Source organism: Micromys minutus (genome assembly GCF_963924665.1).
Source record: "Micromys minutus genome assembly, chromosome: 3".
Taxonomy (NCBI): domain Eukaryota; kingdom Metazoa; phylum Chordata; class Mammalia; order Rodentia; family Muridae; genus Micromys; species Micromys minutus.
In genome coordinates, this window is record NC_137972.1 from 36,298,717 (window position 1) to 36,587,074 (window position 288,358).

The 288,358-nt window shown below is 36.0% G+C and overlaps 3 pseudogenes across 3 annotated transcripts; 2 read left to right on the plus strand and 1 right to left on the minus strand.

Annotated features, from left to right (window-relative positions):
- Nucleotides 1–76,107: 76,107 nt before the first annotated feature.
- On the minus strand, nt 76,108–144,955 carry LOC308418883 (DNA-directed RNA polymerase III subunit RPC6-like; annotated as a pseudogene). The gene is made up of 3 exons: nt 144,851–144,955; nt 132,016–132,268; nt 76,108–76,639 (listed from the first exon to the last, which is right to left on the minus strand). The product of its transcript is annotated as a DNA-directed RNA polymerase III subunit RPC6-like (transcript).
- A 418-nt stretch (nt 144,956–145,373) lies between these two features.
- LOC308418884 (large ribosomal subunit protein uL30-like) lies at nt 145,374–172,245 on the plus strand (annotated as a pseudogene). Its single transcript has 2 exons — nt 145,374–145,398; nt 171,731–172,245. The product of its transcript is annotated as a large ribosomal subunit protein uL30-like (transcript).
- A 106,552-nt stretch (nt 172,246–278,797) lies between these two features.
- Nucleotides 278,798–279,351, plus strand: LOC308419035 (ras-related protein Rap-1b-like; annotated as a pseudogene). The gene has a single exon. The product of its transcript is annotated as a ras-related protein Rap-1b-like (transcript).
- Nucleotides 279,352–288,358: the final 9,007 nt, after the last annotated feature.

Below are 288,358 nucleotides of genomic sequence, written 5' to 3' on the forward strand. Positions count from 1 at the left end.
TATCAATGTTCATAAGGAAAATTGGTCTGAAGTTCTCTTTCCTTGTAGGATCTTTGTGTGGTTTGGGAATGAGGGTTGTTGTGATTTTGAAAAATGAGTTGTGTAGTGTTCTATCTGATTCAGTTTTTTGGAGTAGTTTTTACATTTTTTGCTTTAGGTCATGAATAAATGTACTGAACACTTCTAGCCCTGGCTTTTTTTGGTTGGAGGCTTTTGGTGGCTGCTTCTATTTTTTTGGTGTTATGGGATTATTTAGAAGTTTCACCTGGTCCTGGTTTAAGTTTGGTATCTGGTATCTGTCTAGGAATTCATTCATTTCCTCCAGATTTTCCAGTTTTGTTGATATAGGCTTTTGTAGTAGGATTTGATGATGTCTTGAATTTCCTCAGTTTCAGTTGTTATATCTCTACTTCCCTTTCTGATTTTGTTAATTTGGATACTCTCTTTTGGCCCTCTTGTTAGTCTGCCTAAGGGTTTATGAAACTTGTTAAGTTTCTCAATGAACCTGCTCTTTGTTTTGTTGATTCTTTGAATGGTCCTTTTTTTTTCTATTTGGTTAATTTCTACTCTGAGTTTGATTATTTCTTGCCATCTACTTGTCTTTGGTGTATCTGATTCTTTTTGTTCTAGAACTTTCAACTATAGTGTCATGTTGCTAGAGTATGCTCTCTCCAGGTTCTGTTTGGAAGCACTCAGAGCTTTCAATTTTCTTCTTAGTGCTGCTTTTATTGCATCCCATATATTTGTGTAAATTGTGTTTTCATTTTCAGTAAATTCTAGAAAATTCTTAATTTCTTTCTTTATTTCTTTTTTGACAATACTATTGTTGAGTAGAGCATAGTTCAGCTTCTATGTGTATTTGGGCTTTATATTGTCAGTTGGTATTAAAAACCAGCCTTAGTCCATGGTGATCTGAAAGGATGCATGGGAGTGTTTCAATATTCTTATATCTATTGAAGCTTGTTTTATGACTGAGTATATGATAAATTTTGGAGAAGTGTTTTTAGGTGCTGAGAAGAAGGTGCATTCTTTTGTTTTATGGTTTAATGTTCTGTAGATGTCTATTAATTACAATTGGTTCATAACCTCTGTTAGTTTCACTGAATCCTTGTTCAGTTTCTGCTTCCATGATCTGTCCATTGAAGAGAATGGGGAAATGAATTCTCCCACTATTATTGTGTGTGGTGCAATGTATGTTTTGTGATTTAGTAGCATTTCTTTTATTAATATGGGTGCTCCTGCTTTTGGAGTATAAATGTTAAGGATTGAGAATTCCTCCTGTTAAATTTTCCCTGTAGTGAATAAAAAGTGTCATTCCTTATCTTTTTTGATAACTTTTTGTTGAGTATCTATTCGATATTAGAATGGCTACTTCAGCTTGTTTCTTGGGGTAGTTTGCTTGTAAGGTTTTTTTCCCAGCATTTTACTCTGAGATAATATCTGTCTTTATCTCTGAGATGACTTTCCTGTATGCAGGAAACCACTGGATTCTGTTTATGTATCCTGTCTGATAGTCAATGTCTCTTCATTGGGGAATTGAGTCCATTTATGTTAACAGATATTAAGTAATTGTGGTTGTTGTTTCATCTTTGCTTTTAGAGATAGAGTTATGTCTGTGTGTCTTTCTTCTTTTGTTTTTGTTTTTTTGGGTTTTTTTTTTGTTTGCTTAGTTTTTTTCTTGATTTTCAAGGATGTAGTTTCCCTGATTGTGTTGGGTTTTCCATTCATTATTCTTTGTAGATCTGGATTTGTGGTCAGATACTGTGTAAATTAAGTTTTGTCCTGGAATATCTTGGTTTCTCCATCTATGGTAATTGAGAGTTTTGCTGGGTATGGCAGCCTGGGTTGACATTTGTGTTCTCTTAGCGTCTGTATGATGTCTCTCCATGATCTTCTAGATTTCATAGTTCATGTTGAGAATTGGGTGTAATTCTTATTGTTCTGCCTTTATATGTTACATGACCTTTTTCCCTTACTGCTTTTAGTATTCTTTGTTTTGAACACTTGGTGTTTTGACCATTATGTGTCTGAACGAATTGTTTTCTGGTTCAATCTATTTGGAGTTCTGTAGTCTTCTTTTATGCTCATGGTCATCATATTCTTAAGAGTAGGGAAGTTTTCTTCTATGATTTTGTTGAAGATATTTACTGTACACCTTAGCTGATATTCTTCACCCTCTTCTATTCCTGTTATCCTTAGGTTTGGTCATCTCATTGTGTACTGAATCTCCTGGACATTTTGGGTTAGGATCTTTTTGGTTTTTGCATCTTCTCTGAATGTTTTGCCTATCTTTTCATTGTTGTCTTCATCCCCTGAGATTCTCTCTTTCAAGTCTTGTAGTCTGTTAGAGATGCTTGCATCTGTGACTCCTGATTTCTTTTTTAGGTTTTCCATCTCATGGGTTCTCTCTTTTTGTGTTTCCTTTGTTGTTTATATTTCCATTTTCATTTTTGTTTTCAATTCCTTCACCTCTTTAGTTGTTTTTTTTTTTTCCTGCTGTTCTTTGAGTTATTTTCCTGTTTCCTCTTTAAATCTTCTATTTGTTTGTGGTTATTCTCCAATACTTGTTTAAGGGAGTTATTCCTGCTCTTCTGGAAGACCTCCATCATCAGATTCATGTATTATTTCAGGTCGGAGTCTTCTTTTTCCAGAGTGTTGGTCAATCCACTGCTTGCTGTGGTGGGAGAGCTGGGTTCTGATGTTGTCAGGTTGTCTTGATTTCCATTGTTTAAGTTTTTTTTTTAATTTAATTTTTTTTATTTGCTGGCTTGTTGTCTACAGTTATATGTGGTCTTGTTGTCAGTGACTAGCACCTGTCTCTCCCGTGGATCTGAAGGCCAGTTGGCTCAAGAAGAAAATGGCTTCTGAGTGTTTGGCTTTTTGTGGGCAAGCAGTGATTTCTGGTGGCCAGTACTCAGCTGTCCTTGTGGGCTCAGGTGGGAGAGCTCTTCTGAGGCTGCTCTGGGATCTAGTCAATTTGCCCACTTGTTCTGAGTACTAGTGGTGGGAATCTGGCTTTCTCCAGGCCAAAATGTACCCTTGTCTAGTGAGTACAGCACTCTCTGCTCACTGAGAATTTACAGTGTTCCCTCCCCGGACCTTTGTGTTAGGTTCTCTTCTGGTCCAGGTGTAAAAGCACCAGTGGAACTGATATTCCAGAACCACCTTCCCCAGGCAGATAAAGAATCTCTCTGACACAGAACCAGGCACAGCCTCCAAGCACACTCTGCACTCTGTGTACTCACTGCACAACCTCACTAGGTCTGTGCCCCAGGTTACCTGCTGGTCTAGGTGGCACAGTGCCTAGGAATCTGGTCCTGGAGCAAAGCCTTTTCTGGACGATCCAGATACTCCCATAAGGTATGGATGGAAAGGATCTTTTGCCACAAGCACTGCCTCCAAGCACTGTCTGTGTTCTGGGTGCTATAGCCACAGCCTCCCCAGGCCTGTGTCCCAGGTTATCTGCTGGTCCAAGTGACAGAGTGTCTGGGCGTCTGGTCCGCAAAAACAGCCTTTCCAAGCAGACCCGGATACTCTCTTACTGTGGGCTGGAAAGGAACTTTTGCCACAAGCACCATCACTAAGCTCTCCCTGTGCTCTGGGTACTCACTGCACAACCTCACTAGGACTGTACCCCAGGTTACCTGCTGGTCTAGGAGAATCTACTTTCCTATTGATAACCTTTAGTTATTACTATATTCCATCCGTACTAGTCTTAAATCCAACTGGGCAGCCTTTAGGGCCATGTTCTCCTGACCCTTAACACATTGCAGATTCTTTTTCCTCCTCTCCTGCACCTTCTTTCTCATAATCCTCCCTCTAAGCCCATGAAACCTAAACACAACCTATATATCTTCTACCCAGCTATTGGTTATTGGCATCTTACATACCAATCAGAGTTAACATGGAGGCAGGAAACAGAGATTAATGTGCAAACTCCAGGCCTTAGGGACCCAAACTTAGCATTTCAATAGAGAATAAGTGACAAAACCTAAATATTTCTACTTTCCTTCTCTTCCTCCTTCTTATTATCCTTACTCTTCTGAGTTTGGCTTTTTTTTTTTCTGTTGTTTTTTAATTTTATTACATATTTTTTGTAATTACATTTGAAATGTTATATCCTTTACCCCTTTACTTCCCTTCCTTCTCCCCCTCAACTTGCTTCCATAAAGGTGCCTCCTCTCCCAATCACCTCTCTATCTCAGTGTCTTGGCTGGTTGATGATATTGTTCTTCCCATGAGGTTGTACAACTTTCAGCTCCTTCGGTCCTTTCTCTAGATCTTTCATTGTGTCCCGTGTTCAGTCTCATGTTTAACTGCAAGCATCTTCATCTGTATTTATATGATTCTGGCAGACCCTCTGAGGAGACATCCATATCTAGTTCCTGCCAGTAATTACTTTTTGGCGTCAGCAATATTGTTTGGGTTTGGTAGCTGCATACAGGCTGATTCCTGTCCCTGTAGATCTTTTCTTCAATCCCTGCTCCTCTGTTTGACCTTGTATTTCCTCCCCTGTTTTGTTCTCCCTTCTAAGAAGGACTGAGGCATCCACCACATTCTTCTCTTTCTTCGTTTTGAGTTTTATAAATCTTGTGGATGGTTTATGGGGTATTCTGAGTTTTTTTTATTTTAGGCCATGTGTCTGTTATCATTAATTCATTCTGTACTAAATGAGCTCACTTTAAATAATAAATAAACAACATAAATAAAATTATATGCTTCCTGTCTTTAAGACTCTGCTCCCAACTAGATGCTGACTATATATTGCAGATTGCCAAACTTTACTCATTACTGAATACTCTATTAAATTTTGCTTCCTATGTCTACAAATGACTCTGCATCTTCCAAGACTTGTTCTAGAAATATCTATTTAGCAAGCATCAACTTTGCATTCATAAACACATTTAAGGCAAGATTAATGTATCAGTTAACACATTGTTTAATATAAACTAATGACCATTCCCTTAGAAGTTTGTTTTTTTAATCACAGTTTGCATAGAGATTTCAAAAATGTTTACAGTTTCTTAGAGATTTTTCTATTGGGGTACATGTATGTTGGCACATGCACATGAGTGTAGAGCCTAGAGGTAAGCCCAGGATGGGTTGTTTCATATTCTATTTTATTTTTTGAGAAAATGCCTCTAAATAAATTGAGCTCAGTGTGTCTGATAGATTGATTGGCAAGTCTATCCCAGTACTCTTCTATGTCTACCTCCCTGATGCTAGCATTACAAGTGTGCACTGCAATCAGAATATTTTTGTGTTGGTTGTGATGATGAAAACTTTGGTCATTGTACTTCCTTAGCAAGCAATTTGCAGACTCAGCTATGCCCTCAACACAGAGATTTACTTTTAGTTAGAGGAAACAACCCTTTATTGTCTAATACAGTTTGTATAATCCCAAATGAAATGGATCATTCCTTTGATTCTACTGAATGTGTCTTTTACAAATATAACCATTGTATTCAACCACTGTAAAATTTCTATTGTTTTAGAAAATATTGTAATGGTCCCTTTAAAAGAGGACAATAATCCTACTTTCTTTCTTCCTCCTGGAGTACAACTACTCCTGCCACCTTGACCTGTATTGATGAATTTATAAATTTCACTGTCTCAAGTGAATCTCTCCTGCCAACCTTAGAGTCTTTACACATGCTGGGACCACTTTCTGTACTACTTTATATTCATTGTTTAACCGGCAGCTTTATTATATTGTCCTGAAGACATTTTCCCAAATTCTATAATCTTGAAAGCTTCGGGACCAGCTCTAGTGCTCGGAGCAGTATGCTTTATTACCCAGCATTTCATTCTGTAAGTTATACCCACATATTTATTTAACTATTGGAGGAATTCTCCTTCTCCTGAGTGCAAACTTCCTGAAAGCAGAAATCATATTTAATTGGCATTATTTGGTACCTTCAACATCTACAAGGATATCTAGCAAAAGAACTTAGTAAATATTAGGTGAATGAAGAGAGTATTGGTCACCTAACTGAGCAAATGTACTGAGTTCCTTAATTAAGATTGAAATCTGTGTCTTTCTTTCATAGGTTCATACCTTATAAAATGTGCCATCACTATGAATGTTGCAATATCATTTTCAACCCAAATTGCCAATTTTTTGCAATATCTTCTTCAACCCAGATAAACCTATTCAGTGAAAACACAACTCATTAATTAAGAAAACAAGCTGAGTGTCTATTTTGGGCAGATTTACTACTACACTCTCTATTCCCCTCCTAGGAGATCCCTTATCACTTGTGTTAATAGTCCTCAGGTTCCTGTTTTTTCTTCTCCTCCTCCTCCTTTGACTCCTCCTCTTCCATTTTACTCACTGACTCCTCTTCCATTTCCTCTCTTCTTTTTCACCTCCTATCCCTATCCAATCATGTATTGACTTAACATAAATCTACACTGAAGCTGGTTTCACTTTAGTGTTATTTTTCCATTAATTAATGTATTTATTTACTTTACACAGAAATCACAACCCTGCTCCCTTTTGTCTTTCTAGTCCCACCCTCAAACTTTCACTCTCTCATCACTTTCCTACTTTTCATAGAAGGGGAGCTTCCCTATCTCTCAGGGACCAACCTGTCTTGACAATTCAGGACTCTTGAGGACTTAGCATATTCTCTTCTATTGAGCCAGAAAAGGCACCCTAGCTAGGGGAAAGATTCAAAATCAGGTAACAGAAACTGAATCAGAAACACCCCATGCTCTACATTAAGGTAGGCTTCACATCTCCTACATATGTGTAGAGGGCCTATGTCCAGTTCATGTATTCTCCTTTCTTGGCATTTCAGTCTCTATGAAACCCCTTGGGTGCAGATTAGTTGGCTCTGTAGATCTTTCTGTGGTGTCCTTGACCCCTCTCACTCTCTCTATCTTATCCTCAGCTCTTTCACATGACTCCCTGACCTCTTCCTAAAGTTTGCTTGTGAGTCTCTACATCTATTCCCATCAGTTCATTAGTAGAAACTCTCACATGATAGTTGTACTAACCTCCTGTTAAATATGATAGAATTTCATTAATAAGGGTAGGGGTTGGCTCTGTCACACAGAGTGGGTCTCAAGTTGGGCCACTCATTGGTTCATCCTTTACTCAATCTCTGCTTAATTTTTATCCTTGGACATCTTGTGGGCAGGACAAAGTTTGGTTTGAAGGATTTGTGGGTGGATTGTTCTCACCATACTGACAATGGAAGTACCACCTGTTTACAGGAGGTGCACAATCATACCACACCCAAAAAAATGGAACAAGGAATCAGGTTTTGGGAAAATTGGGGTGGATGTGAGAGGGCTGGGAGAGAGTAGAGAAATTGGTGAGCAACATCGCTGACAGAAATCAGAGACACAGGACAGGGGAGACTCTTTGAAGGATATGGGAATGACTTTAGCTGAGACTTTTATTAAGAAGACATATAGAATCAAAACCGTATTTAAAATACATGTTATTGGTTTGGTTACTTTTTCTTAGTCATTGTCACTTGGTTCTGTCTGGGTTCTTAGTTCATTTGAGGTTTCTGCCTCTTTCCCTTTGCAGTGCTATTGTAGGCATTATTCATTACTCATCATTATAGGCATAAGAGAATATTCATAAACAATAAAAATGATCTCAAAAAACGTGTGTGTATGGGATGGTGTGGGTGAGTATAAATGTATAGATTTATATTTATTTATATATTTACATATAAATAAATATACACAATCACATATGCTCAACATTATATGCATGGCAGATTTCCATCCCTTCATCACATTGTCATCACCTATGGGACAGTGTCTTTGAATTACTAACACTTCAAGTTGTTATTAAAAGTATCTCAAACAGTAACAGTGGCTTATATTCTGTCAGAAAATGATATTTTTCCTTTGTTTCACATATATTAAAAATATACTTAAGATAAACCCCTTTTGGTCAAGTATATTGACCTTATAGATGCTCCACTCTAAAAGTACAGATGCCTTCCCCTCCAAAGAAGGTAGTATTCCTAACATGGAAGGCCCAGAGATGCAAGTGCATAATGATGCAACAACCCATGTCTTGGGAGTGTAGAAGCACAGTTGGGTGTGGAGAAAGCAAATAAATGGGGGTAGATAATTAGGCAAATTTTCCTGAGTACTTAATGAAAAGACCTGAATATCAATTGAAAATTTCCAGGAAAAAAAGAAAAACAATAATTCTGTTGGCTTAGAAGATTTTTGGGAGGTAAACAGCTTGTCAGAGAAGCAAAATCCAGTGCTTAGTAGACCACAAACAATGTTAAAAGCCAAATGGATGCATGTTTGAAGGAGAACAAGAATCTGAAAAATAAAATTTCAAGCCAGACTGGACCAAACAGTAAACCTAGGGTTCAGCAAAATGAATTGTTTTAATATATTTTTATAAGAAATTGTGCCAAAATTTACAGTGAGATATTGTGAATCAAAAGCAAGCACATACACACACACACACACACACACACACACACACAAACATACGTACACCATGCACATAAGCACATGAATACATACACGCATGCACACAAACACACACAAAACATACATACACACAAACACACACAAAACATACATACATGCATACACACACAAAACTGATGAGAAACAAATGGTCTAACATATACACTTTAAATTATGGAGTGCCTTTCTAAATTACACTTATTTCTCTTTTTGTATCATTAATAATGACAATTTTTGAAATGTAAGCAAAAAATTCTGGGACATATTTTCCCATATGTTCTTTATGCCATTATCACATATATATATGTAATATATATATATGATATATATATATATATATATGTATACATATTTATATCATACACACACCTATATACATATACAGAGAAAGAGATAGAGAGAGACAAAGAGAAATTGCACATAGCATGCTCTTCAGAATTGTGACAATTTAACATAATATAAGCATACAATAGATAATGACATATTTATCAATCCAGATATTCATATTCACTTGGGTTGAGTACAACCCACTGTTTGGCTTGTTCATGTAAATAATTTGCTTGCTTTTGTTTACCATAATTTTTGTTCAATCCTTCGATCCCAAGTCCCCTGAGGATCTATACATTCTACAGACACAGCCTGAACACAAACTGATTACAAAGGAATTGTGTTGATTCATTAAATCTGTGCTTGGCTTAAAGTCTAGGTTATGCTTGAACAGCAGCAAATGCAAGGACAGTAGAGAAAATTCAAATTCATTTAAATAATGCTGCACTTGAGGAAAAGACAAGCCTTTTGAGCTGATTTTCTTGTTTCTTTCTATACATGCACTCAAGCATTCAGCAAATTTACTGAATACCAGCAGAGTTAAGGGCCGCAGGGTAACACCAAGTTAGACTTCAGTAGACTTAGAGAGAATGCATAATACATAGTAGACATCTGCAGTTCAGCCTTCCCTGAATTGTATCTTTTATCATAAAATCCAAGAATATTGGAAACATACCATCCCCCACTCTTCCAGTAACTTCAGTTCCAGGTGCTTTGAGAACAACAGTTTGCCTTTTTTTCTAAAGAGAATAAAGAAAAGACATGTTGTTGAGTGAGTAAGGAGGTGAACCGTATTTGTGAGGAGTTGGAAGAAGGGAAACTGATCAGAATATGTTGTTTGAATAAATATTTGTTTAAATTAATAAAACCTCACAACCTAAGTCTTGCAATGGTATAAGTATATGTACAATAAACAGCTGCTTACAGCAGGAAGTGATCCAAATTAATCCATCAGATATAATAGTTGAGGTATTGATAATACCTAATTAATTAATTGGGATTAATCAATTAATCCCAAAGAGTTATTTAATAATTAAATAAGCCAAATAAGTAAAAATTTGTTTCCAGTACAAAACATTTTGCAGCTGGTTTTCTTATTTTTTTGATAGTTTTATTCGTAAGAGATGCATGTTCCACATTTTCAGTTTAATATTTGCTTCCTAGGTTATCAGGTAGGCACCAAAGTCAATTTCCAGACATGGCTGTGGATAATCATCTGTGGAAGTGTTCTCATGGCTTACCTGCCAATGCTTTGTGCCTGCCATGACAGATCACATTCTGATGATCATAATGGCACCTAATTACCGACTAAAAGAGATATTTTCTTTATGCACTCAATGGAGAAATACTGACATTTGATGAGCTGTACAGAACATAGAGGTTGTTCTATACTTACTAAGCAAATTATGCATTATTTTGCAAGAGTTATTGAATCAGGGGTTATCCATAGATGTCTATCAGTAGCCAATATTGCTGCCTTCACAGAAAATAGACGAGACCATAGGGTTGAGATCACACATCTTTAGAAGATGTAACTTACAAGATTTACTGTTTTATTAATGTCTTTGATCTTACAAGTTATAGATTTAAATATGTGCCCAACTGTTTCATAATTGTTTGTTCAAATAATGAAGCTTATTAACACAGATACTAACATAGAGTTTTAATACTGAAGGCAAAGGATGTTTACATGTCCAGTCCCCAGTTGATTCTTAGGCAACACGTCTCCAATGATTTCCATGGTAGAGAGCATTGCTAATGTATTGTCACATGTAGCTGGTGGAGGGGGTTATGTGTTCTCTATGAGTGACCCTGATGACAGATGACTCTTGGGGATTTTGTTCTTGTTTCTTTGGGATATTTGTCTTTGCTTCCATTTCATGTCATTATATTAAGCCTGGTTATCCCCATAGCTATGTGATAAAAGTCACAACTACATACTGAGTTCTGAAAATCATTCTTGCACATCACCAAATCTGAGAAGACATGTGGACATGAAGAGTCATGGAGACAGTCACTCATGATGAAATGAAAAGAACATTTCTGTGATCAAAAACAATGCAGAAATGATTGACATGAAAATAAAGAGGCATGTCTAATTACAGTTTTGGTCACCCACGTCAATCTATAATTGAGGCTAAATTTAAATTCTGAGCTTTTCAATTGGTTAAACTAATAAATGACCTTTTGTGACTAACACAGTCTGAATGGAATTTAGTTTTACTTATAAATATGAGCAGGAATTATTTACACGGTCTCCTATTGAATGCACAATAATATATTTTAGAATCTGATTGGTAACTTGACTCAAGATGCTTCTGTCAAAAGACTAGACATCCTAAAGTAGAATTACAGGGAGAAAGAAGTTCAGGTTCCGAATTATTGTAATAAAAGTAAAACAAACAAACAAGCAAAAGAACAGTTATAGAATGAGGAAGTCCCTGAAAAATTAGAACTCAAATTAGGAAAACTCCGGATAAAATCATGGAAAAGCAAGCAGAAAGGTGATAGTCTGAGAAAATTGACAGTAAACAGCCAGAGTATGGAGAAGCCAATTCACTATAAAGGTTAGAACTGTGATCTGTTTTACATATGGGTAAGTTAATTAGTGCCAAGGACATTGTAGAGCTTGTAGTATATGTAACAATAATCATTTTTAAATGAATTAAAGATATGGAATTGGATAGAAAACCTAAGTCCCCAACTACTTTGAAGTCAGAAATTTATACTTATCCTCTCCTATTATTCATCTAATTATTTTCAATAATACCTAAAAATGGCAGAGAAACTATTGAAATGGTAATGAATAATTTTAGAAATCTCTTTAAAGATAATAAAATGTGTAAAAACTTGATGAAGAAAAGTGAAAAGCAAAGAAAGCAAATACATGCTTACACCTGATTATTCTCTGAAAATGAATCCATTACAATATTTTTCCTTTATCAATGAAACGATCTGTTCACCTTATATAGTCGAGGGATTCTTAAACTGTTCCACAAAAATATCTCCTAGAATACTTTAAAATAACAATTGCTGAGACCTGTGTAGAACTATCAAATTAGTGGATTGGATTATGGCATTGAAGGGTGGATATGATATCAATTAATCCATGGCTCTAAGTAACTCATCTGAGTATTTTGAGGTGACAGATTGTGGGTCCTCTAAATTCAAACTAGTACCTTGATCTCACAAGAAAACCAAAAGATGCAGGCAAACCAGGTTTCTGAAAGAAAGGCTTCCATTTTACTCTTACCACGATCAGAACTCAATTGCTTGTATTTTCAATAATATTCCTCATGTCCCTATGCTAGTATATGGTAACTTGTGATCCAAAATGCCTGGATCTTACATTAGGGGATGAATAATTGCATAGAAGTTGATAATGTCCTTTTGATTTCTCAACCCATTCATTCAATAGAGTTTAAATAGACAAGAAACACAGATATAGATGAGAACTTTCAAGTTCTTGTCTCAATTTAACATTATGGACGTTTAATACTACAACCTAAGGTAAACTACTAACCATGAGTAGAAAATAGAAGAAGGAAATAGGAATCTTAGATCACCAACTCCACTCCTAGCCTTCATAAGTACAGCCCCTCCCCCCATGAAATACAGGAATATCAGTAATCTATTCTATTACAGTAATAAGTAATCTCTTATTACTAAAATGCTGCCATCATATCTTTCAAATTCACAACAGGAAGACCTCTTCTGACATAGATTGACATCCTCAGCTCTTCCCCTTGTTAACTTAGACCTCATATTTTTTAGTCAGTAAAACCACAATATTGTAAAAGTAGGCACCCTTGAAAATCTTAGACTTTTACATATCAGCCCATTGGCATCTGGGGTTCAGTCATTCTAAAGCTATGAAATTTATTTCTCTTTCATATAGTCTAAGGCCCATGTCTCTTCTCTGCTGTTTTGGATATAAAAACAACAAGATGATATTGACCTTAAGTCAGGAAAGTTTCAACTAGTCAATGCTTGAGACTTTTAAACTCATAGTGAACATTGTAGTCTTAGTTCTTTAAACAGATTGGTATATACCTCTTTAATGATTAGGTTTTTTTTTTCAGTTTTTCTTAAATGTTGTTAACTGTATTAAATAGCAAGTATCTAACAATTGAAAGCACATCTCAATTTTCTGAGAAATATTGCCTATCCTAAGATAAAAACATTTGACACCAGAGCACTCAATTAAATTCTTATAAACAGTTCAATGGCAAAAACAAAAGGCAGTAGGTTTGTGACTACCAAATTGCTTTATTCTTATGAAATTAGCATTTCTCATGGATAAAGATGAGATTTTCTGTAACTAATTCCACTGGAGATATTTAATTTGCTACATCATTATGAATTATCTCACTGGAGACTGCTCAGGTATTTCCTGTCACATCTTAACTGCTGGAATGTTCAGTTCTCTCTTTTGTTCTCTGACTTACAGCCTAATTTACTTGCCATAAAAACACGTATGCTCATGCATTTATCAGCTTTGCCAAGAGCCTTGGAAGTATTTCTCTGATCATATCCCATTTCTGAGGGCCATTTCACTACTCAGTTTTGTATTTATGAAACATAGCTGAGATATAACACTAAGTGATTCAAAGCAATTCCTACTTGATGCATTTTCTTGTTCCTCTCAGATTCCAATACAGGTTTTGCTTCATCACAAGCCACTTGCAAGATATATCTGGCCTTTATTTATTTTTAATTTTTAATTTGTCCTAAACATATCAAATGATTACTTTGAGTCTGTGTGTGTTTATGTAAAAGTTAGAATGTCACTTGTTACTACTTCGATCCTATCTTTGTGTGTGTGTGTGTGTGTGTGTGTGTGTGTGTGTGTGTGTAAATACTATGTGTGATTTTCTACATAGTCTTATCCTGTTAGTCTTGTGATGAATGAGAGTAACCATTGTAACTAGGTTTCACATGAAGTCACTGATTTCCTAATAGAACAAATACCATTTAAATATATTTTTCTAAACTAAAAGTTGAACACTAAATGCCCAAAGGAACATATGGGAAAAGGTGGCTGAGTGAGAAGTGATTAGTCTATAAAAACAATCTGAATAACTTAATGCTATTTTCAGTGGGCCTTAATACATTTATCAGCAGTGGGTCTATCACAAAATCTGATATTCGGATCCCTTTTCATATATGTTTCTAACCTGTTGATTTCTACCTTGTGATGGTTTGGAAAAAAGTTAGATCCTCATGAAATGCTACTCTCAATTCTAGACTTCCCCATCCATGGAATAAAATAAGAATGTCATGGCCAGTGGAAATGTCTCATAGTAACAAAATACAGACTGAAATATTCTTCTAATTTTATTTGGATTATGCATGTATACTAAATATAAATGTATGTTTCTAGACCTTAAGACCTTTCAAGGATTCTTCTTGGGATACTTGCTAAAAATATGCTAAAAATGACATTGTTTTCTCCTGTCCCACTATTCTCAGAACTGTGCTTTGTCTACAGGGATGTACATAGAGACATGGAAACCATGACTCTGAATTCAAGCAATACTATATATAAACACAACTTTTATTCACCTGATTCACTGTTGTCTCAGAATCTACTGTGGAATAAGCTCACCCTTTCTGGTACTTTCTGATCTCTGGCTGCTTGAATAAACTCAGATATTCTGGCTCAAACTCTTCTCTAAACTGATTCATTCTGGCCTCTCTTAGCATCTCAATGAGTTGCTCTGCTCAAAATAACTTTGGCAATTTGCTCTAATTTTTTGCTTCTCATTCTCTTACTTCAGTTGCCTCTTCTGGTCTACACTGAACACATCCAAACTCAAATAGTGATCTTAAGTTAATTCTACTGCATTTTCTGAACTTTACTGAACTGATTCCCTAATCACTGAACAGAACTGATTAAGTTTCTCTCCCTGCCCTGCTCTTAAATAGCTTTTCTTTCCTGGTTGTATGCTCTGACTCATGCTGTCATATCTTCCTCTAATTCCTCACTTAATTTGGCCCTCAATTAGATGTCATTTCAAATATGGCTCCATCCTTATATGCACTATCTTTACCTACATGTTTTGGGAATAAAATATGTACTGAAGTCATATCTGTATTCCAGCCAAAGTAGAGAGATTGCTGGATTACAATTCTTCTAATCTATGTTTAAAACTCAGTTATGTCCATGAACACTGTATGATTTTAACATTTTTTACTTCTGCTTCCTCTTCTATTAAAAGATATAAAAAGCCACACTTTTTCATAGAGGTTTTGGAAAGACTAAGATTATGTGACACATTGGTGCAGATCAGTGATTTGGATATCAAGCATCTATTAAACCTATTCCTGATAAGATGCTTTTGATGTTGCCCTGAGCAATTACTGAGTAAATACTCCTAAGTCATCTACACTGGAGACGCCCTCATTCATTTTCCAAAAGATAATAAAAAAACCAGACACAAATTAACCTATTTTGCCATATTGACAGGTTGGTTTAGGTAGGGGCATGAAGATCATATTAGGGGAACCAAAGACATTTTAACCTAGTACATTTCTTTAATTTTTAGAAGATTATATTTGCCACTATGTTTGAATCCAAGCTTTGCTGAGCATCTTGGCCTGGATTAAACACTGGTGAAAAGGGACCAGTCCCATTCTGACTTCATTTGAAATCTTTATCTATTAGCGTCTCTTAAGAATGTTATTCGAAAATTTTCAGTCATGTGGATGGTCAGAGTCCTGTTTTATTTGAATGTAAAAGAATAATTGAATTACTAAATAGATGATCTTATTCTATACCTGTAAGACTCATTGGTATCCCAAAGGATCTCTACCCCTTCAATGGAAATACCTCTTTGCAAATAATCAAAAAATATATATTATCTATAAAGGTTGCAATGAAATACCTTCACTGCTAGTTTTATAAATAAGACACGTAATTTTTAGCTGAGAAAAGAAGGTGCATTTTAAAAAGCCTAAAAAACAAACAAAAACAAAAATAAAAACAAAACCAGATCTTTCTTTCCTAAATCATGCTATGCAAATAGATCAGTTGCCTTCTTATCAGATATAATATTACTAATGTTTTAATCAGATGACTTTACTTTCAGAGAATACAACACCTGTAAGCGTTATCATTTATAATCACTTAAAAATTTTATTATTTGCATTATTAATTTGTCACTTCCCAGTTTCTGAAACATCTCAGCAAAATAAGGGACTATAGACTGTTAGTGTTCCATGTAGTACTTGTTCCAATATTACTAATATTTAATGCCCTCAACACTGTGAAAAATAATGATAAATCTTACTATGCTATCAGATTTGTCTGTTGAGTCTCTGCCTGGAACTTTTTATTAGTTATTTAGTAAGATTACAACTGCATATATCATCATCATTCATTTAAGGATCTTAGATGTTAAGAAATTTGGGGGATGAACATCTTAAAATTGTGATAGACACAGATTGAGTGGGAGTTGTTTGTTGAACTTAATAAACAGAAACAACAAGCATTCACTTTCCAGTTCCATATAATATAATCATGGGAACACTGAAAAGTTTTCAGATATTTAATACAAGCTGTCTTTGTATTAGAAAGCATAAGGTATTATAGGAAACACTTCTTTTCTCAGAAAGAATCTTGTGTCTTAGAAAGATATACATACAATGAATTTATAAACTAGCCATTTTGAGGTAAATGGGACTAAGGCAGATAGAGACAGAAGGTAAGAGACGTTGCTCTGTGTTTCCTGAAAGAAGATTAAAGTCAAAATATTTTCACCCAGTGACTAGAGAAATACCAATTGTGAAATCAAATAGTTCTCTCTTCAAGGTAAGCCAACTATGGGGAAGAGCAGGGATTAAGTAATTAAAGTTTCTGTTTAATAATAAAAAGTTTACCTATATTAAGCCTAGATCACTTTGCTCAAGTAGCTGACTGGACTTTTGAGTTCCTCCAGGGTGAGAAACTGTTTAGCACTTCATCTTAAAACAGCAGGAGATTAAATAAAATAGCCTTTGTTCTATCTCAGCAAGAACTGCACAGCACCACTATCTCCTACCCTGCTATTTGAAGTCTCAGGTGACACTTTGAAAACTGTTTTTAGCCTTTATTTCTAAGTTCTAAAACGTTTCCAGTGAAAGCTTTCTAAGAGAAAGGGAAAGGAGGCTTTAAGTAAAGGGGGATTAGAGTTATATTTGTCTTTGTCTTCAGCAGCAATCTATCTTTCAGAATATGATCACATGGTAAAAATTAATCAAAATTTTACACATAAATTTAAGTAATAAATCAAATAATGACTTTATAACAGATAACATCTTCATCTGCCATTAGATTTACAGGTTCATAGAAAGCGAAAACCACAACTTTTGTGATGGAATATTAGTGAAATTCTTATAGATAAACCCAGTAAATATTTTATCTTCTGTTCTTGTACCTATACTTCAACTTTAGTTTCCTATTTATGACCTTTGTTTGATGGTTTTATGACCTCTTGGAATGTGTTCTGAGTACTAGATACCTGCTTGCTATCTCAGAATCAATTAATGTATGACACTTGATGACTGACAGAGTTCGCATTGCAATTTTGGCATCTAAAAAGATTTAATAGTAGTTCTATTATAAAAAGATTAATAATTTTAGGGATTTTTATAATATCATCATTAAGAATTAAGAAATTATTTGTCTATATACCTTTATAACAAGATAATACATCTTTATTGTTCTGTAGAAATTTGCTTAAAAGTGTGGAATAGCACCTAGTGATTAAATTGTTATATGTATTTAATGCTAACAGAAAAAAACATATTAATAGCAGGAATCTTTAATAAAATGAAAAAATTTCTCAGCCTTGCCTGCAGGAGCAAATCTATTATAGATCTTAGTCCAAGGTAAAGCCATCTCAAGAATGTCACGTATGAGTTTTTAGGTTCTCTCAAATGGCCCTTTACAGATAACTTGATTGATGCTCAGCAAGCCGTGATGGCCTTGATGACAGCATCATGTATTTCCACCTGAGGAGTGATTCTAGATTTCTCATATGATGCAGTATCATTAATAAAGCCATCTTGCCTAGGGACCTAATTTTTGCTTTTGGGCATTAGTAAAATTCTGATGATTTCTCAGTACTATTCTGAAATTTCTAGAAGATTTTGCATCCTAATTTATTTTATAATATTAATTTTAAAGTGGTTATGCAAGAATTGTTTTATGAAATGAAAGTCTGATATCTTATATAATTTATGTCATTATGGAGCCTCAGATCACAGCCTTGAACTCTTTAACCAGTTTTGTATTTTCATGGTTAATTCTGATTTTGTAATCAGAAAGTTCCTTGGTCATTTGGTAGGTACCTCTTCCCAACCACTATCCCATTCCTGGGCTATGCCAGCTGAAAAAAATGTTGTTGATGAGTTGCCAGTATCAATATTATGAGTATAGCCACTGTACCAAAGGCACCTCAACAGAATCAATGCAACCCACAATAAAATTTCAGCACACTTTATCACAGAAATTGAATGATATTCTTAAATTTTATATAAAAATGCAGAATACCTATGATAGTCAAAATAGAAACAAACAAATAAAAAGTAAATATTAGTTTTAATACCAAGTAGGGGTAATACCAACATGGATTTCAAGGTATACTACAGACATATAGTTAAAAAAAAAAAAGAAAAAAGCATATATTTGCATTAAAACAGACTCATTCATCTGTGGAAGGTACAAATATAAGCTTACACTCCACAGCCACCATGCTTTTGATAAAGAAGCCTGCAATACAATGGGTAAAATATAACAGCTTTAATAAATGACACTAATTAAACTGGATAGCAATATGTAGAATATAGAAACGTTTATGGTAATAGGTTCTTATATGACTTTCTTGAAATCTTTTAGTGTTATTTAATCATTCCTATATACCTTCTCTGTTCTGTTATCACTATTTTACATCCCAACTTAACACTTTCTCTTTTATTATTTCCTCTTTACAAGAGACTTTATAACATTATAGTCTCTCTGCTAAAGGGGGCCTAACTAGTTTCCTGGCCTTGTTGAATATTCCAAAATTAGTGTCTATGTTGCTATATCAATATATAGTATAGATAATTTTACATGCTCTTGTAAAGTTAACATATGGTATAAAAATAATGTGTGATTGGATTGATGTTTTATAAATATATTTAGTTCCTGCATTTTGCTTTTATTGGGTTCTAGAAACTGCTATGTGAAATTACTCATAGAGTTTATATTAAATTATTTATTATTAAAAATTTAGATTTTTGTATTATATCATATCAGAAAGCTGAAAATAGGCTCTTCCAAAAAATATAGTATATGACCTTTTAAAAAGCAAAACTTAAGCTACACTGAAACTCTATCCTATAATTTTAGAAGCAAGGAAACAGAAATATGACATTAATTTTCTTAATGGTTATGTTTGCAAAGTACCATTAATTTAAAACAGAACTTTATTAAAGAAAAATCAAATATTTATCACTAGAAGTAACATAAATAAATAAATAAACTGCTACATAAATATTATTTGAATTTTGGCATCTGTGACACACTAATTAGACAAGTAATCATCAATGTGACTTTGCCCACTAAATATTACAAGCTATAAAACAAGTTTTTAAATATACTGTGAACTCTGAAGTTTGAAAATAATTATTAATATTTTATGTTATAACTGCAAACTGAAGAAACAAAACAATTACTGATTTGGGGTATAGGCCTTAAAGTCCTTTATGCTTGAGTGACTGCTGTCAGAGTGAGTACTAAGAAGACATAGAATCTTCACACATAGAAAAACTTCCTTAGGAATATCACCTACAATGCCCCAAACCTTCCTTTGTTAGGCCTTACACCTTCCTGCAATAAGCCTAGGACTTCCAGTGTCACATGAAAGTGATGACTCAGAAATCCATATTTTCTTCAATTTTATTTTATACTACTAATTCTGAATTTAGATAGTCTGGGAACAAAGCTTTCCTGTAGACATTCTATTCAGGTAGTCTGGGAACAAAGCTTTCTTGTGGACATTCTAATGTTTTCCCCCAGTCCTGTTAGTAGCAATGAGGTACACATGCAGTTAACATTTCTGGAGTCTTCAGTTCATAACAGCAAGGCTAGCAAATCATCTTGCCTGCATTAGTGAGGCCAGTGGGAGAGAGTATTGAAGTTAGACAATGGACTTAGTTTACGTTAAATGCGTTTATTTTTCATTCTACAGAATCTTGAATCACTATTTGTCATGGCAGTTATGTTTCTCGTGTCTTATTTATATGAACATGAATGTTCTACTCAGGGAACAATATGCCATCAATACAAGGGCCAAGACTTAGATCCAAACCAGGCAGGCCTCCTCCCAGAAAACAACCTATATATTCCCAAACAGGTTCAAAAGAATCTTGACTTCAAATCTATCTTTAAAAAATGGTAACTTAAATTTAAAAATGGTTCTCAATTTTCTAAGGTGTATTTAAGTACGTATGTTATCAGTAAGTTCTTATGAATTCTATATGGTTTATATTTTGCTACACATACTTAGATGTTATTCTATAACTCACTATTTTCTGCTACACCTGTGAAGGTAGTACATAGATAAAGATTTGCCAATATAAAGTATTTAAATAGTATAGGAAATCAATTTTTTTAGAAAAAAAGTATGGTCATGAAATACAATAAACATCCAAAGAAATTTTTATTTTGTTGGCTGACCACTTACCTACCATTGCAAACTAACAGCAACCCAAATTTTTGGCATTTTTGTTTGAGTATGTGTTTTGTGTGTGTGTGTGTGTGTGTGTGTGTGTGTGTGTGTGTGTGTGTGTGTGTGTGTGTGTAGTAAATGTATGTATGTGTGTACATACTCATCTAAGTACAGAGGCAAGAAGATGATATCACTTGTCTTTCTTTTACTATTATACACAATACTTTTTGATGCAGAATTCTTCATTAAACTTGCAATTTTACATTTTGGCTACACCAGCTCGTCAGCTTTTTCTACCCATAGAGCTTTAGGCTCACTACATCTCAGTTGTATGTGAATCTGGAAGATCACAAAAAGGTATTCATTCTTGTTTAGTAGAACTTCATCCACTGAGACATTCTCCTCAGCTCTCTAACTATCCACATTTACTAATGTTACTTGAACAAATCTGAGGCACAATAAAGATCTAGGTTAGCTAGTAGTTTTCCCCATTATTATCAAGGATCCATACTTTTGCAAGGATGTGAGGAGACCAAAATTTTAAATATCCAAAAAGAGAATTGGAGAAGACAGAATTAAAATAAATTGCATTTAGAAGCCTTTGAGGCTGAAAGCTTGGGACACAAAAATTCTGAGAACTATGTCTGCCTGAGACACATAGATTGATATGAATGTTAGCCATGGACCTATCTGAGGACTCAGTTTGCTAGAACAATGTGGCTGCTGATTTAAATTGGGCATGTTGTCCAGGCACAGTACTTCCAATAAGTTTCTGAGCATGGCTAACAACAAGATTGCTTTTTTCTGGTCAGTTGAAATGAGAAGGATGCATTGTCTATTCTTTCAAGGGAACCAATTACATTGTGTGTCATGGCTTGGTAGAAAATTTTGTTTGTAATATCTTTCTCCTCCTTGTGCTCTTTTTTATCATCTTTGTTGTTGTCACCTTCATCATCATTAATCCATGTCATAATAGTCCTCCCCTGTCCTTCCCTCCTCTTCTCTCTGCCCCCTCCCTCTATCCTTCTCCTTCTGTTCACACAGGCCTCAATAAATAGGTATTTCACAGAAGCAAATCAGATGAGTAGAGAAAAAAAATTAATTTCCAAATTCAGCTGATTCAAAAAGCTCTTAGCTTGAAGATCCAGAGTATGAGCTGTACTCAGGATATTATGCTTTTATTGTGTATAAACATAAAATGAGTGTTTTTAAAAAGAGAAAAATAAAGTGTGCATGTGTGTGTGTGTGTGTGTGTGTGTGTATTCCAGTGTGCACAAATGTGTGTTGGTAAGGGAGAGAGGTGGGGAGGGGAGTGACCCATATAGGAAGGGAGAGAGAGATATTATAACCACAATAAAAATACAAAGTTTTCTATAAAATACATTTAAGACAGTTCAGTTTTGAAAAACATTTTCTATAGAAGTAAACATAACAGAGGTTATATATAAATGAATTTAATGGTACTTCTTGAATATAATGTTACATGTGTTTTCACTGACCCAACAATGGCCCTAGCTTGTGAATTATCACTTTCAACCTTTGTTCATGATGAAGGGCAAGAAACTGCATAGTGTTATGCATCAAGACAATTGTCTTCTCAGATGAGCTCACAATATTTGTGTTAAAATCTTTGCAGATTCTTCTCTGTTGCCTAAGCTGAATTCCTCATCTAACTACTGAAGACTATTCCATGGAATTGCTGAGCATGAAATCACATTCTGTGAAATTTACTGTGTATAGTTCCATGCTATATTATCTCTAAGGCAAGGTACTGAGCTTCCTTTAATACAGGGCTTTAAAAGTATATTTTCTTTGCAACCACATCAGAGCACTACTAAATAAGTGCTGCTGATAGAACTATTAATAAATTGAGGCATTATTTATCAAAAGGTTGAAAATTCGAGAGTATTTAGAAATATAATATAACCTCTTCTCCTATGTGGGTCTTATGTTTACTTTAATATAATTTGTTATAAATTGTAAAACTATTCCTTTTTTAAACTTTATTTTATTTTATTTTATGTTAAACTTAATTTTAAAAAAACAAAGATAAAAGAAAAAAATTAAACATTTTTGCATGAATGTATACAAATAAAATTGTGTCAGTGCTTGGATCTTTTATTTTTTCTTTTTTTTAAGGTTTGATACTCTGCATTAAGGTCATACTATTTACAATGAGCAAAAACTACATGTAAAACAGGGTGTAACCCGGAATTAGTCAATGTGTCCTCGTTGTGTAAGAATTGACCAGGACATTTTGTTGTTGTTGTTGTTGTTGTTTTCTTTTCTTTTCTTTTCTTTTTTTCTTGAACTTCACACTCTGTGAGTTGTTTCTGGGGCAGTGCAAGCCTCTGGGGTTAGCATCCCACTATCAGTGACTGCATATTATGTCTGTTCTTTTGTGACTGGGTTATCCTACTCAGGATGATATTCCCTAGATACAGGCATTTTCTGGTGGCCGAGTAGTATTCCATTGTGTAAATGTACCACAATTTTTGTATCCATTCATCTACTGAAGGACATCTGAGTTCTTTCCAGCTTCTGGCTATTATAAACAGAGCTGCTATAAACATTGTGGTGCATGTATCTTTGTTGTGTATTGGAGTGTCTCTAGGGTATATGCCCAGAAGTGGAATAGCTGGGTCTTCAGGTAGTACTATATCCAATTTTCTGAGGTATCGCCAGACTGATTTCCAGAGTGGTTGTATCAGTTTACAACCCCACCAGTAGTGGAGAAGTGTTGCTGTTTCTCCGCAACCTCGCCAGCATCTGCTGTCATCTGAGTTTTGGATCTTGGACAATCTGACTGGTGTGAGGTGGAATTTCAGAATTGTTTTGATTTGCATTTCCCTGATGGCTAAGGATGTCAAGCACTGCCTTAGATGTTTCGCAGCCATTCAATATTCCTCAATTGAGAACTTTTTGTTTAGCTCTGTAACCCATTGTTAATAGGGTTGTTTGATTCTCTGGTGTCTAGCTTTTTGAGTTCTTTTATACCTTGGATATGAGGCCTCTATCTGATGTGGAATTGGTAAAGATCTTTCCCCACTCTGTTGGCTGCCATTTTCTATTCTTGACAATGTCTTTAGCCTTACAGAAACTTTGGAATCTCATTAAGTCCCATTTGTTACTCTTTGATCTTAGAGCTTGAGCCACTGGTGTTTTGTTCAGAAAATTTTCTCCTGTGCCATGTATTCTAAGGTTTTGCCTCCTTTCTCATCTAATAGTTTCATTGTATCTGGTTTACTGTGGAGATCTTTGATCCACTTACACTTGAGCTTTGTAAAAGGAGATAAGAAAGGCTCTATTTTTATTCTTTTGCATGGTGAGCGCCAGTTGGACCAGCACCATTTTTTGAATAGGCTGTTTATTTTCCATTGAATGTTTATGGCTCCTTTGTCAAAAATCAGGTGACCATATACATGAGGGCTCATTTCTGGATCTTCTATTCTATTCCATTGATCCACGTGCCTATTTCTCTACCAGTACCATGCAAGTTTCAGCACAATTGCCTTGTAATATATCTTGAGGTCAGGGATAGTGATTCCTGCAGATGTTTTCTTGTTTTTGTGGATGGATTTCACTATTTTAGGTCTTTTGTTATTCCATATGAAATTGCACATTGATCTTTCGAACTCAATGAAGAACTGGGTTGGAATTTTGATGGGGATTGCATTGAATCTGTAGATTGCTTTTGGTAGGATGTCCATTTTTAAAATGTTGATCCTTTCATTCCAAGAACATGTAAGATCTTTCCATTTTCAGAGACCTTCCTCGATTTCCTTTTATAAAGGGTTGAAGTTCTTGTCATACAGGTCCTTCACTTGCTTAGTTAGAGTCACACCAAGGTATTTCATAGTTTTTGTGACTATTGTGAAGGGTATCTTTTCTCTAATGTCTTTCTCCACATGTTTGTCCTTTGAGTATAGGAAAGCTACTGATTTGTTTGAGTTAATTTTGTATCCACCCACTTTGTTGAAATTGTTTTTCAGCTGTAGGAGTTCTCTGGTGGAATTTTTGGGGTCACTTAAGTACACTATCATGTCATCTGCAAAGAGTGATGTTTTTACCTATTTCTTTCTGATTTGTATTCCTTTGATCTCCTTCTCTGTCTAATTGCTCCAGTCAGGCCTTCCAGTACTAAGTTGAATAGGTAGGGGGAGAGTGGGCAGCCTTGTTGAGTCCCTGATTTTAGTGGGATTGCTTCAAGTTTCCCACCATTAAGTTTGATGTGGGCTGTTGATTTTCTCTATATTTCTTTTATTATGTTTAGGTATGGATTTTGGATTCCTGTTCTTTCCAGGACTTTTAACATGAAGGAGTGTTGAGTTTTTTTCAAATGCTTTCTCAGTATCTAGTGAGATGAACATGTGATTTTGTTCTTTGAGTTTGTTTATATGGTGGATTACATTGATGGATTTCCTTATATTAAACCTTCCGTGCACCCCAGGGATGAAGCCTACTTGGTCATGGTGAATGATCGTTTTGGTGTGTTCTCGGATTAGGTTTGCATGGATTTTGTTGAATATTTTTACATCAATTTCTATAACTGAGATTGGTCTGAAGTTCTGTTTTCTTGTAGGGTCATTCTGTGGTTTAGGAATGAGGGTTATTTTAGCCTCAAAAATGAGTTAGGTAGTATTCCATCAGATTCTATCTTGTGGAATAGTTTAGAGAGTATTGGTGTTATGTCCGCAATAAATGTCTGATAAAATTCTGCACTGAACCCATCTGAACCTGGGCTTTTTTTGTTGGGAGGCTTTTGATGACTTCTTCTATTTCTTTAGGTGTTATTGGATTACTTATATGGTTGGCCTTGTCTTGGTTTAACTTTAGGATCTTGTATCTGTCTAGGAATTCATCCATTTCCTCCAGATTTTCCAACTTTGTGGAATATAGGCTTTTGTAGTAGGATCTGATGATTTCTTGAATTTCCTCAGTTTCAGTTGTTATGTCTCCACTTTTCTTTCTGATTTTGTTAATTTTTATACTCATTTTTTGCCCTGTAGTTAGTCTGGCTAGGAGTTTATCAATCCTGTTGATTTTCTCAAAGAACCAGCTCTTGGTTTTGTTGATTCTTTCTATGGTTCTTTTTGTTTCTATTTGTTCTATTTCTGCCCTAATTTTGACTTTTTCACATCTACTCCTCTTGGGTGTATCTGCTTCCTTTTGTTCTAGAGCTTTTAGCTGTGCTGTCAAGTTTCTGATGTATGCTCTCTTCAGTTTCTTTTTGGAAGTGCTCAGGGATATGAGTTTTCTTCTCAGTACTGCTTTCATTGCATCTCATAGGTTTGGGTATGTTCTCTTTTTGTTTTCATTGAATTCTAGAAAATCCTTAGTTTCTTTCTTTATTTCTTCTTTGACCCTGCTATCATTTAACAGAGCTTTGTTTAGTTTCCATATGTATGTGGGCTTTTTGTTGTCTTTGTTGTTGTTAAAGACCAGCCTTAGACCATGGTGATCTGTGAGGATGCATGGGAGTATTTCAATCTTCTTATATCCATTGAGGTTTATTCTGTGGGAACACCACTGGGTGGGAACTGAGGTCCCAATGCTGGGTTCCTGGTCCCTGGATCAGTCATGGCAGGGGCGCGCTTTCTGTGTGCACTCAGCGAGATCTCTCTTCTCCCTAGATGCTCACATCCTCTTCTCACCATTCTTTAAAACTTTGGGAATTTCTGGTCCAGGTGGCAGATGGGCCGAGCCCTGTTCTGTGCCCCAACACCACTGGGTGGGAACAGAGGTCCCAATACTGGGTTCCTGGTCCCTGGATCAGGCAGGGTAGGGGCACACTTTCTGTGAGAACTCGGCAGAGATCTCTCTGCTCCCTGTTCTGTAAAACTATTCCTAATATACATTGTTGTAAAGAAAAAAATCATGGTTCTGAGACAACCATTATTAATACAACATTTATCATGCCCATCCTTATTTATCAGCAATTATACTTTCCATAAAATACCACATGATGATTTATGACCATTCCCTTTCTTCAACTCAACAGTTACTGTATTCTTTTCTAAAGAAATATTTCTTTCAGTAGAAAGCAACAGTTTACACAGGTGCATAATAGAGAGCCGGGTAAAATTTGTCACATGCCAGGCTCCTATTCATATAACTGTGTTGGATTTTAATAAGCTATTTATTTGAAAAGTGTAAAATATTGCAATTGGCAACCCAAATATAATCTCTCCACATCAAACCATCAATGAAAAATGTTTACATCTCACAGTTCTCTGTACTTCTACTCTTTCACTGCCTTATCCACTCACCTACAATGAGCCCCTACGTTTGAAGCACCCTAATCTACAATAGGATTTTCCCTTTGAGCTCAGTCCCTATCCTCCCCATATGTGGTGGACTGAAATGAAGATGATCGTTTTCAGGCAAATATCTTGTGAGTATGGATGACAACAGTAGATGCAAACAAACGACCAATCAACCAATAAAAACCCCTATATCCAAAGACCTAAATCATTACTAAAAGTGAGCACAGAATCTGAACATATATTGTTCACTAAACATGAAGAAAATGGGAAATTAAGTTTAAGTTTCACAAGGGAGTACATTTTTGTGTGAAATATTGAGACCAAATAAAACTACCTAATCAATTCTGACGAAGCTATTGGTGTCTTGGGCAGTTATCATTTGACTCCAAGATGAGGAAGACATTTGCAATGCTTCCTTGGGAACAATACAGTAAAGTTAAAAGAGCCAATGACAATTAAAAAAAGTATACTGTGTCCCAGAAAGGTGATACTATTTCTCTAAGTTAATGCTTCAAAGGCTTTTCTTGTTGCATTCCTCCTCCTCCTCCTCATCCTCCTCCTTCCAACCTCTACTTCACACACAACCCTCTCTCCTTAATATAAAATGGATCCTTACTTGTTTTGGTAAATTGGGGTATCTATTCACTCATTTTAATTTATTTAATTTATTTTCTTATTTAAATTAATTTTATATTTTCACTTATTCACTTCATATTCAACTCATGGTCTCCCTCACATAATTCCCTCCCACAATCCTTCCCCCATTTTTCCTTATTATCTGAGCAGGTGGGGGTCCTCAGTGTATATCCCTCACCCTGTACTTTAAACCTCTGGGAGGCTATGTGCTTCCTCTCCCTTAGACTAGATAAGGAAGCTCAGCTAGCAGAACTAATCCCATGTACAGGTAACAGCTTTTGGGATAGCCCCTATTCCAGCTGTTCAGAACACACATCTGTATGTTGCACATCTGTTACAAATGATCACAGAGGCCTATGACCAACCCATGTATGTAGAATCTGTTGGTCTTCCTATGGAATTGCTATCCAATTAGGGATTGCCATTTTTCCTCCTACTCTTTTATGAGATTCCCTAAGCTCCTTCCACTCTATGGCTGTAGACATCTGTATCTGTTTGATTCAGCTGCTCAGTGGTGTCTCTCAGACAACAACATGCTCTTGTCTGCTTGCATAACAGTTTTATTAACAGTGACAAGGATTGGTGCTTGCCCTTGGGATGGATGCCAAGTAGAGCCATATTAGATGGCCATTCATCAGTCTCTACTTTCTCCACAGTGCTTGCATTTTTTTTGTACTCAGGATAAATTTTTGAGTTAAAACTTTTGTTTGTGGATTGGCATCTCTATGACTTCACTGGGGTTCCTGTCTGGCTATAGTAGGTAGCATTTTCAGGTTCCATATTACAAACGTAGTGAGGCAAAATTTAAGTTTTCTCTCCCCCTTGATTCTTGGGCTTCTCCCTTATTCCAGGTCTCTTCCTTGTCCTAGAGGTGTCCCTCCACCTCCTCACCCCTTTCAGATTTCTATTACTTTCCATGGCCATCTAGCCATCTTTCCTGACCTTTTCCACATCTGACTCCTGGTTCCCCCATTAATCTCCCTACCCCCTACAGATTCCCCTGCCTCCTCCTGTCTCATGACACTTTTTTCCCTCTTCTAAGGGAGATTCAATCTTTCCAGATTAGTTCGTTCTTCTTGTTTATCATCTTTGTGACTATGGAGTGTAACATGTTGCCTGTGTTTGATTAAATCACCACTCAAATACTATTTAGTTCTGATGATTGCTCCTCAAGAGAAAACAAGTCAAATGGGGGGTTAGAAAGTCAGCATTGACACACAATATCCTAGAGCAGCTCAGTGAAGAATAATAGAAGAAGATGCAGGGTGTAGAAGGTCTTCATCATCACATACTAGCTTGGATATTTTGGAACTTTTTCTTAAAATTTTTTTTTAAAATCTCTCTCTCTCTCTCTCTCTCTCTCTCTCTCTCTCTCTCTCTCTCTCTCTCTCTCTCTCTGTGTGTGTGTGTGTGTGTGTGTGTGTGTCTGTGTGTGTGTGTGTGTGTGTGTGTGTGTGTGTGTTCCTCTGTAAGGGTATATATATTATGTGTATGTAGGAGTCTTTGTAGGTTATAACAGGCATCAGATCCACTGAAACTTGGATTACAAACCGTAGTGAGTTACCATGTAGATGCAATTAATTAAACTCAGTTCCTCACCAAGAATAGAAAGTTCACCAGTCTTTATAAAATTTTTAAAAAATGGTTCTAATGTAAGCAAATTTCTAATGCCTGTCTAGCAAGTCTGATATAAATATAACAAAATTAATAGTGTTGAAACTCATAGATTTGATGGATTGTATTGGTAAATGACTGTGTTCCAGCACTTGGGAGGCAGAATGAAGCAGACCTCTGAGTTCAAGCCTAGCATAGACTACAAAGAGAGCTACAGGACTGCCAGAGTGACACAGATAAATCCTGTATCCAAGAACAAAACAAAATTTTAGACTTATCATTTGCATGTGGTAAATGGGGAATAAATATTTGCTTATGTAAAAATGGTATTACTGCTGGCATTGATTATAGTTATAGGTTCAGATAAAGACCCAAATGATGCCCTGAATTGAAAATATAATGAGAGCTATGAACTTGACTGGATACCATGTTAAGGCTTAACAACTAGAAGAACAAAGCTAGAGACCAACAGTGATACACCAGCCAAACGTCCTTTACCCTATTTTAGTGAGACCCTAATTTATCTATCAACCACCACTACTTTTTGCACTGGAGTATTCTGCTCCACCCTACAATGGTCTGTTATATTCAAAATTCCTCTACCAAGCTGAGGCAGTTGCTTGATCTACTCTATACATAGTGAGAACTCAACTCACTGAAAAACATTGAGTGAAAGAAGCCAAGAAGTCTGTGTATCCACAACAGGATACCAAGAAGGAAGCCCACAAGCCAATTACTGCAACCTGGCACCCCTGTGCAGGTGCTAGTATCAGAGCCTGACAGCCAGTTGTGCCTCAGGGCACCAGATAATAACTTCAGAACTGGGGCAGTCATCCAGTCTCACTGTCTGCTTCAGAGCTCATGGACATTAAAGGCAATACTTTTCAGAGGAGCAAAATATCCTGAAAACAGTAAAAGAAATGGAGACTTTCAAAGATATAGAGCCTTAGTGAGCTGGTGTTGGGAAAATGCTACCAGGTTGCTTATTAAATGTTACAAAGACACTGAGATAGAGGTGGCAAAAAATAGCAAATTAAAATATAAGCACAATTTCACAACCTTAAAAAAATGAAGATGTTTTATTAAAATATGCTCCACCACCTCATGAGAATCTCAGTACTCTGTGTCCAGCACTCTTATAAAATTAAATAACAAAGACAGTGAAAACAGCCCAATAAACCCAAAAATCATATCCTTCGTATGGTGGATACTAGGCAAAGTAGCCTAATTAGCAATGAACTTACAGTCCTGCTTTCCCAAGGGCAATAATAAATATCTTTAGCATTGATTCATGGCTTGCTTTTCAATGTAAAACGTATTTCTGGTAAACAACCTAAACATGAGCATCAAAAATCACAACTTGAATAAAATGCCAAACAGTGCTTAATCTATGGCAAATATTCAGTAGCACTTATTATTACATACATGGTAAACACATAGCTAAATAGATGATAATGAATCAATGACATATAGATAGGTAGATAGATAGATAGATAGATAGATAGATAGATAGATAGATAGATAGATAGGTAGGTAGTTAGGTAGATAAATAGATAGATAAATAGATAGATAGATAGATAGATAGATAGATAGATAGATAGATAGATAGATAGGTAGGTAGGTAGGTAGGTAGTTAGGTAGATAAATAGATAGATAAATAGATAGATAGATAGATAGATAGATAGATAGATAGATAGGTAGGTAGGTAGATAAATAGATAGATAGGTAGATAGATAGATAGATAGATAGATAAATAGATAGATAGGTAGATAAATAGATAGATAGATACATAGATAGATCGATAGATAGATAGATAGATAGATAGATAGATAGATAGATAGGTAGTTAGGTAGATAAATAGATAGATAAATAGATAGATAGATAGATAGATAGATAGATAAATAGATAGATAGATGATACATAGATAGATACATAGATAGATACATAGATAGATACAAATAGATAGATACATAGATAGGTGGATGGTAGATGACAGAAGATAGATAGATGGGTAGATAGATGAACAGTCAGGCAGAGACATAATTTTTCAGACATAAAGAGGCCCTGGCACATTAGGCACATTCACTTTATACATATTGAATATGAAGAAAAACCAGCCATATACCTTCACAGGATCTGGCACTCATCTTTCACATGCAGACTAAAAGAATCCACATTATTATTTAAATATTTGCAAAGAAAAACAATGTGTGGTAAAGAGATATTAGCCATCCTTACCCATATTTTATTAATCTAGTAAAAAGGAGATAGCAACTGCAACATTTCAAAGAGAATTTTCATTCACTCCATTTTCAAGTAGAAACGAAACAATAAAACAAAAGCCCAGAAATTCAGAAGCTTTGTGTTCAATGAACAATTAATTCTTTTTTTGTTGTTGTTCCAATGTAATTTTTATTAATCCATACACTCCTATCAAATTCACTTTCTTTTCCCTTTTTTTCTTGCATACTCTATATTTACATTTGAGATATTATCCCTTTATATCACACTGCTCCCACCCCTGCACTCTATTTGTATTCTCAAAGGTGCATTCCCTCCTGATCATCCTCTCCACCCCATTGCCTTGTCATTTCCCTACATTGAGAAAACAGGCCCTCTCTGGAACAAAAGCCTCTTCTCACATTGATGCCAGACACTGCTATCTTCAGCTACATATGCAACTGGATAAGTAGGCCCATCAAAGTGTGCAAATATAGGTGTATAACTCTATGGAAGTTTTGGAGTGTTTGGTTAGTTGATAATATTATCTTCCCATGAGGTTGTAACACATTTCAGCTTCTTCGGTCCTTTCCACAGAAACATCCTTTGGATTCCCAAGTTCAGTATGCTCAGTTGTATCTATATGATTCTGACCTCATCACTGGGGGTAGGGCATCTCTGTCTGGTTCCTGCCAGTAAGTAATTTTTGGGATCAGCTATAGTGCTTGGATTTGTTGACTGCATATGTGGTGGATCCCCAGGTGAGGGGGCTTCTGAGTGATCTTTTCTTCAATCCCTGCTCCTCTATTTGACCTTGCATTTCCTCTCATAAGGATTTTATTATATGTTCTACGAAGTCCTGAGTCATCGCCGTTTTGGCCTTCATTCTTTTTGAGCTTCATAGTATCTGTGAATTGGTTCTTGGGTATTGGATATTCAGAGCTTTCAGGGCTAGTATCCCCTTATCAGTGAATGCATACCATGTGTGTTCTTTTGTGACTGGGTTACCTCACTCAGCCTCTAGTTCCATCCTTTAGCCTACAAATTTCATGAAGTCATTGTTTCTAACAGCTAAATAGTACTCCATTGTGTATCTGTTGAAGGACATCTGGTTTCTTTCCAGCTTTTGGCTATTACAAATAAGCCTTCTAAAACATGGTGGAGCATGTATCCTTGTTATATGTTGAAGCATTTTTGAGGTATATACCCAGGAGTAGAATAGCTGGGTTTTCAGGTGTATTATCTTCAGTTTTCTGAGGAACTGTTAAATTGGTTTTCAGAGTTATTGTACCAGCTTAAAATCCCACCATAAGTGGAGAAGTGTCCCCCTTTCTTTTTAGTCTTTGTTGAAAAGTCTGGTATGATTCATATCGGTCTGCCTTTATATGTTACTTGTCCGTTTTCCCTTATAGCTTTTGGGATTCTTTCTTTGTTTCAAATATTCAGTGTTTTGACTATGATGTGTCAGAAGGAGTTTATTTCCTGGTCCAATTTATTTGGAGTTCTGTAGGTTTCCTGTATGTTCATGGTCATCTCATACTTAAGGGCAGGGAAGTTTTCTTCTATGATTTTGTTGAAAATATTTACTGTGCCTTTTATTTGATATTCTTCACCCTCTTCTACACCTATTATCTATTTGGTCTTCTCCTTGTGTCCTTGATCTTCTGGATATTTTGGGTTAGGAACTTTTTGATTTTTGCATCTTCTTGGACTGTATTGTCTATGTTTTCTATGTTGTCTTTGGCCCCTGAGATTCTCTCTTCCATTGCTTGTAGTCTGTTGGTGATGTTTGTCTAGGTGACTCCTAATTTCTTGTTTTTGGTTTTCCATCTCCAAGTTGTCTCTTTGTGTGTGTGTGTGTGTGTGTGTGTGTGTGTGTGTGTTTGTGTATTTTATCATTTCTATTTCCATTTTCAATTTCCTTATCTGTTTGGTTGTGTTTTTCTGTAGGTCTTTGAGTGATTTCTCCTGGTTCTCCTGTAATTGTTTAAGGAAGTTATTTATATGCTTCTCCAATACCTCCATCTTCATCATAAAATATGATTTCAAGTCTATGTCTTGTTTTTCTGGTATATTTGGCAATCCATTGCTTGCTGTGGTGGAATAGCTGGATTCTGATGTTGCCAGGTTGTCTTCGTTTCTATTGCTTAGGTTCATTTGCTTTCCTCTTGCCATCTTGTTTTCTGTAATTATAGGTGGTCTTGTCCATGCTTTGAGCCTTTCTCTCCCATGAATATGAGGGCCTGTCAGCTCAGGAAGAAAATTGTTTCTGGGTGTTTGGCTCTTTATAGACAGGCAGTGAGTTCTGATTGCAGTGACTCTGTTCTGTCTCTGTGGGCTCAGGCAGGAGAGCTCTTTTGGGGCTATTCTAGGAGCTCAACAGTATTCAGACAGCTCCAGAGTCTTGATGGAGGTCCCACTGTTCTCTTTCTGGGCCAGAAAGGACCTGATACAGGAGTGTACCATGCTAATTGGCCTCCAGGAGTTCCAGGTTATCCCTCCTGGGGCAGCCTTAAGGGTGTGTGGCAAGCTCTCTGTGGGCTCAGACAGGAGAGCATTTGCAAGGCTGTTCCAGGGTCTATGTGGTCTGTGTATGAATACCTTATCTTGATGGAAGTCACTCGGCTCTCTTATGTGGGCTCAGGTGGAAGAGAACTTGCAAGGTTTCTCTGTGGGCTCAGCCATGTGCTGACAGGTACTCAGTCTTCCTTCCGCTTACGATGAAAAGCGTTACTGAAGCTCTTCCGAACTCCCAGGGACCTGGGAACAGGTGGGCCATCTGTCCTGGTGCAAGAGTGGCGAGTCTGGCCTTCGCTGCAAGTGTGCACCCTGTTCAGTAAAGCTTCTTGAACTGTGCGAGTTCTGTGCAGCCTTTCCCAAGGTAGAACATGGGCAGAAGTTGACTCACCCTTCCGCTTAGGATGGAAAGCGTTCCTGCTGCTCTCCCAAGCTCCCAGAGATCTGTCAAACAATTACTTCTTAATGTTTCTATTTAGTATACTATAAAGTTTCGGCAAAGTGGGGTAAAAAAATCTTATTAGGATACTAATTTGTATGAGTCTCTGGTTGCAAGAAAGCAACGTTGATTCAGGTACCACAGGACTCAGGACTCAAATGATAAAAGTTAAAAGTTAGCTTTCATTGTTCCTTTTAAATATTGAATACATTCTCTGGTTCTGAAATAACCACAGCAAAATTATTTCTATAACAGTTGCATGGTTTGTGTTTGCTTCAGCTTAAGAGGCTATCACAATGAAGAACATTCTCTGAAATTCTAAACAAAGTTTTACTCCAAGGCATGATTTAGGATTGAATTAGCCAGTCCCTAAATACAATAAACATATCTACCTTCCACTTTAACCAAGAGGAAAGCCAAATACCCTACGGCAGGTTGTTACCAGTGAATGGCATGGAATGCACATGAGAACCCTCCATCACTGGAAAAAGATGAGCCGGATGTGAAAGGGAAAGCTCTGGTTACTATTGGATGTGAGCCTGCCTGTAGCCCAACTAAAATCAGATTCTTTTTGTACTGGAAAATCTTGCTGGAGCATAGAATTGACTTATCCTGGTAAAAATGACTTTGTCAAGTTGATGATGTGTTTACTTGATCAACTTTACAAGAAGCGAGAAGTCACCACACTATAAAATGTAGTAAATGATGACCAGTCCATATATTTTCATTAGGATAGTGAAGAGGAGGCAAGAATGCCATTTGGATAAGAAAAACAGATCATTCACTTCCTCTATAAAGATGACACAAACCAGACTAAATTAATAGTACTGCAAATGAATATAAGCTCTTAACTAAAATCCAATCAAAATAAATATTGAGGAATCACCTAACAACCCCCCTTGCCAACTCCTACCTCCTTTATTATTTATCTTGTTTGTATATTTGTATGTATTGCTAATCTATAGGCAGAATTCTAATAATTGTGAGTTTAGAAAAGAGTTGTATGATAGTAAAATAATTATTAGATAAAGATTGTTCTTAAAACCATGTAAAGAATCTGGTTCCTCTTTCTTGCAAACACTGAAATAAATCCATCACGTACATAGAAATAATAATTCACTTCCAAATGTAGTCATCTGAAGTTTCTTTTATTATTACCATTAATATATGTGGTACATTTGATGACTCAATATTGATACTTGAATATTAAAGCTCATAATTTGGACTTTTCCAGTTGTTTACTTTAGTGTTACAGGATACAACCCAGGGTACCACATAGTAAACCATATTATATCTTTTGATTCTTTGTTGAAAATTTCTCAGACTATTTCTGCTGACAGTCTGGATCAAACATGGGTCTGATATACCATGGAATACCCTTCTCCTCAGCTTAGGCAATCTCTATTCCCAGATGTACAACACCACCGTGGTTTCAGAACACAAATCACAGAGGTAAAAGTACCTTTTTGTCACATCAGAGCAAGGGTGCATGCTACTATTTTGATCTTTTGTCTCATCTATCACTGTTGCCATTACCTTGGTTAAATGGCTCAGTGATCTTTGGGAGATTTATTCTCATGAAGTTCTTTGCTACTTCTCTTGCTCTAGCATGCACTCTGGACTTTGCTTCGTATAGGCTACGATGCAGAATTGAAAACATAGGTTCTCTCCACTTAACTGTAGTAAAACAAATAAATTATTTAGTTAATCTTACATGGGAAATATATCTAGTTAACTGTGTATGTATTTATTCAAATGCTATTTCATTTATTCATATAGAGGTATAGATGTTTGTGTTACATTTTGCTTATATTCCTAATATGCTTTACTTCTATTCAGTTGTTCCAGCTTTGATGACTAGAACTTCGTGGAGAAACTTTTAATTTTATCACATTGACTGGAAACTTATATTATCTCCTTGAGATTTCAATTAGCAGGTTAAAATTAAAATCTGTACTGTGAGAACTTTGTCAATTTTCCTATCAGTGGTGCTTTTCTAATAGATCTTTTTCATTGTTGTACCACATTTTTCTAATTATGAGTGTCAGACTGTAAGGCTTCACTCAGCTTGATATATCTGTAGCCAATGTAAGACCATATGCCTGCCCCCTCTCTCCACACATATATACTCTACTACTACACTGTAAATGAATGTAACTATCTCTTTAATGTAGGGGTATTTATGGATGACTTGCAATACCTTCAGCTTCAGGATGAAGTAGATATCCAACATTTACATACACTCTATATATTTTGATATAGCTAAAATTCCTATTGTTCTCATCATTATGTTAACCTTCCACCTGACCTAAATCCCAGGTACTCACTTACTTTGAAGGCCAAGCTTTTATTTTGATCTTTTGAGTGAGAAAAAAGTGAACAAATCCAATCATTCAAACATTAAGGCAGTATAAGCAATATGTACCAAGGTAATGCAAGGCAGAAGCTAGCTTACAACATCAGGTAAGAGAAAGTACATTGGTCAGATGAACCATTTTTAGTAGTAAGATTGCACTGTGGAAAATGGGGCACAAAGAAGATATTTGATGTCCATATATTGTACATACAAAAAATGTATTTAAAAGACACAATTTTAGTAATAACATATAAGATATGACTCAATAGGATGTTATATGTTATGAATGTGTTACAAAAATAAAAAGAAATGACTTATATTTACAGTTTTCAATTTCTCAGAGACAAGTTTGAATACTTGGATTAGCATTCACAGAGCACAGTTTAAAGGTAAAGACATTTCATGTAGCTTCAGTGAGTCTCTCTAATAATACTAAATTATGAACACTTCAAATTTATAGCAGAGATAAAAAAATCTACATAAGCCTAAAATATTTATCAACTGTGTCTCTCTACTGATGTTTGTTGTGTGTATATATATATATGTGTATGCTCATACTTGTGTGTTTGTCTGGAATAGAAGACAACTTTGATGTCCTCCCTCAGGCAATATGCACCTTTTTCTATGGTGAACTCTCTCACTGTGTTATGGCTTTCAGTGATTACACTACGCTGGCTAACCATCAAGCTGCCTAACTCTGTATCCCTAGTACTAAGATTATAATTACATATAGGTGTTAAGGGTCAAATTGGAATTAATAGACATCTACAGTACATATCATCCTAAAACAACAGAATATACCTTCTAATCAGCACCTCATGGCACCTTCTCAAAAATTGACCATATAACCAGTCACAAAACATGCCTCAATAGATATAAGAAGATTGAAATACTCCATGCATCCTGTCAGATAACCATGGTCTAAGGCTGTTCTTTAATAACACCAAAGAAAGCAAAAAACCCATATACACATGGAAACTAAGCAATGCTCTATTAAACGATAGCATGGTCAAAAAAGAAATAAAGAAATTAAAGATTTTCTGGAACTTAATGAAAATGAAAAGACAACATACCCAAATCTATGGGATGCAATGAGAGCAAAACTGAGAGGAAAACTTATAGTTCTGAATGCTTCCAAACATAAACTGGACAGAGCAAACACTAGCCACTTGACAGCACAGTAGAAAGCTCTAGAAAAAAAGAAGCAGATACACCCAAGAATAGAAGACAGCAAGAAATAAACTCAGAGCAGAAATTGACCAATTAGAAACAAAAAGAACCATTCAAAGAATCAACAAGACCAAAAGCTGGTTCTCTGAGAAAATTAACAAGATTGATAAACACTTAGCCAGACTAAATAGAAGGCAAAAAGAGAGTATCTAAATTAACAAAATTAGGAATAAAAGTGGAGACATAACAACTGGAAATGAGGAAATTAAAGAAATCATCAGATCCTACTACAAAAGCCTATACTCAACAAAGCTGGAAAATCACATGAAATAAATGAATTACTATACAGATACTAGATACTAAAGTTAAACCAGAACCCAGTAAACCATCTAAATAATCTCATAACACCTAAAAAAATAGTAGTCATCAAAAGCCTCCCAACAAAAATAAGCCCAGGTACAGAAGGGTTCAGTGCAGAATTTGATCAGACAGTTATTATTGACATAATACTAATACTCTCCAAACTATTCCACAAAAGAAAATCAGATGGAACACTACTTAACTCATTTTTGATGCTGCAATAACCCTTGTTACTAATCCACACAAAGACCCTACAAGAAAGAGAACGTCAGACCAATCTCGTTTATGAACTTTGATGCAAAAATACTCAACAAAATCCTTGCAAACCGAATCCAAGAACACATCGAAATGATCATTCACCATGATCAAGTAGGCTTCATCCCTGGGATGCAGGGATGGTGTAATATATAGAAATCCATCAGTGAAATCTACCACATAAACAAATGCAAAGACAAAAAACGCATGGTAATCTCCCTAGATGCTGAGAAAGCATTTGACAAAATTCAACACCCCTTCATGTTATAAGTCTTGGAAAAAACAAGAATCCAAGGCCCATACCAAAACATAATAAAAGAAATATACAGAAAACCAATAGCCAACATCAAATTTAAAGGTGGGAAACAAAGCAATTCCACTAAAATCAGGGTCTAGACAAGGCTACCCACTCTACCCCTACATATTCAACATAGTTCTGGAAGTCCTAGTAGGAGCAATTAGACAGCAAAAAGAAATCAAAGGGATACAAATTGGAAAGGAAGAAGTAAAATCATCACTGTTGGCAGATGACATGATAGTGTATGTAAGTGACCCCAAAAATTTCACCAGAGAACTTCTACAGTTGAAAAACAAGTTGAGCAAAGTGGCTGGATATAAAATTAACTCAAACAAATCAGTAACCTTCCTCTACTCAAAGGACAAAAATGCAGAGAAAGAAATTAGGTAAAAATTACCGTTCACAATAGTCACAAACAATATGAAATACCTTGGTGTGACTCTAACTAAGTCTAGGAAAGTCAAGGACCTATATGGCAAGAACTTCAAACCTCTAAAGAAGGAAATCAAGGAAGATCTCAAAAATGGAAAGATCTCCCATGCTCATGGATTGGAAGGATAAACATTGTAAAAATTGCCATCTTACTAAAAGCAATCTACAGATTCTTTGAAATCCCCATGAAAATTCCAACCCAGTTCTTCATAGAGTTGAAAGGAGCAATGTGCAAATTTATCTGGTATAACAAAAGACCTAGAAGGTGAAATTCATAGTCAACAAAAAGAAAACATCTCGGGAAATCACCATCCCTGACCACAAGCTATATTACAAGGCAATTGTGCTAAAAACTGCATGGTACTGGTACAGAGATAGGCACATGGATCAATGGAATAGAATAGAAGATCCAGAAATGAACCCTTATATATATGGTCATTTATTTTTTGACAAAGGAGCTGAAAACATTCAATGGAAAAAGGACAGCCTCTTCAACAAATGGTGTTGGTCCAACTGGCACTCAGCATGCAGAAAAATGAAAATAGACCCTTTCTTATCTCCTTGTACAAAGCTCAAGTGAAGGTGTATCAAAGATCTCCACATTAAACCAGGTACACTGAAAGTATTAGAAGAGAAATTCGGAAAAACCTTAGGACACATAGGCACAAGAGAATATTTCCTGAACAGAACACCAATGGCTCATGCTCTAAGGTCAAAGACTGACAAATGGGATTTAATGAGATTGCAAAGATTCTGTAAGGTTAAGGACACTGTCAAGAATACAAAATGGCAGCCAACAGATTGGGAAAGGATATTTACCAATACCACATCTGATAGAGGCCTAATATCCAAGTTATAAAAAGAACTCAAGACGTTAGACACCAGAGAATCAAACAACCCTATTCAAAATGGGGTACAAAGCTAAACAAAAAGTTCTCAATTGAGGAAAATCGAATGGCTGAGAAGCAACTAAGGAAGTGCTTCACATCCTTAGCCATCAGGGAAATGCAAATCAAAACAACCCTGAGATTCCACCTCACACCAACCAGAATGGCTAAGATAAAAATTTCAGATGACAGTAGATGCTGGTGAGGATGTGATGAAAGAGGAACACTTCTCCACTGTTGGTGAGCTTGTAAACTGGTACAACCACTCTGGAAATCAGTCAGGCCATTCCTCAGAAAATTGGACATAGCATTACCTGAAGACCCAGTTATTCCAGTACTAGGCATATACCCCAGAGAAACTCCAACATACAACGAAGACACATGTACTACAGTGTTCATAGCAACCCTATTTATAAGAGCCAGAATCTGGAAAGAACCCAGATATCCTTCAGTAGATGAATGATACAAAAATTGTCATTTATTTACACAATGGAATACTACTCTTCTATCAGAAACAATGGCTTTATGAGATTCTTAAGAAAATGAATGCATCTAGAGAATGTCATCTTGAGGAAGACAACCGAGTCACAAAAGAACATAAATAATATGCTGTCACTGATAATTGGATACTACCCCCAGAAAGCTCGAACACCCTGGAAACAACTCACAGACTATATGAAGTTCAAGAAAAAGCAAAGGCCAAAAAATGAAAAACTATTTTGCTTAATCCTCACAAAAAAAAGAAAAGTTTGAATATTTCCAGGTCACATCCTGTTTCATATATATGTTTTGCTCACTGTAACTAGTAAGATTTCAATGCATACTATCAAACCTTTAAAAAAATCTAATACTGAACAATATGTATTCATATACTTTATGCAAAAAATGCTTAAAATCTATACATTTATCACTGTTTTTTAAAATGAATTTGTTCAATTTAAAAAAAAAAATAAAGGGTCAAATTCATGTCCCTGAGTAGTGTATGCTTTAGTGAATATTCTTTCTACCTTTTGTCATATTTGGTCTTCAATCTTTCCTATTTATAAATACATAAAAATTAATTGCAAGTAATAATAAGTTTCCATAAAATTTAGCATGCATGTAATTTCCTGTAAAATTGTATTCAATTTCATAGGTTTCTTTTGAGCTAATGTGCATGAGTGATAGTCAGTGGGACATATAAGACAATCAACGTATCTCCACAGAAAGGAAGCCAAGAGTTTATGGTTTCCTGTTTTCTTTTCTGAATGTTGCAATGATATCATCTAGGCTATGAATGTCTGACTATACATATAAATTTGCAAATATATTATAGGAATCATAATTTCAACTGCTCCTCATCTGTTTCACAGTCTTTGAAGAAAATACCTCATGTGAGGTATGTAATTTAATTGACTCATGGTCTATAAGCAAGAATTTAAGACCAAGATATGTAGATCAATGTTGGTAGGAAATGCTTAATTGATGGATTTCCAAATTATCTTAAGAGTAGGTGTACATTCTTTCCTCCTACTTCTTTCAGCATGCATCTGGCATGGATAACCAGAACAAGGACAGATATCTTTTATTCCCACAAGCCCATGCTCACTGATTTTTCCAGTGTCCAAAGATTATATAATATAAATATAAAAGTCTATTCCTTTTCTATATTCGTAATATACTTTTATTCCTCTGCTTTTCCAACTGACATTTTAATTATTAAGTATACTTCTTATAAAATGTCATGTGTGTGATATGATAAATCTTTTTCCTGCCCTATAATTTTTAGAAGTTTTGTTTTATTTTCAGAAAAAAAGAAAAAATAAGTATTAGTAATGGAATCTATCCAGATGCTTCAAAAATCTGTATCTTAGATAATCATGCCTTTTGCTGTGAGTCTTGCCTACCTACCAAGGAATACTATATTGTCTGCCACAACTATTATTATCAAGTTCTTCTTTAGGCTCTCAAAAATAAATTTTAATAATTCCAAGTGTAAGAGAAAATATCTGATAATCTGGGAATTTCAATTTAATTCTAGGTTAACATGTATTTTTCCAGCAATTACCAGAAAATAAATTGATACTGCAATAAATCACAAGTGTTGAAATATAAGGTAAATTATTCATAAATTTATAGTGAGCAGAAATGGAACCTGTCTTTCTTCAAGCTGGCTCTCAGAAACTACCAAAAATCCATATACATTATAGATATCTTGTGTATATTTTAGAGAATTTTCCTTTTAGTTATTAGTCTCTCTGCTAACTCACTTTAGAAATATATAAGTAAAACAAGTTTTATTAAGTTTTGTATACAATAAAACCTAGAAATCAAAACAAATAAGGTCACATAAAACAAGTTCTGTGTTAACTTCTGTGAGCAGCTGTCACAAATAATTACTTTTTAGATTCCAAAAGACAAGAATGAAAAAAATCTACAAGAATTAAAGAAAACAGAAAGTCTATATACTTCCTCATTCATAGGCTAAACTCCCTTTTAAGACCTTTGGAGGCAGTTCACTCTTTACTTTGCCCACTTTTGTATAGATCCATGAATCCTTTGTGTCTATAGTATTTTCTAACTCCTGCCTTCATGTCTACTTGCCTTTTTTTCTATGTTTAAATCTCTTCTTTTTCTCTGTGTATCAGAGATATTTCTCTCCATCTTTTGATTTCATGCCCACTTGATAATAGCCAGAACTTTGTTTTATTATTTCTGCAAAGACTCATTTTACAAATAACATCATATGATTTGTGGTAGGCATTAGTGAATGTACATAACTTCTGGAGGTTATCATTAAACCCTCTACTCAATGTTTTGTGTCATACTCATAAGATTTTTCATAAAAATTAACTAAGCTCAAGGAAACATGGTGTATAAGTTATTAAATTGGCATATTTTATTTAAAAATATTTGAAAAATAGATGTAGATAATGACTTTGACATTTCATATCTTTGTTATATATCTCTAGGATCATTTGAAACAAAAACTACCATTGTGAAAATTATCCATATTAGCCACCAAGAGAAGTGAAGAAAAACAACCATAGACATACTAGATTCAAAAGTTTCACTTCATTTAAAGTGAACTGCTTTAACCTTTTGGGGGTAGGGGGGCTAGAATTAGGTTCTCTGCAGCAAGATTTGATCTGTGATTTCTGGCACAATACTGAAGTTAGAGAGTTTAGTGCTATAGGAGTTATGTAGAAACTATATATTCAAGAGATTTATTGAGTCCTTTCCCTTCTAACAAAAAACATTTATGGATGCATACATGTCTAATACTTCAGTTCATGGTCATGTTCCTACAAAAATCAAATACACCTATTTCTGTGGTTATTAAAACTTCAATAGATTGCAGAAGTGGTGTAAAAATTATGATGAACCTAAATGAAAGTGATTTTAAGCCCTGTAAAAATATATGTCAATAATTTCATTTTATTCAGCAGTAATTCTTCTGAGACAGACTCTATTCTGTACTCCTGTATTTTGACATTTCCAGCCAATTTCGAAGATTGATATTCTTTATACTATAAAATTGAAATTTGATAAAATTATTAGGAATTTGGTATATGAAGATAAGAGTTGAGTGTTTTCAGTATTAGTCACAAGAACATAGATAACCTAGGTGACTAGACAGACTTTAAGAAGAAAGGAGGGCAAGAATGAAAGGAGAAACAGAGGATCACAGAATATCTTGCTACACAATGCAAATAAAATGGACATGGCATGAAAGAGGAGAAGTTGCACATGATCTGTGGGTAGAGCACAAGATGCAAAATTTATCTAGACTGAACACCTAGCCTTTAACCCATACAGTCCTAGAGGAAAGGAATAAATGTGGCATTTACAAGACCACTTTCACTAAAATTCAGCAAAATTTAGAGACAATGTTTACTTTCTTGTAACTTATACATCATTCTCTTTCCAAATGGTGTGTTAACAGCTCTTATGGCAGAAGCTCTCAGAATGACTCTTGCATACCTTTGCTTTTGGACAGTTCCCCTATATACAGTTTTGGGGATGGTTCAGAGTCTGACAATAGGTGCTTTTTATTGGCTTTGCCTGAGTGCTTGGGAATACTTTGTCTACATATTTGGGGGTGTGGCCCTGCTTCTACCTGCAGCTTATATGACATATGGCCATGTCAGCACCTGTGGAGGAGGGTCTTGGGGGCTTCCTTACCTCAATCATGAACCAGGGTACTCTTCACTGCCTACCAATTGTCCCACAGAAGATTTATCATCTTCCACTCTACTAAAACTCCAAGGCCAAGACTCAAAATTGTTTTTTATTATACTCGAACGTGGCAAAAAAAATACCTGTCCAAAAACAAGGAAAACAAAACAAAACAGATACAGAGCCCCACAACTGACCATCACCTTGAAAACATGTTAACATCACTAGAGTTTTATGTACAAAAAGGTTTTTATTTTACTTGAAAAAAAATGCCAGGCATACTTTTCTTTACCCCATTGTGAATTAACTTTACACTTACTACTCTGTACAGGAGGACCAGTTTCTTCTCTTCTAACAGTAGACATTCTTGATAGACTAATATAAGGGGAACTCAAAGGAGCTAGCTACAAAATAGCCTTGGTGTTCTTTTCACATTGTAATCATAGACTTTGCCACTCAGTTTTATCCTCTGTCAGTGGACTAGCTAAAGCAAATATTCTTTTGAACAATGACCTCTAGAGCAACAAACTCTAAGCAAAGTGCTGAAATGATAATGGGTTTTGTCAGCGTAGAATGTCTTTGCCAGTTAAAGAGCTGATAGGCTCTCTACATATTTTGATTAATTTGGTAATGAAGAGTGAATATATAAGTAGTAATGAGTGAGATACTTAAGTAATTCTAAATCTCTTAGTTACTGATCTAGAGAAAATCCTTATGCATGAAGGTACTGGCTGAGAGGACCCTAGCTCAGTTCCCAAAATCCACATTATATAGCTTACAACTAATTGTAACTTCAGTTTCTGGTGATTCAGTGATCTCTTTTGGCCTCTGAGGATATAGTCTAAACATGTGATAAAGGTATGCATTTACACACACACACACACACACACACACACACACACACACACACAAACACACACACACACGATAGTGAGTATAAATGCAACAAATCTCATTACTAATAAGGAAAATCACAAATAAAAATAATTACATCTATTGCTAAGTTTCTATTGCATGCTTCATTCTGAGAAGTGCAATATATATCTTTATGTTTCAAACAGGAGTTTTAAGGCAGACATTAATTGGTAAGTCCATTTCATAGCTGAAAAAAGTAGGTTTGAGATATCGATATGGCAAGGGTATATTACTCATAAATGTCAAAACTGAGATTAAAAACTGTGTCTAGACCTATCCCAAGATCTGAGATAATTAATTATTATGATGCCTTGAAAACAGTTCAGGAAACACTTTCTCTGTCAATTTCTAAGTAGTCTATTCCTCTTCCTGTGTTGGTGTATGCTCTAGTGCATTTCATAGTATATTAATGTTTTATGCTTTCTCATCTGATTTTTTTTCTCCAACACTCTGATTCTTCCATAAACGTGAGGAGAGTGTAATTTGTAGACATACTCCCTTCTATTTAGCACAGGATCAAACACATTGAGTAGTCAGTCAATCATTCATTTCTAGTGGAACACACTGCTATAAAAATAGCTATGATGGGAAAGCAGGTAGACAGAGCACAGAGCTGACCTGCAGGAACACAGGACTCTCAGCAACTTGTATTAACAAATATTTTTAATTCCAAGAGAAGTCCTTGTGTCTATATTTCATTATCTTCATTATATTTCCATAACCCTTCCTATCTTAACATTTTATGGTACTATCATTTCAAACAGTTCTTCATCCCTGTGCCCAACCAATAGGATAGTGCATGATGCTTGCTATATAAATAGGGGCAACCAGGTTCTAAAGACAATGCACAAAAGAAAGCTATTTGTACCAAGTCATCTTGGTCTTTCTGTCTCTGCTGCAGCAAGCATAAAGGCAGTATGTAAAGACAGCAGATCTCTTAGGTATACATGGACTTCATATCCTTTTGAACCTGAATAGAAAGACACATCTCAGTTGCAACTGTCCATCAGATTGATTTAAACTTGATTAAGTGCCTGCTCTTCAAAGAACAATAATCCTATGAAATGCAGAGGCATGGGAACGATAAGGCAAAGAAATAAGGATTTTTTTTTTCTTTAAATCAGTGAACAAATGTCATCTTTGATCACTGGTGCTCAGAATAAACTGGAATTAGTGGGGCTGGAATACTGTTAAGATGTCTGCAATAATTTTGATACTGAAGAGACATGAGCTGGACAGGGAGAATAATCATGGCTTAAATACCAGAATCAAGCTGCTTCCTGGCCTCTCTGAGGGCCTAAGCCCTGTGTACTTCAAATGAAGCTTGGAAATATAGCAGGGAAAATATTTCTCTATAAAAAGCATTGCAGAGTTATAGAGACCAATGGCATCCTTGAAAGCCAAGTTACAAAGAAGATGGATTCACAGAGAAAAGTAGAAGCCAACTCTTAAAGACATGGCAGTGGCTGCACCTGAGCCAGTGATTAACTTTCATTCATTCAGCCCTTCTGTTTTTTTCCAACTTCCTCCTCTGATCATTTAAAATTACAGATACTTCTTCCATCTACATAAAACTGTAATAATTTATTTCTCACTAAGTTTGACTGGTTCCTTGATTTCATGCAACGCAAAGCCATCAGTTAGATTTAGACCATTGATCTTTTTTCCTAACAAAAGATAAGAAGGTGACCCTTGTAACATCAGGTGAATCTGGGCACTGACATATCTATGAGTTAGAGCTAATAAAACTTTTCTCAAGGTATGGATGGGTGACCATGGTTCATTCAAAAATATTTGTCAGACAAAATCTATGAATACTGCTTGATACTTTCTGAGATTAGGACAAATGAAAGGGTCAGAGTGAGCATTTATGGGGAGTGTTAGTTGTTCATGTATATTATTTACTTACAGTTTGGTAGCATTTTCTTTTTAATATGCTAATCTTTCTACTAAATCTTTTTAAGGGGACCACACATAAACACCACTGAAGTCTTTGTACAGAGTTTGATTTTGGTGAATATAACCAGACTTTTTGGCTACTTTATTTTATTTTTCCTCTTTCACCCCTTCCTCAACCTCATACCTTCCAACCTCAAAACAATAGGTAAGATAGACAGAAGATAAGAGGAGATAAGTGCTTTCTATACCCTTTGACTACATTCTTAAATAGTGTCATTAATTTCCTTGGGCAAGTGTAATCTTCATAGTTGAAATATCTGCAGCCAGCAGTCTCCAATGCAGCAAACAGAAAAAGCAACAATGGGAACCACCAGCAGCAGAGAACAGAGCAACCACTCAAGCCTCTTTAGGGCTCTCACATTTAAACCCCTTCAATTACAGAATTCCAAACATACACACTCTTCTGCTGGTAGAATTATATCTCTGTCAGAGTAGAAGATAAGTCATAGTTAGCTGATAGGAATGATGTGAAGCATCTCTCCCCCAAAATATTCATGTAACATTACTGTTTTGTTTTTGTTTTTATTTTTCTGAGAAGCCAAAATTCTCATTATAGGTGAACAGGGCAGGTTGTATTCTAAACAGTGAATAAAAATTTAGAATATTTATTGCTTGTTATTGCCAGTGAAGATCAAATCTACTAATATATAGGTGGCCTCTGAAAGTCTGCAACTGGTTCAGAGTTCACCTACTAGCAGCACCATCTCTGTAATACTCCACAATGTAGAATCTCTCCTCTCTTTTTCATAGGCGGGAAGCAGGGCTCTGTCCATAGAAATTAGTGGTTTACCTTTTTTGACTTTTCACTTCAGATGACTCTTGATAGGTATGAGATATTAATAGAGAGTTAAACCATAAATCTGTGTCAGATCTCACAGACACAGTGGAGTGAATAGGTCAGCCAATCCAAATATTGTGTGTCAAGTATCATCTGATACACTAAATGTTCCATGGATGAGAAGTGATCAAGTTGTTATTTCTATTGTGGTGTGTTTTAATGGCAATGTCTCACACATCCACTGAAAAGCTTACTTAGATCTTATAGAAAGGGCATCAACCACAACAGTACCATAGTTAAGATACTGAGGACTTACTTCCTTTTAGATATTTCTCAGACACACACACGCACACACACACACACACACACACACACACAAACACACACACACATACACACACACATTTATTCTCATTTAAAACAAGAAATATTCAACAGCATGGGGTCTAAAATGTAAAATATATCAAGAATATTACCAAACCTACCAAGAGAATCACCACAACTAGCAATATTTCTGGCAGCCCATCAAGGTTCCAGAATAGTAAAGAAAACAACATTGTTGTTATAGGGTTTTCATTGCTTGAAAAAGACACCAAGAGCAAAGGAACTCTTATAAGCACAGCATTTAATTAGGGCTAGCTTACAGGTTCATAGGCTTAGTCCATTGTCAGCAATTCGGGATCATGGTAGTGCCCAGGCAGGCATGGCACAAAAGAAACTGAGAGTTCTCCATCTTCATCTGGAGGCTTCTAGGTGAAGACTGGATCTCACACAGTTAGGAGAAATGTTTTCTTGTCCGCTCCAACAGTGGTACACTTCCTTCAACAAGGCAACACTTCCTAAGAGTGCCACCCCTGGCCACACATACTCAAACCACCACAAATGTCCTCAGTTTAGTAAGAATTTCCATATTGAAAGATGTCAAGAGTATTAATAAAATACCTGAATGAAAACAGTATTTCCTAAAACTGATTCTCTGTCAGACACTGAATACATGATTTACTATGTAATAAAACCATTGTGTTCTCACATTCTTCTGAATTGCTCACTAAGGACTTGAAATCATAAGATGGCCTTAATGGTATTGGTGAAAAAATTTAGAACATTTGTCGTCTGTTCTTTCCCAAATATCCCCCTCTGCTAATCTGCACTGACTTATTCCTGAAAAGTACACAAATACAAGCCCCCACGATGAACTTTTCAGAACGTGTTATATGAAGCATTGATTATATTGGAGATTTTATCTTTAAAACTAACTTAATCACAGCCTGTCATATTATCTTTATTGATTTGTCACTGGCCCTTATTCATTAAGATGTCAGACACAACAGAATTCATTTTTGGTGTTTTTGATAAAAATCTCCAACACCAGATTTTTATCTTCCAACAGTATAATTCAAGGTCGTGGGTGTTTATTGGGTTTAGGCAGAAAAGTAATCAAAGTGGTTTAGGTGTTAGACGTACAGAGAAAGAGAAGTTTGCAGTCATTGCTTACCCTAAGGATTAGAGCTGTGATCAAAATATGTGATCTGAAATGTCTTGGGTATTTTCTGCGGCTTCAAGGTTTAGAGTGGGAGTGTTCTTTTTTTTTTTTTTTTTTTTTTCACTAGTTCCAAAAAAGAGTGATAGTAATTATTGCCTTTTATTCCCAAGCAATTTTGCTTTCTGAGTGACTGCATTTTAAATTTTGTGATCTATCTCCAAGGTAATCTTAAAGTCAACAGTCTGCTTAATTCATCACTTTCTGAGGGCAGAAGAAACAGTTTAATAAAGTCAACAGCCAGTTTGCCACCTAGTCTTCTAATGCTTTAAAAAATCCACGAACTTCTGTGTATTTTTTACCTCTATGAACCCTGGTAGACTATTGGGTACATCACATTAAAATTGAAACTAGTATTAAACTATAACACTTCCAGACAAAAACTATCGAAATAATATTTCTAGTAATATATAATATGAAATGTTTCCCATATATTTCCCATAGGGAAAAAAGGAGATGGTATTATATAAAAACGTATGCATAGATTGTTTTTAGAAAGCACATTGGTAACATCAACAAGTGTATTAAATATTCAAGGTCAGTAATAGGAAAATGCAAATTAAGTCATAAAAGATATAGTACTTTTCTTGCCCATAAAAACAGGAATATTTACACAAGCAACACACTAGCTAGGACAGATATGAAAAATTCAGTATGTTGTACATCACGGCTACAACATATGTGTAATTCCTCATCTGTAGTAAAGACACAAGCATGTACACCCAGAGAATCTTTGGACTGGGAGGAGCACATCTAGAGCAAGACTGGAATTGACACATGTCCAAATCCTAGAAAACTCATCCTGAGATTGACAGAAAAGTAGCTCCTTGCCTGTTCCATGCCTGCAAGTCCTGGTGTGAGTGGCCCTGTGCCCCTTAGCCTTGCTTTACCAGAGGAGGCCACATAGCCAGTAGCTAGGCTAAATTTCCTTTCCTTTTATAAGGTCCTATACAACAGCATCTGGAATTCTTCTTCATCCCTCAACATGCTGGCTCAGGTAATGAGGTATTCTCAGCACGATATATCTCATTTATCCCCCATAGGTTTAAATTGCTTTACTCTTTCCCTAATAAACTGAACCAGTTCTCCAAAGATGTTCAAAGTATGTGTTCTTTGTCTATACACTCACCACCAACCAAAATCCTTCCTGCACCCACCAACCAAGGCAATACTTTTCTCCCTCCAGTTCATCTCTACTGCATTGGATCTAGAAATTCTCAAGATAGAAGCATACGTGGGAGACAGCACAGAAAAATGAAAGCTCCTATGAACACAAGCAGGTATGTATCCTGTAGCCTTCTATTAAAAAAGTATAAGCATGCAAGAAAGTATCTATAAAAATATGTATCACCTTTTAGTGGCTAAAAACTAAATGATAACTAAAATCAGTGATAATTGGTAGGTTGTAAAGTGAACTTTTGAATTATGTCAGTTACAATGCAAAAACAATAGGAAATGAAGAAACATTGACAATACTGGAAATTTCTGAAACATTAATATATTTCAATGTTCTTCCCTAATTCCAGCACATACTTCTGCTTATGATGTCATTACCACAGTGGACAGAAATCAAAAATGTGCATTAAGCCTGACAAATCACAATTATTTCTATATAAAATATTATGGATATCAATAATAAAGTTTGGGGCTGAATTGCTCGTTCAGAGGTTAGGAACACATTGTTCTTCCGGGGGACTCTGGTTCCAGTATCTACATATAGCAGCTAAATACTGCCAATAACTCCAGTTCAATGGATTCTAAGTAAACAAATATACTTATAAAAAGGAAAATTTCTACCACTCAGCTTTCAATCCCAATTAGAATATGGAATATTTCAGTCTAAAGACAGGGGGAGGGGGACAACAGTGTTTCTCCAAGTCATAGGTATTTAGTGGAGGTTTTCTCAACATGTGGGCCATAATATCTTTGGAAATCGAACAAAAGTTTTACAGGATTGCTTAAGACAATTGAAAAACACAGATATTTATTGTATTATTCATAATGTTAGCAAAATTTAGTTATGTGAGAGCAATGAAAATAAATCTATTGTTGGGTGTCACCCCAATATGAGGTAGTGTCCTAAAGGGTTGTAGCAGTAGGAAGGTTGAAAACCATTGCCTTAGAGGATCACTACGTAGTGTTTAAACACTAAGACAAAGTAGTTCACTAGTCTTATTTCATTGGGTATTTCAAATACCTGTTTATGGTTTAAATTCTTCCCTCCAAAGTGAGGTATTACCAATGTGGCTATATTAATAAGTAAGAGCTTTATGTCTTATTATGAATAAAACAATGCTATTAACAGGTAGACTATGATACTACAATTATAATGTGTGTGTGTATGTAAGAAACTGTGTATATGAGTATATGTGTCTCTCTGTGTGTCTGTATGTGTATATCTGTGTGTGCCTGCATGTCTATGCATATTTCTGTGTGTATGTGTGTGTGTGTGTGTGTGTGTGTGTGTGTGTGTGTGTGTGTGTGTGTGTATCTCTGTCTGTCTGTGTCTGTGTGTCTGTTTGTGTCTATGTGATTCTGTGTCTATGTGGGTTTATCTGTATGGCTGTGTGTTTGTGTGACTGTGATACAGAAGACCAAAAGGTTTGAAAGTCTAAGACAGGCAAACTTAAGGACAAATTATGTCACTTTACAAATGATGCCTTGTATATGAATTAAGGAACCTGGCTAGCCAGGGGAATGTCATCCTTTTTACAGGTCTCCCTGTGATAGCAAAAGCTATTAACAATCATGAGCAACTATCTGTAAGATACAATGGTATTTACAAATAACAACTTTTCAAAACTTTCAATTATGTAGTGCAAATATCTGGCTTGTATGTTTAGGAAAAAACAAATGAGGGTCTTGTAGATCATACAGGGCAAAATCATTCTGTTTCTCATCTCAAATTTTTATTCTATAATAATTGAGAGTTTAAGGATCCATCACTGTATATTTTAAAGTTTATGGCATCCAGTTTGAGCCCTTATTGGATATGAGAGTTGTGAGTATTTTTTTAATGTGCTTCATGATCTTGAACAAGAACCATAAAATGAAACTACAATTAAAAACTTGACAACTTTGTCAACAGACTTATTGCATCTTTCATACTCTAACTTCACATAAAACTAATGTCAATGATTCAGAGAACAGCTGGTTTTGTGACCAGGAATGGACCAAGATGATTTTCAATATAGATAAAAAAATAGAAAGCTTGGACCAAAAGGCAATTACATAGTTTAAGAATTGATAGGTGGAAACAGTTCTGTTTTAGCTGAAACAGAATGTATTGCTCTGAAGCCTGATGGTTAGGACCACTTCAAGTATGTGAAAACTTGCCTGGCTCCTCCATCATTTTATTTCCTGTCATCATCTCTGTCTACACTGCTTAAGTCACCTCACCATTATTCATGCAGCAGAGTCAAACTCATGGTGCATGTCATTTCTGAATCCATAGAAAGGCTATTATCAAAATCATAGGAAACTGAAACCCACAAAGTAAAGCAGAACTATCAATGAGGTTGACTGTTTAAAACAAATGTATCAGAAGATTCAAGGACTGAATGAATATTTAGGTAGCCAATGTATGACTTAGAGACTTGATAGCTGCTTGTCCTGGTCCTGTCTCCCTCACTTGGTTGTCATATCTTTATTTTCTAAGTTTGCAAAAATTAAAAGCTGATAAAAATATACATGTAATAAAAAGAAATCACTCTGTCTAATCTGAGCCTCAGCAATAACATGGCATACAACTCAGTATTCACAATTTTCTTCTTTCAAGCTTCATAATGGCTCCAGGTAGAGGATAACTGACCACAGGCTTGAGGGCCAAACCCATCCTGACACTAGACGTAAAACAGTCATAATATCAGAAGAGCGCCAACATGCTTAACTGATTGAAAAAATATAAGTATTATACAGGTCAAAACAAACATAAGATGTTAAACAGATACCAGTATCCATTAATAAATGTATCCTTAGTAAAACTATTCCCTTCATTCTATTACTTATTCCTGAACATCTGTGTTACAGTAACATTCCCATTCAATGGGCATTCAGCCAGCAAAGCTGAATGAAGTTGCTATTGGGGATTGTGAAACTATGTCAGCCCAAGTAAAGAATATTTGGTCACAATAATGAGTTTCAACAATCATGAGAAGGGCTGGTTTGTAGGCACTCCAAGCCAGCCTGGCTATGTCTGTCCTAGTAACACTTGCTGGGACACAAGGGATCTGCATTGAACCTCTGCTGTTAATTCTTCACAAGTGTTCTGAAGTGTAATCTTCAGGGACTGTGTGTGTGTGTTAGTGGAAGGTGCTTCAAAGAGGAGAGCCTTGATACTATATATTAAAGTCTTTGCTCAACACAGTGTTTGTTCCAGAAAGCAATTTAAGGGCACAGGCAATTTGAAAAATAAAAATAAAAGCCAAAGATTGTTCATGTTAATAACAACAAACCCTCAAGGGGAGTAAAAAAGGTCACTGACTTCTTTCTTGTTCCATTCTGAGAAAATTTTAGGGATAAAACCCAGACAAGCTGTGGTTTTCAAATCAATTTATTATGTTATTAGGAGCCAGAGGTTAAATGGAGGAAAGAGACAAAATACTGACCACAGATGAGAGATGGAAATAAAGGCAAATCACACCTGCCAGTAGAGAATTTGAGGAGTCTTTAAAAGCTTGCCCACAAAACTGTTAGGGGAAGTACCAGAAACCAGCAGCCATTTGCAATGACAACCCATCCTAGAGAACAGCACCAGATGCTGAGGAGCAAGCCTGTGATACCAGCATTCACAAGAGCTTTAGAAGGGGCATCGCCACAATCTAAAAGCTATCCCACACAGCATACTGAGACTCTATGCCAATAGCATCAATAAAATTAAAAACAAAAAGGAAAAGAAAAGAAATATTTAAAAAAAGTAGAAAGGTATATGCTACCAAGCTGGATGCCATGATACTCCAATCTCTTAACCTCCCATGATAGAAAGGCAGACCAACTCCAACAAGTTTTCTTCTAACTTCCACAGGTAAATGCACAGACACAGAATCAAATAGACAGATGCACACACACACACACACACACACACACACACACACACAGTAAATAAGTAAAAGGAAATTTTAAATGAGATGATAGTGTGGCAGGAAAGATTCAGTATTTAAGAACACATACTGCTCTTTTTGAGGACCCAAAGCTTGATTCCTGGCACCCATATCATCAGGTAGCTTGCAACTTCCTGGAACTCCAACTTCAGAGGTCTGACCCTGTCTTATATTTTCCACACAAACATACATCCAAACACCAATTCTTTATTAAAAATAGCTGTACTTAGACATATGTAGCTGTAACCCCAGAAATATGGGTTATGGAGACATGAGAATAGCTGGGATTTGTTGGATGTTTGCTTAACTTCAAGTTCAACAAGAACCATGTCTCAAGAAATAAGATACCAAATGATAGAACAGGATAGCTGTTGTCTTCCCTTTGCTTCTGTAAATATATACAAGTAGATTCATACACTCAGATATAAGTATTCACATACATCACATCGGTATACACTATATCTCCTCTCTCTCTCTGTCACTGTCTCTCTCTGTCACTCTCGGTCTCTCCCTGTCTCTCTCTGCCTCTTCCCCGCCTCTCTCTCTCTCTCTCTCTCTCTCTCTCTCTCTCTCTCTCTCTCTCTCTCTCTCTCTCTCTCTCTCTCTCACACACACACACACACACACACACACACACACACACACACAAACCTACTCACACAAACACACTCACACAAACATATATACTCACATATAATAACAAGAAAAAGGTAGAGGAGAAGAGGAAGGGAAAAAGTAAAGTATCATAGATCTTTTAACAGACATGTAATTTGAGAACCTATCATTTGTTTGAAACAATAGCAAGAGTTTAGTCTACAAGTTTATATGTTTGAACATTTGACGTTATGTCTTTTACAATGTTCATGCTCAACACCCTCAAATCAACTTGATAAAACCAACACAATATTCTACATAAGTTTACAGTTTTTTGCTGGGTCACATTCATACCAATACTTTCACATGTGGCCTTTGGACCTTAGCATGGGCAAACCTAATACGTGTTTAATCAGAGCAATTTCTCCTGCTACATGCCAATATAAGTGCCACAGAAAGACGAGTGTATAAAGGCACACAGACAAACAACCATTAAATTAAATTAAATTAAATGTTAAATTAATTTATCATTTCTCAAACTCTGGCCCATAGACCATCAGCTTCAAAGTTACTTGAGGACATGATAGAAATGGAAATTTCTAGAACCAGAACCTCTGGTCGGGGGTATTAAGCTGATTGTGTTTAACAGAGATCAGCAACTGAATCTGATGTTTGTATCAATATTATGGTCTCCTTTATGATGATAACCATGCAAGAGTAATAGTAAATGGCTTTAGAACTCATGGAATACAGCCCACAGGTTACCACAGCTACATGGGGGACCTTGTAGCACAGCCCAGAAGACTATGTATCCTGAGGAATTTATAATGTTATGAACTTTTGCTCTGCTTACTGTTCTCAGATCCCTCTTAATCTAATAATTATATAAAAACTTTGAGGGGACTTCAAGACCTCACTGGACAGTATCTCTGGCATTCACAGTACTAATACTTGATCTCTTTCAGGCACATCTGTTGGTGCAGATTAATGATTCTATCACCACTCTAGAAAAGAACTTTAGGAATGGATATTGCCAACAATGACTTAGAAAACATTGGAAAAAATAAAGTTGTTAGTGAAACTAATCTGACATATTTTTATTTGTGGCTCTTATGTAAAAAAAAAAAACCATATGGAATAATATGAAGTTCAGCATGGCACACTCTCAGTTAAGCTAGGAACCTCTTATGGTCGGGGAACAGGAACAATAGCAGCTCTGGCTGATGTGACTCTCACTGAGGTTGTACTCATGATGATTGATTTCTTTTGCCCGTTTTTGCTTAAGCTTCCTGATATGATTTATTAAGAATTGATCAGTAGATGTACATTTTGAGAATTTAAGGTAAAACTGACTGATTTTTATATAAAAGTTTAGATTTGTGACCCTTTTAAGTATTTTAAAAGATTACTTTTAAAGATAAATAATAAAACGATTACTCCTTTCTTTGTAACCACTAATTGCAGCCTGCCAGTAAGAGAAACTGTCAGAAAAGTCTATCTTGCTTGATTACACTTTGTTAATCTCTAACAAGTTGCTTCGTTAGAAATGGATGTGGTTATTTTTTAGAATACTTTGTTTTCTGCATGTGCTACCTAATGCTATTTCTTGTAAATGTATTAGAAAACACAGTGATTTTTATAACCATTCACTAGAGTAAAACTAAAATATAATCATATTATAATTGTGTACTGTCTGAAAGGTTTTGCTAGGATATATAAACTATGAAAAAAATAAGATAGTTTATGGTGTGGTGCAACATTGTTTCTCCCATCCATTGACTATGTGTGTAGGTATAAATTTTGTGCAAAAGTGTGTTAGAACTTTCTTTCTTCCTTTCACAAATTCTGTGTATTTACACATGTATGTGTGGAATGCTTGGAGCCTACTTTTGGGAGCTTTGTTCTTACCACTCTGTGTGAATATGTATATTTCTGTCTGTAGGTCTGTATACATGTTTGTATGTGTGTATGTATGTATATATGTATATTCTGTATATGAAGTTATTGGATTATGCCTTGTGTTTCTTCTGTTCTGTGTGGTGTGTGTGTGTGTGTGTGTGTGTGTGTGTGTGTGTGTGTGTGTGTGTGAATTTTTTCTTTACTACTCTTTTCTTCTGGCCCCAAAAAGTTAAAACTGTTCATATTTTTTCTTCTGGCCACAGAGAGTGCCATCTCTAGTAAACTAAACCTTGTTTCCTCAGATGAAAATAATGCTGAGTAACTTTTCTGATCACTGGCTGCCTTTGGCAACAACCTTGGTAGGTATCTGGATCCATGCTGGTCAGCAGCTCTAACCTCTGACCCCAAAATGACTGCCTGTGTCAGTTTACCCTCTTGCATCAAAGCTGATCTTTGGCATCTTTAGACTCATTTGCAAAATAGGTTTAGCAACAATACATTCTTCCAGTATTTTTGTGTCTTGTGTTATAGGCACAAGAATCTTTTTAACTAAAATTAATGAAAGGCTAGTTAATCATTTATAAACAATTGTGAAGGTTATTCAGAAGATAATTCCATTTTCAGCCTTGTCTTAATCTAAAGAACTCTCTGTCTCATGGATGCTGCATACTCCTCTAAACATGGCAAAAATATCACAGATTCAGAGCAGCACAGTTCTGGTTCATGAAGAAAGAAAGTAAAGTGACACCAAGCACTGCTTTAAACTGCCAGTCCGGAATCAAAGGAAGATTCAGAATGAATTGGAGTCACTTAAGTGTCCCTAACATAAAACGATACACCTAAGTGAATCCTATTCCCTTAACATGCAAGCCAGTGGGGAGGTATTGGGCAATGGGTAAGAATCCTTCGGACAGCAAACTTATGTTGCATCCATTCTAATTATGTGTAGTATAGTTGATATACACAGGCTAGTTTATTCTGTTCAGATAGTTCTATAGTGACCTATAGCACACCACATAGATGTATATCATATATCCAACAGTGATCTTTAAAGATTCCTCCTGACAGCTCTTCTTCTTGGAGTGTCACCTTCTCTCTAAATGCATGGTAGGTGCATTCTAGAAGACTTTTGACTGTATGAGAGTTTCATATGTGCAATGTGTGTGTATTTCTACATATATCCAAAGCATTTAGATCATATATACACTGATTCTGTTCCATCTAAATCTCCTCATATCCCACACAGCCATTTTTTCTTCCTATATTCATGTACCATGTTTTAAACTGGCTGGTTCTATTAAGTTCTGTCAGTATGTGTATGGGTATGTGGTGTTTAACTTTAAGGAAGACTCTGTAAAGTATAAACTGGGATTTGATATCTCATAAAGATCACTAACTCCCTTAGAGACAGGTAATTAGCAGGTCCCCCACACAGTCTACCTTTCCTATCTGCACTGGGCAACTCCATAGCACATTCTATAAAAACCTCACAGAGATTCTGGCTAAAGAAAGTTTCATTCTTTGCCCCACCTGTTGCCCCGAGAACTAACCATCGCCTAATTTACCCAACTGGTTCCATTGTCTACTTCATAAATGGCTCTTAGATTAACAATCTGAGTCCACATCCAATCCCAGTGCCAACTCTTAAGAGAAGGCAAAGTTAACTGGAGGATATCATGCTGTAATTCAGAGCCTACAGACTTTTTCAGCAATATTTTCTTGGTGAAAGCCATTCTCAAGTCAGCAGAAGCATCAATCCTTGTCTTGTGTAATGCAGATGATGACAAAACTCTGTCTAAAGACATTTCTTACATAAACTTCATAAATTATATCAAAGTCATTAGGAAATAGAAAAAGTTATTCAAGAAAAATAACATATTCCTTGTTTTTTAAAACTAGAGAAGATTCAACCATAAAAACACCTCAGTGTTTTAATTTCAATCCACCAAAGGGGCCCGTCTGTTGTGTGTTGTCTCGGAGTTGGGCAAACAGTGACTTGCAGGTGTTCAAAATTCCCCAAAGAAACACAACAAAAATGTCATATGTCCATCTTTCGAGGTGTTGGTGATACTGTTATACCTTGCTGTGTTTTCCAGACAGGCATTGTAAAAGCCAGATAGAAAATGCACTTAGATTCATCAAAATAAATTTGTTATACAAAGCAAGGAAGAAAATAGCATATTTTAATAAGCAGGATCATCCCAAAGAAAAGTACCAGGAAGAAATCAAGTAATCAGCCTTTCTTCAAAACCAGAACAGACATTAGCATGTCTTGGGAGGTGATCAGAGGAAGAAAAGAGGTTGGAAGCAAACTCTGTAACTTCTCATTAGCATGCTGTGAACTCTTCATCTTCAGAAATATATCATCTGAAACTTATTCAACTCCCTCTAACCGCAATAGTTGATAGAGCTTACAGCTGGAAACGGCATACAAAAAAGTAATGGAAAGTTATCCTTGGAGCATTTACTAAATACAGTCTATTATTTTTGAAATAGCACAATATTTAATATACTATCATATAATTTCTATATAACATTAAATAGAACATGGTGATGTCATTAACTAGACATTAATAATAAATGAATAAATAAATAACAAAAACATCGTATTTTTCTTCCAATTTATCCAGTTTACTGTTATATCTAATAATAGCCAAAATTAGTGCCTCCTAGTCTTTGATTATAATAAGGATTTAGATACTTTATAAATTTTATCTTAACTAGCTAATAACAAATATATGCTTTATTTCATGTGTAGACAGTAATTTAAAATGTAGTGATATAGATGATTTGGCTAATGTCACAAAATTTACATTTAGTCTTCAACAATCAGTTGTTATGGTTATATGGTTTGGTTATTACTGCTTGACTTTATTTCTTCTGTTTTATTTCAGCCTGTTCATTGATGCTGTTGTTGTCACCCCAATAATTACAGATCTCAGTGCTCAACTGTTGACTTCTTGGAAGATAGCTCTAGTCTCCCAATAAGCATGTATGGAAAATGTCCCCAGATGATGCAGTTCAGTTCCTTGGTAAAAGGGGCTTCATAGGCAGCAGAACTGTATAACAACTTATTGTGCAGTGTTGGAGGGACTTAGAAACCATTGAGACTCAAAGACATGGTGAGTTCTAAAAACCAGGAACAGAGAGAGAGAAATCCTGGTTCTATGTAGGCATAACCATAAGCATGCAAACTGCAGCCTAATGAATTCTTTTAATTGGAAACATATATGAGGCATTAAAATTATGAAAGGTTTACTGTAAGTATATGCCTAGCAAATAAATAAAATAGACATGGATAGTAAAAGAAAATATGCACAATATTTTAGTTACCTTCATGAACATTAACATGATTTTTTAATGGAAAAACAGAAAAACCAAAAAATAAAAAAGAACCACTGAGAACCAAGTATACAGTACAATTTCAGTAGTCAAAATGAAATTATCCAGAATTGATTAAAATTGCACAAATTGACTTAATAGTTTTAAAACGATATAAAAGTGAGAGTGACAGAAATTTGGATAAATAAGAATGGAGTGAATCTGACATTCATTGAGTGGGGGGTTAATATAGTAAAAATACATTATATGTGATTTTTAATCAAATGATAGAGATCAAAAATTAATATATTCTATCTGTGACATTTATCAACTGTTTGCACAGTGTTCTGAATATCTAGTGATCAAGTAAAAAGTCACCTCAGCTTCTTAAGGCCTGTGTTAAAAGAAGGGTAACTGTAGGTTAGAACAGTTAAACTGTTTGGAAGCTGAACTTTCCTGTTGTTAACTGAGCAATATTCTTGTATATATAACATGGTTTAAATAACTTAAGGACCAAATAATAACTCATCAATACAAATTCAACACTAAGTGAGCAAAGGCAGCATTAGGCTCTGTCATCCTTGACAGTCATTATTAATTCTCTTCAAATGTACACTCTGTGATCTCATCACATTCTCCAATGCCTTATATATAGCAATATCAACTCATAATCAATGGAAGTATCTTGTTTGGTAGCAGTTCAGTCCTGGAGCAAGCACCAACTACAACTCAGCAGCTGCTGACTGGTCCTCTAAGCAGGCAGACATGATGCATGAACCAGTAGCTGCAGTTGAAGAAACCACAATAGGCCTAAGGCAAGGCCATGGAAGCAGCTAGCTGTCACAGGAAACTTCTGAGCAGTCTTTGAGTAAGTTTCTCTCTGGTGTCAACACTGGTGGAGATCAACAACACTATGTAAAGTAAAACAATAGGTGAGTGTTGTTAGAAAAGAATAGTTAGAGAAAACTAAACTAGTGCTCAATGCTCATCTCTCACTATCTGTCAGGTCATGTTTATGCTTCTTTATCACAGATCCTTTCATGTGTTTGCTATGTCAATACATCATGTCACCTGTTTCTGCTTCAAGAAAGCCTTTCACATGTCTGCTTTAACAAGACATCCTTTTCATCTGTGTGCCCCAGCAAAAAATCATTTGACATAACTGATCTTCCAAAGAAAGTAGAAGTTTCCAATTCATTGGAGAGATGGAAGAAAAAAACATAAGGAAACACATGGTAAGAGTGAGAGTAAGAAAAACAGACAGAGAGAGAGGGGAGAGAGTAAGTGAGTGAAAGAAAGAGAAAGGGGGAGGGAGGGAGGAAGGGGTGATGGAGGAAAGGAGGGAGGGCAAAAGAGAGAAGAAGAAGAAGAAGAAGAAGAAGAAGAAGAAGAAGAAGAAGAAGAAGAGAAGAAGAAGAAGAAGAAGAAGAAGAAGAAGAAGAAGAAGAAGAAGGAGGAGGAGGAGGAGGAGGAGGAGGAGGAGGAGGAGGAGAGGAGGAGGAGGAGGAGGAGGAGGAGGAGGAGGAGGAGGAGGGAAAAGAAGAATGGGAGGAGTAGGGTGGAAAGAGAAATCCTATTCAAATAAGCATCAGCCAGAATTATTAAACTTATAAAACTCTCATCATGGTACTCACAAACTTTTAGGTCATTTTGTTCTTAACTAACTGAAAAATTAGCATCTGAAAGATGCACTTAGTGGAGGAATTGAAAACAATCCTCTTCTACATGTGGTTGCCAAGGGAAAACTGATTTTATTATTTCTAATGCACCCGTAAGTCCTAACCTCCAATTCATTAAAAAATTGTCAGGAAATGCCAACAGAATTGCAGTGCAGATTATTTTTAGACAGCACTCAAACTGTCTCAATATTCTTTCACACTGCAAAGGTCCCACAGTATGAAATTGACTTGTTAAAATTAGACACTACAAATGATCCAGGAAAATACAGAAACATACATGTTTGAATAAACACTACTGAAACTTGGCCTGTGAGATATTCTCTGCCACTGACATTAGTGTCAGAAACATGTAACATTCCTGACTTGGTTCCTCCTTTACTTTTCATCTCCCAGCCAAATCTAATCCCTGCCTATCTTACGTCCCAAATATATCTTTCTCTTTCTGCCTAAAATGCTACTTCAGTAATGAAGATTCTGTTTTTCAATGTTCCTTATCCTGAAAGAATTTTTAAATACACACTAAACATAAGTAAAAAAGCTCAATACTAAATTTTTGTGTTTTTTAACATGATAGTTTTATAAAAAAGAATCATCATGTATCTTAAATGTTAATAACCATTCCTGAAATTCTGGGTCATGAATCATTCACTAACCTCATAAAATGCTTCAAGACATGGCATCAACTTTTAGAGTCTGACTCAATTCTGTGTGCTGACAGTTTTCAGATTTTTACCACTAGTCCATTTCCTCGTGCTGAGTTTTAATCTGTAGACAGATGGCTATTGATAGTCTGCGCACATAGACAGTTTTGGATATCTTATATAATTCTGACCACCCCGAACCAAGCTGTAAACATTACTTCACTCTGAGCAAAACCACTTCCATGACACTTTTCACCTATGTTAGTGTCATTGTAACCAAACCACAAGTGCAGAAGTCAGCATCTGTCCTGGTGCTGCTCTTTTCTCCAACTCTGGAAGTAAAATTTTAAGTAAACATGCTATACTCATAGATTTTAAAAATGACTCCATTTATCTACCTTACTGCCTCCATCCTCATCTAAGACATTGTCATTTCTGGTAAAGACTATCTAGTCTTAAAGCTCCTGATTCTAGGCCAGCTCTATAACTAGTCATTCTTTACCCTGAAACTAGAAATCTCTACACAGAGATCAAATTATGATGTCTGAGCTCGTCAGCTGCTTCCCAAGTTTGCTTTTCTGGTTCAGTCATGAGATTATGACATATGAACTGTGAGTCAGCTAATGTCCTTTTGATTCTTAGTATAGTTATTAATGGGCAATCAGTACAAATGTGCCACATAAAATGATTGAATTGATTAGTATATAGCCCTAACAAAAATTCTTAGAAAATATTCTAAATATTTTTTTGTAATTATACAGTGATTCAGTGAGAGACTTACTAAAACAGATGTATGTCAGAGAAAGATAGTTATAAAATCTATTAAAAAACAAGCTGGGGCCAGCAAGTTAGTTCACAGTAAACACTGATAACATGAGTTCAATTCTCTGACAACCACAACTGACTCCAATAAGTTGTTATCTAACTTCTCTATATGAATGGTGACACATCTCATACTGTAACTATGACACGTAAACCAAGGAGCAGAAAAGGACATTAAAGTAAAGGGCCCACGAGGAAAGTGAAACTAGATGGGAAAAGAGAGAGAGAAGAAAGTAATATAAAATGTGCATGTGATGATAATATATGAAAGAATTGAGATGTTATAACAAAAGTTATTTTGCTTTATATAATTAATATATACTAATAAAGAAAACACAACAGTAAGCTGAAGAGAAACAATGAAGAAATAGTTTCGAATGTTTTGTATTATCACATTATAAAATAAAAATACTGTAAAATACAAAGTTATTCTTGAAAATTCTATCTTTCGTCCCACTTTGTCCTATGTCAAGCTGTTGTACTTAGGAGGAAATAAAAATTCAAAGTTAAGCTTGTTTCCATCATTTCTAGAATTATAAAGTCCTTTAAGTGGGAAAGAGTGAGGGAAAGAAAATAAAATGTGTCATTAACAATGGAACTTAGTATTTTCCCCTAAGTCTAAATCATTGAACACAGCATCTTCCTCTTCATTATTTGCCTCCTATAAACAGTCTGATGATGATTAAGACTTGCATTCCACACATCATCTGTCTAGTCATTAGTATGGGCACTCCAGCTACCCACAGGTTTGCTTATATACCTTACAGTTGATATTGACTATTTGCTAGAATTTCACTTAGGACACTTAAAGAATTTCTCCAAGCCTTTGTAAAGTGAAGGTTTTGCTTAAGCATCGAACATTTCAAGAAAATTTTGTAGATGAAAAATGAATGTTCTTTAATGACCCAGCACAAACACTGCACAATTTCCTGTCTTTATTTACTACAATCGTTGACAACCTGACCATTTAGTTTCACAAGAAAGGAATAGAGATGCCATTTTTTTGAATGGGAAGTGACCAGTTTCATAGAATAGGTTAATAGTATTTGTATAACCATTGTGTAAGTACATTCTAGAACAAAGCTGAGGAATTACTTTGATTAATGTGTTTGTGCTTCCATTCAAAATTTAAATTAATTGGCATCAATATGTTGCTTGCATAGTTTACATGGGAAACTGCTAACATCCCTAACAACACCAAAAGGAATGAGTTCAATCACCTCATCATGTGCAAAATGGCCACATGTTTTAGCTCAGACTTTTCCGAACTAAATATGAAGCTTCTATAATTCACTACCTACAGTTTACTTTTAATTAAAGAAAGTATATGTTTTAGATCTCTAGAATCACATTGGAAACAGGCTCTGTGAAATCAAAGCTGGCTAGTAAACCTAAATGTAAGTGGCCATCAGCTGATCTTGATTGCATTGAATTCTAAATAAACATATCTAGTAGGAATGTCTAAAAATCTAAAGTCAGTTGGGATCTTGAATTGAGGAGCTACAGGAACTAAGGGAACATCTCTCTCTGCTTTTATTCCTGACATCCCTTTTGTGAAAATTACATATGCATCTTAATCTTCTTCCTCCCTCTCCCAGATATTCTAATAAGAAAAGGACATAAAACAATAACCTCCTTCCTGTTCCTTAAAGGAAATTAAACACATGCCCCTGCCAGGAGAGTCATAGAGACTATAATTTGGACCACCAAGGTGAAACCTGGCAAGTGCTTTCCACAGGGGTTAAAAAAGAGGTACATGAAGCAGAGACATCATGACTTGGAAACTATGGAGGGAGGAAAACACAAAAAGCCACAAGGAAACATAATCTTTAATATGACAAGTGAAACTGAGTTGTGTTTGTTACTATTTTGGCACCGTTTATTTGTTCAAGAAATAAAAATGAGATAGCTTTGATAATTCATTCATCCCTGTGTCTGAGAAAGGATCTGTCATCTAATGGAAGCTACAAGAAATATCAGGGGTATCAGAGGGTCAATGGAAGGTTAGAAAGTATTTAAGAGTAACTGTGATCACAAAAAGAAAGAAAGAATAAAAGAAAGAAAGGGAGGATTGAAGGAAATAAGAAAGGAAGGAAGGAGACAAGGAAGGAGGGAAGGAAGAAAATATATTGACAGACAGGAAGGGGGTAGAGAGACAAGAAAGGAAGGAAGCAAAAAAGGAAAGAAAGAAAGGAAGAAAGAATGAACTAAAAAGATAGGAAGGAAGGAAGAGATAGAGAAAGAAAGGGAGAGAGAGGGAAAAAACAAAGAAATAAAAAAAGAAGAAAAATAAATAAGTTTATGTTTGGTCAAGCTTTGCTGATTATTAATAGCTGACTGAAAAACAGTAAGCTATTTTACAAATAAAGGAGGGGTTGTGTTGGAGATAAGGGAAAAACGATGCAAATGCATTGCACTGATCATTTTAAATAAAAATTAATTATGCATATCAAATGTTTGTCTAGTGCCAAGTAGTTTGTGCTGAACACATGTATGAAAATAAACATGGTATGGACTCAATAAGCCACATATGTGAATGGGTAATAGTCAAGTACATGTATGCATGAAGTTACCATTGCCGAACAGAGCTTGAGTTTTAAGAAGAACTGGAAAGTGTATGGAAAGATTTATAGGGAGAAAATAAAAAGAGGAATTAGAAGAGGAATTGAATCATAACCTCAAAAATAAAAAGAGAAGAAAAAATAAGAGAAAAACACAAAATGTAGGCGCTTCCTCAGGACAGATTCCAGACTATCAAATAAGTGATTTGTAAGTTACAAATCATGATAATATACAATGCAAAGATAAAGGGTCTGATATAATTTTCCTTGCTAAGTATGAATGCAAATATTATAACTTCTAACATTAGCACCTAATTTATTTTAATTATCCGTATTAGGTCGTGATTTCTCAGGTAAGGAGAAGTTCATGTTTTAATCAATCCCTTGTGATTATTTTCAATTGAAGTTCATTCTAACAATAAAATGCATAAAACACAACAGACATTGGTTGTAACATAAATTTTTATTTTCTTCCTGAAAACATGAAATTTTTAGGTAGCATTCAAAGTCATTAAATTAAATTTTGGAGTTGTTCATGCCCCTCATCATCAGATAAACCTGTAGGGCTCACATGTAATCTCTGCATGTAGACCGCTTTAGGTTTAAGATCATTTAAAGCACATTAGCTGTGGTGTCATATACTGAGTAGACAAAAGTTAAGACATTCTATAATATCATAACATCACATAAAGAAAGCACGGCTGATTTTAGAAAAGAAGGGATGATATAACATGTGGAGAACACCTCCAGTAGTAGATAGACACACATCCCAGTCATGGGATAGGGTCCCACATACATTTCAAAGTTTTTAACCAGAAATGATCCTGGGCAAAGGAAGAACAAGGACCAAACAATGGAGCAGAGTCCAAGGGAGCACCATCTGAGGAGTATTCTACCTGTGCATCCATCCTGTCTACAGACACCAAACCCTGACGCTGCCGTTGCCTAGAGGCAATTGCTGATAGGAACCTACATGGTATGTCTGCTCCTTGGCAGGTTCAGCCAGCAACTGATCAATACAGATGTGAATGCTTGGAGCCAACCATCAGACTGAGCTCAAGGAACCTAATGGGGAAGCTGGCAGAAGGACTGGGGGAGTTGGGAGGGGGATTGCAACCCCATAGAAAAAACAACATCAGCTGACCAGACTACCCGATGCTCCCAGGGACTAATCTACCAACCAACGAGTGTACCTGGAGGGATCCATGACTACAGCTGCATATGTAGCAGAGGGTGGCCTTGTTTGACAGCAATGGGAGGGATGCCCGTTGGTCCTGTAGAGATTTGATGCCCCATTATAGTAGAGGAATGCTGGAGGAGTGGGGTGGGAGAGGGTAGATAGATGTGGGAGCACCCTCATATAGGTAAATGGGAGGGAGGATAGGGATGTTGTTGGATGGGGGACTTGTGGAGGGGTAACCATGAAATGGGATATCATTTGAGATATAAATGAATAGAGTGATTAATCAAAAGAAAACAAACCAACTAACTAACTAACTAAAAAGGGCTTTTACCTGAACAGTAGTACAATGTAGCTTGACTCAGGTCTGTTTGATTCATAAATCAAACATCAACCCATAGTATTGATGTGACAACTACCTAATGAGAGAAATAGATAGGAATTGACTTTTATAACATTGTCTTTTAGCAATTATTTAATTGGAGACCAACTTAGAAGGATAAAAGGATTACTAATGGGTGATGTGATGCAATGTATTTGAATGAGCAAAAAAAATAAGCAATAGCTATTTGAAGTCAAGACCAGAAGGATCAAAGTCTGCACCTTTCCCCCTACTGACTCTAGGAATCCACTTTGACTCCATTCTAGATACAAAGTAAACGTGGAAGAAATGACGTACTTCATGCTTGCAGATCAGAATGTCATCAACCAACTGCTCTAACCTCATTACCTAAGTTCTCCTCACTTGCCATTGAGACAGAAGATGACTAATATTCTTCTAATCATCAAATGAACAGCTTTCAAGGAAGTGTGTATTTTAAAATATATTTGTATGTTAGATGTATAAGAACAGGTTTACTGTCCACCAGACAAGAGTGCTAGATCCTGTGGAACTAGAGACACAGATGCTAGTTAGCCAAAATGTAAGTGCTAAGACTGGAAATTGAGTCCTCTGGAAGAGTATTTAGTGCTTTTAGCTAGAGTCATCTCTCCAAACTCAAAAGTCGTTTTTGAAGTATGCAACTGTACATGACATCATGGGCTGTACTCAGCAAACAGTTGCCAAGCTTATCAAGAAATTGTACTTCTTTCAGCTGTTTATGTTTTGAACCAAGACTTTTTAAATCAGTGTTTATGTTGTTCAGAATAATAAAAATGAGACTATTGACTAAGTTTCATTAACATCTGGGTTCTCTAATGGTATTTGGCCAACTTAACTCTACATAATTGCTTAAATTGTTTGTTTGTTCCACATCATATATCGACACTTTGGTGCCTGTTTAGAAATTCATTAAACTAGGATATGGTGCCAAGTTTCATGATCAAATATATATTTAGAGGTCACTATTGAGGGGTTTTATAATTATAAAATAATGTGTGTATGGGGTTTGAGGCAAAAGACAATGAGAGTGAGAGAGAGAGAAAGAGAGAGAGAGAGAGAGAGAGAGAGAGAGAGAGAGAGAGAGAGAGAGAGAGAGAGAGAGAGAGAGAGAGTGGGGGGGTTAGAGAAGGCAGAGACAACTAGTAAGAGTCAGTTCTCTCCTTCTACCATAGAAGTCAGTTAGTCAGGCTTAGCAGCAATTACCTTTACCTATCAATTGAGCAATCTCACTGTCCTGTTAGGAAATGTTCTTATACCTTATGCTTCATAAGAGCAAAATTGATTCTTGGATCAAGATATCTGATCAATTACCTTTCCTCTAAATTTCCTAAAGTTTAACCAGAGGATGAGCTTGCATTCCTCTCTTGCTTTGTAACTCCATATAATCCTCTAGTAAGGGCTATCCTCTGAAATATACATCACTGCCTCTCTGTGCATGGAAATACATCTTTCCTCACTAGTTCCTGGGTCAGATATTCCTCAGTCCCTCTACTGTAACCAAATTCATTTTTTTTGTGTTTTGTTTAACATCTAAAATAAACTCTTCAACATTTCATAAAATCTCTTGTGTGTTCCAAATCTTGTTTTCCTTTTTCTCCTCCAGCTTTACATCCTGGCTACCTTACCTTGCTAATGGTTCCTCCAAAGGATACCTGGCTTGGCAACCTTTCAGACTCTTATTTCCAGAAGAGATTTTCATATATTTTATCTATCCATCATGCTGCTGTGCTCCATCTCAGCATCCCTCATGTGGCTTCATTTATTGATACGAAGTACATGATTTTCAGTTACATAATATACCCATTACTCTATTATCATTTTTTCAGTAAGGTATCTATTCTGTTCTACCTAAAATCTACCCACATTTGATGCCTAACTCCATACAGCAGAGTCACAAAATTTTTAAGATTTAAATTCTTGCTTCAATCTAGTTCAAGTTCTTACTCCTGAAAGAACTCAGTAGTTAAGGAAATATAGTCTCATGTCCTAGGATATTAATGCTAAGTGGCAGCCTGCTATTTTCTTGTCTTCTTCCATTTCAGTTAGTTCCCCAGTAAATCTGGTGGAAATCATCATCAGCCCTCTTACAATACTTTGAGATGTACAAGCTCTCAAGTATCAGTGAAACTGCGGTTATTTAGGGTTTGATTTGGCTAGGGGTTGTTGCTTCATTATTTGACCAAACACATGTTTAGCTGTTCCTAAGACAGGATTTTGCGCTTTATGACTTCATTGATGTTAAACTTTTCTCTACCTGTCATTTGAAATAGAGCTGCAGTATAGAGCATTTTAACATTCACATTAAAGCTGAGCCCAAAGATCTAAAGATGTGTATATTCTATCCCTGAACTAGACAAATTCCTCTGCCATAAACAGTCTATACTGAATTATTAATGTTGTTTCAGTCCAGCCTACACTGTCATGTCATAATCACCTAAAATCTAAGGCTTAACTTCTCTACCACTATTGGGGTTATATAGTTTTGAATTATGCTAAATATGCTATGTCATTTTGCATCACTCTACTTGTATCAAAAGTCCATCATTGATACAAAGATTCAATCATGGTTTTGTGTATTATAGAAAGTGTTCCAAATATGCATTGACACTATCCACCACGGCAGCATACTAGAATGAATTGCAACAGACCAGAAATATCTGTGTTCTGCCAAGCCCCCAGCCCCGAACACTGCTGATTCTTTTTACTGAGCAAACAAAAGTTTGCGATTTTCAGAATGTCAGGTTAAAGAAATAGCATAAAAAGACATTCTCTTGACTTCTTACACATTCATATTTTCCATGTCTGTTCATAGGTTGACAGCTCATTTATTTCTAACACTGAATAATATTTCACTGTCCGAATGCACCCTAGCACATTTATCCATTCATTAATTGAAGGGCATCTTTGTTGCTTCCAAGTTCAGGCAATTATAAATAAAACTTACAGAAACATTCTTGTGCAGCAAAGTTTGATGAGCATAAAATTTTAAGTCATTTAGTTAAATAATAAGAGACATAATTTCTGGGTTGGATGCTAGAGTATGTGTCATTCTGTACTGTCAATCTGTCTTCCAGTGTGGCTACACTATTTTGAATTTCCAGTGCAGATGAAGGAGCTAATCTATTGCTCCATGCCAATGACAAAATTGGGTGCTATAAGTATTATGGACATTTTGCTAATTCTAACAATTATATGGTTAGTTACAATGTCAATAAAATTCTCAGTCTTAAATGACACACTTTATTATATTTTCATATACTTAGTTTTCACTTATGTATCATCATCCTGTTTAAATGATTTTATTCATTTTAATGAATAAAAGTATATTTTATTGTCATTATATAACAATTTTATTTTAATGAAAACCACAGTTGTTTATTGAAGAATAAAAGAAAAGGTGACCAGCTGAAGATGTGTTAATACTCCTCAGAGAGTGAATGAATGGCAGCGTTTTGTTTTTATTTTAATGTTTGAGACAGGGTCTCCCCCTATATAACCCTGGATATCCTAGAACTCACTATGTAGAGGAGGCTGGCTTTAAACTAACTACAATTTTCCAACCTCTGCCTCCCAGATTTTGGGACTCAAAGAATGTGTCACCACACTGAACTTGTTTTAAGCCCTAATTTTAGTTAAAATAGTAGGTATTATCTAGTATATCTGCTTTGACAGAACATTATCGATTGATAGTTTATCAAGAAAATAATTTATTACGATTATAAAAGCCAGGAAGTCCAAGTTGCTAGTAGGTTACTTAGTCTGATGAAGGCTGAATTTTACACTTTTCCCATGTTTATCCATTACAGTGGGGCAACAATACACATTGGGTCTCTTCTATACAGACCTTAATGCCAATTCATGAGGACTCTACACTCATACCTTCAAAATGTCCCATTTATTACATTCCAGTTAGGGACTATAACATCTGAATTTGTATCTGGTGGTAGAGAAAGTCACACTACAGGCATGGAATAAGGATCTAAAAAAATATCCAGGAAATAATACAATTAGGGCCTACTGAGAAAGTAACAGCCTTAACAGTAGGATTATTTCCTTATTATGGAATATCAGTGATGTGAAAACATGTCCTGGGTAACAGTATTTGAGAATGAGGTAAGTATGGAGGTACGCTCTTCTGAAAGAGTCCTACTGGGTATAAAAGAACAGATACCCCCTTCACCACCCAAGCCCTGAGCTGGCAAACACTCCTATCATCAACTGTTTCTGGCTTCAACATTTGTAATTTCTTCTCAACAAAACTCAAGAAAAACTAAACAGAAATGGTGGTAATAAACCCGATGAGTTTCCAATGAAGATCTTAAGACATAACTCAAGGGAACATCTTCTCTCTCCAGCTGTTATATCAGTACTTGGTCAACGTAGGTCTGCTGGCTTCTTTTCCTTGGTATTGCAGGCCTCCAAGGTATTTTACTTTCTCAAGAAGAAAATTCCAAATTTAATTTCATCAAACTTAATCTGCTTTGTGTACTGTCTTCATAAAAACTATTTTCATAGCAGCAAGTCGGTATTCATTATTGTGAAGTATATTTTCAAAGAAATTTGTCACTCCATCAGGAATTATTTGCCCTGCAACAAGTTCAGTTTCCAAATGTAAATAAAGTTCATAGCTCTCTATTAAAATTTGAGCCACTCTGTCGTATAAATACAGCTAGATAGTGAAATCTTACCACCTTCATGGCAGTCATAAAAAATGGGACAGAGTTCACAGAGCACAAAGACCAAGCCATGGGAGAAAAGATTGGGTTGAGTGCCCTGTACAGTTTCATGTGTCCATCTACCCTGCCAATAGTGCCTTCCTTTTCAGCAAAAATAGTCGACTAATAATAATTAGTCAAGACATAGTCAAGCCATCGTAAATTAGGGGTTCATTGCATAATTCTATCAGATATTTATTGATGACCTAATACTAATACTCTCCAAAATATTCCAAAACCTAGAGTTAGATGGAACACTACCCAACTCATTCTCTGAAGCCACAATAACTCTCATTCTTAAACCACATGAAGATCCTACAAGGAAAAAGAAATTCAGACAAATCACCCTTATGAACTATGATGAAAAATACTCAATAAAATTCTTGCAAACTTAATCCAAAAACACATCAATCATTCCACATGATCCAGTAGGCTTCAAACTTGGGATGAAAGAATGGTTTAATATACAGAAATCCATCAACATAATCCACCATATAAACAACCCCCCCCCAAAAAAAACCCCAAAAAAATACATGGTCATCTCATTAGCTGATGGGAAAATATTTGACAAAATTTAACATCCCTTCATGTTAAAAGTGATGGATAGAGCAGAAATCCAAGGCCCATACCTAAACTTAATAATAGCAATATACAGCAAAACTATAGCCAACATTAAACTAAACAGTAAGAAACATGAAACAATCCCACTAAAATCAGGGACTAGACAAGGCTGTCCACTCTCCTACTACTTATTCAATAAATGTAGGAAGCCGTTGGCGCCAATAGATGGCACCAGCTTCCCGCCCATTATTCAGCCTACAAAAACCTTTCCCCTCATGTTGCTTGGCAACCACATAAGTCACACCCAATCTCGGGGCACGTGATTGAGCTACTGGAGGATGCACCAATCAGGTAGCAACACAAGTCTCTTAGGCATTTATAAGCAGTGCATTTCTCTCCCACGTGGGAGAGGGAGATAGTGGAGAGATTGCGGGAGACCCCACGTGGAGAGATGGCAGAGAGATCCCACGTGGAGAGAGACTGGGCAGAGAGATCGCACGTGGGAGACTGCATGTGAGAGGTCGCCTAGACAGTAGACCCCGGTAGGGAGTCCCCGGCTCAGAGAGAAGTTTCCTGCTCAAGAAGTCCCCTGCTCAGAGTGCTGTACAATAAAGGTTGTCCGCAGAAGAATCTGTTGTTGCATGCCTGTTCCTACCGGCGGGAAGCATGGGCGTGTACTAGAAATCTTGTCCAAAGAAATTAGACAGCCAAAGGAAATCAAAGGGATTCAAATTGGAAAGGAAGTAGTAAAAATACCACTATTTGCAGATGACATAATAGTATACATAAGTGACCCCAAAATTTCTACCAGGGAACTTTTACAGCAGATAAACAACTTCAGCAAAGTGGCTGGATATAAAATTAACTCATACAAATCATTAGCCTTCCTCTACAAAAAGGACAAATATGCTGAGAAAGAAATTTGTTAAAAGGTACCTTCACAATAGTTACAAACAATATGAAATACCTTGATGTGACCCTAACTAAGCAAGTGAAGGACCTGTATGACAAAAATTTCAAATCTCTGAGGAAGGAAATTGAAGAAGATCTCAGAAGATGAGAATATCTCCCATGCACATGGAATGGAAGGATCGACATTTTTAAAATGGCCATCTCACCAAAAGCAATCCACAGATTCAAAGCAATCCCCATCAAAATTCCAACTCAATATTTCATAGAGCTGGAAAGAGCAATTTATAAATTCACCTGGAATAACAAAAAACCTAGAATAGTGAAATACATTCTCAACAATGAAAAAATAAAAATCTTCTGATAGAATCACCATCCCTGACCTCTAGCTATATTACAAAGCAATTGCCTTAAAAACTGCATGGTACTGGTACAAAGATAGGCAGGTAGATCAATGGAACAGAAGAGAAGATCAAGAAATTAATTCTCAAACATATGGTCATTTGATTTTTGACAAAGAAACTGAAAACATTGAATGGAAAAAGGACAGCCTTTTCAACAAACAATGTTGGCTCAACTGGCAGTCAATGTGCAGAAGAATCAAAATAGGTCTTTTCTTCCCTCCTAGTACAAAAATCAAGGGCAAGTGGATCAAATATGTTCACATAAAACCAGGTACACTGAAACTACTAGAAGAGAAAATGGGGAAAATCTTAGAACACATAGGCTCAGACGAAAATTTTCTGAACAGAACACCAATGGCTTGTGCTTTACGATCAAAAATCAATAGTTGGGACCTTATGAAACTGCAAAGTTTCTGAATGGCTAAGGACACTGTTAAGAAAACAAAATGACAGCCAACAGATTGGGAAAAGACCTTTACCAACCCCACATCTGATAGAGGTCTTATATCCAATATATACAAAGAACTCAAGAAGTTAGACTCCAGATATTCAAACAATCCTATTAAAAATGAGGTAGAGAGCTAAACAAAAATTTCTCAATTGATGAATATTGCATGGCTGAGAAGGACCTAAGGAAATGCTCAACATCCCTGGTCATCAGGGAAATACAAATCAAAACAATACTGAAATTCTACCTCACACCTGTCAGAATGGCTAAGATCAAAAACTCAGTTGACAACAGATGTTGGTGAGGATGTGGAGAATGAGGAACACTCCTCCACTGTTGGTTGGTTTCTAAGCTGGTACAAGAAATCTGAAAATCAATCTGGCAGTTCCTCAGAAAATTGGACATAGTCCTACCTGAAGATCCAGTTATTCAACTTCTGGGCATATACCCTAAAGATGCTCCAACATATAATAAGGACATATGCTCTACCATGTTCATAGTAGCCTTGTGTATATTACCAAGAATCTGGAAAGCACTTGAATGTCATTCAAAAGTGAAATGGATACAGAAATTATGGTGCATTTACACAATGATGCACTACTCAGCTAGTAAAAACACCAATTTCATAAAATTCCTAGGCAAATGAATTGAACCTCACGTTATCAACCTGAGTGAGGTACAAAAGAACACTCATGGCTTGAACTCACTGGTAAGTTAATAGTAGTCCAAAAAGCTCATAATAACTAAGGAACTATTCTCAAAAATTAGGAAGCTCAAAAAGAAATAAGGCCAGAATGTGGACGCCTCAGTACTTTTTTAGAAGGGAGAACAACACACTCATGGGAGGAAATAATGGGACGTATATAGGAGCAAGAATTGGAGAAAAGATCATCCAAAGACTGCCTCACCTGGGGATCTATCCCATATGCAGCCACTAAACCCAAGCACTATTGCTAATGCCAAGTATTGCTTACTTGCAGGAATCTGATATGGGTGACTCCTCAGAGACTTGGCCTTCTCAGAACCATACTGATACAGAGGAGGATACTTGCAGCTAACCATTTAACTGAATATGGGGACCCCAAAGAAGGAGCTAGAGAAAAGACTGAAGGAGCTGAAAGCATTTGCACACTCATGGGAAGAACAAAATTGTTAGCTAACCAAACCTACTATATCTCCCAGGGACTAAAACACTAATCAGTGAGTTCCTATGTAAAGACCCATGTCCCCAGGTGCATATGCAGCAGAGGATAGCATTCTCTGGCATCAGTGAAAAGAGAGGACTTTCGTCCAGTGAAGACTCTTTTTTTACAGTGTAGGGGAATGCCAAGGTGCTGAGGTGGGAGAGGGAATACCTTCACAAAAATGGAACAGGGACTGAGGATTTTACTGGCAGAATGGGGATAACACTTTAAATGTAAATACAGAGAATAACCAATTTTTTAAAAAAAGATGGATTCATTTTCTCCATAGAATACATTGCCTAACTGATACCCCCCCCCCCCCATTCACATATGTGGTTCCACACTTCATGTGTGAAGCAAATGAAGTTTGGTTTTGTTTGTTTGTCTTTTGTTTTATTTTTAATCACTGGTTTCTCTTTACTTTCTTATGCTGTCTCTGCCGTGCTTTGTAGGAAGAAGCTGTGATGAAATACCTCAACAAATTCAGATTCAGAATCCCGGTCACTCTACCAGACTCTACTAGTCACAGATCGCTCCAGCTGCAGGTTATAGAGAATACAACCCATTCTGGAAGCTGCTATAAACTTCTTAGTTTTAATAACCTTTTTAGTTTTCAAATTTGCGAGGATTTGGTTGATTTCTGTCAAGAGCAAGTTACTCTTGTACCAAGTATTACTGCTCTACATTTCTTTATTTCCTGCATCCTCTATAATTTGGTATATTGTTTTATTGGGGGGGGGATCGGGCCCCTTCATTTTACCAAAATGCTGAGAATCCTTTCTTCTATATAAAAGGCCTGTATTACTCCTTAAAAGAACCAACTGACTCATGGACAATAGTCTAAGGATGGCCACTGCCTGTTGTTGGGCTTCTATGTGAGGCATTTCATTAGAATTACTTGATCTGTGATTCCATGAGGAAACTGTTGACATAATTCTCTAATTCTGTTTTCTCTTTCTACCAAAGGCACGTCTGGAGGCTACACCTTCATTTTCAGCTCTGCCTTGAAGTTGGTTTTTGAGACCAGAGGAAAAGTGGCTTGGTGGAGCATGTTGGAAGTATTGGGAATGGGTAGACGTGTGCCAGGGGTGAGGGTAATTTTTAAATTCTTATTATGTATTGGAAAATAGTTTTATACCATTGTATAGATATCGCAGAATTCATGAAGTGTAGACAGATAGAACGCACAGCTAGAGAGGTAGAGAAATCAAACTTGGGCTTAATCTTTTGTTTGGTTTTTGTTTTATTATTTTTTAAATTTTATTTGCTATTCTCTGTATTTACATTTTCAAAGTTATACTTTTTCCACCCTCTTTCTTCTCCTCCCCCTTAACTTGCTTCCATGAAGGTGCTCCCTCTCCCAATCACCCTCTCCACCTCAGTGCTTTTACTTGTTGATGATGTTGTTTTTCCCATGAGGTTGCAAACCCTTTCAGCTCCTTCAGTCCTTTCTCTAGTTCTTTCATTGGGGTTCAGTCTAATGTTCAGCTGCAAAACCCCATCTGTATCTGTATGACTCTGACAGAGCCTCTGAGGAGACTTCCAATTCTGGTTCCCACCAGTAAACACTTTTTGGCATCAACAATAGTATTTAGATTTGGTGGAGATATATGGGACGGTTCTCCAGATGAGACAGTTTCTGTAGATCTTTTCTTCAATCCCTGCTACTCTATTTGATGCTGTATTTTCTCCCACAAGTGTTTTGTCCTCCCTTCTAATAAGGACTAAGGCATCCACATTTTGGCCTTCCTTCTTTTTGAGCTTCATAAGTTGGGCTTAATCTTAATTAAATAAATACAAAGGGGAAGAGCTGAATTTTCTTTCCTTAATGTGATACCCACATATTTGAGGCTATTTCAGTGCATTTAAGGAATGCATTGAAAATCACTTAGGTTATTCTCATTCCTTAGCTACTGTGAATAGAGTGGCAACTAACATGACTTAACAACTATCTGTGGAGAGAATGTTAAGTTCTTTGGGCATATACTATGAAGTGTTATACATTGGTAATATAGCATAATTATTTTAACCTTGTGAGAGTTCTGCACACTGATTTCTGACAAGTTAGCTACCCTACCAACAGGAAATGAGGGTTTCTTTTTCCATACATCCTCTCCAGCCTTTTTTATCAGTTTTTTCTTGACTTGAATTTTTAAAATTTGACCAGCATAAGATACGATCTCATAATTGTTATAAGATCTGTTTCTTGATTACAGGGCAATTTTTTTAGAAATTTCTTAGCCATTTTTAGATTCTTCTTTTGAGAACTCTATTCATATCCCAAGCCCATTTTTGAGATTTCTTTTGTTGACACTTTGAGTTTTCTATAATTATATTGGGTATTACTCCTTTATCACAAGTAACAGATAGCAGATTCCAGCCCATTCCATGGGTTTTCTTCTCACCTTTTCAATTATTTTATTTTTTGGTGTTCAGAGGCATTTATTGTTCTGAAATCCACCTTAATTAATTTCCCCCCATTTCTGAGTAAACAGAGTCTTGACCAGGAAGTCTGTTCTTACATTAATACCATGCAGAATACTTTCTATATTCTATTGTGTAAATTTTAGTGTTTTTAGGTTTTACATTCAGATCTTTAATTGCTGTTTCTTGCTCAAGGTGATAGATTCAAGTCTAACATTCTTTGACATATGTGGACATCCTTCAGAAGCAACAGGATTTGGTGAAGATGTTCTCCTTTCTCCAGTATGTTTGTTTTTCCATCTTTATGAAACACTAATATCTATAGCTATGTATGGTTTAGTTCTCCTATTTCATTCCAGGAGTCTGTAAGCCTGTTTCTATGACTACATCATGCTTCTCTCATCGCTGTGGTACTAGAAATCTGGAAAGGTAAATTCCCCAACATTGCTCCATTATCTCTAGATTGCTTTGGGTACCATGTGTCTTCTGTATTTCTATCTAATGTTTGGAATTGTTGCTGCTGTTCTGATTATTTTATTGATATAAATGAAGAAATTTTTTATTGACAATGATCCATTTCCTGTGCCCCAGCTGCTAAAAGACTGGTCCTCTGATATTTTATTTACATCATTATTTTCAGCATCTTTTTTTTTGCAAGTGGATAGGACAGTTTATTATGAAAAAAGTTCTATAATCAGGCCAAAAAATTCTCAAAATTCACGAGGAAACATGCTACTGTAATTTTGCATTCCATACTGAGAAGGCAGTATTCAGGGATTGATTTTGGCTACATCTTTACCAAAATTAATCAAGGCCTTTGGCTCCTCACATTAATGTATTTTAGAACTACCTGAAGATTATGTGGCATATTGACATTTAAAAAAATCTATGAATAGTCCCTAGGTGTCAGAAACTTAGATAAACTCACAATTTGGTCATACTATGAAGCTAGAGATGAGAATCCCAGGCTTTTGATAACCTGAGGTTTTATAGTTATGATATTTAGTAAAGGACAGAGAATTAAATTGTTCATGGAACTTTATTTTGAATAGAAATTTAAAACTGTATACACAGAAAAAGGACAATAATTATGAGTATGAAATTCATCATTACGTTATTGTACAGTTAACTATATGTATTCATGTGCACATATTCATGTATGTATAAGTGCACATAGATGCATATATAAGAAGAATTTAGAGGGCAATTTCTGGATTCTATCTCTATGCTACCTACCTTTTATTGAGGCAAAGCCTCTAAGTACCCTGAACTGGCCGAGTATACTACATTCTATTCTGTGAGTAGGAAAAAGCTTCTTGACTCCCTTAGTGAATTCCTATCTTTTCTTTTATGGGTTCTAAGAATCAACTCGTGTCTTCATACTTGCAACTGAGGTAGCCCCAAGATGTTATTGTGGCATTTCATATACCCAGGAAGAAACATTCAAAAATATTGTAACATTCTTTGTCCAAGTGTAAAGCTTCATTATCAATGACAATATAGAATCTTATACAAATTCTCAGTTGATTTGTAGTCAGATTTTTTTAATTCAAAGCATAATAGGGTTAATTAAAATGTCATGTTTCTTTAAAAGAAAATACTACATAAATAAAGAAACTGAGACAAACAAATCTTCTAATTGCTTTAAAATATGAATGCTTTATTATATGAAAGTTGCTGCCTTCCAAAAACAAAATGGTACACGTTCTAGCACCCTTAGATCTAATTATTTAGTGACAAATGAACTCACTGTCTGATGTTCAGAGTGTAATGCTGCCCTGATCCCTCCTCCATTTATACTGTGACAGATGACGTTGTGTTCAACGCCAACACATCATATGCTTCGTTTCTCCCCCATCATTTCTCGGTAAGTTACAGCTCTCTTAGAAAAAGATTATAAAATAAAATGCTCAAGCACACTGAAAAATTATTGTTTATTCTTACAGAATTAATGTAGGTCTCCTTCTACATAGATGGTGTGGGATTGAAATGGATAGAAAGATCAGAGGGAGAAAGTGAGAGGGGGATGGAATGGAGAGGAAAAAATAGCATGTGGAGAAAAAGCATTCATTGTTCACCCTATCATGTAAACTAACTTTACTGTTTAACCTGATAGTACAGTGTCTTTCTCTCAAAGAATAGATGAGCACAACCCACAGGTATATTATTTTGGTGTGTTCAAATAGATTTCTCTTGCTCAAATTGCCATGATATGTGTATCATTCTAAGTAATTTTAAAGATAAAACAATAAAAGTTTGAACAAAAAGCAAGTTTTTGCTATGCTCTAGTAATTAAAAAAATATTTTATTGCTATTTCCAATAATTTGAAGTTTGTAATGTACAACATTGAAAATATTTTTAAATATTAACAGTTTATTTTAATTACATATTAGAAAATATATAACAGCATTAAGGAAATGCCATTGCAGCTCCCTTTCAAAATATACATAACTAAAACATGAGCTACTTTAAGGAATAATATTACCTTAATAAGAGTAAATATTATATGCAAAATTATTAATAATTATGATACTGTTATGTAAATAATTAAATTCTAATGAAAAGGGGAAAGAAATGATACGAACTGTAAAATAGTAATTGTTTTAATTTAATTTCTTTATTCATTTCCCGCTGTTATAATGAAATGCCCCAGGCTAGATTTCTTGTAAAAAAAAAAAGTTAAAAGGAACTAAAACCATCCCGTGGAAAAATGGACACCATTTTCAACAAATGGTTCTGGATCCATGGATGTTCAGCTTGTATACAAATAAAAATTGATCCATTCTGATTTCCTTGTATAGATCTCAATTTATGTGGATCAAGGACCTCCACATAAAATCAGATACACTAAAACTAATAGAAGAAAAAGTGGAGAAGAGACTGGAACACATGAGCACAGGGAAAATATCCCTGAACAGAACACCAAGGGCTTATGTTCTAATATCAACAATTGACAAATGGGACCTCATAAAATTGTGAAGCCTCTGTAGTGCAAAGGACACTGTCAATAGGACAAAATAGCAAACATCCTATTCAACATATCTGTATCATTCCTACATCCTTAGTCATCATGGAAATGAAAATCAAAAAATCTTGAGATTCTGCTTCACACCAGAACAACATTATCAAATAACCCACCCTTCACAGCTCCCAGAAACTAAAACACCAACCAATCAGTACACATGGAAAGACCCATGGCTCCAGTTGCATATGAAACAAAGGATAGCATTGTCAGACATCAATGGGAGGAGAGGCCTTTGGTCCAGTAAAGGCTAGTTATCCAAGTAAAAGGGAATGCCAAGACACTGAGGTGATAGAGGGTGGTTTGGAGAGGGAGTCCCTTCATGAAGGCAAGGAGAGGGGGGAAGGGAATGGGAGTGAGGGTATAACTTTGGAAATGTAAATACAGAGAATATCTAATAAAAAAAGGGAAAAAGGTTGATTACTTAAAACAATATTTTATTAATACCATTATTTCAAAAACAACAAGAAATTTTTAACATACTAAGTCATCAGGAAAATGTAAACCAAAACAACCCTGAGATTCCACCACAAACCAGTCAGAATAGCTAAGATCAAAAAACTTAGGTGACAGCAATGCTGGCAAAGATGTTGAGAAACAGAAACACTCCTCCATTATTGGTGGGATTGCAAGCCTGCACGATCACTCTGGAAATCAGTCTTGCGGTTGCTCCTAAAATTGGATATAATAATACCCAAGGACCCAGGAATACCAATCCCAGGCATATACCCAAAAGGTGCTCCAACATATAACAAAGACACATGCTTTACGATGTTCACAGCAGCCTCATTTATAATAGCCAGAATATGCCCAGAGCCAGTGCTGGCCTATCAACATCAGGATTCAATGCCTGCCAGCAGACTGCTGAACACACAGAGCATCAGGAGGCTGAGTTCTGACTTTCTCTCCACTAGCTAGCTCGGAAGATATTGTTGGAGACTATCAGTTTGCTTGTAGTGCTGTACAGCCTGCAAATGGACTATTCTAGCCTCCAACTCTGCCCAGAGCCAGAGCCTGTCCACTTCCAGCAAGACTGAGGCTGCCCCGAATAGATAAATACCCACAGGAGACTCAAGAGGGCTTTCCCTTGTGAGTCCACAGGACCACAGACCCACACAAGAGACATAAAGGTCAAGCTACAGTCACAGACAACAAGATCATCTAGCATCACAGAAAACAGGATGGCAAGGAGCTAGGTTAAGAACCTACACAATAAAAACCAAGACAACCTGGCAACAGCAGAACCCAATTCTACCACCACAAAAAAAAAAAAAAAAAAAAAAAAAAAAAAATAGAGGATATGCCAACATACCAGAAAAAGAAAAAAAAATGTTCTTAAAAAGCATACCTCATGTTGATGGTGGAGGGCCTTCAGAAGAGTGGAATAACTCCCTTGGGGGAAAAAATACAGGAAAACATGCATAAACAAATATGACGTTTCCTTTAAAAGCAACCACACAACTTCCACCAGAGAACTCCTACAACTGATAAACAAGTTAAACAAAGAGGCTGGATATAAAATTAACTCAAACAAATCAGTAGCCTTCCTATATTCAAAGGAAAAACATGTGGAGAAAGAAATTAGGGAAAAGATACCCTTCACAATAATCACAAACAATATGAAATACCTTGGTGTGACTCTAACTAAGCAAGTTAAGAACCTGTATGACAAGAACTTCAAACCTCTAAAGAAGGAAATCTAGAAAGATCTCAGAAAATGGAAACATCTCCCATGCTCATGGATTGGAAGGATCAACATTTTAAAAATGGCCACCTTATCAAAAGCAATCTTTAGATTCAATGCATTCCCCATCAAAATTCCAACCCATTTCTTCATTGAGTTTGAAAGAGCAATGTGCAATTTCCTCTGTAATAACAAAAGACCTAGAATAGTGAAATCCATCCTCAACAACAAGAATCTGCGGGAATCACTATTCCTGATCTCAAGCTGTATTACAAGATTATTGTGCTGAAAACTGCATGGTACTGGTTCAGAGATTAGCACATGGTAAAATGGAATAGGATAGAAGATCCAGAAATAAACCCTCATATATATGGTAACTTGATTTTTGACAAAGGAGCTGTAAACATTCAATGGAAAAAGGACAGCCTATTCAATAAATGGTGCTGGTCCAACTGCCACTCAGCATGCAAAAAATGAAAAAGACCCTTTCTTATCTCCTTGTACAAAGCTCAAGTGTAAGTGGACCAAAGATCTCCACATTAAACCAGGTACACTGAAACTATTAGATGAGAAAGTAGGGAAAACCTTAGAATTCATAAGCACAGGAGAAAATTTCCTGAACAGAACACCAATGGCTCGAGCTCTAAGGTCAAAGATTAACAAATGGGACTTAATGAGATTGCAAAGTTTCTGTAAGACTAAAGACACTGTCAAGGTAACAAAATGGCAGCCAACAGAGTGGGAAAAGATCTTTACCAACACCACATCACATAGAGGCCTAATATCCAAGGTATACAAAGAACTCAAAGAGCTAGACACCAGAGAATTAAACAACCCTATTAAAAAATGGGGTACAGACTTAAACATGTTCTCCATTGAGGAATATCAAATGGCTGAGAAACATATAAGGAAGTGCTCAAAATCCTCAGCCATCAGGGAAATGCAAATCAAAACAACCCTGAGATTCCATCTGACACTGGTCAGATTGGCCAAGATTCAAAACTCAGATGACAACAAATGCTGTCGAAGATGTGGAGAAAGAGGAACACTTCTCCACTGCTGGTGGGGTTGTAAACTGATACAACTACTCTGGAAATCAGTCTGGCGGTTCCTCAAAAAAAAAAAAAAAAAACAATGGACATAGTACTACCTGAACACTCAGTTATTCCACTTCTGGGTATTTACCCCAGAGATGCTCCAACACACAACAAAGACACATGCAGCACAATGTTCATAGCAGGTCAATTTATAATAGCCAGAAGCTGGAAAGAACCCAGATGTGCTTCAGTAAATGAATTGATACAAAAATTGTGGTACATTTACACAATGGAGTACTACTCAGCAATCAGAAACAATGACTTAATGAAATTCTTAAGAAAATGAATGCAGCTAGAGAATATTATCCTGAGTGAGATAACCCAGTCACAAAAGAACAGACATAATATTCAGTCACTGATAAAGAGATACTAACCAAAGAAAGCTCTGAACACCTCAGAAACAACTCACAGACTGAATGAAGCTCAACAACAACAACAAAAGAGAATATATTTTAATTAAAATAGAACTGTATCACATCCCCCTTTCTTCCCTACAGCCCTTCCAAGTCTCTCTCCTATACCCTCAAATTAATAACTTCTTTTCCTATATTATTATTACATACATATATATGTGTGTGTGTGTGTTTGTATGTCTATGTATCCACAAATACTTAATTAAAATCTTAAAAAATGTATCTGAAATACATAAATAATAATAAAAAATAAACTAGCAAGCAAAAAGTCACTTAAAGAGCTAGAGAAAAACACAACCAAACAAGGGAATGACCTGAAAAGGAAATAGAATCAATAGAGAAATCATAAAAGGAGATAAACCTGGAGATAGAAAAGAGATTAGGAGTCATACAAATGCAAGCATCCCGAACAAAATACAAAGGGAAGAAGAGGATATCACAGAAAACATTTAGATAACAGTAGAAAAAAAATGGAAAAATAAAAAAAGCTACTACCCCAAAACATCCAGGAAATCCAAAACACAATGAGAAAACCAAACCTAAGCATAATAGGTTTGATCAGAGTAAACACTGCAATAAAATATATTTCAACCAAAAGTTATTATAAAAAATAAGGTAGGACAATTTTTATTCAGCTAAGGATTTCCATTAAAATGAACTCACAATTCTAAACATCTGTGCTCCAAAGAAAAGAGCACCCACATTCATAAAAGAAACTCTACTAAAGCTCAAAGAATATGGTGTATCACATAGGATAATAGTGGGAGACTTCAACACCCTACTTTCATCAATAGACACATCATGGAAGCAAAACTGAACAGAGAAACAATGAAAATAACAGAAATTATGAACCAAATAGATTTAGCAGACATATACCTTCATCTCAGCACCTTCTAGTACCTTCTCCAAAACTGACCATATAATTGTTCACAAAACAGGCCTCAACAAATTCAAGATCACAATAACCCCATGCATCATATCAGATAACCAGGAACTAAGGCTGGTCTTTAATAACAACAAAAACAACAAAAAGCCCACATACACAGGGAAGCTGAAAATGATCTACTCAATGATAATTTGGGCAAGGAAGAAATAAAGAAAGAAATTAAGGATATTTTTTAATTTAATGAAAATGAAGGCACATTCCAAAACTTTTTGGATGCAATCAAAGTGTTACTAAGAAGAAAACTCATGCCTCTGAGTACCTATAAAAGTAACTTGAGAGAATACCTGAAAGCTCTACAACAAAAAGAAACAGATACACCCCAAAGTATAGATGACAGGAAATAAACAAACTCAGACCTGGAATCAAACTAGTAGACACAAGAAGAATTACATATAAAATCAAAATATCCAAGAGATGGTTCTTTGAGAAAATCAACAATAATCAACAAGATTGATAAACCCTTAGGCAGACTAACTAGAGGGTTCTGAGTGTGTGTGTGTGTGTATATACCACATTAGAAATGAAAGGGGATACATAACAACAGAAACTGAAGAAATTCAAGAAATCAGTGGATCCTAATACTCATTCTTCCAAATCGCAATTATGCTCATAGCTAAACCACACAAAGATTTTACAAAGCAATCGTTCTTCAGAACAATTTCCCTCATGAACATCAATGTAAAAATACTCAAATTCTTACAAACCCAATCCAAGGAAACCTCAAAAGGATCATTCACCATGATCATGTAGGCTTCATCTCAGGAATGCAGGTATGGTTCAATATACAGAAATCCATCAATGTAATCCACTATATAAATTAAATAAAAAATAACATAGCAAACTGAATGAAGAGAAACTTGAAGAAATTTTCACTAAAATCAGGGACTAGACAAGGCTGCACACTTTACCCCTAACTATTCAATATAGTACTAGAAGTACCATCCAGAGCAATTTGACAGGAAACAGAAGTCAAAGGGATACAAATTGTAAAGGAAGAAGTCTAAATATTACTAATTGCAGATAATATGATAGTATACATAAGTGACACCAATAATTCCACAAGAGAGCTCCTACAGCTGATAAACAACTTCAGCAAAGTGGTTGTATTTAAAATTAACTTGATAAAATAAGTTGCTTTCCTCTATTCAAAGGATAAACAGGTTCAGAATGAAATTAAGGAATTGACATCCCTTGAAATAGTCACAAATAATATAAAAAACCTTCGTGTGACCCTAATCAAGCAATTGACAGATCTGTGTGACAAGAAATTTAAGTCTCTGAAAAAAGAAATTGAAGAATACCTCAGAAAATGGAGAGATCTTCTACTCACATGGATTGGAAGGATCAACATAGTAAAAATGGCCATCTTTACAAAAGCAATCATACATATTCAATACAATTCCCAACAAAATTCCATCTGAATTCTTCATAGAGTTAGAAAGAACATATGGTGCTTGTTCAACTGGCAATCAGCATGCAGAAGAGTACAAATCAGTCTTTTCTGATCTCATTGTGCAAAGCTTAAGTCCAAGTGGATCAAAGACCTACACATAAAACCAGGTACACTAATAGAAGAGAAAGTGGGAGAAAAACTTAGAACAAATAGGCACAGAAGAAAATTTCCTGAGAATAACACCAATGGCTTATGCTCTAAGATCAAGAATCGACAAATGGGACCTCATAAAATTGCAAACCTTCTCTAAGGCAAAGGTCACTGTCCAAAGGAAAAAATGGCAACCAATAGACTTGAAAAGGATCTTAATCAATCCTACGTATGATAGAGGGATAGCATCCAATATATACAAAAATGTCAAGAACTTAGCCTCCAGAGAATCAAATAATCCTATTAAAATTGTGTATACAGTTAAACAAAAAAATTTCAACTGCAGAATACCAAATGGCTGAGAACCACCTAAAAATGTTCAACATCTCTAATCATCAGGGAAAGGCAAATCAAAACAGTCCTGAGATTCCATCTCAGCCCAGTCAGAATGTCTAAGATCTAAAATGCTGGTGAGAGTAGATGCTGACAAGGATTAGGAGAAGGAGAAACACTCCTTCTTTGTGGGGTTGTAAGCTGGTACATTCACTCTAAAAATCAATCTGGCTGTTCCTCAGAAAATTGGACATAGTACCTGAGGACCCAGCTATACCAATCTTTGGCCTATACCCAAAAGAAGACCCAACATAGAACAAAGACAATGCTCCAACCTATTCATAGCATCCTTCCTTATAATATCCAGAAGCTGGAAATAACCCAGATGTCCTTCAACAGAGGAATGGATATAGAAATTATACACTTATACAATGGTGTACTGTTCAGGTATTAAAAACAATGACTTCATAAAATTTCTAGGCAAGTGAATGGAACTAGAAGTTATCATCCCGAATGAGGTAAACCAGTCACAAAAGAACACACATAGTATGCACTCAGTGATGAGCAGATACGGCAAGAAACAATTCACAGACCTTATGAAGCTCAAAAATAAGGAAGGCTAAAATGTGGATTCCTCAGTTCTTCCTATAAGGGAGAATAAAACACTTGTGGGATGAAATAGCAGGACAAATAGAGGAGCAAGGATTAACAAAAATCATCCAGAGATCTCCTCACCTAGGGATCCATTTCATATACAGCCAGCAAGCCCAGTTACTCTTGATGATGCCAAGAACTGCTTACTTGCAGAAGCTAGATATCATTGCCTATTCTGAGGCTCTTCCACAATGCCAGGTAGATATAGTTGAGGATGCTTGCAACTAACTATTCGACTGAGCAAAGACCAAGGAACCCCAAAGAAGGAGCTATATAAAGGACTGAAAGGGGTTGAAACCCCATGGGAAGAACAACAACATCAACCAACCAAACCTCTCAGTGCTCTCAGGGTTTAATACACCAACAAACGAGTACACATGGAGAGACCAATGGCTTCAGTTGCTATGTAGCAGAGGATGGCATTATCTGACATCAATGGGAGAAAAGACCTTTTGTCCAGAGAAGGCTTGTTTTCCCAGTGTAGGAGAATGCCATGGAGCTGCGGATGTAGTGTCTGGTCAGGAGAGGAAGCACATTCATAGAAGGAAGTAGAGGAGGGAGGAGAAAGGAAGAAGGGGAAATTAATTGTAAATACAGAGAATATCCTATTAAAATGACAAAATAATTCATTCTCATTCATCTTTTTATAACAATGACACTATCAAGAACTCTATATCCTTTATCGAAGAGATAGAATTGTTTTTCTTTTTATTTTTTTATTTGCCTCTTAGGACTCCAAAAACCAAGGATGATTTCTCAGAAATATGTCAATAGTGAGTATATCCTGGATACTATTATGGGGACTATTGTATTTCTGAAGTTTTTTTTTTTTGTTTTTTAAACAACTTTGTTTTAAAAAATAAAGATAAATGTACAAATTTTAAGCACTTTTGTATTAAAGTATACAAATACATTTTCTGAAGTTTCAATGGTTTTTAGTGATAATTATTTCTTGTTTGCCACCTAATCTACTTTGAGAGAGTTAAGATATTGATATCCAAATGAAGCCTCCTTCACTACAAATTAAGAATAAAAATTATAGTATTGGTCTAGTTTTAAAAACAGCTCCCAGGATCATTGGATAGCTATTGTTGAGAAGAAATGGACAGTGAAACAAGGATATCTAAGTTCATGGCATAGGAAGAGGAGTGTTGATCTTGGCTCCCACAGAGTGTGTTGTCATCATCCCTTGACACTTGTTCCCAGAGAAACTAGGTCTTGTCTCAGAAAATTTTTTTACTTATTTTTTTGTATAGTCAACCCATGTGAAGCAACCACAGTCCTTACCCCAGTTAAATATGTTTGTTGACTTTACAAAAATTTTCTAGTTACTGTGTCTAGATATGATGTCCACTAATACATGTGGATTCATCAGGCTTTCTTCCATATTTCCTCAAACAGAATCCTATTTGCTATGTATCTCAGTTTTATAGTGTTTTGACTTGTCAATGATATATCATTTCTTTCTTGCCTCAGTAAATTTTTCTCCCTAGAAAATTGTGACTGCGAAATTTAGTTTAAAATAACCTCTGTCCCAAAATAGATCCCTATCTTATAGCTTTAGTCAATATCATTAATACTTGTGTTAGGATTAAAATATTCATTTTAGTCAATAGAAAAAAACAGCATTTAATGTTACTGGGTTAAAATACCAGTTTATCAAAGGTATTGTGTCTTTCACTAAATACATGGCTTGAGTACATACCTATATAACACATTTTTATACACATTTGACTTGACCCAAAGTGCTCATCAGTAAACAGTCAAGTTCTTCCATCCATTTCCAAAAAATGGATCTCATGGTGTAAAATCATAAAAGTTAAAAAAATTACTTGTTCTGTGCTTCTTTGAAAGCCTGTGTCTGACATTTGCAGTTATCTGCATTGTAAGTAAACTGTTCCCATTCTACTAATTAAAAACACATTTCTAAAAACACTCATTGTCTCATGTATTGCTAGTTTATATTTAATTACAGGTTAATACACACTCTGCATTAATTCAGTATTTTGACATTCACTGAGTCTACCTAAATCTTAACCTATGGTTAAATTCAGTAATTGTATTGTCTGTATTTCTCATTTTCCTTACATGTGACTTCTACAAGTCTCATGGATAAGAATGTATATCTCCTACATTTCAGTCTCTGTGAGCCAAAGTCATTCCTGCTTATTTTATTTGGGGGATCATGATTGCCAGGTGTATGAAATCTTCTCTGACTCTACAGTCTTTCCTCCCCCTCTTCTGCAGGATTCCTCTGACCTCCAAGGGTAAGAAACAAACAGACACCTTCAATTCAGACTCTCTTTTTGCCTTCTGAGAGGTTGAAGTTTTATATGTGTTTTAATCATACTCACCTCTTCCCCAACGCTTCCAAGGTTCATGTTATCTTCTTCACACACCTGACATTAGGACATTCACACTATCTTGAGCATGCATATAAAACTGTTTAAATATGTCTGTGGAGAATGACATTAGTATGCACATACTTTGAAGGGTTATGTGGATCCGATGACATAACCAGTTTCCAGTCCTGAGGATAATTAATCTTCACATGTCACTGTCTTCTCTGTTTTATAAGCTTCCTCCAAAGACTTTTAATTCCAGTATAAATTTATTTCTAAGTACTTGTATGACAGCTGTTGTAAAGAGACTTGCTGTCGGTTGTTTTTTTAAGAGAGTTTATTGTCAGTGTATCTACAGAAATGGAATTTTGTGTGTTGGTTTTATATCTTACAACTCTTTGCTTTATTCTTATTGTTTTGGCTGATTTTTGGTTGGGCTTTTAGGATTTTCTCAGTGTAATATTATGGTATGGACAGCTATAATTTCTCATGGAGATACCCTTTACTTCTTCTTCTCTAGGGATTCTTAGGCCAGGACTTATAATACTATGTTATATATTTGACTCCTAGGCCTTGGACTAGAACTTAGATGCTAAAATGCAACTTTGGCAAATTATTGAGAATATTGGGTTGCCATATGTTCCCTCTACCATGCTGAAGTAATTTCTTTTTATTGTTATAGTTTGATCTGGTGGTATCAGAAAAGTGTATTGAATGTTTTACAAATACTTTTTCTGCACCTATGATGATTGTCAAATTATATTTGTCCTTCATTCTGTTATATCATGTATTTATTGATTTATGTATATTAAAATACTCCTGTCTCTCATGGGCATTTGCCAATAGACTACCATGTATACTGCATATGATATGCTGTTAAACAGAAAGCATTTATATCTTCTAAGAAGTAATTCTGCTGCATTTATCTACGGCATTTGGTAGAGGTTTATTTTAAGGCCCTTACGGTTTTTCGTAGCTCAGGCCCAGATTCTCTTGTTTCTCTTTATGAAGTATGTAGTTACTTTTGGCACATACTGGGGGTCAAGTCCTGTTCAGGAAAAACTTTTCCAGTTGTGCCATCATTAAGCCTTACTTAGTGTTTAAATTACTCCTTGTTAAAATTTGAGCTCAGTCTGTATTTCTGGTAACTCTGCTGCTTATTACTTAGAAATGCTAAGTTTCACTACTTATGTGAGATTCCTCCTCCAATTTCCCCAACCTTGCTCAATCTCTCTGTATCTATCACTAGAAATTTCTTTCAACTTACTTTTACTGCATACCACAAATTATGCTGTTGCCATTGTCTTCTTTCAATTTGTCCTCTGAACTCTTCTTTAAACAATGTTTCTGAGTGATGATTATCAATACTGGACCTATGAAACAGGAAGCTTCAAGATTCATGCTCAGAACAAGAGACAGTGGGTTTCCCTTTTGGGGGAGGCATGGATAGACATGTCTATTAAAGAAAACATTGACACAACAGTCAAAGAAGATGCAAAATGCAGAAAGGTCCTAACCCAAAACATACATGAAATCCAGGACACAATGAGACAATTAAACCTGATAATAATAGGCGTAGAAGAGAGCAAATATTCCCAACTTAAAGGACTGGTAAATATCTTCCAAAAAATTATAGGTATTTACAACATGCCACTGATGAATCTCAGATAAATAAACATGAAATACATATTGTTGATTTAATTTTATATACTTATAAACTTGGTTTATTAAAATATAAATTAAAATTCTAAATTATGATTATTCCAAACTGGTGCTGATTCCCTGTAAATTTAAGACAATGTACTTTTTAATACATTCATTTAGCATTTACTCTTCTGGGAATAAGACACCTCAAAAATAGCTTCCAGATTGTGTTAGGAAATTGTGAAATGATTTTAAAATAGACTTTCTCAGTTACTGTGAAAATTGTGTACTAAAGTGGAAAAGAAGGTTAGTCAGTTCCTCCTAAAAGCTGCTTTGGTTAGTCAATGAAACTGTGAAACTGTCTCCCCACAACCCCCATCTCTTATTTAGTCAAAGGGTAATGTTTACTATGATATGATCTCTCTCCTTTTTATGGAACCCTCCTCCTTACAGTGGAACGCCTTTCAGACCAGACATTGCAGTGAAGGATGAAGACTCATCACATTCCTCAAAAGGCACCAGCAATGGGGGTGGTTTTATGCATTTATCATCGGATACATGAATCTTGAACTTGATCTATTTGAATAAAGCTTGCCCAAATAGAGGACCTTCTTTTTCAGGACATACAACCTGAACATGTTCTTTGTGTTTGATGCTGGGAATAGAAATAAAAGTAAGGCATGAATAGTACTTGTGGTTATATTATAGCTCTTAGAACAGCACAACCTAGAAAATATCTATAAAAGCAAATAAATCACTGCATCCTTAACTGCTGCTGAGAAGTGTGGTGTCCATTTAAAATTATTCAGGCCCCTATGCAAAGATATAATTAGAACATCTGCCTTTTTAAGTTTCAAATATTTAACAAAGACTTTATGTAGAAATTTATCAAAAAAAAAAAAAATAGGAAGGTCTGAAGGCTCCTCTGAATGGAAGAAGAAGCAGTGAAAATGTATGTACTTACAGCTTCCCTGGGCTACTTTTCCTGTTGTGATGATAAAATATTCTGAGAAAAGCATGTTAAATGAGAAAGGGTTTATTTATTTATTTTTTACATGTAAAAATTTATTTTAAAATTCTGACAGAATTAATATTTTAATTGATATAAAACAAGAACTGAGAGTCATATTTCCCCTTTCCTTTCTTCTTTCATAAAATTATAATTATTTCATTTTTGTTTTGTTAATGACTTTTTAAATCCACACTTTGCTTTGATTTATTCTCCTGCACTCTTGCCTGTCTTCCTGACTGCCACTGTCCACATTCTTTCATAGTATTTTTATATCGTCTATACTCCAGATTTTAGAAGGTGTGCGATCTCTTTGTCAGTATATAATAAGGCAAAGCAAAATGTATTGCTTTTAATGCCTTCTGAAAAATAGTGTGCAAATTTTTTGTTCTTTTTACCATGTCTTCCATCAATCTACTAGCATCTCTCTTCAATAATTTAGTTACTTCTATATTTGTATCATTATTTACTATGCCAAAACCTAAGTATATATGTTCCTGTCAAATAAGATTTTTGTTTTATATAGAATTCTACAAAACAAAATATAAAATTTTGTTTTGTATAGAATATGCTTAGCTATAAGCTTTCTTTTTTATTGGATACTCTCCATATTTACATTTCAAATGTTATCCCCCCATTCCCCTCCCTGTCCCCCTCCACATGTGTTCATGAAGGTGCACCCTCTCCTAATGACCCTATCCACCTCAGTGCCTTGGCATTCTCCATTCTTCTACACTGGGAAAACGATTCCTTATTTACCTCACAGTTCAAGACACAGTCATCATAAGTTCACCCTAAGACTGTCATGATCTTGTGACAGCTGGTCATAGGTTTTGGCGCCAAAAGAGCAGAGAGTGAATGCCTTCTGTTCAGTTAACCTTCTGTAAATGTAGCCTGGGGAATATGGATTTATCAGTGTGTAATAATGGTGATTCCTATAATCACTATTGTGAGTCTGCCCACATCAATGACTGTAGCATAAAAAAGTGATCACAGAATGTGCCAAAGTTTCCCCTTCATTATCTGGTGAAATTAATAAAGTTAACTATCACATTGCCTTTTGACCTATTGGCTTTCATCTTTGTGACATCACAAAGACTTATTTTTGTATTTCACAGACTTTTTTTTTTAATTTTATACATAGGAAAGCCAAAGCCAAGCATCACATTTGTCTTGTATGTAATATTATTATTCTCTGAAGAGGCTATGTTCCAAAGCCAGTCATTATTGTGGATAGTGTAAGGTTATCATTATATATGAGGATCCATTGACCTGGAGATGTGAATAAGAGAGCAGCCACCATCACGACCCATGTAGACAGTTCATATTTCCGGTGTTTCACATACAAACTTCTAAAAAAATCTGTATAACAAAAACCCACAAATACTAAAGTGTTAATAGGAAACGCAAAAGCTGCATAGTAATGTGTCCTATCTGAACTATTAATTTTTCTAGATGTATTACATGTGCTAATAATAAGAATCCGTTTTTACCAAAGTTGGTTGACAGGTTAGGGTGTCATAAACTTTCCTTCATGCTGAATTACTCACATTTAGGACTCTGCTTACACTGCAATGTCAAAAATATTAACACTGCAAATCTCTGATCAGTCTGTTTTTCTTTGGACATATGTAGAATCTGATGAAGGAACTCTGCTACTGCAATTTTCCAATTCTAAGAAAAAAATAATATAAATCACACTGAGTGATTCATATATTCAGAGCACATTTATTTTAGAAAACAAAAGAAATTTGTTCAAAACTTGCCAACTGCAATATAAACGGGGCTGATTCCTGTTGTGCAGACAATATTTCTTGGCCAAATGGGTTTTCAATAAGATATATAACATGAAAATCATACCTCTGTCCCATCTATGGTAAATGCAAATGGTAAATTTGTTTTAGATCCTCCTAAAATACACCCAAAATGTGAAACCGATTGACACCTCCCAGCTGGTACACAGTAAACAAGTTCTAGGTAGGAACTCACAGACAAATGGAAACTAATATTTAGATTTAGTGGCACAATAAAGAAGTAATATGATAACATAACCTAGAGAAAATACATTCAGACTTCCACCCTTCAGTGCAAGAAAGAATCCAACTACCTTCCCACAGGGCAAAGAAGAATATGGATATCCTCACATTGATTGGACAGAGAAATCTTTTTTTCTTGTTTACTAAATGAAAGATCATTTTCAAATTTTATTTATTTAGTTTCTATTGCTGTGTTCACTTTAATAGAAGTGGGAAAAGCACATACCACAGCTCATATATAGAGGTCATGAGACAGTGCTGTAGAATTGGCCCTCCACTCCCACTGTTACATGGTTAGATAGGTATCAAGAACTCAAATGAGATTATCATGATTGAAGCCTAGAGATCCAAATGCTTCTACCTGTTATTCCATTTCACTGGATTGAGAGCCGCATTTGTTATTATTACTATCACTATCACTGTTATTATTTTATCATTACTATGATTATTATTATTTAAAATTCATTTATTTAATACATTTTAAAGAATGTTATACAAACTTAGTTAATGAGAATTAAGTACATAATCTAACTTAAGAGCCAACAGACTACAAGTAGATGTTCTTTATTACTCATAGATAGTAGAGTGATGTATCCAATAATAATTATGCATGATAAAAGGCTAGAATGGCTAAGTTTTTACTTATGGCAATAATATATTTTTAATTGGTTTTTCAGTTTTTTTTTTTATCAACCATATTAACCTTTGGGAATCACAGAGTATCACAAATATTTAGTGAGTTAATAAGGCAGATAAATTAACAAATATTGAATGAATAAGACTATATTATGCACAGGTCCTGAATAAATAAACAAAAGGATAGCAGAGGATTAAATGAATTTAAAATAATTTTGAATAAATAGATAGTTACTTTAGTCATATCAGGTGTCCATCAGCATTAATGGAGAATAAAGACATAAGAAGGCCATATTACAATATTGTTAGTTTTGTTTCTCGAATTATTTTCAGCCTTAGAACAACTGCATTTCCTTCTGTTCTGTTATCAAAGGATAAACGGTTTACCAAGTAAAATTTTACTAAAAACTTCCTCTTTCTATATTATTTTCAAGATTTTATCACATAAATGCTTATATATCTCTGTACATGCTACCAAACTTTATGCATATATATATATATATATATATATATATATATATATATATATATATATATATATAATTAGTAATTTGCATATAGTCTAACTGACTTTTCTCACTACTTTTCTTTGATATTGAAACCAACATTAATGTATCTCATTTAAATCAGAAACTCACTCCAGTATGATAGTGGAAAAAATCTTCAGAAAACCAAAATGAATATTAGTCCTTTATCAAATATGGGGTTAGTGAAGGTTTTTTGGTGGTTTTATTCTCCCCAATCTGAGGTTGCCAGTTTGTGTGGGGCGCCGCCCACACATTCCCACGCTTCCGTCATTACAAGGTGGCGCGGATATCTATCCGGCTGTGGGGCGCCGCCCACACATTCCCACGCATTCGCCATTACAAGATGGCGCTGATATCTGGCTGGAGTTAGCAGTAAACAAGCCATGTGCGCACAGGCTGGGTAACTTCCGCTTCATGACTTCCGCCTCTTCCCGTGGCGTCATAGGGCCTGGTGAGTTTCAACCAATCAGGGGGCTCCGCGTCCAAGGCAAGGACTGATCCCTTTATAAGGGGGCGAGCTGGACAGCTCTCTCTCTCTTCCCCTTTTCTTCCTCTCTTCCCCTCGTGGTTTTCGGCCGTCTCGTGGAGCTTGTTCGTCTTGTTCGTCTCCTTGGATCTCTTGGTTTTCCCCGTCCTTTTCGTTACGTGAAGCAAGTACCGGTTTTTCCAGATTAATAAAGTTTACCGCAGAAGGATTCTATTTTGTGTGCCGCGTCGTTCTTGCAGGCGAGACGGTTGCGCGGGACATCTGGTGCCGAAACCCGGGAAATTCGACCACTCCATCGTCTGCACCACAGAATTCAGAACTGCGGGGAGATTAGTTCGGCAAGGTATGTCTGATCCTGGATCTTTCTTTAATTCGGTTTAAATCCTCCACGGCCGTGTGAAGGGTCTGTAGAGGCTCCGGTCTTCGTCAGTGCAGTTTTTATTCTCTTCCTCTTAATTTCCTCTGTGTCCAACGGGGCTGGTGTTAATTTTGTGCTTAAGTCGGACGTAGATAAGCAGAGGCACCCCTGCGTTCCATAAGTCTTTGTAGATAAAAAAAAAAAAAAAAAAAAAAAAAAAGCGAGAACGCGCTGAGACTTGCCTTTCAGTTTCGCCTTGGGCCGCCACGCGAATAAGCCGCGGGCATTACATCGCTGTGATGGGCTCTTCACACTCGACCATTACAGCCCTGCAGTCAATTCTTAAGCAGAGAGATTTAGAATTGCCCACCCGCATCTTGCAGCGTTTTGTAAGAGAGGTTGAGCGAACGGCCCCTTGGTTTGCAGTTTCGGGGTCTCTCTCACCAGCCTCATGGAACAGATTGGGTAGAGAATTAAACTGTGCACAGAATGCTGGAAACCTCGGGCCCGGAACCATGGCTATTTGGACGATGGTACAAAATTGTTTAAGAGATGAGAGTTGTAGGCCCGCCGTCGCTGCGGGGCAAGAGGTATTGAGTGAAGCGCAGGATAGGCTATCAGAAGCCGAACAGAGTGAGAGAATGGGCGCGCGCAGGAAAAGGTATTATCCCCCTAAGGAAAAAGGACCTCCAGAAACGCGGTATAGCGGGAGAGTAGCTACCCACGAACCTTCAGATTATTATTCCCTTATGCCCTCTAATGTTAGGAGAAGGGGAGTCAGTTTGTACCCTGTAGAAGACTTCGAGGCTCTAGACATTGATAGCCCCGAGACTTCAGATGATGATTATGAGCGAGAAGGCTTAGACCCAGAAGAGGAGGCAGGGGTAGATGAAGGAGCTGCTAGTTATGAGGAAAAAGGATATTATCCTGAGGAGCAGTATAGGCCCACGCGCTTGTCCCCAGTTGTCCCCACAGCGCCCCCTTTACCGGTGGCCCCTCCTCCATACGCGGCACGCACGCCTGTAAAATCCTTCTCGTTCCTCCCGGAAAGGGTGAGAAGACAGATGTGTCTCGCTTTCCCTGTGTTTGAGACAGCTGAGGGTGGCCGCGTTCATGCCCCCGTAGAATATAGTCAGATAAAAGAATTGGCAGAGTCAGTCAGAAAATATGGGATAACCGCCAATTTTACCATCGCTTAGCTTGATAGATTGGCTACCTCTGCCCTAACTCCCTCCGATTGGCAGACAATCGCCAAGGCTGCTCTACCGAGCATGGGACAGTATATGGAGTGGAAAGCTCTTTGGTATGAGGCTGCCCAAACCCAAGCAAGAGCCAATGCTACAGCGTTGACTCCTGAACAACAAGAATGGACATTTGATCTGTTGACGGGCCAAGGTCGCTATGCGGCAGATCAGACAGCTTATCATTGGGGTGCCTATGCCCAAGTGTCAAGCACAGCCATTAAGGCCTGGAAGGCACTTTCAAAAAAGGGAGGGGCCGATAATCAGCTTACAAAAATCATTCAGGGACCCCAGGAGCCTTTTTCAGATTTTGTAGCCCGCATGACCGAGGCGGCAGGTCGGATCTTCGGGGATCCCGAGCAGGCCGCCCCTCTTATTGAACAGCTTATTTTTGAGCAGGCCACCCAAGAATGCCGAGCCGCTATCGCCCCTAGAAAGGGCAAAGGTCTTCAAGACTGGCTTCGAGTCTGTAGGGAACTGGGAGGGCCACTTACTAATGCAGGTCTCGCGGCAGCCATTTTGCAGTCCCAGAGGGGCCCGCCACGAGCCCCTGATAGACGGGTCTGTTTTAGATGTGGAAGATCTGGACACTTAAAAAAGGATTGTCGGATGGTCTCTAGGGACCTTCCGACCCTTTGCACAAGATGTGGCAAGGGGTACCATAAAGCTGAACATTGCCGCTCTGTTAGGGACCTCAGAGGCCGGCTCCTTCCCCCGTTAGAGAGTCAGACTGCCCAGACCAATGAGATGCCAAAAAACGGGTCACTGGGCCCCCGTTCCCAGGGCCCGCAAAGATATGGGAGCAAATTTTCCAAACCCCTAGGGGAGAGCAAGGTGAGCACACAGACAGGCCAACAAGAATGGACCTGCGTGCCTCCTCCTCACTGGTATTAATGCCTCAGATGGGCGTTCAGCCCATCCCTGTAGGAGCGGTCACCTTGCCTCCGGGGACCCTAGGACTGATCCTCGGACGGGGGTCCCTTACAGCGCAGGGATTGATCATCCACCCAGGCATAGTAGACAGTGACCACTCCTCCGAAATACAGGTACTGTGCTCCAGCCCAACCGGCATATTCTCTGTAACTCAGGGTGACAGGATTGCACAGTTATTGCTCCTCCCTGATAGCTCTAATAAAAAGACTAAGGAAAAGGCAGAAAAACAGATGGGCTCCTCTGGGACCGACTTAGCTTATTTAGCGGTATCTTTGAATACCAGGCCTAGGCTTAACTTGTGGGTTAATGAGAAGAGATTTCAGGGTATCCTTGACACAGGGGCTGATAAGAGTATTATATCCACTCATTGGTGGCCCAAAAATTGGCCGGTTGTAGAGTCATCACACTCCTTACAAGGATTGGGTTATAAGTCCTGCCCCACCATTAGTGCAGCCTCGCTCACCTGGAAAACCCCTGAAGGCCAATGTGGGCAGTTTGTCCCCTATGTACTTCCTCTTCCGGTTAACTTATGGGGGAGAGATATAATGCAACAGATGGGGCTAGTTCTGTCCAATAAATATTCGGCACAGGCTTATGATATTATGGGTAAGATGGGATATAAAGAGGGAAAAGGCTTAGGACGCTACGAACAAGGACCCCTAGAGCCTGCCTCGCCTAACCCTAACAAAGAAAGGCAGGGTCTGGGTTTTTCCTAAGCGCCATTGAGGCAGCACGGCCCATACCTTGGAAAACGGAGGAGCCAGTATGGGTTCCTCAATGGCCGCTTACCTCCGAAAAGTTAGAAGCTGTTACCCAATTAGTTAAAGAACAACTACAATTGGGTCATATAGAATCCTCAACCTCCCCTTGGAATACCCCCATTTTTGTGATTAAAAAGAAATCGGGAAAGTGGCGATTGTTGCATGACTTGAGAGCCATTAATAAACAAATGCATTTGCTTGGCCCTGTACAACGCGGCCTACCGGTTCTCACGGCGCTCCCAAAACATTGGCCTTTAATGATAATAGATATTAGAGATTGTTTCTTTTCCATACCTTTACATTCTCAAGATAGGCCCAGGTTCGCCTTTACCCTTCCTTCTATTAATCATGCAGAACCCGACAGGAGGTTTCAATGGAAAGTCCTGCCTCAGGGCATGGCTAACAGTCCGACTATATGTCAGTTATATGTTTACCAAGCCCTTATTCCTGTTAAAAGACATTTTCCATCATTAACCTGGGTTCTTTATACAGATGACATCCTAGTATGTGACAAAGATTTGTCAATCTTAACAGAGGCTTTTCCCCTATTGCAGCAAGCGTTAGAAAATATGGGCCTACGTATCGCCACGGAAAAAGTTCAGATTTCTGATACTAGTCAATTCCTAGGGTCTGTGGTATTCCCTGATAGGATTGTCCCTCAAAAGCTCGAGATAAGAAGGGATCACCTCCACACTCTTAATGATTTTCAAAAATTACTGGGAGACATTAATTGGCTTAGACCTTTTCTTAAGATTCCTTCTGCTGAACTTAAACCCTTGTTCGATGTTTTAGAAGGGGATCCGCATATTTCCTCACCTAGAAGTTTGACCCCGCAAGCAGAAAGAGCGTTACAGTTGGTAGAAGAAGCTATACAGGATGCACAATTGGTTCGCATGGATTATGATAAACCTTTCTCATTATGTGTTTTTAAAACAAACCGGCTCCCTACTGCAGTGCTTTGGCAGCAAGGGCCCTTATTATGGGTGCATCCTAATGCCTCGCCAGCTAAAATAATTGACTGGTATCCAGATGCTGTGGCGCAATTAGCGCTGAGGGGGCTAAAATCTGCCATCACGCATTTTGGCAGTGAGCCACAGCTGTTAATTGTTCCCTATAATGCCATGCAGGTTTCCACTCTTGCTGCCACTTCAAATGATTGGGCTATCTTAGTCACTTCCTTTTCAGGAAAAATAGATAATCATTACCCAAAACACCCAATTTTACAGTTTGCTTTAACTCAACCTGTAGTTTTTCCCAAAGTAACGTCCTGTAGTCCCCTAAAAGAAGGGTTAGTTATTTATACTGACGGTTCCAAAACTGGGCTGGGGGCTTTTGTGGTTAACGGTCAGGTCTACTCGAGGCAATATGCAGAAACTTCCCCACAGGTGGTAGAATGTTTAGTGGTTCTTGAGGTTTTACAACGTTTTTCAGAGCCTATAAATATAGTGTCTGATTCATCTTATGTTGTTAATGCTGTCAATTTGCTTGAGGCGGCTAGCATTATTAAACCGTCTAGCAGAGTTGCCTCAATTTTTGCGCAAATTCAAAATTGCCTTCTAGCCAGAAGATCGCCCTTTTATATTACTCACATTAGAGCTCATTCTGGATTGCCAGGACCTATGGCTAAAGGCAATGATTTGGCAGACAGGGCTACAAAAATAATTGCTATAGCCATGTCTTCGCCGCTAGAGGCTGCTAAAAGTTTTCACAAAAACTTTCATGTAACTTCCGAAACTTTGCGGCGCCGCTTTTCCATTTCCAGAAAACAGGCTCGCGATATTGTTGTCAATTGCCAAAATTGCAGTCAGTTTCTGCCTGCGCCCCACTCGGGGGTTAATCCTCGGGGCATCCAGCCTCTTCAAATATGGCAAATGGACGTTACCCATGTCCCCGCCTTTGGTAAGCTGCAATATGTACATGTATCCATTGATACCTGTTCAGGAATAATTGTAGCCACTCCCTTATCTGGAGAAAAGGCCTCACATGCCATCCAACATTGCTTGGAGGCTTGGAGTGCCTGGGGTAAGCCAAAGTTCTTAAAGACAGACAACGGGCCGGCTTTTACCTCACAAAAATTTCAACAATTTTGTAGCCAGATGGCTGTGACTCATCTTACAGGTTTGCCGTATAATCCACAAGGACAAGGTATTGTGGAACGTGCTCACCGCACTCTTAAATCATATCTAATAAAACAGAAAGGGGGGGTTATGCAGGCCTTGCCCCCCGTGCCTAGGACAGCAATATCCATGGCACTGTTCACCTTAAACTTTTTAAATCTTGATGACCATGGCCATACGGCAGCTGAAAGGCATTGCCTACCCATGGATAAACCAAAAGAGATGGTAAAATGGAAAGATGTCATAACTAATGAATGGAAAGGACCGGATCTTGTGTTGATAAGATCCAGGGGAGCTGTTTGTGTTTTTCCTCAGGATGAAAATAATCCTTTCTGGGTTCCCGAGAGGCTCACGCGAAAAACGGCAGAGACTCCTGATGACAGCCCTGCTCCTGACGCGGTGGAACCAGAGAGCCAGAGAAGAGACGAGACGGGCGATTCTGTCGGCATTCCTGAAACCAATTCCAGTGGAACTTGATGCTACAGTCTCCCCTAACCTTTTCACCCCCAATACTAACTTGGGTGGGGGTGGGACTCTTGGGAACAATCCTTTGCTGCGGACTTGCGTTGCTTCTCTGGCTGGTTTGTAAGCTCGAGGCCCAAACAAAAAAGAGACAAGGTGGTTACTGCCCAAGCGCCTGTCGCTCTAGAACATGCAGCATCAGCCGATATCTGTTTGTCTTTGCTTAAGCAGTAGGTCGCCGGCCAGACAGCTCTTGCACTCCTAGAACTTCGGTTCATTGCACAGGATTAGAGTGTCTGGTTTGAGCAGCCCTTGAGGGATGCCGAGCTTAGCATCGCACTGAGAAACCCCTGGTCGCGGGGTATTCTCCGGGAGATAAGCCATTTGTATGAGGGTTTCCTGCCCCAGTGTCCCTCCCTCAGAAAAACGGCAGAGGACAGGTCAGGTGTACTGCGGGCTACAAAAGGCCTAGCGGTTACTCCTGTACATGGTCTTTATACACCTTAATGAGGATTTGACCTCTATCTCCGCCCTCCTAATATGGGTGTCCTACTTTGCTTAAAGTATAAAAGATAGGGGGAGATGTGGGGCGCCGCCCACACATTCCCACGCTTCCGTCATTACAAGGTGGCGCGGATATCTATCCGGCTGTGGGGCGCCGCCCACACATTCCCACGCATTCGCCATTACAAGATGGCGCTGATATCTGGCTGGAGTTAGCAGTAAACAAGCCATGTGCGCACAGGCTGGGTAACTTCCGCTTCATGACTTCCGCCTCTTCCCGTGGCGTCATAGGGCCTGGTGAGTTTCAACCAATCAGGGGGCTCCGCGTCCAAGGCAAGGACTGATCCCTTTATAAGGGGGCGAGCTGGACAGCTCTCTCTCTCTTCCCCTTTTCTTCCTCTCTTCCCCTCGTGGTTTTCGGCCGTCTCGTGGAGCTTGTTCGTCTTGTTCGTCTCCTTGGATCTCTTGGTTTTCCCCGTCCTTTTCGTTACGTGAAGCAAGTACCGGTTTTTCCAGATTAATAAAGTTTACCGCAGAAGGATTCTATTTTGTGTGCCGCGTCGTTCTTGCAGGCGAGACGGTTGCGCGGGACAAGTTTGTTCTATTGACTATGCCCTCTGCCTTACAGAATATTTTCAGTTTTATGAGGTCCCATTTATAAATTCTCAATCGCCCAACTGCCAGCCGGAAAGGCGGCTCGTACAGGCTGAGAAACTGCGACCTGGAACAGATCTTAGGAACTTCTGTTCCCACCCGGAGACGACTTCAGGATGCAGAGCGGAGCCTGGCCCAACTGCCAGCCGGAAAGGCGGCTGGTACAGGCTGAGCAACTGGTGAGTGGGAGACCTAGGCTGCGGGGGAGCAGAGGGATCTCTGCGGAGTGCACACAGAAAGGGCACCCTCTGCCCTGACCTGCCCTGTCCTCCCGATCCAGTGACCGGGAACAGATCTTAGGAACTTCTGTTCCCACCCGGAGACAACTTCAGGACACAGAGCAGAGCCTGGCCCAACAGCAGCCAGAAAGGCGGCTCGAACAGGCTGAGCAACTGGTGGGTGGGAGACCTAGACTGGGGGGGAGCAGAGGGATCTCTGCGGAGTGCACACGGAAAGGGCACCCCCTGCCCTGACCTGCCCTGTCCTCCCCGATCCTGTGACCGGGAACAGATCTTAGGAATTTCTGTTCCTACCCTGAGACGACTTAAGGACACAGAGCAGAGCCTGGCCCACCTGCCAGCCGGAAAGGTGGCTCGGAGAGGCTGAGCATCTGTGACCAGGAACAGATCTTAGGAACGTCTGTTCCCACACGACGGCAACTTCAGTACGCAGAGCGGAGCCTGGCCCAGCTGCCACCCGGAATCTGGGCTGCCGGGGAGTAGAGAGATCTCTGCGGAGTGCACACGGAAAGTGTACCAGGGACACAGACCAGATACAAGGGAAAGGCAAAAACATATCAATGACAACAAAATGGCAAAAGGAAAGAAAAAGAGTATATCCCAAGGAAACCAAGACAATCTAGCAACACCAGAACCCAGCTCTCCGATAGTAGCAAACATCAGAATTCCAAACACTCCAGAGAAAGAAGACACAGACCTGAAATCATGCCTCAAGACGCTGATAGAGTTACTTAAACAAGAAAGGGAGGAAAAGCAAAAAGATTCAGAAGCTTTTAAAGAAGAAACAAGAAAAACACTCAAAGAACTCAAAGAACGAGACGAAAACAGAACCAAAGAAATAAAGGAATGGAAGAGGGAAATTAAAACAGAAATTGACACAATAAAGAAAGCGCTAAAAGAGATAACCCTAGAGTCAGAACACCAAAAAAAGACATCAGGAATCACAGAAGCAAGCATTTCCAACAGATTACAAGAGATCAAGGAGAGAATCTCGGGGGCAGAAGACAACATTGCAAACATAGACAAAACAGCCAGAGAAGATGCAAAAAACAAAAAGCTCCTAACCCAAAATGTCCAGGAAATACAAGACACAATGAGAAGACCGAACCTAAGGATAATAGGAATAGAAGAGAAAGCAGAGTATCAACTAAGAGGCACAGTAAATATCTTCAACAAAATCATAGAAGAAAACTTCCCTACCCTCAAGAATGAGATGACCACGAGCATAAAAGAAGCCTTCAGAACTCCAAATAGGTTGGACCAGAAAAGAAATACCTCCCGACACATAATAGTAAAAACATCAAGTGCCCAAAGTAAAAAAAGAATACTAAAAGCAGTAAGGGAAAAAGGTCAGGTAACATATAAAGGCAGACCAATCAGACTCACACCTGAATTCTCAACAGAGACTATGAAAGCTAGAAGAGCCTGGACAGACATCATGCACTCCTTAAGAGAGCACAAGTGCCAGCCCAAGCTGCTATACCCAGCAAAACTATCAATCACCATCGATGGAGAGACAAAGATATTTCAAGACAAATCAAAATTCACACAATATCTGACCACAAACCCAGCACTAAAACGAATTATAGGTGGAAAACCCAATACAAGGAGTGAAAATACAGCCTAGTAAAAACAAGAAAACTCCTAAACAAAAAAACTAAAAGAAGAAAAAAACACAGACACAACTCAACCCAAAAAAGCAAAAATGGCAGGAAACAGAAACAATTATTCCTTGATATCTATTAACATAAATGGTCTCAACTCCCCAATAAAGAGACATAGACTATCACACTGGATAAATAAAGAAAATCCAGCCTTTTGCTGCATACAGGAAACTCATCTCAGAGACAGAGACAGATACTATCTCAGAGTAAAAGGGTGGGAAAAAAACTTCCAAGCAAACAGCTCCAAGAAGCAAGCTGGAGTGGCTATTCTAATATCGAATAAAGTAAACTTCCAACCAAAAGTTATCAAAAAAGATAAAGAAGGACACTTTTTACTCATTACCGGGGAAATCTGTCAGGAGGAACTCTCAATCCTTAACATATATGCTCCAAATAAAAAAGCACCCACATTCATAAAAGAAACTCTACTAAAGCTCAAAAAATACATTTCACCTCACACAATAATAGTGGGAGACTTTAACACCCCACTCTCACCAATGGACAGATCAGGGAAACAGAAACTGAACAAGGACACTGCAAAACTAGCAGAGACTTTGAACCAACTAGAATTAATAGATATATACAGAACATACTATCCTAAAGTAAAAGAATACACCTTCTTCTCACCACCCCATGGCACCTTCTCGAAAATTGAACACATAATTGGACACAGAACGAGCCTTCATCGATATAAGAAGATTGAAATACTCCCATGCATCCTCTCAGATCACCATGGTCTACGGCTGGTCTTTAACAACAACAAAGACAAAAAAATGCCCACATACACATGGAAACTAAACAACGCTCTGTTAAAGGATAGCAGGGTCAAAGAAGAAATAAAGAAAGAAATTAAGGACTTTCTAGAATTCAACGAAAATGATAACACAACATACCCAAACCTATGGGATGCAATGAAAGCAGTATTGAGAGGAAAACTCATTGCCCTAAGTGCTTCCAAGAAGAAACTGGAGAGAGCTCACATCAGCAACCTGACAGCACAGCTAAAAGCTCTAGAACAAAAGGAAGCAGATATACCCAAAAAGAGTAGACGGCAAGAAATAATCAAAATTAGGGCAGAAATAGACCAAATAGAAACAAAAAAAAAACCATTGAAAAAATCAACAAAACAAAGAGTTGGTTCTTTGAGAAAATCAACAAGATTGATAAACCCCTAGCCAGACTAACTAAAGGGCAAAGAGAGAGTATCCAAATTAACAAAATCAGAAAGGAAAGTGGTAACATAACAACTGAAACTAAGGAAATTCAAGAAACCATCAGATCCTACTACAAAAACTTATACTCCACAAAATTGGAAAATCTGGAGGAAATGGACGAATTCCTAGACAGATACAAGGTCCCAAAGTTTAACCAGGAACAAGTAAATCATCTAAATAACCCTATAACACCTAAAGAAATAGAAGAAGTCATCAAAAGCCTCCCAACCAAAAAAAGCCCAGGTCCAGACGGGTTCAGTGCAGAATTTTATCAGACATTTATTGGGGATATAACACCAATATTCGCCAAATTATTCCAAGAGATAGAATCAGATGGAATATTACCCAACTCATTTTTTAAGGCTACAATAACCCTTGTACCTAAGCCACACAAAGACCCTACAAGGAAAGAGAACTTCAGACCAATCTCACTTATGAACATTGATGCAAAAATATTCAACAAAATCCTTGCAAACCGAATCCAAGAACACATCAAAACCATCATTCATCATGACCAAGTAGGCTTCATCCCTGGGATGCAGGGATGGTTTAACATAAGGAAATCCATCAATGTAATCCACCATATAAACAAACATAAGACCAAAATCACATGGTCATCTCACTATACGCTGAGACAGCATTAGACAAAATCCAACACCCCTTCATGTTAAAAGTCCTGGAAAGAACAGGAATCCAAGGCCCATATTTAAACATAATAAAAGCAATATACATCAAACCAACAGCCAATATCAAACTTAATGGCGAGAAACTTGAAGCAATCTCACTAAAATCAGGGACTCGACAAGGCTGCCCACTCTCTCCCTACCTATTCAACATAGTACTGGAAGTCCTGGCTGGAGCAATTAGACAGCAAAAGGAGATCAAGGGGATACAAATCAAAAGGAAGAGATAAAAACATCACTCTTTGCCGATGACATGATAGTGTACTTGAGTGACCCCAAAAATTCCACCAGAGAACTCCTACAGCTGATAAACAAGTTCAGCAAAGTGGCCGGATACAAAATTAACTCAAACAAATCAGTAGCCTTCCTATACTCAAAGGACAAACATGTGGAGAAAGCAATTAGGGAAAAGGTACCCTTCACAATAGTTACAAAAACTATGACATACCTTGGTGTGACTCTAACTAAGGAAGTGAAGGACCTGTATAACAAGAACTTCAAACCTCTAAAGAAAGAAATTGAGGAGGATCTCAGAAAATGGAAAGATCTTCCATGCTCATGGATTGGAAAGATCAACATCTTAAAAATGGCCATCCTACCAAAAGCAATCTACAGATTCAATGCAATCCCCATCGAAATTCCAACCCAGTTCTTCAAGGAATTGGAAAGATCAATGTGCAATTTCATATGGAATAACAAAAGACCTAGAATAGCGAAATCCATCCTCAACAACAAAAAAACATCTGCAGGAATCACTATCCCTGACCTCAAGCTATATTACAAGGCAATTGTGCTGAAAACTGCATGGTACTGGTACAGAAATAGGCAAGTGGATCAATGGAATAGAATAGAAGATCCAGAAATGAGCCCTCATGTATATGGTCACCTGATTTTTGACAAAGGAGCAGTAAACATTCAATGGAAAAAGGACAGCCTATTCAACAAATGGTGCTTGTCCAACTGGCACTCAACATGCAAAAGAATGAAAATAGACCCTTTCTTATCTCCTTGTACAAAGCTCAAGTGTAAGTGGATTAAAGATCTCCACATTAAACCAGATACACTGGAACTATTAGATGAGAAATTAGGGAAAACCTTATAACATATAGGCAGAGGAGAAAATTTCCTGAACAAAACACCAATGGCTCAAGCTCTAAGGTCAAAGATTAACAAATGGGACTTAATGAGATTGCAAAGTTTCTGTAAGGCTAAGGACATCGTCAAGAAAACAAAACGGCAACCAACAGAATGGGAAAAGATCTTTACCAACACCACATCAGATAGAGGCCTAATATCCAAGGTGTTCAAGGAACTCAAAAAGCTAGACACCAGAGAATCAAATAACCCTATTAAAAAATGGGGTACAGAGCTAAACAAATCATTTTCAGTTGAGGAACACTGAATGGCCGAAAAACATCTGAGGAAGTGCTCGACATCCTTAGCCATCAGGGAAATGCAAATCAAAACAACCCTCAGATTCCACCTCACACCAGTCAGATTGGCCAAGATCCAAAACTCAGATGACAGCAGATGCTGGAGAGGCTGCGGAGAAATAGGAACACTTCTCCACTGTTGGTGGGGTTGCAAGCTAATACAACCACTCTGGAAATCTGTCTGGCGATACCTCAGAAAATTGGATATAGTACTACCTGAAGACCCAGCTATTCCACTTCTGGGCATATACCCCAGAGATACTTTAATACACAACAAAGATATATGCACCACAATGTTCATAGCGGCTCTATTTATAATAGCCAGAAGCTGGAAGGAACCCAGATGTCCTTCAGAAGACGAATGGATACAAAAATTGTGGTACATATACACAATGGAATACTACTCAGCCACCAGAAACAATGACTTAACCAAATTCTTAAGAAAATGGCTGCATCTAGAGAAGATCATCCTGAGTGAGATAACCTAGTCACAAAAGAACAGACATAATATGCAGTCACTGATAGTGGGATGCTAACCCCAGAGGCTTGCACTCCCCCAGAAACAACTCACAGACTGTATGAAGTCCAAGAAATAAAGAAAACAAAAAATATACATATATTCACAAAACAAGAAGACTTTGACTATTTCCATGTTGCGTTTTGTTTTGCATGTACTTTACGCTTATTGCAACTAGTAGGTTTTCAATGCATACTGTCAAGCCCTTGAAAAAAATCAAGTACTGACTAAAAAACATATTCACATGGTTTTATGTAAAATTTATTTTAATGTCTGAAAAAACAGTACTGACAAAAATGTATAATTTTAAGCAAAAAATGTTTAAAATCTTTACATTTATCTTTGTTTTGCAAAATAAAGTCGTTTAAAAAAATAAATTCTCAATCATAAAGCCTGAGCCATTAGAGTTCTGTTTATGGAAATACACCACCCTGCCCATGCCAATGAGACCAAGGCTCTTTCCCAATTTCTCTTCTATTAGATTCAGTGTATCTGGTTTTATGTTGAGGTCCTTGATCTAGTTGGACTTGAGCTTTATGAAAGGTGACAAATATAAATCTATTTCCATTTTTTTTTACATATTGACTGCTGGTTAGACCAGCATAATCTCTGAAAGATGTTTTCTCTTCTTCATTGTATATTTTTTGTTCCTTGATCAAATATTTTTTATTGGTCCAAAATTTTATTTTGTTACAGAATAAATATTTTAAAATAATCAGTAGTTTTCATAAGCACCACCACTAACTACAAAAAAAAAACAACAGAAAGTATTCCTATGACAATAATTCTTCACACATAAAATGTACAAGGACTTGTTTTCTTTTTTTGTTCCTTTTTCTTTCTTTCTTTCTTTCTTTCTTTCTTTCTTTCTTTCTTTTTTTTCTGTAGTGTAGAAGTAGAGTGAGCTCAGAGCTACTGCATTTTAAAAGTTTTATAAAAATAAATTGTAGTTGTACTATTGTTTCTATGGTTATGGTAAAATATCACTAAAATAACTTGAGGATGGAATGGCTTATTTTATCATACACTTTGCATTCCATCATTCAGTGAAGTCACCACAGAAAATCAAAAGGAAAACATGAAGTCAGGAACTGATTCAGAGGCTGTATAAGAGCAATTCTTCTTTTTTTAAACCATGATCTAATAACCTTTAATGAATGAATATTGTAAAGAAGAAACAAATAAATAGAAATAAAATTATACCTAATGAATCAAAAATACACATTTCTACATGTGACCAAAATTATTATAGGTTTACTAATTCAACGTTTTTTTGGTTTGTTTTGTTTTCTTTTTTACTTGGATTCACACAGTCTGTGAGTTGTTTCTGGGGCAGTGCAAGCCTCTGGGGTTAGCATCCCACTATCAGTGACTGCATATTATGCCTGTTCTTTTGTGACTGGGTTATCTCACTCAGGATGATATTCTCTAGATGCAGCCATTTTCTTAAGAATTTCGTTAAGTCGTTGTTTCTGGTGGCTGAGTAGTATTCCATTGTGTAACTGTACCACAATTTTAGTATCCATTCATCTACTGGAGGACATCTGGGTTCTTTTCAGCTTCTGACTATTATAAATAGAGCTGCAATGAACATTGTGGTGCATGTATTTTTGTTGTATATTAAATTGTCTCTGAGGTATATGCCCAGAAGTGGAATAGCTCGGTCTTCAGGTAGTACTATGTCCAATTTTCTGAGGTATTGCCAGACTGATTTCCAGAGTCGTTGTATCAGTTTACAACCCCAACAACAGTGGAGAAGTGTTCCTCTTTCTCCGCAACCTCACCAGCATCTGCTGTCATCTGAGATTTGGATCTTGCCAATCTGACTGGTGTGAGGTGGAATCTCAGGGTTGTTTTGATTCGCATTTCCCTGATGGCTAAGGATGTCGAGCACTTCCTCAGATGTTTTTCAGCCATTCGATATTCCTCAATTGAGAATGCTTTGTTTAGCTCTGTACCCCATATTTAATAGGGTTGTTTGATTCTCTGGTGTCTAGCTTTTTGAGTTCTTTGTATACCTTGGATATTAGGCCTCTATCTGATGTGGAATTGGTAAAGATCTTTTCCCATTCTGTTGGATGCCATTTTTTTGTGACAATGTCTTTAGCCTTACAGAAACTTTGCAATCTCATTAAGTCCTACTTGTTAATATTTGACGTTAGAGCTTGAGCCATTGGTGTTTTGTTCAGAAAATTTTCTCTTGTGCCTATGTGTTCTAAGGTTTTCCCTACTTTCTCACCTAATAGTTTCAGTGTATCAGGTTATTGTGGAGATATTTGATTGACTTACACTTGAGCTTTGTACAAGGAGATAAGAATGGGTCTATTTTTATGCTTTTGCATGTTGAGTGCCAGTTGGTCCAGCACCATTTTTGAATAAGCTTTCCTTTTTCCACTGAATGTTTACGGCTCCTTTGTCAAAAATCAGGTGACCATATATGTGAGGGCTCATTTCTTGATCTTCTACTCTATTCCATTGATCCACGTGCTTATTTCTGTACCAGCACCATGCAGTTTTCAAGACAATTGCCTTGTAATATAGCTTGAGGTCAGGGAGAGTGATTTCCACAGTTGTTTTCTTGTAGTTGAGGATGGATTTAGCTATTCTATGTCTTTTGTTATTCTATATGAAATTGCACATTGATCTTTCCAATTCCATGAAGAACTGGGTTGGAATTTTTATGGGGATTGTATTGAATATGAAGATTGCTTTTGGTAGGATGGCCATTTTTAATATGTTGATCCTTCCAATCCCTGAGCTTGGGAGATCTTTCATTTTCTGACATCTTCCTAGATTTCCTTCTTTAGAGGTTTGAGGTTTGTTTCATACAGGTCCTTCACTTGATTAGTTAGAGTCACAGCAAGGAATTTCATAGTTTTTGTGACTATTGTGAAGGGTATCTTTTCCCTAATTTCTTTCTCCACATATTTGTCTGTTGACTATAGGAAGGCTACTGATTTGTTTGAGTTAATTTTGTGTCCAGCCACTTTGCTGAACTTGTTTATCAGCTGTAGGAGTTTTCTGGCGGAATTTTTGGGGTCACTTAAGTACACTAAAATGTCATCTGCAAAGAGTGTTGTTTTTACCTCTTCTTTTCCAATTTGTATCCCCGTGATCTCTTTTTGCTGACTAATTGCTTCAGCCAGGACTTCCAGTAGTATGTTGAATAGGTAGGGGGAAAGTGGGCAGCCTTGTCGAGTCCTTGATTTTAGTGGGATTGCTTCAAGTTTCACGTCATTAAGTTTGATGTTGGCTGGTGGTTTGCTGTATATTGCTTTTATTATGTTTAGGTCTGTGCTTTGGATTCCTGTTCTTTCCAGGACTTTTACATGAATGGTTGTTGAATTTTGTCTAATGCTTTCCCAGAATCTAGTGAGATGACCATGTGATTTTGTTCTTTGAGTTTGTGTATATGGTGTATTACATTGGTGGATTTCCTTATATTAAACCATCCATCCATCCCAGTGATGAATCCTACTTGGTCATGGTGAATGATCATTTTGATGTGCTCTTGGATTCGATTTGCAAGGATTTTTGTTGAGTATTTTTGCATCAATGTTCATAAGTGAGATTGGTCTGAAGTTCTCCTTCCTTGTAGCTTCTTTGTATGGTTTAGGAACGAGGGTTATTGTAGCCTCAAAAAAATTAGTTAGGTAGTATTCCATCTGATTCTATCTTCTGGAAGAGTTTGGAGAGTATTGGTGTTATGTCCGCAATAAATGTCTGGTAAAATTCTGCAGTGAACCCATCTTGGCCTGGGCTTTTTTTGGTTTAAAGGTTTTTTATGACTTCTTCTATTTCTTTAGGTATTATGTGATTATTTAGATGGTTTACTTGGTCCTGAATTAACTTTAGGATCTTGTATCTGTCTAGGAATTCATCCATTTCCTCCAAATTTTCCAAATTTGTGGAGTATAGGTTTTTGTAGTAGGATCTGATGATTTCTTGAATTTCCTCAGTTTCAGTTTTTATGTCTCCACTTTCCTTTCTGGTTTTGTTAATTTTTATACTCTCTCTTTTCCCTCTAGTTTGTCTGGCTAGGGGTTTATCAGTATTGTTGATTTTCTCAAAAAACAGCTCTAGGTTTTGTTGATTTTTCAGTTGTTCTTTTTGTTTATATTTGGTCTATTTCTGCCCTAATTTTGATTATTCCTTGCCATCTAGTCTTTTTGGGTGTATCTGCTTCTTTTTTTTCTAGGGCTTTTAGGTGTTCTGTCAAGTTGCTGATGTATGCTCTCTCCAGTTTCTTTTTGGAAGCACTCAGAGCTATGAGTTTTCCTCTTAGTACTGCTTTCATTGCATCCCATATGTTTGTGTAGGTTGTGTTTTCGTTTTCATTGAATTCTAGAAAATCCTTAATTTCTTTCTTTATTTCTTCTTTGACCCTGCTATGTTTTAACAGAGCATGGTCTAGTTTCCATGTGTATGTGGGCTTTTTGTTGTCTTTGTTGTTGTTAAAGACCAGCTATAGACCATGGTGATCTGAGAGGATGCATGGGAGTATTTCAATCATCTTATATCGATAGAGGCTTGTTCTGTGTCCAGTTATGTGGTCAATTTTTGAAAAGGTGCCATGGGGTGCTGAGAAGAAGGTGTATTCTTTTACTTTAGGATGATATGTTCTGTAGATATCTATTAATTCCAGTTGGTTCAAAGTCTCTGCTAGTTTTACAGTGTCTTGTTCAGTTTCTGTTTCCATGATCTGTCCACTGGAGAGAGTGGGGTATTAATGTCTCCCACTATTATTGTGTGGGGTGAAATGTACTTTTTGAGCCTTAGTAGGGTTTCTTTTATGAATGTGGGTGCTTTTTTATTTGGAGCATATATGTTAAGGATTTAGAGTTCCTCTTGATAGATTTTCCCGGTAATGAGTAAAAAGTGTCCTTCCTTATTTTTTTTGGTAACTTTTGGTTGGAAATTTACTTTATTCGATATTAGAATAGCCACTCCAACTTGGTTCTTGGGGCTGTTTGCTTGGAAGTTTTTTTCCCACCCCTATACTCTGAGATAGTGCCTGTCTTTGTCTCTGAGATGAGTTTCCTGTATGCAGCAAAATGCTGGATTTTGTTTATGTATCCAGGCTGATAGCCTATATTTCTTTATTGGGGAGTTGAGTCAATTTATGTTAATAGATATCAAGGAATTGTTGTTTCTGTTTCCTATTCTTATTGCTTTTGTAGGTTGGGTTGTGTCTGTGTCTTTTTCTTCTTTTGGGTTTCTTGCTTAGGAGTTTTCTTGATTAAATATTAAGTGTCTTTGTTTGGTTTAATTTCTGGGTCTTCAATTATATTCAATTATCAATATGTCTGTTTGTGTAAGAATATCCTGCAGTTTTTATCACTATTGCTCTGTAGTATAGCTTGAGATCAGGAATGGTGTTTCTGCCAGGAGTCCTGTTATTGCTAAGAATTGTTTTTGCTATCCTGTTTTGTCCATATAAAATTGAGAACCACTAAAGCAGAGGAATGTCTGGTCTGGCCTCAGAGAGAGAAAAAGGACCTAAAGCCACAAGGAGGCAGGAAGTCTTGTGGTGTGTGGGGCGGGGGATGAAGAGAACATCATCATAGAGATGGCAGAGGAGGAATAGGATGATAAACTGTATGACGGTACACAAGGATGCAGGTAATAACTACTACAAATAAGAATAATCCAAAATGAATAGGTAAATTATGGTAAACTAGTTAAGATTTCTGTAATTAATACAAATAATATTGCTAAAATGTTAAGGTGAAATTCAAATTTTAAAATTTTCTGTATTTCCAGGAAGCCCAGAAGAATGAACATTGGTGAGGAGTAATGGACAAAATCACATAATCCTGCAGAGACAAGGCCAGCTGTCTATCATCTGGAGAGCTCTTTACAAATTTATCATACAGGTCCCACACTTGCTTAGTTAGAATCACACCAATGTATTCCATAGTTTTTGTGACTATTGTGAAGGTATCTTTTCCCTAATTTCTTTCTCCACATGTTTGTCCATTGAATATAGGAAGGCTACTGATTTGTTTGAATTAATTTAATATCCGGCCACTTTTCTGAACTTGTTTATCTGCTGTAGGAGTTCTCTGGTGAATTTGTGGGGTCGCTTAATACATGATTATGTCATCTGCAAATAGTGATGTTTTTATTTCTTTGTTTCCAATTTGCATCCCTATGATTTTCTTTTGCTGTCTAATTGCTCTGGCCAGGACTTCCAGTACTATGTTCAATTTAGGGGGAGAGTGGGAAGCCTTTCGAGTCCCTGATTTTAGTGGGATTGCTTCTAGTTTCCCACCGTTAAGTTTGATGTTGGCTAGTGGTTTGCTGCATATTGCTTTTATTATATTTAGGTTTGGGCCTTGGATTCCTGTTCTTTCCAAGACATTTAACATAAAGGGGTGTTGAATTTTGTCAAATGCTTTCTCATCATCTACTGAGATTGCCATGTGTTTTTTTTTTCTTTGAGTTTGTTTATATGTTGGATTACATTGATGGATTTTCTTTTGTTAAACCATCCCTGCATGCCAGGGATGAAGATACTTGATCATGGTGAATGATCGTTTTGATGTGTTCTTGGCTTCGGTTTGCAAGGATTTTGTTGAGTATTTTTTGCATCAATGTTCATGAATGAGATTGGTCTGAGGTTCTCTTTCCTTGTAGGGTCTCTGTGTGGTTTAGGAAGAGGGTTATTGTAGCCTCAAAAAATGAGTTAGGTAGTTTTCCATCTGATTCTATTTTGTGGAATAGTTTGGAGAGTATTGGTATTATGTTGTCAATAAATGTCTGATAAAATTCTGCACTAAACCCATCTTGGCCTGGGCTTTTTTTGGTTGGGAGGCTTTTGATGACTGTCTCTATTTCTTTAGGTGTTATGGGATTATTTAGATAGTTTACCTGGTCCTGATTTAACTTTAATACCTTGTATCTATCTAGGAATTTATCCATTTCCTCCAGATTTTCCAGCTTTGTTGAGTACAGGCTTTTGTAGTAGGATCTGGTGATTTCTTGAATTTCCTAAGTTTCAGTTGTTATTTCTCCACTTTCCTTTCTGATTTTGTTAATTTGGATACTCTCTCTTTGCCCTCTAGTTAGTCTGGCTAAGGGTTTATCAATCTTGTTGATTTTTTCAAAGAACCAGCTCTTGGTTTTGTTGATTCTTTCAATGTTTTTATTTTTGTTTCTCTTTGGTTGATTTCTGTCCTGAAATTGATTATTTCTTGCCATCTGCTCCTTTTGGATGTATCTGCTTCCTTTTGTTCTAGAGCCATCAGCGTGCTGTCAAGTTCCTAATGTATGCTCTCTCCAGTTTCTTTTTGGAAGCACTCAGAGCTATGAGTTTTTCTCTCAGTACTGCTTTCATTTCATCAAATTCAGTGTCTGTCATGGCATTCTATTCCCTACTGTGCTCTGCTGTATGATGCTGTTATTTCACTGGTTCAGCCCTCTCTTTAATCCCTGACTTTTAGCTATGTATTTCTTTCGCGTTTCAAACAGGTTATAGTTCACTCTACCAGGCATGTAGTAATGCCTTCTTATCTCACTTTAACTCCTACAGATTATATAAAGGTGTGAAACATGCTTAATAGATTATATTTTCATTTCCCCCACTTCTGCTATCAGGGCTGGCTTCATGCTCTGTTCTTATTGGTTTGAAATCTCTCAATTTATGCTCTTGATCAGACTCAGTCTATTTCCCCATACTATTCAATTAGTTTTATCAATTTATTCGTATGACTTCTTTTGCATGTGTGTGTGTGTGTGTGTGTGTGTGTGTGTGTGTGTGTGTGTGAGAGAGAGAGAGAGAGAGAGAGAGAGAGAGAGAGAGAGAGAGAGAGAGAGCACTACATATATGCTTTGTGACTGTAGAGGCCAGAAGAAGGTGTTGAATACTTCACAATTGGAGTTACTGTTATGAATATAGGGATTTGTGCACACATACTCAGAAAGAAAAGCCAACAATCTAAATTCAAAGCTACCTCTTCAACTCCAACAAAATATATTAATCTCAAAATCATTTATGTTTATAAAAAGATTATTATTTGATTATTTGTATCATACTACAATACATGAGAAACCACATACAAGGTATTGTAAATGTGTTTATTAAATTAAACCTTAACAATTGATTAAGAGAAGTGTGATTTGGTCAGTATATGACCTTACAACCAGTTCTAATCCAATGGAGAAAAAACAATGACCACAAAGTTTAATGGCTAATGATATGTCCTGCAAGAGTCTATATGCCCCCACACACATGCCTAACATTTTATTAAACTTAACATCAGATCTCAAATTGCAACAAACAAAGCTAATTAAATTTTTGTTAAAAAATTTCCTAAACTCTATCATTGTCAAAATGATACCTAAAATTGATATGACCTACATTCTCAGGACCTCCAAGGCATGTGAAATATAGTTAATGAATTAACTAAGATAAATTACCCTGAAACATTAAAACTTATACAAATAATCATTTTTTAGTCTACAGATGGGATGAGACTGTATCAAATAATAATATTTAAGATAATCTGTTTCAATTTCAAAAGCTTCAATAAAGTAAAGTTGAAGTTCATTCAGTATACAAAATATTCTTTGATTTAGGAGAGTGTGAAGAGTATTAATCTCAGAAAATGAAACTTTACTGCATACTATATATCATACTAACTTTGTGTAATGTGGTTATTAAATATTCTTAAAATATATAGTAATTATATGATTTTTGGCATTCCCAGAAAATATACTTATTAGGGTTCAAATATTTAATGACTACATGCTTTACTCCTCCTACATTATAAAAAAATAACCTTTAAATTTCAACTACTTAGTTTTTCAGACTTGTGACTGTCTTCAATTTTAGTCCTGAAATGAGTACCTATAACTAAATTATAGCCTGACAAATTTTACTATGCCTGCTGAATGCAAATATGTGCACACATACTGTATTAATCAACTCCAGAGCTTTTTTTTAACTCAGCTCACTTGATTGACATAGCATTCAAGAAACCAATTACAAAATAAGATGGGTACTGTGAGTCTACTGTTATTTTTTTCCCAGCAATCATTGTGTAGCTCTGAACCAATAGAGGAAAGAGATCAACTCTACTATGCAGCTGACCACAGGTAGGACATATAATGTTACTTGAGCCCAAAAGAGAACTCAACCATGTATGACATAAAAATGCAAGGGAAAAGTAATTGTGAAATATTTCTATATTTACTGATATTTCCCCCAAATTGTTATTGCATTATTTCACTGTTTTATATGCTCTTATTACTTTTAAATGCTTGTCAAAGAATAGATAGGCATGAGTGGGACTTTAAACATCAAAACTACTGGACATTGCTTCAAATAATATGCACCTATCCAATTTCTCTGCTTTCAGACAGAACAATGATTGAGAAACACAGGTAGGAAGTATGGTGGCACAACCATATAATTCAATAAATGGAAGTAGGAGAAATGAGAAATGATGCATACTATTAATCAACCTAGTCTATATAATAAGATCCATGCCCACCAGCATCCCAGTGTAAGACTTTCACACACACACACACACACACACACACACACACACACACACACAAATCAATCCAACAATAATATCTTATGCACAAAAAAGAAAATTACTCACAGGTATTCATGACAGAGAATCAATATTTAGACTATGTGGTAAGCTACACAAATTAAACACAAAAGAACAAATTATCCAAACAATAAATTGGTTTTAAAATATATATTTCTCATACTTTAGCAGTAATGACTTACATGTTTGAAAAAAATGTGAAACATCCTACGAAATCAAGGAGGTACATAACTAAACTGCTTTGAGATTCCATTTGACTCACTCAGAATGGCAGCCATCAGGGCACATATGTGTGAAAAGAAGAACACTTGCTATCCACTGAAAGAAATATAAATGTGTTCATTGGCTATACATAAAAAGCAATATAGAGATTCCTAAACAAACAAATCTGCATATATAGCTAAAGACATAGGTTTGCATTCTTATTGGTGCTCTCTATTCACATTACCTGCACAATTCACCCACACTAGACACTGGTCAATAGAAAAATAAAGAAAATGTGTCACATAAATAGAATGAAATTTTATTCAACTGTAAATAAAAAAATAAAACTAGGAAATTTACCAGCAAATGGATGCAAGTAGAAATCATTACTTTAAACAAGATAAGCCAGAATCACAAAAAAATGAAACCATATTTATCCCTAGAAATAAATTTAGACGTTGTTGCAAATGTGTATAAATTTATAGTTCCTGAAATTAGAAAAGAATTTATGGAGGTATTATAAGAGTGGGAAGAAGAGCAGGGAATAGAACAAATATGATATAAAGGCAGAAGGTATTTGGAATAAGGAAGGGGAACTACTGTTGAGTGCCTTAGGGTTGGGTTTGGGTAAATGTAGGTGGGTATTGTGGAAGAGAAATGAATCAAAACAATATACTTATTTACGAAAAGGCAATAAAAGTCATTTCTGACATTTTTTAATACTCAACGATCAGTGTATTTTAAACCACTATCAGCAAAGCTTCCTCCTGCAGTAGATAACAATACAGAAACTCACTGCCAGATAATATGCAGAGAGTTAGAGAGCATGCAACACTCCATCAAAATAGATGTTTTCATCAAATCTGCCCCTTTATCATTAAAGGAAGTTTGAGCTGCAGAGGAGAAGATGAGGGACCCCAAGGTACCAAGGCCTTCTAAACATAGCATGACTGACTCACACATAAACTCAGAGAGAGTGGAGGAGCATGCACAAGGCATGCCCAGGTCTGTGCCAAAGAAATCCTAACACTGAGGGTAGAATTGGACATACATCTTCATTCCTATCCCAGAAATTATCTAAAATTGAAAGCCATTAGCAAATGAAAACAAATAACAAAAAATCATTGTTGAAGCTCATTAGCTTGTATGCTACATTTGCAAAATTATTCCACAAATAAAAAATATAATCTTGGTCTAGAGAGATTACTCAGTGGTTGAGAGCATTTTCTGCTTTGTTAAGGACCCAGGTTCAGTTCCCTGTATCTACAGGTAGCATACAATTTCATGTAACTTCAGATCCAGGAGATTAAACATCTTCTGACATTCACAGACATTGCAAATACATGATATACATACATACACTGAGATATAGACACACTCACAAATATTCATGGAAACACACACACATGTAAAATAAATCTTTAAAAAAATTACAAAGCACTAGTTTACAATCCCACAAACAGTGGAGGAGTGTTACTCTTTCTCCACATCCTTGCCAACATCTGCTGTCACCTGAGTTTTTGATCTAAGCCATTCTGATTGGTATGAGGTGGAATCTTAGGATTGTTTTGATTTGCATTTCGCTGATGACTAGGGATGTTGAACATTTCTTTAGATGCTTCTCAACCATTTAATATTCCTCCACTGAAAAGTCTCTGTACCCATTTTTTAATAGGATTCTTTGATTCTCTAAGTAATAGCTTCTTGAGTTCCTTATGCTTATTAGATACTAACCCCTTATCAGATCAGATGTAGGATTGGTAAACATCTTTTCCCAAACTATTGGTTGCTGTTTTATCCCTTTGATAGTGTCCTTGGCCTTACAGAAGCTTTGCAATTTCATGAGGTCCCATTTGTCAATTCTTGATCTTAGAGCATAAGCCATTGATATTTTGTTCAGAAAATTTGTCGCTGTGCCTATGTGTTCTAAGCTCTTCCCCACTTTCTGTTCTATTAGTTTCAGTGTACCTGGTTTTATGTGGAGATCTTTGATCAACTTGAACTTGAGCTTTGTACAAGGAGATAAGGGATCCATTTGCATTCTCCTGCATGCTAATTGCCAGTTGAACCAGCACCATTTTTTGAAGAGGCTGTCCTTTTTCCACTGAATGTTTTTAGATCATTTGTCAAAGATCAAGTGGCCATAGGCATGTGGGCTCATTTCTGGGTCTTCTATTCTACTCCATTGGTCTCCCTGCCTATATCTGTACCAATACCAGGCAGTTTTTTCACAATTTGTCTGCAATAAAGCTTGAGGTAATGATAAAGATTCCTTCAGAATTTTTTATTGTTGATAATGGTTTTAGCTATCCTGGGTTTTTTATTATTTCAAATGAATTTGCAAATTGCTCTTTCTAACTCAGTGAAGGATTGAGCTGAAGTTTTGATGGGGATTTTAGTGAATTTGTGGATTGCCTTAGGTAAGATGGCCATTTTTACAATGTTGATCCTTCTAATCCAAGAGCATGAGAGATTTTTTCATCTTCTGAGGTCTTTGATTTTCTTCGTCAGAGGCTTGAAGTTCTTGTCACACAGATCCTTCAGTTGCTTGGTTAGGGTCACACCAAGATATGTTATATTTTTTGTGGTGATTGTGAAGCATGTTGATTGTCTAATTTCTCAGCTTGTTTGTCCTTTGAGTAGAGGAAAGCTACTGATTTTCTTGAATTAATTTTATATCAAGCCACTTTGTTGAAGGTGTTTATCAGCTATAAAAGTTCCCTGATAGAAATTTTAGGGTCACTTAAATATACTATCATGTCATCTGCAAATACTTATATGTTTGACTTCTTCCTTTCCAATTTGTATCTCTTGGACCTCTTTTTGTGGTCTTATTGCTCAGGCTAGTATTTCAAATAATATATTGAATAGGTAAGGAGAGCATAGACAGCCTTTTCTAGTCCCTTATTTTAGTAAGATTGCTTCAAGGTTCTCATCATTTACTTGGATGCTGGCTATTAGTTTGCTGTATATTGCTTTTTTATGTTTAATTATCTGCCTTGAATACGAGACCTTTCTAAGACTTTTACCACCACATGTGCAGCCACCAAACCCAGGCATTATTGCTGATGCTAAGAAGGATTTAATGACAGGAATCAGACATGGATGTTTACTCAGAGGCTCTATTGGAGTCATACAAATACAGTTGAGGATGCTTGAAGCCTAAGAACAGACTGAACATGGGGACCTCAATGAAAATGCTAGAGAAAGGACTTATATAGCTGAAAGATTTGCACCCTCATGGGAAGAACATCTTCAGCAAAAGTACTGAGGTTGAAAGGGTGATTGGAAGAAGGAGTATCTTCATGGAAACAAGTTTGGGGGTAAGGAAGGCTGTGGAGGCAGGGGTATAACATTTGAATGTAAATACAGAGAATATCCAATATTTTTAAAAACACTTATAAAGCATGTTCTTAATTAAAATTTTCATAAATGAATGAAAACCTTCATAGTAAAAATTAGAACACATTCTGACATTGAAATAATAAAATTAAATTTAAAATTTTAGGAACAATCCTGTTTGCCATGGGTATAAAAACAGTGGTAAATAGTCATGCTTAATTCTAAAAATAAGAAAAAAAACTTTTATGAACTTAAACTTTTTTGAGTTTATCATGCCATAAGTTACAAAGAAAAAAAAAAAGGACAAACCAAATTTTACAGTGTTAGGTCCATTGGAAGGGAGAGAGGACATAATCATGAAAACTGATTTATTCTGGCAGAAAAGCAAAGCAGAAGGCAGCCACCATTGAAGTGGGTGGGAAGAAAACCGGCATAATTCTAACAGGAACAAAAAATAAGTTTCCTATTTTTACATGATGTAATTACCATAAAAGACCTAGGAATAAATCTAACAAAAGACATCCCAGATTGCATTGCAGAGAGCCACAAAACATTGCTAAGAGCATTTAAAAATACCCACAGCAGTTTTAGAGTCAAAGAGACTATATTTTTAAGATAGATAATCTCCTGAAGTTATCTCATGGGTTCAATAAAGTACTTAATCAAAAATTAAACAGAATCCCTTGTTCTATTTGATATACTGTTATTAAAATATGCATAAGAGCTAATAGAACAAAAATAGTTTAAGGTATTTTTTAAAACAAAGAAAGATAACTGCGTTAGTTTAAGGAAACAGTGATCAAGATCCTTAAATAGCAGGGAAACATGAGAAATGGATCTACTTTGGTGAGTCTGTGGAATTTTAAGAAATATGTCACTTAAACACAGAATAGCAATAATTCTTCCTTCATAACCTTTTCTGATCAAATTGTCAATGCACAGAACAAAAGGGGATATATCTTTGCCACTCCTCACTTAAGAATTAGCTCCAAATGCATCATAGAATTAAATAGAAAAACTAAAATTTGAACAGCTTGTATAACAACAGAAAGGGGACAGTTCTTATAACCTTAAAATTTCAAAACTTATGCTTATAAATAACCTGCAAGTTAGGAAAAGAAAAAGAAGAGAAGAAGTGAACAGCATCAAAATTTAAAATTTTGCCCTTCAGAAGATGGCATTGAGGAAACAAACAAACAAACAATTGACACCACCAACAAGCAAAGCTTCAAAAATAGAGCAAGTTTATCTGCATATTTACCCATATACAGTGCACAGAGCTTATCAAACCAAAGATTAAATCGAGGAGAGTAAAAGGACCCTTTCAACTTAAAAAAAAATAAGAAAGAGGAAAAGAAAAATGAGAAAAGATGGAAAAGTTGGAGTAAGACCTAACCACGCACCCTACAAAATGAAAACAGAAGTTCCATAGCTCTCAGTGTCTTCACTGCAACAGCTACAGAACCCTGATGGAGATCAGACCTAAGCTAGAGAAAACATCAAGGGGAACTCAAGAGTTCCCAAATACTTCTAAAGAAACTCTGGATCCAAGTTGGAAACTGGATATGTCTGCATATCAGGCTCTTTCACAAGGCAGGGTGGTCTGAGCTGACACAGGACAAAACTGACTCTATGAGATGCCCAGGAGGGGACAGGACTCAGAGTGTGGGTCTCAGTGTAGAAACAAAACAAGATGGAAGACATATCTTCTTCTAAGACTAGGAATCCCATAACTAAAAAGACTACACCTAGACCTTAAATCATTAATAACACAAGAGCTAAGAAAAGAGCCTTCTGGCAATTTTTGGTATTTAAAAAAATCATTATGTTTAAGATTACACACCAAAAGAATTTTGACTATTTCCATGTTATGTTTTGTTTTACATTTACTTTATGCTTATTGTAACTAGTAAGATTTCAATGCATACTATCAAACCTTTAAAAAATCAAGTATTGACAAAAATATATTCATATAATTTTATGTCAAAATGCCTTTAAAAAGACGAACATATATCTGTTTTTTTTTAAAAAATTAAGTTGTAATAAAAAATACTATGAGAATAATTTAGAAAAACTTCCACACAAAAATTTAAAATAATTAACAATGAAGTTCAAGTGACCCAGAGCAGACAAGATGCACTCTGCAAAAAGAATACAAAAAGCAGAATGAAATTAGAAAATCAATGGAAAAGGTAAAATTTGATTCAAGAAGAAAACTGCAGATGAAAAAAAGTCAAATGATACAGAAAAGGAAAGATTAATAAGCTGGATTATTAATTAATAAGCTCCATGGAAAGCCTGATCAACAGAAAAAATCTTGTAGAAAACACTGTCACAGTCTGAAGACCAGATGGAGAAATTTGTGTTCATAGTAAATATATTTAAAAATACAAATAGAATGTGGGACTTCTCAAATATTGCACAAAGGGACAAATCTTTCTTTCAACTATTTTCATAGAAGAATACTTCACCAAAAGCATAAAAATTATTTTCAATAAAATATTTCAATAACAGTGTAGAACAAAAAATATCAAACCTAGAAAATGAGATGTCTAGTGAAGTATATGAACCAACAAGATACCAACAGACAAGAGAATAAAATCATATGGCTTCTTTCCAGCTTCTAGCTATTATAAATAGGGCTGCTATGAACGTTGTGGTGCATGTGTCTTTGTTGATTGTTGGAGCATCTCTGGAGTATGCCAGCAGTGGAATAACTGGGTCTTCAGTTAGTACTATGTCCAATTTTCTGAGGAGCTGCCATGCTAATTTCCAGAATGGTTGTACCATATACAAGCCCACCAATACTAAAGAAATGTTCCTTACTCCACATACTTGCCAGCATCTGCTGTCATCTGTATTTTTTATCTTAGCCATTCTGGCTGGTGTGAGGTGGAATCTCAGGGTTGTTTTGATTTGCATTTCCCTGATGGCTAATGATGTGGAGCACTTCTTCAGATGCTTCTCATCATTCAATATTCCTCAATTGAGAACTTGTTGTTTAACTCTGTTCCCCAGTTTTAATAGGGTTGTTTGGTTCTCTGGTGTCTAGCTTCTTGACTTCTTTGTAAACCATGGATATTAGGCCTCTATCAGATGTGGAGTTTATAAAGATATTTTCCCAATCTCTTGGCTACCATTTGGTATTCTTGACAGTGCCCTTAGCCTAACAGAAATGTTGAAATCTCATTAAATCCCATTTGTCGATATTTTACCTTAGAGCAATAACCGTTGGTGTTCTGTTTAGGAAATTTTCTCCTATGCCTATGTGTTCTAAGGTTTTATCTCATTTCTCTTCTAATACTTTCAGTGTACCTAGTTTGACATGTAGATCTTTCATCCACTTGCACTTGACCTTTATACAAGGAGATAAGAAAGGGTCTATTTTCATTCTGCTGTATTCTGTATGCCAGTTTAACCAACACCATTTGTTGAATAGGCTGTCTTTTTCCAGTGAATGGTTACAGCTCCTTTGTCAAAAATCAAGTAACCATATATATGAGGGCACATTTCTGGATCTTCTATTCTATTCCATTTATCCATGTGCCAATCTATGAAACAATACAATGTAGTTCTAACAAAATTTCTTTGCAATATCACTTGAGGTCTGGGATGGTCATTCCTGCTGATGTTTTCATGTTGTTGAGGATGGAATTCGCTATTCTAAGTCTTTTGTTATTCCAAATGAAATTGCACATTGCTCTTACCAACTCTATGAAAAATTGTGTTGGAATTTTCATGGGGATTGCATTGAATCTGTAGATTGCTTTTGACAAAATGGCCATTTTTACAATGATGATCCTTCCAATCCATGAGCATGGGAGATCTTTCCATTTTCTGAGATCTTCCTCGATTTCCTTCTTCAGAGATTTGAAGTTCTTATCGTACAGGTCCTTCACTTGCTTAGTTAGAGTCACACCAAGGTATTTCATATTGTTTGTGAATATTGTAAAGGGTATCTTCTCCATAATGTCTTTCTCCACCTGTTTGTCCTTTGAGTACGGGAAGGCTACTGATTTGTTTGAAATAATTTCAAATCAAGCCAATTAGCTGCACTTGTTTATCAGCTGTAGAAGTTCTCTGGTGGTATTTTTGGGGTCATTTATGTACACTATCATGGCATCTGCAAATGGTGATGTTTTTAGTTCTTCCTTTCCAATTTGTACCCATTTGATTTCCTTTTTCTGTATAATTTCTTCAGCCAGGACTTATAGTACATGTTGACTAGGTAGGGGGAGAGTGAGCAGCCTTGTCTCATTCCTGATTTTAGGGCTTTGAGTTTCTCACTGTTAAGTTTGATGTTGGCTATAATTTTGTTGTATATTGTTTTTATTATGTTTAGATATTGGACTTGGATTTCTATTCTTTCCAAGACTTTTAACATGCAGGGGTGTTGAATTTTGTGAAATGATTCTCAGCATCTAGTGAGATGACCATGTGGTTTCGTTACTTGAGTTTGATTATATGGTGGATTACATTAGTGGTTTTCTGTATATTAAACCATCCCTACAACCAGGGAGGTAGCCTACTTAATCATGGTGAATGTGTTTTGATGTGTTCTTGGGTTCAGTTTGCAAGAATTTTGTTGAGTATTTTTACATCAATATTGCATCAATTGGTCTTAAGTTCAACTTCCTTGCAGGGTCTCTGTGTCTATTAGATTGAGGGTAATTGTGGCCTTGAAAAATGAGTTAGGTAGTGTTCCATTAGACTTTATTTTGTGAAATAGTTTGAAGAGTATTGGTATTAGGTCATTAATAAATATATGATAGAATTCTGCACTGAACCCATTTTGCCTAGACTTTATTTTTTGGGAGTCTTTTTATGACTGCTTCTATTTTTTAGGTGTTATGAGATTATTTAGATGGTTTATCTGGTCCTGGTTTAATTTTAGTATCTGATATATGTCTACGAATTCACCGATTTCCTCCAGATTTTCCAGCATTGTGGAGTATAGGCTTTTGTAGTAGATTCTGTTGATTTCTTGAATTTCCTCAGTTTCAGTTGTTATGTCCCCACTTTCATTTCTGATTTTGTTAGTTTAGATACTCTCTCTTTGCTCTCTAGTTAGTCTGGCTAAGGGTTTATCAATCTTGTTAATTTTCTCAAAGAATCAGCTCTTCGTTTTGTTGATTCTTTCAATGGTTCTTTTTGTTTCTATTTGGTCAATTTCTGCTATGAGTTTGATTATTTCTCCCTGTCTACTCCTCTTGGGTGTATCTGCTTCCTTTTGTTCTAGAGCTTTCACCTTTGCTGTCAAGTTGCTCTCTCCAGTTTTATTCTGGAAACACTCAGAGTTATGAGTTTTCCTCTCAGTGCTGCTTTCATTGCATCCCATATGTTTAGGTATATTGTGTTTTCATTTTTATTAAATTCTAGAAAATCCTTTATTTCTTTCTTTAGTTCTTCTCTGACCATGGTATCGTTTAATACAGCATTGTTAATTTTCCATGTGTATATGGGCTTTTTGTTGTCTTTGTTTTTATTAAAGACTAGCCTTAGACCATGGTGATCTAATAGTATGCATGGGGGTATTTCAGTTTTCTTATATCTATTGAGGCTTGTTCTTGACCTATTATATAGTCAATTTTGGAGAATGTCTTTTGACGTGCTGAAAAGAACGTGTACTCTTTTGGTTTAGGATGAGATGTTCTGTAGATGTCTATTAATTTCAATAGGTTCATAACCTCTGATAGTTTCATTGCTTCCCTGTTCAATTTCAGTTTACATAATCTGTCCATTGATGAGAGTGGACTGTTGAGGTCTCCTAATATTTTTATGTGAGGTGCAATGTACTTTTTTAGCTTTAGCAGGGTTTCTTTTATGAATATCGGTGTTTTTGTACTTGGAACATATATGTTAAGTATTGAGAGTTCTTTCTAACAAATTTCTCCTGTACTGAGTAAAAAGTATCCTTCCTTATCTTTGTTTGATAACTTTTGTTTGAAAATTTACTTTATTTGATATTAGAATGGCCATTCCAGCTTGCTCCTGAGGCCATTTCTTGGAAGACTTTTTCTAACCTTTATCTCTGAGACAGTGTCTGCTTTGTCTCTGAGATGAGTTTCTTGTATGCAGCAAAATTCTGGATTCTGTTTATGTATCCAATCTGATAGCCTATGTTTTTTTTTACCGGGGGAATTGAGTTCATTTATGTTAACAGATATTAAGGAAAAGTGGTTGCTGTTTCCTGCTATTTTTGCTTTTAGAGGTAGAATTGTGCCTATTTGTCTTTCTTCTTTTTGTGTTCTTGCTTAGTTATTTTCTTGTTTTTACTAGGATGGAATTTCCCTCGTTGTATTGGGTTTCCCACCAATAAAAGTTTGTAGTGTTGGGTTTGTGTTCGGATATTGTGTAAATTTAATTTTGTCCTGGAATATCTTGGTTTCTCCATCTATGGTGACTGAGAGTTTTATTGGGTATAGCAGTTTGGACTGACATTTGTCTTTTCTTAGGGTCTGTATGATGTCTGTCTAGAATCTCCAGCTTTTATAGTCTCTGTTTAGAAGTCAGGTGTGATTCTGATTGGTCTACCGTTATATGTTACATGACCATTATTCCTTATGCTTTTAATATTCTTTCTTTGTTTTGAGCACTTGTCGTTTTGACTATTATGTGTCAGGAGGAATTTCTTTTCTGGTCTACTGTATTTGGAGTTCTGTGGGCTTCTTTAATGCTCATGGTCACCTCATTCTTAATGGTAGGGAAGTTTTCTTCTATGGTTTTGTTGAAGATATTTACTGTGCCTCATTTTTGATATGCTTTGCCCACTTCTATTCTTATTATTTTTAGGTTTGGTCTTCTCATTGTGTCCTGGATCTCCAGCACATTTTGGGTTAGGAGGTTTTTGGCTTTTGCATCTTCTCTGACTGTTTTGTGTATGTTTTCCATGTTGTCTTCAGCCCTTGAGATTCTCTCTTCTATCTCTTATAGTCTGTTGGAGATGCTTGCATCTGTGACTACTGATTATTTTTTTTATGTTTTCTACCTCCAGGGTTGTCCCTCTTAGTATTTTCTTTATTGTATCCATTTCCATTTTAAATTCAATCTTCAATTCTTTCATCTCTTTGGATCTGTTTTTCTCTAGTTCTTTGATTTCTTTGACTGTTTTCCTTTTTTCCTCTTTAAAATCTTCTATTTCTTTATGCTTTTCCTCCTGTTCTTGTTTAAGTATCTCTATCATCATTTTGAGGTATGATTTCAGGTCTGAGTCTTATTTCTCTGGAGTTCTTTGGCATTCAACTGTTTGCTATGATGATAGAGCTGGGTTCTGGTGCTGTCAGGTTGTCTTGGTTTCCTTTGGGTAAGTTCTTTATCTTTCCTCTTTCCATCTTGTTGTCAGTGATTGGTTCCTTTCTCTCCAGTGTACCTTACCTGTGTCCGTGAATCTCTGCTGTTCCAGGTGGCAGATGGCCTGAGCATTTGGTCCGCATGCATGAGCCCTCTGGGTGGAAACTGAGTCCCTATGGCAGAGTCTCTGTTCCCCTGAAACAATCATGGGGCGGGGAGGCATGCTTTCCACATACTTGTTCCAGACCTCTCTGCTCCCCAGCTACTTGCAGTGCCGTCTCACCAGGCCTGTCTCCCTGGATCTCCACTGTTTCTGGAGGCAGCAAAGTCCTTGTTTCTAATAACTGAGTAGAAATTGTGTAAATGTACCACAATTTCTATATCCAGTCCTCTGTTTAAGTACATCTGGGTTCTTCCCAGCTTCTGGCTATTATAAATAAGGCTGTTATAAACATGGTGATACATGTGTCCTTGTTATATGTTGGAGCATTTTTGGGTATATACCCAGAAGTGGAAATACTGTTTCTTCAGGTAGTACTATGTCCAATTTTCTGAGGAAGCCCCAGAATGATTTCCAGAGTGGTTGTACCAGCTTACAACGCCACCGAAAGTCAAGGAGTGTTCTTCTTTCTCTACATCCTCTCCAGCATTTGCTGTCATCTTAGTTTTTATCTTAACCCTTCTGACTGGTATGAAGTGGAATCTTGGGGTTGTTTTGATTTGCCTTTCCACGAGGACTAGGAGTGTTGAGCATTTCTTTAGGTGCTTCTCAGCCATTCGTTATTCCTCAGCTAAGAATACTTTGCTTAGCTCTGTACCCTATTTTAAAATAGGATTTCATTGATAGTAGTGTGAATAAATACAAATAAAATCTAAACTATGGACAAATGTGCAACTACTAGTCCTTATGAAACTCAAAAAGAAGAAAGTCCAAGATGTACATGCCTCAGTCCTTAAAAGGAATAACAAAACACTCACAGAAGAAAATACAAAGTCAAATAGCAGAACATGGATTGAAGAAAAGATCATTCACAGGTTGCCTTATCTGGGGATCCACCACTAATACAGTCACTAAATCCAAGCACTATAGCTGATTTGATTAAGTAATTCAAAAATTACTTAATGGAAGAAACCAGACAGAGGTACCCCTCAAAGACTATACCAGAGTCATATAAATACAGCTGAGCATGCTTCTAGCTAACCATCTGTCTGAACTCAGGAATCCCAATGAGGTTGCTAAAGAGAGGACTGAAGGAGCTGTAAGGGGTTGCAACCTCATGGGAAAAAGAACATTATCAAGTAACCAAACCCTCCACAACTCCCATGGACTAAAACCCCAAACACTGAGCACACACTGAAAGACCTATGACTCCAGGTGCATATGTAGCTGAAGATAGTATTGTCTGGCATCAATGTGAGAAGAGGCCTTTAGTCCAGTCAGGACACGTTTTCCCAATGTAAGGGAATGGCAAGGCAATCAGGTGTAGAGTGTGATTAGGAGTGAGTGGACCTTAGTGAAGACAAGTAGATGGGAAGGGGGAATGGGATTAGGGTTGGGGAAGGGGATAACTTTTCAAATGTAAATAAGAGATTATCTAATAAAGGGGAAAATATTATTGGTGAAGAGTTGACCCAAGAAAAATTCAAATAGTACACTAGTGATAATATATAATTATATGATTATGTTAAAGTAGTGGTTAGAGCTTTTTTAAAAGACAATAAATATAAATTCATGAAGAGCACTCATTTTTAATAAAGTATTCTGTCAAGAGCAGTAACAATGCTAGTTACACAAGGATTTCTAATATGTATTCTTACTATAATAATGGGAAGTTGAGAAAACTTCTCCAGGTAAACATATAAACAAACAACTTGAACATGAATGTATACAACAAAGTCAAAGAACACAATCTCATTGTCAAGCGTAACTTCTCTAAAGCAAAAGTAACAAAAAATTATATTTAGGGATTGAAGAGCTTTCTCAGTGGTTAAGTGTGTTTGCTGTAGTTACTTCTAAGGGATATAAGTCACTTCTCAGCAGTCATATCAAGTGATAAAGATTAGATTGTTAGGAATAGTGTTAACATGTAGGATTTGTCTATTTCATGAAATTCAAAAAACCAGACACAACTGATCTGGGAGAACAGAAATTAGAAGGACAATAACTTATTGAGAGAATCACTAATAGGAAGGAGCATGAGGACTTTTTTTTGTTTATTTGTTTGTTTTTTTTTTGCAACAATGAAAATGCTTTGATCTAATTGGCAACTACAGTTATAAACAGAGGCACTCTTCATGGGTCTGCTGTTTAAATGTATATCTTTTATCATGTTCTTCCAATTTGGGTGGCAATCACCCTTCAGCTCCTCGGATACTTTCTCTAGCTCCCACACCAGGTTCCCTGAGCTCAGTCTGGTAGTTGGCTTCAAGCACCCACATCTACATTGGTGAGTTACTAGCCATACTAGGTTCCTGTCAGCAAGTACCTCTTGATTGGCTTTGGTTTCTGCAGATATGATGGATCCCGAGGTGGTGCAGTCCCTAGTTGGCTGTTCTGTTAGTCTCTGTTCCATTTGTTGTTCCCTGTTATTCTTTGGATAGGAACCTCTCTGGGTTAAAAACGTTGACATGTATGAGTATTCCTATTCCACAACTGGGGGCCGAGCCTATCTGCTAGAGGAGGTCTCTACAGGATCTATCTCCATTTCTTTGTGCATATTGGCTAAAGTCATCCCAGTTGGACCTGGGGAGCCTCACATTTCTTGGTGTCTTGAACTCTTTGGTGACTATCCCCAGTTCCTCATTCCCACCCCCTCCTTCATTTTTTTTTTCAATTTTCTGACCCACTTTCCTCTCTCACATCTCCTCAAGTTCCTGATGCTGACAATCTTATTTTTTCCCTGACCTTTCTCCCTCCCAAGTCTCCTTTTCCCTCCACCTCCCACAGTCATCCTGTTTTATCTTCTACCACTGAGATTCTCTGTTCTATCTCTTGTATTTTGTTGGTGATGCTTGCATCTGTGACTCCTGTTCTATTTTCTAGGTTTTCCATCTCTCAGGCAGTTTTCCTTTGAGTTTTAATTAATGTTTCTATTTCCATTTTTAGATCCTGAAATGTTTTGTTCAATTCATTCACTTGTTTAATTGTATTCTTCTCTATTTATTTAAGGTAGTTATTTATGTCCTTTTTAGTGTCTTCTACCATCTTTATGAAATGAGGGTATAGATCTGAATTGTGCTTTATGGGTGTTTTGGAGTTTCCAGGACTTGCTGTGGTGGGAGAACTAGGTTCTGATGTTGCCAAGTCAAATTGTTTTCCGTTGCTTATGTTCTTTTGCTTGGCCTCAAAATATGGTTATCGCTGGTGTTATCTGGCCTCCCAAACTCTTACTGGAGCCTGACCTTCCTGTGAGCCTGTGAGCTTGCGATGGTGGGATTCTAGTATCCTGAATACATCAGAATGCCTGAGGAACTGAGCTGCAGCTGGGCTGTGGGGTGTGGTTGATGTTGTTTAGACATGGGGCTTTGGTCCTTGCACAAGTGGGAAACAGAGGTTGTTCCATCTTCATGCATATGAAAGCCAGATAAGGAAATAATTGAAAGATTTGCATGGAAGTATCATCAAACAAATGGCTAGAATCTGACCAGGGTTTGACTTTTCTGGGCACCTGGCCAGGATCAAAAACATAATGAAGCAAATGGAATAGCCATATCTTAGTTTTAGCACTATGGGTATATTAGAACTACACATAGCAGAAAAACAATACAGCAGTTTCAGGAACATATGTAATGGCAAAACCATACAGCAGTGTTATGGCCACACATGTTCTCAGCATCATTTCACATTAGCTGAGTCAGAAAGTGAGCACTTATAAGATATGCTTTGAATACAACCTATTAGTCAAACTATAGCTGTTTATGTGCCCAGGGAAGATATAGTTTTCCAAAATAGCTTTCTTAAAATGCTTATGACACCTGCTAGATCTAAAAAGCAGTGTTGCAGTGTGTTCATAAAATTAGAAAAATATTATTTCTTCAAGATACAGGAGAGTGACTCTACAATTTTATTCCTGGTTGATTAGTTGTTTGGTTTGCTTTTGAAAAAATATTTTTAAGTACCATGTTATGTCTTCTTCAATTATGTATAGGAGACTTAATAATACCAAATTTTAATTTCAAGTTTTTGAGTTACTTTTATAAAAAAGAAGAACATTGAGATAGTACTGTGGTTAAAAAGAATTACACTCTTGCAAAGAACCCAGGGTCAGTAGACAGGACTTATACAGAGGCTAACAATCACTCATAACTCCAGTTCTAGGGAATCAGAAGCCCTCTGCTGACCTCAGTAAGCACTAGACATTCACACAATACATATATTTTCATTTTTATAAATTACTCATACACATTAAATAATAAATGATTTAAAATAAATTACTATTTACTGAACATGTATTATATGTTGAGTCTATAATATATCATTTAATGCTCACAACCAACTTATGACTATTATGGGCTTGCTAAAAATACACATATATTTAGGTCAGAAAAGTATCAGTGCTAACCTTCAACTTTAGAACTCAGAACTCTTTAAGGATAGTGTGTGTCTATTGCTTATGCCAGGTAGTGCTTCCTGGCAAAAAGCTGATATGAATGTCTCCTCAGAGGCTCTGCCAGATCCATACTGATACAGAGGAGGATGCTTGAAGCCAACCACTAGGCTGAACATGAGGACCCCAATGAAGGAGCTAGAGAAAGGGCTGAAGGACCTGAAAGTGTCTGCAACCCTATGAGACAACCAAAATTATCAACTAACCAAACCCACCAGAGGTCCCAGGGATTAAAACACCAACCAAATAATTGTTATGGAAAGACCCATAGTTCCAGGTGCATATGCAGCAAAGGATATCATTCAATGGCTACAATGAGAAGAGAGAACTTTGGTCCAGAAAAAGGGCATTTTCCCAGTTTAGGGGAATGATAAGGTAGGAGGTCGGGGGAGGGAGCATCTTCATAGAATTAATGGGAGAAGGATGGGTGATAGAGGATGAGATTGGTGAAAAGGGGATAGCACCTGAACTGTAAATACTGAGAATATCCAATTTAAAATAAAATAAAAAAAATGAAAGTGTGTGTGTATGTATGTAAAATAATTAATAAAAACGAGTTGATAAATTTGAAAGTGAGAAAAAAGGTGAGTATATGAAAGAGACACAGACAGACAGACAGATAGACAGGCAAACACAGAGAATGTGCGATTTTTATGTGTACCACATGCACACTTGGTGTTCACAGAGACCAGATCCTCTAGAACTGCTTCCATTTTATTGAACAAGATTTTGTTGTGCTATTTTATCAGGAAGAAACAAGTTATTATTAAGAAATCAATGTAGAATAAACATTGAGAGAAATGGAAATCCCCTTGTATATCATTATTCCATAATGTGCATGAGATTGGGAATACACACTTATTTTGAAATAAATATTTATAATCCTTTAGAAAGGCTTAAAGTGCTTTGGGAACAGTTTCTACCTACAATCCCTGTGAAACCACACATTTCCACATTTAAATAGAAAGTTTTTAAGTAAACAATGAAAGCACAGTGTTTGACATGAAAGAGAAATGTATGGCTTGTGTGGTTTCTAGTCTTTCATTTTATATTAGTGCTTGGAGTTTTCAAAAGCTGGAATTTAATGCAATTTTTTTTTTGAAACTCTGAAAAGTGTAACTAAATATTGCACCTATATTCTATATGAGAACACTTTCCAAAACTTAAATGTTGGTAGAGGAATAAGAGATAGCATGTCAGTTAATATTAATTACTGATCTTGCCAATGACTTGGGTTCAGTTGCCAGGACCCACATTGCAGCTCACAGTCACCTCTCAATCCAGTTTCAGGCAGTTGGAAGCCATCTTCTGCTTTCATGGGCTTGTGGGTATACCTAACTCTTAAAAACTTAGGCAGGTATACACATTGAACATAACAATAAATAACTAGATAAAGGATAAATAATATATGACTATCTATAAAATATCAATATTAAAGAAACCTTTGACAAACATCTTGAAAAGCTTTAAAGCCTCAAAATCAGAAATTGTTATATACAACTGAGATAATCTACTATGAAGCTAAGATTTCATAAATACACTAGTGTGAACAAAGTATAATAATCCTCTCTCCTTTTATTTTTTATGAGTTACTAGTATAGATATGCAAACACAGCCACAAAATATATTTCATCATCTATATTTCCTTTTCTAATCATCACTATTATTTGTGAAGCAATAATAGTTTCTACTAAAAATAATTATAATAGACAAGAAACTATTTAAAACCACCTCTTCTGGCCATCAAACGTATTTTCAACACAATTGAAAAATATTGAATAGTGGAGATATTTATTTTCTTTAAGGTAGATGAATGGATACAAAAATTGTTGTACATTTACACAATGGAGTACTACTCAGCTATCAGAAACAATGACTTTATGAAATTCTTAAGAAAATGGATGCATCTAGAAAATATCATCCTGCGTGAGATAACCCAATTACAAAAGAACAGACATAATATGCAGTCACCGATAATGGGATACTAACCCCAGAAAGCTCTGAATACCCCTGAAACAAGTCACAGAAAAAAAAAAGTAGATCAGCTTTTCACCCTGCATATGCATTAGCTCAGCTACACTGCTTTGTGGGATTGTGTTGCTTTGGCTGTGATCTGAGAATGGTGACTTTTTTTCATGTTTGATGACCAAGATCTTACTTTCAAGACAACAACTATGCTTTTCATATTGTTTCAGCTTTTTTTTAAACAACTTTATTTTACAAAACAAAGATAAATGTACAGATTTTAAACATTTTTTGCTTAAAATTATACATTTTTGTCAGTACTGTTTTTTCAGACATTAAAATAATTTTTACATAAAACCATGTGAATATATTTTTTAGTCAGTACTTGATTTTTTTCAAGGGCTTGACAGTATGCATTGAAAACCTAATAGTTACAATAAGCATAAAGTACATGCAAAACAAAATGCAACATGGAAATAGTCAAAGTCTTCTTGTTTTGTAAATATATATATATATATATATTTTGTTTTCTTTATTTCTTGGACTTCATACAGTCTGTGAGTTGTTTCTGGGGGAGTGCAAGCCTCTGGGGTTAGCATCCCACTATCAGTGACTGCATATTATGTCTGTTCAGCTTTTAACAGTGCTTTTATATTGAAAAAAAAATAAACCTACCTAAAAAAAATTACTTAACTCCATTCTCTCCCTCCCTTCTTCCCACCTTTCCTTCTCCTTCTTCTTCTCTACTTCCATTGTTTTTCCTTCCTTATATTGCGTCTTTTTTTTCTCAGTTTTTCTTCTATTTCTCTTACTTACGTCATTTTAAAAACTGGAAAAACTACTGTAAAAATTTGAATGAGTACATACCTTTGTAATTAAATGATAAATTCCATTTAAGTAGTGACTTGGAGAAAAGAATACCTATTGTTAAAAATAGAATTGATAAGGAAAAAGGCTAAAACCTGTTTCAGTTTCATAAAGCATGAATTTCTTTGGCAAATGTAAATTAAATGTGAGAAATACAAATAAGAAAAATAAGTTATATATTTATGTATTATTCTTTTCATAAACAAAATAAAAACAATATATTTTTAATAAAAAAATTTAAATTACTTTTCCAAATGATGTAAAAGAAAAGGCTAAAAATAATCAATTGTAACCTGTGAGTGACATGTATACCCATATGAAAAGTTGACTCCCCCCACTCCTTTTTGATAAAATAAAACGTTGTCTGAGGGTACAGAATATAATTAACTTTAAAAAAAAAATAAAATAAAAAAAAAGTGTCCTGGGAGTGGAGGCATAGTACTGGGATGCGAGTTGTGAGGATAGAGATTGGAAAGATATGTGGGCAAGCCCAGAGTCAATGGGCAGAGACTTGGAAAGGATGAGCAGAGAGGATAACCATTAGCATGCATTTGGTTAGAAAATGCCCAGATAATATCAAACAACTTTCACACTCATTTGAAAACAATTTTATATATATATATATATATATATATATATATATATATATATATATATATACAGTTCTTTACTCCTTTGTTAAAAATTATTTAAACAAAAATGGAAGAAGAGAATTTCCACTTTAATTTTCATCTTGGTACTAAGTATATAATCTCTAGAATTCCTCTTAATCCTGTTGATCTTTATGTATTCATAATCAAAGTAGAATAATGCCACTTACAAACCAGATTGCTAGACAATGAAAATGCTGTCAGGGTAAATGAAGTCCTTAGAGAATCCACTTGCAAAGAACAAGGCATTACTGTTGTGTTATCTACTGAAGTTTTATTCTGAAGCTTAGTTTCAGACATCTGATGTGGCAGAAAAGTAAAGAATCTACAAATAAAACATAAGTTATTAGTTTTTTCCAACTTGAAGCATGTTTGTATATTTGTGCTTTCCAGTGTGTTGATTAAACATTATGGTTCACCTGCACACAACCACTGGTAAGTTAAAAATAACAAAAAAGAGCTTACAAATCATAACATATGTACACTAGAAGGAAATAGCACTAAATACTTCTGGTAGGAGATTGAATATTTGTATGTTTTGCTCTTCCTCCCTCCTCTTCCCCTTCGCCCTCCTCTCTCTCTCCTTCAAATGCTCTCTCACTAGCTCTCTCTCACTTTCTTGCCTCCTCTCTTGCTTTCTTGCTCTCTCATTCTCTTTCCATCCCTCCTTGCTCCAAACTCTCTCTCTCTCTCCCTCTCTTCCCTCCCTCCCTTCTTCTCTCCCTCCCTCTGTCCTCCACTTACCCCCTATCTCTGTCTCAATATATATATTATATGTCCTGGCTCAAGTATGAAATAGTGTAATCACAGGACCAATCCATTTGCTCCTTCCTATCTTTCTTCGCCATTTATTTCTCTGTGACATTTGAGGAGATATTTCTTGAAGCTCTGTCTACCACCATTTACTCTAGCCCATTACTAGCCCATCTCTTGCTACCAGTAGTACTCAACCATCCCTAATCTGCAAATACAAGACTGAAACCATGTTTTCCAGAGACAGGAGATTCAAAAAACTTACTATCTTTCTGAAAGTAGCTGAAATGCTGCTGTTAGCTAAAACGAAGTATGACACCCAACAAATGTTAGCTCCCACAGCTGTTGCTATTGTTAATTCAGGGACAGGTTGCAGCCCTAAATGAGAAATTTCAGACAATTAATTTAAAAATGGAACAAGCTACCCATGAAGATTATAAATTAACCCTGTCAGTGGTTTCTGAGCTGTAAATGCATAAAGAGTTGTGAAAGGAGTTTTTCATAAAGCATACTGCCTTTTTTCTGTGACCCCTGAAACTGTTTCAAGAGCTACGACCTAGTCATTGTAATTTTTGAGGGCATTTCTAGTGAGGTCTGCAGGAGCTCTAAGGGGTGTGAGTCATCTTATTCAAAGAAACATAGAGAATGAAAATTAATCCCTCCCTTGCCTTGTGTGTTCAACCCATTATAACACTGGCTGATGGAGTGTTCCAAACTTGCACTTAGCAGCAAGTGAACTATCAGCCAAAAGAGCCTGACAATGATGCTTTAACAAACATAATTCTTGTCTTTGCCTAGATTTTAGTTAGTTCTACTACTTGAAATGCTTTTAAAAATGGTTCTTAATTCACCACAAACATTGTATTTTTAATTAAATCAATAAATTACACACAATGCAATATAATTAAATAGATTTAGCCATTTCTTAATAAACGTTAACAGTTTTATGTGGTGAACACAGCCACACAATCTTGTAAGCAGTGTGTTGCAATAAATTCAAAATTGAGGAAATACGCTAATGGGGAAATAATCTTAATAAAATACCAATTAACAAGTACATCCCTTATTAACTGAAATCCCATGTCTTATTTCCTGTTGGAATAAAAACTAAATCATAAGACGACAAGTACATATAGAATTTCCTGGACAATCAATCATGTGGTGGCTTATGTTATGGTCATGCCTAAATGATTGACATTTATTGGAAACTGCAGGTTTAAGTCTGAAATTTTGGGCTGGTAAGATGGCAATTAACAGCATTTGTTATTCTTCCATAGGTTCTGAGTTCAATTTCCAGCAACCACATGGTGGCTCACAATCATCTATAGGAAAATGTGATGCCCTTTCTAGGCAAGAAGATATATGTGCAATAGAGCATGCATACATTAAATAAAGAAAAAAATGAAATCTGAGATTTCCATCTTCTCATGGGCTGAGGAGGAACAAGTACTCTATGATGCTCTACTTTGAGAATGGCAGTAAGCCACACACCCAGAAAGCTAGAGGATATTAGTATTAGCCACCAAATCCCAACAGCAAAGTAGCAGTGTAGAGTTTGGTAGGATGAATGAATGAAATGCATAATTATAGAGAATATTTTTTATTCATAAAAGTTTTATTCAGTAAATCTCTCTTTCTTTCTCTGTGTTTGTGTGTGTGTGTGTGTGTGTGTGTGTGTGTGTGTGTGTATGTGCTATTGACAATCAAAATAAATTCCCACAATCTGTCAGGGTTTAGCACATGTCGAGAGTTAGGCAGGAAAAGGTCAAGGAGCAGAAGTGGGGACAGGAGAAGAGATTCAAGGAGGAATCAACATAGAGCTTGAGAAGCAGGATCTAGATTCAGGTGGCAATAATTGGAAATAGGCAGATATGAATATTTTAAGGATTTCTGTAGGTCATTTTAGTCCAGTGAATGTGAGCTTAATCGTGTTGAAGACAGCTTGTGGACTATGTAACAGAGTCTGTGCACTCAGCTCCATACTAGAAGGTGCCCCAGGAGTGAGAGCTCAGGAGCCAATTAAAGGTTAACCCATTCTTTAATATTTACTGCAACAGTTGGCACTGAACATGCTAGTCAAGAATCCACTAAAAAGTTATGGCCTAAGCATAAGAGTTGAGTCACATGATGTCTCAAGTTCAGGAATGTTAAACAGAAGAAACACAGAGAGAACCTCTGCTAGCAGGCTATGGCTGTACTGCGTTGTGAAGGCAGGATAACATAAAACAAAATACTTTGTACTAATCTCCTAGTTTTACAGAATTGTTTAGTAAATTTATGAAAAGCTGTTTCAAAATTAAATAAAGAAAGTTAGTCACTGACTTCCAGAGAGAGTGGTGAGTTTTGCAAATAAAAAGGTCATTATTGATAGAAGTTTGTATGCCAGACAGAATGAATACAGACATATATTAGAAAATATATTAATAGGTGATTTGTATGTACTAAGGTTCTAGTTTTACAAATTGTTTAATTATTGATTTGTAAGTGATAGTATGTTAGTTTGTTCTGTGAATTACACGATAAGGCCATGTGGCTTGTCAAATGACAGCTAGTGAGGGTTTGTGATTATCATAATTGTTTATATTGTTTCAAAATAGATGTGATGTTGAGTTTTGTAGTTATATTATTTCTCTGGGAAAGAATACAAGATACAATATATTCTAGTTGCCGACTAAGGGACACATTATTTTGGGAGAAAGTTTTTGCCTTTGTGCTTTTCAAAAGTGTGATTCGGGTCTGTGTGCCTTCGAGAGTTATGTGGATATGATTTAATAGATTAGACCACCTGAAAAAAATTAATAGGATCAAACAAATATATGCCGATACTAACATGTTTTCTATTAAGATATGTGTGTGTGTGTGTGTGTGTGTGTGTGTGTGTGTGTACAGAATGTACAGCTATGCTGAAGGTTGTCATCAGAATGTTAAACTGGCCTGATTCCACACATCAGAGACTACAACAATTTCATCAATTTGGCTTTCCTTCTTGAGGCCTGGCCAGCTCTCCCATTCCTGTTCTTCTTCTAGATTCTCAATACCTACATATTCAGCTTAAAGAGCTATAATGAGTTGTCAACAGATTCCCTAGACTTTGAGCAATGAAGAAAGTTTTTATAAGGTTGTTTTTATTAAAAATTTAGAAATGGTCATAATTTAACAGAGAGTAAGTAGCCAGATTGTTTTATACAGCCATAATCTTCTTTTGGTAACTAAGCTAAAGTCATATTTTCACTGGTAGAAATCTTTCTATTTGATACAAAGTTAAAGTTATAATCTTTCCAGTGGTACAGAATTTACTTGATACAGATTTAAGGTTTATACACTGTTTTTAGTTGATTAAACAATAAGGGTTGGATAACAAACTCATGGTTCTGAGTAAATGAAAATGTGATTTTGAAATATTTCAATTAAAAATGGCCAAATTATTAAGCATTGACAGTTCAGAAATTCATTTTGTAGTTAGATGGTTTTTAAAAATGTCAGAAATCCATAAATTATGACATTTACTGTAATTGATCATATGTTGAGATGTTTGTTCCTTACAATTTCTCTTTGGTAAATATAACAAAGAAATATAACAGCACCCCCTCCAGGTGAGGTTGTGGCTAGGTAGTCACTGGGTAGAAACTGCCGATTTCATCTACAGACTAATACTGTGCAGAAAGGAACACTTTATGTAAACTAGTCAGCTGATAGTCTTTGCTGAGCCAAAATTATCATTCCTTCAAGATTTCTATATTTTAAAGTATGTCAGTGATCCTAGTTCAGAAGGCAGAAGACTTACTATCACATGTTGCTAACAGGGGACTTCTACTAGAGATTTATCTCTACAACTTCTCTCAACTCTGGAAACCATGTTAGGCTTCCTATGTTTTTTAGATATTTTGCCATTCTCAGATTTCTGAAGGAATTGAAAACTAATTTAGTTTAATAGCCTACCAAAGATAGTTATCTTTGAGAGAAAAAAAAAAAAAACAGTCATTTAGAATATTTTCAAGTGGTAATAGTAGTACATAGCTTACATTTAAAGGTATTTTTTTGTTTTTTTTTAAAGTAAACAAAAAGGTAGATATGTAGATTTATGTTAAGGTGAGCCATGATTTGACAGGAAAGGGAGAAACAAGATGGAGTTGGAAAGAAAGGATCTAGATCCTGGTGGCCGTAATTGGCAATAAGTAGATACTACTATTTTTAAAGGTTTCTGTAGGTCATTTTATCTCATATAGAAGGGCAGTTTGTATCTTTGTCCATTGGTTGTAATCTTATTGAGTAGAGAGTTTGTGGATTGAAAATTTAATATATAAACCTACATAAAAGCTATTGGGCTTTGGAGTCATGTTTGTGCAGGTCAGGAGGAAGAAAATATGGGGCGGTCATATCCACCAGAGGCAAAAGCAGTAGGGAAGGTGGAATGAACACCCTGGAAAAGAAGTTGTGTGGAGAGTGTAGATTGTGGACCTTGTGACAGAGTTTGTTACATTTGTCTCTACACCAGAGTGGTGCCCACAGAGTGAGAAGACGGCGGTCAATAAAAAGATAATTATTTTTATTATTTACCACAACATACCACTTTTCATTCTCAGAATTCACTCTTATTGCAAAGGAGCTTTCATATTGTACTATGATGCATTCTGAGCATAGGTGAGTCTCATTTACTCACACAAGTATCTGATATTTGGGGACATTCATTGATATCCTAGTGTGCCTTGAAAGTTCACCATAATGTGCTTGGTTTAGATGGAACTTGCAGAACTATTATTGTTCCATATCTCTTCCAAAAGATCTCAAACACAGTTCTTCAATGATCCTTAAATAGTTTTATATTTCGTACAATACTTGAAGATGAATTACTTGTATAATTACATTTAAAACTATGGGTTTTCATTTAATACGATACTCCCAACATAATATCACTTAATTCTGCTTCTTATACTAAGCCTTAAAAATCAATTCTCAAATGTGTTTTATGAATAGATACTTTATTTTTACTATATTCCTGTAGGAAACAATATCATCCTACAAAAATGTGTTCAAAATATTTAAACTTTAATTTTATTTCATAAATTTACTAGCACAAAAAAAGACTAGGGTAGTTTATGGTCATAGAAATTGTTTCTGAAACATATATTTATGTGTTCATAATGATATCAACAAAATTTCAACATTATAACAGCAAATATACAATTACATCACAGAACAATATTATTTTATTGCTGCAAAATGAGGCTTCCATTATTAGTTATGCTTTTATGAATACAGCATTTTGAAAACAACAGTATGATTTTATAAATGTTGCCAAAAACATACATAAATATCTTAACACATGAATGTAAGTAATGATCCTGCATTGCATGTTATGGTATTTTAATCTACATTCTCCAGCAAGAGCAGCCTCTATACATCTGAAGAATATAGGGCCAGAATCATTCAGCATTTATTACAGTAAATACTTCAATGATAAGCTATCCCTTTTTGCCAAGATATCAAGGATCCATCAATCAGAGTTTTGACAAATATTTTTATAAATATTTTTATTTAAAAAAACTTAAAGAAAATAGTTTTTTTACACATTGCAAAAGACACCAACTTTCAGCAAGAAATATGATGTAGTAACTGTGGTTAGAAAATTTGAAGTTCATAACTCAATCTGTAGACTTACAGTTATTATAGATATCAAGCCAAGCTCTCAGATGTTGTAAAACACTGTTAGAAATTAAAATAACTTTATAGTGTATTAAACTATTTAAATATATAGAAAATTGATATTAAGAACATAAAACAGTGGTTGATAGCACTTGCTTCTATTTTCTTCAAAAAATCTTTTTTTATTCTTCATTACTTTCACACCACATACACACACTAATCCCATTGATATCCTTGTCTTTTCATATCTGTCATCTGTCCTTGCAAAGGAGAAGGAATCTCCCTACAAAGGAGAAGGAATATCTCATTGGGAAGCTCTAGTGTGTCACAGTATGTTACATAGTGTACCCTATTGTCCACCTTTATTTGCAAATGATCATGGTAATGTTCTTCTACATTATCAATAATGGATCCTCACTGAGACTCCTCTTGAGTTTACAGTTGCCGTATTTTATGGATATCCTGCAGCTTTAGATCTGCAGGACTGGTCACTTCACATACCAAGAGTTCATAGGTGGGGCACATGGTGTAGGTTGACTTAAACCCTGGATCTCTGGGTGGTAGCTCACCTGGCCAGCTTGCCCACATCCTTACCATGAGGACAAGACAACCAACATTGCCCTGACCAGCACACACAATGATTCCACTGGCAAGTGGTAGGGCTGACTCTCCTGCTATCATGTCCTTTAGTCCTGTTCACCTGTACCTCTAACACCAGTGCAATCTTTACTGTGTTTGCCTGAACTAGGAAGAGAACCCATACTTCCAAGTGCTTCACCCAGTGAGGACCAGGACCATTTCCTGGTGTCATGATCATGGAGTTACCTCTCCATTCTACTGCAGGTGGTAAGGGAAGAAGTGAGAGAAGTATAGGAGGCAAATCTCCTGTAGGCATTCCACCACACAGCAGAGGAGAAGCTGGGCCAGCTCTCTGGCACTCATGCCATCAGGCTAGTTTCCTCACACTCCTGCCACCAGGATGAGATATACTGTACTGTCCTGGTGAGAGGCAGGGTTCACTTTTTTTCCCCCTTGGGCTGGAACTGGCAAGGGTTGGAGTGTGCTCTCCCAAGTGATGCCACAAATGAGGAGAGGGGTTAACTCTGAGCACCCCGTAGATATCAACACAGTCCCAGGAGGTAGTATAGAATAGGGATATCTACATGGCTTTTGAGAGTAGTATGGGACAGTCATACTGACACAGAGCCCTGCATGCCTCAGACCCAGACATGGCCCTCAGTGGCAGCATAGGCCGTGAGTTTACTGTGGCCTCAGTTGGCTTTGCATTCTACTCACACTATAATGTTTCTGCCCACTCTTATGTCTTGACATCTACACTCTCTTCATAGTGCTCAAACTGCTCTGCTTCCCATTCTTTCCCATATCCCCACCTCATACTTGCAGAAAGTAGTGGCTCTATATGTGTACAGGCCACACGGTGGGTCAGGCTTCTGTGTATCTTCATTTCACTTGCTCTGGGGGCAGTAGGCAGTTTTTGTGTCTTCAAATGTTTGCCCAACCCAGAAGTTTCAAAGGAAATAAATCTCTAGCCAAAGTTAAACACAGCAGAGTAAAGCTGTAATTCAACATAGAGTAGTTCAGTCTCATGGATGAACCCCTACCACAACCACCTAAAGAGAATGGCAGATAGACTCATTAAGTCAGCACAGCAGGATAAATCATCAGTTTTGGATGGGTCTCCATGCTACATGTCCTGCTCTTCTTCCTGGGCAGATGCAGCTCTGGGAGTCACCATGAATCACAAAGTAGTTCGTTTTCTCACAAGAAAAAAGCATAGGCCTGCTGGCACTTGCATTTGTTACTGGATCTCATGACAGACAGTATAATTTTCCTTTCTCCCAAGGAGTAAAACCATCTTACAAAACAGGAAGCAACAGCGACTAAAATTTAAGCAAGGCCAGTGCTGTCAGGTTCACTGTCTTCTGACTATGGCAGTTAAGGATGTGGACATGAGAGTAAGGACAGCTAGGCAAGTCTTATTAAGGGTCTTAAATTGATGTGAACAGTGCTGAAGTGATGGATCTGTGGCTAACAGTACTGGCTGTCCTTCTAGAGGACCTTGTTTGACTCCTGGCTAACATGAATGTCCATAACTGAGATTCAAGGGTATATAAAGCTCTCTTTTGGTCTGTGAGGACACTGAGCATATGTCATGAAACAATATGCAGGCAGACATACATATACAAAAAAGTATGAAGAAAACAACAATTCCCAATGTCTTTCCATTGAAAATTATTTTCACTGTCCCAACAGCTATCAGTTGCAAATAGCTTCTGGATTAGGGATGGGATTTTGTGCTTACTTCCCATTTTCCATTCTGGTATTATGTCTGTCTTGCATGTGTTCAGGTCTTGTGCATGCTGTCATCATCTTTGTGGGTTCATGTGTGAATAAGACCCACTGTTTCTGAAAAATGTTATTTCCTTGAAGTTATCTACTACCTGCCTCTGGCACTTATAATCTTTCTGTCTTCTCATCTACACCTATTCTTGATCTTTGAGTGAAGAGTTTTGTTCACATGCAAAATTCTCTGACACTCATTCATAAACATTGTCTTGTGGATCTTGGGCTATCTCACCATAGAATTAATGAAGGAGTCTCTCTAAAAATAGTAGAATGATGCACTTATTTATAGCACTGTGTTATTTGGAGTTACTTTATTTTTATTTTTTCTATGGGGTCAAATAACAAATATTTTGTATTTTAAGAGTTTCTGGGTCTTTGTATCTCTATTGCAACTCTGCAACACCATTATATACAGCTTTAGATAATATGTAGGAAAAATTACAGGCATGGCTGTGTTCCAATCCTGCTCATAAAAACAGACAGCTAGCATATGGTTCTATGGGCCAAGATTTTCTGAAGACAAAAGCAAATTATAAAAGCAGCTAGAAAACAGAATACGTCCCATTCAATGAAGAAGCAATGAAATTAATTATTGACTTCTGAATAGAGACAATGAAAGCCCAAAGACAATGAATGTGCATTTTTTAACTCGATAAATGAAAACAAATGCCAAATTTCAAGACCAATTTGATAGATTAAAAAAGACTTTTCTAAACAGAAGCAAAATAGTGATGTTTTTAGCTAAACACAATTCAAACATGTGTCAGTAGAAGAATCTTACAAACAAAAACTCAGAAATCTTCATGCAAAAATCAAGTGGTGCCAGGCAAATGGACAGAAGCAGAAAAATGGAAAGGATGAAGAAACTTCAGCATCCAGATTCATTTCAATAGATTTCTACTATAATGTATCTTATTAGGTATTACAATAAATATCTGACTTTTGAACTTACGATAGCATACAGAAGGAAAATTTCAGTTTAAACATCTCAAAATTAACTGCAAAGTGGCCAAGGCATCACCACATCCTGTAATATACTAAAATAAAGTACAGTCTGCAATTACTGTATTATTTATTCATTTATTTATTTTCTATCCCTGCTGAGCTACCTAAAGATTGCTATGTGCTCTAGATTTTCTGCTTTGATAGGCTACAATTCATGTTGGGATACAGTTGTCTTTGAGTCACTTCAGCTTCTATTAAAAAACAAAGCAAAACAAACAAACAAACAAACAAAAATCTCCTCAGCCTTATTTGAGTGAATATCTCCAATAAAATTCATTGGTCTATTAACTTCTATTTTGATGGTATCCTTAGTTTGTCTTTATTTTCTCTTACAACTTTATTTAGAAAAAGAGGGATACATATGCAGATCTTTAAAGGCATTTTGGCATACAGCATAACACTTGTTCTTCCAAAATTTACCAAAAAAAGCAAGATGTTTCATCATTCCAACTGGACTATGTGTGTGCTTGTCTGTGATTATTCGGAGCTGATCCTTCAGCAAGAGTAATCCAGAAATCACACTATCAATTCAAAATACTGTATGATAATCCCAAATAGTCTTTGCTTCCCTCTGAAACTTCACAAGCTAGGCCTCTTATTCAGCATTTCATTGAACACTCTTATCTCTCAAAATCTCACAGAACATTCCAATAAGCTTTGAACATTCAATAACTTTTCCAGCCCAGAGCTCCAAACTTCTTGCATAATTCTCCACAAAACATCATGATTTGGTCTGTCAAAGCAATACCTCATAGTTTAGTATGAATCTCTGTCTTGGTTGGCTTTCCTCTGCTGTGACAAAGCATTGTGGATAAAAGCAAAGAGGAGAAAAATGGATTGATTTGACTTACAGTTTATATTCTTCCATGAAGAAAAATTGGAGCAGGACCTCAAGGTATAAATGTGAAGGCAGAAACTAAAAGCATGGGAACAGAGGAACAGTTCACACTGGCTTGCTTAGCCAGTTTTCTTATACAATCTGGGACCATATTCCAGAGCTGGAATCACCAAGAATGGTATTTGTACTCTCACATCACAAGTTACTACAGGCTAATCTGTGGGAGACATTTTCTTAATTGAGGTTTCCCCTTTTAAAACAACTCTAACTTTTGTCACAGTAACAAAGATACCTGGTACATATAGTACAGAAAGCCAGCATTTGATCGGTGTGTCATAACTACATGGTGTGTTGTTGTCATATTTCAGAAGGTTGTAAAGTAAACCACAAAAATGTTAGAAAAGAAATTTGTTTTCTTTCAAGTTAAAAAGACATAGTGACATACTGGACATATCATAGTTTATTGACAAGTAGAGAAAGACATAAAAAAAAATCTAAAGATCTGCTAAAGAGCCAAAAGAACAACCAAACTCAGAGATCAAGAGCAGAGCTAAAATTCTAGAAAGTGGAGGATTTCTGGGGAGTGTTTGCTATGCACATATATTGTTTTTGTTTATTTTGGTTATAAATATATATATATATATATTCATTGGTTTATAAAGTTCTATTTTGATAGTATACTTGGTAGTATAAACTTAATTCTTCATATAATTAGAAAGAACAATTTGCAAATTTATTTGGAATAAGAGAAACCCGGGATAGTGAAAACTATCCTCAATAATAAAAGACCTTCTGGGAGAATCACCACCCTTGATCTTATGCTATATTACAGATTAATCATGATCAAATCTACATGGTATTGGTACAGAGACAGGCAGGTAGATTAGTAAAGAAGAAAAGTAAAGACCCAGAAATGAGTCCCTACACCTAGGTCACTTGATCTTTGACAAAGAAGCTGAAGATATCCAATGGAAAAAGCATTTTCAATAAAAAGTACTGTTTCAACTGGCAATCAGATTGTACAACAATGTCAATCAACTCATTTTTATCTCCCTGTACAAAGCTCAAGTCCAAGTGTTTCAAACACCTCCACATAAAACAACAAACACTGAAACTAATGAAAGAGTAGGTGGGGAAGACCTTAGAACACATATGCCTTGGTTTTTTAGGCAGAGGTTTATTACTTTGTATTATAGGCAGCCTCAATCTCACCATTTTACTATTTCAAGTTTGTGAGTGCTGGAGCTGCAGGTACTTAATCAGTGCAGTGAGGTCTACATGTGAGCGAGTATGAAGTATTTTAGTTCCCAAATATTTATACATTTCCTATGATTTCTAGTTCAATTTGATTGTGTCAAAGGACACATTTTGTGTGATTTAAGAGCTTTCAAATGGGAAGAGCTTTGTTCTAGGGTCATATATATCTATCCTGATATATGTTCTGTGAGCATTTAAAATCTAATGTGTATTCTCCTGCCTGGTGGATATTTGATGGATTTTGATTAGTTCATATTTGTTCGTAGATCTATTGATTTCTCCCCTGATAAATCTCTTTAAAGTTTTTTCTCTGCATTTGAATCTGAACTATTTGGGTGATTCATTATTTTCTTTCCAATGTTATCTGTCCTTCATTTGTGTACATTTTGTATTGCTAAATCCTTTTGTAGGATTTGCTTTTTATTATTACACAATCAATGTTTTCTCTGACAATTTCTAAACAATTCTCTGCATTGTATTAATATTTTCACTGCTAATTTGATTGTGCATGCATTTGCAGTGTAAAGAATTGTTTGAATATATATGGAGGTCAGAGGTCACCTAAAGTGTTATTTACCTGGGATTATTCATTTCATTTGAAATGAAATTTATCAGTGGCACGGAACTCACCAAGTAAGATAAGCTCACTGGTCAGAGAGCTTTGTGAATCTGTTTTTCCATCTGGTGTTTCATGCGAAACCATTAATGCAGGCTTTTAAAACAGGTTCTTGGGGATTAACACAGTCCTTGTGAATACAAAGCAAGTATGGCACCATTAAAGTACCCTTAGATACTCATTTTTTAGATTTATCCTTATGTTATATATATATATATATATATATATATATATATATATATATATATATATAGTTTCCATCTTTCTATATACAATATGCATCTATCACATTATCAGATTTAAATTGTTTCTTGTAGCTTATATTGCTGCCACATTTTTTATCTACCTTCTTTATCTCATATGATAATTAAAACCTTGTGGAATTTTGATATTTGCATAAAAGTCATGAGAACCTTATTACTTACCATTCCCTATACATTAGGTACCCCAAGAGAAAAATACTTTTGGCTGTTACACAGAAAAATTAGTGCATATTTTCAGAACAATTATCTTGTCAATATATTTCTTTAGCTTTTGGAGTTGGAGTCTTAATGAAAAATTCTGGATTTCAAGTATCAAAGTCAGAATCAACAACACCAACTAGCATTGCATAATCAGGGAATAAATAACCCACATGTCTATGTTTGTGTTCGAGCAGGAAATTTCTAAGGTTGGAACATCCTAAGTAAAAGCAGTCCCTAAATGGCCAATTCCCCTGTTGTGTTTTACACTGCTGACTGTTTAATTCGATTTTATTTAAGTTTGCAACTGTAGAGAATATCACAGTTTCACAAATCTCAAAACATACTTTCTCTGAAAGCTCATAAAATTCCAGCTAATGACTTGGATTGTATTTGAAGCATATAAAAAGAAATGCTATTAGATGAAATGCTAATTCTCATTTAGACTGTTATAATCAGTTTTAAAATGACCTGTCTTAAATAAAACTTTATAAACTAGAATAACTACTCTATTTTAAGTCTAGAAAAACATAAAAATAAGTATATATTAAAATAAATAGAGTTTAATTCTTTAATACTTTATGGAATGTTTTTGAACTTGGAATGTGAAGTAAATCCTATAAGTAACTTACCAATTAAAATATTGTTACTCTACAGACCCCAGCTATATCACAGTGACTAGATTATTTCCTCTTTTTTTCTCATACACACCATTCCAATTTCATGTAACTACAAAATGTAACTCATAAAACAAAACCAAGAAGATAAAATGATTTAAAAAACCTGACACTCTCTGATACAAACTTTTGAGGCTCCCTGGGTATACAGACATGGCTGCTTGTTCTATATTTGGCTAATATCAGCTCCCACTACCAAAATTCTACCAGCTACAAACCTTTCTCTGAATCTACTCAAAGGGATCATTACTACCTCCTGACTGTTCTTGGTGTACTTTCTAAGCCTCTGTTAAGAGATTTATTTATCTGTTTTCACTTATTTTAATTTTCCATGTGCTATGCTTTATACCAAATTGTAGTGTTGTGGCCAAGATTTTTCAAAACCTACTTTGAGTGAGGAAATTAAATAATTTAACCTCCCTTCTAGTCCGCGACCTACCACATGTAGTAGAAATGAAAGGCTTATATGGCAAAGAGGATGCAGAACTTTTAGAAATAATTTGTGGAGTGAAGCCAGTCTGCATTGTCAGAATATCAGCAGTTCCATTCACATGAATTAGCTTGATCCACTCACAATCTCGGTTCAGGAATCAGCAACAGATATTTTATCCAGAAGAAACCATCAGCCGGAGTCTGGGCAGACTGCAAGAAGTTGCCAGAATATGACCAGAAGTTCCTTGCTGTGTGTCTCTCTATGGCGTCACGATAATTAATAACCAGTAAACAGTAACAAGGTGAAGCAATACCACGCAGTACTATCGACTTTCTCTGTTGGGTTGTATTTATACCCTTTCCAAACATCACATGTTCTCTCAAGCATCTGCTATAGCAAAACATCACATGACGTTTTTCCAGATCTAGAAAAACACCACATGCATGTTCTCAGCAAAACATCATCCCATGTGTTTGCTTCAGCAAAAACATCATTTCATAAGACAATTTCTAGGAAAACAGCACAGGATACAACTGAGTCTCCAAAGAAACCAGAAATCTCCACTTCATAATTCTGGGCCAATTTATTAAGATTTTAAATTTTGACAGTATAATTTCAGATCTAAACATTTCATTTTTTCTTAGAATGTTATTTTTTATTTAATGAGACTTTTATCTGCTTTTGGGGGTTTTAATTTTGTTTTCAAGAACATTTGTGATTGTTGTGCAAACATTTTCCTTACATTCATCAAATTGCTACAGGCCCTTGACTTCTCTGCATAGTATCTAATTATTTTACTTTTTTTGCTAAAAAAATTGAGACAGAGTCTCACTGTACAGCTGTGACTGTCCTCAAACTTACTATGTAGATCAGGCTGGCCTTAAACTCATAGAGACCCATCTGTCTTTGCCTTCTGAGTGTTAAGCTTAAAGGCATACACCAGCACTTCTGGCTATTCTCTGAGATATTATTGCCTCTTTTATCTCTCAGAAATTTTATCTATCAGAAAAGTAGAAAGCACCACCTTAGAAATCAGCTAGATATGGAAATTAGGGTTTTTCAGCTCTATGTCTAGGAAAGCCAAATTAGTGAAATCGCCTTATTATCATGCTGTTTCTGAGTAACGTTTATGGATTTCAAAGCCTGCTGGTGTAGTGGAAAGAGAAAGGTCTCATTAGTTCAGTCCGTTTGCTGTGTACTGACTTCATGGGATGGGTGGTTTCATTATAGCTAGGCAATAGTGAATGTCTCGGTGCTCCATTCTCTATTTTTATATCAGAGAGTGAGAGACCTTTCATAATGTTTGGTGATGGTACAAATCTGAATCTTTGTGCATACCACTAGCTGCAGGAACATGTCTGTGTTACTGTGTGCTAGGGCTAAAAGTGTCTATGTTAAGTAATAATTCTATGATCCACCCTCATGTGTAGACAGTGGGCCCTTGCTTACAAGTCTTTCTTTGCAAGCACTATTTCCTCCATTTTATTTTCCTTAGAGATATCAATCAGACTTGAGTGGGAGGTGTAGGTCCATCAGCCTCACAGCATTTCTTGGGTCCTGAAAGTTTTCAGTCTTTGAAATTTTTCTTATTTTGACATGCAGATAATGTGTAGAGGTTTCAGTTATTCATACTAGTATGAATATAGAAGAGTGCATCTGTTACATCTTCCTAGAGGCCTATTTGACTTTTAAATATGTGTCCATGTTGAAATCATGAGATGAACTTAACTTAGTTCTTAAGACTTGATTCTTCTGTTTGCTTTTATGCTTGAATTTATGATATTTTGTTATAAATTAAAATGATTCTGACTAAAGGTACTGTGTTCCTAAAAAGCAGTTAAGAATATCTCATTTTGTGGCTTTCTTTCTTTCTTCTTTGCTCTGAGTTCAAATCAGGATGACATTTTACAGAACAGCTCATGAAACCAATAATATTTGTCCAAATGAATTTTTAATCCATAATAAATACTCTTATTTTCTATTTGTTCAACATGAGTTGCAAATTATTTTATATGGCTTTTCTTTCAGTATCTTTTATAGATTCAGATTTTGCAATATAAACATTCATTGTAGTCCTGTACAAATTCATGATCTTCATGCTATTATTTCTTCTTACTTCTTCAAACTGGTAAGATGAATATTCCTCTTTAAAAGCTTTAATTAGTTCATTTTTAAATTCTTTTTTAAGACCATCTTTACTTACTTAGATTTACTATAGCGATTTTCCCACAATTTGTAGTAGCTTGACTTATGATGTTTTATTTAATGATGGTACAAACTTGTTTGCAATTGATCTATTTCCAGTATAGTTATGTGTAACATGTTACACTCATGATGCTCATCAAGGACAAGAAATGCAGCTCCCAGTCATTGATGGACATATCAGTTGCTGAACACCGCCGTCATCCAGCATCTAATTTAGTTCAGTGCTTCATACATCTTTCAGGCCCATGTGCTCTCAGTTGGTATAGTATTAGAGAACATTGATATTGCCAGTCTGATTTTCACTTACAGTACCATTCTTTGCAACAAGCAGGAAATGCTGAATATTTTGTTATGAGGTAGATCCTGTACTCTATCACATTTTCTATTGGTATTTACTAAATATGCTTAGGTATTCAAAGCTACACTGTGATATTTGGAGGTCAGATAATAACATGTGTTTTCCCCTTATTTTAAACTATGAATAGAATTATCAGACTATAAACCCACCAAATTTGAAGGAATTTAAATATTCACTTTGGAGGCAGAGAAATGTGTCAGATGGGGACCTATGTTTAATGTCCAGGACACACATGTTGGCAGGAAAGAACAGATTGCTAAACATTGTTCCTTGTCTTTTTTATGTGCATAGTGACAAATGCACAAAGATACATATGTGTATGTACACACACACATGTGAACACATACAAAAACATGTACACAGACACATACAAATAAATCATTCTTTAAAAATTGTGTTCATTTTTATTGTTTACTTTTTTCAGATATTTTATTTATTTACAAATTTAAATGTTATCCCCTTTCAGAATTTCCCCTCCAGAAGCCCCAATGTCACATACCCTCTCCCCCTGCATCTATGAGGGTGCTCTCCCATTTACCCACCCATTCCCTCTTCCTTGCACTGGCATTTCACTACACAGTGGCATTGAGCCTTCACAGGACCAAGGGCCTCTTCACAATGATGTCCTACAAGGCCATCCTCTGCTACATAAGTGGCTCGAGCCATAGGTCAGTCCATGTGTACTCTTTTTTTTTTTTTTTTTTTTTTGGATATTCTCTACATTTACATTTCAAACGTTATAGCCTTTGGGAGAGGGAGCACCTTATTATTCACTTCTATATTTGTTATTTCTGTTATTCTATTTTCTTGGATGTTTAATTTAGCTTCTTAAGATAAGCATTCTATGAATAAATTTTAGGATATTATTTTAATATATTCATTTAAAGTTACAACTATCATTATAATCAATCAGTTCTCTACAAGTTCATCACAAGTCTTAACATGCTTTACAATCATTATTATTCAGCTTAAACTTAACAATGCTAACTTTCTAATTTCCATTCACATATACTTTTCACTTGGGTTATTTTGAAATTCATTATTTTATCAAGCGATTTGAATTTTGTAGCTATATTTCAGGTATTTATTCTGACTTCTTTTTACTGTGGTTAAAAAAGCCTACATTTGAAATTAACAAAATTTCTTTCTCGTATGTGATCTGATTTTTTATTTTGATTTTATAGGACGTTAAAGTTAAGAGACTTCTATGAGTCTCAGAAAAGACTTTGAACTTTGGATTTTTAAACAGTGTTGGAGACTGTGATAGACTATTGGGACTTTGGATGTTTGACTGAATGAATTTTTGTATTATGGCATGGCTACAAGCTTATGGGGATTAGGAAGTTGTATGTGGTGGAGTGAATGAAAATTGGTCTCAGTAAGTTTAAATGTTTGAATCCTTATTCATTACAGAGAGACACTATATGAATGGGATTAGGTGGTATGACTTTATTTGAGTTAATAGGCATGTGTTTTGAGGCTTCAAAAGCTCACACTAGGCCCAAAGTCTTGCTCTTTATGTCTATGACATGATGTAATTCACAGTTACTGCTCCAGAATTTGCCTGCAAGCCTCCATGTTCTCCATTATGATAATAATAGACAAAACCTTTGAAACTGTAAACAAGCTCACAATTAAATGCTTTTCTTTCATAACAGCTGCCTCAGTCATAAACTTTCTTCATAGCAATAGAACATCAACAAAGATACACAATCTCTCATTACTAATAGCTTTCTGGCATAGTGAAATGTACATTTTCAGGTATTTTAAAAGATATAAGGATAATTCATGTGATTTGTTATTATAAAGTGGGCTTTATATTGAGTTCACTGATTTATATTTATTTACATATGTGCATGTAGTCTTACACTTATTTATTTTAACGATTATTTGGAAATAATATCAGAGCTCTTATTTTGTTCATTGATATCCTTCTCCTTTGATTTTTTATATCTTTTATAGTTTTTAAATTTGTTTAATACTTTTGTGAAAATAATTATTTACTGATTTGATTTCATGTGTAGTTCTCTTTCTACTATGTCATTGTTTATTTTTCTCAATTAGTACCTTTCAACATCAATTCTAGTTTCTTGTTTTGTATTAGTTCTTGTATAGCAAATCTTTTACCATTCTTTTACTTTTTAGCTTTTATATTGTATTTTAGAGTATGTTTTTTAGAAGTATATATATATTTTCTGTTTGTTTCTTTGGGGTTTCTTTGTTGTTTTGTTTTAAAGAGGCAATTTTGTGAGTTGGGGGTTATCCAGACCAAACAGATTGTGCATGAGAGAAATTTAGATTGCATTTTCTACCATTATCTTTCTAAATTCTAAATGTCTGGAAGGCTACCTCTTTAAAATACTTGTACAAATATAACATTGCCAACTGACTACATAAAAAAAAGAATTATCATTAGGAACTTATTAATATTTTTATATTTGACAAGTGTGATGCATGCTTTACACATTAAACATTAAATTCATTCAGAACCTTCTATATTCTAAGCAAGTGCTTTATCTCTGACCAACACATCTAGACTCACATAAAACCTTTTCTATGAAGTAAGATTGTGACAAGTTCTTCCTTTTCCTACATAAATCATTTAGAAGAAGCCATGACACAGGTTGTCTGATATGTTAGGGAAATGGCTGGACAGTATTTTAATGTCCCTGAAGGATTCATCTAACAACCTTACAATGTATTTTTAAGAGCTGAGTTTTGTAATGTCACTCTACCGAAAGCAATATTTGTAGCACATGCCTTCAGCACAAGGTCATTATATATTCATTTTTGTCAGTTATAATATTATTTTAACATTTTTCCAACAAAAATATGACAGATATGAATTGCTCTCAATCTAGAAATAAAACTAACAGCATCAGATAGCACCTACCACAATACCACAATGGTCGCGTTAAAGCCAAATATATTCATTTTATTCCTATGTAGTTCAAAATTAATACAACAGTGTTTTTTCTTTTCCAAATCAAAGGATTTTAAAACCAACCAGTGGAAAAAACACAGCACTTTCAACAAATGTTGCTGGTTTAACTGATGATCAGCATGAAGAAGAATGCAAATCGATTTACTCTCATCTTCTTGTACAAATCTCAAGTCCTAGTGGATCAAGGACCTCCAAATAAATCCAGAGAGTTGAAAGTAGAAGAAAAAGTAGGGAAGAGCCTGAATAGAACACCAATTACTTATGCTCAAAGATCAAGAATGCACTCACTGATAAGTGGATATTAACCCAAAACCTCAGAATACCCAAGAAACAATTCACAGACTACATGAAACTCAGAAAGAAGAAAGAGCAAAATGTGGAGGTGTCATTTATTCTTAGAAGGGAGAACAAAATACTCGTGTTAGGAAATTCAGGGACAAATAGTGGAGCAGGTATTGAAGAAAAGATCATCCAGAGACTGCCTCATCTGGAGATCCACCCCATATGTAGTCACCAAACCCAGTCACTATTGATGATTTCAAGAAGTGCTGTCTGAGAGGAGCTTGATATGGACGTCTCCTCAGAAATTCTGCCAGAGCCTTACTAATACAGATGAAAAAGCTTGCAGAACTATCAAACTGAGAATGGGGACTCCAGTGGAGGATCTAGAAAAAGGACTAAAAAAGCTGAAAGTTCTGCAACACCATGGGAAGAACTAAAACACCAACAAATGAATAAACATGGAAAACCCCATGACTTCAGCCTCATATGTAGCAAAGGATGGCATTGTCTGGCATCAATAGGAGGAAAAGCACTGGTGAAGGCTTGTTTCACCAGTATAGGGGAATGCCAGGCAATGAGGTGGGAGTAGGTCATTGAGAGTAGGAGCATCTTCATGGAAGCAGGAAAGGGGGGGAGAGGATGGAAGAGCAGTAAACAGGAATAACCTTTGAAATGTAAATACAAAGAGTATCCAATAAAATTAAAAAAAATAAAAACCAAATGTAAATACATTAAATATTCAATAAAAAGATTTTAAAAGGCAAAGCATAAAGCAAATAATATATACAACTGTCAATGAAAAATGGCAAGGGACTGAAACATATAAATAGAAAAACAACAAATCACAAGTGTGCACTGAACTACACATATTTTGTGTGGGCCTCTGTATTCTTATAGGAGCCACAGATCACTCTTGGATTCATCAGGCTGCTGTTCACCTGTTATTTGATATAGGGTTTAATAATTACAAGGGCATCAGTTGTGTAAGTTACCACATAAATTAGCCCAGAGAAGGTACCATATTTGATAAGTTAATGAGGACAAAAATTTTAATTATTAATTTGACCAAGTGTTAGCATAAATTTGAATTCTCTACTTTTCTCCTTTATCTTCCAGCTGTCTTCTGTCTGTAATTACTGGCCTATCCAAAGTTTATTGGATCTTATGTATGTCTCTGTTGACTGAATGCTGTGCTTGTATTTTTTTTTTTTTTTTTTTTTGTGCTTATGACTTTTTATCCCAGGAACTAAAACACCAACCACTGGGCACACATGGAGAGATCTATGATTCCAGCTGCATATGCAGGAGAAGGTAGCATTGTCTGGCATCAATGAGAGAAGAGGCTTTTGGACCAGTGAAAGTGCATTTTCCCAGTGTAGGGGAATGCCAGGGTGTTAAGGTAGGAGTGGTTTGGAGGGAGTGGGAGCATCTTCAGAGAAGCATCTGGAGGGGAAAATAAAAGATAGAAGTGGGAGGAGGAAAGGGGATGACATTTGAAATATAAATGAATAAATATTCAATTTAAAATGCTGATAGAACTAACATGAAAATAGTTATTAGCAAAGCTGGGCATAGATTACAGGACTGACAAAGAATGTGCAGTGTGAGGAAGCAAGTTTTATGCACATTTTCCTACAAAATATTAGAAGTGGTATTTTCTGATACTCAATTCAAAGTCAAAAACTAAATTGTAGACTACTACACTGCATACAGACACAAAGTCACTGGAAAAAATAAGTATAATTCAGCACCATGTAAAACAAACCCAGATGATTGGCAGATGTTTACCTCAAGGCTGTAACATCTAAATATCAGTTGCCTATATGGCAAGAGAGGGGAAAATGGTGATATCAACTGATATTAAAAAAGAAAATAAAACATTTGACAAAATTTTTAACACCACAGATTTTTATCAAAACAAGACAAACAAAACCAGAAGAATGTCTTCTAGTCAGTGAAGTTTCTACACGGTAAATATTTACTCCTATCATCAAAAAGAGGAGGGACGGGGTATTTGCTTTAACAGTCCTATTCAGCATCATCATTAAAGATTTAGTCACCTATATTCAATTTTATATAATTGTACAGGATATACATAATAAAAACACATTAAAATGTTTAAATTTAGTAATCAGCAAAATAAAATGTTGTGCCATTTTATGCCAAGCAGAATATATGGCTAAGAATATTAATGGATTGGGTGTTCACCAGGATAGAGAAACATGAAGACTCATGTCCTTAAATCTAATTGAAATACTCTAAAAAATAGGGTGTTTATCACCAGTGAGACTATTAATATCTGCAGGATTGGATGGTTCATTGCTAGAAGTATTTGCCTTGAAGAGCTCCCATTCAAATAGCTATAGAAACAGCATAAGCTGTAGAATATGGCTTTATATTTTGCAAGGTAGTTCTAGGAAGATAGCTCAGATGATAGAGTATTCAACAACCGAGATTACTTGACTTTGGGTACAACATATATATAACAGCTAGGCATGATCGCAAATGTCTTTAATCCCAAAGCTAGTGAGACAAAACCTGCCAGATGCCTGATCTCACTAATTATCCAATCTGGCTCAGTTAGTACATGCATTCCAAATCCAATGAGATAACCTGCCTTAAAAATATATAAGGTGGAAAGTATTTGAAGAAGACACTGAATGATCTCAGTGACCACATTACAGATGTTGTGTGAATGTTCCCACACATATATTTGAACATGTACATTACACATTGTGTATGTATATATACACACATGCTAAAGGGATATTTTCAATGAAAACTAATCTTTTGGGTATAGTATTTTTTCCTAATGGAATATGATATCTATATCAATAGAAATGAATGAGATTGAACTATTTTTGTTTGCATGAATGCCTAAAATCATCTTGAAGAAAACCACTCAGAGATAAAATATCCTTCATTGGAACTTTCTTTTTTTTTTTTTCCATTGGAACTTTCAAGTCAAACAGTATTTAAATACTTTCTTTGTGATGGACAGAGGTGTTATGAGAGGATAAAAGCATGCAGGAGCACAGGGTCATTTCTGGGGAAGATATAGGAATGAGCTGGTTTTCAGGCTTAGTGTGAATTGTGTATTTTCTTAGAGGAAAAATGAAAAATAAAAGGGGACAGCACATGTTCTCTAAGGTAAATAAAATGGGACAGAACGTGTTCTCTAAGACAATTCAGCCCCAAAATCACTAAAGTAAAAGAGCACACGCACAATTTAAAGTCACAACACACCTGAGTGAGATTTTATCAACTTTGAAAATTCCCCACAGAGAGCTATTTGAGCCCAGTATAGCATATATAGTAAAATATAAAGATTGTGGCAGGAATTGGAAGCTGTTTGCAACCAAATAAATATCTGTAGAAACTCAGTTTATCCTTAAACTACTTTTCCAAATTCATCAGCCTCATTCATAAGAGTAAAAAAAAAAAATCACAGTAAATGAAATTAGGAAACTTTCCCCTTAACATTTCTTCAACTGAAGCTCACTTTTGAAAAGTAAAATTCTGCTTGCATGGCTGCCTGTACAAATTGTAACCACTACTGTAGCACTGCTTTGCTTCAAGAATTTCTTGTGATAATCGACTTACAGGTAAATTTATCAATATAATCAACCATCTGTTGCAATTTAAGCTACATTCAAAAATACCTGTCACATATTAATACACATTCACTTGTGATAGGAGTGCAAACAGCACACGTTTTCTCTGCCTGAACCCCAGCGCTCTAAAGCCACCATGCTTATTCATTTCTCCAGAGAAAAATCACTGAGACCAGTCCAAGTAGAAGTCCCCATTCACAGAAGCACTGACACGATTGGATGATATAATTACTTCCTTAGGGCTGTTCTGAGGGCTTTTTAGTACCAACTTTGGATTCTACTACCTAGATGCTATCAGCACTTTACTTGTTCCAGTCTAAGGCATCCAAAATGTTTCTAAACATTAACAATTGTCTACTCAGATCAAAGTTCCACTACTAAAATATATTGTTTCAAACCATTTACAATGGGTTCATACACAGTGTGTCATGGTTAAAACACATGGGTACATATAGATGGCTTTAAATATAAAAGATATGATACCAAATAGATTATTATACACCTTGGTTCCTTTCAGTTAACAGTAGCTACAACTTATGCAAGGGAGTACTAAAGTTTCTAGGTCAGGCATGAGAAATGCCCTGTCCTTCCCTCACTAATCAGAGTAACTTGTTTCTGCCCTGAGCCACTGTTTCCCCATAAGCATGACTAGATATGAATAAGACTCTTCTTAGCAATCCTCAGCAGGATGCTAAGAAGTTCCATAATGACTCGAATGTTGGAAGGATGAGGGTTTTACAAGGGCTTTGGTTTGTTTTTTTGTTTTTGTTTTGTGTTATTTTAAAATTCAGCTGTCTGTAAGTTACCATATTGTGTTTTTCTGTCAGCAATTTTAAGTTGGAAAATCAAAGTTTGAGGCTAGAACAGTTTCCTAAGTCATCCTATCAGAGACTATTGTGATAAGAACATTGAAAAATAAACTTTGGTGATTTACCTGAAATTGTCAACAAAATTTAGTTTCACCTCAGCATAGAATTCTTACTATAAACATTGATTATTAAAGATTTACCCTATTCCTTATTCAATACCTACTTCGCAAAGCATAAAAAATTTAATGTTAAATAGTACAATTTATCCATTTTTGAATGGACAAAGATCCAGCTATTGATCAGAATTAAGGTAAACAAATATTCTTTAATCATTTTTTTGAACAGTGAGCATGCAACTTTCTTGTGGACAGTATAAGCTACATATGCTATTAAAAAAGAGAAAGAAATAAAGTATGCCAATAAGAGAATGCTAATGCTATAAACCCATCTTATCAAAATGAATATTAATATTTCAAGATAGAACATACCAACAATATTCTAACCCAGGAAAATAATTCAGAAGAAAGTGTCTCACAGAGTTTTTGGGTGGGAAATGCTAATAATTTTGATTCTGTAATAACAATTTTTGAACATTGATGCTGTTGATTTAAGGTTAGACCTTAAAAAAAAAAAAAAACCACAAAAAACTAGTTCAAAACATCCAAGACTATATTACCCAATCTGCTATTAATTGACCTAAGATAAACTTTTCTTGTTATAATTTCACTGTAATGTTGAAAATATTTACCACATCACAGGCCCAGGTTTTCAATTGTGATATGTGAAGAAAATGGACTTCACTCATAAGTTCACCTCTGAATGTAATAATATCTTCCCAGATAAAGAGATTTCTCCAGTGACCACTGACAACCCAATGTTTACTTCATTCAGGAAAGTACCTCATTTGCAAAGTATTTTACAAAGTATTACACAGTGTTTTACCTACTTGCTGTGAGTAAACTTTCTTCCCTCTTTTATCTCATGGTTCTGGTTACTAGCTATTCAGCAGACAAAGGGTTAAACCCATAGTGTTGTTATGAACTATGAGATCTGAAGGCATCCAATCTAGAGTTAGAGAAGTGATGAATGAGAAAAGCTTAATGAACAGTCTATTTATTGAAAACACTACTCGTTAATTTCACTTATGGGATCCTCATTTGTATTTATTTGAAATGAAGACAGCAAAAGTCTCATAGTAATAACTGAACAAAAATATATTCATTGGCTCAAGAAAGTCTAATGATGTCAAAAATGCAGAAAAGCAAAACCATAGATATGCAGAAACCATAGAAATACTAAATGAAGTTACAGTAATACACACCTTTAATCCCAGCAGGTGTACCTCTAAGGTGTAGGATAGCCTGTTCTACAGATCTAGAGCAACTCAAAAAAGTACAAAGAGAGTTCCTTCATTATAGAAAGAGTTAGGGACCCTTGCTGAAGAAAGATCACATCAGGGTAAGTGTTGCTCTTTTTGCCCAGAAACTATGAATTCTGGGATGAGGAAACTCAGGTAAGCAGATTTAACTACTTAAGAAAAAAGCAAAAGATTCTCCTGCTGTAACAAGAATTACACAAAGCTTCAGCTCTGCTCTATTTATATCCTGGCCTGTGCTATGGAACTAGAATAACAAAAAAAAATGTTCCTCTCAATCTGCAGTTCATGGTAGGAAGGAATTCAGCTTATGGTAGGAAGCTAGTAAAAGAAAAGTCACCCAGATTACCAGAGACCATGTGTTGACCAGCAGGGCTGCCACTGTAGGCATAAACAAAATGAAAATAAAGGTAACAAGTGGATTGGTAACTTTTTCCAATAGTGAGAACTAGAGGTAGTAGCTCAGGAAACCAATCTGATATAGATATCAAAACAGACAAGAAAAATATTTTCCTGTGTTCTATAGTAGTGTTAAATGTCATCTACAGTTTTTAAAATATTTCTAAAAAATAGAAGGGTTTCTTATTCATATCAATAATAGTTGCTAGAGAAGATAGACATGCTAGTTAACTTAATCTATAAGTATTAAGTTATAACTTCCTATTTCATAAATATGTATATATATGAATTTATATCCTATTCAAGATTATATAAAATTTAAAGTTTAGAAGAAAATTATTCCTTAAATGATCTGTACTTGAGAATCCAATTAACTACCAAAATTAAGTAAAACAAGAATGCCTTGTCATGATTATACACATAATATTATATATAAATATATATATGTAATTTTGTTAATTTCTTGATAATTTTGTTTCACTTAAGATATTTTTATCATATTTACTTTCTCTTTCCTGTTTCCTAAAATTCATATAACCTTCTTATCTACATAATTTTGTGTTTGCTCATCCTCATTTTTAAAAATATATTGAATACAGTTTATACTGTCCAAATACTCTTGACTACGAAACTTTCCCTGAAACATGAATAACTTACCAGCAATTAGACCCTTTAAGAAAAATGTCTCTCCTTCTCCAATTATTTTTAAATGCCAAATGTTCCTTAGCTACACATCTTTTCTCCAGGAAGACATTTTTATCTACTTGAGATTTCATGGTCATAACATAAGTTGAACAAAATTATAGTCAGAAATTTGAAGATGGGGAAGGAAGCAATCAGAATTCTAAAATTCTAACAGTTTTAGAAGTTAAAAGATGGAATTATAAAAAGATTTAAAATAATAACAATACAGCAATAATAATTTTTATGATTTCCAGATACTTATAATTAACTCAGAGACATTGTAGACAAAGATTACAACTTATATGGTAAGTGTTTTTTTGTTATTAAATTCTTTTCATTTCTTTGAAATTTTTCTTCTTATTAAATTTTAGTAAAGCTGAAAATTCAAAACTGAATGTTACTTAGCATTTATACAATGTTGGCATTTTAACGGGGCTTCTCTGATATGATAGCAATATATACAGATGCATAGATAGCTTTTATATACAGAGAGATATTTTGAATTCTATTTACCTAATTGCTATTAAAGCTATTCTTGAAGTGCATGATTGAACTTGAGTATAGGTTCTTACATTTTAAAATACTATAATGAGAATTAATCTGCTACACAAATATAGTAAATTCATTATACAAAATAAGCATGGAGCTAGAGAAGATAGCTCAGCAGTTTAAAGCATTGAGTTCTCAAGCAGAGGACCTAGGTTAAATTCTCAGTACCCACATAGTTAAACTGCACACAACCAGCTATAGTCCATTTTCAAGACTCCATTTCTCCCATCTGACATTTCTCAGCACCAGTAATTCACATGGTGCACATTTATCATGCAAGCAAAATGTTTATACACATAAGATAAAACTTAATGTAAAAATAATATAGTACATAAGCAAAAAGTTTAACATACCTTTACGTTTTCATATGGTCCAGGTAGAGATTTAGAAGAAATGGAATTTTCCTAGTTGTCTAGTCTAATCAGGCTTGTGCTTCAGTATCCTACTGGGTGTGGTAAAAGCTGACACCAGTTGATAATCCTGTGTACGGTATTTCTCATCATGTACTCACTTGGTTTCTAAAGTAGATCTTGTGAACCATAATGACACTGTACAGAAAATACAATCCTCATGCACTGTATCTGGGGAATTTATTGTATATCCAAACACATATGATCCACATGTCAAGTTGGATACATTGTAACAATACATTATTAACATGTTTCTGACACAAAGTAAAATAGTGACTTGCATGAGAACATATGGCAATCAATTTCTAGGAGGATACCTGAGAAGCATTGTAGATGATGTGCCAAAGAGATGTTAAGATGACCAAGCAGAACCTTGGAGCGTTTCTTTGTTTCTAAGAATCACATTTCATGATAGAGATAATGAGTCTGACTCCATGACTTTGGCAGCTATGTTGCTCTCTGCCACCAATCTTATCCAATTTTTCATGACATTTTTAAACTCTCAAAATGACAATGATTCTTTTACTTGTCTTGGGAGATGAGTCCATCATCTAATTCTTAGGCCAAGATATTGCCTAGTAGAATTTAACAATTTCCGTTATTTCTATGCCATTCCTATTAGTTACCCCCACTGGGTTTTTTCTAAATACTGTAATTTTACTTTCATCTGTGTTTATTTCTATCAAATATTAACAGTCTATTATTACTATCAGTTGTATTTCTCTCTAAACTATTTTAATCTCTCATCCTGTGTGAGCCTCTCTATCATTTTCCCACTTCTGTAGACACAGAATGAGGGTTGCCTTCATTATTTTCATTGTACAGAAAAAATACAGTCCATTTATAAATGCTCCTCAGGAGATAAATGCTCTAGACCAGAGAAACTGGAAGAATTTGACAATGCATTATTTCCTCTGATGATGGTGTTTGAATTTGGGTGCTGATCTCATGAAATTGGCCCCAGTGATTCATTTGACTCAGCCTATCTTATGCAACTCTGATTTTATTGAAGCTCATCACAGTAGTTCTCTGGTCTGAATAAGTTGCAGTATAGTCAGATGCATCCTTGTAAATAGCAACAAGAAATGCATGAGACATGTCAGTAATGAAAACTGAAAGCTTATTGGGCAGTACTGAGTTCAATTTCAATTATCCAACAGTGTTCCAGATAACCCTAGCCAGCAATTATCCATTAAGCATATTCTTTACACCTGGGAGTCATCTATGATTTCTCTTCTCAGTTGGAAAGCTCTGATACATGAAATGGATGCTGATAAAGTAATGTTTTTCATGCTCTCTGAGCTACAAGAGATCATTACTGCTCAACTCACCAATTCAAATTAGATCCTGGGGCTATCTGCATGTGATAGCAAGATGGTACATAGCTCCCCTGTGGCAGAGAACTGGAGAGCATCCATTGGCAAGTGAATATCTCTTCCACTTGCCTGTTATTCACAGTTGGGTTTAGGGAGTAGATCAGTTATGGGCATCATGATTTCCCTGAGTTGGCTTGCAATCCACAATGTAGCAGAAATTCTAAAGAAATTCCAGGCTCCAGATTAAAAGCTAAATATGCTTAAGAATGAAGTACAGCATTTCAAAGTAAAAGGAAATCAGATCCTCCTAATAAAATAATAAAAGCAAGTTTCATCAGGACCAGAAGCCTGCCCTCAAGTGGCTGGGCACTTGGAAGAGCTGTAAGTGGGCTCTCACTCCTGAGAAGATGGGTGAGTACATGTTCCCTCCCCCACTGTCCTCCTGGTAGAAGCTGCACAGAACTCTCAGGGAACACCTGCCCGTGCTTGCTGGAAACAGATACTTCTGGCCCAAAGTCAGTTGCATTAGGACTAAGAACTGCCATCAGAATTCACAACCTACACATGGAGCCTAACAGCCAGGACCAATCTTCCTTTGGAGACCATGGGCCCATAGGTCTACAAGAGACAAAAGCTCCAGTAAGAAACAAAAAGATCACCTACCATCACCTATAACAAGATGGCAAGAGGAAAGCACAAGAATCTAAGAAAAAAGAAACAAAGACAACCTGGCAACATCAAAACCCAGTTTGCTCAACACAGCAAATAATGGATATTCCAACTCATCTGAAAAACAAGATTTAGATTTAAAATCATACTTCCTGATGATGATGAAGATTCTCAAGAATCAAATAAATAACACACTTAAAGAAGTACAGGAAAGCAAGGAAAGTAAACACAAGTTGAAGCCCTTAAAAAGGAAACACACACACACACACACACACACACACACACACACACACACACACACACCAAAAAAACACAAATCACATAAAGAACTAAAGGAAAACACAAACCAACAGATGAAGGAACTGAAAACAGAAATAGAAACAATAAAGAAATCAAAAAAGAGACAACCCTGAATTTGGAAAACCTAGGAAACACATCAGGAGTCATAGATATAACCATCACCAACAGATTACAAGAGATGGAAGAGAATATCAGGAGCAGAAGATATCATAGAAATTAATGACATAACATTAAGAGAAAGTGCAAGAATTAAACAGATTCCAACCCCAAAGATGCAGGAAATCCAGCACACAATGAGAAGACCAAACCTAAGGATAATAGGTAGAAAAGAGAGGGGAAGAATCCAAACTAAAAGGCCCATTAAATATCTTCAGCAAATTTACAGAAGAAAATTTTCCTAACATAAAGAAAGAGATGACTATAGAATCCCAAGTATATTGGACCAGAAAAAAATTCTTCCTGACATATAATAGTTGGAAAATAGCTGAGAAAGCATTTGAAAAAATTCAACACCCCTTCAAGTTAAGATTCTTGGAAAGATTAGAAATTCAATGCTCATACTTCAACATAGTAAATGCAATATACAGCAAACCAATAGCCAACATTAAACTAAATTGTAAAAAACTTGAAGCAATCCAACTACAGTGAGGGACTAGACAAGGCTGCACACTCTCTCCTTACCTATTCAATATGGTACTGAATGTACTAGCCAGAAAAATCAGGCAACAAAAAGAGGTCATAGGGATACAAATTGCAAAGGAAGAATTCAAAATATCACTATTTGCAGATGATAGCATAGTATACTTAAGTGAACACAAAAATTCCACTAGAGAACGTTATAAATCATAAACAACTTCAGCAAAGTGGCTGGATACAAAATTTACTCAAACGAATCTGTAGTCTTCCTCTACTCAAAGGACATACAGGGTGAGAATGGATTCTCATACATACAGAGATTCAACCCTCTTCACAATAGAAATAATATAAAATACCTTGGTGTTACTCTACCCAAGCAAGTGGGGGATAAGTATGAGAAAAACTTCAAGTCTCTGAAGAAGGAATTTGAAGATCTCACAAGATGGAAAGATCTCCCATACACATGGATTGGAAGGATCATCAGAGTAAAAGTGGCCAGCTTGCTTAAGGCAATCTACAAATTCAATGAAATCTCCATCAAAATTCCAATTCAATTCTCCATAGAGTTAGAAAGATTAATTTTCACATTTATTAGAAATGATGAAAAAACTCAGAATAGCAAAAAATTATTCTCAACAATAAAAATTTTCCAAGGGAATCACAATCCCTGACTTCAAGCTGTATTACAGATCAAATGTGATTTAAAAATGACTGGTCTTGCTACAGAGACAGGCAGGTAGATAAGGGGAACAAAATTGAGGACCCAGAAATGATCCTACATAATTATGGTCACTTGTTCTTTGACAAAGGAGCTAAAAACTTTCAATGGAAAAGAGACAGCCTCTTCAAAAAATGCTGCTGGCTCAACTGGCAGTCAGCATGAATAATAAGGGAAATCTATCCTTTCTTATCTCCTTTTGAAAAACTCAAGTACAAGTAGATCAAAAACCTCCACATAAAACCAGGTAAACTAAAACTAATAGAAAAGAATGTGAAGAAACTCTTAGAACACAGGCACAGGAAAAATTTTCCTCAACAGAACACCAATGGTCTATACTCTAAGAACATGAATTGACAAATGTGACCTTATGAAACTGCAAAGCTTCTGTAAAGCAAAGACCACTGTCAAAAGGACAAATCAATAGCCAACAGATTGGGAAAATATCTTTACCAATACTACATCTTTTTGTGTATGTTTAAGTGTGTCTATGTGTACTACGTGTACCTATGAGTGCAGCACCTGTAGAAGCCAGAGAATAGCATCAGATCATGCAACTGGATTAAGGCCTTTGTTGAGCTTCCTGAGGAGAGTATTGAGATGAGGTCTCAGGCTTATGGATGAACAATTCAGTGCTAACATCCATTAAGCCAACTCTTAAAACTGAAGATTTTTTTATTTTATAAAATATAATTATAGCTTACAAAATTTGTTACATAATAATATATGATAAATACACAATTTTTTTTCTTTTTCTCTTTGTTTTTATTTATTTATTTATTTTTTACGAAGGACTGAGGCTTTCACAATTTGGCCTTCCACCTCCCACCAGTCAGAATAGATAAGATCATAAACACAGATAAAAGCAGATGTTGGCAAGGATGCAGAGAAAGAGGTTCTGTAAATCACTCTGGCTGTTCCTCAGAAAATTGGACATAGTACTACGTGAAAGTTGAATTTTAATAATCTAGCTCAGTATATATATATATATATATATATATATATATATATATATATATATATATGTGTGTGTGTGTGTGTGTGTGTGTGTGTGTGTGTGTGTGTGTGCGTGTGTGTGTGTATGTGTGTGTATGTATGTATATACATATATACATACATACATACAGATACATATATACATATATATGTGTATATATTTTTTTCATTGATTGCGTATTTGTGTTGTCAGCCCTTAGAACCTCCAAAAACAAAGCAAAGCCAGACCTAAGGCAATGTAGATTTTATTCTATGTTATCTTTTAGAAAATTCTTTTTAAAAAAATCATTGATTATTTTATTTATTTACATTTTATTATTTTAAATTGAACAACTATAATTTAAAAAACAAAGATAAATGTACAGATTTTAAGCATTTATGCATAAAAGTATGAGAATACATTTTTGTCAGTACTTTATTTTTTTTAAAGATTTGGTAGTATGCATGAAAATCTTACTAGTTACAATGAGCATAGATTAAATGTAAAGCAAGATGTAACCTGGAAATAGTCAAAGTTTTCTTGGTGTGTAAAGATTAATCATAACGGTTTTTCAATTTCTTTCTTTTTTTGGCTTCTGTTTTTTCTTGAACTTCACATACTCTGTGAGTTGTTTCTAGGGTGTTCATAGCTTTCTGGGGTTAGTATCCAATATCAGTGACTATGTATTATGTCTGTTCTTTTAAGACTGGGTTATCTCACTTAGGATGATTTTCTCTAGATGCATTCATTTTCTTAAGAATTTCATAAAGTTATTGTTTCTGACAGCTGAGTAGTACTCCATTGTGTAAATATACCACAATCTTTGTATGCATTTATCTACTGAAGGACATCTGGGTTCTTTCCAGCTTCTGGCTATTATAAATATGGCTGTTATGAACATTGTGGTACGTGTGTCTTTGTTGTATGCTGGAGCTTCTCTGGGGTATATACCCAGAAGTGGAATAACTGGGTCCTCAGGTAGTAATATGTCCAATTTTCTGAGGAACCGCCAGACTGATTTCCAGAGTGGTTGTACCAGTTTGCAACCCTACCAGCAGTGGGTTCTTCTTTGCCACATCCTCATCAGAATCTGCTGTCATCTGAAATTTGATCTTAGCCATTCTGGTTGGTGTGAGGTGGAATCTCAAGATTGTTTTGATTTGCATTTCCCTGATGCCTAAGGATGTTGAGCACTTCCTTAGATGCTACTCAGCTATTATTCTTCAATTGTGAACTTTTTGTTTAGCTCTGTACCTCATTTTTAATAGGAGTGTTTGATTGTCTGTTGTCTTACTTCTAACACTAATTTCAGTGTACCTGGTTTAATGTGGAGATCTTTGATTCACTTCCACTTGAGCTTTGTACAAGGGGATAAGAAAGGGTCTATTTTCATTATTCTGCATGCTGATTGCCAGTTGGACCAACACCATTTGTTGAATAGGCTGTCCTTTTTCTATTGAATATTTACAGCTTATTTGTCCAAAATCAGGTGACCATATATGTGAGGGCTATTTTCTAGATCTTCTATTCCATTACATTGATCGACGTGCCTATTTCTGTACCAGTACCATGCAGTGTTTACCACAATTAGCTTGTAATATAGCTTGAGATCAGGGATAGTGATTCCCACAGATGGTTTCTTGTTGTTGAGGATGGATTTTGCTATTCTGTGTCTTTTGTTATTCCAGATGAAATTGCACATTGCTCTTTCCAAGAACCAAAATTGGAGCTTGTCATCAGAATCCAGGGTATTGATGGAGTAAGTCCAAATGTGTGCAAGGAGTTGCAGCTTCTTTGTCTGACAGATCTTCACTCACACCTTTGTTAAGCTCAACAAGGCCTCAGTTAACATGCTGAGGATTGTGGAACCATACATTGTGTGGGGGTACCCCAACCTGAAGTCAGTAAATGAGCTCATCTACAATTGAGGCTATGGAAAATTATTAAAAAGCAGATTGCCTTGACAGATAATTCCTTGATTGTTCAATCTTTTGGTAAATTTGGCATCATCTGCATGGAGGATCTAATTCATGAGATCTATACAGTTGGGAAACACTTCAAGGAAGCAAATAACTTCCTGTGGCCCTTCAAATTATCCTCCCCACAAGGTAAAATGAAGTAAAAGACAACCTACTTTGTAGAAGGTGGAGATGCTTGCAACAGGGAAGACCAGATAAACAGGCTTATCAGACATATGAATTAAGGTGTTGCCCATGGATTTTTATAATCTGTTAAAAAACAGTTAAAAAACAGTCACAGCTTGACATAAAAAAAAAAAAGAATCAGGTTGGAATTTTGATGGAGATTGCATTGAATCTGTAGATTGCTTTTGGTAAGATGTATCCAGTCTGATAGCCCATATCTTTTAATCCGGGAATTGAGTTCATTTATGTTAACAGATATTAAGGAATAATGGTTGTTGTTTCCTGCTATTTTGCTTTTAGAGGTAGAATTGTGTCTGTGTGTCTTTCTTCTTTTGATTTTCTTGCTTATGTTTTTTTCTGTTTTTAATAATACTATATCTTATAGTAGACTAGTATCCTGCGGCACGCTCCTCGACCAGCGAGGAAAGACGACCACCACCAGAGTATTCTTCTCAGATCACGCTTTACTGTGGGAGCCTCTTGATTGAAGGGGAGAACAGGAAGCAAGGGGCCCCGAACTACCCTAGCTATCCGCTTATATAGGGAGAAGTGCTTACGGGCTTGCCATGATTAGTTGTCACCAGTCTGCTGACACCAGAGGCCTCAGGATTGGCTGGAAATAGGTTATGTACTGCACATGCGCAGGGTGCAGCGCCTTAGCTGACAAGAGCATTACTATATATAAAGTTGTTTACCTCAAACCGTGAGGGAGCCAGCGCATCTTGTAATGCCGTCCGCATTCAGCTCCCCACAGTATCCAATATATACAAAGAACTCAAGAAGTTAGACTATAGAGAAGTAAATAATTCTTTTAGATTTGGGTACAGAGCTAAACAAAGAATTCTCAACAGAGGAATATTGAATGGCTGAGAAGTATCTAAATAAATTCATGGATGCATCTAGAAACTATCATCCTGAGTGAGGCAACCCTTTCATAGAAGAACAGACATAATATGCAGTCACTGATAATTGTATCCTAGCCCCAGAAAGCTGTGAATACCCCAAGAAACAACTCACAGCCCATATGAAGCTAAAGAAAAACAAAGGCCAAAATGTGAAAGCCTCAGTACTTCTTAGGAAAAAAAAATAAGTGTATAGCACCCTCTCAGAGTGTGGTACACCTAGACCTTAAAACATTATTTATCCAAGAGCTAAGAATATAGCCTTGTGGCAATTTTTGGTATTCAAAAATCATATGTTTAATCATACACACACAAAAAAATAAAAAACCCCTCTGTTTCCATGTTAAATTCTCTTCTATATGTACTTTATGCTTATGGTAACTAGTAAGATTTCAATGCATACTATCAAACTTCTAAAATAATTAGGTAATGACAAAACTATGTTCATATAGTGTTGTTCCAAATACATTTAAAGATCTGTACATCTATCCCTCTTTTTTAAAAAATAAAATTGTAAGAGAAAAAAAAAAAAGAAATGCTCAACATCCCTAGTCATCAGGAAAATACAAATCAAAACAGCCCTAATATTCCACCTCACACAGGTCAGAATAGCTAAAAATAAAAACTCAGGTGACAGTAGATGCTGGCAAGAATGTGGAGAAAATAGAACACTCCTCCACTTTTGGTGTGGTTGTAAACTGGTACAACCACTCTGGAAATCAGTCTGGCATTTCCTCAGAAATGTGTATATATTACTACCTGAGGACCCAGCTATACCACTTCTGGGCAAACACCCAAAAGCACCTCCAACATCTAACAAGGACACATGCTCATCCATGTTTAATGTAACCTGATTATAATAGCCAGAAACTGAAAAGAACCCAGATATCCTTCAGCAGAGGAATGAACACAGAAATTGTGGTACATATACAAAATGGAATAATACTCAGCTACATAAACAATGACTTCATTAAATTTCTAGGGAAATAGACGGAACGTGAAGCTATCTTCCTGAGTGAAGTAACCCAGTCACAAAAGTGGTTACAAGCCTAAAAAGTTCAGAATAACCAGTAAACCATCCACAAAACTTACGAAGTTCAAAAAGAAGGACAGCGAGAACGTGGATGCCTCAGTATTTCTTAGAAGGAAAAACAAAATGTTTAAGGGAGAAAATAAAAAGGCAAATAGAGGAGTAGGGATGATAGAAAAGATTATCCTAAGACTGCTTCACCTCTGAATATACCCCATATGAAGCCAATAATCCCAAGAAATATTGCTGAAATCCAGTATTGCTTTCTGGCAAGAACCTGATATGAATGCTTCCTCAGAGGTTCTGCCAGAGCCATATTGATACAGAGGAGGTTGCTTGCAGCTAACCATCAGATTGAAAATGAGGACCCCAATGTAGGACCTAGAGAAAAGACTGAAAGAGCTGAAAGGGTCTACAACCATGTAGAAAGAATAAAATTATTAACTAACCAAACCCACTACAGTTCCCAGGGACTAAAACGCTAATCAAAGAGTTTGAATGTTAAGGTCCCTGGACCCAGTTGCATATAGCATTTTTAGGCATCAATGGGAAAAGAGGCCACTGGTCCAGTGAACGTTCATTTTCCCAGTATAGGGGAAGCCAAGGTGCTGAGTTGGGAGAGGGAGCACCTTCCTGGAGGCAATGAAGTGTGAGAAGTGATGGGATTGTGGTGGCAAAGGGATAAGATCTGAAATGTAAAAGCAAAGAATATCTAATAAAAATTTTGGGGGACAAAAAAACATTTAAAGCATGTTCTGCCATTTTAAGCCAGTCTTTAACACCCCCTATTCTTCTTTGGGACAATTCAATTCTTTGGTGTGCATTTTTAGTACTGTTTTATTTTTGTTTTTGTTGTTGTTGTTGTTGTTCCTGACTTTGTTCTAGCTTATTCATATATTTTGTTTTGATTGCTTTTTATTTCTATACAATTGTTCCCTCCAAGAATTTAATCAAATGTCTGCCTTGTTATCATTTTCCCATTGTCAATTTGTATTTGAATCATTAATTAATTTTGTATTCATATCTCTAAAATGCTCACTTTACCCTAGCTTCAGGTAAATATATCTGGTGACTAGCTGTAAATCACCTGAGATAATGAAGAAAAAGTTAATTATGGAATAATTCTAATTAAATTATGCACCTTTCTATATTTTCTCCATGTTTGTTTAATGGTTCCATATTACTGTTGGTGCATATTCTAAAACTCATTGTGATTCTTTAATCTTCTACATTTTCTTGCTTTCTTAAAAGGAAGTCTGAATATTCTGTAATATATTTTCAGAAAATTTTTTATATTTTTAATAGAGAGGACTAGAGAGATGGTTCATCATTTAAGAGTTCTTAGTGCTCATTCAAAGAACATGGATTCAGTTTCTAGCACCCAGTCATCTGTTTGTAACCCTAGTTCCAGGGGATCTGATACCCTTTTGTCTTTAGCAACACTATCATGCATAAGGTGCACATAAACTCATGTAGGACTACACACATAAATAAAAATAATGAACTTTATAAAATATTTCTGGTATCAAATGTTGAATAACTTTTAACCTACGTATACTTAAGGTCGTTTTTTTAATATTTTTCATTTAATTTATAATTTTATCATTTCCCATCTTTTACCACAAACTCCTCCCATGTTTTCTCTCTCTTAAATTCATGATTTCTTTTATTTAGTAACATAATATGGGCCAGAATGCAGAGTATTTGCCCTATATTTATAGACAGTGAATCCACATTGGAGAGCAGTAAATGATTTTTTTGGAATATATGGCATGACGATGGATTTATCTATCTAAAATAGTCACTTCATAAAAAATAGTTTCAGTGAAGTTTCTTTATGTCATTTCCATTGTAAAATGTAAATTTCATAGCTGTTATGTTAAAAGGCCTGCTTGCTTTCATCTTTGAATATACACAAATATCCCAGGTTGTATTCACTTGTATGTTTTCTTCCCTTTAAATCCATACTTTCTCTGTTCATATCATTTCAAAATGCATAGGTAAGTTGTTTAATGAAATTCAAAGTGATTTCATGGTTTTAAAATGCTCTTGTAAATTAGAAACTAAATAAAACATTCTTAACAATAAAACGTTTATATTTAAACACAGCAATAACAAATAATATCATAAAAGAGGAGACTCATTTCAATCAGAACAAGAAAAAAGTCACACAACTCCATTCAACTTTGTACTAGATGCTTTGTTAGCTTTGAGCTAGTGGATAATCGGATGTAGTTTCTCTACCATCTTTAGATACTATCAGGTACCCCACTGAGAATATCCCTGTGACAAACTCCTTGTTGCCTGTGGACTACAGTGAATTCTAAACCCCTAAAGCTGCAACAGTCAGGCAGCACACTATTTCTTTATCAAGGCAGAAGTCCTCAGTTTCCTCTAGAATTCTGGATGCTAGTTGAAGGGGAATAACCTGTGTGAAATTGTGAAGCAATCTCCCCAGGTGTCCTGACTGAAGAAGAATGACAGTAGCCTAGGAATTTAGAAACTGAAACATCAATCTGCTGAAGTGCAGTTCCGGTATCTAAGGAACCTAGAATGTATAAGAATAGAAACATTTCTTCCATGCCTCTTCTGAATCTCTGTGGAGCCCATTTCCAGCACCTGAGCCAGCATGGCAGAATATAAGAGACTGAGGGGTTGATAATCCCAATGATGCTAGAAGAAAGGTTTCTGACCCAACTCATCATTGCCAATTTATTAAAGTAAGCAATTAACTAAAGCTAGCTTTGTTATTCCTGTACACAATCTGCCTCCTGATAAGGAGGGATTAAGAGGCGAGCCCTGGATGTAGAAAAGATTAGGTTTTTATAGCTCAGGGGGAGGGGGTTTCCAGAAGGGATATTTGGGAGCAATATTGGCTCCTTTACAGAAGCGTACCAAGGTGGTGGTCATAACAAGAGGTGGTCATAAAATCCTATGTAAACAAAATTAACATTGCCAGATCATCACAATAATTCACTGTAACAAAGGAAAGATGGTCAGACTAGCTTTCTGGAAGAAAAATGACATGGTTGCCATTACCTGGAAAAGACAGTGCAAAAATATTTGTAGTTAAGTTTATAGGTGGGACATAGCCCAATCTTTCAGAAATACAGGTTTAATCATAAACAGGAATGAATATAGTTTATCTTTATTAAAAAAATGACTTTCAACCACAAGATGGAGGCAGGCTGGTAGTAGCAACATCAACTTTAATTAATGATTTAGTCAACCTTGGTAGTCAACCATAATCCAGAAACCAGTTGAACAATACAAGCTTGTCTTGAGTTGAGGAGTGAATTATATTCAATAATATCTATGTAAGGAGGTAAAATTGTATAGGGTAGGTCTGGAAGAATTGAGGGTGGGACTGATATGGTCAAAGTAAATCATATGGAAATATTAAAGAATTAATAAGATATTATCTTTCAAAATAATTCAACAGGAGCTTAAATAGAGCTTATTGGTTAAGAGCATTGGCTGCTCTTCCAGAGTACTGGGGTTCCATTTCCATCACACACATGACAGCTCTCAACTGTCAGTAACTCCAGTTCTGGAGGATATGGCACTCTTGGATAGGTATATATGTAGTAAAAAGCAGCAATTCACAAAACGATGAATACATCTTAAGCTTGAAAAAAATGTCTGTACTGAGCATGGAGACCACATGGAGGTGTTAGAGAAAGGATTGCAGGAGCTGAGGGGTTTGCAACCCCATAGGAAGAACAACAGTATCAACCAACCGGACCACCCAGAGCTCCCAGTGACTAAAATACCAACCAGTCAGTACACATGGAGAGACCAATGGCTCCAGCCATATATGTAGCAGAGGATGGCATTTTCTAAAATCATTGGAGGAGAAGCCCTAGGTGCTGAGAAAGCTTTTTTTTCCCTAGTTTTGGAGAATGCCAAGGTGGTGAGGTAGAATTGCGTGGATGGAAGAGGGAGCATCCTCATAGATGTAGGGAGAGGAGGGCTGGAGTGGGAGAAGGGGAACAGGAAAAGGGGATAATATTTTAAACATAAATACATAAAATGCACAAGAAAAATGAAAAAGTGTCTGGGAAATGGTGGTATACACCTTAAATCCTGTCACTCAGGGGGTAGAGGCAGAGTCAGAGGCAGAGGCAGAGGTAGAGGCAGAGGCAGAGGCAGAGGCAGAGGCAGAGGCAGAGGCAGAGGCAGAGGCAGAGTCAGAGGCAGAGGCAGAGGTAGAGGCAGAGGTAGAGGCAGAGGCAGAGGTAGAGGCAGAGGCAGAGGCAGAGGCAGAGGCAGAGGCAGAGGCAGAGGCAGAGGCAGAGGCTCATGGATCTATGGCAACTTGGATTATACAGTGAATTCCAGTACAGCCAGCACTACACAGAGGAAGCCTATCTCATGGGAGGGGATGTACAAATCTAGACAATACTGTTGTCTAGAAACCATAAATCAAATGCTTTGATATTTGCAAATGGTGGGCTAGTCAACCATAACACCTCTATCACAATGCATTCTGTGTAATCTTTAGGAGATCATAGCAACATTTGCACTATGAACTCCTATGTCTTTTATAACCTTTTCAACATCAGAGTCCAGGTAACCACTACCAATCTATCAAGTTTCCATGCAAAAGGAAGCATACTCACTACCCTGTCTATGTGAGGAATTAATCTCTATCTTTCTTTCATTCTCTCTCTCTCTCTCTCTCTCTCTCTCTCTCTCTCTCTCTCTCTCTCTCTCTCTTTCTCTCTCTCTCTCTCTCTCTCACACACACACACACACAGAAACACACATACACACATATAAAAATCTATTTATCTATTATCTTTTTATCATCTATTGCCTAGCAGCACCATTAGCCAATTAAATACAAATCTCTGGAGAGCATCAGTATTTTTTAAGTTTCCTTGGAAACAAGATTATTCACAAATGCTGGCAACTACTGTACCTGAAAAGAAATGCATCTCTGACTTTCTTGGCACAAAGACACTAATTATACACCAGGCTTCCAAGTTGCTGACATTATCAGATGACTGATTCTTAGACCCAGTTAAGTTAAATTGCCAATTGATTTCCAGACACAGTACACTTTACAAGTGTATCACAATAACATACTAAAAAACTTAAGCATTAATCACTATATGACAATCACAATTTTGTTGTGTTCTTGATTCTGTATTTCTGTATTTCATTGCATAGTAGGCAATCTAGGACAACAAGGAGTTTTTAAAATTTTTAAGTAACAGTGAGAGATGTAAATCTATTTCATTTTTCTTCCAGCTTACTGGAGATGTTTAGGTTATTGGGAAAAGTCACTAAAACAAATATACCACAGATAATAAAAATGCCCCCATTATAAAAGAATTTATCACATCAAAGTTAATGATTTTTCTGCCAGTAACAATGCCACCCTTTGGTTGTCAAGTTAACTCAATATCAATTTAACTGAGCCACTCTATCATCCCATCAAAGTCACAGACAGAGATGAATTAAGGTGATTCACAGACTGAGCATACTATGTGCCCTGGATAAGAATTGACCATTGGTTCTTATGTTCTCTCTCACTGCCTCCTTCCCTGCTTCCCTTCACTTCTTTACTCTCTCTCCCCCTTACTCTTTCTTTTGACTTATCTTTCTTTTGTACTGTAACTAAAAATTAGCCAATTGGTTTTATTTCATTTCTATGATGTTTATTTTTTATATACTATTGTAGGAAGAAGAGGGGTTTCAAAGTCACTGTGACAAGAATCTCTGTTATCTAACACTGGGATCATGCTCTTACTTTCTGAGCGTTTTCAGGAAAAACACTCCTGTTTTCCTAAGTGATATCTACAGGCTCTTTAAATCTTTGTAACATTAAAAAGTTGTCAGAGTCAATATGCAGGAGCAGTTCCTCACATATTTTGTAATAACACAGAAAAATGAATACCCAAGAATCTCCAGAATCTCAACTTGGCATTAATTGGAACAAGAATTCAGTAACAGTTCTCTGACAATATAGATTTCAAGTCATCCTCCTGGATCAGAAGGATATGAAATAGAAAAATATATGGTCCCCATAATCATCAGCAGTGATGGCACTTCTCTGACAGTAGTCTTTCTGAGAAGAACAAGATTTAGAAAAATATAAATTCTTTATTATACAACAAGACTGAGATGCAAGGCCACATTTTAAACCTCTGTGGGAGAATTCACTAATGATATACTTCTATTACTGAACTGTAAGAATGGTAGAATTATATCATAGTTACTTTTTCTACCTCTGTAATAAAATCTCTGACAAAATAAACTTAAGGAAGGCAGGATTTATTTTGCCTCACAGTTTAAGGGTACAGTTCATAATCATTGAATAACCAAAGCAACATGAAACATTGCTTCTGAGTTCAGGAAGGAGGAAATGATAAACATTGGTGTTTAGTTGGCTTCCTTTGTCAAAAAGTCCAGGACTTTAAACTGCTCAACTTGCTTAACCTAATCAAGATGATCCCAGCATGAATGCTGAGGAACTGAGAACTCTACACATTCCAGAACAGATATCTCCTAGCTGGTTCCTGTCAAGGTGCAATCCACAGCAAGCATCTCAAGTTGCTCCTGAAAACATTGCTAATTGTGGGATCTTTAGCCACATAACTGCCAAAGAGGGGGCAGGGGGACTCTGTCTTATTAATCAGAAGCATTTATTACTCACAGTTCTGAAGGCAGGATATTTAAGATCTAGGCATCATTGGGTCCCATGTCAGGCTCATTTCATTTATTCTAGTGCTTTGAGATTAAGACATCCCATATGGCTTAATCACAATTCAAAGGTCTCATCATAAATAATTTTCACAATAGGGACTAGGTTTAACATAAAATTTGGTAAGATATAATCATTCAACCTCCATGAAATTCTATTATAGTTTTCTATGTGCTTTGAATAATTATTTATTTACTCATTTATTTGAATTCACATACATTGTAATGTACTTTAAAATGGCCTTTTTGTATATCTATTCCATTTAACTCTGCTCTTATTCCTTACTATTTTGAAGAATTTTAAAAAAGACCACTTCACAGCTCATTGTAATACTTCAAATTATTTGCTTTTTGTTTTTTTTTTTCAATTTTATTGGATATTCTCTATATTTCCATTTCAAATGTTATATCTTCTTCACCCCCTACTCCCCTTCCTCCTCTTCCTCTACTTGATTTCATAAATGTGCTCCCATTCCCATCACCCACTCCAACTCAGTGCTGATGTTGTTCCTCTCATGAAGGTGCAAATCTTTCAGCTATTTCAGTCAGTTCTCTAGCTCTTTCATTGTGGTACCCGTGTTCAGTCTGATGTTTAGCTGCAAGCATCTTTAGCTGTGTCTATATGACTCTGGCAGAGCCTCTGAGGAGACAGCCAAGTCTGGTTCCTGACAGTAAACACTTTTTGGAATCAGCAATAGGGGTTGGGTTGGTAGTTCTCCAGGTGAGACAGTCTGTGCATATTTTCTTCTATCACTGCTCTCCTGTCTGACCTTGTATTTCCTCCCTTGTTTTGTTCTTTCTTCTAAGAAGGAGTGAGGCATCCACATGCTTGTCTTTCTTCTTTTAGAGCTTCATAAATTTTATGGATGGTTTCTTGGGTATTCCGAGCTTTTTGGACTAGTATCTGCTCATAAGTGAGTACATACCAGGAGTGCTCTTTTGTGACTTGGTTACCTCACTCAGGATGATAGCTTGAAGTTCCATCCATTTGCCTAGGAATTTCATTAACTCATTGTTTTAAATATCTGAGACATACTCTGTTGTGTATATGTACCACAATTTTTGTATCCATTCATCTGTTGAAGGACATTTGGGTTCTTTTCAGCTTCTGGCTATTATAAATAAGGATTATATGATCATTATTGTGCATGTGTCCTTATTAGATATTGGAACTATTTTGGGTTAGTAGCCCTGAAGTGATATAGCTGGGGTCCTTAGGTAGCACTATGTTCAAATTTCTGAGGAACTGCCAGACTGATTTCCAGAGTGGTTGCATCAGTTTACAACCGCACCAAACAGTGGAGGAGTGTTGCTCTTTCTCCACATCCTCGCCAGCATCTGCTTGAGTTTTTGATCTTAGACATTCTGAATGGTGTGAGGTGGGATCATAGAGTTGTCCTGCTTTGCATTTCCCTGATGGCTAAGGATGTTCAGCATTTCTTTAGGTTCTTCTCAGCCATCCAATATTCCTCAGTTGAGAAGTCTTTGTGTAGGTTTGTACCTCATTTTTAATAGGATTCTTGGATTCTCTAGGGTATAACTTCTTGACTTTTTTGTATATAATGGATACTAGCCCTCTATCAGATGGAGAATTGATAATGATCTTTTTCCAATCTGTATTTTTAGCATTTTGTCAGTGTCCTTGGCCGTACAGAAGCTTTGCAATTCCATGAGGCCCTATTTGTCAATTTTTTTTTAAACAACTTTATTTTACAAAACAAAGATAAATGTCCAGATTTTAAACATTTTTTGCTTAAAATTATACATTTTTGTCAGTACTTTTTTTTCGATTTTAACATAGTTTTTACATAAAACTATATGAATATATTTTTTAGTCAGTACTTGATTTTTTTCAAGGTTTGATAGTATGCCTTGAAAACTTAATAGTTACAATGAGCATAAAGTACATGTAAAACAAAATGTAACATGGAAATAGCTAAAGTTTTCTTGTTTTGTAACTATTTTATGTTTTGTTTTGTTTTCTTTATTTCTTGGACTTCATACAGTCTGTGAGTTGTTTCTGGGGGAGTGCAAGCCTCTAGGGTTCGCATCCCACTATCAGTGACTGCATATTATGTCTGTTCTTTTGTGACTGAGTTATCTCACTCAGGATGATATTCTCTAGATACAGCCATTTTCTTAAGAATTTGGTTAAGTCATTGTTTCTGGTGGCTGAGTAGTATTCCATTGTGTAAATGTACCACAATTTTTGTATCCATTCATCTTCTGAAGGACATCTGGGTTCCTTCCAGCTTCTGGCTATTATAAATAGAGCCGCTATAAACATTGTGGTGCATATATCTTTGTTGTGTATTAAAGTGTCTGTGGGGTATATGCCCAGAAGTGGAATAGCTGGGTCTTCAGGTAGTACTATATCCAATTTTCTGAGGTATCACCAGACAGATTTCCAGAGTGGTTGTATTAGCTTGCAACCCCACCAACAGTGGAGAAGTGTTTCCCTTTCTCCGCAGCCTCGCCAGCATCTGTTGTCATCTGAGTTTTGGATCTTGGCCAATCTGACTGGTGTGAGGTGTAATCTCAGGGTTGTTTTGATTTGCATTTCCCTGATGGCTAGGGATGTTAAGCACTTCCTCAGATGTTTCTCGGCCATTTGGTGTTCCTCAACTGAAAACGTTTTGTTTAGCTCTGTACCCCATAAATTATTTGTTTTAATTTAATTAATTATTTCTATTCACTTAATATCCCACTCATTGCCCATCACCCAGTCACGGCTCCCACATTCCTTCCACCATCCCCCTTCCCTTTTACATTGAGTGGGTGGGGACTTTCTTGGGTATCCCCTCCCCCCATACCCTGGCACCACAAGTCTCTATGGTGTATGTTCTTTTGATTCTGAGAGCCCCAAGACTCAAGACTAAATGTTAGTTAACTCTGACAGGTTTCTTGTGAAGATCCTATTCCCTTCAGGGCCACAATCCTTCCTACTTTTCTTCCATAACTGTCCCCAAACTTCATATACTGTTTGCTGTTGGTGTATGTTTTTGTCTGAGTCAGCTGTTGGATGAAGCATCTCAGAGGACAGCATGCTAGGCTAGTGTCGCATGCATAATAGAGTATCATTAAAGTGTTAGCTATTGGTGTTTGTCTATGGGATGGTCCCAAGTTACACCTGTTATTGGCTGACTATTTCCTCAGTATTTGCCTCCACACCTGTACCTGCATTACTCTTAGACAGGATAAATTTAGAATAAAAAGTTTCATGGGTGGGTTGGTGTCTTTATTGCTTCACATGGGTTCCCATCTCTCTAGTGGAGGTAGCTTCTTGAGGTTATTTATCCCATTTTAGTAATTCGTAGCTAAGGTCACCCCCATTGATTCTTGGGCCACTCCCTTACCCCAGGACTTTGTCTTCTGCCAGAGAAGCCTCCTACCTCTTCACTCCTGTTAGTAGTAGATTTCCGTTCATTTTCATGGCCATCTAACCATTTTTCCTGTTTTTTCTCATATCTGGTCCTGAATCCCTCATTCACTTCCCTACCTCTTCCCTCCTAGTTACCTCCCTTAATCTTCTCCTTATGACTATATTATTTCCTGTTCTAAGTGAGACTCAAACTTCCTTGCTTGGATTTTTCAGCTTCTCTGGGTCTGTGGATTGTCTCACAACAACATGCCCCCAAAAATTATATTTAGCAGGCTTTCAAAAAAAAAAAAAGCTAATTCCAATAGTCTTCAAAATCTAAGACAGGACACAGCCAAACTCATTCTATGAGGCCACAGTCACCCAGATATCTAAACCACACAAAGATTCAACAAAAAGAACCTCAGACTGATTTCTCTTATAAAAATTGAAAAATTACTCAGTAAAATATTCATGAACTGATCACAGAACATATTAAAGGAATCATCCATCATGGTAAAGTAGGCTTCATGCCAGGAATAGAGGGATGGTTCCATATGTGAAAATATATCAACCTATTCCATCATTTAACAAAATGGAAGAAAAAATATCACATAATTTTCACTAGGTACTGAAAAAGGGCCTTGATAAAATACAGCAACCCTTTATGCTAAAAGGTATTTAAAAAAAAAAATCATGGATAGAAGGCACATCCCAAAGCATGATCAAAGCAATTTAGAGAGAGCCAATAGCTAACAATAAACTAAAAGGAGAGAAGCTTAAAACATTTCAACTAATCAATACACTACTTGAAGTTTTAGTCAAAGTAATAACACAAATAAAGGTGATCAAAGGAATACAAATTGGAAAGAAAGAAGCAAAGTATCACTTTTGTAGATGATATGACAGTATATATAAGCTACCCAAAAATTCTGCCCGAGAATTTTTTGAATACTATTTCAAACAATTTGTTTTTTCCCCAACTCATTTATTTATTTGTTTTATGGATTGAACATTGTGTTTCCAATATGTTATGCAAGGGCTGAACTTTGCACTATGTCCTCATTCTTCTTTTCAGTTTTTACTATTTTTTATTTAATTCATTTTTGAGGTATTCACAATATTATTTAGATGTATATTTTATACAGAAATGTAAGATTGAGTTAATCTAACATAATTTGAGAAAGTTGCAGTTTCATCATATAGTTTTTTTAGAATATTTTATTTACATTTTAAATATTATGCCTTTTCCTGATTTTCCATTCATAAAATTCCTATCATTAACCCCCACAACCTGCTACGATTAGGGTGCCCTAAACCCACTCAAATCCTCCTACCTCCCTACCCTGACATTCTGCCTGAACTGAGGCATTGAGCATTGGCAGGACAAAGGGCTTCTCTTTACATTGATCCATAACAAAGCCATCCTCTGCTACCTATGCAGTTGGAACCATGGGTCCATTCATGTGTACTCATTAGAGAGTGGTTACTGCCTGGGAGCTATGGTTGGTTGGTAATGCTGTTCTTATAGGATTGTATACCCTTTCAGCTGCTGCAGTCCTTTCTCTAACTCTTCCGTTGATCCTGTTCTCAGTTCAGTGGTTGGCTGTGAACATTCACCTCTGTATTTGGCATGATCTGAAGGACCCTCTCAGGAGACAGCTATATCAGGCTCCTGTCTCCATGCATTTCTTGACATCAGCAATATTGTCTGAATTTGGTGTCTGTATGTAGGCTGGATCTTCAGATGAAGCAGTCTCTGGATGGCCTTTGCTTCAGTCTCTACTTCAAACTTTGTCTCCATAGTTCCACCTGTGACTATTTTTGTTTCCCTTTCAAAGGACTGAAGCATCTGCACTTAGTTATTAAGAGTGTTTTTTTTTAATATAATTTCAATTAAAGATGGCCAAGAGTAGTCAAGGCTTAACAGTTCAGAGATACTTTATGTAGATAGATAATCTTTAAAGGTGTCAGAAGTCCACAGAATATGACATTTTAGACATTTTTTTATTTAAAGATAATCTGACTAGAGACCTGCCTGCTCCTAACAGCACCCCTTTTTATATTCTTGGAAGAAATTGAGTATCAATCGAGTTGCTCCAGTTGTGGTGAGACAGCCATTAGGCAAGAATTTCCTCATACACCTACAGACAATACTGTCTAGAAAGGGACACTTTTGTGAAATAATCGACTGATAATCTTTGCCAAGTCAAAATTATCAGCCCTTCAGATTTCTGCATTAAAAAGGTCTGTTGTATATGATGCTGGCCAGTAGGCTGAGGATGGATGCTCCAACATTTTGAGAGATGTGGGACAGTCCTAGTGATCAGTGGGCTCCATATATTGGCTAGTTTTGAAAGCTGTGCTTTGTGCTTCTCATATATTAAATAATATTAGTCATTTTGAGATTTCTGATGTTGCTGAAGACTAGTAGCCTCATAGCCAAACCAACTATGTGGCATTAAGAAAGTTAATATAGATCTAAAATGGTGATTTTCAAATGACATACAATCTAAAACCAAGTCAGATGTAGAATTATAGTTTTTCAAGATAGATTAAAATGTGCTTTATTTAATAGACAAAATTGATAGACTGGGGGTTAAGGCTGTCTTATATTTTATAAATTGTAAAGTGGTAATAATTATATTTATTTTATAGTTGAGGGGGGACATCCTTTTCACTGGACAAAAAGGGGGAAATGTAAATTTGTCTGAAGTATTTTCATGTTAATTTCACTTCCCCAAAAAAGGCTGCCTAGTTAAGTACTCATGAGGTGACTTCATCTGAAATTTGCCATTTGAAAGCCAGTGATAGGATGGGGTAAGGGAGGTGGAGAGAAATTTCAGAAGACAAGGAAGGAGAGGTCCCAACATGGAGGTCCAGAAAGACAAGCTAGATCCAGGTGAGCTTAATTGACATTAAATAGCTATAAACATTAAGGATTTTCTAGGTCTAATATCTCATATAGAAGGGAGTTTGTATCTTTGTCTATTTGATGTAATATTGTTGTGTAGAGGGTTTGTGAATTGGGAAATAAACACATCTTAGGAAATGCATCAGGTTATAGAGTTGTGTTTGTGTGGGATTTGGAGGTAGAGAAACATGGAAACATCCCTGGATGGAGGCAATAGGGAAGGTGGAGGAAAACCACCAAGGGAAGGGAGTTGTGTAAATGGAGTGAGACCCAGGTAGTGGCTCAGACCGGATGGCAGAGGCACACAGGGCTCCATACTAGAATGGGGCCCACTGAGTGAGGTGCAGGGCCAAAAAGAGAGATAAAATATCTTATTCTTTAATATTTACTGCAACATTGGTCTTCCTTCTTCTTCAGCTTTATGTGGTCTGTGAATTGTAACTTGGGTAATCCAAGCTTTGGGCCTAATAACTGTTCATCAGTGAGTGCATACTATGTGTGACTTTTGTGATTTTGTTACCTTATTCAGGGTGATATTTTCTTCTTCCATCCATTTGTCTAAGAATTTAATGATATCATTGATTTTAATAACGGAGTAGTACACCATTGTGTAAATAGAACATATTTTCTGTATTCATTTCTCTATTGAAGAACATCTGGGTTGTTTCCATAATTCTGGCTATTAGAAAGAAGACTGCCATGAACATAGTAGAGCATGTTCCCTTGTTATATGTTGGAGAATCTTTTGGTATATGTCATTTTGTCCTAATGGTAGTATCCTTTGACTTTTCAATTTTATTAAGTCCTATTTGTCAGTACTTGATCTCAGAGCATAAGCCATTGGTGTTCTGTTCAGGAAATTTTCACAAGTGACCATGTAAGTGTTCAAGGTTCTTCCACACTGTCTCATATATTAATTTGAGTTTATCTGATTTTATGTAGAGGTACTTGATCCACATGGACTTGAGCCTTGTACAGGGTGATAAGAATAGGTTGGTTTCCCTTCTTCTATTTGTTGACCACAAGTTGGACCAGCAGCATTTTTTAAAAAATGCTATGTTTTCCAATAGATGGTATCAGTTCCTTTGTCAAAGATAAAATGACAATATGTGTGTAGGTTCATTTCTGGGTCTTCAACTCTATTCCACTGCTCTGCCTTCCTATATTTGTATCAAAACCATACAGGTTTTATTATTATTGCTCTGTAATATAGCTTGAGATCAGAGATGGTGATGCCCCCAAAAGTTCTTTTACTGTTAAAGATAGTTTTTGGTATTTCCTGTTATTTTTGTTGTTATATGTGAAATTATGTTTGTGTGGCCGTCTTCCTTAGGGTTACTCAAAAGATTACTTTCTTGTTTTGACTGGGGTGTTTCTTTCCTTTTTTGTGTTGATATTTTTCATACATTATGTTTTCGTATGCCTGGATTTGTGGAAAGATATTGTGTGAGTTTGGTTTTGTCACATAATATCTTGGTTTCTCCATCTAAGTTAATTGAGAGTTTTGTTAGATATAGTAGCCTTGGCTGGTATTTGTGCTCTCTTAGGATTTGAATGATACCTTACCTGGATCTTCTATCTTTCACAGTTTCTATTGAGAAGTCTGGTGTGATCTTGATAGGTTTACCTTTTTCGGTTACTTGACCTTTTTCCATTACATTTTTTAATGTCCTTTTGTTTTGTTTTGTTTCGTGCATTTGGTGTTTTGACTATTATGTGAAAGGAGGAATTTCTTTTCTGGTCCAATCTATTTGGAGTTCTGTGGGCATTTTGGATGTTTAGGGTCATCTCTTTCTTCAGGTTAGGGAACTTTTTTCTATAATTTTGTTAAAGATATTTATTCAAGTTTTAAGTTGGGAATCTTTGCTCTGTTCTAAACCTATTATTCTTAGATTTGATCTTCTCATTGTGTTCTGTATTTTCAGTGTGTTTTGGGCTAGAAACTTTTCGCTTTTTGCATTTTCTTGACTATTGTTTTCTATGATATCTTCTGCCACTGAGATTCTTCCTTCTACCTCTTGTACTCCGTAGGCTACGCCTGCATCCACAACTCCTCATATCTTTTCTAGGTTTTCCAACTCCAGAGATATGTCTCTTTGTGATTTCTTTGTTGTTCCTATTTCTGGTTTTTAGTTCCTGGATTTTTTTCAGTCCTTTACCTGTTTGTTTGTTTCCTCTTAAAGGGTTTATAGCTGTTTGTCTGTGTTTTCCTGCATTTCTTTAAGGAAGAAATCATCATGAACTGTGATTTTAAAACAGTATCATGCATTTCTGGTGCCTTGGGAAGTATTTAGGGCTTGCTGTTCTGTGTGAATTGCATTCTGATGATTCCAAGTGGCCTTGGCTTCTGTTGCTTTGGTACTTGGATTTGCCTCTTGCCATCTGCTTATCTCTGGTGTTAGCTTACTTGCAGATTCTGTCAGTGGCTTGACCCTCCTGTAAGCCTGTGTTTTAACATTACTTAGAAATCAGTAATGTTTCTCTTTCAGCAGGATCTGGATACAGAGAGCTGTGGCACAGGGTCAGCACAGGGCACAGACATAAATCAGAATGATCCTGTCTCAAACTGCTTCTTAATTTTTGGGTCCTGAAGTCTCTGAGCAGGTTCCCTATAGCAGCGGTGGTGGTCTTACCTGTACTCTTGTCTGTGTCTGCACTTCTGGGAGACAATCTCTCTCCCAGCAGAATTTAGGTACAGAGAGTTCTTTCATAGGTTTAGCTCCGGGCCCATGTAGAAACTGGAAGGATCCTGTCCCATACTGCTCCTTCACTCCTGGGTTCTGAGGGTTCTGGGTGGGTTCCTTTTAGGCCAGGAAACTGGGCAGAACTGGTGGTCCCGCGCCTGTGCTCTCAGATGTTTCAGCACTCCGGAGAGACCAGCTCTCTCACAGCAAGGTCTGTGTACAGAGAACTCTGGCACCTGAACAGCTCCAGCATTCCAATTATTTCATTGTCTCCCCTGTTGAATATTTCATACTGCCTCTGGTCTTCATTCAGTCCTGACTCTTTCTCTATATTCTTCGTTCTTGCTTTCACTTCATTGTTTTCTCCATTTTACATTATATGTGTGAACACTTACTATATTGTCACTGTTCTTGCTTGCTTGTTTCTCTCCTTTAATAAACTTCCTCTGTTTATCTTTGGCTTTGAATAGGAAAACTATTATTTCTCTACCTTCCATTTAATATTATCTTTTGTACTACATCTGGGTTCCTGATTTTGTTTCATGAAAATTCTGGGAACTGAAAACAGCAAAGAGTTCTTGACAAGTTCTACTTTAAATTCTAATAACTAAGAACATGCTTTCCCAATTCAGTTTCTAGAGCAAACAAAACAAAAATAAAAATAAAAATAAACAAAATCAACAACAAAAACCATGAACTCTTAACTTAAAATCATTTCTTAGCCCTGCTGATTCCCACTCTTAAAAGCATACTGGGCAATGTGCATGCTGTGATGACCGTAAAGGTTTGTTTGTTTATTTGTTTTACTTAATTTGACACTCTGTTTAAAGTATAAGAAATGAGAGACAAAGGAGATCTAGAATTTCAAGAGAAAGTTGGGGTCTTGAGTCAAGCTCTGGAGAAAAGTTAGGATTTATTTTAGTGAGGCACAAAAACATGATATAAAAGGCAGACAAGGAACTGTATTGCCACAAAGGAATATAATATAAACATTAATCCAAAACAAGTGTATAGAGAGGGAGACAGGACATTGGCTGTTGCTGATGAGCCAAATAAAATAGAAAAACAGAGTCTCCCAGACATAGAATGCTGAACTTCAATTTTCCAATTTTAACTTATAATAAATTATTTTATTTAAAGTCTCTTTTTCATTACTTGTTAATGGTCTCCTAATGCCTGTTGATAATTTCTCATAATGAATGATTAAAATGTTAGCTTATTAAAAACAAAATATCAGTATTTTAATTTTATAGACTCTAGTATATGCTTATGCAGATGAGAGGTTGACACAAAGTTGAGTTCTGTGAATGTGAGGACTGTTTAGGACAATGATTTCTTTTGACTGGAACAAGCTCCACCTCTGCAAGGATACTTTAGCAATGCATTATCTTCTAAGAGCCAAGTTAAAGTCATATGATAAAATATTTTAAAAGATGATCAGGGTCTCATGTAGAACAGATTGAATCTTCATATTCATGCTGTATGACATTAAATAGGCCTCAATTCTCTTATCCTGTTTCTTCCTTTGTTGACTAGTATAATACTATTTGCAATATGGTATATACTTGTAGCATGGACTGTGTCAAGATTGAGAACTTATGAATAAAGTATAACAATGTCTGACCCCTGTTACATACTCAACAAGCAGTCTTTATTGCTCATAATTTACTATCTAGGTTTTCACTTCTTCATGTAAACAAGAGATCACATATAAGTTTATGGATTATATGTATTGAAAACTAATACAATGGTGTCTGAAATCAGACTACTTGACTTAAAACACTTCTAGATCTTTCTAATACAACCTGGTTTTAAGACAGTCAACCTCTTTTACCTCTTTTTTCTATGTCTATATAGGGATAAAAATAGTACCTTCTTTATAAGGTTGATGAAAAAAACCCAAGTAACTCATAGTGCATTTAAAGTGACAACTGTATAATTGCATATAAAAATGTTTATATCATACACAAACTTAAACTAAAGTTCTGATTAGGAAAGTATCCAAGTGTTAAAACATAAAACTCACAAAAAAAGTAAAGCTAAATGTGTTCAAGGTAGAAATGTATCAATTTATTAATAATGGAATCAGTATATTTATCCTAATAAGATAAGAGGAAAATTTCCTAAAACTAAAGTATTGTAGGGTGGTAAGGTGCCGTAGCAGATAAAGATGTTAACTACTAAGACTGACAATCTGAATTCAGTTCCTGAGCTCTACATGGAGAAAGAGAGAAACTGACCGCCTCAAGTTGTCTTCTGATGTGTACATAAGCATAATGGGAAACAGGTACAGATATGTGCACACACACATATGCTTGCACATTTAGACACACTGTATATAGTTAGAGTCATATATATATATATATATATATATATATATTATATATAATTTTTATCTAACAAGTAATATACATTATAAAAAAGCACTACAAATTAGCCACCATAAATTGTGAGGAAAAATATTTTTCCTTCAATAGCTTTCTGTGGAGGCTTCACCTCAACCAGAGGAAAAGTAGTTATAATTCTTGTTAATTGATGAACGAGATAGGCACTATATTTACAAAGTTTGTAATCATCTCTACTCTGGCTGGATGAAAACATCACCTCTCTTATGGGATATTAGAGAGTTTATTCCTTATTTGAAGCTTCAATTGTTTTATATTATATAATTAGTAAATATAAAAATCAAAGTACCTAGTACATAGTAGACACAAAATAAATACCTATTAGCATCACTATTGCTTCATTAGAATATTAAAATTTACTTAACTGGATGTGTTACGGTTCCTTTATTGCAAAGAAACTCCATGATCAAAATGCAAGATGTGGGGTTTAAGTGTAGGAATTGTGTGACTTACACTGTCACTGTTCATAATAGAAAGAAATCACAATAGGAACTCAAACAGCACATGAGAATTGAGGTAGGAGCTAATGCAGAGCCCATAGAGGTATGCTGTTTACTGACTTGCTCCCGATGGCTTGCTCTGTTCTAAAACCCAGTGCCTTCAACAATTGACTAGATACTCCCACAATAATCTCAAATAAGAAAAAGCCCTACAGAAGTTTCTAGGGAATGGATGTATCTAGAGAATATCATCCTGAGTGAGATAACTCAGTCACAAAAGAACAGACATAATATGCAGTCACTGATAATTGGATACTAGTCCCAGAAAGATCTGAATACCCAAGAAACAATTCACAGACCACATGAAGCTCAAAAGAGGAAAAAGGCAAGAAGTGGAAGCCTGAGCCCTTCTAAGAAAAACCAAACCAAAACAAAAACCAAAACAACAAATTCAAAAAACAAACAATAAGTGTATAGCACCCTCTCAGAGTGTGGTACACCTAGACCTCAAATCATTAATAACTTAAGAGCTAATAAGATAGCCTTGTAGCAATTTTTGGTATTTAAAAATCATTATGTTTAATCTATACACACCAAGAAAAATTTGGATGTTTCCATGTTAAATTTGGTTTCATACATACTTTATGCTTATTGTAACTAGTAAGATTTCAATGCATACTATCAAGTCTTTAAAAAATCAAGTACTGACAAAAATACATTCCTATAGTTTTTTGCCAAAATGCCTTTAAAAATCTGTACTTGTATCTCCCTCTTTTTAAAAAAATAAAGTTATAAGAAAAAAGAAATAAAGAAAATGCCCTACAGGCTTGCTTAGACCCTGATTTTATAGAGGCATTTTGTTAGTGAGTTTCCTCCTCTCAGATGACTTTAGGTCATGCCAAGTTGATATAAAACTATCCAGCACACAGAGTCAATGAAAAAACTTTCCTGATACTAAAACTCATAGAGACATACAAAAATCTGACAAATGGAAGATACTCAGCTGTATTCTGAATGATGGATGGATCAATACTGAATTTAACATATCAGCAAATGAAGCAGTCCATCTTTCTTTGTGTGCATATGACAACTTTCTGGTGTAGATAGGGTTTGATAGGGAGAACAGCAGCACTAAGACCACTTTTGTTTTGATATCCTTGATTTTATACAGGTTTCGCCATTTAGTGGAACCATGGGCTCGGCATTTTATGACTTGCAAAACATTATTCAAAATAGAATCCAAAACAAATTACTGCACTGAGGCTTAATTATAAGAAATAGAGTTACTAGCTGAAATTGCTCTCTCAATGCTGTTTACTTCGGAGCCATTGTTTGTTTATAACCTTCTTATCCTTCTTCCAATTATCAGCAGAAACCAGATTCCCTCAAACAAACCATTTAGCTGTGAATCCACAGAAGCAAAGTCTGAAGAGCTTATGCTGCTCTAAGCAGCCCTGTGTGCTCTTATAAACACCTCCCACACAGTGGTGAAATGTTCTTTTCCACACCGTTCTTCTCCCTCTGATGGACCTCTAAACCATATACCATCTACTGCACAGTTATGGATGAGTAGTTTGGATGAAAAGAACTCTGCTTTAGAGTCAGAGCACATTAGAACTTGATTTTCAGAGAAGATAATTCACAATTTACAATTTAAGGTTTTTTCTCACAATATCTACACAAGCTGCCTCAATCTGGCCTTCTGATCTGAATGCTATAATGGAAAAATCAAGTCTGTCTTTATTTTTAGAGTGACCATCTGATACTATTTCTCATTGCCACTAGAAGATTTCAAGACTCCCAATACTATGTCAAGAAATTGATTTTGCAGTCATTGATTCTTTTTTCATTGTTTCAGTAAGCAGCGAAAGCCTAGAGTATCAAAATTCACTTAGTTTTATATCTTCCTTAAAGTCATTTTTAGAACATACTAGATATTTAATAGCTGTTACCTATCAGACATATCCTATTCTGACCCACTCCCTAAATCATGCCATCTAGGAGCAATCTGCCCTTTATTTCACAGGGAATCAGGGCTCACCACCTTTTTGTGTAACCTTAGAATGCTTTCCATGACTAACATTCTACTTCTGTCTCTTGGTGCTTTTGAAGACTTCTCACCTTTTTTAAAAATTAATTTTACTTTTCAAATTATAATATAATTGCATTATTTTCTCTTCCTTATCCTCCTTCCAAACACTCCCATATAATCCTTCTTACTCTGTCATATCTGTGGTGTCTTTCATCATTAATTATTGTTGTATGTACATATGTTGCACATAAACAATAAATAGACAGATGGTAGGTAGATGGGGATATAAATATAAATGATATTGTTATAGGTTTATATTCTAAACAGGTTGAAAGACATAAAATGGCACTAAGTTGCTTTTCAAAAGAGGAGGAAATTGACTGACAAATCCCCAATCTATTCTGAAATCTTTCTTAACTGCTAATCTACCTATAAAATCACATTTTCTGACTTTTCATAATCTATCCTCTCTGAAATTTGAAAAATATTATTCTAATTGTCCTAAAAGCATGCTAAACTCCAAAATAGGAGACAAAGGAAGAGGTGGAAGAGGAGCAAGAGGAACAGGGATGGGCAAACATACAAGAAAAGAAAAATCTTAGCTGACTGGAGTGTATAGAAATTCTTCTTACAAGGTTTAGACCGTGTAAATAATTTGAAAATCACTACATATCAGAAATTGTAGGAAAGCTTGTCTCTCTATCCTATTAGCAATGTATGAGAGCTCTAAGCCACAGGTCATAAAATAGGAGACATCTTCCAGTAAGACACGTGTCTGGACCACAGTAGGTACCACCTGCTGAAATCCTGCATGGAAATAAAAAGATAAAATCACCATCACTTTTATTTTCTCAAATAAAGTAGAAGACAGGCCTGGAAACATTTAAATATGAACTCATAAATGCAGAGGCAGGTTTAGATGCAAATAAACCCTTCAAGGGCAGAATGCTGCTGCTAAAGTTGTCAGGATAGAAATGCCTGTTTTGATTTATGCAAGCCATCTCTCACGCAACAATAAGACAAGCACACAGTGATATATCCCAGTTAACAACAACATCTCTGCTGCACAGTATTCCAGATTATCAGGGCAATTAGCAAAGGGGGAGACGATGGTGTCTCAGGTGAAAAACACTGATCTAAAAGTAAATGTGTCTCCCAAGGACAAAAACTATGACAAAAGAAAGCCTGGAATTAAAGGCAGTGGGGTGGATGTATTGTTGAAGAAGTAACTGGGGAAGAATGATGAACTTCACATGTGTCAGAATGGCTAATATCAAAAATGAAGGTGACAGCAGCTGGTGGTGAGGATGTGGACCAAGAGGGACACTCTTCCATTGTTGGTGGGATGGTAAGTTGGTATAACATCTCTGGAAATCAGTCTGGTATATCCTCAGAAATTGGACATAGTACTAACTGAAAACCCAGCTATACTATCCCTGGGAATATATAGAAAAAATGCTCCAACAAGTACACATGTTCCACTATGGTTGTAGCAGCTTTATTTATAATAGTCAAAAGGTGGAAAAGACCCAGAAGAATGTATACAAAAAATGTGGTATATTTATGCAATGGAGTACTACTGAGCTATTAAAAACAATGAGTTCATGAAATTCTTAGGTAAATGGATGGAACTAGAAAATATTTTCCTCAGTGAGGTAACCCAGTCATAAAATTTATACCTGGTGTATACTTACATATAAGTGGATATTAGCCCCAAAGCTCTGAATACCCAAGGTACAATTCACAGACCATATGAAGCTCAGGAAGAAGGAAGACAAAAGTGTGGATGCTCCCATCCATCTTAAAAGAAGAAAGAAAATACACAGAGCAGGAAATATGGAGACAATATGTCAAGCAGAGACTGAAGCAATGGTCATGCAGAGACTGCCCCACCTGGGGAAGCCATCCTATGTACAGACACCAAACACATACACTGTTGTGGATGCCAAGGAGTGCTTGATGACTGTAGTCTGATAGAGCTGTCTCCTGAGAAGCTCTGCCAGAGCCTCACAAATACAACAGCAGATGCTCACAGCCAAGCATTAGACTGAGCATGGGGTTTCCAGTGGAGTAGTTAGCAAAAGGACTGAGGAGCTGAGGGGGTTTACAACCTCATAAGAACAACAATATAACCAACCAAAGCTCTGAGGGATTAAACCACTGTCCAAAGAGTATACATGGACAGACCAGTGGTTCTAGCTGCTTATGTAGCAGAGGATAGCATAGTTGAATATCGATGGGGAGAGAGGCCCTTGATCCTAGGAAGGTTCAATGCCCCACTGTATGCTGGGAGGCAGAAGTGAGCTGGTTGGTAGTGAGCACCCTCATAGAAGCAGGGGTTGGAGGATAGGATGGGGAAATTCTGGAAGGGAAAATGGGAAATGGGATAACATTTAAAATGTAAATAAATATAATACCTAATTAAAAGTACAGAGAAGGGATTTCACTTTTCAACAGAGAAGAGGTTGTAAGAAGAATGTGCAGAGCACAAGCACAAGAAGGTATTAGTGTGAGCAACAGTGGAAAAAATCAGAAGGAAGGGAAAGCAAAACTCTAAAGAATAAGTGATGGATAATCTGATACATCTGAACAAATTTAGATCAGCTAGCATCTGATTCCTGTGTCATTTTCTAATAAGTGTCCATTAAAATGGAAAATCAAACATGCCTTGGTAAGCTTCATAATTAATTTTCAAAGTTCCTCCCCAATAATATTAGAAGTAAAAATAAAATAAAAGAAAGAAAGAAACACTAGAGGTTTCTGAACTTGGGACTAGTTCAGACTGAAGGGGAAAGGAACCAATTCATATCTTTTCTCCCTGATATGAAAGACTAAAATCTTTTAGCTTTGTTTTCTTTGTCCCAGATTAATCAGATCCCAACATAGTTGATTTTGATAGATTAAAAATATGTAAGAGTAAATGACCAAGTTTCCACTGAAAGAGAACATGGTGTTGGGTTGGTTCCCTTCTGGGGAAACTGAAGAATAAGTTAAGTAAATGGAAATTTTACAAATAGTTTTCTCTAACTTAAGGCATTGAGTATGACCAAATTATCCTCCACCCACTGTTTAATACAGGTTATGTGAAGAGTGAACTAAATTATGTTAACATGTTTCATTATTTTCTTGTTCCAATACATTTTCTTCTACATCTTAAGTTGGTTTTCAACTAAATGTGTACTAGAGTATGACCTCAGACTTCTGACTCTCCTGATTCTTCCTCAAAAGTTTTATGGTTATTGGCATGATTTTACATAATGATATAAACTGAACTCATGGCTTCCTGAATACTACACAATTATGTCACTACTGAGCTAAAACCCTAGTCCCTAAAACTTATTTTAATTCAAAGCAAGTGTTCTTTTCCCCTTTATTGTCACCTTAAATACAAAGTTGTACATAGATGCTGAACAGAAGCATCAGGAAATTGTGAAAGAAAAAATGGGTGCATGAAAAATGAGGACAAATGTGTCTGCACAAGGTGATACTCAACTTTAAAACCAGCACTCAGGAAGCAAAAGTAGACATATCTCTGACAGTATAAGACCAAGTCTGCCCTACATAGTATATTCCAGACCAGTCAGAACTACACAGTATAAACCTGTCTAATGGAAGAGAAGACAGAGGAAAAATAACAATTAAATATGTATAATCCAAAAATTTTTTAGTGGTAAGGACAAAACTGAAAACAAAATATTCAGTTAAAGGGCCTTCATACCTGGATACCAGGGTAGTTTCAAATGTGAGCAGCCTTCAAATCTACCCAGGGCCAGTGCTTGGAAATTATCAATGTTTGTTTCAATATTAGCTTTCGCTAATGTACCTGACAGAATATCAAATGCACAGAACAGGGCAATTTTGCCGCTGTTAATGCTTATGCTGAATGTGAGCCGCAGGGGGGAAAATGCCACTATCATGCAGGACAGTTGAAAATATAATATGTTCATTTACAAAAGTGCCATTCCCAAGATAGGAGATTATGGCTACAGTCAGTATAAACTATGACGCCAGCTATAAGGTCAATCCATGAAATCCACTTCCAACATTCAAGAAGTCTATTTTAGCTCCTTCTTTCAATTTCCTTGTGGCACAGATACTCACATTCTGACTCAAGTGACCCTCAAACCACAACTACTGCCCTCATGACCTACCACAAGCAGCTGTGGCTCTATCTTCATCTTATTATATGGCACACACTTAGATGTGGTTGAAGTGAGAAATACCTGTTTTGAAGGTATTATTTTTTATTTGTTTTTCATGAAAGTAAGATTGGCACCCATTCCTAAAAACAAGCTCAAATTACTCCTGTGGTGAAATGTATTTATCTTCACCTTGAATTCACTCATCTAAGATCCAAAGCCATAAGAAGGGATCCCAGAACTCAAGCCTGTTATGCCTTGCTCAAGAGCCCACAGACACATTGTTTATCCCCAGATGGACTGGAGTTTATTAGATTGTTATCTAGTTGCAGGGGATCCACAAGACACAATTTCACCTCTAAGATACTTGAGGCACACTAATATAATCAGCTGTATAATTTGAGAAAGAATACATTTCGCAGGCAACAAGACATAATAGTGAGATCAAATATATTATTATTTCAGCTTTGCCATATTTTTATATGACAACTCCAAGGAAAAAATCCTAATGTACAATGCGGAAAGTCTCTCAACATTTTCAAATGCTTCATTTTTCTTTCTATATTTCTTTTATTATTATTATTATTATTATTTTGTTTTTTTTATTTTTTAAACGACTTTATTTTGCAAAACAAAGATAAATGTACAGATTTTTAAACATTTTTTGCTTAAAATTATACATTTTTGTCAGTACTGTTTTTTCAGACATTAAAATAAATTTTACATAAAACCATGTGAATATGTTTTTTAGTCAGTACTTGATTTTTTTCAAGGGCTTGACAGTATGCATTGAAAACCTACTAGTTGCAATAAGCGTAAAGTACATGCAAAACAAAACGCAACATGGAAATAGTCAAAGTCTTCTTGTTTTGTGAATATATGTATATTTTTTTGTTTTCTTTATTTCTTGGACTTCATACAGTCTGTGAGTTGTTTCTGGGGGAGTGCAAGCCTCTGGTGTTAGCATCCCACTATCAGTGACTGCATATTATGTCTGTTCTTTTGTGTCTGGGTTATCTCACTCAGGATGATCTTCTCTAGATGCAGCCATTTTCTTAAAAATTTGGTTAAGTCATTGTTTCTGGTGGCTGAGTAGTATTCCATTGTGTATATGTACCACAATTTTTGTATCCATTTGTCTTCTGAAGGACATCTGGGCTCCTTCCAGCTTCTGGCTATTATAAATAGAGCCGCTATGAACATTGTGGTGCATATATCTTTGTTGTGTATTAAAGTGTCTCTGGGGTATATGCCCAGAAGTGGAATAGCTGGGTCTTCAGGTAGTACTATATCCAATTTTCTGAGGTATTGCCAGACAGATTTCCAGAGTGGTTGTATTAGCTTGCAACCCCACCAACAGTGGAGAAGTGTTCCTCTTTCTCCGCAGCCTCGCCAGCATCTGCTGTCATCTGAGTTTTGGATCTTGGCCAATCTGACTGGTGTGAGGTGGAATCTTAGGGTTGTTTTGATTTGCATTTCCCTGATGGCTAAGGATGTCGAGCACTTCCTCAGATGTTTCTCGGCCATTCGGAGTTCCTCAACTGAAAATGATTTGTTTAGCTCTGTACCCCATTTTTTAATATGGTTATTTGATTCTCTGATGTCTAGCTTTTTGAGTTCCTTGTACACCTTGGATATTAGGCCTCTATCTGATGTGGTGTTGGTAAAGATCTTTTCCCATTCTGTTGGTTGCCATTTTGTTTTCTTGACGATGTCCTTAGCCTTTCTTGTACAATAAAAATTACTTTTGAATACATGGCTGTGTCAGGATCTACTTTCTGATTTGGCACTGAAATTTATACCATATTCAAAGATTGGCTAACAAGGGAAATTCACACACAAAAAAATTATGAAGGCATTTAGAAATAATCTCTTAGACTAACTGTTTAGTTGGATGCAGAAAACACAACATTTGTGTAACTTTATACTTAGATATGGGGCCAGAAAGCAATTAGAAGGAACAACATGCCACGGGTGTAAGAAAAATAAATTACTATTATATGAGAAAATCAAACACTATCTATTATGTACCTTTGATCTGGGATAATGTATATACAATATGTCTTTTTTTCAATTCCATAAAGTTATGTAGAATGCCGTGTTTAATTATTTAAGACCCAATGAATCAGATGTTAATGGTTAAAAGACAAGAAAATATAGGTGTCACACTACTTTTACCTTAATAACTGAACTCCAAAATTTGAAAGACTAGATATAACTTAGCCTCCAAAGTCCCTCATCCTTGATGTTAATCTTCAAGTTCTGTGTTGGAACAATAATCTTCAGGTAACAGACAACTATTGCCCCATTTTGACTTAGGATCTGTAATAGCTGATACAAAATACCCCCTCCTACAACACAGGCCCTATTACCATTCCTGAGAGAATTCCTTACATGCTACCTCCTATTTATCTCCATACACATGGGTTCAGGGTGCTAGAAGTATTTAGGAGGTAGAGGTCCCATTAAAGGAAGTTTTAGAATGGCTCCATCCATACTGGAATGAAGCTTCTTGGTTATGAAGCTGTCTGTGGCTTACTTATACTACTACAAATAACTTCTTATCCACATTCTTTCAAGCCTTTACTGCACTTCACCTACATACTGGACAACCTTCTGGTTAGACAATGTGGACTACGATCCAATTGCATATCTGCTCTTTTGTAGTGTCTAATCTGGAACAAAAAAGACAATTGTTTTTATTACCACATTCAAAGTGAGATTAAGCCCAATTATGTTCTACATAACTAGATACCACCCCTGCTCACACCCATGGTTGGTTTTAACATCAAATGCCAAAAAAATTGAAATCACTGAACAGGAATCCTCAAATGGAAATCTGCTATAAGATAGTGTCTTAATTGACATGGGAAGATTTGTCACAAGTCTTCTGGTGAGCAGCCAAATAGAATAAGGCACAACAGAAATAAGGCAGTTTACCTATTGATAGTGTGGTCTTCCTTCTTGTTTGGATTTGGTTTATCCTGGTGTTGCCACTGCAGATTTCATCACTGATAATAGAAGTATTTCGTATTCTATAATTGACTAAGGACCAAGAATTTCTGAAAGTTTCGTGGGGATTGCTGAGGCACATAACTTTCCTAGACACAACAACTACTGGGAAGTCAGCTTTTCCAATGTGCCATTGTGAGACTACTCCAATTACCAAGGCACCCAGCCTCAAGGTTTGAGAGACCATTGGGTCTCAGATGTGAAACATTGGTTGTTACTATTTTGATGTACCAATTAAATCAGTCAAGTACACACATACACAGAGAGGGGGGGTGGGGGCACACAAAGGCACACCAACATATTTGTTCCATAAATTTTATTTATATTTTACTCTTGAGATCATAATTACCTACCAATACTTCATTCTTTTTATTATGATACATAAATGTGTTTAAATTCAAAATAATGACCAAGTTAAATAAACAGTCCCATAGAATAAAGCCTACTGTATATGTTTGTGCTCCTAATTTCCATGCAGAATTTCTTATTGCCTTATTTAACTTATCACTGCCTTTTCTGAAAATTATGTCCAGCATCAAAATTTAAAGGAACACCTTTTTCCCATTCTATTTTGTTTAGGAAAATTTCAAGTGCCATTTTAGAAACCAAAACCTCTGTGATTTTTGGGAATCACACACTATTGTGCTATTTGAATGCATTTATGAACTCTGTACTTCATATTTATTTTAACTGTACATATTTTATCTGTACATATTTAATTGCAGGTAAAATAATGAAATTTAACTATTTACCTCTTCAAGGAACATAAAGACATGGTTTATGGATGGTTCCCCTTCTTCTAGCATAGCTCAAATGAAGATGAAAATCTTTTCAAGAATGAAAGATGTCTAATTTGATAGTAAACAATGCCATCTTAAAATATGGGTTCACTTTCTCTAAGTCCTCTATGGGAGACCCTGTTCTCAGTTCAGTGGTTAGCTGTGAGCATCCACCTATGTATTCGTTATGATTTGGTAGGGCCTCTTAGGAGAAAGCTATATCAGGCTCCAGTAGCAAGTACTTCTTGACATCAGCAATATTGTCTTGGTTTGGTTGCTGTATAGAGGCACAATCTCCAGTTGAAGCATTCTCTGGATGGCCTTTGCTTCCCATCTCTGGGTTCAGTCTCTGCTACAAACTTTGCCTCCATATTTTCTCCTATGCCTGTTTTTGTTCCCCCTTCTAAGGACTAAAGAATCTGTGCTTTGGTCTTCCTTCTTGATATTTATGTTGTCTGTGAATTGAATCTTAAGTAATCTGAGAGCTTTTGGGCTAATATCCACTTATCAGTGAATGCATATTTCTGTGTGTGTGTGTGTGTGTGTGTGTGGGTATGTGTGTGTGTGTGCGTGTGTGTGTGTGTGTGTGTGTGTGTGTATGTGTGTGTGTGTACGTGTGTGATTGGATTACCTCACTCAGGATGTTATTTTTCTACTTCCATCCATTTGCGTAAGAATTTCATGAACTTATTTTTTAAAAATAGCTGAAAAGTACACCATTATGTCAATGTACCACCTCTTTTGTATCTGTTCCTCTGTTGAAGGACATTTGGGTATTTGTTGCTCAATAGGTTTGGAACTCTATAGAAACAACAATACCAACCAACCAGAGCTCGCAGTGAATAAATGACTATCCAAATATGGACAGACCTATGACTCCAGCTGCATATACAGCAGAAGATGGCCTTGTTGGAAATCAAAAGGAAGAAATGCCCTTGGTCTTTCCAAGACTCAGTGCTCCAGTATAGGGGAATATCAGGCTGGGGAGGATGGAGGGGGTGTGGGAGGGACACCCTCATAGATGCAAGGGAATGGGGGATATGATAAGGGCTTTATGGAGGGGAAAACAAAAAAGGGGATAACATTTGTAATGTAAATAAAATATATCCAATAAAAAAATTTACTTTTTGTAGACCTAACATTTCATCCTTGTGAATTAAGCTATGTTTCCCTTCAAATCATTTCAGAAGTAAACTATGTAAGGCAAGGGAAAGGGTTCAGCCCTAAGCTATTAAGAGTACTTGGTATTACTGAATAGGGTTCTGCAGGTTCAGTGTGAGCCTTCCATAAGGATAGGCTCACAACTATCTGTAACTGTAAATCTGAGGAACCAGGTACTCTCATCTAGACTCTGAGGAACTAGGTGGTACCCCAATTACATGCAACCAAAATACTGATATACCACAAATTAAAAAAGAAAGAAGAGAGAGAAGAATGAAGAAAGAAAGAAAGAAAGAAAGAAAGAAAAAAAGAAAGAAAGAAAGAAAGAGAGGGAGGAAGGAAGGAAGGAAGAAAGGAAGGAAGGAAGGAAGGAAAGCAAAAGGAAGTGATCTGCAGATCTAAAGAAGAGATGAACAAATTAGAATGATAATTCCATCTTTCTCTGAGATGCCTGAAGGAATTGAACTGTGTTTCCAAACTACATGATGAGCCTAGAGTTTTCCAATTCTCTATAGTGAGTCAACACAAATAATCTAAAGAAACTAAGTGGAATGGAAAGGCTGTATTAGAAAAAGCAAGGAGGAAGGACTTCTAGAAAATTTGTTAGGTTTGCATTTGGGGTAAACCAGGCCAGAATTTCTGCAACAGCCCCATAGTAATAAGACAATGTGAAAAGAATGGCAAACTCCCTGTGGAGAACCTAACTATGAATCTCTAAAACCCTAGCAGATTCCATAGGTAATCAGATTACAGAAGAAATGGTAAGAGCCATTCTATCTCCCCCAAAGACATTTACAGACTGCAAGTTCCCATAACATCAACTGGCTATATATAATACCATACACCCATATCTAAATCAGGTATGTCTTAACTAAAGAGACTTGTCTTTCTCATTTCCCACATATGTGGAGATATACATTACCAGAATTTCTTTTTCCCTTGCTGACAGTGCAAGGCATATCCTCCTTCTGCCACTTTCCAGGGTATCAGAGACAGCAGGACTACAAGCACTACTACTCAACAGCCACTTGACATGAAATGCCCTACTTTAGAAACCTATAAGGGACTTCTCTGCCACAGGGGCCTCAACTCTTTTTTGAACCTTTACCATGCTGACTATCTACATACAGTGTTGAGATCAGAACCTTCCTCTGACTCCTAGCAATCTGTCTGTGGTATTGATAACTATACCAATCAATATAACTCTTACCAAAAAGGACAATCCTTTTCAGTGCCTCTCTTGAACCTAAAAACAGAGACCTTTCATGATCCCATGAAATTCTTCCTATAAAAATTTTCTACAACAGAGTTCTTTGTGAAGATCAATTCTGTCCATTTTATGGAGTCTTGGAACACCCAAACATCTTGCAGACATTATCTTTGGACTATCCATGACAGTGTTTGAAAGGAGTCTCACAGTTAGTGAGAATTGTTATAGCACATGCTGTTCACTACTTGTAGTAGGCCTTGTCCAACCAAATCAGCATCCACTTTGACTGAAAAAGAAAATCTTTTGTAATAGAAGTTCCTCAAACCTTACTGCCTTGGAGGACATAGGGCATATCTTGCCTTTATATAGGAAATGAACGCTTAGCTCTTTTAATACTCTAAATTGCCTACCCATGGAATGGAATTTGAATCAGATCTCATGGTATCAAGCTTGCCAGTCAATATGCTAATCTTGAGACCTACTAATTTCTATAATCACGTAAATCAATTTCTTATAAGAAAATCTGAAATGCAAGTACAGTACACATGTGGGACAAAACTTTTTATATTTTTCTATGTATCTGAAAATGCATGATATCAAGCCAAGTACCATCTAAAAAAGAGGAATTGTTCTTACAATCTTGACTTGATATTGCAATTGAATATCCTAGGCTATAGGGAACAAAGGACCTAAACCAATTATCATCTCTCTTCAAATCCTTCTAAAATGTTGGTCATAGTTTTCAAAAATAACAAATCTGTCTCAAACACTTTTAGTCCTTGTGAACTATTTCGTATACACAGCAGAGTATTAGACACTGACCCAATCATGAAATAATATAAAGTAAAGATATTAGATAGATATAAGGTACAAGGTATAATACTGTGGGAAAATTTACAGCATATCTTTTTCATTAAATGAATTCCAATATCAAAATTCAAAAGATGAAACTGGCAGTTACCTGACAGCTTATCACTATCCTGGGAGAGATTTCTTCTACACAATTTCTGAGAAGTTTGCAAACTATACTTTGGATTTAAAAACATTTCTGAAATGTCTGCTTTATAAGTATTGATTTGTGTTGCATTACTATAACTGATAACTCAGTAACTTAAGAGGAAAGACCCAAAACTTGTACTTTCAAACATATGCTGTAGCTTTCTAGAATGTATAATTTGGTATGTATGTAGTTTGGAACTACTAGAGACAATCTTTCTAATGGTTTTCCAAATGCTCAGAACTGTCACTGATAAGGAGAAACTATTCCCCTTCTTCAGTCTCTGACTATTTTTATTAGCTTCAAGTTACTATATTAAAACCAGATGGCTTATAATTTGTAGCATTATTCCCCTTTAGCTTAACATACTTAAGCAGTTAGGCAAGTAATAGAATTACTTGCAAAGTTTTTCCAGCTCTTGCCTCTTTTATTTTTACTATTAATGTATTCCAACTGGTTCTTTAAATTGATGTTTCCTCTTCTGAGAGATTAATAGTGGTCAAAGAAGCTGTTTGAAGGCTTCCTCTCTCCAAAAAAAGAGAAGTTCTTTAGAGTCTAGAATTTCAGATATGTCACTAATAAGGATCCTCAAATATCATGAAGAGAGGTGGCTACAAAAAAATGTATAGTGCTAACTAAAGATAGAAAATACATCCCCTCCCAAAAAGGTGGAAAGATTTCTGGTATATATTAAACATTAACTAAAGTCTAGTCATCATCATTGTTATAAATAATATCTTATTTATTAGTACGTGGTTAAAATAAATAGGCTGAGACATTATAAAGTTTTCTATAGCAGTCATCTTGCTTAGAAAAATATATTTTGTGTGTTTTTGATAAAAGTTACTTATCTATTCTTCAAGATATTCCTAAGAACAGGAAAGGAACTACCAAGTGAGAGGTAGAAAAACAAGAAGGATATGGTTTAAGGTTTAGGGATTTTGGGGAGAGGTGCATAAAAACAAGAAAATAACATTCACAATAACTTGAAAATAGACATATGTGGGTAGGGTAACCCTGCTATTTAAAGTCACAGTCTAACACTGTCCAGATAACTTTCTATAGCTCAGTACAAAATGGACAACTCTTTTTACCAGCTTGGTTTCCCTTTCTCTGACCATGTCTGGAAACCTTCTGCCTCTAGAATGTCAGGATTTCTTTTTTCCTTTACTCCTCCCCCACCTTCTCCATAAGAACCTGCCCAGCAAGTATCTGGGATTCATGCAATACCTCTCAATACAAAAGAATGATTCCAGGCACTTTACGTTCTATCCCATGAAACTTCACTCTTAAAACCCCTTCCTACTCTTCAAGGTACATACATACTTCAGGTTCACCACAAATAGAAGTAAACATGATGACCTCCCCAAATAAAGGTATGCACACAAGTTAAGATCATTTCAGATAGCTGATTCATTGAAGAAAATCAGAGAAGACTTTCATCTAAAACAGTTGTAACATCAAGATCCTCAGAGAAGACCTTTGTTCTCTCCTCCAGACATGCCTGGTACTCACTCCCAGCCAGACCAGGGTCCTGTAGAACTCCACCCATTCCAGACTCTGCTTCATACTTCCAGTTCTACATGCCCAGAGTCTGTGTATCCTGAGGAAGAGGAAGTAGAAGACTCCAAACTATAGTAAAATTCCAAAATATGTACCAAAGGAATAATTTCAATGTCCTTCAAATAATGAATTGGTGATAAAAATGCTGTACATATGTACAATGGAATTATATTTTGCTATAAAAAATAAAATGATAGTATAAAATTTTCAGGTAAATGGATGAACTAGAAAAATTTAGACTGGATGAAGGAACCCAGAACCAGAAAGACAAGCACCACATTTTTTCTTGTTTGTGGTTCCCAGGTCCAAAACTTAAAATATGAATATTTAACCTAGAGTAATTACAGAAATCAAGCAAGTAAAAATGGACTATGGGAAGTGGGAGACAAGAAACTCTAGAGACAGAGAAATTAGGACATCTGTGTTATGAAGTAGGGAAATGGGAAAATGAGTTGGAACTTTATCCAGCAATTAGGGAAGGGAGAAGAATAAATAACACTAAGTACAATTTTAAAAGGCATGCAGAATATGACTTTATATTTACTTAAAATTTGATACAATATATATATTTATATATATATATATTGATAGATATGTGCACATACATATATATGTGTGTGTGCGCACACACACACACACACACACACACACACACACACACACACTTTGTTTAAAGTTACCCAAATCACAGAAATATTTTTTCTCCAAAGTGCCATAAACTATCTAACAAAACCTCAGCATCTGTAATGAGAAACTCATTTCAGCTTTTAGGAGACACACCAAAACCAGACAGACTATTATGTTGTTTTAGGTGGTATCCTATGATTTGAAGGTAAGGTCCTATTGCTGAAGATTCCACACACTTCAGGTATAGGACTTGAAGAAATTAGGCAAGAAGAGAACTGGAAGCCTTCTCTGGGAGACAAGATCTCATAATCCTAGAAGGTATAGAATGAAAGACATTCTGAAAGTCTCATAGCAATACTTATACCTTGAAGCTAACCAACACTCCTTTAGTTGGATGTAAGGCCTGGCTGTTCAGTAAGAGGGTATTTATGTCTGACTCTGTAAACCTAGTCAACCTTCTGTGACTAGTGAAGTCATGGATCTTAGAGGAGAACCTATTATTGCTACTTCCTTAAGCCAGTGATACTTCTAACTTCATTCTAAATATCTTCATAGAAGAGTTAAGTGTAACTCTTACTTCTCACCAAAGAACCTACTTTTGGCAGCAAATGAAGATACACACACACACACACACACACACACACACACACACACACACACGCAAAACACACCAAGAACACAGTCCATACACCTTAGTAAGACTCACAGGGTATTGTATAAGAGAATGTCAAAAGACTATAAGAGCCAGAGCTTCAGGATGCCTGCTTCAATGTTTTGTCATTAGTACACTACCTTTTCTTTCTTAATGTGCATTAAAAGTTTAAAAGAAATTCCTTAACTAGGTCTCTTTAAATACAATTAAATATAGTAATTTAAGAATTTTTATACTTTAAAAATAATTGTTTATTTTATTTTTTGTGTGCACGTGTACTTGCTGGACATAAAAGTTTCTTGGATCTCCTGAAGGGTTACAGGTGGTTGTGAGCCTTCCTATGAAAACTAGGAACTGAACCTGGCTCCTCTTCAAAAGAAGCCAGTGGCATTAATTGCTGCCATTTGCTTGAGTTCCTATATAGAATATTTTTAATGGGAAGTGTGTGGCACAGAATTTCTCAGACCCCTATGGCTGAATTTTCAATATAATCAACATGTGACAGTGAAGAAAGCAGCATAAAACTCAGCACAGGACAACCACAAGGGCATCAGAGAATAAGTGTTCAGTCGTCACTGTTGATCCTGAGAGCATTTAAGATGAGAAACTCAGGCTGGAGAAGTGGATCAGTGACTGCTCTTCCAGAGGTATTGATTTCAATTCCAAGCAACCACATAGTGGCTCACAATCATCAGTAATGAGATCTATTGCCCTCTTCTGTCATGCAGGCATACATGCAAACAGAACAATCAATCAATCAATCAAAAAAAACAAACAAAAAACAAATAAAGCTTTTTTTAAAATATGAGAGATTCACAGTGACTAAATACAGGAAGTTGGGCAACCCTGAGTCTAGTAGCAGGCATGCTGCCACACAACTGTAGTCCCTGAACTCCAATGGCAGCAAGAGGGCCATAAATTCAGGGATAACTTTTCAACTGGCTTAAATGCAGGGATTTCCTGCCATCATTTCCTATAGCTGTGAAGTATGTCATGCCTTCCCAAATGATGAAATGAAGCCACGAGCCAGAATAAATTCTTCTTCCCCAAGGTCGCTGTAGTCAACAAGTAGTTTTCTAATTTGAATGGAATAACAAAATTACCCAATGAACTTGTTAAGACAGATTGCTTTTAGGGTACAATGTCAGAAAGTCTAATTCTTAGGAAAATTCCCAAAACTCACATTTCTATCAAGTTCCCATTGATACTGACGATGCTCTCTGGTAACCCAAGATAAGACTAAGCTCATTAGAACTGGCTTCATAATTAGCAGTGGTTGGAAGCATAAGCCATACAACCAGGTAGAACAGTACATATAGGGCCATGAGATCTTACTTTCAATTATCAACTTGATACCATCTAAAACCACCTGAGAAGAGAGATTTAATGAGTCATTGTTTATATCAGCTTGGTAAGTGCTCATATCTCTAGAACACTATCCCAATTACAATAATTGATATGGGAGACTGAACCCACTGTGGGTAGAAATATTCCTTAGATTTGTATCCTGAACTAGATGAGAGTAGAGAAAATATCTGAAAAAAGCTGAATAAAATGCTTGTTAATTCATTTCTCTCTGATCTTGATAGTAGATGGAATATGATTAACTGTTTTAGCTCCTGCTAAAACACATCTTAATGTGATGAATTGTAACCTGAAATTGTTACCTAAACTAAACTGTTTTTCTCCAAAGTTTCTGTCTGGTATTTTATCACAGCGACAGATATTAAACTAGAAATTTTAAAACATTCAGTGCTGTATAGCAACCCGACTTAGAGCTGAAATGAGTCAATGAAAAGCATTTCTTAATAGCCTACATTTCGAGACTGAGTTATTTCATAATCGTTCTTTGTTTTAAAGACTATCAAATACTATCTATTCTGCTTGATATATGAAGAATAATTTAATGGCTCATGTACTTGGAAATTCAAGACGTAAGTGAATCCACTATACACACAACAGATCCTAAGTGATCACTCTGTTCCTTGTTTAGTTCTATTTACACTGCTTCCTGTTTGTGGGATGACTGACTGTATTGTCTCCTGACACAGCTCTCTCTTCCAGTGGTAGAGCATAAAGGGAAGGCACCTCCCTGGTCATGATATAAGGAAGAGATGCACAAGGCTTCTTGGTATCTTCCAGAAAAACCACAGGACATGTATCATATCCACAATATATACAGGGCAAGGATGCCAGACTGACCAGCTTTTGGTGACCTAGTATCATGTTGACTAGGAAAAGACAGAATCACTCAAATGACAGGTTAAGGAGAGGCATAAGTGATAGGCAGCATCTTTGTGGAGATAATATTTAAGAAAATCTGTGTATTAACTATATAGGTGGAACAGCCATCCTGGAAACAAGAGAATAACACAGAAGGCAATTCTGATTGTGATGCATTCTAACCTACATGATTGAATCCCTGTTGAGACATCATACCACAAAGGAAGGAATAGAAAACTTATTTCTCACTTGTTTAATTATATTATGTTCCTGTTAACTTCACTTTTGAAACTACCACTTCCTGCAATTTCGAATTAGTCTCTCACTATTTCCAGTAAGCTCATAAACCTTCATCAGAGGCCAGGCGCTTTCTCTGTGTTGTTAAAGAAACACATGGGAGACCAGGAAAGGAAATGAAATGGAACTTAGATCAAATGAGTTTTCAGAACTGTTTACCTACGAATCAATCCAACAAAAGTCTATACCCTTTGATCAATATCGAGGGTGGATTTCAGAATTAACTAAGATATAAGTGTAACTCTAAAACTTTCCAATAAATATACAAATACAAGATCCCATTTTGGGGACAGAGGAAATTCAGAATCTTGCTATATTAACCAAGTTGTGTATAAACTTAAGATCTCCTACCTCAGCATCATGACTTTTAGGATGACTAATCTTTATCACAACAATGTTGAGTGAAAAGGAGCATCATTGCCAGTGTTTGGTGAGATTTGTAGGCTGTACTGTACAGTGATAATGGAGATGTCTGTTGGAACATTCTAAAATAGAAACTGCATTGTTGCTTAGTTTTACCTCTTTCTGACTAGCTATTATTATATTGGTCACCTCTTTTTCAGCTTCAACAATGTTTCTCAATCTGAGGGATATAGAGGCATTATATATGAAGCTTTGGGACACTCTGCTCTGTAGGCTCATCCAAAATATATGCTTAAATTTTGTTGACTTCCTGGGCAACTGTAGGTTAAGTCTCCCTAGGAAATTCTAATATGCAGCCAGTACTGAGATAAACATATCTCGGCTCCCTGTAGTCTCAGTACCTAAGTGCTTTTAATTTTTTTTTTCTTGGCTCCTACAAATAGACTTGTCTTGGTTGACTTCAGGTAAATGCCTTAAGCTTAGGGACAAAGCACATTGCTACATTCCTAAAGCCAGCATTTCCTCCCGTAAAACCATGACAGGCCACTTTTATAGCAGTCCCTCATCTCACATAGAAATTATCTTCCAAATGTGTCTTTCTCACAGGAATTTAAAGAAAGCACATAAAGGAAAATCAATTTAACTGTCTAGATAAATTGATGGCATACACAAGAGGAAACATTTCTCTGAGGTCTATAGTTATTAAAAATTAACTCCTGCTCCACAGTGCTTAGCAAATTAAGAAAACTGGGGGGAAGGCATGGAAGATAATTTAATTCAAATATGGAAACTGCATTTTATGCTTTAATCAGAGATGTATTCTCAATCTACCAAATACTCCTTACAAAAGGTAAATGCAATAGACTGCTGTGGGAAAGGCTGTCTCTGTTTCTCCATTCCATTGGTTGAAATATATATTGTGCTCTGAGCAAAGCACTGTTGCTGGCGCAAGTGGGATTCAGAGGACGTAGGCAGAAGTGGGAAGACAAAGACAAGCACTGAGCCTTGTGTACCCACTGAAAAGTTCCTGAGATTGATGTGGCAGAAAATTTCCAAATCTTGTCACTGTTGACATTTGGGCTGAATACCTCTGTGCTGAGGAACAGGAAAGGATGTTTTATTCACTGTAGATGTCAGCAGCATCTCTGATCCCTTCTCTCTAGATGCCAGTACTGCACATTTCCAAAGTTGTAACAACTGGTTTCTCTCTGCTTAGATCCTGCCAACTACCAGTTAAAAAATAATATTAAACTTGGAAAGATACCTTAATAGCCAGAGTGCTTGTGGTACATGTGTGGGGATCTGAGTTCAGAACCCCAGAATCCACATAAAAGCCAGACTGATTATGCTAATCCCTGTACCTCTACAGCAAGATGGAAGATAATTTTAGAAGAATCCTTTTTAGCTCACAGGCTAGATAACCTTGAATACACTGTGCTAATCAGCAGAAAGCCCTATATAAACAGATAGAAGGCGTGTAACAACACTTGGGATTGTTCTCTCATTTCTATGCTGTAGCCCAGGCATGCTTAGACTCATAAACATGATTCATAAATGTTCACATCATAATATATAGATAGAGATAGAGAGATGCGTGTTCATGTGCATGAACATGTACTTATACATTATACGTACACAAATATACACATGAATACACATAAACATATATTAAAAGATAGATGGAAAGATAGAGAGATAGAAATAATAGATAGATAGATCAGTAGATAATGATAGATAGATAGATAATGATAGATAGTTAGATTATAGATAGAATATTGATAGATACATATATACAAAAAAGATATATAGATACATAGATAGATACATAGATGGATACATAGATAGATTATAGATAGATAGATAGATGATATATAGATGGATTATAGATAGATGCATAGATGTATACAAAGATACATAGAGATACATAAATACATAGATGGATACATAGATAAATAAATAAATTTTATAAAGGAAAAAAATAGCCCTAATCATAAACCCCTGTGACAGAGTGACCACATAAGGACTTAGCTAACCAAGAAATTTCTCTTTTAAAAAATCTAATAATAAATATATTAATAACATTGAGAATTAATTTTAATTATTCCACCACTTTGTGGCAAACAAACAACATTTATGGCCCTAGTTAATTCTTACAACTCTAAGAGTAGGTCATGCATGATTCACTCTGATCCTAAATAAAACAGCTGGGATTTGATTTCACAGATACTCTCTGAATCCATTGTTTTCCTACTGCTATTATTGTAAAAAATTAGAAACTAGAATAGACAAGATATATAAACCAGAAAGGAAGACCAGAGTACAGTATTTCAATGTATTTCAAAGATGAGACATGGTTGTTCTCATATCTTATAGAAAATCTGGACTAAAAGACTAATTTAGAACTGAAGGAATGTGAAAAATGCTTGTCCTACAACTGGTGTAGATGGAGTTTATAGTTCTAGCATCCACAGAAATGCTGAGGAAGTTGATGACCTCCCTTCAGTACCAGTTTTGAGAAAGCAGAGAAAACTTGTAAAGCAAGTTGATTAGCTTACACTAGCCAATGGTGAGCTCTGAGTTAAGTGAGATACTCTATTTACTATATAAGATGAAGAGCAATCAAGGAAGATAACCTTTGGCCTGTATATGCATACTTACATGCATATGAGCACATACACATTCTTGTTCACACATATGTGAACCATATGATATATGTACACAGATACACACACAATTAGATACCATGTTTACTTATGGTCAGCTTACTCTTCAGGAGAAAACTGCAATGTGTCTAAAAAGTCATCATTCTGGGCACAACTGCAGTACAGATATTCATTTGAACATGTCTTCCTCAGTCACTTCTGTGCCTTAATTTCTAAGATGTCTCTCACAGCATATGGACTTTGTCATGTCAGATAGGCTGACTATTCAGTAAGCCCCAGGAACTATTTCTTTCTCTTTCTCACTGCTAAAGATACAGGTGCTACTGCATTTGGCTTTCCATTTTCTTGCATAAATGTAAAAAAAGTTCAATAAATCTGAACTTAAGTATTCATGCTTTCATTTTTAAGGTTTAGTGTACAGTGAAAAAATGCTATTTTACAAAGTAAATAAAACTTAGCATATGAAATACAAATCTCACATTTGATACCTTTATATACTTTGGAATTTCTAAAATTGAATAAAATTTCTGTTTCCTGTTCTTCAGTATTTGGTGATACAACAAAGATCAATTAACTTTTATTTCTATCCTAGGAAAATTCAGGAATTAACATTTTTATTGGATATATTTTATTTGCATGTCAAATGTTATCTTTTTTTTTCCAGTTTCCCCTCCATAAACCCACAATCCCATCCTCCCTCCTCCTGCTTCTATGAGGGTTCCCCACATGCCCACTCCCTCCTGCCTCCCAGCCCTAAGATTCTTCTAAACTGGGCCATCAAGCCTTGGCAAGATAAAAGGCTCCTCTTCCTACTGATGCCCAATAAGGACATTCTCTGCTACATATACACCTGGAACCATAACTACCTCCATGTGTACTCTTTGAATGTTGGTTTAGTCCCTGAGAGGTCTAGTTAGCTGGTATTGTTATTCTTTTGGGGTTGCAAACCCATTGAACTAGTTCAATCTTTTCTCTAATTTCTTTATTGGGGACTCAGTTCAATGGTTATATGTGAACTGTATTTGTCATGATCTGGCAGAGCCTCTTAGGAGACAGCTATATCAGACTCCAATCAGCATGTACTTCTTGACATCAGCAGTATTGTCTGGTTTTGGTGGCTGTATATGAGCTGAATCTCTAGGTGGGGCAGTCTCTGGATGGCCTTTGCTTCAGTCTCTGCTTCGATTTTATCTCCATATTTCCTCCTGTGAATATTTTTTACCTCCTTTAGAAGTACTGAAGCATTTACACTTTGGTCTTCTTTCTTCTTGAACTTCATGTGGTCTGTTAATTGTGTCTTGGATAAACTGAGGTTTTGGGCTTAGTGTCCACTTATCAGTGAGTACATATACCCTGAGTGTTCTTTAGTGACTGGGTTACCTCACTCAAAAAGATAGCTTCAAGTTCCATCCATTTTCCTAAGATTTTCATGAAATCATTGTTTATAATAACTGAGTAGTACTCCATTGTGTAAATGTACCACAGTTTTTGTATACATTCCTCTGTTGAAGTCCATCTGGTTTCTTTCCAGCTTCTCACTATTATAAATAAGGTTGATATGAATGTGGTAGAACACGTTTCCTTGTTAGATGTTGGAACACCTTTTTGGTATATGCCCAGGAGTGGAATAGCTGAGTCTTCAGGTAGTACTATTTCCAATTTTGTGAGGAACTGCCAGACTGATTTTCAGGGTGGTTGTACTAGTTTACAACCACACCAACAGTGGAGGAGTGTTCCTCTTTCTCAACATGCTCATCAGCATCTCCTGTTGCCTGAGTTTTTGGTCTTATCCAGTCTTACTGATGTGAGAAGAAATCTCAGTGTTTTTTGATTTGCATTTCTTTGATGACTAAGGATGTTGAACATTTCTTTAGGTGCTTTCCAGCCATTTGATATTCCTCAGTTAAGAATTCTTTGTTTAGTTCTGTCCCACACTTTAATTGGGTATTCATGCTTTCAGAGCAAGTACCTAAAGCATTTTCCACACTGAACTATTTTCTCTATCCTCATTCTGAATTTTCTGAGTTTGCCTATAATCATCCAAGAGTTTCATTGATTAATTGCTCATTTATTTTCCCATTCATTTAAAAGAACATTTTCATAAGTTATTTATAGAAGTTAAATATTTGTATGGTGTTTCAGGTTGGCAATATATGTGACAAAACAGATTCTCAATAATTAAAATATGTTGGATGTCTTGATAGGTCTGTTTAAGCTGTACACAACTGAACAGTATCCCGAAGGATCAGAAATTCAAGATAGCTCTTGGCTATTATTAATAGAGTGAGAGGCCAGTGTGATCCTATCTCAGAAATTAACAGGAGTTGGAGAAATGGTTCAATGATCATGTCCTACCCTTCCAGAAGATCTGAGTTTTGTTCCAGCTCCCATGTTGAGCAGATGAAGATCCCCTATACCTCCAGTTCCAGCATTAAGGAATTTGATGCCCTCTTCTGACTTCTGCAGGCACCTCAATCATATATACATTCATACACACACACACACACACACACACACACACACACACACTACACAGACACACACACACACACACATTAAAAAATAAAGTATTTAAAAATGAATGTTAAAAAAACAAATCCAAATCATGATATATCACACATTTGTTTTTAAAATGACTGACAATTTTGTATGTATCAGGAGATGCAAAATGACAGAAATAAAATACAAGAGGGGAGAAAACGATACAGGGTCTGATTGGTTGATATTGCTTTTCTTCCTGTGGGGTTGAAAACCCCTTCAGCTCCTTAGTCCTTTTTCTAATGCCTCCATTTGGGGACTAAACCACCAACCAAAGAGTACACATGGTAGGACCCTTGGCTCTAGCTGCATGTGTATCTTTGGATGTACATATTAGGCATCAAGGAGAGGAAATGTCCCTTGGCCCTGTGAAGGCTCAATACCCCAGTGTAGGGAAGGCTAGGGTGGGGAAGTGGGAGGGAGTGGATGGGTGGGGACACCTTCATTGTCACAGGACAAGTATGATGGGATAGGGAAAGGGGATATTCCAGATGAAAAATTGGGAAAGGGGTTAACATGTGAAATTTAAGTAAAGACAATATCCAATAAAAAAGCTTAATAATTGGCAAAAAGAATATATATATATATATATATATATATATATATATATATATATATATATATATATATATATATATATATGACAGAGCATTTTCATGTTTCCCCTTAAGGTAGAGTGTTGAGGTAAACCTTCCATCTATGGGACATGCTCTGTTAGAATTCTCAAATTTGAAGATCTTCACTAAGAATATTCCGTATAGGAAAGAAGCAAAAATGACCTTTCTGAAGCTGCTGCAAGCTGTTAGAATCAAAACAAGCAAGGCAGACGAGGTTGATCGAGACAGATGGTGTAACTGTGGATGTTTGTAAGAAAGGCAGAACCCTAATGCACATGGTTTAAAAAGTTGAAATGATGAGTGATTTCAATTCCTAAGGGTGATTGGAGACAATAGAAGTTTTAAGTTAATAAATCTTATAAACATTTTAGGAATCTATTGGCCACTGGGAATGTTATATTCAGGCTGAGAGTCAGAAAAGAATAAAAGATTAGGGAATAATTCATTAGTCAAGAGTAAAGATAATGTCTCAAGTGAAGGTAACAAGTGTATTTGAAGAGATCCTCTGATTTTGTACATGCTTTGGAAATAAAAATCAAGTGAACAGTCTTTTGAATGAAAAGAGTTTAAAAGGATGAATCAAATAACTCAAAAGTCCTTTAAATTTTGGTTTATGTATAGGTAGTGCCAGTTTTTTTTTCTCAAATGGGAAAATATAGGGGAGATGTAAATAGTATAAGAGGTGCACAGAAATTTATGAATATCCATGTCTCTATTATAATTTTAATACATAGCTGATGGTAAATAATCTCAAATAGACAGCTATGTTCCAACTGAAAATACAGCAATGCTCAAAACAGAAATTAAGGGAAAATGCAGTGATTACTTTATAACCATGAGATTTGACCAACTCAGGGAAAGAACTGTGATAAACTGCCTGTTGTCCACTGAGGGACTGCAATGGGAGCATCCTGAATTTGTACCAGTCTGAGCTAGACAGCAGGGTTTTCTCCCAAAGAAAAAAAAGAAAAGTTTGTGTTCTAAAAGCTAAATGATAAATATCATCACAATTGAGAAATATTTATAGTCCTCTCAATAAACCCCTACAATTTCTTTTCTCATTAGCGAAATTTGTTGGACAATGAATTAAATATATGAGCATCAAGGAGAAACTGAACTAAAATGTCCTCAAAAGAGAGGCAACTTCAGCTGCCAGGAATATCAAGGATTAATGAAAGTATGAATGATAAATGAGTAGCTTATCCTGGAGACTGATCAACACTGAGGGATGAATCATACATACAGAAGAGTCTCCGACAGAGACACTATACGTCAGAGAGAGAGAGAGAGAGAGAGAGAGAGAGAGAGAGAGAGAGAGAGAGAGAGAGAGATGGCTGACATAGGCTGGTCTATATAAATTTAGCAATGACCTGTAGGAAAGAATTGGTCCTTGACTTCAAGGTTTCTATCTGGAAATCTAGAAAGCCCAAGAAACAAACAAATATGTTGAAACAGAAAAACATAGCAGTAAATTGACAGTAATGATAGCAAGCATAAAAAAAATTCAAATCTCTACTTCATCTGTCCCTGGGATGGAAAATTCATGAACCAGGAGTTCTTCCTGGCAAGGAGTAAATAAATGACTGTATTTTTTAAATAAATTAATTGATTTGTGTAGAATATAATTCATTTTGAAAAGGAGTGTTTCTTTTCTATTATATTTTTCTTTCAGATTTAATTATCCAATTATCCAAGAAATTCTCTTAATATTTCTCTATACTTTACTCAGTAAACTTTACCAATCTCTTAATATACAAGTATACACAGATGTGGATATTGAGAGATAGAGATAAATAGAGATAGAGACTAGATAGATATAGATATAGGTTAGTTATAGGTATAGGTATAGATACAAATACACAGTCAAGAATTTTTTGTCAAGCATTTTAATCAGCTTTGTATATTCTTTTTTAATATTTTTAACTGAAAAACTTTATTTTAAAAAAACAAAGATGAATGTATAGATTTTAAAAGCATTTTTGCATAAAAGTATATGAATACATTTTTGTCAGTATTTTTAAAGGTTTGATAGTGTGCATTAAGATCTTACTAATTACAATGAGCATAAAGTACACGTAAAACAAGATGTAACCTGGAAATAGTTTTTTTTTTTTTTTTTTTTTTTGGTGTGTAAAAATTAAGCATAATGGTTTTTTGTTTTCATTTTTCTTTTTTTTTCTTTGGGCCTTTGATTTTCTTGAACTTCATATTGTGGGTGAGTTGTTTCTGGGGTGTTCAGAGCTTTCTGTGGTTAGTATCCAATTATCAGTGACTGCATATTATGTCTGTTCTTTTACAAATTCAAACATGTGTCTCTCTTTTTAATTAAATAAATTTGTAAGGAAAAAGTGTGTTTTAGAATAAATCTATATTTTATTTATTTATTTTTAATTGTTTTATTGTTTTATATTTCAAGTGTTGTCCCCTTTCCTGTCCTCCCTCCAAGAGTTCTTCATGACATATCCCCTCCACAGTGCCTCTGACAGGGTGCCCATCCATCCCTGACATGCAACTACCCACTACCACAACCCTCCCACATCCCTCTTCCCTGGAGTATCAAGTCTCCACAAGATTAGACAAGTCCTCTCCTACTGAGGACAGACAAGGCAGTCCTCTGCTGTATTTGTTCCAGGGGATAAGGACCAGCCTTTCCACCCCTCTTTGGTTGGTGGCTTAGTGTCTGCGATCTCCAAGGGCTCTGAGTTAATTGATACTGTTCTTCTTCCTATGGGGTTGCCATTCCTTACAGCTCTTTATTCCTTGTCCTAACTCTTCCATAAGGTCAACAACCTCATTACCATGGCTGGCTGTAAGTATCCGCATCTGTCTCAGTCAGTCGATGGTAGAGTCTCTCAGAGGACATCCATTCTAGGCTCCTGTCTGCAATTACAACACGGCATTAGTAGTAGTGACAGGTTTATTTCCTTCTCCAGAGGGAAATCCCAAGCTGCCCTGGTCACTGCATTGGCTTTTCTTTTATCTCTACTTCATTTTTGTCTCTGTAGTTCTTCTAGACAGAAACAATTTTGAATAAAAAAATTTGTACGTAGGTTGCTGACCCCTTTCCTCTACTAGGAGCCCTTTCTATCTATTAGATGTTGTCTCTTCAGGTTTCATCTTCCCACTGTTGGACATTTCAGCTAATGTTATCGTCCATTGAGTCCAGGCGTGGGGGCTCTCTCAGTCAATGTCCCTTGCACTTTCTAGAAGTCCCACCAGCCCCCTACATCCTGTAGTGGCATACTTGCATTCATTCTCCTGGCTCTCTGGGTTTCTCTCCTATCTATACCTATACCTGATCCTGTACCTCCCTCCTTTTCTGTCACACTCCCACCCAGATCTCTCTCTCTCTCCTCTGCCTCCCTCATTGTTTTCTTCCATTTTTAGTGTGATTCAAACATCCTCATGTGAGCCTTCCTTCTTTTTAAACTTTTTCCAGTCTGTGTGTTATATCATGGATAGACTGTTCATTTAGGTTAATATCCACTTACTAGGGGGTACATACCATGCATGTGGTTTTGAGCCTGGATTACCTCTATCAAGATAATGTATTCTAACTTTATCCATTTGCATGGAAAATTCATAGCATGCTTATTTTTAATGCTAGATAGTATTTCATTGTATAAATGAACCACATTTTCTCTATTCATCATCAGTTAAGGGACATCTGGATTGTTTACAGCCTCTGATCGTTATGAATAAGGCTGTTATAAACATAGTGGAACATGTGTCCTTGTGGTATGATGGAGCGTCATTTGAATAATGCCTAAGAGCAGTATATCTGGATCTTAAAGTAGAACTATTTCTAAATTTCTGAGGAAACTCCAGATTAATTTTCAGAGTGGTTGTACCAGTTTACAATCCTACCAGCAAAGCAGAAGTATTCCTCTTTCTCCTCATCCTTACCTCAATGTGCTGTCACTTAAGTTTTAGATTTTAGCATTGTGACTGGTAATAGGTATAATCTCAGGTTTATTTTGACTTGCATTTCCCCGATGACTAAGGATGTTGAACATTTCTTCTTGCCTATTTATGATCCCACGGTTGAGATATTTTTGTTTAGTTCTTACCTCATATTTAATAGGGTTATTTCATTTGTTGAAGTCTAACTTTTTGAGTTCAAATTTTTTAAAAGAAACCAAAACCATGCAGTGGAGGGAAAAAAAGTGTCTTCAACAAATGGTGCTGGTCTTACTAGCAGTATACATGTAGAAGAATGCAAATTGATTCATGTTTATCACTATTAGAAAGCTCAAATTCAAGTGGATCAAGGACCTCAACATAAAACTAAATACATCAAATCTAATATAAAAGAAATTGGGATATATTCTCAAACACATTGACATAGGGTATAGCTTCCTGAGCATAACAACAATGGCTCAGACTCAAGGATCAAAAACAGACTAATGGGACCTCAGGAACTTGAAAAGCTTCTGTAATGCAAAGGACACTATAAATAGGATAAAATGGCAACCTACCAACTAGTAAATCTACATTTTTGGGACATTTTATAATTCATTATTTCCAGAAATGATATTAATCATTGGACTTTATATAAAGAATGTAGAATCTTGGCTGCCACAGTGTGGTATCTGGAGTCCCAGAACCATCATGAATACCAAAATACAAGTGTATTTTAATTGTTTATGAAGGTGATTTCAACTCTAAATTCTTCTGTTTATAGAACACATACCTTCTTCTGATACTCCTGCAATTCCTGGTTTATTAAACACAGTTCTATATGAAAAGAAATTACAAGCCTGAATACATCAATATTTTCTCTTATATCCTTTCTGATCTTTTTGTAGTTATTGTACTCTGAAAAAAGGAGAGTTTTATCATTTCCAATTCCAAATTTATACATCTGTATAATATCTTCAGTATGTCTCACACTCAGAGCTGATGTTCCAGAGGTTGCTATGAGCATTTTACATCTTTTGATGAACAGTAATAACATCTCTATATTCAATGACTGACAAACTCATGAAGAAAAGGGTAGATTTTCACTGCTGAAGGTTCCATTTTTACAAAAGGCTATAGGTGAAGAAAAGGGGAATGAGCCCTAGGAAAGATTGATTTTATCCATACATCATAACATGGCCAGGGATAAGGTTCTCTGAGAATTCACAAATGTTTTTATGCTGAACTTTCTCCACAATGAAAGCTATATGAGGAAATATGTTTTTACTTTAATGAAATGAGTTTGCCCAAGATATTTTACTCAATAAACCAATCAATGAAACTGACCAAGTTGTTTGAAAAGGACAGGACTTTCTGACATTGAATATACCAGCTCTGAATTTTCATGCCTCCTTTGTGGTCTCTTTGTAATAATGTTTGGTTGTTTCACATATGCCATTTTTTTATTTAACATTTATTCTAGGCTTCAATGTGGTCTTTCTATTCAACATTTAAAAGCTGTCTTGGCTATTTTAAATCCTGAATCTTATAGAAAATAGTTCAATGGATATAATTACTAAATATACATGGGTTTGAAATAAATTTAAGTATCTAAGAGTATAATAGTTGGGGCAAAGTAATTAAACACTGTTAGGGTTGTGATTCTAGATTAAGATACATTTCCCCAAAATATCTGATCGTTTACCCTTCCACCAAGACACAGGTTTCATGAAAAATCACATTAGAAGTTAATGAAGTCCAAGAAATAAAGAAGACAAAACAAAACAAAACAAAACAAAAAAAATCTTTATACAACAAGAAAACTTTGACTATTTCCATGTTACATTTTCTTTTACATGTACTTTATGCTCATTGTAACTATTAAGTTTACAATGCAAACTATCAAACCTTTAAAAAATTAAGTACTGACTAAAAATATATTCATACAGTTTTATGTAAAAATTATTTTAAAATCTGAAAGAAAAGTACTGACAAAAATGTATTGTATAATTTTATGCAAAAATGCTTAAAATCTGTACATTTATCTATGTTTTGTAAAATAAAGTTGTTAAAAAAAGAAGTTAATAAAAAAAACACACTTTTAGAATGGTGAAATTTGGAGCATATCTACACATGTGAAATAGTCTCCATATGAAATACAGCAGATGGAAGAGAGAAAGGGGATAAAAGAGGGGCAAAACAGTCAGTTTGCAATCTTTACATGCAGACTTTATAAGGTACTGTTTTCAATGATCTTTTCTTTATGGGAACAAAACAAATAACAATGAAAAGATGGACCATAAAGCTGATTACTGGGATTAGTATTGAAAAAAAAGTGCTAAGCGAGACCAGCTTCATCCAAAAGAAATGTCGCTTGTAATGCTGTGCAGTATGCATGCCTGAAAAGTAGAATTAGATGCTGGGCTTCAGCAGATGTAATTATATAGCGTGATAAAGTGTATCACAAAAGAAACTGAATTACAAAGCTGTAAAGCATTCAGCAGTCAAGTTGTAAAAGGGGGAGGGCATCAAGTATTTCACTCCTTTAATTTGAAGAATCTATCGTCTTCCCTGTAACAATATGCCTTAGGATGAGTAATGCCTCCAGGAGCTAGTGAGCAGCTGCAGTTCCTCTCTACTCAAACTCCAACTTATTTCACTTCCTCAGTAATATCAGCTATGCAAGACAGCAAGAAGCACAAGTCACTGTGTATTTTCCTGAATTTGACTTTGTGACACTCATGGTATATGTGACAACAAAAAAGAGATAGTTCTAAATCAAGGTGGAATGCTGACATAGGTAAGAAAATACAATTTTCTTGCAGTGGAGTCTTTCCCATTTCTCATCCCTCTATGGAGCTCATGTCTGTAAGCTCGTTGATGGCATTCTGAAACACAAGAACACTTGACATTTACTGCCAAAAGCATACGTGGCAGTGAGATAAAAGGATTTCAGAAACAAGGGGTGGGGGCACAAAGGCCATGAGGAAGGTGTTTGATATCAATAGGAAGGCATTTGCTGTCTAGAGATATTTCCAAACTAAAGATGGACGGAAAAAGGACAAAAAAAAAAAAAAAAAAAAAAAAAAAAAAAACTATGTGAATTGCCAACACTAAGAAAATAGAAAATTCAGGACTGGTAGGAAAACAATGAATGCACAAATGAAGTCATTGTTCCCTGTTTACTCTGTATGTTTGGCACAGCCCTGCATGCCACCCTTTTGGCAGTATTCTTATCTCCGTGGCTTCACATAGATGTCATGCAGAAAGCACAGGTTTTAAATAATAAACTGGAGGCAAAAATTCAAGCAATAAAAGCTCATTTGTCTTGAATCTAAAATAAATTTTGAGGTGCCTTGATCCTTTAGCCTGCTTTTCTTCATGGAAATTGTTTTTACTTTAACTTCTTTTGTGACTACAGTGTTCTGGACAATGGAATGAGGCTCCATCAGCCTTCCTAGAAGCACAAACTGTTCTTCTGCACAGTTCTCCATACCAATCTTTACTTATATCTGATCATTAACCCCCCCCTCTTTTACCACCATCTCCTTGATCAGAAAGTATCTTGTCCCTCATCCACCATGTGTAGGCAATTTCAAATTACATTTCACCCCCTAATCTAGTTGAAATTGAGGTCAACCTGTGCTGCAGTGTGTAGAAGCAATCTGCTCCATTCCAGGCCCAGGACACTGAAAAAAAGAAAAAGAAGTACAATAAAGATAAATTATCTCTTAAGATTCCTGAAATCTTGTGAGGGGTGGTCTCATTAGGACTTACATTAATTTACGCTTGCTATAGACCAGGCATGGCAACCAAGGTTTGGTTGCCATGCTTATCTCCATCATGATTGATAACTAGTGCATTACGGACCTATTTCATCACCAATGTCACAATGAATGGACATAGTGCTACCTGAGGACCCAGCTATACCACTCCTGGGTATATACCTAAAATTAGCTCCAATATCTAACAAGGACACATGCTCAACAATGTTCATTGCAGCATTATTTATAATAGCCAGAAGCTGGAAAGAACCCAGATGTCTTTCAACAGAGTGATGGATACAGAAAATGTGGTACATATACACAATGAAGTACTACTCAGTTATTAGAAACAACGAGCTCATGAAATTCTTAGGCAAATGGATGGAACTTGAAGTTATCATCCTGATTGAGGTAACCCAGTCACAAAAGAAAACTCATGGTATGTTCTCACTTATAAGCAGATACTAGTCCCCGCTCCAAAAAAAAAAAAAAAAAAAAAAAAAAGAAAAAGAAAAAAAAAAAAAAAGCTCAGAATACCCAAAAAACCATCCATAGAAATTATGAAGCCCAAAAAGAAGGAAAACCAGAAATTGGATGTGTCAGTCCATCTTAGAAGGAAGAACAAAACAGGGGAGGAAATATGAGGCCAAATAGAGGAGCAGGGATTGAAGAAAAGATCTACAGAGACTATATCACCTGGAGAACCACCCCATATGCAGCCACCAAACCTAAGCATTATTGCTGATGCCAAGAAGTGCTTACAGGATGGAGACAAATATAGATTTCTCCTTAGAGGCCCTCCCACACTCATACAGATACAGATGAGGATGTTTGAAGCTAAACATCACACTGAACTTGGGGACCCTAATGAAAAAGCTAGAGAGAGGGTTGAAATAGCTGAAAGATTGGCACCCTCATAAAAAGAACAACATCATCATCAGTCAAGGCACTGATGTGGAAAGGGTGATTGAGAGAGGGAGCACCTTCATGAAAACAAGTTGGGGAGAGGGGAGAGGATTAGGGGTAGGAAGGGTATAACATTTGAAATGTAAATACAGAGAATATCAAATAAAGTTTTATTTTTTAAAAAAATAAAGATAAGAGATATTAAGCTGTGTTCTATTGGGAACAAAATGAAGACAAAAATTACAAGTCTGACACAAACCCTAACTAGATCCCTAGCTGCTACTTACGTAAATGACAGAGAATAAAAAGTGTTGATAACATTTAGTGAATAGTTTTTTTTTATTGAGACACTTTACTTTAAAAAACAAAGATAAATGTACAATTTTTAAGCATTTTTGCATAAAAGTAAACGAATACATTATTAAGGTTTTAATTAAGTATTTGTGGGTACCTATACATGCACATATGTATATATGTAACAATAATATAGGAAAAGAGGTTATTAATTTGAGGGGATAGGAGAGAAACTGGGAGAAGCTGTAGGGAAGAAAGGAAGATGTAATACAGTTCTATTTTAAATAAAAAAATAATCTTTTTTTGAACATTATACAGTTTGTGACTTGTTTCTGGGGTGTTCAGAGCTTTTTGGGGTTAGTATCCCATTATCAGTGACTGCAGATTTACTAAAGAATTTTGTTAAGCCATTGTTTCTGATAGCTGAGTAGTACTCAGTTATGTAGATGTACCACAATTTTTGTATCCATTCAACTACTGGAGAACATCTGGGTTCTGTCCAGCTTCCTGCTATTATAAATAGAGCTGCAATGACCATTGTGGTGCAAGTGTCTTTGTTGTATGTTGGAGCATATCTGGGGTAAATGCCCAGAAGTGGAAAAACTGATTTCCAGAGTGGTTGTATCAGTTTACAACATCACCAACAGTGGAGAAGTGTTCCTCTTTCTCCCCATCTTCAACAGCCTCTGTTGTCACCTGAGTTTTGGGTATTGGCCAATCTGACTGGTGTGAGGTGGAATCTCAGAGTTATTTTGATGTACATTTCCATGATGGCACTTCCTTAGATGTTTCTTAGCCATTAGATATTCCTCAATTGAGAACTTTTTTTTAAGTCAGTATCCCATTTTTAATAGGGTTGTTTGATTCTCTGATGTCTAGCTTTTTGAGTTCTTTGTATACCTTGGATATTAGACCTCTATCAGATGTGGAGTTGGGAAAGATCTTTTCCACTCTGTTGGCTGCTGTTTTGTTTTTCTGACAGTGTCTTTAGCCTTCATAAACTTTGCAATCTCATTTAGTCCCATTTGTCAATCTTTGACCTTAGAGCATGAGCCATTGGTGTTCTGTTCAGGAAATTTTCTCCATTGCCAATGAGTTCTAAAGTTTCTCCTACTTTCTTACCTAATAGTTTCAGTGTACCTGGTTTCATGTAGAGATCTTTGATCCACTTACACTTGAGCTTTGTACAAGGAGATAAGAAAGGGTCTATTTTCAATCTTTTGCATGCTGAGTGCCAGTTGGACCCGCACCATTTGTTGAATAGGCTGTCCTTTTTCTATTGAATGTTTACTGCTCCTTTGGCAACAATCAGGGGACTATATACATGAAGGCTCATTTCTAGAACTTCTATTCTATTCCATTGATCCACATGTCTATTTCTGTACCAGTACCATGCAGTTTTCAGCACAATAGCCTTGTAATAAAGCTTGAGGTCAGGGATAGTGATTCCCTCAGATGTTTTCTTGTTGTTGACTATGGATTTAGCTATTCTAGGTCTTTTGTTATTCCATATGAAATTGCACATTGCTCTTTCCAACTCAATGAAGAACTGGGTTGGAATTTTGATGGGGATTCCATTGCATTTGTAGATTGCTTTTAGTAAGGTTGCCATTATTAAAATGCTGATCCTTCAAATCCATGAGCATGGGAGATCTTTCCATTTTCTGAGATCTTCCTCCATTGCCTTCTTTAGGGGTTTGAAGGTCCTGTCATACAGGTTCTTCACTTGCTTAGTTAGAGTCACACCAAGGTATTTGATAGTTTTTGTAACTATTGTGAAGGGTATCTTTTCCCTAATTTCTTTCTCCACATGTTTGTCCTTTGAATATAGAAAAGCTACTGATTTGTTTGAGTTAATTATATATGCAGCCACTTTGCTGAACTTGTTTATCAGCTGTAGGAGTTCTCTGGTGGAATTTGTGGAGTCTCTTAAGTACACTATCAAGTCATCTGCAAATAGTCATGATTTTACTTCTTCCTTTCTAATTTTTATCCCTTTGATTTCCTTTTGCTGTCTAATTGCTCCAGCCAGAACTTGTAAAACTATGTTGAATGGGTAGGGGGAGAGTGGGTAGCCTTGTCCAGTCCCTGATTTTAGTAGGATTGCTTCAAGTTTCCTACCGTGAAGTTTGATGTTGGCTGTTGTTTTGCTGTATATTTCTTTTTTTTTATGTTTAGGTATGGACCTTGGATTCCTGTTCTTTCAAAGACTATTAATAGGAAGAGGTGTTGGATTTTGTCAAATGCTTTCTAAGCATCTAGTGAGATGACAATGTGTTTTTTTTTCTTTGAGTTTGTTTATATGGTGGATTACATTGAAGGATTTCCTTATATTAAAACATCCCTGCATCCCAGAGCTGAAGCCTACTTCATCATGGTGAATGGTTGTTTTGATGTGTTTTTTGATTTGGTTTGCAAGGATTTTGTTGAGTATTTTTTCATCAATGTTCATAAGTGAGATTGGTCTGGAGTACTCTTTCCTTGTAGGGTCTTTGTGTGGTTTAAGCACGAGGGTTATTGTAGCCTCAAAAAATGAGTTAGGTAGTGTTCCATCTGGTTCTGTTTTGTGGAATAGTTTGGAGAGTATTGGTATTATGTCGTCAATAAATATTTGATAAAACTCTGATCTGAACCTATCAGGACCTGGGCTTTTTTTGGTTGGGAAGCTTTTGATGACTGCATCTATTTCTTTAGGTGTTTTGGGATTATTTATATGGTTTACCTGGTCCTCGTTTAACTTTGGTATCTGGTGTCTGTCTAGAAATTCATCCATTTCCTCCATATTTTCCAGCTTTGTTGAGTATAGGCTTTTTTAGTAGGATCTGATGATTTCTTGAATTTTTCAGTTTCAGTCCTTATTTCTACACTTTCCTTTCTGATTTTGTTAATATTGATACTCTCTCTTTGCCCTCTAGTTAGTCTGGCTAAGGGTTTATCAATCTTGTTAATTTTCTCAAAGAACCAGCTTTTGGGTTTTTGATTCTTTCAATGGTTCTTTTTGTTTCTATTTGGTCTATTTCTGCCCTACATTTGATTATTTCTTGCCTTCTACTCTTCTTGGTTGTATCTGCTTCCTTTTGTTCTAGAGCTTTCAACTGTGCTGTCAGGTTTCTAGCCTATTTCTCTCCAGTTTCTTTTTGGAAGCACTCAGAGCTATGAGTTTCCCTCTCAGTACTGGTTTCATTGCATGCATAGGTTTGGGTATGTCATTTTTTTATTTTCATTGAATTCTAGAAAATCCTAAATTTTTTTCTTCATTTTTCTTTGACCCTGCTATCGTTTAATAGAGCATTGTTTAGTTTCCATGTATATATAAACTTTTTGTTGTTTTTGTTGTAATTATAGACCAGCCTTAGACCATGGTGATCTGAAAGGATGCATGGGAGTATTTCAATCTTCTTATATCGATTGAGGCTTGTTCTGTGTCCAATTATGTCGTCAATTTTTGAGAAGGTGCAGTGAGGTGATGAGAAGAATGTGTATTCTTTTGTTTTAGGATGATATGTTCTGTAGATATCTATTAATTCCAGTTGGTTCATAGTCTCTGCTAGTTTTACAGTGTCCTTGTTCATGTTCTGTTTCCATGATCTGTACTTTGGTGAGAGTGGGGTATTAAAGTCTCCCACTATTATTGTGTGGGGTAAAATTTATTTTTTGAGCTTTAGTAGGGTTTCTTTTATGAATATGGGTGCTTTTGTATTTGGAGCATGTATGTTAAGGATTGAGAGTTCCTCCTGAAAGATTTCTGCTGTAATGAGTAAAAAGTGTCCTGCCTTATCTATTTTGATAACTTTTGGTTTAAAATCTATTTTATTCAATATTAGAATGGCCACTCCATTTTGCTTCTTGGGCCATTTGCTTGGAAAGTTTTTTCCCAACCTTTTACTCTGAGATAATGTCCGTCTTTGTCTCTGAGATGAGTTTCCTGTATACAGCAAAATGCTGGGTTTTCTTTATATATCCAGTCTGATAGCCTATATCTTTTTAATGGGGTGTTGAGTCCATTTATATTAATAGATATCAAGGAATAGTGGTTGCTGTTTCCTGCTATTATTGCTTTTGTTGGTTGAATTGTGCCTGTGTGTCTTTCTTCTTTAGGTTTTCTTTCTTAGGAGTTTTCTTGTTTATACTATGAGGTGGTTCCCCTCATTGTATTGGTATTCCACCTATTATTTGTTGTAGTTCTGGGTTTGTGGTCTATTATTGTGTTAATTTAGTTTCGTCTTGGAATATCTTCTTCTAGCCATCTATGGTGATTGATAGTTTTGCTGGGTATAGCAGCTTGGGTTGGCACTTGTGCTCTCTTAGGGTCTGCATGGTATCTGTCCAGGCTCTTCTAGTTTTCTTAGTCTCTGTTGAGTAATCGTATGTGATTCTGATTGGTTTGCCTTTATATGTTACATGACCTTTTTACCTTAATGCTTTTAGTATTCTTTCTTTGCTTTGGGCACTTTGTATTTTGACTAGTATGCGTCAGGAGGAATTTCTTTCTTGTTCCAACCCATTTTGAGCTCTGTAGGCTTCTTTTATGCACGTGGTCATCTCATTTTTAAGGGAAGGGAAGTTTTCTTCCAGGATTTTGATGAAGATATTTACTGTACCTCTTAGTTGATATTCTTCTCCCTCTTCCATTCCTATTATCCTTAGGTTTGGTCTTCTCATTGTGTCCTGGATCTCCTGGACATTTTGGTTTAGGAGCTTTTTGGTTTTTTCAACTTCTCTGACTGTTTTGTCTATGTTTTCAATGTTGTCTTTGGCCCCCGAGATTCTTTCTTCCATCTCTTGTAGTCTGTTGGAAATGCTTGCATCTGTGACTCCTGATTTTTTTTTTAGGATTTCTACCTCTATGGTTGTCTCTTTTAGTGTTTTCCTTATTTTGTCCATTTCTGCTTTAAATTCTTTCTTCCATTCCTTCATCTCTTTGGTTCTGTTTTCTTCTAGTTCTCTGAATTCTTTGACTATTTTTTCTTGTTTCTTCTTTAAAAGCTTCTAATTCTTTATGCTTTTTCTCCCGTTCTTGTTTAAGGATCTCTATCATCATCTTGAGGTAGGATTTCATGTCTGAGTCTTCTTTTTCTGGAGTGTTTGGCATTCCGCTGTTTGTTGTGATGGGAGAGCTGGGTTCCTGTTTTGCCAGGTTTTCTTGGTTTCCCTGCGGTATGTTCTTTTGATTTCTTCTTGCCATCTTCTGTCATTGATTGGTTCTTGTCTTTCCCTTGTACCTGGCCTGTGTCCCTGGATCTCTGCTGTTCCTGGTGGCGGATGGTCTGAGCGCCTGTTTGCACCCCAGAAGCTGATGGCTGGGAACAGCGGGCCTGATGCTGGGGTCCTAGGCCCTGGATCAAGCTAGGCAGGTGTGCACTTTTTGCATGCTCCACTGAGATCTCTCTGCCCCCTGGCTAGTCAGAACAGGTTCTCACCCCGTTCTCACCCCGTTCTCACCAGTCCTGTGTCTCTTGGTCTCTTCTCTTCCTCCATTTTTTTTGAAACAAACAGTGAAGCATGTGATGGAGAAAATATGATGTTTTTTCAACTACCACCATCACTCTGGGAGGTCAATCAAGTTATCACTATCCATTAAAAGAAATGAGTTCTCTTGATGAGGTCTTATATGATGAGACAACTCCTTATACTACATGAGAGTCAGTGCTTAGATTTTTGGATAACAGATATTACAAGAGTCTCTACATTTTGAAGAATTGAAGGAACCATAGCCAAACACTATAGTTAACCCAATTTAAAACGCAATGTATTTTGTGGGAAATAACTAAACAATTAGTACATATTATACAAACATAAGCATAAAGCCATTTTTTAATAAAATAAACACAGACAAAGGGAAGTGGTGATTAATTAGCATGGTTTAATTTGAAAATCATTATTGAGAACCTGTTGTGTACTAGGTACTCTGCTAAACCTGCTGAGGGAGACAAAGATATACAAAGACATATGGATCATTTTGCCAATAAACATTAATTGTGCGATTTATTCTGGTGAGGATAAGAATCTTTTCTCATCTAAAATTTGTTATCCACTTTCTGTTTCTCATTTGCAAAACAATTAATGGCCTTGTTAACAAATGTATACACAATTACTATTAAATAGTGAATATGTAAATATACTCATTTAACTACTCATTTTTTGCCAATAAAATAAACCTTCTATATTAATAAACTTCTATAAACAAAAGGACTTTGTTGATGAACTAGAGTTAGACATGACAAAAATCCCTGAGTGTGTAATGGGTAAAGTAAAAGACACTGGAAAAATTAATAATATTCTTTCTGTTATAATGCCTGCAGCCTTTATAACAGCATTCATTAAAGAATTAAAAGTTCATCATTTTCAAGACTTTAGTAGTAAAATAGTAGCTTTACTAGACCTTCAGAAATTATATCTTTGATAATATTAAGACTTTATTTTTATGTTTTCTGTAGGCAGTGATTCCACTCACTCAAATACTAACTATAAAAACCACAAAGAAACATTGAGTTGAAGTTATGGTTGAAGAACATTAATACCACATTGCTGAAAATGAAGAGAGGATAGCTTTATAGTTCCGTTGACTTCTCTAAGTAACTGTCCAACCTCCTGCTGTGCTGTGGCCAGTCAGTAATAGCTATAAATGCCTTGTATTTGTAGGGCACTTGGAGTTTTATTTGCAGTAGTTATGCAGATGAGGATCCCCAGCCAAAACTACTAAAATAGAGTATATTATTTTTCTTTATTGAGTTCTATTCTATACACAGTAAACCATGTACAACACAATAATCTCGCATGTATGTCCTGCTAGATGAATTTTATACCCATGTAACTACCCAAGTTACAAATAAGGACATTTCTAATGCCTCAAAAAATTCTTTTATCCCCCTAATCAATAAAAACAATCTCCTTCTCATTTTCTCAACTCAGAGCAAACAGTTAACACAATTTCTTCTGCCTATTCCTCATTGTCATGTAAGCGAAATGAGTAATATCCACATTTTTTGTCCATTTTCTCTGTTTGTAATAAATGCTTTAACTGGGATGCTGTACCTGGTGTTATATTCTATTAACTGCAAGAAAGCAACACAGTTCATGTATAAATTTCTCTGTTGTTTGACATTTGGATTGTGTCTGGTTTTGCATATAATATGAATAAAACCAGCTTAAATAAAACTTCTTAGGAAGATGTAGAAATGGCCAGATGGACCTAAGATACTGCCATGAAAGATTAAAGACCTGAACTTGAATTTAGCCATTTATTTAAAAGCAAGGTATACCTAAAACCCAGTACTGTGGGTAAAGTCTGAATAAGAAATGCAATGCTGCTGTATATACAGGAGCTGAGCTATGGGGTAAGGAAAGACCTTGTTTCAGAAGGAAAAGGAAATACTGGTCAAAGGCAAAACTGTAACTCAAATAATATAATGAGAATGGTTTGATCTTGTGAGTGTTTAATCTTGTGAACCTAAAATTTAAATGTCATAGATTCTCAGTTTCTACGGAAAAGATCATGCCTCCCAGAAGTAGGAAGAGGAAGTGGAATCTAATAAGAAAAACTTGCATTAAAGTAGAGCCCTCATCTAGATCTGCAGAGGATGCAAAGAAATCTATTCATTTGTAAAGGTAGTAACAAATGTAGACAGGAAAGAAATGAACTGTGAAAATATATAACCTCAAATTGGGCTCTGCAGATTTGAACTTCTGGTTAATCCTAAGAAACTTCAAATTTTTGTTTAAATTTTGGTGCTGCTACTTTTAATGAAAAAAAAAAAAACATGTAAATTTTCCCTGATAGAATCCATTTTCAATTAAAGACTCAGAAGACAAATTTTAAAAAAAATAATCATAAAATACAAAGGAAGTTAAGATACATCAAGAACTAACAAAGATAGAGCAAAAAGTGACAAAAGGAACAAAACAAATTATATGAAAACATGACTGTACTAAATAAAGTCAAACGATGAAGAATCTTAGTCTCAGAGAGACTTAGCACTTGAAGGGGGAGACATAACTCAAATGCCGATGGTACAGAAGTGTAACAACTAAGCACAGGATAAAAGTGGGATTAAATAAATAACTTCCATGCAACTACCTTGGCAAAGCAAAGAAAGAATAAACAAATAGAAGTAAAGATGCAATTACATTATAATGTAAAACTTTTCATAAAATATGAGTCACTTTTCATATACAAATCCAGCAAAAATATAAAGTATCAGAATATTTATCTGTATATATTACATCAAATATTTAGAGAAAGAGATCTTTCTTTTATTTTTTTTTTCAATTTCTTTTCTTTTTACTTACAACTTTATTTTTAAAACAGACACACATACAGATTTTTAAAAAAAAATTTGGCATAAAACTGTATGAATATACTTCTGTCAGTACTTGATTGCATTGAAATCTTACTAGTTACAATAAGCATAAAGTAAATCTAAAATAAAACATAACATGGAAATAGTCAAAGTTTTCTTGGGGCGTATATATTAAACATAATGATTTTTAAATATCAAGAATTGTCACAAGGCTCTGTTCTTAAGTCTTGAGTTATTAATGACTTAAGGTCTATGTGTACCCCATGAGGACCCAGTTATTCCACTTCTGGGCATATATCACAAAGATACTTCAACATACAATAAGAACACATATTCCACCATGTTCATAGCAGCCGTATTTATAATAGCCAGAAGCTGAAAAGAATACAGATGTCCTTCAGTTGATGAATACAGAAATTTTGGTACATTTACACAATGGAATACTACTCAACTATTAGAAACAATGACTTTATGAAATTCCTAGGAAAATGGATGCATCTAGAGATTATCATCCTGAGTGAGGTAACCCAGTCACAAAAGAACAGACTCAATGTGAAGTCACTGATAATTGGATACTAGCCCCAGAAAGAGATCTTTTTTTTTTTTTTTATTTTACCTGATGGGGATAGAAGTCTGGCTTGCTGATAGGGGACATCTGGGGCTCTGTTATAGGTGACAAGTTTTGCTCCTACCAACTCATATTGAAAATTTAGCATACACATATAATTTCTACTCCAGGAGACCTAATATCTTCATTTAGCAACCATGTGCACCCCCGTGTGTGTGTGTGTGTGTGTGTGTGTGTGTGTGTGTGTGTGTGTGTATAGAGAGAGAGAGAGAGAGAGAGAGAGAGAGAGAGACAGAGACAGAGAAAGAGACAGAGGCAGAGACAGTGACAGAGAGAGAAAGAAAGGTTTACATACAAAGTATATCCAAAATGAAAATGAAAAAACCCAAATTACACAATAGGGCCTTCTTTCAAACATAGAACGGTGTGTTAGTTATCTCAAAAGAAGTAGACAGAACAGTAGTATCTTTTTATGTATTTTGAGTGATTAATGTATAACAGAATTATATTATCATTTAAATATATCCTGTGAAACATAAGTGAAATCAGAATCGTATAAAAATTAATAGAAGCAGAGAATTTCTCCAAGAAAATATATAACCAGGAATCTTTAGAATAAAGTAGTAAAGACAAAGGGGAAGACTTTATAAGTAGATGATATAAGATACAACAACAGGTAATTGCTAATGAGTTTTATAGGTATTCAAGTAAGTCTCAACACAAATTAACTGTATAATAGTTCTGACAATAATGAACAGAGCATTTAGTACCAGACACCAAAGAAAAAATAAAGTGTTTTAAGATGTTTATGTTTAGGAGGGAAAAAATATTAACATTAAATTGCTTGAACAATTTTGTAACTAAACAGATAAATTAAGGTTATAGGTGGATAGAGAAGTGGTCCAGCAGTTTAGAGCTCTTGCTAGTCTTTCAGAAGAGCTGGATTTGGTATTCAGCACCCCTGTCAGGTAGCTCACACCACCTGAAATCTAAGTTGCAAGAGATATAGTGCCCTATTATATCCTTGTTGGGCATCTGCATGCATAAGAACATAGACACAGGCAAACATGGCAACACAGATACATTGAGAAATGCAAATACAAAGAAGGAGAGAAATCAGGGTAACTAAAACAATATAATGTTTAAAATTGAAAGGAATTCTGAGGAAGAATATTAAAAACAAAATGAAAAAAGGCAAGGAACCAAAAGGGGAAACTAAAAAGGGTAGAATATACTGACAAAATAAGATTACAGACACCACCGCCAAGACAATACTAATTTTCTTTCAATTAAAAGTTACAAATTGTCAAAAAAAACCTCATAAAATTCTAGCAATATGTTACTATAACAACTAAAATAACAGATGAAAGAGAAAATATTTGTTATGAAGTTTTAAAAATTTTTAGTAAATAATTTATTTTTATTATTTCTTACCACTTTATTTTTTAAAAAAAAGAGGGATACATTTACAGATTTTTAAAAGCATTTTGGCATAATATTACATGAATAATTTTGTCAGTACTTAATTATTTTAGAGGTTTGATAGCATACATAGAAATCTCACTAGTTACCATAAGCTTGAAGTACATGTAAGACAGAACATAACATGAAAACAAATTTCTTGTTGGGTATAAATTAAGCATAATGATCTGTGAATACCAAAAATTGTCACAAGGCTATTATCTTAGCTATTGGATTACTAATTATTTGAGATCCAGGATACGACACTCTGAGAGGATGCTATACTTTTTTCCCCTTAGAAGGACTGAGGTTTTCTTTCTTTTCTTTTTTTTTTTTTTTTTTTTTTTTTTTTTTTTTTTTTTTGGCCTTTGTTTTTCTTGACCTTCATATAGTCTGTGAGTTATTTCTAGGGTTTTCAGAGCTTTCTGGGGTTAGTAACCAATTATTAGTGACTGCATATTATGTCTGTTCGTTTGTGACTGGGTTATCTCACTCAGGATGATGTTCTCTAGATGCATCTATTTTTTTTTAGGAATTTCATAGAGTCATTGTTTCTGATAGCTAAGTAGTACTCCATTGTGTAAATATACCACAATTTTTGTATCCATTCATTTACTGAAAGACATCTGGGTTCTTTCCAGCTTCTGGCTATTTTAAATAGAGCTGCTATGAACATTACGGTACATGTGTCTTTGTTTTATGTTGGAGCGTCTCTGGGGTATATGCCCAGAAGTGGGATAACTGGGTCTTCAGGTAGTACTATGTCCAATTTTCTGAGGAACCGCCAGACTGATTTCCAGAGTGGTTGTACCAGTTTACATCCCCACCAACAGTGGAGATGTGTTCTTTCTTTGCATCCTTGCCAGCATCTGCTGTCATCTGAAATTTTCATCTTCGCCATTCTTACTGGTGTGAGGTGGAATCTCAGGGTTGTTTTGATTTGCATTTCCCTGATGACTAAGAAGATTTTAAACTTTATAAGCGAAATACAAGTTCACATAGAAAACTCTATTACACTCATTGCAAATACAGTCTTGAAGGTCATGGGGTCTGGTGGGTTTCATACATATCACACAATTCCCACAACCACCATGGTTTGGGTTTCCACAATGGTCACAGCCTCCATGACTTCTGTCTTTTTTCCCTTAGATCCTGGACTGTCAACTTCCTGGACGATGTGGGTCATGCCATCCTTGGACCCGAGGGAAGCTGTAAGGTGAATAAGCTTGGAAGGGCCATCCATAAGGAAAATCTTCACTTTCCCACAATGCCAGCTGCTACACTTCTGAGGCAAGAAGACTTAGGACCCATGCCTAGAAGATAATAATTTTCTCTGGAACATCACACCACCACAGGCCACTGATAGGGCAGAACAACATTATTATATAGTCATATGTGGTTATATATAGTTACAAAATTATAATCAAGGTTAAGTAACTATGATAGAAAAGTTAAACAAGTATAGGGGAAAATCTGATTACACGCATGCACACACACACACACACACACACACACACACACACACAAAGAATTTCACTAGGCTATCCAGGTCGTATACCTATAGAATATGACTTGAAATTTTCAATAAATTATATTTGAACATAATTTAAAAGTATTTTCTCTATCTAAAAACTACCTTACAAAAAAATAAAAAAAATATTTGCAGTCCATATAATTGATGAGTTATGGGTCACAGTTACCCATAATATTTTTTAAGTCTGAAAACTCAATAGTAAATCTCAAACAATCTAATTAAAACACAAAAAGAGAACATGAGCAGATATTACAGTGCAAGGATATACAAATGGCAGAAAGGAAAGTAAAACTACGTTCAGCATCATTATATATTAGAGAACGGTGTAGAAATTTATTCTGAAATGTTAGGCTCTAACTTTTCAGAACATCCTTGAACAAAACAGCTGAAATAAAAATGTTAAAATTTGACAACTCAGATGTTAGCAAGAATACCAGGAAAGTGGGCCTTGCATTAATGGTTCATTGCTGGTAGACTACAAAATAGTTCAGCCACACAGAAGACAGTTCAATAATTTGTTTAATAACTGAAGCATGTCCATATCATGCTTCATGACACAGTAATTGTCATTTACCAAGAAAAGTAAAACATACATTGATTTAAAATCTGCATGAAAATACCTGAAACAGTCGTTGTAACAGCCCAAACATGAAGCACTCCCCTCAATAAGCAGAAGATTAAACTAATTGTGGGATAACCATTCCCTATATGACAACGCAGCATTAAGCAGCAACAGACTGTTAACAGACTCATCTTAAATGTGTATGTGTTTTTTCATCTTAAATGAAAACTCTGCCTCCATAAAAGATATGAGTCAAGCTATACAAGTATCTCAAAGGGACAAAATTATAGAGAGAGAATGCAGCTTAGTGGTCCCCTGGAGTGAAGGATAGTGACAGGGAGTAAATAAAAGAGTGTCAGGACAGAGGTCTCAGTAATGGTTAAATGATTTTAGACCTCAACTGCAGTAAGATCAACACTGCAGGAACCAAAAGCTATGGTTAAAGGACAATGGTTTGTGTACGCACTCCACCATTGGAAAATCCCTGGTTTTTTATCATGTACTAGAATATAGAAACAATATATTAACTGGGTGAAATTGATAACCCCCCTTTGGTGTGTGAATATTTTCTATAGGTCTTGCATTTCTTTGACTAGGTTTATTCAGAAGTACATCTCTTCTTAGGGAGAAAATGACCGACATTAGGAAAATAAAGAACAGCAAATGCTAATAAGGATCCTGGATCAAAGAAAGCTCTCATACAGCACTGATAAGAAGGTAAACTACCTAGCTACTATAAAATCCAGTATAATGAGTCCTCAAGAAACTAACAACAAATGGACCTTATGATCAAGTTATATGGCTCCTAGACTTTATGTAATGACTTCACAGTGAAGATATTTTGGGAATATTTGCTCAAATGTGTTCATTGCATGACTACGTATAAGAGCCAAGTTATGGAATCAACCAAGATGTCCACCAACAACAGAAATTAGTGATCTATAAAGCAATTAGACCATTCCTCAATAGAGACAAAAATTTCCATACAAAGACTAATTAAAATGACAAATTTTACAGACAGATGGATTAGGGGAATAAAGAGAACCAGGAGAAATAATTAAATCATAGTATAACTTAAAACTATAGAAACTTCAGGCAGTATAGAATACTACGAAAAATACTGTGATTCCTCTATGCCAATAAATTCCAGTAAGAATAATATAGCAAACACAAGTAGTCCTAACAATGAAATGAATACTTGGGTTGAAAATATTTTAGATTTGTTATATTTTATGTGTTTATGTGTTCTGTTTGTGTCTTCATTTCTTTTCAGTTGTCATAATAAAACACACCATGAACAACACAAATTATAAAATAAAGCATGGATTTGGAGCTCACTGTTTCCTGGAGTCCATCACCATCATGACAGGAAGCATTGCTTGCAAGCATGCAGGCAAACAGGCAAGCATATCATGGCACTGGAGCAGTAGCTGATACCTCTTGACACAGCGCCATTTCCCAGCACCCTTGTAGTAGCTCAGAACTCTCTGGATCTCCAGCTACAGGGTATCTGACATTCTCTTCTGGCTTCCATGCGCACTAAATGACAAACATAGTGCACACGGGTATGTGGATACCCTAGTGCACACATTAAAATAAATAAATCTTTAATGAGTTTTTAACTAAAGGTATAGAAAAGAGTCTCCTTTCTAGCTAGCTCCAACAGAAAAGTGCCAGAGATTTCAAAACTTGCAGCTTTGAATACCTGAAAAATTCCTATATGAATCACTAGGGAACCATGGCATAATGCATTACTTGAATAGCTTCTTGAAATCAGCTTCTCTGGCTGGATTTCAGGATTATTACCCAGGGATCAATTGTTATTGACACTATCAGTAGAAAAGACTTCACTCAAAGGGATCAGAAAGCAAAGGGTAATGACCCTGTTACTTGGAAAGTAATATATATCAATCATCATCAACATTCATATACTAGTTGCAGTACTAGATGATCCACAGTTTCTCATGTAACAGCTGTACAGGTGGCTTATCTCTGTGCTGTGTGGCTGAAGCAGTGTAGGAAATAGCATGCTTTAGAAACTTGGCACCGAGGTGGAGAAGACATTTGAAGAAACCATCTATAAGATAATGAAATGATCTAGGCCTAATTGAAATTCAACTCCAAACTCTAGCATTTCTTTATACAAAATCAGTTCTCTTAAAATCCATTTGTTCCTTTTAAATTGTGTGGGAAAATAGAGCAGAATTATTTTAGGAAATCTAAAACACACATCAGAAAACTTGAAACAATACACTGTTTGAGACTACTGTTTGTTAGACAATCATTAGTTTGCAGTTATTTTGGAATCCTTATATTTCCTTAGATGTCAGGATATTCTAGTCAATATTTGAGCAAGTGCCAAAAACTCCTGCAGCATCTCATCAAGCAGGAGTCAGAGATTATGTACAAGGGGTCAATTTATGATGAGGAAAATCCATAGGGCACATAAAATTATGCTTTGTTTCCTAGGTATTTATTTCTCTGGACGTAGAGTTGATTTTATGGCACTATCATTTATTTATCATTTATTTGCCCACCTTATAACCTAAGGAACTTCAAATTTCAACAGCTGAGCCTCCTCACACAAACAAAGCTAAAGTCATGCTATGCTTCTTTGAAGTTGCTGTTCCATCATTCTCTCCCCTAAGAGCCTGGGCTTTTTGACCTATACAATATTTCTATTTCTTATACCTCTATGTCCCATTTACATTAGAAGAGATGTTTCATTTTGTTCATGTTGAAAAAAAATGCTTGAATGTAAAAAATTAAATAAATGTTGAATATTCAACAAACGCATTCTTTAGATATTGCATTGATGCTTATATCAATGTAAATACTGTAATGTATACAATAAAATCTAAAAACTTTCTAAAGCTCAGAAATTGACTGTTATTCTCTTCTGCAGTTGCTATAATCTATTTCATTCATATACAACAATGAGTGCAACTTACCCTTTATGCCAAATTCCATAGAAGTATAATCTGTACTTTCAATTCCCAGTCTTTTTGTCTTTATTAAGTGAGTTATTACAAGCCAGTTCATCTGAAGCATTTGGAATGGAGTCTCATTGTGATGACTGTTTTAGTTCAGATGCTCCAAGAAATATTGTCCACAGAACTTTGTTACTTAACTCCTTAGAATACTAGCATTTCATTAGACACATAAAAGCTCAGCATAGTGAGAGTGTATTACATAAAATAAATATCAAGACAAAGAAGAAAGAAAGTGATGTGAACTCATGTTTCCACATTAGCACCATTTTACAGCAAACTTCCAAGAGACTTATCTGACATTCAGCAGATTTTCTGGCTTGTCACATACGACTCTTTCAGCAGGATTCTAAGGAAAAAAATCATTTCTTGGGATAGTCCAAAGGAGACATGGAAGAAGAAGGAAAGAAACGTAATTTGCCAAATTTTCACAGGGCACATTTCAATGTTCACATCCTTTTAGGGTACCATCTCTGGCTCCTCTGAGAATCTGCAGGAAACCTGATCCCACCCATTGCAGCCTCTGAATTCTAATCATTTTCTGTTACATTCTATTTGCTATCAATCAAGCTATAGCCTGGAAATCAAAACCAGCACGAAGGCTGCCTTTAAATCAGATCTCCATTTCACAGGTCTTGGTATAGTTCATTAATGCAGGGCTGCAGAATGAGACAACTGATTTTGAGTCCCGGACCTGCAACATTCTAGCTGTGTAAGGTATTTAAGCTGCCTGAGTCTTGGTATAAACTAGAAATGTTAATATCTACCTTACAGGGCTGTTATAAAGGATGAATGAGCAGTAAAGTAATTAGAGCAGTGATTGGCACATAAATGTTCAATAAATGTTTACTACGACCATAATCATCACTGCATACAAATGAGAATACTGGGAAAGGCCATCCAGAGAACTAACTGTGAATCTGCCAGAAATGTACAGAAGGAACAAATGACAGCCAACAATGCCAACGGAGAAATAGAGCTGAATTGTGACTGTGATGGATTGCACCATCATAGGAAACCTGAACTAATAACTCAAAACCCAAATTGCATATTTCTGTTATTGCCTGAATTATCTGGAAAATTGCCAGGCTCCCCAGACCTTCAAGGTGTTAGTGTTGTTTAGTGCAGCATATTTCTGATATTGTGCCATTAATTGACAACAGCCTTACATAATTACTCATGGACATCCACATAAGATTTCTTGAAATTTTTAAAATACTCACCTTCTTGGTAGATTGTGACATTCCATCCCTCCTCATTTGCTCAAAGCTGTGATTAGGCTGTTATGTGGCACTGAGATAAGGGTACTGTACAATAAATTTATTTTATATCAAGGAACATATAATACCCTTTTTTTTTTAGCAATATGTGGGAGAAACGGTAAATTAAATCTCTTCAAACATTTTTATATCTGTAGATGTTTTACTACTTGTTAGTCTTTTGCCTTTGAAGACCTTCAAATTGATTCCAATAAAATCATAATGTAAACAATAAAACATGGAACAAAACTTTTGCTATGATTTTTTATATTATAATTAATTACAATACCAAGAGTCTGAGATCAAGTAACAGAATTTACTAATTTGTATTATAACAGAATGTTGAGAAGAAAAGAACTGAAGTTTAGAATCAAGTCTAGAATATTTATTAATTTTGTTAGATTCATAAACCATTGATCATGATCTTAACATTTTCAGACTCTCACTCCATGTGCTCACTTAAGTGATCTGGGGTAGGAAGTGTTCATTTTGAATACAATTATTCCTGAACTACAATTTGAGTAAGTGAAGAAACATGAAGGAGGAATATATGGAAGAGAAATCAAAATCCAAAAGGTGGAACAGTATTTGCAGATTTTAATATCTTTCATCTTTGATGTTGATGAAAATTCAGTCAGATATGAGAATAAAATGAACAATTCTTAGTAATAATCTTTCAGTAAATGGAAAGGGAAAAACTATAGAATTATGCATCTATTCCAATGAAAAAATTATATATATTCATATCTGTGTATATATAATACAAAAAATAACATACTAAGTAAAAAATAATAAATTATTTTCTATCTATTTATCTCTTCCTGAACACATGTGAAATTCAGGTAAAAACAACCAATTTGGGTAAAATAACAGAACTGAATTTCAAGTAATTCACTGTGTATTCTTTGAATCTATCTAAGTTAATTCCTGGCTGACGTAAAATTACCATATTCTGCTTAGCAATATATAATAATATAGACTATATTATGTTTACAAATTTCAGGATACAATTCAAAAATATTCAACATAGAAAACATGGAATATATAACCAATATTCAATAAAAGATAACCAATTACCCTTTCAAAATATCCAACTTTTGATTGAATTTTCATCTATCATAACTATTATAAGTATTATTATAGCAATAGTAAAATCTAAAGACAATATACAAAACTATAGAAACTCTAAAACTGAATTATAAAGTAGTTTAAAGGAAGATGTGATTCTTCAGAATAAACTTTCAAACTTACTTTCACTTCTTACTTGAGTTTAGAAGCCGAGCCTATTTTCCACTCAAGAAGGAACAATCTTACAATAGAAAGAAAGAGGTTGCAAGCAGCCCTGAGGATGGCACTTCATACCTGTCAAGTGATTGTGAGGTGAGATTTAGCATATTAATTTATCAGTTTCCTCTATGCATCTAATTAATGACTGGAGATATTAATAGACTTGAACTAACCTGTAAACACAATTCTTGTAACAATAATGTTCCAATAATTGCTATCTATGGTAATATATAATTGTATTGTAAAATAAGTTTCTCCATTACATTTCAAAATTATTTGTGTGTGATGTGTGTGTGTGTGCACATTCATTGGTGTTCATGCTTGTACACATATGACACATATTCTCATTGAAGTACAAGAATAGTCCTGCATGCCAGGACAATCTTCTTTCTCTTACTTGTTTTGAGTCTCTCCTGCTGTTTTTTATTTATTTATTTATTTATTTATTTATTTATTTATTTATTTATTTATTTTGGTTTGGCCATCAAGGTGCCCATAAGTCAGCATACATCTATCTTGCCAAAGAAATGCTGGGATAGCAGGCTCAAACTATTCTGTCTAGCTTTATATGAGTTCAGAAAATCCAAACTCGTGTCAATGTTTTACCAATAAGCCATTTTTTCAGCCCAGAAATGTATCCTTTTAAAAGTAAAGGTGTTTTGTAGATGGCATATGCTAAGTGGACTTTGGGAGCTATCTAAAAGAACAGAAACCAAGAGCAGATAATGTTAACTTAATGAAAGGTTGCTAAATGTTGTCTCTAATCCCAAAACTCAACTCATAATACTATGAAAAACTTTACACTGCTAATTATCTTCTGCCATGTGTGTCTCTCCTCTCAATTTAACAGTCTCTCTGACTTTGCTATTAATGGGCCTTGTTAACACTAAAATAATAGTCAAATGATTAACTTCTAGGTGCTGACTTATTATCATTAATCTTGTTGAATCATTTTGAATGAATGTGACTGTCATGTGTACTTAAGAAGACTGAAAGCAGCTCTCTAGCTCTGTCATATCACAGTAGCCAATGTCTAGAGAAATGTGGGGACTGCACTCCTGAGAAGAATATGCTAAGTGCTTGATACTGAGAGTATTTGTAATTGCAATATGGAGGGATGGGAAAAGAAACCTTAGCTGCTTATCAACCACTCTTTCACAATTTTCCTCCTTGACAGGAATCGACAGACCTCTGCAGAATGTAAATTATAATCACCTTTTTCTACTAAACATAGAGCCTTGTTTCCAAGACAAATACAATGCAGGGAATATTTAGAATAAAGCACTACATGGAAACACATTTCTTGTTGTGGTGTTTGGGGTTTTTTTTCTTTGTTTTGTTTTATTTTTTTTTTCCATTCACTCTCACTCTTCTGTAATCAACAAATACTGGGAGAAATAATGGGGCAGGAAACAAAGGAAAACAGACAAACACACACACAAACACACATATCACATATACATATATATGCACATGCACCAAACACTTACACATAAAAAGTACCAAAATGACATATCACATATACACATGCCAAATACTAACCACATATACACATTACTTATATACACAATACTCACACCAAGTATACACACATACACTTCAAATGAAAAACACACACATAAACACACAACAAATATGTACAGACCATACACACACACCAAACACACATTTATCTGCCAAACATCAGACATAATATATATACATATATCAACCACTAACCACATATACACATTCATAATGCACACTAGACACACATCAAAAAAACATGTGTTTATACATACACAAGCAAACACACTCACCTGAAACCACACACACACAGACACACACACACACACACACACACACACACACACACACACAAATACACACCAGGATTGCTTTGTTTTATGTTTCTTGCTGGTGAAGTCATGATTATTACCAAAACAAAAAAAGTACAAGCTATTGTGAAATGACCTGCATATTGATAATAGTCTGTCTTCTATGAAGTATCTCAAACAAATTTTTGAAAGCATTCTTCTAGTCCACATCTCTACCTGCAACACAGAAGCCTCTGTGCATTAAGGAATTATCTGGTTAGACTTCAACCTCAAGTCCTTACCCGGTATTTTCTCTGGACAAACCCATCAGTGGCAAGTTCTGCCTTGCCTACCTCTGCACTCTGTTTCTTGGGAAAGAGATTTTCCTGAATTCCTAGATGCCTGCTGCTGCCTGAGACAATCAAGTGAAATCCTCAAGCCCCAAACCTTTAGCCACTGGGTCCTCCAAGCAAGCTCATTAATCTTGAGGTCTTCCCTGTCCCCTCTGAGTTTCATCTTCTGGCTCATACCTCTAGCCACAACCCCAGAAACCTACAGTCATCAGGGGCTACCAGATGAGACTGCCAACCTTCTGGGTGAATCCAGCAGCAATGAGTTCCTTTCTGCTTCATCTGCACTCCACTTCCCTGGGCCAAAGCTCTACTTATTTCCCCGGAGGCCTGCTGTGCCACCCTAAACAACCAGTTGCCGGATGCTCCCACAGACTACATACAGCCACAAAGACATGTTCTTATCAGAAAGGACCAGGCCTGCCTACACAGGAACAACCAGACAGCTAAAGGTCAACATAAGAACAAAAGCAACAAAAGGCAGGCCAATGTAGCACTGCCAGAATTCAGCTACCTTAAAACAGGAAGTCCTAGAAATCCTAGTACAACTGAATTGAAAGAAAACCTTAAGTATATGAAAATACAATCAAACAGGTGAAAACAGAAAAATAAAAAACCTGAAAATGAAAATAGAAGCAATAAAGAAAACACAAACTGAGGTAATTGTAGAGATGAAAAACCTAGGAATGAAAACAGGAACTTCAGACACAAGTATCAGCAACAGAAAAAGAGATGGAAGAGAGAATCTCCGGTATTGAAAGTACAATGGAAGAAAATGGTATATCAGTCAAAGAAATGCTAAGTTTAAAAGTTTCTAATGCCAAACATACAAGAAATTTGGGAAACTATGAGAAGACAAACCTAAGAATAATAGCTAGAGAAGGAGAAGATTCTTATCTCAAAGGCACAGAATATATCTCCAACAAAATCATAGAACAAAAGCTCCCTAAACTAAAGAAAGAGTTGCCTATAAATATATAAGCAGATTACAAACCACTATAGAGGAGATCTAAAGAGAAATAGAAAATCCTCCAACCACATAATGATGAAAACACTAAATGTACAAATAAAGGAAGATATTTGGAATGAAATATGAAATTTTTCATTATGAAAATATGAAATGAAAGCCAAATAACATACAAAAGCAGATGTACTAGTATCACACCAGAATTCTCTACAGAGACTTTAAAAGATAAAAGGGCCTCGGTAGATGTCTGACAGTTTCTAAGAGATCTCAGGTGCCAGCCAAAACTATGTTCACCAAACCTTTCAAACACCAAAAATAGAAAAATCAAATTATTCCATGACAAAGCTAAGTTAAACAATATCTTTCCACTAATTCAGCCCTACAGAGGATACTAGTAGAAAAATTCCTACACAAGGAGGGTAACTACATCACAGAAACTCAGGAAATAAATAAATTTACATCAACAAAGAAAGAAGAAAAATGAAAAACACATACATGCACCATACACACACACACACACACACACACACACACACGCTAATATCAACATCAAACAACAGAAATTAATAATCATTCATCATTAATATATTAATATTATTAATAATATAAATGATTGTAAATATTAAAAATCACTCAACATAAATGAACTCAGTAAAAACACACAGATTAACAGAATAGATGCAAAAACAGGATCCATCATCTTACTTTACCAAAGAAACACACCTCAGCAACAAAGATATAAATTACCTCAGATTAAAGGGCTGGAAAAATATTTTCCAAGCAAATGGTCCCAAGCAAAAAAGATGAAGTAGCCATTCTAATATTTCAAAAAAAACAGACTTTAAAACAAAAGGCAATTAAAATGGGGAGGAACACTTCATAATCATCAAAGGAAAAATCCACCAAGACAGCATCTTGATTGGGAACATCTATGCCCCAAAGGCAAGGACACCATTTTGATAAAAGACACATTACTAAAGCTTAAATAACACATTAAACCCACACATTAACAATGGTATAATTTAGTTCCCCAGTCATACCAATGGACAGGACAAATACTAAACAAAAAAAAATAAAATTAGCTGATATTATGAATCAAATACTTAATAAACATCTACATCACATTTCACTCAAACACAAATGAATTTACCTTTGTCTCAGTACCTCACAGAACCTTCTCCGAAACTGATCATATAGTTAGTAATGAAGCAAGGCTCAACAGGTTAAAAAAAGTGAAATAATTCTCCATATCCATTAAGACAACCATGGATTAAGCCTGGACTTCAACAAAACAGACAACAGAAAGCCTACAAACTTATGAAAATGGAGCAACTATTTACTCAATGATCACTGGCTCTGTGAAGAAATAAAAACAGAAATTAATGATTTTCTAAAATTCAATGAAAATGGCATAACATACTCAAATTTATAGCACACAATAAAAGTCATGCTAAGAGAAAAGGTGATGGCACTGCCTTCATAAGAAAGTGGAGGCATATTATGCTAACAACACAACAGCATGCCTGACAGCTCTTGGACATAAAGAAGCAGACATACCTACTAAAAGTAGATGGTAGAAAATAATCAAAGTGGAACTGAAATCAATACATTGGAAACAAAGAAAAAAGTGTGAAGAACCAATGAAAGCAAGAGTTGTTTTTTGATAATAGCAAAAGGTAGACAAATCTTTGGCCAAAGTAACTAAGAGACGGAGAGAAATTATTCAAATTAACAATATCAGCAATGAAGAGGGAGACACAATAATAAACTTCAAGGAAATCCAAAGAATTATTAGGTCTGACTTCAAAAGGCTATATTCCACAAAATTGGAAATCTAAGTTTAATGGATGACTTCCTAGTTAGATACCATTTTCCAAAGTTAAATCAAGATCAGATAAACTACCTAAAGAGTCCTATAATCCCTAAGGAAATAGAAGTAATCATCAAAAGTCTCCTAACACAAATCATCCTGGGCCAGATGGATTTAGAATAGAGTTTTGCTATCCTTTCAAAGAAGAGCTAATACCAATACTCCTTAAATTATTCCACAAAATAAAAACAAAAGGAACACTGCCAAACTCATTGTATGAGGCCATGGTCATTCTGATAGTGAAAACCCAAAAAGACTCAAAAAGAAAGAATTTCAGATCAGTTTCCCTTAGAAAACAATAATGAAGTAATACTCAATTAAATACTCATAAACTGAATCTAAGAACACATCAGAGAGATCATTCACCATGATCAAGTAGGCTTCATTTCAGGGTTGCAGGTGTGTTCCAATATATAAAAATCTATCAACTTAATCTACCACATAAACAAAATGAAAGGAAAAACTGCATGATCATTTTATTAGATGCTGAATAAGCCTTTGGCAATATCCAACACCCCTTATTGTTAAAATATTTGATGAGATAAAGGATACAAGGCACATATGTAACCACATAAAAGTAATATGCAGCAGGCTAATAGCCAGCATCAAATTAAATGGAGGTAAACTAAAAGCAATTTCATTAATATCAGTAACAAGACAAGGCTGGTTACTTTCTTACCATATCTTCAATACTTCAAGTCCCAGAGAGATCAGTACAATTAATTGAACTTCAGAGAATATAAATTGAAATGGAAGAAATATAAGTATAACTATTCTCAGATGATATAATAATAGAATATATAAGATCCTAAATATTTTACCAAAGAACTGTTAAAGCTAATTAACGCCTTATTATCAGGAAAGTGTTAAAACAGTAGTCATCTTTCAAACAAATGAATAACAGTATGACAAAAACATTTATGAAGATAACATCTTTCACAATAGCCTCAAGCAATATAAAATATCTTAGAGTAATTCTACCCAAGCAAGTGAAAGATCTGTATGACAAGAACTTTACGTCTCTGCAGAAAGATATTGAAAAAGATATCAGAAGTTGAAAAGATCATCCATGCTCTTGGATTTGTAGAATTGACATAGTGAAAATGGCAATCACACCAAAAAATAATCTACAGATTCAAAGCAATCTCCATCATAATTCTAACACAATTCTTTACTGTTTTTGAGAAAGCAATTCTTACCTTCTTATGGAACAACAAAAAACCTGGAATACCTAAAAAAAAAAAAAAAAAAAAAGAAAAAGAAAGAAAGAAAGAAGCCTACATAGTATATACCTGACTTCAAGCAGTGACACAGAAGTTGGCGCTCTCTCTGAATCTGTTGCCTGCCAGGGGACTCTATTCCCCTGACTTCGACACCTTTTCTGGCCTCTAGGAAAGAGGATGCACAGAGTCCTGCAGTTATGTAATATGCTAGGGTCAGGGCAACTCAGAGAGGAGGCTTCCCCTCCTAGAGTTGTAGGAAAGGGAAGATGGGAAAGGGGCTGCATGATGAGGGAGCCAGGGGAATTGATATAATAGGAAAATAAAGTTAATAAATAAAATCAAAGAAATGTTTGAAAGTTCACACATAAACTCAAGGCAAAGGTGACTGTCATGAATCATATAATCTTTGTCTTTATCTTCATGCCTCTCTCCTCTGTAAACCTGAATGCTAGACCTCACCGACCCTGTACAATTTCAGCCACAGAAGAAAATTCTCTTAAGAGAAATATATGTTAGGTTGTAGGATTTTACTTACACTTCTAACCTTTTGTAATCTATAAATTAGGTCATAGTTACATTATTTAAATGATGTAGTTTCAAAAATCATAAAATCACATGTAGGAAATGTGCCCAATAGGGTATAGACTAATACCTAGAATCATTACATTATGTAATAATGACAGAAAAGGTACATTGGTAGTAAGAAGCAATCCTAGGGTGAAATCTCTGAAAGCCCTGCAGGTCAGAACTTACTTATCTTTTGCAGGCATATAAAGCAGTTGGGCCATCTCCATAAAACTTATTAGCCTTAAGCCTTTCCTAGATGAACCATAATATCTAGTTTAACTTTGGTCTTACAAAATAATGTAAAACTACTTCTATATTAATGACATGGACAAAAAAATCAGAATTTTCTAAGTACAAGATTCAGATGTTATAATTTATGGTTGTTAATTTTGAAAGAGTATTATATTTTCCAAGCCTCCTTTTTTCACAAATAAAATTTACATTATAGTAATTGTAGTACATTACAGAATTAATGTGACAAATGAAGGCAATTGACCTGTCCATTTGTAGCTCACTATCTGGCAAGGCTATAAGTACTTATCAATACACTAATGATACAGTGTCCTCAAAACAAATGTTTTCACACTGAGCACTCTCATTTTACACATGACGAACCTGTATACCTGGAGAAAATTTATTGTCCTGTTTTTATAGATTAAAACCAAAAAAAAAGATAGTGTTGGCTCAATAGTTCAATAGAAAATATCAAAGGCCATTTGTTCACTGTCAGAAAACTGCTGAAGGTCTTGCATCTTCCATGGTAGCATTTGTATGGGAAGTATTGGAAAATTAGGTTGCTAACCTAAAGTTGCTAATGTTTAACTTGAGAGTAGTTATTAGAATGTAGTTTGCTAAACAGTAAACCAAAACTCTTTTGAGGGCCACAGGACAAGTGATTGGTGTAAATTTGGCAAGGGCTATGAGGCAATTCAATCTTTGATTGACAGTCAATAGTTTGGGTTATCACACAGGAGGAAAGAATAGGCTAAGAATCTGCATCTATATAGTTATATTCACAAGTCTTGCCCAAGAATAGTTTAAGTGTGTGTGTATACATACATGTACACATGCATAATTTCTTGTGTGGAAATGGACAAAAGAAGTCAAAATGAAGTGTCTTTCACTATATTGCTCTACATTTAGCTGTTTGTTTGCTTGTTTATTTATTTATTGAGACAAGTTCCCTCATGGAATCAAGAAATCACATTTCAACTAGACTGGCTTGCCTATAAGTCCCTGGAACCTACCTGTTCCTTTTAACATTTACATCCAACACCAATATTGTAGACATATCTCTTAATGTCTTCTAACTTAGGTTCTTATGCTTACATAATGAGCATTTTACTCACTGAGCTTCTCTCTAATTTTCCAGAATGACTTTGAAGTAAAAAACAACATATTTCTCTGTTTGCTTCAAGTTTAGTACAGCACCATTATCATAGCAAATATAGTTTACTCAATGAATAAACAGCTTTATATTAACAGAAAAAAGTTTATTACAATTAAGTCAAGACTTGTCTTATTGTGTTCTACAACCCCAGATTATTACAATCTTAACAGAAATGTTTTCTGTTTTACAAAATTTTTAAAATAATCTTAAAGTTTAATACATAAATATATTTTGCTAAATCCAAGGCCAATTCTTTTTCTTTTCATTGTTCCCCTGTCCCCACCACAATTTTTTTTCTCCAAATCTTATGTACTCCTACTTTAAAACCAAAATTTTACTTAATGCTGCCTGCATGTCCATGGGTCAGTCGCCTGGAGCATGAATACCGTCTCAGAGGTTGCATCCCTGAAGAAATTGACTCTCCCTTCCCTATCAGCCACCAATTATCAGTTGCTCCTCGGATAAGTTTGGGAATTCATAGCACCTTTTACTATCTATTCTGTGAATACGATGGTCTTGACATGATGCATGTCTTTTACATGTAGTCACAGCCTTTTTCTGTTAATTTTTTCAATCCCCCCATTATATCCAGCTAATATTGTTTCCCTAAAGATGCACATGGTCCTTTGAATCTTACCATCTTTCCATGCACTCTCCTGCAATGATGCCTGAGCTTTAGAAGTGGGAATATAACATAGACACTGTATTTAGAGCTGAGCACTCCACAGTCCTTCATTCTCTGTGAGTTTATCAGTTGTTGGTCTGTATTAATCACTATCTACTACAAGAAGTAATTTCTATGATAAGAGTTGAGATATGTACTAATACCTGTGTATAAATATAAGAACTCAGAGGTCAGTATATTGTTATGCATAGTACTACTGCTACTACTACCAGTAGTAGTAGTAATAGTAATAGTGGTAGTAGTAGTAGTAGTAGTAGTAGTAGTAGTAGTAGTAGTAGTAGTAGTAGTAGTAATATGTACTTCGCAGGGTTTAAACCTATCAAGGCATAGGTTTTGGCCCAGTAAATAGTACCCAGCCTATGTTCCATCCTGTGGAGTGAGCTTTAAATCCCATCATGAAATTGTTGCTTATTCCCATACCATTTATGCCACTCTTGCACCAGTACTCACTGGTTTATCTTGCCAGGCTGGTCAATACATCACACAGAGTTCACAGCTGGGTAAGTGTGTTAGCCATTATTTCCCTTCTGTAGCACACCTAGAGCCTTCTATTACTATACCATGAAACCTAGCCAGTAAGGGGCAAACCTAGTTAAGTACATTTTAATTTTTCCACATTCTATAACTCATCTGTGTAGTATCTTTTTTTAAAAAAGTAAGTTTTCTGAATATACTTGACTGGAATTTCTTGAGTTTCATTTTGTAATAAAGTATTTAATTATTTAATTCATCACAGTTGAGAGCAAAGGATAACAATATATATATGGGTATGTATGTACATATGTATGCATCCCCAAAAAAGATATACCCCTTGAAAACCATCGCACAAATTCCCTAAATATTTAAGAAAAGTATAAGCCTCAGCATTTATCAAAATATGCAGAGATGCAAATTAATAACAAATCTGCTTATGTACCTTAAAGCAACATTAATTACAATTTGATCAGAGGTGAAGGGGTATAGAAGCCAAGGTCATTTTTGAGTAGAATGCTGTTACAATCTCTGTAAATGCTCTCAGCTATTGTATTAATTTTCTTCCATGTTCTTTAGAGACATATTTTGGGGAAAATTGATTAATTCTAGCTGAAGAGGGATCTGTTTCTTAGGTCTGCTTTAAAGGATGTGCAAAACAATGTCAAATTGATTTCACAGGGAAATTGCAATCACTGAGTTTCCCAGCTAGCCACAAAGACAGCAGCATAATTAGCAAGCTCGTACAAGCAGGGGAAAGGAAAATGTTAGTGGAAGAATGAAAGGAAAAACAAGCAAAAAGGGGGGATAAGTATATTCACAAAGAAGCAGCTAGGGTACAAATGAAAATTAAAGTATAGAATAATAAAGGTGGGCTTAATCTAACCGCTGGATTTTTAGAAGAAGGAAACAATGAATTCTTACTAAACCATTAAGCCACATGCCTTTCCCTTTGTTATTTTGGTGATGATGGAAAACAACCCACTTCACAGAGAAGAATGGGAGTGTGAAAATATGAAAAGCAGGGTGTTTAATAAAATCAACCCAACAGAATTCACTGTCCACACTAGCTTTGTTCTACCCTGTAGAATCTACTCAGAATCTCCCACAGATCTTAACCTGCTGTAGCAGACCCTAATGGGTCTGCAGAAGTCTTCACTCTGGGCTCTAAATTTTTGTCTTGATTAACAAACAGCCAGAGAACCTGTTGGAGTCTGAAAGTCCAAAAATGTGAGTCTTAGCCAGCAGACAAAGTGATATACACCAGAGTACAGGATTTTCTCTCTACTAATATTCATTGTAACTGAAGGAAAGAAATCTTAAAGTTGAAACCTGCCATGGGTGACAGAATGCACTCAATGAACAGCAGGCTAATGTGCTAAATATTTAATTTCTGCTGATTGCTTCTGATCTCTCAATCACAGTATGCAGGTAAATTATTCTCTATTTTAAAAGCCTTACCCTCTAGTATTATATTCACAATTTTAATATTAGTATATCAAATATTCATAATGAAAATAGAGAGACCATTGGCAGACATGATATAGGACACAAATCATTTCCAAGCTGTGCAAAATGAAACCACATGTCTTTTTTCATTTCACATACTCAGGCGTATGCTTTATGCTTTCCAGCACAATGGTTACTTTAAATATGCACTTCTATATCCATGTGCATATTAGATCTTATGCACTAGGACGATTCTTGCAGCATTGAAACCATTTATTTTAATGCCACTTTAACATCTCATGATACCATTTACCCTAATTTACCCAAAACTTTTACTGGGATTGGAACATGTAGGTTATTTTCAAATTGGTACGATTATGAGTTACATTGAACTAATTCTTTCTCATACATAAATTTATGAACTCATCTCTGAATGATTGCATACAATCAATTTCTAAAGTAGGACTAATGTTTCAGAGACTATGGATGCTCTAAACCCCTCAAAAATTAGAAGAGTGGGCTGTCAAATGCAAACACTAATGTGAAATATAAACTGTGGGCAATTTAATAATACCCTGAGGCCCTCCTATCAATAGGAATGCATGAGTACAGGATCCTTAAGTATATTTAGAAATTCAGAAACAAAGAGCTTTCAAACCACATCAGAAAGTTGCTATGTATAGAAAATGCTGGAGCCTGTTTTGGCAGATTTGTTCTTTTCTTTTGCATGTTTGCATAAACCCATTGGAAGTTCAACTCTCTTCTAAGTGTGTCATAATCATTTCTGAGTAACTTGGTGTGACAGGCCAGACAGTAGTACAGAACAACTCCTCCCCCAACTCCCCCCAGTGGTTCAGGTTAAGAGAATGCTTATTTGCTGCCAACCAGGTTCTCAGAAATCACTTTTGATTTCAGCTGTTTTAAAATATCATACCTATACTCAGCAAAGAATATGGATTTCAACAAGTGATCCTTATAAAGGCAGAAGGCCTGTACTGAGAAGACTTAGTTTGTTGAGGAACATGCTTGCCATCTGCTCATATAAAAAGCTAGGAACAGTGGCTAACTTTTATAATCCCAGTACTGGGGAGATATACTTAGACCCTTAGTTCTTATTGGCCAATCAGTTTATCCCAAATGATTATCACTATGTTTAGGGAGAGACTTCATCTAAACAAACAAATGAAACAAACAAAAAATTTAATAGCAATTGAGAAAGATACTAGACCTTTATTTTTTTTTTACTTCTACATGTATATGCAATCCTCTCTCTCTCTCTCCCATTCTCCCTCCCTTCTTTGCAAGACCAAGGCTCAATACAGCAAACTGAACATCTTCTCCACATGGTTTCATGCTTTCTTCTGATGGCTGCACACCTTCAACCTTGCAACTTCCTTTTTAGGTGCATACAATGCTGTGTAATTAGACTCCATTAGAACACGTCTTATATCCTTCAGGCTCAACAAGAAGTAGAATGGATATGTAATGGTATGCAGCTATGTGTGGGGAAATGCATGAACATTAAGCACCAAAATCCATGTATAGGTTTTTCCCCATGCTCTTCCTAGGCAGAAAGTTTTTGGGTCTTCAGAAGGCCCTTGCAGAGACAACCACAGTCTCCTAGAAGGGGCATCAGAAGCCTCATCAAAAACAATCAAGCAACAAACAAAAACAAACTAAAAAAGGAAATGAAAACAAACAGCATCAAATGTAAACCATACTGCCTGTTTCTGCCTTCCTTAGAATATTTCTAGACAATCAGATGCCAGATGCCCAAATGTGAGTACCTATCTCTGACTCTGTATTTCTCAGAAATTGTGATAAAACGGTGCTGAATGATTCACCAAAAAAAAAAAAAAAAAAAAAAAAAAAAAAACCAAAACAAAAAAAAACCTGTAATTGGTATGGAAACCTAGTGTAGTAGAAACTTGCTGGAATCTGTAAGGGTGACATTAGAGAACATTCTAGTACTACTGCAGGATAGGAAGTCTGTTGGAATTATTTAAGCCCCACCCTTCAGTTACTTGGCAAGACCCAGGCTTATCCCACCCTTCAGTTACCTGGTGATAGCCAGGTATGCTTGGCCCCAGTTACCTAAAACTATTAAACTGGCTGCTTGTCACCTCCTCTCTCTCTCTCACATACTCTCTTACTCTCTCTTGTTCTCCCCCTACCTTGCCCCTTCTTTCCCCATTCCCTTTCCCCCACCCACATGCTCATGGTTGGCCTCTACTCCTCTACTTCTCTCCTCTCCTCTCCCCTCCCCTTGTATCCCCTCCCCTCTCCCTCTCCCTCTCTCTCTCTCTCTCTCTCTCTCTCTCTCTCTCTCTCTCTCTCTCTCTCTCTCTCTCTCTCTCACTCTCTCTCTCTCTCTTTCTCTCTCTCTGTCTCTACTACCATCCTAACTGCCCCCATGACCTGAATAAACTCTATACCATAGTGTGCCTTGTCCTTCAGGGGAAATGCCCAACATGGGTCCCCCAGAGGCATCCTGTTATCCCCCAGGCCTTGCCACACCTCTATTGGCCATATCCTCCACAAGCTATTCATCCTTTTTCTATCATTGATGCCGAAACCCAGGACATCATCTTTTCTTTTCTATATACACATCAAAATCTGAATTAGCCACCTTTTGTAGCTAAGCAACACTTCTAGTGGTAGGGCAGGGATATTTTTGTTTAACTTATTGAAATTCAGATGTCCTGTAGAGATCCCTAAACAACCTAGGTTGATGCTAAGTCAGGGTTACTCTCTGCAAACTGACAATAGTTCCTGTTGCCAAGGACAATTTTGATTCAGCTCACTGAACATGGAGACTTGGAGCCTTCATTCTTATATTTTAGTCTCTTTGGCATGAGACAGTACTCTGTAAACTATGGAAAGAGAAACCTATATATTAACCCAGCCACAAAACTCTTGACCTACAGCCTGACCTGCCTATAATGTGCTGGGGCAATGGTGGCATATAATTTCTGAGAGTGGTCAATGAACTTCTGCTTTAACTTCTGCCCACTTCATGATAAGGTGCCCTTGGCTGGCACTGTTTGGACAGCCAGAAACTGGAGAATAGATATCTAATAGACTTAGAAAAAACAGACAACCCCCAAAATAGTCTAAAATTCAAATATTAGTAACATGATTTTAATGATAGTCTGGTATACACTTAGATCAGTGTTTTGTCTAGTCATCATTAGAGAGGCAACTTTCAGTAGCAGAATGGATCAGGTGCTAAGATCCACAGCCAGACATTATGCAGAGAATGAATCTAAATTGGGTGTCTCCTTCATTAGATCCCTTGCCTTAGAGATCAGGGGACCTCATGGAATAGTGTGAGAGAAGGCAGTAGGATTCAGAGGGGTTGGAGAAGACGAGGGGAACATGGACCACCAGCTCAATTAAGCAGGACTCACAAACATAAGTGTCTACATGATTATGCACAAGGTCCTCTCTATATATCTTATGGTTGTTAGCTTTGTGTTTCTGTGAGCTTTGTGTTACTGTGCTGTATGTCCGACATTTTTGTCTCTTCTTGAAACTTTTGTTTCATACTGGGTTGCCTTGTCCAGTCTTGCCTTGTTGTATCTTGTTTTGTCCTGTTTAGTTGTTGATTCTAGAAGGCCTGTTCTTTGCTGAAACAGAGGAATAGCATCTTGAGGAGAGGGAAGGTAGTGAGTAGGCTATAAAGAGCAAAAAGAAAGTAAAATGGTTAGAATGTATTGTATGAGACATAAATTTATTTTCAATAAAATTTTTGATAATGTATACCTCCTTTTAGACAGTTTTTTAAACTAAGCTACTGATATATCATGTCTGTTCTTATCTCATTTTCTCTTTGCTTTTCCCTTACTGTGACCTCTTCTTTCCCACCAATCCTCTCTTCCTCTAAAGTTCATGCACTTCTTTCTTCATTCCTCTACTTCAGTTTTCTTCTTTACACTCACACACACACACACACACACACACACATAGACACACACACACACACACACACACACACACACACATACACACACACACGAAATTACAAATACAGATACATATTTTTAAAATCAGTAGAAGTAGGGTAGGTAGGTCTCTAGATAGGTCCTTTCTAAACTAACTATAGATTCAGTTATGATAATATATTAATAATCATTTATTATTTTTATAATATAAACATAAAATTTTAAAACTGGTTTTTCAGTCCTTGTGGGTTACTAAGACTTTTCCATGGAGTCCATGAGTTCAAATTTATTTTTTGAATAAGAAGGAACTAGTAGTGACCATTAATTTGGCCCAAAGCAACAGTAGGGAATGCTTATGTGACATAGAACAAAAGAGAAGAAATCAGCACTACTAATGTTGTATCTCCACTCAAATGTCCTGTCATTATTTTTGAAAAAAAAAAAATCATCTAAGATGGTCTTTGAAGAAGAAGCAAATGTTGACACACTCTTTACTTTTTAAATATTTGACATATAGGGAATACTGACATATGATGCTTTTTTGAGTGAAGACTCTTGTACAATTATTTTTGTTGTCCAGTGAACAAAACACCACATTCTCTTCAAAAAACAGCAAATAGACAAAGGACATTTCATTGATATCTTTGATAGAAATAATAAAGTGATTTTATCACTTTAAGGAAAAATAATAGTTAATACTATTATTTTTTTTGTCACTAAATAAAGTTTAATCCCCGAATTAAAAATAAGAATACAGATAACTATCACCTGTCATGTTGACAGCTTTCTGATTTATTGATGCTTGTAATTGATGAGTTTAGCTGCATAGTATATTCATATAGAAACTGTTGATAAAATCTCTCTTATTGACCAACCTTTAGTCAAACTACTATAAAAACTGTTTTCAACTGCCTTAACTATGTCTACCCATTGCCTAGTTTCTGCAAGAATTCTTACTGATAAGTCAGTCAGTCTAGTAATAATTCTTCCATATTTAATCACCTCAATATATTTTATTTAAGCCTTTGTCTTACATCAAATAAAAATACTGTTATATCAATTAGGTAGATTTGCCTAACTTGCCATATCCCTCCTTAGTTATTTTCCACCCATTGACATAGCCTGGAGCAACAAATGTTCCATCTGTCTGCTATATTCTGAGTGGAATACAGCCTGTCCCATCTGCTGGACTCTGCACAAAGCAGAATAAACAATATCTTTCAAAGGAGCAATGCGTGATGGCACAAAAAACATATATAGATTAAAAAGCTCACTCAAACCATGAATGAATTGAAAAGAAATTTTCATGTCAGAGGCACAGAAGTTCACTGATGAAATTTACATCTTGCAGCTAAACTTTAAGCAGCTACCATTTGCCCACTTTCATGATACTGTCAAAGGTTGCCAAAAATTGTCAACAAATATAATATTAAAATATTACTTTTCCTTGTCTAACTAGTCAGGTGTTGGGAAGGTAAGAATCTCTTCACACACTTAAATATAAGCGCCATATTTCAACAGTTTCCCCATAGGACAGGTCAGAATAGTGCTGCCTTTCAATGTAGCTATGCAAGAGAACTGTAAAATAAAAAGTGATCCATTTTGTCATTTTGTTTTAGAATATAATTTTGATTATCACAGAACAATGTTAAAATAATATCACATGATGGGTTTGTATAAAGAGAAATTCTCATTTATTAAGGTAAATTCTAATTAGGATAGTTTTTGTTATTTATAAATAGCCATAAAGTTGTTACCAGGGCACAATCAGTTACTCCTTAGAGTTTAAGTTAAAGACAATTATTACTTTAGCCCTCCTTAACTTGTAGAAGGTAAAGGGAGATTAAATGTTTTCAAAATCACAGGCAGAAGTAGTATCTTAGTCACCAGAAGCAGTACAACTATTTTAACTTTCATCACACAAGATTATTTTAAAGACATTCTTGTAGTGGTACAAACCAATTGTGCTTACCTTATAAAAAAGAACATCATTTTCTATTTTTCCCCTCCAAAGACAGGCTTTCTTTGTCTAACATCTCTAGCTACCCCAGAACTTGATCTGTAGAGCAGCCTGGCCTTGATCTCACAGAGATCCACCTACCTCTGCTTCCCAAGTGCATGTGCCAACAGTACCTGGCCATTCTCTCATTTCTTAGTCCACTAAGGATGTGTGATTTTTGTGTTTTAAAAGTCACTCCAGGATTCAAAGTAACAAGATGGAAACATGACAAATATTTTTAAAAGAGTATAATTTTAAAAGTTAAAACAAAATACTACTTAAAAATAACCTTACCCTAAAAAACTAGAGAATTATCATCTGTAGGTGTATTGGATATACTTACAAAACAACCAATATGATGCTGAACTTTTCATCATCATATCATAGAAAAAAATCTGTGTATATTCATTTATATAAAAAAAATCTCATTATTTAAAAAATAAAATTTCTTCCCAAGATTTCCAAATACATTACAGATGTAGTAAGAATTCTCACAGCAAATCCCTTGGAACAAGATGAGGGCAGACACTGTAATCTTTAAGTGTAAATCATAGCACAATTTCCCTGGAAAGTTTAAGTAAATATTTCCAAATAAGGCCTCCATGCAAAAATCTATTTTTTAAAGAAAATTAAATTTGAAATGACAATTTTTTAAGCTTAGTTTCTCTAATAAACAAAATATTCAGAAATATTGTATGTTAGTTCCAAGATGGAGCCAAAAACCTCTTAGGAGAATCTCATATAGAGCCAGAATATCTGCACCTCTGAAAGTAATTAAAGATCTTAGAACACTAGCTATATCTTGTGGGTGAATCTATCTAGCTTTATTAGTCATGAATTTAGAAGAATGTTACATATTATACACATAGCTTTGTGTGTATGCATAAAGATATATAGATATATATATACATGTTTTTACAAAATGAACGATTTATATACAGAAAAACACACAATTGCCTTTTCCTTAATTAGTATAAAGATTAGTTACTGTGGAAGAAGGAAACTGCACTCTGTAATTCTGTATAATGGAGGACTGTTTCAAAATGTTTACATTTTCAGGTTAACCATTTAGGGTGACATAACAAGACCCCATCTCCAAAACAAAACTAAAACAAGGACCAAGTGCTATAATTGGTAGAATATGTACCTGACACATGTGAGATCCCAGCAACATAAATAATCATGACTTCAAAATTATAAACACACACACACACACACACACACACACACACACACACACACACACATATATATATATATATATATATATATATATATATATATATATATATATATATAATGATTAAGTGACTGAAGTTAATTGTCAAGGCAACAGAATTTAATTAGATAGTTAAAGCCAAAATTTCCCATTAAACTCTAAACAATCTTCTGTCTTTGTGTGTATATATGTGAATGTCTGCATGCAAGCATGTTGACACTGAGTGTCATCTTCTATTGCCTCCAACAATATGATTTTAAGATATAGACTCTTACTGAACCCAGAGCCCACCATTTTCGAAAAAGAGCTGACCTGTTTCCATACTTCCACCACTGGGGATACTGACATAATCATCCTACCTGGCTTTTACATGGATGATTACTATTGAACATGGATTTTCACGGTTGTGTAAAAAGACATTTAAACAATAAAACTGTATTCTTGATACTTACTAAGTAAGATGTGGGGGGGCGAAGGAGGGAGGGAAGGAGAGAAGGGGAGGAGAGTAGAGATGGAACAAGGGAAGGAGGGAGATGGAGATGGAGATCAACATCCAAAGTTGTCCTTTGACTTCCATATGGGTTCTTTTTTTTTAACTTTTTAAGTTGGAGAATCTCTGTATTTACATTTCAAATGTTATTTCCTTTCCCCCCAATCCCATCCCCCCTCCCCTCCCATTGCTTCCATGAAGGTGCTCCTTCTCCTAACCACCCTCAGCTCCTTGGCATTCCCCTACACTGGGAAAACGTGCCTTCACTGGACCAAAGGCCTCTCCTTTTATTGATGCCAGAGAATGCTTTCCTCTGCTACATAGACACCTGGGGCCATGGGTACCTCCATGTGAACTCATTGGTTGGTGTTTTAGTTCCTGAGAGCTGTAGTGTGATTGGAGAGTTGATAATTTTGTCCTTCCCATGGGGTTGCAGACCCTTTCAGCTCCTCCAGTCCATTCTCTAGATCCTTCATTGGGGTCCTCATGTCAGTGTAATGGTTAGCTGCAAGCATCCTCCTCTGTATCAGTATGGCACTAGAAGAGCCTCTGAGGAGGCATCCATATCAGATTCCAGCTAGTAAGCACTACTTGGCATCAGCAATGGTTCTATGGTACATGTGTGCACACACTCAGATTCACAGGGATACATTATATATATATGTGTGTGTGTGTGTGTGTGTGTGTGTGTGTGTGTGTTTATGTATGTATGTATGTATGTATGTATGTATGTATGTATGTATGTATGTATATATGTATGCACAAATGTATGTGGGGGCCAGAGTTGCCCTTCTTCAGGACACCATGGTTTTTTTTTCTTTTTGATAGCACCTTTTTTTTGCTATTATTATTATCATTAGGCTAAACTTTCCAGAAAGTGAGTCCCAATGATTTGCATATCTCTGCCTTCCAAGTGCTGGAGTTAGAGGCATGCACCACCATGCCAGACTTTTTGTGTAGGTTCCAAGGATCATATTCAGGTCCTACATTTTGCCTAGCAAGCACTTACTGATTTACCTGTCTCCCTTGCCTAAAGGATTTTGTTAGCAAAGCAGTTGAGAACAATATATTCAAGTGCACCAGAAGTTCGATAACCCATAATAGTGACTAAAAGTTGTTTTAAGACTGACAGAATAGTTCAGCAAGTAATAGCATTAGCCATGCAACCCTGAAGACTAAAGTTCTATTCCCAGAATGTGGGAGGGAAGGAGAGAATAAACTCTAAACTGTTGTATTGTGACACCCACAATCACACTAAAGGACATGCCACCTGCATTCAGATACAATTAACACACACACACACACACACACACACACACACACACACACACAAACCATGCACAGGCACAGTAATGGAGAGACAGAAAGACAGACAGACCAACAAACACAGACACAGACGTGTATGCATGAACACACACATATACACAAGTAAACATGCCATAAATATTTTTAAAATAGTAATCAAAGGTAATTTAAGGTAACAACCTGACAGATATCATTGCTATTCTGTCAGATTTTGTTAGAGTCGGCAAACATGGCTCCAGACATGATGTCCTTGTAATCAAAGAAAACCTCAAACTCCAAAATAGGAAGTAAGGCCGTTGAAAAGGAAGATTCTCATTTGGAGACTCTAATCATCAAATCAAATTAGGGTCATTTGATTTCATTAAACTATCCCAGGACATAAAAGTGTTATTGTTTCTCAAACAGAAGATAATGAAGCTAATTTGAATCTGAGTTCATACTAAAATGAATTTATGATACACAGTAAATAAACAGTAGCATTCATGTTTCCAGAGGCTGCTTTCATCACATTAATAAAACATATCATTAATATTTCTAGAACTTTTTAACAAAGCCAAATAATTTTCCCTCAGTGAACACAAAACTCAACTGTTACCCTTTCTGAAAAAACCACTTTGCAGTAGCTCTACATAACTCTCAGATTTTGCATGCACAACCCACCTGGAACCCTGTAGGTAATTCTGTAGGGATAATATTCCCCCGTAATCGAATGTTAAAAAGTCTTACACTAAACTATCAAAAGTCTATTGAGATGGCTCAATGGTAAGGTGTTTGATGTGTGAGCATGAAGACCTGACCTTAACTCCCTAGAAGTCATGTAAAGCCCAGTGCAATAGCCTCTGTTTGTACTCCAATCATTCTCACTACAAGGCAGGTAGCAGAAACAAGATTATCCCCAGAAGTTTACAGGCCAAATAGCCTGGTGTATGAAGCAGTCCAGAAAGAATTTCAAACAAGCTGGAAGAAAATAAGCAACTGAAGTTGATATACAAAAACCAGGGAGAAAAGCTTTTGTTTGTGATGTTGTGAAACTCCACAAAAGTTTTCTGTCAAATTTTTGTCATGGTGTAGTCAGATGGAAGAATAAGTGGACTTGGAAAAAATCAAAAGTCCAATCTTTTCTGTATTAGTTTTTTATTATTTTTTATTTTTAGAATTCTATAATGCTTCTAATGGTAGTCTTAGGACTGTTCAATACTTAAATAAGAGGTCTATTAAAACATTTAAACCATTGTAAACCATTTAAAACGTAAATATCTGTCAATATTTCTTCCTGGCTTTTTTAATATTTATATTGTTTTTTACATTTTTAAGTAATATATAATTAAATCACTTCTCTACTTCTATTTCATTTTCATTCCCTTGCAAATTGATAAACTTTTTAGATTCCCTGTTTTTAAATATAAATATTACTCCCTGAGTCTGTTTAGTTTTGCTGTCATGTCAATGATTACAGGATTAGTCACTTTGTACTAGATAACTAGTTAGGAGCCTCATCTATGGGCGGGGCTAATTCTCTCTCTCAGCATTCACCAATGTTACCAAGTTTATATAGTGATGACCCCACGAGAACTTCCTTTTCAGCCGTAGTGTGCCTATTAGTACTGCCAAGGTTAAGTTCTTAGAGAACCATTTGTGGTAGAAATTTTTGGTTTCTTTGAAGACTCTATTATATCATGTGATGCTTGTCTGGAAACTGTATTATGAGAGGATGTTTTTGCTGAAGTAGACATATGGGAGGATGTCATGTTGAAAACAGACATGTGGTATTTTCTGGAAGCAGCCTGGGGGGGGGGAAGCATAGTTTATTTGACTAGAGTGGACAACTGAATGAATGTGTGATGTTTGATGATGTTTGGAAGGGGTATAAATATAACCCAACAGACAGTGGATGCTGTGGTATTGGTTATGCCTTACCACTCTGCTGGTCATCCTAGAGCTTTACTGACGCTGCTCATGCTCTGATCACACTGTAAGTCATTGGTTCATCTTATCATTCTATGCTGTTCATTGTTTGTCATTACTTTATTAAGAGAAATTCAGCAAAGAACTTCTGGGGGTGTCTTGGAAGCTTCTAGAAGCTTCCAAGACATGGGCCAATTAGCAGATCCTTATGATTTCATCTGGATTGAGCTGCTGCTGCTGATTTATATGAACTGAACTTCTGATATCCTTACAACTCTGACTGGATTTGCTTCAAAGAACTATTTCTAAACAGATCCACATGCTCCCTTTCTCTATTATCTTTTTCTTTCTACTACCGCTGGTGGGTATTGGGCTAGTGGGGAGGTTAAAGTATTTACAAACCTTTATTAAAGGTACATTTTGGCCACTGGGAACACGGGAGATCCAGGGACACAGGCCTGGTGAGACTGTGCTTCAAGTAGGTGGGGCACAGAGAGGGCTAGGCCTGGCACTCGGAAAGCACCCCTCCATTGCTTCAGGGGAGCAAAAGCTCTGCCATAGGGACTCAGTTTCCACCCGGATGGCCCTTATGTGCAGACCAAACGCTCAGGCCATTTTCCACCGGGAACAGTGGAGATCCAGGGACATAAGCCTGGCGAGACTGCACTGCGAGTATCTGGGGCACAGAGAGGGCTAGGCCTAGCATGTGGTAGATTCAGCCCTCCGATTGGTCCAGGGGAGCAGGAACTCTGCCTTAGAGAGTCGGGTCCACCCAGAAGGCCCTTGCATGCAGACCAAATGCTCAAGCCATTTGCTACCTAAAACAGCAGAGATCCAGGGACACAGGCCAAATACATAGAAGAGACAGGAACCAATCACTGACAACAAGACCACATATAATCACAGACAACAAGATGGCAAGAAGAAAGTGAAAGAACTTACCCAATGGAAACCAAGACAACCTGGCAATATCAGAACCCAGCTCTCACATCACAGCAAAAACTGGAATGCCAAACACTCCAGATAAAGAAGACTCAGACATGAAATCATACCTCAAGATGATGATGGAGATTTTTAAACAAGAACAGGAGGAAAAGCATAAAGAAATAGTAGCTTTTAAAGAGGAAACATGAAAAACACAGAAATAAACAAAGTATTCTCAGCTGAGGAATACCGAATGGCTCAGAAGCACCTAGAGAAATGTTCAACACTCCTAGTCATCATGGAAAGTCAAATCAAAGCAACCTCAAGATTCCACTTTGTACCAGTCAGAATAGTTAAGATAAAAACTCAGATGACAGCAGATGCTGGCAAGACTTTAGAAAAAGAGGAACACTCCTCGACTGTCGGTGTAACCTGGCACAACCACTTGGGAAAACATTCTGTGGGTTCCTCAGAAAATTGGACATAGTGCTACCTGAAGACCCAGTTATTCCACTTCTGGGTATACACCCAAGGACACATGTTCCACAATGTTTATAGCAGCCTTATTTATAATAGCCAGAAGCTGGGAGGAACCCAGGTATACTTCAACAGAGGACTGGATACAGAAATGGTGATAGATTTACACAATTTCTACTAAGCTATTAGAAACAATGACTTCTATGCCACCAGGAAGAGCAGAGATACAGGGACGCAGACCTGGTGAGACTGCGCTGTGAGTAGTCAGGACTCGAAGAGGTCTGTGAGTGCATGGAAAGCAGCACCCTCCCACCCAATTGGTTCAGGGGAATAGGAACTCTGCCATAGGGACTCAGTTACCACCCTGAGGGACCTTGTGTGAGAACCAAACACTCAAGTCATCTGCCACCACCAGGAACAGCAAAGATCCAAGGACACTGGCAAGGTACACTGGAGAGACAGGAACCAATCACTGACAAGAAGATGGCAAAAGGAAAGTGAAAGAACTTACTCAATATAAATCAAGACAACTTGACAACACCAGAACCCAGCCCTCTCATCACAACAAACAGTGGAATGCCAAAAACTACAGGAAAAGAAGACTCAGACCGGAAATCATACCTCAAGATGATGATAGAGATCCTTAAACAAGAACAGGAGGAAAAGCATAAAGAAATAGAAGTTTTTAAAGAGGAAACAAGAAAAACACTCAAATCAAAGAACTAGGGGAAAACAGAAACAAAGAGATGAAGGGATTGAAGAAGGAATTTAAAATGGAAATGGAAACAATAAAGAAAACACTAAAAGAGACAACTGTGGAGGTAGAAAACCTAAAAAAGGAAATAAGTAGTCACAGATTCAAGCATCTCCAACAGACTACAAGAGATGGAAGACAGAATCCCAGCGGCCGAAGAATACATGGAAAACATAGACAAAACAGTCAGAGAAGAAGCAAAAGCCAAAAAGCTCTTAACCAAAAATATCCAGGAGATCCATGACACAATGAGAAGGCCAAACCTAAGGATGATAGGAATAGAAGAGGGCAAATAATATCAACTAAGAGGCACAGTAGATATTTTCAAAAAAAAATCATAGAAGAAAACTTTCCTACCCTTAAGAATGAGATGACCATGAGCATAAAAGAAGCCTACAGAACTCCAAATAAAGTGGACCAGAAAAGAAATTCCTCCCAACCCATAATAGTCAAAATGCCAAGTGCCCAAAGCAAAGAAAGAATACTAAAAGCAGTAAGGGAAAAAGTTCACATAACATATAAAGGCAGACCAATCGAGAATCACACCTGACTTCTCAACAGACACTATGAAAGCTAGAAGATCCTGGACAGACATCAAGCAGACCCTAAGAGAACACAAGTGTCAGCCCAAGCTGCTATACCCAGAAAAACTCTCATTCACCGTAGATAGCGAGACGAAGATATTCCAAGACAAAACTAAATTTACACAATATCTGTACACAAACCAAGCATGACAATGAATTATAGGTGGAAAACCCAATACAAAGAGGGAAACTACATCCTAGTAAAAACCATAAAATACTGAAGCAAGAAAACCAAAAGAAAAAAGACACACAGGCACAATTCTACCTTAAAAGCAAAAATACCAGGAAACAGCAACCACTATTCCTTAATATCTGTTAACATAAATGGACTCAATTCCCCAGTAAAAAGACATATGCTCTCAGACTGGATACATGAACAGAATTCAGCATTTTGCTCATACAGGAAATTCATCTCAGAGACAAATACAGACACTATCTCAGAGTAAATGGTTAGAAAAAAAAAAAAAAAAAAAACAACTGCCAAGTAAACGGCACCAAGAAACAAGCTGGAGTGGCTATTCTAATATTGAATAAAATAGATTTTCAAACAAAAGATATCAAAAAAAGATAAGGGAGGACACTTTTTACTCATTAGAGAGAAAAATTGTCAGGAGGAACAAATACAAGAGCACAGACATTCATAAAAAAAAAAAAAACCCTACTAAAACACAAAAAATACATTGTACCCCACACAATAATAGTGTGTGACCTCAACACCCGACTCTCATCAATGGACAGATCATGTAAACAGAAACTGAACAAGGACACTGTAAGACTAGCAGAGGTTATGAACCAATTGGAATTAATAGACATCTACAGAACATTTCATTCTAAAACAAAAGAATACATGTTTTACTCAGTACCCCACAGCAACTTCTCCAAAATTGACCATATAATTGGTCACAAAACAAGCCAAAATAGATATAAGACATTTGAAATACTCTCATACAGACCTATCAGATCACCATGGTCTAATGCTGGTCATTAATCACAACAAAGACAACAAAAAGCCCAAAAGCACATGGAAAATAAAAAATGCTCTATTAAATGATAGCATGGTCAAATAAGAAATAAAGAAAAAAATTAAGGATTTTTTAGAATTTAATGAAAATGAAAATACAACATACCTGAACATATGGGATGCAATGAAACCAGTACTGAGAGGAAAACTCACAGCTCTGAGTGCTTCCAAAAAGAAACTGGAGAGAGCATACAATAACAACTTGACAGCATAGTTGAAAGCTCTAGAAAAAAAGGAAGCAAATACACCCAAGAGGAGTAGACAGCAAGAAAAATCAAACACACAGCAGAAATTGACCAAATATAAACAAAAAGAACCGTTCAAAGAATCAACAAAACTAAAAGCTGGTTCACTGAGAAAATTAACAAGATTGATAAACCCTTAGCCAGACTAAATGAATCAAACAATCCTATTAAAAGTGGGATACAGAGCTAAACAAAAGGTCCCAATTAAGGAATATCAAATGGCTGAGAGGCATCTAAGGAAGTGCTCAACATCCTTAGTCATCAGGGAAATGCAAATCAAAACAACCTTGAGATTCCACCTCACACCAGTCAGAATGGCTAAGATCAAAAATTCAGATGATAGCAGTTGCTGGCGAGGATGCAGAGGAAGAGGAACACTTCTCTACTGTTGGTTGGGTTGTAAACTGGAAATCAGTCTGGCAGTTCCTCAGAAATTTGGACCTGAAGAACCAGTTATTCCACTTCTGGGAATATACCCCAGAGATGCTCTGACATACAAAAAAGTCACATGCACCACAATGTTCATAGCAGCCCTATTTATAATAGCCAGAAGCTGGAAAGAACCCACATGTCCTTCAGTAGATGAATGGATAGAGAAATTGTGGTACATTCACAGGATGGAGTACTACTCAGCTATCAGAACCAATGATTTTATGAATTTCATTCTGCGTGAAGTAACCCAGTAACAAACAAATAGACATAATATGCAGTCACTGATAATAGGATACTAACCCCAGAAAGCTCTGAACACCCCAGAAAGAACTCACAGACTATATGAAGTTCAGGAAAAACAAAGGCCAAAAATTAAAATTAAAATAATTATGCTCAATCTTTACACACCAAGAAAACTTTGACTATTTCCAGGTTATACCTTATTGTACATGTACTTTATTCATTTTCGTTGTAACTAGTAAAACTTTAATGCATACTATCAAACCTTTAAAAAATCAAGTACTGACAAAAATGTATTCATATACTTTTATGCAAAAATTCTTTTAAATTCTGTACATTTATCTTTTTTTTAAAAAGTTGTTGAATTTTATAAAGGTGGGCTTTGAAAACCTACAGCTATATTATTAATATATCATCTCTTGAAAAAAGAGGACATGCGGCTTGAAAGTTTACTTGGGTAAACTAAAAGCAATAAAGAGAGTCTCTGGTGACACATTCCATAGTGGGACTATTCTTCAATAGTTTAATGAATTTCCACTCTTCTTATGTTGCCTAAATTTGGTCTGAGATTAGGGCAGAAATTTTCATAGTTGTCTAGTTGGACCAGCACTGAAATTAGTCACCAAAGATTCCTATGCATTACTTACAATAGCAAATATTAACAACATGTGAAATCTGCCTTCTAGGAAGCCAGCTAAACTGAAGTAGAGTCCTCTATGGATTACCACACAGGTACTAAAAATTATGTGTTCAAAAATGTTTTACAGTTAGAATACATGAATATTCACTGATGGAAAATGTAGGAGAAAAAACTTCATGTACTAAAAGCCTAGACATCTAAACCATGATATAAAGACACAAGAATTGGATGCCACATTGACACCCCATTGATTATTTACTAGTGGCACTTGTATCCGTAACCAATTCTCCTCAAGATTAAAAAAATAGGACATTATAGAAAACATCATACCTCACCTGATCTAAGGAAAAATAGAAATTATAGAAACTAGACAGGAGGAATTATGGACAAATTCTTCAAAGAGTCTCTTAAAGCTACCATACCGGCCCCCTTCCCAGTTTCCCTCTCTTCTTTTTTTTCCTTCCTTTTTTTTTTTTTCAAATTCTGTGACTGTTTCTGTTAGGTAGCCCAAAATACATTCCCTACTGTAACTACATTTAACCCCTGATTTCTGTAGAAGTGCCTCTGTACATTTATGTGCTCAAGTATTCATTCTTAGCCAGAGAAATTAAGGTTATTTGAATAGCAGCCCTATTGAGAAATTGTGGAAGGACGTACTAAGTATGTAAATTAATGATAGAATACATACCTAATATATGTAAAACCTGTGTTAAATCTCCAGACAAAAAAGGACCAATAGAAGTAACATTTTCTTAAAATAAAACATTGCTTATTACTGAAGAATAAAGGCATGTTGGTCATATTAAAAGATAATGCCTTAATAACTGTAATTACAATAGACTGAATACTTCATACTCATCAACATCCCTGCTTGATACAGATGCTTGCATTCTAACCTCAGTTTACTTGGATGGGAATGATTGTTAAGAATTGTTCCATCTCTAACAAAAATGTTTAGAATACCTAGATTGGAAATGTAGTTTGTGGCTGATTACATATGATTATTTATAGAGTGATCAACTCCATAAATTTGACTCTTAGAATGTATCATTAATGGTAAAGTAGTATATTGTGGTGCTGTTTCAATTCACTACCACAGGACCAGAGCATCTTTGGGCTAAGGATTGAGCTCTAGTACCTATTTCCTTTGATCAACATTTTTGAAGCTCCAAGAACAAGGAAAATAAAATGTGTCACTCTTTGTTAACCACTAGAAATGATCAAATAAGGGCATTTTAGAAACATATGCTCTTCTCTGGAATAATTTTTAAATGTATTTCATGCACAATTAATTTGGATATTGAGATTAAAACACAGTATTACGATAAAGTACAGTTCAAATTGTCATTGTGAATAAACACATAAAATCAGTTATATATGTGGATCTCTTTGTCCCCCAAATGCTAAGATACTCTAGAATTATTAAATTCTAGTGTAATGAGTGAAACTTGTTTCACATTTTTTCTTCTAACCATCTCATGCTCTATGCCATGAACATCTTATTTTTTTACTGTATAGACCAATATTAAGTTTTGCCACTAATGCTAGTCTTGTTTAGTGCAAGTAGATATGCAAAAATAAATTTTATTTTGCATAAGTACTGCACACTAACTGATTTCCCCATAGAGGGTAGACAGGTGAGAAGTCTAGAGGAATGAAGAATGAGTGGAAATATGCAACTGCCACAGTGGCGGGGCATTAGTGAAAACCTCCAAAAATTCCTGAGAACTCTGATGGGAGAGCCTCCCAGGAAGCAATGGAGATGAGATTAGCTGAAATGCCCAACAGTGGAGAGATAGAACCTGCAGGAACAACCTCTTGTAGATAGACAGGGCCTCCAGTGGAGGGATAGGGTAACAAATCTACCTTCAAAAATTTGACTCAGAATTGTCCCTGAATAAAAGAAAAACAGGAACAAATATGGAGCAGATTGAAGAAGAGGCCATTGGGTGACTGGCTCAATTTGGGATCTATCCCATGGGTGGGCATGAAACCCTGACACAATTGCTGATGCTACATTGTGATTGCAGACAGCAGTCTAGCATGGCTGTCTTCTAAGAACCTCTATAAGCAGCATACTGAGACAGACAAAGATATTTAAAACGAACCATTGAATGGAAGGTGGAATTGTTATGGAAGAGTTAAGGTAAGTATTTAAGGAGCTGAAAAAGATGGCAACACCACACAAAGATAAACAATACCGAATAACTTGGGCCCCTGTAACTCCAAGAGACTAAGCCAAGAAACAAAAAGCATACATAAGCTGTTTCATGACCCCTGGAACATATTTAGCAAAGGATTGCCTTGCCTTACCTCAATGGGAGAGGATGGACTTAATCCTGTGAATTTGTCTTGATGCTTCATACAAAGGGACACTAGAAACCATGATCTGGGGGTAGGTGGGTGAGACAGTGGGGTTGTGACAAAAGTTTCAGAGGCAAAGGGAAGAGCAATGGGATGAAGCACTCTTGGACAGGGAACTAGAAAATGGAGCAACATTTGCAGTGTAAATAAATATGTAAGTGGATCAAAGATCTCCACATTAAACCAGATACACTGAAACTATTAGATGAGAAAGTAGGGAAAACCTTAGAACACATAGGTACAGAAGAAAATTTCCTGAACAAAACACCAATGGCTCAAGCTCTAAGGTCAAAGATTAACAAATGGGACTTAATGAGATTGCAAAGTTTCTGTAAGGCTAAAGACATCGTCAAGAAAACAAAACAGCAACCAACAGAATGGGAAAAGATCTTTACCAACACCACATCAGATAGAGGCCTAATATCCAAGGTGTACAAGAAACTCAAAAAGCTAGACACCAGAGAATCAAATAACCGTATTAAAAAATGGGGTACAGAGCTAAACAAATCATTTTCAGTTGAGGAACACCGAATGGCCGAGAAACATCTGAGGAAGTGCTCCACATCCTTAGCCATCAGGGAAATGCAAATCAAAACAACCCTGAGATTCCACCTCACACCAGTCAGATTGGCCAAGGTCCAAAACTCAGATGACAGCAGATGCTGGCGAGGCTGCGGAGAAATAGGAACACTTCTCCACTGTTGGTGGGGTTGCAAGCTAATACAACCACTCTGGAAATCGGTCTGGCGATACCTCAGAAAATTGGATATAGTACTACCTGAAGACCCAGCTATTCCACTTCTGGGCATATACCCCAGAGACACTTTAATACACAACAAAGATACATGCACCACAATGTTCATAGCGGCTCTATTTATAATAGCCAAAAGCTGGAAGGAACCCAGATGTCCTTCAGAAGATGAATGGATACAAAAATTGTGGTACATATACACAATGGAATACTACTCAGCCACCAGAAACAATGACTTAACCAAATTCTTAAGAAAATGGCTGCATCTAGAGAATATCATCCTGAGTGAGATAACCCAGTCACAAAGAACAGACATAATATGCAGTCACTGATAGTGGGATGCTAACCCCAGAGGCTTGCACTCCCCCAGAAACAACTCACAGACTGTATGAAGTCCAAGAAATAAAGAAAACAAAAAAATATACATATATTTGCAAAACAAGAAGACTTTGACTATTTCCATGTTGCATTTTGTTTTGCGTGTACTTTACGCTTATTGTAACTATTAGGTTTTCAATGCATACTGTCAAGCCCTTGAAAAAAAATCAAGTACTGACTAAAAAAATATATTCACATGGTTTTATGTAAAAATTATTTTAATGTCTGAAAAAACAGTACTGACAAAAAATGTATAATTTTAAGCAAAAAATATTTAAAATCTGTACATTTATCTTTGTTTTGTAAAATAAAGTCATTTTAAAAAAATAAATAAATAAATAAAACAATAAGTGTGTGTGTGTGTGTGTGTGTGTGTGTATGTGTATGTGTGTGTGTATGTGTGTGTAAGTGTGTGTGTGTATGTGTGTGTCTGTGTGTGTATAAATTTTCTGACTTGAAGAATGTATTTCTTAAGAACAATGAGTTATTTAAAATACCAGAGCCCTTTAGGCTCTTTCAAGCTTTCACCACTTATAGACATGAGAAAACATATTTCATATGTCATATGTGGTCATTTACCTACTTCAAAGGGAAAAATTGAAGCTAATTATCAGGTAGTTAGATATAGATTTGTGTGAGCAGAAAAGAAGAAAAATAGCCCCTCCCCACACACACCTTATCCCATCAAACTCTACCTATGGTCGTTTTGCACAATTCTTATGTGGGAAGTTTGCTAGCATTAGGGTTTGACATCTGTTTTACCCCAATAGTGGCTGTATTTCCTCACCATTAGTACATCCATGGCAACATTTCCCATTAACGATCAGACTAGTTCTTGAGCTTTCTTGATAGGAGCCCATATGGCCTTGTAACCAGTTTACTCTGCCTTTTTCAGTCCACTCTGATAGCTCCATATCAGGTGTTGTACTTTTCAATCCCCATCGCCCAGCTGCTAAATTTTACCCTCAGTCACCACTTTCCATTCCCTGAAACTGCAGTATTAAAGAGTCCCAGCTTCCGGATTCCTGTTTATTGTACAACTGATTTTAATATAATATTTATCATTCACTGCCTATACCTTAAGACATCTATTGCTTGTCTGATACTTCATCATTAGATTGGTCGTAGTTCATATTTCTTCTCTTCTGACCCCTTTAGGTGTGGTTGGGAAGACCATTCAGTGTTTTGATCTGTTTTCAATTTCTATGGCAAAGTACATGAAACTAGGTAACTTATAAAGAGAGGTTTGTTTAGCTCAAAATTATAGAGATTTGGAAATTCAAAATATAAAGGCCCCATTGATGGAGGTTCCATGCTACATTGTAACAGAACTTAAGAATGGGAATAAAACAGGCACAGGCAGAAGAGAAGAGAGTAACTTTCTTCCTTGTGCCTTGTAATAACTTGCAGTCAGTAGACAACATTCTAGTGAGAATTAGAGCATATGAACAACATAGACATCCATCCCATCACAGCCATAGAAGTAGGCAAATTTCCACCTAAGTTTAAGAGCAGACAAAGCATGTTCAAGATACAACATGCAACTAGCTGTGATGCTATGGGAATCCTTGCAATTTTTCTGGGAACCTTATTGAATTCTAATTCAACTCAGAAAATTATAAGCACTAGGGAAAAAAAATTATCCTAAGAACAATTCAAATCTGCGTTTTTCTCACCAGTGTGGGATTCCAGTTGTCTCAACTCTGCCATTATTAATTAACTTTGCCTGATTTACAGAGAGTGAGCACTTATATAAGCACCACTATTTGAATGACAAAGCCAAAAACAATACAGTGGAAGATGGAAAGGACACATTTCCTTGAGTCCATAAATGTGGTAATGAAAAAGAAAATTAACATGGAGAGTTTAATTTAGCATGAAGCCAGAACAAGACTTCAATGTGAGATGTTGTTATTAGTTTGAGTTCCAATTACTTCAGGACCATAGAAATGGTAAGATAACAGAATGCCCACTATAAAGATCATGAACTGGGAGAAGGAAAGCATATACACTGAGCTATACATGAAAGTGACAAGTTTTGAGCTCTTAATCAAACTACTATAGATTTTGGTGAAGAGATGCTGAGACTGTATGGGGATAGTAGAAACTCCTTTCTATCACATTAACCAATGTATTAATTTGCAGTAGATGCTACAATTAGAACATAAGAAAGAGCAAAAGTAATATATTACCCCCGAAGTCCTCAAGGCTGTAGAGATAAAAACCAAGATATTCCTACCAGGAAATATGGAGACAAAATTTGAACCAGATACTGAAGCAAAGACCATCCAGTGACTGCCCCATCTGGAGATCCAGCCCATATTCAGCTACCAAACCCAGACACTATTGCTGATCTCAAGAAGTAGATGCTCACAGCCAACAACTGGACTGAGAATTATATCCCCAATGGAAGAGTTAGAGAAAGGTTTGAAGAAACTGAAGTGGTTTGCAACCCTGTAAGAACATCAATACCAACCAACTAGACCTTTCAGGGACTAAACCACTCTCCAAAGAGTACACATGGATGGACCCAGCTGCATATGTAGCAGAAGATGACCTTGTTGGGCATCAATGGGAATAGAAGATCTTGGTCCTGCCAAGGCTTGATGCCCCAGTATAGGATAATTACAAGGTTGGGAAAGATGAGTGAGTAGGGGGTACCCCCATAGAAGTGGAGGAGGGGTCATGGAATAAATAATTTATGGAGGGAAAACCAGGAAAAAGAATAACATTTGAAATGTAAATAAGATATATCCAATAAAAATAAAAAATAAAAAAGGAATTAAAAAATAATTTAATAATAATTCATCAGTATTTTCCAGAAATTTTATGAATATGCCACATACTACATTGTGTTTAACAATATTCTCAGGTACTTCTTTCTAAATACTTCCATCCTTAAACTAGTTTTTGTTTTATTTCTATTTGGATTTTTTTTCTGAAGGTTTTATACATATGAAGAGTTTTTACTTTGAGAAATCCTAAAACTAAAACAAAATCCACAGAAAACAGATACTATGTTAGGAGAGTACTATTTACTATTTTTAGACTACAAATAACAACAGATGTACTTTTACCATTCTATAAAACAGGAGTTTCCTAACTGAAAAAAAAGAAAAAAAAAAGAAAAAAGAAAAGAAAAGAAAACATTGCTGCCATCTTAATTGATAATTTCATCAGAATTTACTGTTGGTCAATTGATCCCTTTATTCAATCAACAATTTTTTATGATTTCTTAAGGTATGACACAGTTTTAAAATATTCACAATGCAAAAATATTACTATCTAAATATCTTAACAGTATGATAAAAGATGGAAAATACTTGCTTCATAAAAACATAACTGTGGATTCCATTGGTAAGGCATTGCCCATATAGATTTTGGTGTGCCTTAGCCTAGACAGCTATTTTTCTTCCGCTGATGTAAGCTGTATACTTTGTGTTTAGGTTTCCATCTTTGATATGCTACCAGTGTGTTAAGGCCAGGCTATAAATTATTGGCATTCCCACTCTGTTTTAGCTTGACAACTTGAGTGGAATAAATAGTTAAAATGGTCCATTGGTTTCTTAGATGGAGGTAATAATTTCACACAGACTGGAGGTAATGGTGACATTGAGAAAAATTATCTGTTTTGGTGACTGTGCTATTTGGACAGATGGGTAGTGTTCAAGCCATAAAAACCCCATATAACTCCTCTCTACTCTCTGCCCAGGCAAAGATGGCCATAGACAGATAAACTATGAGTCAAGAAAAAAGATTTTTTCTTATGGAAACTGGCAGTTGATATCTCAAAAGCTTAAGATAAGGATGTCTGCTACGTGTAAGAACATTTTTCTTGGTGATTAATGTTACAATATTTAGAAAAAATCAAATTTAATTTGCCATTAAAAGGGGAATTTTCAACAGCGCCAAACCTCACCCAGAGTCAGGCGTGAAAAGCAGCCTGAGTAGCGGCGGTGAAGGGAACACGGGGCGACGGTGGTGACCCGGTGACAGCACGAGAGTTACTAAGTGTAGCAGTTGTGCATCATGCGTGAATATAAGCTGGTCGTTCTTGGCTCAGGAGGTGTTGGGAAGTCGGCTCTGACTGTACAGTTTGTTCAAGAAATTTTTGTTGAAAAATATGATCCTATGATAGAAGATTCTTATAGAAAGCAAGTTGAAGTAGATGCACAGCAGTCTATGCTTGAAATCTTGGATACTGCCGGAACGGAACAGTTTACCGCCATGAGAGATCTGTACACGAAGAGTGGACAAGGCTTTGCGTTGGTTTACTCCATCACAGCACGGTCGACTTTCAATGACTTACAGGATCTGAGAGAGCAGATTCTTCGTGTTAAAGACACTGAAGATGTTCCAATGATTCTGGTTGGTAACAAAGGCAACTTGGAAGATGAAAGAGTTGTAGGAAAGGAACAAGGTCAGAACCTAGCTAGACAGTGGAACAACTGTGTGTTTTTAGAATCCTCTGCAAAGTCCAAATAACTATTAATGAGATCTTTTATGACTTAGTGCGGCAAATTAACAGAAAAACCCCAGTGCCTGGGAAGGCCCGCAAAAAGTCATCATGTCAGCTGCTTTAATGTACTGGATGCATTGTAGCTCTGAGCCAGTTCTGAAGAACTATTGCCCCATTCAACAGTGCCAGCATTCCAAATTTGTTACCTTACCAACATCTTCAATGGACTTTCCTGTGGTAGTTCCTTGCAAGAGGCAGATGAAAGCTACTCATCGGTTTGCACATTCTAATCACTTTCCAGTATCACGAGAGATTTTTCCTTATATAATAGCTCTAGAGTATGCAGCTGGTAAAACCAAAGGCTACATCCAGTGTTACTGCTAAGAGACATTCTTCATCCACCAATGCTATACATGTATGAAAATGGTGTACTGTATACTTTAACACACACCTTACTTTGTATTGGAGAGTACAATAATGTAAATCCTAAAAGTACCACTATTTCAGCATAATAAAAGAAAGTGCAAAGGGCTCCTATATAGACTACTCCAGATAACTTTGCTTCTTTGATACTTGTAGCTTATTGTAACTTTTTTTAAATTCAAGGTCATTATCATTGTATTATACAAAATAAGTGCTTTTATTAACACAGCTATATAGTTTTTTTTAATTTTTCAAAAACCTGTGGAGACAGTGATCTTGCCTTTAAAACATGATAGTCCTCTCAGTATAATGTCTTAGATTAAAGACTTTGCCTTATTTTATCTGTTGGGAAGGAAATGTCCAGACTTTTCAAATCTTCTTATTATATGTTTCCTTTTTTGTTTACATAGGGAACAATGTTTATAGTTGTGTGTACAGTGGGAGTCTGCAACAAGAAGTGTATATTTTCAAATAATTTTTTAATGATTTAACAATTTTTGTAAATCATTTTCTGGCTTCTGCAGCTGTAGATTCTCACTGTGACTCCCTTGCTTGCTCATGCATCCGTGTGTCCGCAATACCAAACAGCATGTGCATCCGTGTGTCCACAATACCAAACAGCTCACACATCCATGTGTCTGCAATACCAAATATACAGGTTTAGTATCTTTGCCTGTTAGTGATTGTTTCCCATGTGTAACGTTTTGGTTGAGGTGTTAAGTGGTGGACACGTGCTGTAGATGTGAATGTGGGAAGTAATTTTAATCATGTGTAATTTGTCACAAGGCCTGATCTGCACTATTGCTGTTTTATTTAACAATGCCTTGTTGCTTTGTATGCATTAACGTTCAGGTGTACAGATTGTGTGTCCACCCAACAGGGAGCCACAGTATTTAAATTGACCAACCTGATGTTACAACAACTTTGAGGTGGTCAAATGTAAACTAAAGCCTTAATTAAAGTGATGCAATTTTGTATAACTTAGCATCCGTAGTTCAATAAATTTGGATTGACGTGCAAGGGCTTGCATTATATTAAAAAAAGTGGAATTTTCATGTAAATATCTTCCGTCAAATTTAGCAACTATAAACTTCTCTATCAAATTCAGTTGTTTTCTCCGGACAGAAGAGAAACCATTCCCTGAGTATGCTTTTCTCATATGATAACCCAGTTAATTTCCAAACTATATAGATATTTTGTTATTTCTAAACATAAAAACTTTTATAACTGTATAAACTTTTATTAAGACAAACATCATTCCAAATGGCTAGCTCTTAGGGCGTTACCCACACAATTACAAGATGAAGATGAGGAACATGTTTTTGTTTAAAATTTAGACCTCTGGTAGATCATTGCCACACAGAGAAGACCTGTTTTTATCTTTTATATGGAAGTTATCTCTTGGCATCTGTAAGGCATAAACCAGAGATAATAACTATCATAAAAATTATGAGAGTGCTTTGCAAAGCATCATTCCATTTTGAGTATGGAAGCAGAATTCGTGAGTTTAGGCACTTACTAAGTAAGACACTACCACTAATACTTTTCTTACAAGCAGTTAAATATTACATCAACTAACCAAAAGATCAGGCCAATTCTTAAGTAAATTACTTGAAAATAGTTAGAAAATCTCAATTAGAAGAATTGGAAAGATAAATTCTGTTTCAAAATTTCCCATTCAGCATAAGATGAATCACTTTAAGATCCATTAAACATTGAATTAATAAGTGTTAAGGGGTCAAGTTAAAAACTATAAATGACTTTTAAAAAAATTAAGCAGTAAAACTCAAGGTTAATAATGTCAAAGTCACTTATGGGATGTTTACTTGCAATGGTGGTGCATAGGTATGCTTCCTTCAGACACTCATGCTCCAAACATCATTGTGGATGAATGGTCATAACCAAATAAATAACCCAACAGGTAAAGAGCATCCTGGGTGCTGTTGGTCTACAAAATATGGGGCTGTTTCTGAAAAGTCTGTGCTGTCTCTCTTCAGATACCATGATGACTAAACTCAAGAATTATACATTCCTAGCTTTAGCAATTTATTTTTGCCAAAAGAATTATAATTCCCAGCATCAAAAGGCTTTAAAAGTGTTTTCTGAATATTAATCTTTCTTGAGGATTTTCTGCATATGCCAAATTAGATAATATGGTAAATGGATTTGAAAAGAATAAATCCAAAACACATTCGCATTAATGCTTTCTAATTTCCTGAGAACGCTTCCCTGGTTAATTGTTAGATAGCCCATAGTAAGCAAGTTATCAGTTAATTGCTGGTAAATGCACTGTGTATATTACTTTGGTCTTTAATTGGCTACAAGTTTTTTTTTCTCACTAAATGCTAATTTAATTGTTTAAATAAATAAGGCCATTTTGGAAAATTGTTTAATAAAATACAAATTCTATTTGCAATTATGATTGATTTTTTTAATCAATAGGCTTCAGAGCTACAGCTATTTCTTCTTTTAAATTATGGAAGTTAATCATAGCAGGAAGTATGAGCAATAGAGGAATACTAGAGAGAAGAAATGTACAATGCATTTTATATAAAAGAGAAAAAGGAAAAAGAAGTAAGGGAGACTTACCTGGAGAAGGGTGAGGAAAACAGGGAGAGGGAAAAAGAAGGGAAAATACCAAGAAGAATGTGTAAAAAAATTCATGGGAAATTTTATTGTATTTATGCCTACTTAAGATTATATTAACACAGTAGTATATAAATGCATATTTTAACTGAACTTTTCTCAGTTGGGGCAATATTTACCCCTATCCCCAATCATTGCCTATTTAACAAAATCCAATACCAGGCATAGAAAATATTTTTTCAAGTTATTGTTCATAAATTCTACGAAATTCCAAAACAAGATAGGCTATTGTCATTACCATGTTGCCTTTGAAAAGAGGAAGTAACCCTTTTGCTGGAGATACCACATATTTCTGACATAGGGTTTGAAGGAATAAATCTAGATCTTATCTGGAAGCCTCCTCATAGAGGGCTAGCTCTAATAGTTTTAAAAGTAGACATGGAAGCTGTCAACAAACAAAAGCAATCAATGGTCCTATCCATCTATAATGCCAATAAATCACAACAATGACCTGTATAATAATATAGACTGAAAAGTACAATAGTGGCACTTATATCCTGGGAGTAGCCAAAAGCTACATAATTGGCCTTAGATCCACTTACTGGGATGTGATTCATGCCTGGCAATATAGGTTTAGCCAACTACCAGCAGATAGTAAGGTATAGAACCTAGAAGACAACCTATTAGTGACACTTTCTCAACAGTATAATCTCTCTCCACACTTTAAATACTCATCCTAATACCTACAAAGAATTGTGGATATCATCCCACATCAAAGAAGCCTTGTCTTGCAGTTCGTGGAGACCACTACATAAAATCACTACTGGCCTGTCAATAAAATCTGATGGCCAGTGAGCTGAGCCAGGATTAGAAGGTGGGGCATCCTACAAAAAGAGACAGGGATTCTGGAAGAGACAGACAAAAGAAAATTTTTATCCCTAGACTCGAAAGAGCAGAATATAAGAAACCTGAAACTGAGGAGAGGTAACCAACCACGTGACACACATAGACTAGGATTAAAAAGTTACAAGCTAGCCGGGAAACAAGCCCAAGATTATGGTTTAGGCATTTATTCATAAATAAATAGCCTTTGAATCATCCATCAGGAATTGGGGCACAAGTGAAAAGTCTGCGTTTATAATTGGCATCCAATGTGTTAGTCAGAAATCGAAGCTATAGGGTCCCATAAGTTCGCAATGCCAAGCACAGAAGCGGCAGCTCCTACGCAGGAAAAGGTGGTTCCTTAGCAACCAGTTTCTTAATGAAAGTCTGGTGCTTATGGCTCCATTAACACACACACACACCCCACCACCACCCCCCACGCACACGCACATATACCAGCTCAGCATGGGTGGTCATCCAATATCTTGGCCTCAGGAGCCTGCTGACCGTCAGCCCCGAATCAGAAGTTTGGCATAAACTAGAAAGAGGCAGCATACCAGTCTAAGTCCAAAATCAGGCTGGACTGTCTCTTCCCTGTGAGAGAAAGGGCAGGGTGAGGCTAGTCATAACTCTTGACACAAAAGTCAGACAAAAACAGACAAAAAGAAATCCAAACACAAAGAAAAAAGGAAACTGGATACAAAACATCATGGAAAGATATAAATAGTTTAAATTAAACAATTAAAGTTCTTAAAGAGAGAATTAAGTAAAATGATAAAAGCCACTAATATGGCAAAGAATTTAGAGAAAATTAAATGCCTAAAAAGTTATTAAGTTTAGAAAGCAGTAAGAGAAAATAAATTCACACAGAAGATAAGTTTCCACAGAATATATATATATATATATATATATATATATATATATATATCATAAGCAATCTCTGAAGAAAGGAGAGAGATAAAGAAATGTAAAATCTCCATAGAATGGAGATAGCCACTTAAGGTTCCATATCCCCCATTGCTAGGAGTCTCAATTAGAGTCAACCTCATAGACTCCTTGGAGCCTTCTCCATCCCAGCTCTCTACTCTGCCGTAGAGGCCTCTCTCCAGCAACTAAACACACAACCATCGATTTTTGTTACTTTTCCTGACCTCTCTCCCAGGTTCTTCCTATACCCTATGCTGCCCCCTTCGTTCCCATCCCTGTCTCCCACTGACTTCCCTTCCTCAATCTACCTCTGATAATTATTTTTATCTTCTGTTAGAGATTCAAACATTCTTCCTTGGGCCTTCTTTGTTATTTGGCTTCATCGGGTATGTGGGTAACAGACTGAAGAAATAGCCAACCAATGACTCACCCAGCTTGATAGCCAATCCCTGATATTATTAATGATATTCTGTTATGCTTGGAGATAGAAAAATAGCATTAACTGTCCTCTGATTGGCTCCACACAGCAGCTGACTAAAACAGATGCAGCAAAAAATCACAGACAAACATTAGATGGAGCTTGGGGAAGAATTGAGGCATCCATAGGGAATACAACCTCCACAAGGAGACCAACAGATTCAACTAGCCTGGACACTTTGGGGCTCCCAGAGATTGAACCATCAATCGAAAAGCATACATTGGCTTGATATAGGCACCCTGCACATATCTAGCAGATGTGCAGCTTGTTTTCATGTGGATCCCCCAACAACTAAAGCAGGAACTATCTATGACTCTGTTGCCTGCCTGTGAACCCTGCTCCTCTAACTAGGCTCTCTTGTTTAGCCTCAATATGAGAGGATGCTTTTAGCCTTTTAGTGACTTAATGGTCAGTGTGGGTTGGCACCCAGAGGGGGCCTCCTCCTTCTCAGAGAAAAAAAAGGGGAAGGGAATAGTAGAGCTATATAAGGTAGTGGCTAGGAAGAGATGGGGACTGTGACTGGAATGTGAAATGAATAAATAAATTAATAGAAATTTAAAAACAGAAAAAAAGGAGAGATATATATCCCCTTAGATCCCCATAGACTCATGTGTTTGAACAAGTGTATGGGGGCCAGGGAGTGGAATGTGATGGTTTGTATATGCTTAGCCCAGGGAGTGGCACTGTTAGAAGGTGTGACCTTGTTGGAGGAAGTATGTCACTCTGGGTGTGGGTGTGGAGACACTCTTTCTAGCAGCCTGAGGATTCTTAGTCAGTCCCTGGCTTCATTTGAATGAAGATGTAGATCTCTCAGCTCCTCCTGAACCATGTCTGCCTGGATGTTGCCATGTTTCTGCCTTGATACTGGATTGAACATCTAAATCTGTAAGCCTGTCCCCATTAAATGTTTTCTTTTACAAGTCTATTCATGGTGTCTATTCACAGCAATAAAATCCTAACTAAGACACCACACATGAAAATAATTAAGAATACTAACAAAACAAGTATCATGAATTGCTTATACCTCTGCATGGAAATAGTTCTGAGCCTCGCTAAGACATGACAATGTTTCCAGCTAGGACTCTAAAAGCATAACCAGTAAATCTTGTTGGCTACAAAATTCCCAGGACTTATAATGCCATCCTTTTAAATGGCATGAATAAACATTTACATTACAGTTATAGTCCAAATTAGCTTATAAAAGAAATACAAATGGTTTACATTTTTAACTATAGAGCAGAGAATCTTTAGTTGATTGTACATACCAAACATTCCATATATATGTTAATGTAGAAATGTGTATTACCTGTGAAAGTTCATATGTTTAGAGAAACTAGTGAAGTTAGAGTGGCTGTAAAATGATTCACCCTGAGGCACACTAAGAAACTAAAATATATGTATTTCAGGATCCTATTTGCTCCTGCCACAAACTGCCTCAATGATGTTTCCTCAAAAAACCTGCATCCAAGACAATTTCAAAATGGCTACCTAGATCATCCAGTTTCACAGATTTCCCACCCAGGACTTCATTCAAGCCTTATACTTTCTCTGAAAACAGAAACTGGACAAATGTTACAGTTACTTTTTCAAAGACTGGCCAACATTCCACTTTTCTTTGGGTCCCCAATAGAAAAGGAAACACCCTAAACTGCAAGACCAATTTTAAGAAAATAATACCTCATCCCCCAAAAGTGAAGTTGGCACATTTTGGTCTTTCAGTGGATGAATTGTGGAAGAAAACAAAGATGGTTAAATTCAAGGATTTTTTTTTTCTCTTTGTTTTTTTTTTCTCTCTTATATTCTTCTTTCTCTCCCATTGTAAGTTAGGGAGAAAACTGAGGAGGAAGAATGTAGGAAAAAGTGGGCACATAGAAATCATAAGTTAAAGGGCAGATTATTGAATCTACTGTTAGACCAAGTGCAATTTACCAGCCAAATATTTAACTTATGATATGAACTTTGTATATTGATACTCACTTAAATTTACATTTTGTTAGAATACATTATATATATATATATATACATATATATATATATATATACACATTTCAACTCTTATTTAAGGTATTATACCTATGTAATTCTTTAAAACACAAAGTTGAGTTCTAGTACTTTTGAAATCTGCTTAAGAAATTATTTAAGATAATAATAAATTAAGACAATAATCAATCAAACTTATGGACATGCTATATACTAATTTAGTTAATTACAGATACAAGATCCATTCAGCTTCCTATAGATGTTTCCAAAGTTAAGTAGCTAGTAGATAGGAAAGAGCAATAAATTCAGATATAGGATAGACGATAGATAGATAGATAGATAGATAGATAGATAGATAGATAGATAGATAGATAGATAGAGATAGAGAGAGAGAGAGACAGACAGACAGACAGACAGACAGACAGACAGATAGATAGTTAGATAGATAGATAGATTCTAAACTGGATAATTTAGAAGCAGGAAAGTCAACTGCGGAGCCTTGAAAGGACGAGACAACCAAATCCTTCAACATTCCTGCTTCATTAAAACATGTTAGGTATTCTGAGACAGGAATATGAAGATTGGGGCTCCAGTGACTCAGAAAAACTGGGTGATTCTCTAGGCATCCAGTGGTCTCTGTCATTTCTATGGAAGCTGCTAGCTTTGCACTTCCTTTATCTTCAAGTAATATTTATTCCTTCTCAGGACTCTGATTGTGTTGAAGACTAGATAGTTATAGTTTCAAAATTAACCTTAAATTGTTTAGGATTTGTGAAAATGATTTTATATTTAAGAAGATAATCTTGGGTTTATAAACTCAAGTTTTGATAAAAATTATATAAATACAGAACTCTCAACATGATATGATACGTTATGATATGATATGATATGATATGATATGATATGACATGATGATATGATAGATAGTAGAGTACTTTTTCCAATGTTAGTAATAAAATGCACTAGATATTGTAAATATAATTTTACTTGACAGGTTTTCATAATTTTTATTGGATGTAATTTATTGATTTTAGAGAAAGAGCCATTTATTGAAGTAAATGAGGGAGATGTAGGCAAAATCTCTCATCTACTGTGTGGAAGCATCACCTGTCAATAAAAAAAAAAAAAAAAAAAAAAAAAAAACTGATGGTCAATGAGCTGAGTCAGGATTAGAAATTGGAACAACTGGCAAAAAGAAATAGAATTCTGGAAGAGTCGGGCATGGGAGTATTTTTGCCTCAGACTTAGAAGATAGATGACTGAAACTGAGGAGAGGTATCCAAACACATGGCATATGTAGAATTGAATACATAGAATAGAATAAACAGGTTATATCAGGTATTAACTACTCATAGGAAAACCCAAAGCTATGGATTAGGCATTTATTCATAAACGTGTGTGACTCAGACTTGTTATTCAGGAACAGGAATGCAGGACAAAAAGCCAGTGACTACACTGGTCAAACAGCAGAGACCTGCTGACACTCATGAGTATACGCCAATAAATATACTTAAAATAAACCCTTATACCTATTACTCAGAAAACACTGTGGAAGATGGGGGTGGAAACAGTACAAGAGTCTGAAGACCTTCAGAACAGCTCTAGTAGGACAAAGATAGTCTTTTCAAAAAAAAAAAAATATATATATATATATATATATAATAAGTAATTTAAAAAAGCAAAAGAGAAGGTAAATCTCAAATAAGAAAGGAGGGAGGAACATGTAGTAAATAATCAAGATACAGTGCATAAAATTATTTATTTTATATTTTAAGTAAATGTTGACAAATAAAACCCTGTCTCCAGCAAAAAGAAAAAAAAAAAAAAGAAAAATAACTAAAGCAAAGGGACCTTT